The sequence below is a fragment of the Microtus pennsylvanicus genome, chromosome 20 (assembly GCF_037038515.1).
Source record: "Microtus pennsylvanicus isolate mMicPen1 chromosome 20, mMicPen1.hap1, whole genome shotgun sequence".
Classification (NCBI taxonomy): Eukaryota; Metazoa; Chordata; class Mammalia; order Rodentia; family Cricetidae; genus Microtus; species Microtus pennsylvanicus.
In genome coordinates this window covers 10786270-11071051 of record NC_134598.1, presented here as the reverse complement: position 1 = coordinate 11071051, position 284782 = coordinate 10786270, and the positions used below count along the sequence as shown (strand labels likewise).

Genomic DNA, 284782 nt, shown 5'->3' with positions numbered 1-284782 from the left:
ATTATCAGCCCGAAAACACTGAACCTGATAGAAGAGAAAGTGGGAAATACCCTACAACAGATGGGCACAGGTGATCGCTTCTTAGGTATAACCCCAGAAGCACAGGCATTAAGGGCAACATTGAATAAATGGGACCTACTAAAACTGAGAAGCTTCTGTAAAGCAAAGGACACTGTCACTAAGACACAAAGGCAACCTACTGACTGGGAGAAGATCTTCACCAACCCCGAAACAGACAAAGGTCTGATCTCCAAAATATATAGAGAACTCAAGAAACTAGACTTTAAAATGCTAATTAACCCAATTAAAAAATGGGGCACTGAACTGAACAGAGAATTCTCAACAGAAGAACTTCAAATGGCCAAAAGATACTTAAGGTCGTGCTCAACTTCCTTAGCAATCAGGGAAATGCAAATCAAAACAACTTTGAGATACCATCTTACACCTGTCAGAATGGCTAAAGTCAAAAACACCAAGGATAGCCTTTGCTGGAGAGGCTGTGGAGGAAGGGGTACCCTCATCCATTGCTGGTGGGAATGCAATCTTGTGCAACCACTGTGGAAGTCAGTGTTTCGGTTTCTCAGGAAATTCGGGATCAACCTACCCCTGGACCCAGCAATACCACTCTTGGGAATTTACCCAAGAGATGCTCTATCACATGTCAAAAGCATTTGTTCAACTATGTTCATAGCAGTATTATTTGTAATAGCCAGAACCTGGAAACAACCTAGATGCCCTTCAATGGAAGAATGGATGAAGAAAGTATGGAATATATACACACTAGAGTACTACGCTGCGGTAAAAAACAGTGACTTCTCGAATTTTTCATGCAAATGGATGGAAATAGAAAACACTATCCTGAGTGAGGTATCCCAAACCCAAAAAGAAGAACATGGGATGTACTCACTCATAATTGGTTTCTAGCCATAAATAGGGGTCACAGAATCTACAATTGGCGAACCTAAAGAAGCTAAGTAAGAAGGTGAACACAAGGAAAAACATATCGTTATCCTCTTGGATAAGGGAAGTAGACAAAATTGCCGGGGAGAAAAGTGGGATCTTGGGGGTGGGGTGGGAAGGGGGTAAGGGGAGATGGGGAGAGAAAAGGTAGAAGGCAAGGAGGGGGGACTTGGGGAAATAGGAGGATCGGGATAAAGGAAGGTTGGATAGGGGAGCACGGAACCACAATTCTTAGTTAAGGGACCCACTTTAGGGTGGGCAGGAGAATTGACCCTAGAGGGGATCCCAGGTGCCCAAGCTGAGGTCCCCAGTTAATTCCCTGGGCAGCTGAGGATAGGGAACCTGAAATGACCCCATCCTATCGCAATACTGACGAATATCTTGCATATCATCTTAGAACTTTCATCTGGTGATGGATGGAGATAAAGACAGAGACCCACACTGGAGCACTGGACTGAGCTCCCAAGGTCCCAATGAGGAGCAGAAGGAGGGAGAACATGAGCAAAGAAGTCAGGACCACGAGGGGTGCACCCACCCACTGAGACAGTGGAGCTGATCTACTGGGAGCTCACCAAGGCCAGCTGAACTATTACCAAAAAAAGCATGGGATAAAACTGAACTCTCTGATCATGACGAGCAATGAGGGCTGATGAGACGCCAAGTACAATGGCACGCAGTTTTGATCCTACGCAATCTGCTGGCTTGGTGGGAGCCTAGCCAGTTTGGATGTTCACCTTCCTAGATATGGACGGAGGGGGGAGGACCTAGGACTTACCACAGGGCAGGGAACCCTGACTGCTCTTTGGACTGGAGAGGGAGGGGGAGAGGAGTGGGGGGAAGGGGAGAGGGGTGGGAGGAGGGGGAGAAGAGTGGGAGGAGGGGGAGAAGAGTGGGAGGAGGGGGAGAAGAGTGGGAGGAGGGGGAGGGAAAGGGGAGGCTGGGAGGAGGTGGAAATTTGGTTTTTTTTTTGCCTTTATTCTTTTATCAATAAAAAAAATAATCAAAAAAAAAGAACTTTAACTTTTAGCTTGCGTATATTTTTAACTCACAGTAAATCATTTAAAATTTTTCTTTGTCTTTGACGCTCTCCTTACTGTATCTCTCTCTGTTTTTCTGACCACATGAGTCTTTAATTTACCAAGCAATATCAGTAGGACTAAAGGCGTGGCTTTGCCAGCTAGATCCAGTCCATTCCTTAGCTTTTCAGCCTCTTGGCTGAGGTACTGGCTGTAGCCATGTTTATAGCCACACCTCTATGGCATTTCAAGGTCCCTGCCAGCCAGCAAGCTACAACAGACAACACTCAAGTCCTCTCTTGGTAGCCGGCCCTCCTGCCTCAAACAGTCAGAATTTGCCCTGGCAGGATGGCCCAGAAAGCCGGCATTTTAAAACAACACAGGTTTGTTCCTGCTGCTGAGTCAGGAAAATTTCAAAATGGAGGACGTACCATTTTGTGCTAGCTCTGGGGCTACCAGGTAGGAGCGGCACTCAGCACTTTAATTCTGAGACTGAGCGTGCAGCACAGAAATTCTTTTCATCCAAGTTACATCCAAATCTGACACGCAGAGCACTGCGCAGTCTGAAAACACGTCTCTGTATGGCGGCAGGAATCCGCCATGCTCTTCTGCCTGCCTAAGCCTGATTATGCCTTCTGCCCAGGAGCAGGTGGGGAGCTCTGAGTCATTGTCATGGTGTCAGAGCTCTCTCCTTCCGATCCCAAGCAGGAACACAAACATAAAACCAGAGTTTGCACTGGCGGCAAAGCCCCAGGAAGCCACGCTTTGAAATGACACAGCGTTTTTTCTGCTGCTGTTGCCGAATCAGGAAATCTCTCTACAGCACGCCACCAACAAACAGCAAAAATCTGTGTTAAACTCTCTCTCCCTTATTTTTAAGCCTTCTCAGGTTTTTTAAGTGGGTTTAGCCCCACGTTGGGCGCCATTTGTAGTAATATGGGCGGCGGGGCTGGGTCCCCAAAACCCCAGCCGCCTGGCTCGGCTAGCCTAGTATGATATAGGTATGAATAATTTGCATTAGTATAGATTTTGCTTTATTGATAGAGATTTACGGTCAATTTTGTTATATGTATAAATGTCTCTGATGTAACTTTTACTTGATAACTGTTTTGTTATATGTAATTTTGCTATGTTAAAGTTAAAGCCTTTTTTTGTTTAAACCGAAAAAGGGGAAATGATGGAGGGAGGTCATTGGTTAAATTAAAAGAAACTGCTTTGGCCCATCTCATTGGTTAGGAGATAGGTGGGAGGAGTAAACAGAACAGAACGCTGGGAGGAAGAGGAAGTGAGGTCAGACTCCACAGCTCTCCTCTCCAGAGCAGACGCAGGAGAGACGCCATGCTACCTGCTCCAGGGAAGATGCACGCTATAAAGCTCTGACCCAGGATGGACTTAGGCTAGAATCTTCCCGGTAAGACCGGTGCCACAGATTAATATTAGAGATGGGTTGATTGGGATATCAGAATTAGCCAGTAAGGGCTAGAGCTAAGGGCCAAGCAGTGATTAAATGAATACAGTGTCTGTGTAATTATTTCGGGGCATAGGCTAGCCGAGCCAGGCGGCTGGGGTTTTGGGGACCCAGCCCCGCCGCTCCCCTTATTACTACAGTGGTAAAGTGTTCTGATAGAGCACTATCAATCTCCCTTATAGATGACATGGCTGTGTGACTAAGGTCAAGACTAATGGCATCTCTATAATTATTTTAATCATCATGTTGTGGAGTCATACACATATCTACTAAAGCTACTCCAGCAGCATTTCCTACTTTCCCCACAAATACTGATGATTTTCTAAATACACCTTATAGAAATCCATCTTTTCCTAGACACTTATTAGCTTTAGTAAGTGTATAAAATACTGTTTCTTTGTGGTATTTCACATACGTGTGCCCTTGTGCTTTGCTGTGTTTCTTTGTTTCTTTTTAAAAAAATAAAACAAATTATCTTTTTTCATTATACGTATCAATCCAAGTTCCCATTCCCTCTTCTCCTCCTATTCCCTCCACTTACGCCCCTACAACACTCCCATCAACTCCACAGAGAGGGTAAGGCACATTGCTTTGGGGAAGGTTCAAGGCCCTCCCTACTATATCTAGGATGAGCAAGGTATCCATCCGAAGAGAATAGGTTCCCAAAAGCCAGTACAAGCAGTAGGGATAAATCCTGGTGCCACTCCAGTGGCCCCTCAGTCTGCCCCAGCCATGCAACTGTCAGCCACATTCAGAGGGACTAGTTTGGTCCTATGCTTGTTTCTTCCTTGTCTGGCTGGAGTTGGTGAGCTCCCATTAGCTCAGGTAGACTGTTTCAGTGGGTGTCCCCATCATGGTCTTGACCTCTTTGTTCATATTCTCACTCCTCCCACTCTTCGACCTGACTTTGGGAGCTCAGTCCAGTGCTCCAATGTGGTTCTCTGCCTCTGTTTCCACCAGTGGCTGGATGAAGGTTCTATGGTGATATTTAAGATACTCATCAGTCTGATTACAGGGCAAGGCCAGTTTAGGGTCTTAGCTGGGGTTATCCTTGTGGATTCCTGGAACTTTCTTTAGAGCCAGGTTTCTTGCTAGCCCCATAATGGCTCCCTCAATCAAGATATCTCTTTCTTTGCTTTCATCTCTGTCCTTCCTCCATCTCGACTATTCTGCTCCCTCAAGTTCTCCTCCCTGATCCACAGACCAGGAGGCAGGGGTGAGGTCTGGGGGGATGAGCTGATAGTGTAGAGAATGCTGTGGTTTTTCATTTTTTTTCCTTTGGAGTTTTCTTATATGATTTTGTTGAAGATCTGGTCCATGCCACAGTCATGGGATTCTTCGTCCTCATCTGTGCCTAAACTTCAAAGATTTTGTCTTTTTTTAGCACCTCACATTTTTTATATGTTCCTTTCCTGTGTTCTTAAAAATAAAACATATTCTTTGCTTATTTGCTATAGATCCTCTTTTGCTTCAAGTTCTCACATTTTGTCTTCTGCTTGACTCATTATATAAGTACAGAGGTGTATAAACATCTACCCTGACTTCTCTAACTGGGATATTGATTTTGTAATCCATCTTCATTTCAGCTTGTGTTAACTACAATGTTTCTGTTTCTCTATTGAATTTGGTTTTTAAATAGTGAATTATCTTTATCATTTCATTTGGCTGTGCATTTTTATTTTCTTGGACATCAGTATAATTTTTGATTCAATGATCTCATAGTCTGAGTTAAAAAAAAACACTTCAGTTATACTTACAGTATGTATGTATTTAAATATCACTAGTTTAACTCTGATTATTTTTTGGTTATTTGATGTAAAATAGTTGCTAAGGCTTCCATATCTTTTGGGGGGATGATTTTAGCAGTTTCTTCTTGAGTAATAATCTATATCTTAATTTTCACAAGTAGTTTGCTTTGTTGCTTCTCACTTAAACTTTCATATAAATCTTAACAATAACAGTAATGTACTTTTACATTTTAGCTATACATTTATTCTATGAATTCTTGCTATACAAGAGCAAGGTTTTTATTTTTGTGTTTTATTTTGATTACTTAACACGGATGATATAATGGATGTATATTTAATGAGTCAAGAAGTTTGTTTAGATAGTTATGATAGAAAAATAAAAATCATTACTACTTTTTCTTATAAATATAGTAATTTATTAATACATACTGAATTAAAATTTTTATTTGCTGTATACTTTTCATTAGCAGTATGTATTCATAGTAAAATATAGCATGTTTCCATGACTAGAGATGGCTTAGGCCATCAATATCTAATGAAAGCTTGAATCATCAATTTCGGCATTCTAAGGCAAGTTTTTTGATTGAGTCATGGAAGGCCTGTTTAACTTGCTTGTTCCTCAAGGTGTAAATGAAGGGGTTCAGCATGGGGGCAATGGAAGTGGTCAGCACTATCACACCCTTGTTGATAGCCACTGAGTCCTTTGCTGACGGTTTGACGTAGATGAAGATGCAGCTGCCATAAGTGATGGACACCACAATCATGTGGGAAGAGCAGGTAGAAAAGGCCTTTTTCCTCTGCTGGGCAGAAGGGAATCTGATAATGGTCTTGATTATGTATACATAGGAAAGAACCACACAAAAAAGGGTTGTGATGAAGGTCAACACGGCACAGCCTATAACCATCTGCTCAATGACCGATGTGTCTGAGCAAGAGATCTTCAGGAAGGGAGACACGTCACAGAGAAAGCTATCAATGACATTAGAATCACAGAACTGCAGATTTTGGCTCAGGCTGAAGGGTGGGAGGATGACGAAAAACCCAGTCACCCAACAGCCGAGAAGGAGCCTTCTGCAGGCGGTGTTGTTCATGATGACGGTGTAGTGCAGGGGTTTACAGATGGCCACATAGCGGTCATAGGACATGGTGGCCAGGAGAAAGAACTCAGTCACTCCGAAAAGGTCAGTGAAAAAGGCTTGGCTAGCACAGGCACTATAGGTGATAGTCTTGTCCCCTGTTGATAGGTTATACAGGTATCTAGGAATACAAGCAGACGTGAACAAGATTTCTAAGAGGGAAAAGTTTTGTAGGAAAAAATACATTGGGGTTTTAAGGTGAGGGTCCATTAATGTAAGTAAGATAATTGCCAAATTGCCAGTTATATTTAGCAGGTAGGCAGAAAGCAGGAAAATCAAAAGCAGACTTTGAATTTGCGGATCCTCTGTTAGTCCCAGGAGAATGAATGTTGTCACCGTATGATTCCTCATAGCTGATTCCTGGGTTTTATCTGGTCTCGTAAAAAAAATCAGATATTCTATCAGAATATATGGAGGCTATAGTTCCACAGTTATTAACAATGAGAAGCAAACTCAAACAACTGGTTCACACAAAATGTCTTCTTTGTCTTGGTAGTTAATATTTCCAATATTCTCTTGAGCTTGTAAGTTCCTGTGTTTTTATAATATTTGAAGTGATATTTCATAGAGATAATTTTAACAGTTACAACATAATAATTCAAGATGCTCTATGTCTCTATTCCATTATTCAAATGTATTTTAAAATTTTTGTCTAATTTCAAACTGGTTCTCATTGATGATATATTCAGCGTTAAGAATTAATTGACTTCGGTCGTCTTCCTTCCTTTGCTTAGCTGTTTCTTTCTCTGAGACCTGTGACTCGGCCCTGCTGATAGCAAGATGTCTTCAGGAAATGCAAAAATTGGGCATCCTGCCCCCAACTTCAAAGCCACAGCTGTTATGCCAGATGGCCAATTCAAAGATATCAGCCTAAGTGATTACAAAGGAAAATATGTCGTATTCTTCTTTTACCCTCTGGATTTTACTTTTGTGTGCCCCACTGAGATCATTGCTTTCAGTGATAGGGCAGAAGAATTTAAGAAACTGAACTGCCAAGTGATTGGAGCTTCTGTGGATTCTCACTTCTGTCATCTGGCATGGGTTAATACACCTAAGAAACAAGGAGGATTGGGACCTATGAACATTCCTTTGGTATCAGATCCCAAGCGCAGTATTGCTCAGGATTATGGAGTCTTAAAGGCTGATGAAGGTATCTCTTTCAGGGGCCTCTTTATTATTGATGATAAAGGTATCCTTCGACAGATCACTGTAAATGATCTTCCTGTTGGCTGCTCTGTAGACGAGACTCTGAGACTAGTTCAGGCCTTCCAGTTCACTGACAAACATGGTGAAGTGTGCCCAGCCGGCTGGAAACCTGGCAGTGATACCATCAAGCCTGATGTCCAAAAGAGCAAAGAATATTTCTCTAAGCAGAAGTGAGCACTGGACCATTTTTCTGACAGGCTCCATTGGGCAGCCAGAAGAAAATCTCTTGTATTCTATTCATATTAAAAACAAAACTTGGTGTCATCCAAGAAATGCCTTTCCTACAGTGCTGGGGGTTGGGGGTTGGCCTTTCTTCCACTGTTGGGAATGGCCTGAGCTGTGTTGTGGGTAGACTATATGATACACCTGTTGCAGAAATCAGCCTGTTCTTTTTGTAGTATCTATTAAACTTGAAAATGTGAAAAAAAAAGAATTAATTGACTTCTCTGCACTTTTTCTATTTTGAAGTTGAAATTAAAGTTCACTGAAAGCTTCCTGTCCTGCCTGCATCTTCATCCCTAACCAAGCACAGCTGTATAGCAGATGACTTCTTGTCCTGCCTGCATCTTCATCCCTAACCAAGCACAGCTGTATAGCAGATGACTTCCTGTCCCACCTGTGTCTTTATCCCTAACAGAACACAGCTGTATAGCAGATGACTTCCTGTCCTGCCTGAATCTTCATCCCTAACCAAGCACAGCTGTATAGTAGATGACTTCCTGTCCTGCCTGCATCTTCATCCCTAACCAAGCACAGCTGTATAGCAGATGACTTCCTGTCCCACCTGTGTCTTTATCCCTAACCAAGCACAGCTGTATAGCAGATGACTTCCTGTCCTGCCTGCATCTTCATCCCTAACCAAGCACAGCTGTATAGCAGATGACTTCCTGTCCTGCCTGCATCTTCATCCCTAACCAAGCACAGCTGTATAGCAGACAACTTCCTGTCCTGCCTGCATCTTCATCCCTAACCAAGCACAGCTGTATAGCAGATGACTTCCTGTCCCACCTGTGTCTTTATCCCTAACAGAACACAGCTGTATAACAGATGACTTGGAGTTCCTATAGAGGCTCTCCAAAATCTACCTCCAATTACAATTTCAAGCCACCCTGTATAAAACTGTATATGGTTATTTTAAGCATACTTGGTGTGGTCTGTGTAACTATATGAAACAAGTTTTAGGATTTTTAAGTGGATTGAATTTGTGACTGTTTTATTTTTTTGCAGTATTGGGAATAGACCCAGGGTCCTGTGCATGCTAGGCAAGCATTCCATCCCTGGGTTGCATCTCAGCCCTTTCCAATAAAATCTGCATGTGATAGTCCATCCATGTGTATCTAGCAGTGATCTTTCTTCAGAAATTCAGGTTACATACAGACACATATGCCCCATATTCAACACACATACATTTTACTCCAGAGACTCTGTTCTCTTCTTCTAATGTGCTCCCTCAAATAAAGCTAGACATTGAGCCTATATGCTATGCCAAGTCTCAAGTAATCACTTTGAAGAAAGCACATGTTGGAAGCACTGTCTCCACCAATCTCTTCCCCTTTCTGCTGTATCTTTCTTTAAGAGTCATTGCATCGAACCCAAGAATACCAATATCCCACCGGTATTCAGCCTAAGTACTGCTTATTTCCAGAAATTCTTTTGACTCATATGACAAAAGCTGGGTATGGTGGGTGGCCCGTACCTGTAACCCCAGAGATGGGGAGGCAGAAGCACAAGGATCCTGAGGCTCACTGACCCGCCAGCCTAGGTGAACCAGTGAATGCTGGGTTCCATGACAGACTCTGTTTCAGAAAACATGGTGGAGAGTGTCTGGAGAAGATTGCTACCTAACACCACCCTCTGGGGCTTCACACGCAGATGCATGTGTAAGCATGAGCACCCACACTCATATGCACCAACACCACACACGTAAATTAGCAGGTGAACTTTGCAATAATGGATTTGGGTCAATAGCTCATTGGCAGTGTTTTACATTCTTTTATTGCAGCTTAGTTATAATATCCTTAATTTAGACACTTTGGTCAGTTCTTAGGGCTTGTTATTTTTCTTACACACCAGCGAATGAAAAATTTTCATGAAAGACTCTAATGCAACAGAAGCAAGAGTGGATTTCACACACTGACTGATGAAAATATTCCTCTCTGGGCTGGCTAGATGATTCAACTGGTAAAAGTGCCTAGTGTGAGCCCAATGACCTGAGTTTGCTCCCAGGATCACACGGTACCAGGAACTGACTCCTGCAAGTTGTCCTTAGTCACCCACATATACACCACACCACATAAAATAAATACAACTTACTAAAACATTCATTCTTACTAAGATAGGTACAAAGCCAACTCCACTCCCACAAGTTCTCACACTTATTTCACTGTCTCAGAGAAGGGTCTTCAACCAGGATCTCAGTTCCATGGGAACTGGCAATGTGAACGACAGTAGAGTCACCTGGAGAGTAATCTCAATGGATCACTTTAAGATACAAGGGCAGCCCCTCAGGAATCTGTCTCCCTCCTCTGAATCCTTCTCTCGCCAGCTCACAGTCACCAAATACTTCATCAAGGCACTAAACCCAACCCCGAACAATTTGGGGACATTAGAGTCTAGGAATATACTTACTTTACAGCGATTGTAAGTGACATCTTTCGATGAGAAAACCATTTTTGTTCTGTGCTGTTAGCTTCAGGTTTTGGCAACACATAAGTGACTCTAAAGTGTGGCAGATTTTTCTTTTGAAAAATTCTATTGATTTGAGAATTTTACATTACAGTAACGGGACCTCAAAGAACGTGATACCAAACAAATTCCTCCAGTTCGAGAGTGCAAAAATGATGTTATTGCATGGCTGTGAATTGTACGACCTTGTGATGGCCTGTTTAAACAATTGCTATTGCATGGCTGTGCATTGTACGACCTTGTGATGGACTGTTTACACACTCGCTATGAATAACTGTAAAGGATCCAGTGGTTGAACCCTCACGCTGCTCACAGTTGACTTAATCACAGTTTCTGTTCACTGTGTGACTATAAAAAGCTGGCAAAAATACAAAATTGAACATGAAGGTGCAGTTGAGAGGTGGTTTTGTGGTAAATGTTAGCAAGCATCTTCACAGGAAGCCCTAGGAATTCATGGATTTTTATCACTACTATAGTGTCTCCTCAGTAGATTCTTCTGTAATTATACATCAGGTTGATATTTCCTTCACTGTGCTCCTGTATCTTATCATTTCATTTTTCAGAAATGTAATGTTAGGAACAGTCTCTTTGGTAAGAAAATCTACTGCGTGTAATTCTCAGAGCCGTACTACCAATGCTATAACCTATATATATATATATATAGGTTATATATGTGTATATGTATATATATACTAAAACCTATAATTAAGAACCAGAAGATCTTTTATAACACAGGTGCAGAAGTGAATGAGGCTGGGGAGATAGAGCAGTTGGTGAAGAACTTGCTTACAAACAGGAGAACCTGTATTCTATTCTAAGAACCCATGTTAAAAATATCCTAGGCTTGGTGGTGAATGCTTGCAAATCCAGTGCTGGAGAGGTGAAGGCAGGCAGATTGCTAGATGTGCTGGACGGACAGTCTGGCCTAGTTAGCAAATTATAGACTAGTGAGAGACCCTGTCTTTAAAAAAGGTGAATGGCAAGAATGACAGCCGACGTTGTCATCTGGCTTACACACACACACGCGTGTACACACACACACACACACACACACACACGTAAATGTTTTTTGCGTATTAAAATATTTTAAACCTGACATTCATCAGTCTTCAGAGAAGGAGCATGCTTCAGTGTCTTCTCTTACAGACTGCTAGAACAAAGTTTTAAAGTACGGTCAACTATTTTATGTATTTTAAAGCAACCGGAAAGAATAATACTACCCATTTATCTCATTATATGGATAATTTATGCAGTTGAAAATTTGGTTTATAGAAAAATATTGTAAAATAAAATAACAAGCTAGCTAATATTCTATATCATGCCTACATTTGCTTTCTAAAATATAACTAGATATTATAAATAACAGAAATATTAGTATTATACACAGAACTTTTTACAATTGACTATGTAACTTGTCATAGGCTATTTACTTTAAAATATCACTTGGATATTTTTGATGTCTATTTGACAACGCCTAGCTTAACCATAACATTCCAGCCAAATGATCCCCTAATAATATCATCTTTTCCTCCCTGTTACCATGTTTACTTCTTCAACCATTCTTCCTGTGACAAGTTCATGTTTAAGGACCTCATGCTCATTCTTTCAGAATTCAATTACATCCTAATCTGAAGTATTTTTAATCCTGAGCCAGCATGTGCAATGTCTGAGATTTGCTTACATACGTGAGTAGAAAGAACATTCACTGTAGGTCTCAAGCAGACTATAATGTGAACTCTTTGCATATTTTTTTCAGCTAGTACGGTAATGCATGTCTTTAATCCCAATGCTTGGGAGGTAGAGGCAGGTAAACTTCTCTGAGTTTGAGGCCCACCTGGTCTACCCAGTAAATTCCAGAACAGCCAAGGCTATATAGAAAGAACCTGTCTCAAAACAGAACAAGACGGAACAAAAAACCCACCCCCAAACCAAACAACAAACAAACAAAAATAAAAAACAGAAAAACAACTTTCAAGTTTTCTTCTTTTAGAATTGGGAGCAAGGGTAGCTACCCAGCTTATCTAAAATCCAATAAAGCCCATGGCTACAATGAGCATCATAGAGGAAGGGAGTTCCTGAGATTTCTGGTGGTCCAGGAAGTTTCCAGAGATTGCAGAGAACAGTAGACAGAATCTGGAGGTGCTGGAAGATTGTCTCTACAGCTCACCCAGCCTCCTGCCAAGCCCTCACGCTTGTTCTTTGGCTTTTAGCTCAGTCTGTCGACCACACGTTTAGCTGCTCAGAATGGAATCCCTTGTTCTAAAATATCTATCTTTGTTGCCAATCCTGGAGACTCTCTTCTTATATGAAAAACAAGAGATAAAAGTCTGAAAAAAATTATTGGCACTGAGCCATGTTATTTTCCCCATATGTATTTGGAAGATTAAAAAGAAAGTCAACGTAGGGGACATTCAGCATGTCACCTTTTAGGTAACCAGTCACAGTTCAGAAATGGTTTCCTGTGAACGGACGCTATTTTCACTGTGAAGTGAAAGTGGGTTCTCGTCCGATTACTGAAGTAACAATCTAGGCAATGTTTATTATTCCCTACGTGACAACTAACCGAATTTACTAAATTTCCGACTTGTACAAAAGGGACAACTCCCACTTAAGCTTCCTTTACAATACTTCATAATATTGCATACACGAATGATATTGACAAATGTATATCAAATGTGCTTCTCTGAAACATTTTTCCTAATCTTTCATAAAGAAAGGTAAGCACAACTAGAAAGATATACTCACTCTTTGGAGAGCCGATTTCCCTGGACACTAGCAACAGATTTCTTGCACTGGACTTGGGGTAAATCTTGCTAGTAAGGGCTTGTGTTGAATTTCTGGCTCTTTCTCATCCCCATTCACCTTAGGGACACTGCAATGACTTTGTCTGCTGGGCTTCTCATCTCCCACATGGTGCCCTGGACATGTTTAGGGATTTCACCTATTTTTAAATGCTCCAGAACATAATATGGGGTTCTTTTTTTTTTCTTTTTGATATTAGGAGTTTTCTCTGGTTTTGAAAGAGAAGATATTTTGATTCTTGTGAACAGGTGAGAGGGTTTATATGGCAGCAGAGTAAATGTTTGTTTTATTTGTCAACGCTGTAGTAAAATAGCCACCAGGGACACTGGTGACCCAGTTCTGAGATCCACTAATGAATCTTCTGTGTAATGAACTTGGCAGAAATCCCAAAATGAATGTAGCGGGGAGGACAGTGTCCTCAGAGAAAGGGAGATGCCGCAGCTGCAATGAGTGTGAGCCAACATAGCATTGACGACCAGGATCCACTGCCCTGCCGACGTGTGTTCCACTCCTCCTGGGGCGGGGACAGGATCATCAGGACTTGGTTTCCTTTCATCATAACACTGTAATTGAAAGGAAGAAAAATTGAGATGTCATGGCAAGAAAATGTGTGAATATTCCCAGTTTGGGGACTGGTTCCTTCTACTAGTTTTACAGTTAATGTCACAACTTAGATCATGCGTGCATATCTACATATGTAGACATATTCCACACTGCCAACATATCGTGACAGAGTGCTGCCAGAGGGGTAAAGATAAGGCACTAGACATGGAGAAAGGCTGTAAACCCATCCTACGGGCCCCACACAGTTATTGCGGTCATGATCTCACAGTAGTTCCTTGCCTTGAGTCAGCACAAGACTCTCCCTGTCCACAGTCAGAGTGGAGGAAGGGCTCATGGGAACTGTTATACCCAGACCCTTGAAGTCCCCCCAAAAACCAACAAGGAGACCGAGTCTAGTATGTAAAAGCAAAGAGCCTTTATTTTATGCAAGTTTGCAAACTCGGTCTCTCCGCATGTCCAACATATTGAAATAAACAGAGAACCCAGAGCTTAGTTAGAGTTGGGTTTTTATGGTAGAAAATGTGGGGGTGAGGGATTTCTAAGGTTTAGGACTCCTGATTGGCTGACATTTGTCTGGGGGTGTCCTGGTGAATGTATGCTGGCAGGTGATCCTATCTACAATGGTTGGAACGTTAGGCATTTCCTTTGGATGGTCTGTTCTTGGGTGGAGGTCAGCTATCTTAGTTTATGGTCCTTCCTGCAACCAGGTATTGCCTCAGGAGAAACTGCTGAGACTCAGGCCTCCATTAAACTTATCATGGCTGAGTCCAACTCTGGCAGGTGATAATGGTCGGAAGTAAAGAACTTCCTTTGGGTGCTCTGTTTCTATTAAGCTTATCATGGCTGAGTCCTACAGGAACCTACCACAAGTATCCATGGGAGAACAGACAGCCTTTTCAATACTTGATAGCCACTCCCCTGCCTGCACTCCATAGTACGTGAAGCAGTTTTTCATGCCATGCCTTGCCCTAGGAGACTCATTGAAAAACAATGTTTAACTCCATTTATGGATCCATACACAATACTATCTTCCAGGTACTGCCCATCCAACACAGACTGATAAATGATTTGTCCTTGGAAATAACGAGGGAGCCACTCTCTAAGTTTATTGGGGGTGGATTGAGATTTTATGGACACATTAGTGTATTAAAATCATGCCAGAGATACCAATCCAAGAATTCACAGACTAGGGAAATGGCATAACTCCCTTGCTTGGATGCAATAGAGTGACAGACACTTAACATTGCAATGGCTTGATCTCATACCAACCTATCATCTGATACCTGGTGTCTAGGTCAAGAAATAACGGAGGACTCCATGCTTGCCCCTGGAGCTCTGCCTGGGCTCTGTTCCCTGCTGTTGATGTGGCCTATTTGACTGCTGGCATAGGCGCCTGTTTGTCTTGTTGGGACCTGTACTTGAATTCACTGTTTCCTGCTGCTGGACCCCGGTGCAGCCTTCCACCCTGTACCTGGGCTCTGCAGCATTGCTGTCAATCCATGAGTCTAGCAAATACAGCAGCACCTCCCTCTTAGTACTTGTCCGGTTCCTTCTCTTACAGACGCCTGTAGCATGATGTCACCTTGAGTTTTAAGAATGGATTCTTTTTCCCTGCTGACTTTATGATTTTTAGATTTTATTTTTTAGTTGCTTTCCTTAATTTTATTTTTTGTATATTAAATATATTATGAAAGCGTAATTTTAAAACATATGTTAATTAAAATATAATTATATCACTTTCCCTTTTTTCTCCTCTAGTTCTTCCCATATCCTATCTCTATAATGCCTCTTATGTCCCCATCACCCTAAAATTGATAGCCACTTTTTCTTCAACTATTATTATTATACACCACACAATACATGTGTGTGTGTGTGTATATATATATATATATATATATGCTCAAATACATAAATACAATCTGTTGAACACATTTTTGTTGTTTGTGTGTATGTTGTTTCAGGGCTGACAATTTCGCAGTGGATTACCAGTTATGGTTATTCCTGAGAGAAGTTAATTTTTCTTCTCTCAGCAATCGTTTTTTATGCATTGACATATCTTTTGATAGTATTATTGATTAGGTTATTCAGCCATTTCTGGCAGAGACAGTCTCACAGCAGACTTCCTGGTATTCTGGCTCTTAACATCTTTCTGCTCCCTCTTCTATGATGCTCCCTAAGCCGTAGGTGCAAGAACCGAGCTGTAAATCTATCCGTTAGGGCTGAGGTCTCTACACGTTGTGTCTAGATGTGTGTGTGTGTGTGTGTGTGTGTGTGTGTGTGTGTGTGTGTGTAATAACAGTTTCCGTTTGATGAAGGATGATAGCTACACTTACTCATGGGTATAAAGATTTAGAATGTAGTTAGTATGTATGCTTTCTGCCAAGGTTGTGGTAGCAGATTCTCTTCTAAGATCTTCAAAGATGTCGGTAGCCCATATAAGCAGGTTAGGTTTCTAGTGCCAGCCTGATTTCCCTTCTGTTGGATGTGCCTTACGTCCACTTAGAGAGCGGTTGCTTGCCACGAACACGTGAGGGCCACTACCGCCCCTTTAATGCTGTCTTGTCACGCATTGTGGTTTATAGATGTCACAGCGGTGTGACTTCTCAAATTTTGCATGCAAATGGATGGAAATAGAAAACACAGCTCCTCCAATCAACAAATCAATTTAACCCAAGGGATTGACCATTGAGCTCCCGGCAACTCTTCACGGTTTTTAGGGATGGGGGGACCTCCAACCGCGGGCTTTCAGGGCCTCGGTTGTTCCCTTCGCTGGCATTCAATTTGGCTTGTCTCCTGTGCTAAGCCCATGCCTGGGATGGCATGTCCTTAAGCCTGCCCCTCAGCTCACTCAATATCCTGTACTGTTTTGGAGGTCTTTGGAGTTTTCCTAATAAAAAAGGCATAGGGAGGTACCCCATACTTGGCACTGGAATTTTCATTTCAAATCTTGTGTCTTCTGGGAACAGTATAACACACACACCCTGCCAAGTTAGAGTATATGTGTTCAAACACCTTTAAAATATTTTTTAATTAGCTTACTAAGTAGTGGTTTCCATGATGATTTTCACACACCATTAATTTTTTTATTACTTAAAAATGTACCAATCCAAATTCTTACTCCTTCCCCTCCTCCCAGTCCCCTCCACAGCCCCTTCCACCCCATCCGTTCAAACCTAAGGAAGTGCCATGCACCCCACCCTGTGGAAGGTCCAAGGCCCTCCCTACTACATCTAGGTTGAGCAAGGTTTACGTCTATAGGGAATAGGATCCCAAGACGCTGGTATGTGCAGTCGAGACAAATCCAGATGTCACTATTAGTGGCCCCTCAGTTTGCCCCTTCAGAGGGGCTTGGTTGTTCCCATGATCATAAACTCCCAGTGCTGTTGGAGTTGGTGAGCTGCCATTAGCTCAGGCAAACTGTCTCAGTGGATGAACCCCTCATGGTCTTGAATTCTTTGCTCATACTCTTACTCCTTCAAATCTTCAAATGGATCTAGGGAGCTCAGTCTAGAGCTCCAATGTGGGTCATTGCCTCTGTTCCCATCTGTTGTTAGATGAAGGTTCTATGGTGATGTTTAAGATAAATATCAGTCTGACTACAGGGTACCCTCCTCTAATGATTTGCCCTCCAATAGCCCCAGTCCCTATTCTCACTTAAGCATCAATTATACTACTGATCACCTCTATTTTCTTTTTTTGACTCCCATTATAAATCTTATCTATCTATCTGTCTGTCTGTCTGTCTGTCTATCTATCTATTATAAATACAGTATTCTGTCTGCATGTATGCCTGCATGCCAGAAGAAGGCACCAGATCTCATGACAATCTCATGGTTGTGAGCCACCATGTGGTTGCTGGGAATTGAACTCAGGACCTCTGGAAGAGCAACCACTGCTCTTAACCTCTGAGCCATCTCTCCAGCTTTATCATCTCTATTTTTATATCACTTGTATTCTACTATTTCTCAAAAATAATGAAAAAGTTCATCCAAATACAGATCCAATAAAGAAGAGACAAACATGTATGGGATTAATGGTTTATTATTAATTAATATTTTACTTCTATATTTGAACTTTCTTTTTCTTCATTGAGATCATAGCAAATTTTTTGAAGGAATCACTGAAGGCTTGTCTCACTTGCTTATTTCTCAGAGTATAAATGAAAGGGTTCAACATGGGAGCAATTGATGTCATTAAAACTGCCACACCTTTATTGATAGCCACAGATTCCTTTGCTGAAGGGTTGATGTAAATGAAAATACAGCTTCCATAGGTGATTGAAACAACAATCATGTGAGAAGAACAGGTGGAAAAGGCCTTTTTCCTTTGCTGGGCAGAGGGGAATCTCAGAATGGTCTTGACGATGTGTCCGTAGGACAGAACAACACACACGAGGGTCAGAATGAAGGTCAGCACTGCACAGACTATCACCAGCTGCTCTAGGAGCCAAGTGTCTGAGCATGAGATCTTCAAGATAGGAGATGCATCACAGAAAAAATAATCAATAACATTTGAGTCACAGAATCTCAAGTTTAGGAACAGGGTCAGTGGTGGGAGTATGATCAGCAGGCCAGCCAGCCAGCAGCAGAGGACAAGCTTCTGACACACCTTGCTGCTCATGATGGTTACATAATGCAGGGGTTTGCAGATGGCCACATAGCGATCGTAGGACATAATGGCCAGAAGAAAAAATTCAGTTACTCCAAAAACATCAGTAAAAAACACTTGAATGACACAAATATTATAAGTGATGGACCTGTCTCCTGTTGCTATGTTGTACAAATATCTAGGGATACAAGCAGATGTAAATGAAATTTCTAATATGGAGAAATTTTGTAGAAAAAAGTACATGGGTGTTTTAAGGTGGGAATCTAATATAGTGAGGGATATGATTGTCAGATTCCCAGTTACACTCAACATGTAGGCAAAAAATAGAAGCACAAAAATTGGAAACTGAAGTTGAGGGTCATCTGTTAGTCCCAACAGAATGAAGGTAGTTACTGTGTTGTTTTTCATCACTGACTACTGAATTATTCAGTCTTCATGAAAAACTTAGAGATGTCTCACTTGAAAAGTAGCAAAGCCAGAAAGCAGTGAGCAGAGAGTGTTCTAGTAAACTTATTCATGTGTACTTTCTTCTGTAAGTAGTAGCTGATACTGTCAATATTCCTGTGAGCTTAGTTATTCAACAACTTATTTTAGTCAATTGGTTTGGCAGTTTGTGATCCATTTTTAAAGAAAAATAAATAATTGTTGCAACATTAATATTCTTCATTTTTATGTTTGTAGTCTGTATCTAACTGGATCTTCCTCTGTATGGTGTTCTATTTGGATCACAATGTGTTCTGATTCAATGAAACCATTGTCGTCGTATGTCTATTTCTTCTGCATTTGAAAGGTTCACATTCAAATGCAATCATACCTTTCCTAGAATACTTGATCCTCAATAAAATGTGAACATATAACAACTCATCTGGATTCCACAAACAGGCTGTGTTGCTTTAATTGTAAGTTGTATTTTATATTTTGCCATGATGATTAAGCATGCATTTGTGATGTATGTTTTCTGTTTTAAATTGAAATTCCTACATTGGTCTATAATATCTCTGATTATTTTTATATTTCTTAATTAGTGTGGAGTTGATACTCATTGTTTACTGGAATACACAATTGACTTTATATAAAAAATGTTTCTTCCAAGCTGAGAAAAAACATATATCCTTTGTGCTTTCAGTGTATTGAGTATGGAAAATACTTTAAAAGTGTATCATTACCATCGAGTTCAAAATGAAGTTTAAAAATCTACAAGGCTTTCTATGTGCTGACTCTGAATAGCTACTTACTTTTGACGTTTAGTTTGAATGTTGCTTTACTAAGAGCAGCCTAAAGGTCCGTCGTTTGCATTGCTCATTTGTCTCTTGTGTCTACTTCACACTCTCTCTGAGAAAGCAAGCATACTGAGATCAGGGATAGTTCTTTTTTAAACCAGGATGGCAACCAACACAGTTCTATGTAGTAATCAAGGTGTAAGAAATAGTTTAGGAGCATATACATTATACCATGGACTTGCACAGTGAAAGGGGCATTATCCTCTTTCTGGGCTTCATCGTCAAACTATTTGGTGACTGACTTAAACTTTTCTTTGTGTGTTTGGTGTGTGCACATGTTTGTATTTGCAGGTGTTCAGGTGTTTATCTGTGCACATGTGTGTATTTGCAGGTGTTCAGGTGTTTATCTGTGCACATGTGTGTATTTGCAGGTGTTCAGGTGTTTATCTGTGCACATGTGTGTATTTGCAGGTGTTCAGGTGTTTATCTGTGCACATGTGTGTATTTGCAGGTGTTCAGGTGTTTATCTGTGCACATGTGTGTATTTGCAGGTGTTCAGGTGTTTATCTGAATGCACATGTGTGTATTTGCAGGTGTTCAGGTGTTTATCTGTGCACATGTGTGTATTTGCAGGTGTTCAGGTGTTTATCTGTGCACATGTGTGTATTTGCAGGTGTTCAGGTATTTATCTGAATGCACATGTGTGTATTTGCAGGTGTTCAGGTATTTATCTGTGCACATGTGTGTAGTTGCAGGTGTTCAGGTATTTATCTGAATGCACATGTGTGTATATGCAGGTGTTCAGGTGTTTATCTGAATGCACATGTGCATATTTGCAGGTGTTCAGGTGTTTATCTGAATGCACATGTGTGTATATGCAGGTGTTCAGGTGTTTATCTGTGCACATGTGTGTTTTTGCAGGTGTTCAGGTGTTTATCTGAATGCACATGCATCTGGAGGCCACAGGTCCACACCAGGTACCTCCTCTATTGCTCTCCATCTTATTTTCCGAGACAAGGTCTTTCACAGAACTGGTGCTTGCTGATTTGGCAGAGCTAGCTGGCCGGTGAACTCCAGGGGACTTCCTAAGGATTGCAGGCACTTACCACAGCACCAGCTTCTTACGTAGTTGATGGGAATCTGCAAGTGGGTCCTCACTGACAGAGCCATTAACTCAGCCCCTGTTATGGACTGGATTACACTTTTAAAATTTTGTATTTTTCTATATTTGCATTTGTTATTTTCTTTTTGCTTTTGTACCAAGAGACTTAGTTACTAGTGAATAAAGTCACTGCTGCTTTCCATGCTGTTCGAAGTGCTGGGTAGCCTCTCCTCCCTACGTAAGCTGTCATTATAACTTTGTTACTGGCAAGTTATTAGTTTTCTTGAGACATCTGCCAGTAATATATTCAAATCAGAAGTCAAGGAATTCCCATACCTTAATACATAATTCTCACTACAGTTTTCCACATCATATTTTTCTATTTATGTTTCTTTAATGGATATTTCAATGATGTATGAAAATAAGAGTTACATATTCCTTAATTTTTTATTTGAAGTAACAGCTGCACTATTGTTTTTCTCAGGAGACACTTTGTATCATCAGCACATTTAACAAAGTGTATGTTGATGTTTGAATGACCATCTGCAGTGTTTGAGTTACTCTTGAAAAGAAAGCATTTTGTTTCCATTTTCCTAATGAAATTGCATGCTATGTGAACAGTTGTTGTTTTGCCTTTAAACCAGTCTCTGCATCAAGAAATGAGGGCTACATCTCCTCTTAATTACATGGCCGGTTTACTGTCACCAACAATGGGACCGAGAGCCAGCAGTGGCTTTTGAAGATCCATGACATTCCTGGGAACTATAGAGACTGAATTATTTTGTTCAAGGAAATGCATTCTTTTCAGCCTCCCTTCGGCTGCCCACTCAGATCTCCTGGTGTCTACTCCTGGAGTTAGTTTGTGGTAACTCGCTTATTCCTCTACTGCTGTGTGAGAGCCCTGGCTACAAAACGACCTTGATTTATTCTATTACAGCCATAATTCTAGCTTTCAAGATGCAATGTTTTAGAAAAATGATTGCATTTTCCAAATATATTTTTTATTAAAAATTTCTAGAGAACCAATTTTGTTCACATCAGGATAAATTATCATGCTGGGTGATTTTTTTAATGCATACACCTTTCCCCTTAAAACAGGAGAGTGAGGTTATGAATCACAGTACTGTCCCTCTGTAAATTTACATTTTATTTAGGTTTTGATGAAAATCAGCACCCCGAAAACGCAACCCAGAACTATCTGTGCATTTTTACGTAACAATTTATATAAAATATCACAGTTGATTTTGGTTGATTTGCAGTTGATTTATGCCAGGTTGAATATGTTTACCAGAGAAAATCATCACCAAATATGAAGCTGAAGGAAGTAACCACCGTACTTACTCTGTTGAGAGCTAACAGCAGCTGCAGCAGATTCTTCAACAAGTGTCCTGGCGTCTATTTTGATGCAGAGAACCTACCAGCAAAGGCTCATGTAGAACTTTCTGGTTTCAGTGCACCCATGCCCACTTTCTCTCTTGTACTGTGGGAAGGTCAAGCCCTAGAATCCCTCAAAATTTTTTACATCTCTAACACACTGGATGGATTTTCTAATCAGGAATTTGGCTCCCTTTTATCCTAGACATACATTCTCAATTTCTTTGTTTGAAAATAAAATATTGTCCTCTTGTTTTTTTCAAACCATTGACATGATGATTCTTTGGGTATTCTGTTAAAATTTGCATTTGATTTATTTCCTAAACCTGAAACTAAATAAATAAATGTCTGAGTCCTCAGTGACCTGTGTTCACACATCACTAATTAGTCTCTGTAATGGACTTGAGCTAAAAGTCCTGAGAGATGCTGCAGTGGGGGCAGTGTCCTTAGAGACCCAAATATGCAGCCATAGCAACAGGAACAGTCCAAGACATGAGAGGAAACATTCAGATGACCAAGAACCAACTTGCGTCTCCTGTGTTTTCCCTCACCATCAATAAAAGGCCAAAGACTAAAGCTATCACAACTTCCATTTTTCCTCAGTATTAAGTTTATAACACAAAAAATTGACAAACTTGAAGCAAGTTTCCTTTTAGTATTTTGATGTAAATGGCTGTGAAAATTTAAAAACGTAGAAATATGATATCTATTATTTACAGCTATAACTTCCTTTTTCACTTAATTGCATAAGCTGTTATAAAAATCATTGACCAAGGAGATGTATTATAATGCACACTATACGCTTTCCAACATCCACTTATATTTTAAACCACTCTTAGTTTGTGTGTATTTTTAATAAGATTCTACAGCGGTATGTTTTCATATGCCTTTCTCTGAATGACTTAGCATTAGTTATCCTTCCCTATACTCCCGTATCTACCCTCCCCTTACTCCCTTCTCTACTAAAACCATCCTGTACCATTAAGACCCTTTAGTCCTTTATACCACTTTATTATGTCTCTACTCTCTTGATATCACCCTTACTAATATTCTGATCTCTGGGGTATTCCAAAGAGAAATGCATATCTGAAGATTCAAGGCTAACATCCACATTATATGGAAGTAAACATATAGTTTATTTTTTTTTTTGCCTTTTTTTTATTGAGAAAAAAAATTTCCGCCTCCTCCCAGCCTCCCACTCCTCCCCCCTCCCCCCACTCCTCTCCCCTTCCCTCTCCAGTCTGAAGAGCAGTCAGGGTTCCCTGCCCTGTGGAAAGTCCAAAGTCCTCCCCCCTCCATCCTGGTCTAGGAAGGAGAACATCCAAATTGGCTAGGGTCCCACAAAGCCATGACATGAAGTAGGATCAAAACCCAGTGCCATTGTCCTTGGATTCTCAGCAGCCCTCATTGTCCGCCATATTCAGAGAGTCCGGTTTTATCCCATGCTTTTTCAGTCACAGTCCAGCTGGCATTGGTGAACTCCAATAGATCAGCCCCACTGTATCCGTGGGTGGGTGCTCCCCTTGTGGTCCTGACTTCTTTGCTCATGTTCTCCCTCCTTCTGTTCCTCATTGGGACTTTGGGAGCTCAGTCCAGTGCTCCAGTGTGGGTCTCTGTCTCTATCTCCATCCATCACCAGATGAAGGTTCTATGGTGATATGCAAAATATTCATCAGTATGGCTATAGGATAGGATCATTTCAGGTTCCCTATCCTCACCTGCCCCAGGAACTAACTGGGGACCTCGCCTTGGGCACCTGGAAGCCCCTCTAGGTCCAAGTCTCTTGCTAACCCTAAGATGGCTCCCTTAATTAAGATATGTGCTTCCCTGCTCCCCTATCCAACCTTCCCTTATCCCAATGATCCCATTGCCCCAAGTTCTCCCCATCCTACCATTCTCACTTTTCTCTCCACATCTCCCCTTACACCACTCCCACCCCACCCTTAAAATCCCGATTTTTGCCTGGCAATCTTGTCTACTTCCCATAACCAGGAGGATGGCTATATGTTTTTCTTTGGGTTCACCTTCTTATCTAGCTTCTTGAGGATAACAAATTATAGACTCACTGACCTTTATTTATGGCTAGAACCCAATTATGAGTGAGTATATCCCTTGTTCATCTTTTTGGGTCTGGGTTACCTCACTCAGGATACTATTTTCTATTTCCATCCATTTGCATGCAAAATTTGAGAAGTCATTGTTTTTTACCACTGAGTAGTACTCTAATGTGTATATATTCCACACTTTCTTCATCCATTCTTCCATTGAAGGACATCTAGGTTGTTTCCAGGTTCTGGCTATATATATTATATATATATATATATATAATGCTGCTATGAACATAGTTGAACAAATGCCCTTGTCATATGATCGGGCATCTTTTGGGTATATTCCCAAGAGTGGTATTGCTGAGTCCAGGGGTAGGTTGATCCCGAATTTCCTGAGAAACCGAAACACTGATTTCCAAAGTGGTTGCACAAGTTTGCATTCCCACCAGCAATGGATGAGGGTACCCCTTCCTCCACAACCTCTCCAGCAGAGGCTATCATTGGTGTTTTTGATTTTAGCCAATCTGACAGGTGTAAGATGATATCTCAAAGTTGGTTTGATTTGCATTTCCCTGATCGCTAAGGAGGTTGAGCATGACCTTAAGTGTCTTTTGGCCATTTGAACTTCTTCTGTTGAGAATTCTCTGTTCAGTTCAGTGCCCCATTTTTTAATTGGGTTAATTAGCATTTTAAAGTCTAGTTTCTTGAGTTCTCTATATATTTTGGAGATCAGATTTTTGTCTGTTGCGGGGTTGGTGAAGATTTTCTCCCAGTCAGTGGGTTGCCTTTTTGTGTTAATGACAATGTCCTTTGCTTTACAGAAGCTTCTCAGTTTCAGTAGGTCCCATTTATTCAATGTTGCCCTTAATGTCTGTGCTGCTGGGGTTGTATCGAGGAAGCGATTGCCTGTGCCCATCTGTTGTAGGGTATTTCCCACTTTCTCTTCTATCAAGTTCAGTGTGTTCAGACTGATATTGAGGTCTTTGATCCATTTGGACTTGAGTTTTGTGCATGGTGATAGATATGGGTCTATTTTCATTCTTCTACAGGTTGACATCCAGTTGTGCCAGCACCATTTGTTGAAGATGCTTTCTTTCTTCCATTGTATACTTTTAGCTCCTTTATCGAAAATGAGGTGTTCATAGGTTTGTGGGTTAAAGTCTGGGTCTTCTATACGATTCCATTGGTTGACTTCTCTGTTTTTATACCAATACCAAGCTGTTTTCAATACTGTAGCTCTGTAGTAGAGTTTGAAGTCAGGGATGGTAATGCCTCCAGAAGTTCCTTTATTATATAAGACTTATTTGGCTATCCTGGGTTTTTTGTTTTTGCATATAAAGTTGATTATTGTCCTCTCCAGATCTGTGAAGAATTTTGATGGGATCTTGATGGGGATTGCATTGAATCTACAAATTGCCTTTGGTAGAATTGCCATTTTTACTATATTGGTCCTCCCAATCCAAGAGCAAGGGAGATCCTTCCACTTTCTGGTATCCTCTTCAATTTCTTTCTTCAATTCCTTAAAGTTCTTGTCAAATAGATCTTTCACTTCCTTGGTTAGAGCTACCCCAAGCTTTTTTATGCTATTTGTGGCTATCGTGAAAGGTGATACTTCTCTGATTTCCCTCTCTGCTTCCATATCCTTTGTGTATAGGAGGGCAACTGATTTTTTTGGAGTTGATCTTGTATCCTGCCACAATACTATAGGTGTTTATCAGCTCAAGAAGCATACAGAACACCGAATAGACTGGACCAAAAAAAAAACATCTCCTCGTCATATAATAATCAAAACACAAAACATACAGAATAAAGAAAGAATATTAAGAGCTGCAAAGGAAAAGGGTCAAGTTACTTATAAGGGTAAACCTATCAGACTTACACCTGACTTCTCCATGGAAACCATGAAAGCCAGAAGGTCCTGGATAGATATACTGCAGAAACTGAGAGACCATGGATGCAAGCCCAGATTTCTATTCCCAGCCAAGCTTTCGTTCACTATAAATGGAGAAAACAAAATTTTCCAGTATAAAAACAAATTTAAACAATACGCAGCCACAGATCCAGCCTTACAGAAAGTAATAGAAGGAAAATCATAAACCAAGGAGTCCAACAATGACCACAATAACTCAAGCATCTAGAGACCCTTCACCAGCTCAACTCAAAGAAGGGAAACACACAAACTCTACTACTAAAAAAGTGACCGGAGTTAACAACCACTGGTCATTAATATCACTTAATGTCAATGGACTCAACTCACCTATAAAAAGGCACAGGCTAAGAGATTGGATACGAAAACAGGATCCAACATTCTGCTGTTTACAAGAAACACACCTCAACCACAAAGACAGGCACCTACTCAGAGTAAAGGGCTGGGAAAAGGCTTATCAAGCAAATGGACCCAAGAAACAAGCAGGTGTGGCCATACTGATTTCTAACAAACTGGACTTCCAACCTAAATCAATCAGAAAAGATAGAGAGGGACATTTTATACTCATAACAGGAACAATTAATCAGGATAAAGTCTCAATCCTGAATATCTATGCCCCTAATATAAAAGCACCCACGTACGTAAAAGAAACATTACTAAAACTCAAGGCTGCCATCAAATGGCACACACTAATAGTAGGAGACTTCAACACTCCTCTCTCACCAATGGACAGGTCAATCAGACAGAAACCTAACAGAGAAATAAGAGAATTAATGGAGGTAATGAATCAAATGGACTTAACAGACATCTATAGAACATTCCACCCAAATAGGAAAGAATATACCTTCTTGTCTGCAGCTCATGGAACCTTCTCAAAAATTGACCACATACTCAGTAACAAAGCAAACTTCCACAGTTACAAAAAAATATTCGTAACCTCCTGCGTCTTATCAGACCACCATAGATTAAAGTTAGAATTCAACAACAATGCTACCCCTGGAAAGCCTACAAACTCATGGAAACTGAACAGTCAATTTCTGAACCACACCTGGATCAAGGAAGAAATAAAGAAAGAAATCAAAGTCTTCCTTGAATTCAATGAAAATAAAGAGACAACATACTCAAACTTATGGGACACTATGAAAGCAGTGCTAAGAGGAAAGTTCATAGCACTAAGTGCCCACTTAAAGAAAACAGAGAAAGCACATATTGGAGACTTAACGGCCCACCTGAAAGCTCTAGAAAAAAAAGAAGCAGACTCACCTAGGAGGAGTAGAAGACTGGAAATAATCAAACTGAGGGCTGAAATCAACAAAATAGAAACACAGAAAACAATCCAAAGAATCAATGAATCAAAAAGCTGGTTCCTGGAGAAAATCAACAAGATTGATAAACCCCTATCCAAACTAATCAAATGACAGAGAGAGAATATGCAAATTAATAAGATCAGAAATGAAAAGGGGGACATAACCACAGACACAAAGGAAATTCAAAGAATCATTAGATCTTACTACAAAAGCCTGTATGTCACAAAACTGGAAAATGTAAAAGAAATGGATGCATTTTTAGATAAATACCATATACCAAAGTTAAACCAGGACCAGGTGAACAATCTAAATAGACCTGTTAGTCGCGAAGAATTAGAAGCTGTCATCAAAAATCTCCCTTCCAAAACAAGCCCAGGACCAGATGGTTTCAATGCGGAATTCTACCAGAACTTCCAAGAAGAGCTTATACCTATACTCCTTAATGTATTTCACAATATAGAAACAGAAGAGGCACTGCCAAATTCCTTTTATGAAGCTACAGTCACTCTGATACCAAAACCACACAAAGACTCAACCAAGAAAGAGAATTACAGTCCAATCTCACTCATGAACATCGACGCAAAAATCCTCAACAAAATACTGCAAACCGAATCCAAGAACACATTAGAAAAATTATCCCTTATGATCAAGTAGGCTTCAACCCAGAGATGCAGGGCTGGTTCAACATACGAAAATCTATCAATGTAATCCATCATATAAATAAACTGAAAGAAAAAAATCATATGATCATTTCATTAGATGCTGAAAAAGCATTTGACAAAATTCAACATCCCTTTATGATAAAAGTCTTGGAGAGATCAAGGATACAAGGGTCATACATAAATATAATAAAAGCTATTTACAGCAAACCGACAGCTAACATAAAACTAAATGGAGAGAAACTCAAAGCCATCCCACTAAAATCAGGAACACGGCAAGACTGCCCACTCTCTCCATACCTCTTCAATATAGTGCTTGAAGTTTTAGCAATAGCAATAAGACAACATAATGGAATCAAGGGGATTCGAATTGGGAAGAAAGAGGTTAAACTTTCATTATTTGCAGATGATATGATAGTGTACATAAGTGACCATAAAACGCCACCATATAGTTTATCTTTATGGGACTGGGTTGCTCCATGAAGTTCTGACTCAAATGTGGTGAAAATGGAATACTTATTCCCTGATGGTGGGAATGCAGATTGGCACTCCCATTATGGAAATCAGTGTGGATCCTCATCAAGAGGTAGAAATAAATCCACCATATGGCACAGCTATCCGCTCTTCAGCACATATCACCTAAATACATTCTATGATAGAGATAGCTGCTCATTCATGTTAATTGTTGCTTTAGTCATAATATCCAGAAAATGGGAACAGTCATTTAGTAATCCCCTGTGCTATGACACCTTTTGATTAGCTTGCCACTTGATTTTGTATTTATGACTTTACTTTTTAAGACGGTCTCATGTCTCAGTTTGTGCATCAACTGGAAATGCAGAAGGAGAGAGCCCTGAACTTCTGATCCTCCTACCCTAGCTTCCTGAGTGCTGGAATTACAGCTGTATATCACCACACCCAGCTTGTCCATTGCTGGTGGGAGTATAAACTTATACAGTCACTATAGAAATCAACATGGTGATTCCTCAGAAAGCCAGGAATTGGTTTACCTCAAGATCCCCCATACCATTCCTGGGTATATACCCAAAGGAAGCTCCATCCTACCCCTTGCTCAGCCATGTTCATTATTGCACTATTCATAACAACCAGAAACTGGAAACAACCTAGATGTCCCCAACAGAAGAATAGATAAAGAAAATTTTGATATATTTACACAATGGAGTATTACTCAGCTATTAAGAAATGATAATGTGAAATTTGTAGGCAAATGGGTGGAACTAGAAAAAATCATCCTGAGTGACGTAACCCAGACCCAGAAAGACAATATGGTATGTATTTGCGTATATGTGGATGTTAGCCATTAAGTTAATGATAACCAGGCAACAGTCCATAGACACAGAGAGGTTAGGTATAAAGAAAGGGTCTGGGGAGTATACATGGATCTGTTTAAAAAATAAAACTTGATTGACAAATTTGTGTATGTATATAATGTATTTTGGTCATATTCACTTTGAAGTCTCTTTTCTTTTTAGAGTGTGTGTGTGTGTGTGTGTGTGTGTGTGTGTGTTCTTCTACCTTATACAGTGAGTCTAGGTATGTCAGTCAAAGTCAGACTCTCGCCTATATGATAGTCTCCATAGCAACTTGTCATGGGGATCCCACATCTTCACCTAGTGAGCTGCAGTTACAAATGAGCTACCATTCCCACCCTGCATTTCTGGGGTTCTGGGGTCTAAACTCTGACACTCATGCTCATACAGCAAGGACTTTACCAATGAGCAACCTTCCAGTTCACTTCTGTCCTCCTCTCCAATGGATCACTTCTTCCCAACATGTTACAATCCTTCTTTCAAGTCGTTCTCCCTTTCTTTTCTTTCCCCTTTTTCTTCTTCCTCTTTCTCCTCCTTCTAATTCTTCATAACTCACTGACTTTAGCCAGGGCGTCTTACATGTGCACTGGTGTGGGACTGTTTTCTGGGTAATGGATAATTTACCTGTGGCTTAACCCCTGAGGAAAAATGATCCACCTTCCACAATAGCCAGCAAGGGTCAAGAACTCTTCAGTAATAAGGGGTGGTTCCTATCCTGAGTGAAGCAAAGTAACCCAGACTCAGAAAGACAAACAGAGTATGTTCTCGCTCATAAGTGGATATTAGATGTAAAGCAAAGGAAAACCAGACTACAATCCACAGCTCCAGAGAGCTAGGTAACATGGAAGACCCTAAGAGGAACACATGTATCACCTAGGGAAGGGGAATTAGATGAGATCTCCTGGGTAAACTGGGGGTGAAGGGGAAAATAGAGAGGACAGAATGGGAGATGAGAACTTGAGGGAACGTGATGGTCAAGGAAGGAGAGTGACAAAGTGGGAGTGTAATGAAAGAGAGATCTTGACAGACAGAGTCACTATGGGATTAGGGAGAAACCTGGTGCTAGGTAATTTCCCAAGAATACACAAGGCTGGCTCAGCTAAGACTCGTAGCAATAGTGAAGAGGGAGCCCTAACTAGTCTTTCCTGTAATCAGATTGGTGAGTACCCCAACTGACATCATACAACCTTCATTCAGCAACTGATGGAACCAGATGCAGAGATCCACAACCAAGCACTGAGAATGAAATTGAAGAGAGGGAGGAGGGAATATATGAGCAAGGGAGGTCAAGGTCATGAGGAGAAATCTACATGGACAGCTGAACCAAGCTCATGGAAACTCAGAAACTCGAGACAAATAGCTGTGGAGCCTTCATGAGACCAAACTAGGCCTTTCATGTGTTGGAGACAAGGGTGAAGTTTGGATTATCTTTGAGGTACCTGGCAGTAGGAGCAGAATCTATCCCTGGTACATGAGCTAGCTTGTTGGAGTCCATTACGGTGGGATGCCATGCTCAGCCTTAATGCATGGGGGAGGGGCTTGGTCTTGCCCCAACTTAAGATGCCAGACTTTGTTGACTTCCCATGGGAGCCTTTACCCATTGAGAGGGGTGCATGGGGTAGGATGGGGGATAGAGAGGGGTGGGTGGGAGGAGGGGTGGGGGGAACTGTGGATGGAATGTAAAGTGAAATAAAAAAGTAAAATTAAAGGGGGTGGCTCCTCATATGCTCCTCCCACATCCTTTCTGGAGTACTGATGGTCTCTGTTCTGTGCATATCACAGCTGTGTGAGTCCACAAGCACTGCCATTCTGCCATGTCCCAAAGACCACACTGCACATCTCTCTTCTGCATTCTAGCCTTGCTTTTGTTCTCTATGATCTGCTTGAGGTTTTCTGAACCTCATGGTGATAACTGTCTTCATTGGGGTCAATCACTCAACTTAGTCTCAACACTTTTACCAGTTATGAGTCTTTGATTCTTCAAAAAGAAGTTGTTCTGACCAGTTTTGAAGATAGCACTATTTGTGGGGATAAACACAGATATTTAGAGGTCTACTAGACCTGCTCATTCAGCAAAACGACAGGAGCCGCTTCCCCACCTAGGGTCCGCGATCTCATTATAATCATACCACATTTGCATTAACCAAGCATAAATTTTTGCCAGTAGGGAGCGTCTCAAATTCACTTGGAAAGTAATTGGTTACTCCTGTAGCCTATGTGACTTTATTGCACCAGTCAGTATATCTTGCACGGATATCAATATTTTAGCATAGAAGGCTCACTGGTGGTTAGGAAATTGATATCTTTCCCCCTAGCACCCTGCATGGCATCTTCTGGTACGAGGAAAGCAAGCCAGCAGGAAGGAAGCTTCCAGTACACTTCCAGGCTGATTTATCCTGTGTCGTATAACCAAACCACGTGGTGTCTTCAACAATAAGGTTATAAGTTATGATTGTCATCCAAGAGCAGGGGCAGTATCCTGTACGGCTTTGGAGGTCTTTGGAGTTTTCCTAATAAAAAAGACATAGGAAGGTACCCCATGTCTGGCATTGGAATTTTCATTTCATACCTTGTAGCTTCTGGGAACAGTATAACTCCCACCCCTGCCGTTTAGATTACATGTGTTCTAACTCCTTTAAAAATATTTTTTAACTAGCTTACTAAATAGTGGTTTTTACACATCATTGTTATTAATCCTCCTCTCATGATCTCCTCTCCCCTAGCCCCAGTCCCTATTCTCACTTAAGCCTCCCTCATACTACTGATCACCTCTATTTTCTTTTTTGACTCCCATTATAAATCTTATCTATCTGTCTATCTATCTGCCTGTTTGTCTGTCTGTCTGTCATCTATCTATCTATTATAAATACACTATTCTGTCTGCATGTATGCCTCCATGCCAGAAGAAGGCACCAGATCTCATGACAATCTCATGGTTGTGAGCCACCATGTGGTTGCTGGGAATTGAACTCAGGACCTCTGGAAGAGCAAGCCAGTGTTCTTAACCTCTGAGCCATCTCTCCAGCTTCATCACTTCTGTTTTTATATCACATGTGTTCTGCTGTTCTCAAAAATACTTGAGAAAGTTCATCCAAATGCAGATCCAATCAAGAAGAGACAAACATGTATGGGCTTTAACGGTTTATTCTTAATTAATATTTTATTCCTATATTTGGTCTTTCATTTTCTTCATTGAGATCATAGCAATTTTTCTGAAGGAATCACTGAAGGCTTGTCTCACTTGCTTATTTCTCAGAGTATAAATGAAAGGGTTCAACATGGGAGCAATTGATGTCATTAAAACTGTGACACCTTTATTGATAGCCACAGATTCCTTTGCTGAAGGGTTGATGTAAATGAAAATACAGCTTCCATAAGAGATTGAAACAACAATCATGTGAGAAGAACAGGTGGAAAAGGCCTTTCTCCTTTGCTGGGCAGAGGGGAATCTCAGAATGGTCTTGACGATGTGTCCGTAGGACAGAACAACACACACGAGGGTCAGAATGAAGGTCAGCACTGCACAGACAATCACCAGCTGCTCTAGGAGCCAAGTGTCTGAGCATGAGATCTTCAAGATAGGAGATGCATCACAGAAAAAATAATCAATAACATTTGAGTCACAGAATCTCAAATTTAGGAACAGGGTCAGTGGTGGGAGTATGATCAGCAGGCCAGCCAGCCAGCAGCAGAGGACAAGCTTCTGACACACCTTGCTGCTCATGATGGTTACATAATGCAGGGGTTTGCAGATGGCCACATAGCGATCGTAGGACATAATGGCCAGAAGAAAAAATTCAGTTACTCCAAAAACATCAGTAAAAAACACTTGAATGACACAAATATTATAAGTGATGGACCTGTCTCCTGTTGCTATGTTGTACAAATATCTAGGGATACAGGCAGATGTAAATGAAATTTCTAATATGGAGAAATTTTGTAGAAAAAAGTACATGGGTGTTTTAAGGTGGGAATCTAATATAGTGAGGGATATGATTGTCAGATTCCCAGTTACACTCAACATGTAGGCAAAAAAGAGAAGCACAAAAATTGGAACCTGAAGTTGAGGGTCATCTGTTAGTCCCAACAGAATGAAAGTGGTTACTGTGTTGTTTTTCATCACTGACTACTGAATTATTCAGTCTTCATGAAAAATTTAGAGATGTCTCACTTGAAAAGTAGCAAAGCCAGAAAGCAGTGAGCAGAGAGTATTCTAGTAAACTTATTCATGTGTACTTTCTTCCGTAAATAGTAGCTGATATTGTCAATATTCCTGTGAGCTTAGTTATTCAACAACTTACTTCAGTCAATTGGTTTGGCAGTTTGTGATACATTTTTAAAGAAAAATAAATAACTGTTGCAACATTAAGATTCTTCATTTTATGCTTGTAGTCAGTATCTAACTGGATCTTCCTCTGTATGGTGTTCTATTTGAATCACAATGTGTTCTGATTCAATGAAACCATTGTCGTCGTATGTCTATTTCTTCTGCATTTGAAAGGTTCCCAATGAAATGCAATCATATCTTTCCTAGAATACTTGATCCTCAATAAAATGTAAACATGTAACAACTCATCTGGATTCCACGAACAGGCTGTGTTGCTTTAACTGTAACTTGTATTTTATATTTTGTCGTGATGATTAAGCATGCATTTGTGATGTATGTTTTCTGTTTTAAGTTGAAATTTCTTCATTGGTCTATAATGTCTCTGATTATTTTTATATTTCTTCATTAGTGTGGAGTTGATACTCATTGTTTACTGGAATATACAATTGACTATATATAGAAAATATTTCTTCCAAGCTGAGAAAAAAACATATATCCTTTATGCTTTCCGTGTATTGAGTATGGAAAATACTTTAAAAACTTATCACTATTATCGAGTTCAAAATCAAGTTTAAAATACTGCAAGGCTTTCTATGTGCTGATTCTGAATAACTACTTCCTTTTGACACTTAGTTTGAAGGTCACTTTAATAAGAGCAGCCTAAAGGTCCATTGTTTGTATTGCTCATTTGTCTCTTGTGTCTACTTCAGACTCTCTCTGAGAAAGCAAGCATACTGAGATCAGGGATAGTTCTTTTTTTAAACCAGGATGGCAACCAACACAGTTCTAGGTAGTAATCCGGGTGTAAGAAATAGTTTAGGAGCATATACATTATACCATGGACTTGCACACTGAAAGGGGCATTATCCTCTTTCTGGGCTTCATCGTCAAACTATTTGGTGACTGACTTAAACTTTTCTTTGTGTGTTTGGTGTGTGCACATGTGTGTATTTGCAGGTGTTCAGGTGTTTATCTGTGCACATGTGTGTATTTGCAAGTGTTCAGGTGTTTATCTGAATGCACATGTGTGTATTTGCAGGTGTTCAGGTGTTTATCTGAATGCACATGTGTGTATTTGCAGGTGTTCAGGTGTTTATCTGAATGCACATGTGTGTATATGCAGGTGTTCGGGTGTTTATCTTGCACATGTGTGTATTTGCAGGTGTTCAGGTATTTATCTGAATGCACATGTGTGTATTTGCAGGTGTTCAGGTGTTTATCTGTGCACATGTGTGTATTTGCAGGTGTTCACGTGTTTATCTTTGCACATGTTTGTATTTACAGGTGTTCCGGTGTTTATCTGAATGCACATGTGCATATTTGCAGGTGTTCAGGTTTTTATCTGAATGCACATGTGTGTATTTGCAGGTGTTCAGGTGTTTATCTGAATGCACATGTGTGTATTTGCAGGTGTTCAGGTGTTTATCTGTGCACATGTGTGTATTTGCCGGTGTTCAGGTGTTTATCTGTGCACATGTGTGTATTTGCAGGTGTTCAGGTATTTATCTGAATGCACATGCATCTGGAGGCCTCAGGTCCACACCAGGTACCTCCTCTATTGCTCTCCATCTTATTTTCCGAGACAAGGTCTTTCACAGAACTGGGGCTTGCTGATTTGGCAGAGCTAGCTGGCCAGTGAACTCCAGGGGTCTTCCCTAAGGATTGCAGGCACTTACCACAGCACCAGCTACTTACGTAGTTGCTGGGAATCTGCACGTGGGTCCTCACTGACAGAGACATTAACTCAGCCCCTGTTATGGACTGGATTACACTTTTAAAATTTTGTATTTTTCTATATTTGATTTTGTTATTTTCTTTTGTGTTTGTACCAAGAGACTTAGTTACTAGTGAATAAAGTCATTGCTGCTTTCCATGCTGTTCGAAGTGCTACGTAGCCTCTCCTCCCTAATTAAGCTGTCATTATAACTTTGTTACTGGCAAGTTATTAGTTTTCTTGAGACATCTGCCAGTAATATATTCAAATCAGAAGTCAAGGAATTCACATACCTTAATACATAATTCTCACATGCTATTTACATAGTGATACGGAGCAAATATTTTTACATCTCCATAAATGCACTTAAGTGCATTTAACTTACCACACTCTACATTCGTGTTAAAAGTTAAGAACTCTCTCTAGTTTTATAAAATGTTAGCATTTCAAAGTTTCACCTGTACTAAAAACAACATGAATGTTTGCCAGCCTTTAAAACAACTTCCTATAAGCTGTTACTTATCTCTTTATTTTCTATGACTGTTAAAATGTCTGCAAAGTGTATTTACATTTTTGCACAGTTTCCTAATTCTTAGAAATGTAACCTTTATGAACAAAAGCTTTATTTATTTAGTGCCTTTGTGTACCAGGATTTTGTCTTCCAACAATCTTTACATAATGTTTTCTTGACCCTTCAGTGTGGCCTTCTCACAGAATAGTGCTCGGATCACCACAGTAAATATGTTTAATATAGCTTTTTTCAAGATTCATTTTTTAAACAATCTCATTATGAATGTCTGACTGGCCTGGAACTTGCTATATATATAGGCTGGACTGGCCCCAAACTCACAGAGATCTGCTGGCTTCTGTCTCCCTTGTTCTGGGGTTAATGGTATATACTACCATGTCTGTTTTGTTTTCCTCTTTAAGATTTTTTGGTGGTTTTCTTTGAAATAGGTTCTGGCCTATCAGGTTTTCATTCAGGAAATTATGTCGTGGAACAGTTAGCATTTTAGTTTCCGTTTAAGGATTTCACTACTATTTCTTCCCTTACATTTTTCTGTTTATGTTTCTTTAGTGGATATTTCAATGATGTATGAAAATAAGAGTTACATACTCCCTAATTTTTGATTTAAAGTAACAGCTGAGCTATTGTTTGTCTCAGGTGACACTTTGTATCAGCAGCACATTTAACGCAGTGGATTTTGACGTTTGAATGACCATCTGCAGTGTTTGAGTTACTCTTGAAAAGAAAGCAATTTTGTTTCCATTTTCCTAATGAAATTGCATGCTATGTGAACAGTTGCTGTTTTGCCTTTAAACCAGTCTCTGCATCAGGAAATGAGGGCTATATCTCCTCTTAATTATATGGCCGGTTTACTGTCACCAGCATTCGGACCGAGAGCCAGCAGTGGCTTTTGAAGATCTGTGACATTCCTGGGAACTATAGAGACTGGATGATTTTGTTCAAGGAAATGCATTTTTTTCAGCCTCCCTCAGCTGCCAACTCAGATCTCCTGGTGTCTACTCCTGGAGTTAGTTTGTGGTAACTCGCTTATTCCTCTACTGCTGTGTGAGAGCCCTGGCTACAAAACGACCTTGATTTATTCTATTACAGCCTTAATTCTAGCTTTCAAGAGGCAAAGTTTTAAAAAAAATGCATTTCCCAAAGATATTTTTTATTAAAAATTCCCAGAGAACCAACTTTGTTCACATCAGGATAAATTATCATGCTGGGTGATTTTTTTAATGCATACACCTTTCCCCTTAAAACAGGAGAGTGAGGTTATGAATCACAGCACTGACCATCTGTAAATTCACATTATATTCAGTTTTGATGAAAAGCAGCACCCCGAAAACACAACCCAGAACTATCTGCGCATTTTTATGTAACAATTTATATAAATATTTACAGTTGATTTTGGTTGATTTGCAGTTGATTGATGCCAGGTTGAATATGTTTACCAGAGAAAATCATCACCAAATATGAAGCTGAATGAAGTAGCCACCGTACTTACTCTGTTGAGAGCCAACAGCAGCTTCAGCGGATTCTTCAGCAAGTGTCCCGGAGTCTGTTTTGATGCAGAGACCCTACCAGCAAAGGCTCATGTAGAACTTTCTCGTTTCAGTGCACCCATGCCCACTTTCTCTCTTGTACTGAGGGAAGGTCAAGCCCTACAGTCCCTCAAGATTCTTTCATCTCCAACACCCTGGAATTTTGTTCTCTTTTATCCTAGGCACACATTCTCGATTTCTTTGGTTGAAAATAAAATGTAGCCACAAATGTTGTCCTCTTGTTTTTCTCAAACGATTGACATGATGATTTCTTTGGGTATTCTGTTACAATTTGCATTTGATTTATTTCTTAAACCTAAAACTAAGTAAATAAATGTCTGAGTCCTCACTGACCTGTGTTCACACATCACTAATTAGTCTCTGTAATGGACTTGAGCTAAAAGTCCTGAAAGATGCTGCAGTGGGGGCAGTGTCCTTAGAGACCAAAAGATGCAGCCATAGCAACAGGAATGGACCGTCACATGAGAGGAAAAATTCAGATGGTCAAGAGCCAGCTTGCATCTCCAGTGTTTTCCACTCACCATGAACAAAAGTCAAAAGACTAAAGCTATCACAACTTCCATTTTTCCTCGGGTATTAAGTTGATAACACAAAAACATTGACAAACTTGAAGCAAATTTCCTTTTAGTATTTTGATGTAAATGGCTGTGAAAATTTAAAAATGTAGAAATATGATATCTATTATTTACAGTTATAACTTCCTTTTTTACTTAATTGCATAAGCTGTTATAAAAAATATTGACCAAGGAGATATATTATAATGCACACTATATGCTTTTCAACACCCATTTATATTTTAAACCACTCTTAGTTTGTCTCTTTTTATTAGTTCTTTAAAAATTTATATATATTTTTTTATTAAAAATTTCCACCTCCTCCCACTTCTCTCCCCTCCCCCAACTTCCCCTCTCCCACCCTAACCAGGCCAAAGAGCAGTCAGGGTTCCCTACCCTATGAGAAGTCCAAGGTCCTCCCGCTCCCCCCAGGTCAAGGAAGGCTCCCACAAAGCCAGTACATGTAGTGGGATCAAAACCCAGTGCCATTGTCCTTGGCTTCTCAGTCAACCCTCATTGTCAGCCACATTCAGAGAATCCTGTCTGATCACATGCTCCATCAGTCCCAGTCCAGCTGGCCTTGGTGAACTCCCATTAGATCAGCCCCACTGCCTCAGTGGGTGGGTGCACCCATCATGGTCCTGACTTCTTTGCTCCTGTTTTCCCTCCTTCAGCTCCTCATTTTGACCTTGGGAACTCAGTCCAGTGCTCCAATGTGGGTCTCTGTCTCTATCTCCATCCATTGCCACATGAAGGTTCTATGGTGATATGCAAGATATTCATCAGTGTGGCTATAGGACAAGACCAGTTCAGGCACCCTCTCCTCTGCTGCCCAAGGAACAATCTGGGGACATTCCCTTGGATACCTGGGAACCCCTCTAGAGTCAAGTCTCTTGCCAACCCTAAAATGGCTCCCTTAATTAAGATATCTACTACCCTGCTCCCATATCCAACCCTTCTCCATCCCAACCATCCCATTTCCTCAAGCTCTCCCCATCCTCCCCTTCTGCCTTTTCTCTCCCCATCTCCCCTTATTCCCACCCCACCCACCCCCGTTTCCCAACCCCTGCTCGTCAATCTTGTTCACTTCCAATATCCAGGAGGATAACTACATGTTTTTATTTGGGTTCGCTTTCTTATTTAGCTTCTCTAGGATAACGGATTATAGGCTCAATGTCCTTTATTTATGGCTAGAATCCACTTATGAGTGAGTACATACCATATTCCTCTTTTTGGGTCTGGGTTACCTCACTCATTTAAGTGTCTTCTATTTCCATCCATTTGCATGCAAAATTCAAGTTGTCATTGTTTTTTACCACTGAGTAGAACTCTAAAGTGTATGTGTGCCACACCTTCTTAAGCAAAGGACATTGTCATTAACACAAAAAGGCAACCTACTGACTGGGAGAAGATCTTCACCAACCCCACATCAGACAAAGGTCTGATCTCCAAAATATATAAAGAACTCAATAAACTAGACATTAAAACTCTAATTAACCCAATTTAAAAATGGGGTACTAAACTGAACAGAGAATTCTCAACAGAAGAAGTTCAAATGTGCAAAAAACACTTAAGGTCATACTCAACCTCCTTAGTGATCAGGGAAATGCAAATCAAAACAACTCTGAGATACCATCTTACACCTGTCAGAATGGCTAAAATCAAAAACACCTATGCTGGAGAGAATGTGGAGTAAGGGGAACACTCATCCATTGTTAGTGGGAATGCGAACTTGTGCAACCACTTTGGAAATCAGTGCAGCAGTTTCTCAGGAAACTGGGAATCAACCTGTCAGGAGCCATTTCAGGCTTCTTCTTTCTCACATCTCACAGGGCCTTGAAGTAAAAGTCTTGAGACAGAAAACTTAAAGTTAGCCAAAACATTACGTGCTAACCGTGGAGACTCAAGCTCTGGAAAGCACCACAGAGTGTCTTCAGGGCTTGCTGCTTATCACTAACAGCAGGTGTTCTAGCCACTGACCTTGCAACTGCCCTGCTCAGCTGCCAAACTGCCCCGCTTAGTTGCCTAGCTACCGAGCCCCTCCTTCCCTTCCCCCTTTCCCCTCCTTTCCTTCCTCCTTCCTCAGTTCCCCCTGCCCGAGCTCCCCACTGAGGAGTATATAAGTCATGAAACTTGCTTCAATAAACGGATGCCTTGACAAAATACTTCTTGGCGTCCGTTTCACTTTCCTCCCATGGCTTTCAGATAGTGCCTCTTCAAGACCCTGGAGTAACTTAGGACCTGCTGGGCGGGTCATCAACCTACCTCAGGACCCAGCAATTCCATCCTTGGGAATAAACCCAAGAGATGCCCAATCATACTACAAAAGCATTTGTTCAACTATGTTCATAGCAGCACTAGTTGTAATATCCAGAACCTGGAAACAACCTAGGTGTCCCTCAATAGAACAATGGATAAAGAAGGTTCTTTAAGAATTTTATAAAACGTATTTTAATCAGATTTATCCCTTACCCTCCCCCTTCTATACCCACCCAACTTTGTGTCTCTTTTTTGAAACTCACAATGTACAATTTGGGCTGTCCTTACCCTCTTGGAAATGTGGTTTACACTGAAGGGTGGTAAACTCACTAAAGATTGAACCCATAAAGGAAACTAACTTTCCATTCTGGAATTCTGTCTGCCTGAGCCTGCGTAAGTCTTGTGTAGTGTCAGATGCTGAATTCATACATGTAACTGTCACGACGAAACCAGGAAACACCATTTCCTTGTAGTCGTCCACCATCTAAGGCTCTTAGAATCTTTCCATCCCTGTTTCCAAAATGATCCCTTGGGGATGCCCACTCCATAGCCTCTTATCGTGTACACTTGGGTCAGTCGTGGGTCTCTGTGTGAATTTCCATCCATTTGCAGAGAGCAGTGACTGATGCACTAATCCATGAATATAACGGCAAGTCATTAAGAGTTAGTATAATACTGTGTTCTTTTACTTATATAATTCCAACTTTATTAAAAAGAACCTTCAAATAAGAAAGTCATGCATGAAAATTAACCAGACCTAAAGTCTATACATCTCAACGAACATCTATGCAGTCAGATTAGCCTTTCTGAAGCAGTGAAGCTTCACACTGGATTTTATACTTCAATACCAAATATATTTTTCTGTACTTATCTACACTAAAAAAAATAACACGCCATGATAGAGTTACAACTAGAAAAACAATCTAATAGAATAATAGCATTAGATTAGCCTCTATACCCTATGGCCTATCTACCCACAATTTTTTTGTTTCTTTTTTTTTTTTTTTTTTTTTTTTTTTGATTTTTCGAGACAGGGTTTCTCTGTAGCTTTTGGTTCCTGTCCTGGAACTAGCTCTTGTAGACCAGGCTGGCCTCGAACTCCCAGAGATCCGCCTGCCTCTGCCTCCCGAGTGCTGGGATTAAAGGCGTGCGCCACCACCGCCCGGCTACCCACAATTTTTTTGTCCTAATAACAGGGCCAGGTATAGGTTTGACTCGTGGGCCTTAAACACAATCAGAGGGTTGTTTACTACCTTGACATTTGTACCACAGTTGTACCACTGGGCTTGTGTTGACAGGGTGGTTTTCGCTGTAGCTTGTTAAGTTCACAGCCTGCCAAGACTGGTGAGTTTATTTCTCCTCTAGTAGAGTGCACAGCTCTTTCCAGTGCTATGAAATCGAACCAGCAGAGATGAAGCTTCCACGTGTATACCAACTTGATTTCTCTGTGTTATAAGTCAAATGTGTTGTGTTTTCAGCAACAGGGTCTCACCATCATATTTTGAAGGTAACCAAGAATATGAGCAATAGCCTGTAATATTTGGGGTTCTGTGGAGTCTCACTTGTCAACAACCCCCAAAGGGGCAACACATTCTTGTCACTACACTTTTTTTGTCCCATTGTAGGGTAATTACACATTAAATATATATGCATATATATGTGTGTGAATATTTTTAATAAGGTTCTACAGCAGTATGTTTCCATATTCTTTTCTCTGAATGACTTAGCATTAATTATCCTTCCCTACTCTCCCTTACTACCCTCCCCTTACTCCCTTCTCCATTAAACCCATCCTGTACCATTAAGACCCTTTAGTCCTTTATACCACTTTATTATGTCTCCTCTCTCTTGATATCACCCTTACTAATATTCTGATCACTGGGGTATTCCAAAGAGAAATGTATATCTGAAGATTCAAGGCTAACATCCACATTATATGGAAGTAAACATATAGTTTATCTTTCTGGGGCTGGGTGGCTCCCTGAAATTCTGACTCAAATGTGGTGAAAATGGAACACTTATTCACTGATGGTGGGAATGCAGATTGGCGCTCCCATTATGGAAATCAGTGTGGATGTTACTCCAAAGCTAGAAATAAATCCACCATATGGCACAGTTATCCACTCTTCAGCACATATCACCTAAATACATTCTATGATAGAGATAGCTGCTCATTCATGTTGATTGTTGCTTTAGTCATAATATCCAGAAAATGGGAATAGCCGTTTAGTAATCCCCTGTGCTATGACACCTTTTGATTAGCTTGTCACTTGATTTTGTATTTATGACTGCTTATTTTTTAAGACGGTCTCATGTCTCAGTTTGTGCATCAACTGGATATGCAGCAGAAGAGAACCCTGAACTTCTGATCCTCCTATGCTGCCTTCCCGAGTATTGGAATAACAGCTGTATACCACCACACCCAGCTTGTCCATTGCTGGTGGGAATATAAACTTGTACAGTCACTATAGAAATCAACATGGTGATTCCTCAGAAAGCTGGGAATTGGTTTACCTCAAGATCCCCCATACCATTCCTGGGTATATACCCAAAGGAAGCTCCATCCTACCCCCTTGTTCAGCCATGTTCATTATTGCACTATTCATAATAGCCAGAAACTGGAAACAACCTAGATGTCCCCAACAGAAGAATGGTTAAAGAAAATTTTGATATATTTACACAATGGAGTATTCTCAGCTATTAAGAAATGATAATGTGAAATTTGTAGGCAAATGGGTGGAACTAGAAAAAATCATCCTGAGTGAGGTAACCCAGACCCAGAAAGACAATATGGTATGTATTTGCTTATATATGGATGTTAGCCGTTAAGTTAATGATAACCAAGCAACAGTTCATAGACCCAGAGAGGTTAGGTATAAAGAAAGGATCTGGAAAGTACACATGGATCTTTCTGGGAAGGGGAACCAAAAATTTTATGTGTTTATTGGGGGTGGGTGAAGATGGGAACAGAAAGATCAAGTCGGTAAGGGAGACAGTGTTGAGGGTTGGAATTCTGGGAGAGACAGCTAAAATTGAGAAGCATTTGAGGGATGATATGGACACATAGTGCAGCCGAAACTTTCTAAAATATATGAAGGTGATCCTAACAAGGCCTCCTAAAAATGGGGATATGGAGTCTCAACTGACTATCTCTTGTTACCAAATAAAGCTTCCAGTAGCAGACCTGGGTTGCACTCAATTGGGTTGTTGGCCAAGGGAGTGCCATGGAAATCCCCAAATCACCGAGGTTGTTCTAAGACAATGGTTGCACTCCACAAACTGACAGTGGGTTGTGTGGAGATGCGGTGGGGAAGGGTAATGCAGAGGACAACACCCATACAACTCAATGAACATGGAGAGGTTGAGCTGGTACCTACATGTAGCTTTTGCCTCTACATTCTAATTTCTTTGGTGTATGAAGGTACTCTGCAGGGAACCAAAAGAGAAATGCAAACATCAACCCAGCCACAAAATCTTTGAGCTATAATCTGTTCTGTCTGCTATATATGGTAGTGTAATGGTAACCCAAAGGTGGGGGTGTGACCAGCCAATGTCTGATTTGACTTAAGACCCGCTTCAAGAGATGGAACCCATACCTGGCATTTCTTGGATGACCAAGAACTAGAGACTAGATAGTCCAGAATCCTAGGGTAAAACCAAATACTTCTGATCTAAAAAAAAAAGAAAGAAAGAAAGAAAGAAAGAAAGAAAGAAAGAAAGAAAGAAAGAAAAAACAGGATAAGTAGGAATAAATGCTTTCTAATGACAGTCTTTCTTGCTCATCATTTAGTACTTTATTCAGCCATCATCAGAGAAGCTTCCTTCCACAGCAGATGGGAACAAGATAGAGACCCACAGCCAGATATTAAGCAGAGAGAAAACAAGACCGACCCTCTAAATCAACTGAGAAAAGCTCATATGAACTCAGAGACTGAAGAAGCAAACACGGGGCCAATATGGGTCAGAACCAGGTCCTTTGTATCTGTATTACAGATTTTAGCTTAGTATTTTTGTGGGACTCCTGAGTGTGAGAATGAGGGTCTGATTCATTCTTGAGCCTACTCTTGGGATCTCTTTTTCTTCTTTGGGGTTGTCTTGTCCATCTTTGATATGATGGTTTTTGCTTCATTTTTATTATACTTTATTTTGTCATTTTTAGCTGTTATCTCTTAGACGTCTGTTCTTTTCTAATGAAAGACCGAAAGGGAGTAGAGCTGGAGGGGAAGAACTGGGAGTAGCAGAGGGAGGGAAACTATAATCACAAAATAGTATGTGAGAAAAGAGTCTTTTCAATAAAGGGAAAATATTTTTAAAAAGAAAGGAAGAAATATGGTTGCAGAAAAAACATGAATAAATGTTCTGTCCTACCCTCCCTCACCAAACACTATAGTTATTATTAGTTTTCTTTGAGTTTTTCTGTGTAGCCCTAACTGCCCTAGAACCTGCTCTCTAGACCAGGATGACAATGCCTCCCAAGGGCTGGAGTTAAAGGTGTGTGCCACTATGCCCAGATAATAATAATTTTTTATATATGAGCATTTTTGATAGATTTAATGAGATCAAAAGACATCATTCTCATTCATGGCAATCATTGATTTCAGAATAAGCCTTCTTTTTAAAGTTATTACATATTAATCCTTAGACATGCTTTAAAATATAACAAGTGTGCATATTTATGAAGTATCACATGATGTCTTGATACAAGAACACACAGGATACAAATTTAGTTTCTTCAAACATTAATAATTTCTGTATGATAAAAACATTCAGAATTTATTTTCAGACTTTTGAATGATAGTGTATGGTACCATTATCTCTGCAGCAATCGTGTATGCAGTAACTGGAGCATCTGACTTCTACCCATCCGCAATTTAGTTAAAAGTTTCCCCAGCATTCTCTTCCTCCCTGCTCCTGATAAAAGCCTTCTGGTTCCCCACTTCTCTGAGGTCAGCCCTTCTATAACCCACATATGAGGGAAATACTTGCCTGTCTGTGCCTGATTTACTTCAGCACAATTGTTCTATCCCACCTCTATCACAAATGATAGAATTTCGTCCTATTTTATGATCAAAAGCATTTCCTGCTGTGCATGTACAACATTTTGGTTAGCCACTCATTAGCCTGTTCCCACTCTCTGTTCTATTACTGAGAGTACATATGAGGTGGGGTAGATATTTTTTTTGTTTGGTTCGTGTCTTCTTCTGTTTTCAAGGCCCAAACAGTGCCTGCCTTAAAGGAAGTACATATTGATCTGATATCTATTATATGAATTAGTGAATAAACCAATTGAAAGTTTTGGATTAGAAGAAACTATTGTGACTTAATTTTTGCTGAAGATGTAAAACTCTCTTGGCAATTGCTTCTCTATTGTTTTGCATTATTTTGTTACTTTTGGGTATTCTCTTGGGTTTTCAAGTGGAAGAGAAGTAACAAATTCTGAAAGCTTTTAGCACGCCTGGAAGGACACCCAGATGGATGTGATCTTAAAAGAGGTTCATGTGGGCTGGAATGGCAGGTGACCACAATGAGCAAAAGTGTCCAGAAAACATTAACCTGACCCAGAAGTTTGGGAAGTTTACCACCCATGTTTGCTAGGTTTCACTATCTTATTTCTTGGGAAATATTACAGTTCTTTTTATTGAGTCCCAGAAGGCTTGCTTGACTTGCTTGTTCCGAAGTGTGTAGATGAAAGGGTTCAGCATAGGGGCAATGGAAGTAGTGAGAACTGTTACACCCTTGTTAATGGCCACCTCCTCCTTAGCCGAAGGCTTGATGTAGATGAAGATGCAGCTGCTGTAGGTGATGGAAACCACAATCATGTGGGAAAAGCAGGTAGAGAAAGCTTTTCTCTTTTGTTGGGCAGAGGGGAATCTAAGAACTGTCTTGATAATATAAACACAGGAGAGAACAACACACACCTGTGTTATGATGAGAGTCAACACAGCACAGATGAGGACTGTCTGCTCCATGGACCACGTGCCTGAACACGCGATTTTGAGGAGAAGGAAAGCGTCACAGATGAAATGATCAATGATATTAGAATCACAGAACTCCAGCTTTAGGCCGAGGCTAAGTGGGGGAATTAAAATAAATAAGACAGCTACCCAAGAACAAAATTCAAGACTCCTGCAGACTGTGGGGTTCATGATAGTCACATGGTGCAGCCGCCTGCAAACTTCCACAGATGCAAAAAAATTTTAGTAACCACCTGTGTCTTATCGAATCACCATGGAATAAAGTTAGAATTTAACAACAATTCTACCCCCAGAAAGCCTACAAACTCATGGAAACTGAACAGTCAACTACTGAACCACCCCTGGGTCAGGGAAAAAGTAAAGAAATTAAAGTCTTCCTTGAATTCATCGAAAATAAAGACACAACATACCCAAACCTATGGAACACTATGAAAGCAGTGCTAAGAGGAAAGTTCATAGCACTAAGTGCTCACATTAAAAAACAGAGAAAGCTCACATTAGAGACTTAACAACATGCCTGAACGCTTTAGAAAAGCAGACTCACCCAGGAGGAGTAGAAGACTGGAAATAATCATACTGAGGGCTGAAATCAACAAAATAGAAACACAGAAAACAATCCAAAGAATCAATGAAACAAAGAGCTGGTTTTTTGAGAAAATCAAGAAGATTGACAAACCCCTACCCAAACTAATCAAAAGGCAAATTAACAAGATCAGAAATGAAAAGGGAGACATAACAACAGACACTGAGGAAATTCAGAGAATCATTGGGTCAGAGAATTTGTATGCCACAAAATTGGAAAATGTAAAAGAAATGGACATTTTTTTAGATAAAACCATATACCAAAATTAAATCAAGACCAGGTGAACAGGAGTCCAGAGGGATGACCCCAGCTAGGACCCTGGGCAGTGGAGGAGAGGGTGCCTGAATTAGCCTTCTCCCGTAGTCAGACTGATGACTATCATGAACATCACCATAGAATCTTTTCAAGCGATGGATGGAGATAGAGACAGAGACCCACATTGGAGCACTGGACTGAGCTCCCAAGGTCCAGTTGAAGAGCGGAAGGAGGGAGAAGATGAGCAAGGAAGTCAGGCCCATGAGGGGTTGGTCCACCCACTGAGACAATGTGCCTGATCTAATGGGAGCTCACCAAATCCAGCTGGACTGGGACTGAACAAGCATGGAATCAAACTGGACTCTCTGAATGTGGATAACAATGAGGGCTGACTGAGAAGCCAATGATAATGGCACTGGGATTTGTCTCTACTACATGTACTGGATTTTTAGGATCCTAGTCCATTTGGATGCACACCTTCGTAAGCCTGGATGGAGAGTGGAGGGTCTTAGATTTCCCAAAGGGCAGGGTACCTTTGGAGGGGGTTTGTGGGAAGGGTAAGTGGGGGAGCAGGAGGGAAGTGGGAGGGGGAAAGGAAGTGGAAATTTTGAATGGTATCACTTATAAAGTAATAAATAAATAAATATATAAAAATAAGATGTAGTGATTAGCTGATAAGAATTTAGAGCTAATAGGACAAGCAGTGATTTAAAAAAAAATATTTCTGTGTGATTCTTTTGGGTCTTAGCTAGACAAGCGACCAGGAACCAAGAAGCAAACTCCTCTAACAGGACAACACTAGGAGCTAGCAGATTCATTCCACTTTCCATTCCAAAACTCTTACAATGTAACAGCAATTCCAGTGCAAAGTCCAAATAGGAACTACAGAGGAGGAGGGCCAGGGGTTGAAGACTTAGAACACATGTATGTAAGAGTCTGCATTCACAAGGTCAATAGTCTAGAAACAAGTAAGAGTGAGTGGCTCCCTCTAGTGGCACACAGCATTCTTGCATAATTACATACACCTTGTTATACAATTTTTTTAAATAATAATTATAAAATATTTTAAATAAGGAGGTAAAACAACTTAGAGTTCTCTTGTGATTGAAGCACTGTCTTTAAATTCAGACTTTTATTTTTTTAGAAAATGTCAGACACTGCCATATCTCTTGCCCTGCACAAAAAAAAAATCAGTCTAAAGGGATTCAGATACTTTCCTGTACAAACTTAAACTTTGAAACTGCTAGGGAAACAAAGGTAAACACTTCAATATATAAGCATGGGCATGTCCTTTAAAGAGGGCTCTGATAGCACAGGAAATGAGCCCAGAATTTCACAGATGGCAATGGATTAATGTAATTCCACACAACAAAGGAAATAATCAGCATCTATTAATTGCTAACTATCACACAAAAGAGTAATATCCAATATATATAAACAACTAAAAAATTCACATATCAGAAAAAAACTATCTAGTCAATAAATGGACCAGTGAAGTAGACAGTTCTCAAAAGAAATTACGAATGGCCAAAGGCTACTTGGAAAATGTTCAACATCCTTAGCCGTCAAGGAAATACAAATTTAAATTGTTTTGAAATTCCACATCACCCTAGTCAGAATGGTTATCGTCAAGAAAACAAATGATGACAGATTCTGTCAAAGTCGTCAGGAAGGAAGAATCCTTATGTCACGGGTGAGAATGTAAGCTCATGCAGACACTGTGGAAATCAACATGGGGACCAGCAAACAGCAAGGCAAAGAAGGTAAAGTTTAGCTCAGCTTACAATTCAAGACACCACATGACAGGGCAGGGAAGGCATGCTAAGATACACAAAGATTAACAAAGTAACAAAAATTAACAAAGCTGATCATTTTAAACTAGAATAACAAGTAAAAGACTCAAACAAGATCATAAGTGACAGGTTAATATGATATTATAAGTAAACTACAGAAATGTGAACTATTGGAAGACCTTCTTGTAAACATTATACATCAGCTACTTGAATGACCTAGAAGAAATGTATTATCCATCAAGACTGATTTGGGATAAAATTGTAAGTCTAGAAAAAAACTGTGGTGAGTAGGGACATGGAGTCAGCAACAGACTCCTAAGAAATAAATGATAAATGCTTGAGGTTATGAAGTGCCAGTTATGCCAATGTGATCCTTCAGCATGTTCTGAATGGCATACGGTACCCTAAGGATGTATGACTGCATGTCAAAATAGTAAGTTAATGTTGAAACTATAAAATAAGGGCCATTAAGGTAGCTCAGCTTGTATGTCATCACAATGCTCCATTCTACCATCGAAAATGCCCCTGTTTGTGTATAGCAATGACTCACTGGCCACCACAGTGGTGAATTCTGACATCACAACTCAACTGTAACAACACTATGATATGCAGTGACGTCACAATGTTCAATTCTGATAGCACAGCACTGAGTTTAGATCCCATGACCCACATCAAGTGACTTACAGCTCTCTGTAACTCCAACTCCGAGCAACCCTCGTCAGGCAACTGCACTCCTAGGCACATACCCTAGCACAAACACACATACACATAATTAAAACTAAAATCAATATCTAAAAATATTCCATTATATATAACAATTATTAATGATGCCATTAGAGGTACATTTTAATATCACAGCTCAACTATAGTATCACCATGTTCACTTTTATCATCACAGTGCTCAACTGAGTCATCACAGTGCTCCCCTGTGTCCTCACAGTGCTCCATTATGTCATCACAGTGCTCCATTGTGTCATCACAGTGCTCCATTGTGTCCTCACAGTGCTCCATTGTGTCATCACAGTGCTCCATTATGTCATCACAGTGCTCCATTATGTCATCACAGTGCTCCATGTGTCATCACAGTGCTCCATTGTGTCATCACAGTGCTCCATGTGTCCTCACAGTGCTCCATTGTGTCATCACAGTGCTCCATTATGTCATCACAGTGCTCCATTCTGTCATCACAGTGCTCCATGTGTCATCACAGTGCTCCATTATGTCCTCACAGTGCTCCATTGTGTCATCACAGTGCTCCATTGTGTCATCACAGTGCTCCATTGTGTCATCACAGTGCTCCATTATGTCCTCACAGTGCTCCATTGTGTAATCATATTATTCCACTGTCATTTCTGGTACATTAATTTGCCCTTGTTTTTTGTCTATTTCAGTGTGTTTGGTTTGATCTTGTTTTCCAAAACCATAATATGTATCATTTATCTGTTTGAAATTACTTGAAATTTGGAGCACTTATTACTGTAACTGTTCCCCCTTAAGACTGCCTTCATTAGGTCAGCAAGGGTGGGTTTGAGGTGTCTGGGGGGTAAGTGGGCATTGTGACAACATGGCTTCTCCTTTGGCATGTTTAATTGTGATGTTTAACAGACGTCCTTGCAGTTTAAGATGACACTTTTAAAATAAAATTCTCTCCTAGCGATGACTCGAGCCCTATCACTCAATGGGAGAATCAGCAAAACCTGTAGGGGTTTGTTTATCTGGAGTTCACATTCTCTGCTGTAAATTTATTTTTAATTTTTTTTAATTTTAGTTTTTTGGTTTTCACTTGAAGGAAAAGATGCTCATTTTAAATGTTGAAGTGTACAAATTGCTTTGTTACAATAAAACCAATGTGCACACACCACAAAAAAAACGACTGCCTTCATTATATCCTTCATATCTTAGGACTGCCTTCAAGTGTCCATCACATCTTCATTGTGTTCTTGTTTCTCCACAAGTCTGTGCACTTTCTAATGCTATTGATATCCCCCTTTAGTTTACTGTGGTCAGACAGAATATTGGGTAGGTGGAATTCTTTCATATTTGTTGAGGTTACTTTCTATACTAATATTTGAGGAAATTTTGAGAAAGTACAATAGGCTGCTTGTTTGTATTCTATAGTAGGTAGAATGTTTAGATATCTGTTATATACATTAAATTATAAGAACAATTAAGCCCAATGTTTCTATTAACTTTTTGTCGAGTAGACCTGCCTATTGCTGAAAATAGGGTATTGAAGTCACCCACAATCACTGCACAATGGCTAACTAGTTTCTGGCTTAATATCTCATAGGGTTTTAGCACAAAAAAAAACGGGTATTGCCATATTTGTGGTGCATATGCTCAAACTGTAGTATCCTCTTCATATATTGTTCCATCAATAAGTATAATGTGGCTTTCCTTGTGTCCTCAGAATATTTTTGGCTTGAATTCAATAACTATTTTGACTGAGTCAGTCACAATTGATACCTCCTCTTTCTACCGGGTATTTAATATGTAAACTCTTTATTCTTGAAAGTTTTAGGTGTTAGAATATCTACTAATGCTTGGTTTTAAGTTCCATTTGTTTGGAATATCTTTTTCCACCTTTTTACCCTGATATGGTCAGTAACTTGACCACATACAATTTTCCAGTCCAGAGTTTATATCTAACTCTAACTTCCTGAGAAAGAGAATATAATTCACAATGCTTGTCTCCAGGATGTGCCTAGTGCATGTCCCTCTGGTCTAGTTCATTATTATCTGGTTTTCTCAAAAAATGAAGTGTGAGGGGGCTGGAGAGATGGCTCAGAGGTTAAGAGCATTGCCTGCTCTTCCAAAGGTCCTGAGTTCAATTCCCGGCAACCACATGGTGGCTCACAACCATCTGTAATGAGGTCTGGTGCCCTCTTCTGGCCTGCAGACATACACACAGACAGAATATTGTATACATAATAAATAAATAAATAAATAAATAAATAAATAAAAATGAAGTGTGAGCTTAGAAGAGTTGACCCATCATATCTACTGTAAAACTATCTCTATCTCGCCTCCTGGGTTAAGAATAACCCACAAATAAATGCTACCCAAAGTTCTATAGTAGTACACAAGCCCTTCTTCCTTATCACACTATTCTTGTTTTATTATTCCCTCTCTGTTGTCTTTTTTCTCGGTTCCCTACTGTCATAGTGTATTTGTTCCTGCACTGCAGTAATCTCCCAGAAAAGAGATTACTAAAGAGCTCTGTACCCTACAATTATGTACCACATCAACTTTCTCAAATGTTTATGTTGGCATATTTATTTGTTAAATTTCCTTATTCTAAAGTCAAATGGATGTTGGGGGGGAAGCTTCTAAACAAGTTAAAAGCAGATTGCTTGTCTATAAACAGCCTCAAATCACAATATTTCTCTCACCAAAATGGAAGCTGAAGTTGCTGCTACAAACAGGCCCTGAACCAAAGACAAACACTGATCGATCCAAAGCCATGTGCCTCTCTATCAGCCAACTGAAAGTCCTTTTGCCAAGGACACATTTAACCTGCTCTTAGGAGAGTCAAATGGCAATTGTTTCCATGGAGAAATTTAGAGACTAGGGCTATATAGATTTTTTTAATGTTAAAAATGATTGAGCACCTTGGGAATTTACCCAAGAGATGCTCTATCACATGACAAAAGCATTTGTTCAACTATGTTCATAGCAGTATTATTTGTAATAGCCAGAACCTGGAAACAACCTAGATGCCCTTCAATGGAAGAATGGATGAAGAAAGTATGGAATATATACACACTAGAGTACTACGCTGCGGTAAAAAACAATGACTTCTCGAATTTTGCATGCAAATGGATGGAAATAGAAAACACTATCCTGAGTGAGGTATCCCAGACCCAAAAATATGAACATGGGATGTACTCACTCATAATTGGTTTCTAGCCATAAATAGGGGTCACGGAGTCTACAATAGGTGAACCTAAAGAAGCTGAGTAAGAAGGTGAACCCAAGGAAAAACATATAGTTATCCTCTTGGCTAAGGGAAGTAGACAAAATTGCCGGGGAGAAAATTGGGATCTTGGGGGTGGGGTGAGATGGGGGTAAGGGGAGATGAGGAGAGAAAAGGTAGAAGGGAAGGAGGGGGGACTTGGGGAAACAGGAGGATCGGGATAAAGGAAGGTTGGATAGGGGAGCACGGAACCACAATTCTTAGGTAAGGGAGGCACTTTAGGGTGGGCAAGAGACTTGACCCTAGAGGGGCTCCCAGGTGCCCAAGCTGAGGTCCCCAGTTAGTTCCTTGGGCAGCTGAGGATAGGGAACCTGAAATGACCCTAACCTAGAGCAATACTGACGAATATCTTGCATATCATCCTAGAGCCTTCATCTGGTGATGGATGGAGATGGAGACAGGGACCCACACTGGAGCACTGGACTGAGCTCCCAAGGTCCCAATGAGGAGCAGAAGGAGGGAGAACATGAGCAAAGAAGTCGGGACCATGAGGGGTGCACCCACCCACTGAGACAGTGGAGCTGATCTACTGGGAGCTCACCAAGGCCAACTGGACTGTGACTGAAAAAGCATGGGATAAAACTGGACTCTCTGAACATGGCGAACAATGAGGGCTGATGAGGCGCCAAGGACAATGGCACGGGGTTTTGATCCTACTTCATGTCCTGGCTTGGTGGGAGCCTAGCCAGTTTGGATGTTCACCTTCCTAGATATGGACGGAGGGGGGGAGGACCTAGGACTTACCACAGGGCAGGGAACCCTGACTGCTCTTTGGACTGGAGAGGGAGGGGGAGAGGAGTGTATTGTTCTCTTTGTTTCTATTTTATTGATTTAAACCCCCTATTTGATTATTTCCTGTTGTCTACTCCTTTTGGGTGAGTGTCAGGAGCCATTTCAGGCTTCTTCTTTCTTACATCTCACAGGGCCTTGAAGTAAAAATCTTGAGACAGAAAACTTAAAGTTAGCCAAAACATTACATGCTAACCGTGGAGACTCAAGCTCTGGAAAGCACCACAGAGTGTCTTCATTGCTTGCTACTTATCACTAACAGCAGGTGTTCTAGCCACTGACCTTGCAACTGCCCTGCTCAGCTGCCAAACTGCTCCGCTTGGTTGCCTAGCTACCAAGCCTCTTCTTCCCTTCCACTTTCCCCCTTCACCCTTCCCCCTTTCCTCAGTTCCCCCTGCCCAAGCTCCTTACTGAGGAGTATTTAAGACATGAAACTTGCTTCAATAAAGAGATGCCTTGACAAAAAATACTGCTTGGCGTCCGTTTCTCTCCGCTGCCCCCCCCCCCATGTCTTTCAGATAGTGCCTCTTCAAGACCCTGGAGTAACTTAGGACCTGCTGGGAGGGTCAGGTGAGTCTGCTTCTTTTTGTTCTAGAGCTTTCAGGTGTGTTCTTAAATCACTAGTGTGAGCTTTCTCCACTTTCTTTAGGTAGGCACTTAGTGCTATGAACTTTCCTCTTAGCACTGCTTTTATAGTGTCCCATAGGTTTGAGTATGTTATGCCTTCATTTTTGTTGAATTCTAGGAAGTCTTTAATTTCTTTTTGTATTTCTTTCTTGATCCATGAGTGGTTAAATTGAACACTGTTCAATTTCCATGAGTTTGTAGGCTTTCTGAAATTATTATTGTTGTTAAACTCTTAACTTTAAACCATGGTGATCCAAGAAGATACAGGGACTTGCTACAATTTTTTGGTATCTGTTGAGGTTTGCTTTGCTACCAAATATGTGGTCCATTTTAGAGAAGGTTCCATGAGATTTTAAAGAGAAGGTACATTCTTTTGTGTTTGGGTGAAATGTTCTGTAGATATCTGTTTAGTCCATTTGAGTCATGACATCTGTTAGTTCTCATATTTCTCTGTTAAGTTTCTGTCTGATTGACCTGCCCTCTGGTGATAGTGGAGTACAGAAGTCTCCAACTATTAATGTGTGGACTTTGATGTGTGATTTAAGCTTTAGTAATGTTTCTTTTACATATGTGGGTGCTCTTGTATTTGGAGCATACATGTTCAGGATTGAGACTTTATCTTGATAAAACTGTCCCTCTGATGAGTATAAAGTGTTCTTCTCCATTACTTCTGATTGATTTTAGTTTGAAATCTATTTTGCTAGATATTGGGATAGCTACACCCACTTGTTTCTTAGGTCTATTTGATTGGAAAATCTTTACCCGATCCTTTACTCTAAGGTAATGTCTGTCTTTGAGGTTGACGTGTCTTTCTTGTATACAGTGGAAGGCTGGAACCTGTTTTCATGTCCATTATCTTAGCCTGTATCTTTCTATAGATGAATTGAGTCCATTGATATTAATGGATTAATGAACAATTATTACTAAATCCTGTTATTTTTCGGTGGTAGTATTTGAGTGTTTCCCTTCTTTGGAATTTGCTGATGGGAGGTTATCTGTTGCCTGTGTTTTTGTGGGTGCAGTTAGCTTTCTTGGGTTGGAGTTTTCCTTCCAGTACTTTCTGTAGGGCTAGATTTGTGAATAGGTATTGTTTATTTCTGGTTTTGTCACGGAATATATTGTTTTCTCCATCAATGGTGATTGGAAGTTTTGCTGGGTATAGTAGTCTGGGCTTGCATCCATGGTCTCTTAATATTTGCCGCACATCTGTCCAGGACCTTCTAGATTTCATGGTTTCCATTGAGAAGTCAGGTCTAATTCTGATAGGTTTACCTTTATATGTTACTGGACCTTTTTCCTTTGCAACTCTTAGTATTCTTTTGTTATTCTGTACGTTTTGTGTTTTGATTATTATATAGTGAGGGGACTTTTTTTTTGGTCCTGTCTATTTGGTGTTCTGTAATTTTCTTGTACCTTCATAGGAAAACCCTTTGTTAGGTTGGGAAATTTTTCTTCTATGATCTTGTTGAATATATTTTCTGTGCCTTTGCGTTGGAGTTCTTCTCCTTCTTCTATCTTTATTATTGTTAAGTTTGATCTTCTCATGGTGCCCCAGACATCCTAGATGTTTTGGGTTAAGAATTTGTTAGATTTAGTGTTTTCTTTGACCAATGAATCAATTTCCTCTATAGTATCTTCAATACCTGAGATTTTCTCTTCCATCTCTTGTATTCTGTTGTTTATGCTTGCCTCTTTAGTTCCCATTCATTTACTCAGATTTCCCATACCCAGAATTCCTCCGATTTGTGTTTTCTTTATTGCCTTTATTTCAGTCTTCAAGTCTTGAAGTGTTTACTTATCCTGTTTGATTGTTTTTTTTTCTTTTGGGCCGTGGGTTTCTTTAAGGGATTTAGTAATTTCTTCCAATTTTTTGTTTGTCTTTTCCTCCATTTCTTTAAGGGAACTTTTCATTTCCTCTTTAAAGGTCTTCATCACCTCATAAAGTTACATTTAAAATTGTTTTCTTCTGCTTCTTCTGGGTTAGGTTGTTCAAGCTTTCCTGCTGTATGATCACAGTGTTACCATGTTGCTTTTTAGGTTGTTGGATGAATTCTTGCTTGGTGCCTACACATTTCTTCTGTCATTGATGCCAGCAGTGTCTTTGTGTCTTGGTCCAATCCTTTCAGTGGCTGTCTGCATCTTTGGGAAATGTTCTTGGTCTGCTCTGTACTGTCACTGTGTCTCAAGGGTTTTGGAGCAGGCTACCTGCAGGAAAGTCACCTGCTGGCTGGCTAGCAGGTGAGGCAGGGGTTTTTGCCCCAATATGAAGGCCTAGACAATAGGTGCACTGCTGGGTTTCTGGCCAGTCACCTCTCAGTTCTCTCTGTGTAGTAACAGGCTGTGTTTCAGAGTTCCACTGAGGTTGCAGGGGTATAGAAGTGATAGAGTGGGGGATTGACTTGAAGCTTCCAATTGTTGAGATGGGGGTAATTATACTGGGACTTTTCAAGAGAGGAACCACAGCTGAGATGAATCCTCACTTGTGGAAGCATGACCAGAGGTGGGGGAGTAAAGGGGCATACAATTACTGCCAATATTGCCGGTGTTTAATGTAGAATTTCAGCAATCCTGAGCTGGAAAAATGACCAGATAGAAGGGTTCCAAGATCCCCAGCATTCCTGAGCTGCAAGGAGGAATTTGCCAAGTTTTTGGCACCATTGTTAAGATACAGCAGGAGTTGGGACATTGGCGGGTCGGATGAGACCACAATGAGTAACAGAATATGCCATTCAGAGAGAGCTTGAGTGTGGAGTGTATTGAGGAGAGGGTATTGGGAAAGTAGGGAGGAAACTGTATTCAGATTACATGATTTGAGAAAATGATAAAAGAATCTATGTTTAATAAAGAGGAAAACTGTAAAAAAAAAGAACCCTACTTTTTCAAGATTCCAATAGACATTAGCATCATGAACTGAACAACTACTGGAATCTTGGCCTTTCTATTAGGAAACAGTCACTGTTGGATCAGTCAAACCACAGCCCTTAAGCCATTAAAATAAACCCATTATATATGTGTGTATGTATGCATGTGAACCATACACACACACACACACACACACAACTATCAGTTCTGTTCCTGTAGAGAACCCTGAGTAAACACTTCACTTCCTTCCTCCTGCCATGGTTATCGCTTCAGTTCCCACAAGGCTATTACTTCGACTCCTACATGGAGGCATCTTTCTCATGGGTCTGTTTGGAGCATCATCCCTAGCTACCTGTTAAATTTAATCCCCAGTACTCTTTTTGAGAGAGACTAATTAACATGTCCTGGACCTGAGTCTCAAGGCAATCACTTATCCTCCAATGGTCTCTGATGAGTCAATTAAACAAAATAGTCTTTCCCTGAACCTTATATAAAGTTGGGAAAAGGCCCAAGACCACACTTTAGACCATATACAAGCAGTAGGGCTTTCAGCTGACTGTTCCTATATCCAGTTGCTTCAAGTAAGGCAACATCCTCAGGAATTACAGGTTGAGTCTATGTGGGCCCATGAAGGGGGCAGTAAGTGGCTGGTAAAGGATGAGGAGAATTAGAAACGTTTAGACAACCTCCACAGAAGCCTGCATCTGCGCTTTGTGAGAAAAGGGGGCCTTTGGGAGGATCCAGATAGGAATGATCCACTGTGTCAGGTTCCATCCATATCTACCTCTCTGCTCCGACTCACAGCACCAAGAATCCACAAGCCTGCATCTGCGCTTTGTGAGCAGCCAGGGTACAGGTCAGCATTAAAACCTTGGTGTTAGTTATGTCCCAGCTTCCGTTCTCGTCCAACCTCCCCATCTGACTCTCCCCACCTAACGTCCAGAGACAAATCCCTCAGCTCCTTCCCTGTGTCAAAACGTGAGTATGTCCTCCCTCCATCAGGGCTGTGGCCATGTGAATAGGGCTGTCTGCTACGCTTTCTGCAACTTTTGATATTAAAAACCACACTTTGGCTTGTTTTGGACATTTTTAACATAAAGGATAAAGAAAGGTCTTCCATCCTTTACACAGAAAAAACATCCCTGGTAACTGGAATTCTTCCAAATGCTAGTCTGTGCACGCACAGATAAAATCACACTGTTGGAAAGCAGAGCACCAGCATATTTTTTAGTCATATCTGAGTCATAAAATATAAATTCTCCATATTACTCCACAATAGAAATAATTATAATTTATTTTATACTTACATAATTATAATTACATGCATATTCATGTAATTTTATTGTTTCCAATGTTTTATTATTGCAATGATGAAATGAAAATATTTGCACAATGATCCATGGGTGCTTGTGTTGTGTTGGATATGAACATAAATTTGGAAGACAAAGCAGTGAAATCTCCAGAAGCTGAATGTTAGTGGGCAGAAAGTGTTCCAGAAACCCAGCTAGACAAGAAAACCTCTTCAAAGTCTCCTCTAACAGACTTAGTTAGTAAACTCTGAAAGAGAATCTGGGGGAGCTCAGGAACCCCTTCCCCTTCCTGAAAATATTGACATTATGAAATAACAATCCCATTACAGATATATATATATAGATATATATATAGATATATATATATATACAGAGAGAGAGAGAGAGAGAGAGAGAGAGAGAGAGAGAGAGAGAAAGAGAGAGAGAGAGAGAGAGAGAGAGAGAGAGAGAGAGAGAGAGAACCAATCCTGCATCGCACTGTGGGTGTTAGCAAATGGAGAAACAGAATAAAGCAGGTGGTGAATGTGTTGAGATGGCAACAATAGAGTGGATCATCAAGACAGTGAGGCTGGGGAAAGATGGCACGTGCTACTACATTCTCTGAGGTTTGAAGAAAAAATAAGGCATAAAAACTAAAATTGAAAAGCTGCACCCAGGAAAGCCCAGTTGGTCATGGCACTGCTTGCAACAATGTCATAGGACGTACATTTAGTGAAGAGCAAGTTTGAAGCCAGCAGCCATTGCGTCTGGATGACTCAGAAAGGATGGATTCCCTAAAGACAGATTTTCTTTTTTTTTTTTTTTTTATTTTTCTCTTTTCATTTTTTTTCATTATTTTTTCTTTTTTTATTGAGAAAATGAGGGAAAAAAAACAAGTTTCCACCTCCTCCCAGCCTCCCATTTCCCTCCCCCTCCTCCCACCCTTCTCCCCCTCCCCCCACTCCTTTCCCCCTCCCTCTCCAGTCCAAAGAGCAGTCAGGGTTCCCTGCCCTGTGGTAAGTCCTAGGTCCTCCCCCCTCCGTCCATATCTAAGAAGGTGAACATCCAAACTGGGTAGGCTCCCACAAAGCCAGCACATTACGTAGGATCAAAACCCCGTGCCATTGTCCTTGGCGTCTCATCAGCTCTCATTGTTCGCCATGTTCAGAGAGTCCAGTTTTATCCCATGCTTTTTCAGTCACAGTCCAGCTGGCCTTGGAGAGCTCCCAATAGATCAGCTCCACTGTGGAGCTCCAGTGTGGGTCTCTGTCTCTATCTCCATCCATCACCAGATGAAGGTTCTATGATGATATGCAAGATATTCGTCAGTATTGCTCTAGGATAGGGTCATTTCAGGTACCCTGTCCTCAGCTGCCCAAGGAACTAACTGGGGACCTCAGCTTGGGCACCTGGGAGCCACTCTAGGTTCAAGTCTCTTGCCAACCCTAAGGTGGCTCCCTTAACTAAGAATTGTGCTTCCGTGCTCCCCTATCCAACCTTCCTTTATCCCAATCCTCCTTTTTCCCCAAGTTCCCCCCTTCCTCCACTTCTCCCTTTTCTCTCCCCATCTCCCCTTACCCCCATCCCCTAAAGACAGATTTTCAGGGGAACTCTGAGACCTCCTGACTGCAGCGCTAGGCTCTATTCACCGTCATCGCCCGTTTCTCTCTTTTTCAGCTTCACAAGGCACAAAAGTCGGTGATGAAAAATCAGACTCTGACTGAATTCATTCTGCTTGGACTCACAGATGCCCCAGAGCTTCAGGTCTGTGTTTTCCTGTTTCTCTTGCTCACGTACATCCTCAGCATTGTGGGGAATCTCACCATTATCCTCCTCACACTGCTGGATTCCCACCTCCAGACACCCATGTACTTCTTTCTCAGGAACTTCTCCTTCCTGGAAATCTCCTTCACATCCACATTTACTCCCCGGATACTCTTCAGCATCTCTACGGGAATCAAGACCATCAGCTTTGCTGGCTGCTTCACGCAGTACTTCTTTGCTATCTTCTTTGGAGCCACTGAGTTTTACCTTCTGACGGCCATGTCCTATGACCGCTATGTGGCCATCTGCAAACCCCTGCACTACACCACCATCATGAACAACAGGGTCTGTTCCCTGTTGGTCCTCTGCTCTTGGCTGAGTGGCTTCCTGATCATCTTATTCCCAATCATCTTGACCAGTCAGCTGGATTTCTGTGCATCCAATGTGCTCAATCATTACTACTGTGACTATGGGCCCCTCATAGAAATCGCTTGTTCAGACACAAGGCTGCTGGAGCTCTTTGACTTTGTCTTAGCGGTCGTGACCTTGATAGTCACCCTGGTGCTGGTGATTCTCTCGTACACCCACATCATCAGGACCATTCTGAAGATCCCTTCTGCACAGCAGAGAAAGAAGGCCTTTTCCACATGTTCTTCCCACATGGTTGTCATCTCCCTTTCTTATGGGAGCTGCATCTTCATGTACATAAAGCCTTCAGCAACAGAAGGAGTTGCCTTCAATAAGGGTGTGGCTGTGCTCAATAACTCAGTTGCCCCTTTACTTAACCCATTCATTTACACCCTAAGGAATAAGCAAGTGAAACAAGCCTTCAGTGATGCTGTCAGGAAAGTACTGCATCTTCACTCCCTTTAGTGGCCTGATAAAGAATGAAAATGTGGGGTGATGTTCAGGATCTTCCTCCTCTCTCCTGAAGTGAGTTCTCAGGTAAGCTGGGTATGGCTGGTGTCCGCAGTCTGTTTCAAACTAGTTCAAGACCTTTCTGATATCTACTTTTGATGACAGAGGCAGAAAAATTGTATTGGTAGACTGTATACAGAATACAGCTAGTTAAACTCTTTTGCTTGTCATAAATTGGGGGATCAGTCTAATTACTGCACCTATATTATTCCCATTATCTTCTCTTAACTCTTCAATCGATAATTATCAAAAGTGTAAATACACTGTGTCAGAAATTCCTACCTCTTTCTCAGAAGGCATTACTATATCATATACAAAATTCTTTTTTCTTCAAGACAGGGTTTCTCTGTGTAGCTTTGGAGCCTCTCCTGTAAGTAGCTCTTGTACGCCAGGTTGGCATCAAACTCACAGAGATCCACCTGCCTCTGCCTTTCAAGTGCTGGGATTAGAGGTGTGCACCACCGCCGCCCAACTTGAAGATTCCTTTCTGGATCACTTTTCTTTGGGCTTTGGACAATTTCATTTCTAGAGTTTCTTACTCTGATAATTCTTCAGATTGGCTCTCTACCTGAGGAGATGACTCAACAGATAAAGTGCTTGCTTTAAAAATATGAGGACCTGGATGCAGATGCCCAGCACTGATGTACTAGCTGGGCATGTTGACTTGTACCAGTAACCATAACATACAAGACAGGATCAAAGATGAGCTGATTCTAGATATTCACTCTCTAGAATGTAAAAGGTAAGCCACAGGTTCAGTGAGAAATCCTCTGTCAGATAGTAAGGTGGCAAGCAATTGAGGAAAGACTCCAGATGTAAACATATGACTGCCACATTCTCATAGAAAAGCAAGTGCACATAGACACACACACACACCACAGAGACACATAAAACACACACCCTCACACATACATGCACACCACAGACAACACACACAGAGAGACACAGATATCTTGGAAAGCCATCTCCTATTTTCCAAGATTGGGTTCCTTGTGTACTCCCATGAACATTTCTAACTATTTTCTGAGAACAAACTGAAAATTGTCCTGATGAAATCATCTGGACTCTTTCTAAAGGAAGACTCAGAAAAAGGAAAATCTTAGCAATCTTGGCAGTAATAGAAATCTGTTAAGAGACAGAGAGAAGCAAGGGTGTGACTGAGATTTAAAGGATACCTTTAAAGATGATTTCTGGAGAGATTGGGATGAATATATAGGATGATTTGCCGTATTCTATTATTTCCACATTTTCCAGTACTCACCGACCCCTGGATGCCTCTGTGACTTTGTCAGCCATTGTACTCACTGCAGCCTGAGTTCCTGGACAAGCACAGCCATCTGGCATCTAATACTTCAGGTCCCATTTTCCCCATGACCACTCCTCCTGCTATTATCCTTTGCGAATAAAAGCCACCCTGAACCTTGGTGGTTCTGGCGCCTTCTCAGAAGCATCAGCCTCATATCCTGAGTGGATGCTCATAAGCGCTCAGTAGTTTAGTGTCTCCCCTGCTCTTGTATAGCCCTCACACACCCTTACATTATTTGACCTCCCTGTTGATTCCTCTATCATCTTTAAATGAAGTTGAGGTATTACCATATCACTAAATATTGGACATCACTTTTTCTAAGTTCTAAGAGCAACCTCAATCCTTATTCAAGTGTTAGACTCATATTGTGAAGAAAAGTCTCAAGTAAATTCTAGCCTAGCTAGTTTTCTATGGTGGACTTCTAATAAAAAACTAATCCCAAGAGCATGCCTCTAGCTCCTGCTGGTATAAATCATCCAGCAACTAAAATTCTTTCAGTGTGTAGCTTCATTCCTCCTTGACTAAAGTCTGTATGTCTCAACCTAGACTATCAGGGTTTTGACCCTAATATAGCAATCCCACATATACAGAGACATTTTGTTCATTGATAACTGGTTTTAAAATGATTGCTCTTGAAGTGACAGCAAGATGGAGGAGGCCAGAAAGAAATGAAGGATGCCTCAAACACAAACTCACATGGAAATACTATCTTAATATTAATTCCTGCAGATCCCGCAGAATTGCCTCCCCATTCACTGCAAGTCTGGGCCCTTTTCTTGAAAATAAATAGGTCTTTAAGGGCTTTGAACTCTCTGCTCCCCTAGAGGTAGGAGGTTGTCAGAGACTTGAGCACTGAGGGCTCTGGACTGGGGAATCTCTATGGTGCCTCACAGCAAAACATTATACATGGGAAAAGCCTGCATATCAGAGCTGCTCTAAACAGGTGGCCCAAAACCATAGTTTCTCTATCACCATGCACAAAACTCAAGTCCAAATGTATTAAAGACCTCAATATCAGTCCGAACACACTGAACCTGATAGAAGAGGAAGTGGGAAGTACTCTACAGCACATGGGCACAGGAGACCACTTCCTACGTATAACCCCAGCAGCACAGACATTAAGGGCCTCATTGAATAAATGGGACCTCCTGAGACTGAGAAGCTTCTGTAAAGCAAAGGACACTGTTGCTAAGACACAAAGGCAACCCACTTACTGGGAGAAGATCTTCACCAACCCCGCAACTGACAAAGGTCTGATCTCCAAAATATATAAAGAACTCAAGAAACTAGACCATAAAAGGCTAATCAACCCAATTATAAAATGGGGCACTGAGCTGAACAGAGAATTCTCAACAGAAGAACTTCAAATGGCCAAAAGACACTTAAGGTCATGTTCAACTTCCTTAGCGATCAGGGAAATGCAAATCAAGACAACTTTAAGATACCATCTTACACCTGTCAGAATGGCTAAAATCAAAAACACCAATGATAGTCTTTGCTGGAGAGGTTGTGGAGAAAGGGGGACACTCATCCATTGCTGGTGGGAATGCAAACTTGTGCAACCACTTTGGAAAGCAGTGTGGCGGTTTCTCAGGAAATTCAGGATCAACTTACCCCTGGACCCAGCAATACCACTCTTGGGAATATACCCAAGAGAAGCCCTATCATACAACAAAAGTATATGCTCAACTATGTTCATGGCAGCATTGTTTGTAATAGCCAGAACCTGGAAACAACCTAGATGCCCTTCAATGGAAGAATGGATGAAGAAAGTATGGAATATATACATATTAGAGTACTACTCAGCAGTAAAAAAACAAGGACTTCTTGAATTTTGCATGCAAATGGATGGAAATAGAAAACACTATCCTGAGTGAGGTAAGCCAGACCCAAAAAGAGGAACATGGGATGTACTCACTCATATTTGGTTTCTAGCCATAAACAAAGGACATTGAGCCTATAATTAGTGATCCTAGAGAAGCTAAATAAGGAGAACCCAAAGAAAAACATATAGGCATCCTCCTGAATATTAACCTTCATCAGGCGATGAAAGGAGACAGAGACAGAGACCCACATTGGAGCACCGGACAGAAATCTCAAGGTCCAAATCAGGAACAGAAGGAGAGAGAGCACGAGCAAGCAACTCAGGACCGCGAGGGGTGCACCCACACACTGAGACAATGGGGATGTTCTATCGGGAACTCACCAAGGCCAGCTGGCCTGGATCTGAAAAAGCCTGGGATGAAACCAGACTCGCTGAACATAGCGGACAATGAGGACTACTGAGAACTCAAGAACAATGGCACTGGGTTTTTGATCCTACTGCACGTACTGGCTTTGTGGGAGCCTAGGCAGTTTGGATGCTCACCTTATGAGACCTGGATGGAGGTGGGTGGTCCTTGGACTTCCCACAGGGCAGGGAACCCTGATTGCTCTTTGGGCTGACGAGGGAGGGGAACTTCATCGGGGGAAGGGGTGGGAAATGGGAGGCGGTGGCGGGGAAGAGACAGAAATTTTAATAAATAAATAAATTTTAAAAAACCATAGTTTCTATGTTATTGGCTGAGGAGGCAATTTCATAACCCTTTTCTTAAAGTCAGAACCACATAACCAAAGCTGCCAAATTCTGCGGCTTACGTGGCCCCCTGTTCAATTACAACTTCACCAACACTCTGTTTTCAATCATCTCCTTCACTGCCTAAGCTTGGCTGGCCTCGAACTCACAGATCTTCCGATTATATCTTCACCCGCTTTCTATTTTGGATAGCTCCCTTCACTTTCTTGGAACTTGCTCTGTAGATCGGGCTGGCGTCAAACTCAGAGATCCAGCCTCTGGAGTGCTGGGAATAGAGGTGTGCGCCACCACGTCCATCTCTAATTCCTTTTCACAAGTTGGAAATAAAGCAGTGTGGGATCTTGTCCTGAGGGGACTCCCTTTATTCCATTTTTTTAATCTCCATTTTTTTCTGTATTAAAAAAAAAACTAAAATGAAGAAGGTTCTCCACAGGAGCACGATCTGCTCCTGTCTCCCTCCCTCTCTGCAGCTCTACATCTGCCTCTCGTTCTCAACATGTTTTCCTTTCCCCAAACCCAGCAACACGATTGGTGAGCCAGGTTCAACAAGTGCTGTCTGTGCCACAAGGTAGTCTCAGTTTGGACACAAGACAGCACGAGCAGCTAGCAACTAGCAAATTCATTCCACTCTCCATTCCAAAACTCTTATAATGTAACAGCAATTCCAGTGCCAAGTCCAGATAGGAACTACTAGGGCCAGGGGTTGAAGACTTAAAACACAGATCTGTAAGAGTCTGGATTCTCAAGGCCGGGCGTCAACAGTCTAGATACAAGTAAGTGGGTGATTGGCTCCCTCTAGTGGCACACAGTATTCTTGCATGATCACATACACCTTGTTATACAGATTTTTAAAAATAATAACTATAAAATATTTTAAGTAAGAAAGTAAAACAACTTGAACTTTTCTTGTGATTAAATCACTGCTTGAGAAATTATCTAAACAAGAACGGTCTTCAAATTCAGACTTCTATTTTTTAGAAAATGTCAAACACAACCATATCTCTTGCCGGGCATAAAAAAAAAATCAGTCTAAAGGGATTCAGATACTTTCCTGTACAAACTTAAACTTTGAAACTGCTAGGGAAACAAAGGTAAACACTTCAATATATAAGCATGGGCATGTCCTTTAAAGAGAGCTCTGATAGCACAGGAAATAAGTGCAAAATTTCACAGATGGCAATGGATTAATGTAATTCCGCACAACAAAGGAAATAATCACCATCTTTTAATCGCTAAATATATATCACATAAAATATTAATATATAAGATATAGAAATAACTTAAAAATTCAAATACCAGAAAAAAGACTATCCAGTCAATAAATGGACTAGTGAAGTAGACAGTTCTCAAAAGAAATACAGAAGTCCAAGGGCTACTTGGAAAATGTTAAACATCCTTAGCCATCAAGGAAATACAAATTTAAATTGTTTTGAAATTCCACATCACCCTAGTCAGAATGGTTATCATCAAGAAAACAAATGATGACATATTCTGTCAAAGTCGTCAGGAAGGAAGAATCCTTATGTCACGGGTGAGAATGTAAGCTCATGCAGACACTGTGGGAATCAACATGGGGACCAGCAAACAAAAGGCAAAGAAGGTAAAGTTTAGCTCAGCTTACAGTTCAAGACACCACAGTCTGTCATGGCAGGGAAGGCATGCTAAGATACACAAAGATTAACAAAGTAACAAAAATTAACAAAGCTGATCATTTTAAACTAGAATAACAAGTAAAAGACTCAAACAAGATCATAAGTGACAGGTTAATATGATATTATAAGTAAACTACAGAAATGTGAACTATTGGAAGACCTTCTTGTAAACATTATACATCAGCTACTTGAATGACCTAGAAGAAATGTATTATCCATCGAGACTGATTTGGGACAAAATTGTAAGTCTAGAAAAAAACTGTGGTGAGTAGGGACATGGAGTCAGCAACAGACTCCTAAGAAATAAATGATAAATGTTTGAGGTTATGATGTGCCAGTTATGCCAATGTGATCCTTCAGCATGTTCTGAATGGCATACGGTACCCTAAGTATGTATGACTGCATGTCAAAATAGTAAGTTAATATTGAAACTATAAAATAAGGGCCATTAAGGTAGCTCAGCTTGTATGTCATCACAATGCTCCATTCTACCATCGAAAATGCTCCCGTTTGTGTATAGCAATGACTCACTGGCCACCACAGTGGTGAATTCTGACATCACAACTCAACTGTAACAACACTATGATATGCAGTGACGTCACAATGCTCAATTGCAACGTCACGGCACTGAGTTAGGTTCCCAGTAACTACATCAAGTGCCTTACAGCTCTCTGTAACTCCCACTCCAAGAGACCTCTTCAAGCCACTGCACTCCTAGGTACATACCCTAGCACACACACACACATACAAGCATGTACACATAAATAAAACTAAAATTGATATATAAAAATATTCCAGCCGGGCGATAGTGGTGCACGCCTTTAATCCCAGCACTCAGGAGGCAGAGGCAGGCGGATCTCTGTGAGTTCGAGACCAGCCTGGTCTACGAGAGCTAGTTCCAGGACAGGAACCAAAAGCCACAGAGAAACCCTGTCTCGAAAAAAAACCAAAAAAAAAATTCCATTTTATATATCAATAATTATGCCATTAAAGTACATGTTAATATCAAAGTTAAAATATAGTATCACCATGTTCACATTTATCAATACCGTGCACAACAGTGTCAAAGATGCTCCATTGTGTCATCACAGTGCTCCATTGTGTCATCACAATGCTCCATTATGTCATCACAGTGATCCATGTGTCATCACAGTGCTCCATTGTGTCATCACAGTGCTCCATTATGTCATCACAGTGTTCCATGTGTCATCACAGTGCTCCATTGTGTCATCACAGTGCTCCATTATGTCATCACAGTGCTCCATTATGTCATCACAGTGCTCCATTGTGTCATCACAGTGCTCCATTGTGTCATCACAGTGCTCCATTATGTCATCACAGTGCTCCATGTGTCATCACAGTGCTCCATTGTGTCATCACAGTGCTCCATTATGTCATCACAGTGCTCCATTGTGTCATCACAGTGCTCCATTGTGTCATCACAGTGCTCCATTATGTCATCACAGTGCTCCATTATGTCATCACAGTGCTCCATGTGTCATCACAGTGCTCCATTGTGTCATCACAGTGCTCCATTGTGTCATCACAGTGCTCCATTATGTCATCACAGTGCTCCATTATGTCATCACAGTGCTCCACTGTGTCATCACAGTGCTCCATTATGTCATCACAGTGCTCCATTGTGTCATCACAGTGCTCCATTGTGTCATCACAGTGCTCCATTATGTCATCACAGTGATCCATGTGTCATCACAGTGCTCCATTGTGTCATCACAGTGCTCCATTATGTCATCACAGTGTTCCATGTGTCATCACAGTGCTCCATTGTGTCATCACAGTGCTCCATTATGTCATCACAGTGCTCCATTATGTCATCACAGTGCTCCATTGTGTCATCACAGTGCTCCATTGTGTCATCACAGTGCTCCATTATGTCATCACAGTGCTCCATGTGTCATCACAGTGCTCCATTGTGTCATCACAGTGCTCCATTATGTCATCACAGTGCTCCATTGTGTCATCACAGTGCTCCATTGTGTCATCACAGTGCTCCATTATGTCATCACAGTGCTCCATTATGTCATCACAGTGCTCCATGTGTCATCACAGTGCTCCATTGTGTCATCACAGTGCTCCATTGTGTCATCACAGTGCTCCATTATGTCATCACAGTGCTCCATTATGTCATCACAGTGCTCCACTGTGTCATCACAGTGCTCCATTATGTCATCACAGTGCTCCATTGTGTTATCACAGTGCTCCATTGTGTCATCACAGTGCTCCATTGTGTCATCACAGTGCTCCATTATGTCATCACAGTGCTCCATTATGTCATCACAGTGCTCCATGTGTCATCACAGTGCTCCATTGTGTCATCACAGTGCTCCATTATGTCATCACAGTGCTCCATTATGTCATCACAGTGCTCCATTGTGTCATCACAGTGCTCCATTGTGTCATCACAGTGCTCCATTATGTCATCACAGTGATCCATTGTGTCATCACAGTGCTCCATTATGTCATCACAGTGCTCCATTATGTCATCACAGTGCTCCATTATGTCATCACAGTGCTCCATTGTGTCATCACAGTGCTCCATTGTGTCATCACAGTGCTCCATTGTGTCATCACAGTACTCCATTGTGTCATCACAGTGCTCCATTGTGTCATCACAGTGCTCCATTGTGTCATCACAGTGCTCCATTGTGTCATCACAGTGCTCCATTATGTCATCACAGTGCTCCATTATGTCATCACAGTGCTCCATTGTGTCATCACAGTGCTCCATTGTGTCATCACAGTGCTCCATTATGTCATCACAGTGATCCATTATGTCATCACAGTGCTCCATTATGTCATCACAGTGTTCCATGTGTCATCACAGTGCTCCATTATGTCATCACAGTGCTCCATTGTGTCATCACAGTGCTCCATTGTGTCATCACAGTGCTCCATTGTGTCATCACAGTGCTCCATTGTGTCATCACAGTGATCCATTATGTCATCACAGTGCTCCATTGTGTCATCACAGTGCTCCATTATGTCATCACAGTGCTCCATGTGTCATCACAGTGCTCCATTATGTCATCACAGTGCTCCATTGTGTCATCACAGTGATCCATTATGTCATCACAGTGCTCCATTATGTCATCACAGTGCTCCATTGTGTCATCACAGTGCTCCATTATGTCATCACAGTGATCCATTGTGTCATCACAGTGCTCCATTGTGTCATCACAGTGCTCCATTGTGTCATCACTGTAGTACATTATGTCATCACAGTGATCCACTGTGTCACCACTGTAGTACATTGTGCCATCACAATTTTTCATTGCCTCAAAGGTGCATTCCGAATTCAGAGACTCAATGTGATGTCACAATGCTCTCCGGTGACATCACAGTTCACTAATTAGACTTGATAACGCTCTTTTCTGCCATCACAATGCTCTGTTTTTGTATATAATAGTGCTCAGTTTGCTGGTACAAAAATGTATAGTAATAACACAACTTAACCATAATATCACAATCCTTGCTTTCTCTTCACAATGCTCAACTGTGTTATCAGAATGCCCCATTTTTAGATAACAATGTCCCATTAAATCATCACAATGATGCATTATAGAATCACTGCTCCATTGTGACGTCTGAATGGTGGATTCTGAATTACCATGCTCAACCATGGCTTCGCATGGGTGGTTGGGTGGGTGGGTGCTATAGGAATTCCTACAGCCATTAATTGCCTGCCCACTTTGGTGTGGCCTCTTATATTATAAATGCCCATGTAAAGCGCAAGGTCATTCTCTCTTCCAGCTGCAGGATTCAGTTGCTGTTCCCTGTTGAAGCAGAAGACTGTGATCTGTGTGTCTTCCCCCTAAATAAATAACCCTTTATTATACTCAATTCTGAGCCAGTATGGGATTTCTTTTTAGTGTCTGTCTTCATCTGGCACCCATGTGGATCCAAACTGACACCTACTGGGTCAACTGGCTTCAAAGTCCTAAACCACCCACAGCCCAGAAAGTCTCCCATCCCTACCTGCTTGGTTTGCTTTCACCTACTACATGGTTTTTTGTAAAACCCCCACCACAACAGAGTTAAGTGCACCTGGCGACTTGGAAATGTCCCAAGCTTGCACACACACACCGCCACTGCCTCATTCCCAGACACACAGCTATTAGCACAGCTTCTGGTTTGTGCTCCATGCTCCTGAGTTCTGGGCTCCTTGTTCAGTGTACAGAATTGATTTAATTGCTTTTAATTTGTCGAACAAAGCATACTTCTCAGTGTTTAACCAGCACCAAGGCAGGAAACCAGAGCGGCTCTGGACTGTTCATGGCACCACCATTTGTACCGCCTGTGGTTTAAAGTGTGAATGTGGATAATATGAGCAAAGTACAATGACATGTATATAAAAATTATATCCTGTCAGCTAGTGGCTGTTGGAGTGGGAATCTAGTTCACATCTCCTCTACTATATTATGTAAAGGCAGATGTTGTAGAATATTAATTTAAGGTGTGTCACTTTTGTTTATGCTCTGGATCATTTGTTTAATGATGCAAAGGTGTGTTTTGTTGGCATGTTAAGGAGCCCAGAATGGAGTATAGCAAAGGTTTTAATTAAATAAAATTCACCTGTGGTCAGGAGGCTGAGTCAGCCACTAGCTGACATGAAGTGGTAGTGAAATCCATTCTCTTTTGTTTGCTAATTTAAAAATAGATAATTTTTTTAGAAAAATTAAAGTTTATCTTAATCCATAAAAAGGTAACTTGCAGGTAGTGAGCAATAGATGCAAAAACCCTAAACACCTAAGTACAAAAAGTGCAGTGGATTAGAAAGACATAGCACGGTGTTCTAAATGTAGGTGTCATTATACAAATGTAAAAGCACTGGATCAGGAGTCGCTTGTCGAAAGACAGTCTGCTACTTGGTGCCCAGGAAGGGAGCCATGCCACACCATGCTGAGCTAGGCAAAGCATCATAGACTATCTACAGACAGGGAACAAGAGATAAACCTTGGAAAGTGTTTGTCTCAGTTAGGGTTTCTGCTGCTGTGATCAACACTCTGGCAAAGGCAACTTGTGGAGGAGAGGGTTTATTTCCGCTCACAGTTCCACAACACAGTCCATCACTGAGGAAAGCCAGGGCAGGAACTTAAACATGGCAGAAACCCAGAGGCATAAGCTGTTGCAGAGGCCATGAAGGGTGTAGTTTCTGGCTTGCTCCTCATGGCTTTCTCAGTCTGCTTTCTTATAGAACCCAAGACCACCAGCCCAGGCATGACAACACCCACAATGGGCTGGGCCCTCCCACATCAATCAGTAATTAAGAAAATGCCGCACAGGTCTGCCAAGAGGTCAGCATGATGGGGAGTTTTCTCAATTGAGGTTCTCTCTGCCCCCATAAGTCTAGCCTGTATCAAGTTGCCTTAAAAACCATCCATCTAGTGTTTTATGGAAGAAAATGGCCCAGCTGGGGTAAGCAGACTATATAGGCTGCATGTTCAATATTTGATACTTCACATTATTTCCTCAGACTCTGAGGTCCAAGGCATTATGGTATCTGAGCCAGGATTATTAAGTCAGCTAAAGATATACCAAAAGGCACCTCCAAGGGGTAAGAGACAATGTATTTGCAGCCAAATATGAGTGACCACGGCCCAGAAACATGGATTCAGTTTGGTCCATGAAAGTGGTTACGTAAGCTTTTGTTAGTAACAGAAGAAAACAAAGCCATAAATCACGGCATTTACCAAATACACTAGTAATGACAACCAGTGGACAACTTAAAGTCAAACATGGGGCAGGGGGATGACTGCCGTGGTTTCAGATGCTGTCTGATGAGACTCAGCTTTCAACCGGTAAAGTCAATGCCCGACCAAGTATATGTTCCAAAGGTTTTACCTGACAGTCACAAGGGTGTTAGGGCAGATGCAGAGGTGGGCATGAATGGTTATTAAAGGAACCAAGGACAATGTGACTCTGGGTCTGTAACCACCCACAGTGACAAAGTTTCGATCAATCACCCTTGGGGAATCTTCAACAGAAGTGGAACTTTTTTTCTAGGAACTTCAGTTTACAGAAACGTGTTGGAAATTAAATTCCTTCAAGATTCATTTCATTTTTATTTTATGTATATACATCTTATGCATTTGCATGTGCATGTGGGTACCCATAGAAGCCAGAAGAGTGTCTGTCATACCCCCTAGGACTGGAGATATAGGTGGGTGTAAGATGCCTGATGTGGTCCAAGGAACTGAACTTTGGACCTCTGCAAGAACCTCAAGTGCTCTAAACCACTGAGCAACTGTCCAGGCCCTGACCATTAAACATTTGAGGCAGAATATGTGTTGAGGAAAGAAATGAATCTAATGGGGCTGGAGAGATGGCTTCGTGGTTGAGAGCACTGACTGCTCTGCCAGAGGTCCTGAGTTCAGTTCCCAGCAACCACAAGATGACTCACAACCATCTATAATGAGATCTGGCACCCTCTTCTGAGAGCATGCAGGGATACATGAAGACAGAACACTGTATACATAATTAATTAATTAATTAATCTTTTGGAAAAAGAAATTAATTTAAATGGACTGCTAAACCTTTGTCTGAATAACTGAATGGTGACTGGTCACTTACTGGCCAGGGAAACCTGGGAGAGGAACAAGAGTCATTAGTCATAATAAGGTGGAAAGTGAACTACAGAACCTAAAGGGAAATAGTCAAAAATACAAGGAAAAGTCAAGGCCAAAGTTGTGTGTTTAGAAGTGACAGACACTAAAGAAAGTTTCCAGAATGGACAAGGGATCAGATATGTCAGTAATGTTGAGTAAAATGGAGACTGAAAATTGAGCGTTGTGTTTCACAACATGGTGAATAACTGTGGAATGATGGGAACAAATGGAGAAAACTGGAGATAAGAGAGAGGCCACCTGATGCAATACTCCATTCCTTTAATTCTTGGGAGGCTAAAGCAGGAGGATCACCACAAGTTCAAGACCACCCTAGGCCACATAGCCACACAGCAAGACCATCAGGGAAAAAAGAGTGGACACAGCAAGCGTCCAACTATACTATGATGCCCAACTACAGGGCATCAAAGATTAAGGGGAACGTCTAGGCTACTTCAGATTACACCTCTCTTCCTCATGGGGTCAGGGGCTGGGTTTGCTTAAGCTTCTGGTATCAGAAAGTAACTAGTAAGGTCCCTGTGCTCTTGGGATTCAGTGCAGGGCAAAGCAGAGGAATGGAAGGAGAAAGAACCAAACAGACAGAAACACAGAATGTCAGTAAGTATAAGGATGTGAAATGTGTGTTCAGAGTTGATGGTGGATGAGTGTAGGGTGTTCCTGGAATGCTCCCTGGGAGAAGCAGCTCGAAGCAGGGCCTCCAGCCTTTCTCATACTATGGGTAACATTTGGATTGTACACTCAGGTAGAACATGGAGAATTTGGGGAAATATGGAAAATGATGCACATAAAAAATATCATTGATTTTTTTAACTACAAAATTAAAAGGAAAACAAAGTATAAGCCACTAGAGAGGTGTTTAAATACTGGTTTATGTAATAGTTCCCAAACACTGCTTGCATCTGTGAACATAATTTTCACATTAGGTTTTTTGCCTGAAAAATGGCTGTCCAGACATGTAAGGCACACCTTACTCCTAGCACTTGAGAGGCAGAGGCAGGTGAATCCCTGTGAATTCGTGGCCAGCAAGACTTCTCCATAGAAAGTCTCAGGCCAGCCAAGGTTACATAGTGAGACCCTGTCTCAAAACAACAACAAAAATTGGTAAAGTTGAAAATTCATGTACTAATGATGAGAACTATTTCATATCTAATTTTACCTTCTTAGTACCAAGTATTTCAGAATAACAGAGGCTGGGAAGTCTAGAATACGCATGCATGGATCTCTGTGTGGTCAGCTTAGATATTTGAATAGGACACAGCAGCTGATAATGGGAAGAAATCTGTATATGAACAAGGGAACAGAAGCTGACAGTCACCACCACCTCAGGAAATCCAGGGCTCATCACCTTCACTGTCTGAAAGCCTCACCTTAAGCTTGTGTCCTTAGGTTCAGACGCCGGCTACCTGGAAGTGGTTTCTTGGCATACATTTGGATGCCTCAGGGTATGATTCCAGCCCACGGGTCTCACTCCATGGAACAAGGACCCGTTTATCTTACTCGTTCCTCCTCAAGAAACTTTCAAAATATCTGCCTATACTTTCTTCACCCTTCCTCTCTCTGGGCTGTCTAACCTCAACTGCTTCCTGACCCTTATACATCCCTGCCCTGAAATGTATAGGAAAAAGCACTCAATTTGGCTATAAAATGTAATAAAAATTCTTGTGGAGGGCAACTGGGCAAGTATTTCAAAACCATTTCTACTCAGCCATCTTGGTTCAGGGAGTTGTACCAGAGAAAGTGTAGGTAAATATACAGATACGCGTGAGTACATTTATCGCAATGTTCATAACAAAAGTTAATTGCAAAGACAGGACATTTCTTAATGTTACCGGACACTCACACCCACACTGTACGATAACACAGAGACACTGAAGGCATGCTCTGGGAGTCATGGCGCGGTGCTCAAATGTCTTCAACCGAGCAGAAACTGTTAAAACACAGTTCAGACAATATAATCTTTTTTAATTTTTATGAGCTTGCATGTATACAAATGCAGAACCAAAGCAGGCAGTAGTAATTCCCCAAAGACATTATTAGCATTTTGTTGATAGATATATTTTCTTCTGTACGCAAATTTCTTACCACTAACAGAGCTGCCGTTTGCAAACTGGGAAAGAAACTTAATGCTGTTTCCAAGCCTTCCTTTCTCCTTTGGGTTTGTTTTCTCCAACTCTGCCTCTACCTCTCCCACCTGTGACTGACAGCAGAGGCAGGGTTCGTGAGCAATCAAGAATGGGCTTTCCAAGAATCCTCCAAACAATAACAAAAGTGCATACCAGGTGAAAACAGTAAATAGTTGGTTGCAAGAAAAAAGTGTCATTTCAAGACTCGAAGGTCACATCAGACTTCAGATGGGTACAAAGGGGAGGTGTGTGCTCGACCTGAGACCAAAGGAGGGGATGAAAAGCATTTCTATCAACACAGGTGGGGAGGAAGTAGAGAACACCAGCATCTCGGGAGGATCCAAAGAGACAGGGATCAGTCAGGAGACAAGTAATTGGACAGGCCAAGCCCACAACACCACCAAGCAAGACTTGGGAGATGAACTTGCAAACCAAACAGCTACTCCCTGCCCCTATCCCTTCCCAGACATGGGAATGATGTCAGGAAGAAAGGCTTACAATAAGAACTTACTGGGAGAAGCAGGAAGATGAATGTCTCAAGAGAACAACCCCAGGAAGTCACTCAGCCACAACCAGGAATGACATCATCATACAAGCTTCTCTCAGCTGCCTTCCCCTCGACTTCCATTCCAGTCTTCAGCTCTGCTCTTATAATGAAACCCAGTCAAGGTCTGAAAGCCAGGTCCAGGAAGCAGAGCTCTGAATATACCTGAATATGTGCAATAAACCATTGTCTTGGATGTTCACGCTGAGTGAGACAGACCATGCACTGCAGACTCCACCCTGAGGCCTCAGCCTCTCCTTTTCCTTGAGAATGTCCAGGGGTCTGGCCCTTACCTCCAAGATCTTGGGAGGGAGGAAGTGGAGTATGGTCAAGGACCCCAAAGGTATCTCTTCATGAGCCGCCTCATGGCCCCTGTGACCTCCTTATTCCTCAGAGAGTAGACAAAAGGGTTGCACATGGGGGTGACAACTGTGTAGAAGAAGGAAAGAATCTGGTCTGTGTCCCCAAGAGAACCTGCCTGAGGCCTCATATAGGCAACAGTCCCAGTCCCAAAAAAAAGTATGACCACAAACAAGTGCGAGGAGCAGGTGGAAAAGATCTTCTGACGCCCCTGGGGCGTGGCAACGCCAAGGATAGCGGCAAGAATACAGGCATAAGAGGCCACAATCAACAAGAAGGGCGTGAAGATAAAAGCGACTGTGACAAAGAGATTCCCCACTTCGCCCCAGAAAGTGCTCGCAGTAGCCAGTCTCAGCACAGGCAAGATGTCACACAGGAAGTGATGAATGGTGTTGGCGCCACGGAAAGGCAGAGTGAAGATGAAGACAGAGTGAGTGGTGCCAGTGATGATGCCCGCAAGGTAAGAGACCCCCACCATGCTGGCACACGTTCCCTGGTTCATCAGGGTGGTATAATGCAGTGGACAGCAGATCGCAGCGTATCGGTCATAAGCCATGGCGGTGAGCAAACAGCATTCGGTAATGCCGAAAAGGGCAAAGAAGTACAACTGCGTGAAGCAGCTGCCACGGGGGATGGTGGGGCGGGAAGAGCGCAGGTCCGCCAGCATCCTCGGCACGATGGTAGAGGTGTAGAGGATCTCCACCAGGGAGAAGTGACGCAGGAAGAAGTACATGGGGGAGTGGAGCGCTGAGTCGGCCAGCGTGAGCAGGATGATCAGAGAGTTGCCCAGCAAGGTGACCACATAGATACACAGTACGCCCCAAAACAGATGGCCCTGGAGAAAGACAAACCCTGAGAATCCCAATAAAATGAACTCTGTTACTTCCGTACCATTATCACCTCCCATTTCCCCAAAGCCAGACTAGAAAAGGAGGAGCTAGAGAGGGTACAGTCAGCCAGAAAGAAAGGCTGCAGCAGTGAGGATGAAGAGTCGTCCATGAGAGCAGCCCAGCTTGCTGGAGAGGATGCTGAGGAGGATGCTGAGGAGGATGCTGAGGAGGATCCTGAGTGGGATGAAGTGAAGGATGCTGAGGAGGATGCTGAGGAGGATGTTGAGGAGGATCCTGAGTGGGATGAAGTGAAGGATGCTGAGGAGGATGCTGAGGAGGATGTTGAGGAGGATATTGAGGAGGATCCTGAGTGGGATGAAGTGAAGGATGCTGAGGAGGATGCTGAGTAAGATGAAGAGAAGGATGCTGAGGAGGATGAAGAGAAGGATGCTGAGGAGGATGTTGAAGAGAATGTTGAGGAGGATTCTGAGGAGGATCCTGAGTAAGATGAAGAGGATGTTGAGGAGGATGTTGAGGAAAATATTAAGGTGAAGGCTGAGGTGAAGGCTTAGAATTTTGGCAGCTGTTGGACATAAGAGTGGGTGAGCAAACAAAAGGCAGATAATCTGGCAGAAGAAAAGTGGGCCTGCCCAGACACAGAAAGTGAGTGGGAAGAGGGAAGAGCAGGAGACAGGAACGGAGAACCGAGGACCACAAAGGCTGTGGAGCTTTTACCTGCGGATGGATCCCCAAGGCTCTCAGAGTCCCCCCCCCCCCAGAGCACATCACAGCAGTTCAGTCCCCTGGAGAGCTAATTCTCAGCAGAGGAGGGAAAGTGGAGGAGATGGAAAACAAGGAGAAGCAGGGAGGAAGTGGCTTCTTCCTCTTCATTGGCACCTAACCCTGAGCTCCCTGCTGTCTGGGTCTGGTGGGTCCTCCTCCTCACACCCAGACACAGCAGAGAAACCGCATGTGGAGGGGAATGGTGTGTACAGGGTCCTTGTGCTAAGCACAAAGTGACTTTGACCGGCTTCTCTAGGTGGGATTGCCAGCCCTGGCCCCAAGGGCCACAGAAGCCCTTCCCACTCACAGAATTATTCCTTAGCGTTCTGCCCATTCCTGGAAAACACCTTTTCTCCCAGTGCTGATGGGACACAGGGCCTTGTGGACATTGGCCGACTTCTTCACTGGACTGTACTCCTAACACTCCCAGGCCTGACAAGCATTTGTAAGCCTTTTCGTAAAATAGTGTTAATCCGCAAAGAAAATAACTACTAAAATAACATCAGGCCGATTCTGGAAGAACTCCCGGCGCAGCGCAGGGCTTTGACTCTCCCTCCAGCTGCAGAGGGAAGCAGAAACCTTCTCACAGTGTCGGAAACAGGAAATACTCTTCAGATCTCGGCTGGAAAGACAGCGTTCACAAGGGCAGATGACAGAAGCGACCTGAGAGGGGGTCCGATGAATAAAGACAAGACACAGGTCCTTCCAATTATGTCACTTAAGTAAGAAAGGATGTTTTTCATGGCTGTGGCTTGGAACCCAGTTGGATAATCCAGAAAGTTCTTCCAATTCAAGGCAGCCCATTGTCTGCTTGGCCCTGTCTGGTGTGCAGGTGTTAGAAAGAGTCCACGTGGGGGTCTCGGGAGATGGCTGTGCACTGAAAGTGCTTGCTACTTCTCCAGGGGTCTGAAGTTCAGTTCCCAGCACCCACATGGCAGCTCATGGCCAGTCTGTCCCAGGGTATCCAACACACCCTCTTCACCTCCTCAGATATTGCATACATATTATATACAGGCAAACATGCAGAAAAATGCACATACACATAAAATAAAGATTTCTTAAAAGGAATTCCAAATGAGTCTTCATAAGCACACTATAGATTGCACGCGTGTACACACACCTGCCCAAATGTGCGCGTGCACACACACACACGATAAAGTTAAAAATTAAATAATTAAATGTTTTTTAAAGTGTGGGAGCTAGAAAGGTGCGTCAGCAATTAATAGCGTACAGTGCTCTTCCAAAGGACCCATTAGATTCCTGCCACCCACGGCATGGCTCACAACCACCCTAATGCTAGCTCCAGGGGATCCAATGCCCTCTTCTGGCTTCTAACTCACGCTGGAGGGACGACTCAGCAGTTAAGAGCAATGACTACTCTTCCAGAGAACCCAAGTCCAATTCCCAATACCTACACACTGACACATAATTAAAAATAAATCTAAAAATACTTCTTTTGCATGATACCATTCAGTTGTGGCTTCTCGAGCACATCTTGGCATGACACCTGGATTGTGGTATCATAATTGTGTTACCCCAATGCTGCACTGTGACATCACAGCGCTACGTCATGACATCACATATCATCACCATGCTTCATGGTCTGGTCATCGTGTGGCCACACAGTGCCCCCTGTGACGTCACAGGGGTCAGCGTATGTTACAATGCTACATTTTGACAACATACATAAGCTCCATGTCTGGCCTCCAAGAGTACCTGAACTCACATACACACATACCCCCACAAAGGCAGACACATAACTAAAAATGGAAAGAAAGAAATTGACTTTTTTCAGCTTTATTTTTTTAGACAGTCTCTCACTATGCTGTTTTAATTGGCCAAGAATTCAATAGGTAGCCTAAATAGGCCTTGAATTCACAGAGATCTGCCTACCTCTACCTTCCAAATGCTTGGATTGGGTTAAAGGTGTGTGCTGAAAAGAGCCTTTAGTGTGTTCGAAATTGGAGCAATATCTCAGTGGATACGAGCACTTGCTCCTGCAAAGGACCCAAGTTCAGTTGTTCCCATCACCCATGCCAGCAGCTCTCAGTCACCTCTTATGTCAGGTCCAGGGGACCTAGTGCCCTCTTCTGGCCTCCACAGACAAGCACACACACATACAGAGAGAGAGAGAGAGAGAGAGAGAGAGAGAGAGAGAGAGAGAGAGAGAGAGAGAGAGGGGGAGGGAGGGAGGGAGGGAGGGAGGGAGGGAGGGAGAGAGAGAGAGAGAGAGAGAGAGAGAGAGAGAGAGAGAGAGAGAGACCAAGTATTGCCACCTGGGGGCTTTTTTATCTAAGGCGTTAGGGGAAAAGGCACTCACACACTCTCCTGATGGCTTCCATCTTTATTTTCTGTACTATTTTCCATTTCTCCCCTCTCATGATTTTCCACAGCTTTTATGCCCAACAAAATCTTTTAGGCAATATAGGAGTCACAAAGTGGTTATATTCCTCTTTCAAGTGAATGATTATAGCTAAAAACATGTTTTTATCTCCCTTACATGATTAAAAACAGAGTCATTCTGACAGCCCACATACATCAAGTTTCCTGTCACAGATTACTAGATCATGAGCAAGCAAGGAACATTTTTTTTTTCCCTCGGCCACCTTTTTTGTTGGCAGACTGCAAACTGGTTACAAAGAAAGAATCAATCACTTTATTATCTATCTTGATAGGTAACCTTTTAAGGAACTTTTTAAAAAAGGAAATTTAAAAGTTAAGGTTTAAAAACAAACCTAAACTTATGTACATAAAATAACAGTCCAAAGAAGCAAAAAATATCAAGTGGAAAAAAACATATTTAACAAGTGATGCTGGCATAACTGGATATCAACATGTAGAAAAATGAAAATAGACCCATATCTATCACCATGCACAAACTCTAGTCCAAATTGATCAAAGATATCAACATAAATCAGCCACACTGGACCTTACAGAAGAGAAAGTGGGAAGTACACTTGAATGCATTGACACAGGGAACCACTTCTTAAATATAACCCCAGCAGCATAGACACTGAGAGAAACAATTAATAAACAGAACCTCCTGAAACTGAAAAGCTTCTGTAAAGTAAAGGACATGGTCAACAAGACAAAACGACAGCCTACAGAATGGGAAAAGATCTTCACTAACCCACATCAAACAGAGGTCTGATCTCCAAAATATACAAAGAACTCAAGAAATTGGACACCAAAAGATCACATAATCCAATTTTAAAAAATGAAGCACAGACCTAAACAGAGAACTCTCAACAGAAGAATCTAAAATGGCTGAAAGACACCTAAGGAAATGTTCAACATCCTCAGTCATCAGAGAAATACAAATCAAAACAACTCTGAGATTCCATCTTACACCTGAAAGAAAGGCCAAGGTAAAAAAAAAAAAAAAAAAAAACACTGATGACAGCTTATGCTGGAGAGGTTGTGGGGAAATGGGAACACTCCTGCATTGCTGGTGGGAGTGCAAGCTGGTACAGCCCCTTTGGATGTCAGTGTGGCGATTTCTCAGAAAATTAGGAAACTACCTTACTCAAGACCCAATAATACCACTTTTGGGTATATATCTAAAAGGATGCTCAATCGAGCCACAAGGACATGTGCTCAACTATGTTCATAGCAGCTTTGTCATAGCCAGAACCTGGAAACAACCTAAATGCCCCTCAACTGAAGAATGGATAAGGAAAATGTGGTACATTTACACAATGGAGTACTACACAGCAGAAAAAAATAATGACATCTTGAATTTTGCAGGAAAATGGATGGAACTAGAAAACATTATTGAGTGAAGTAACCCAGACACAGAAAGACAACTCTCACATGTGGTTTTTTTAAAAAACTCATAGGTGGTTTTTAAACATAAAGCAAAGAAAACCAGCCTACAAACCACAATCCCAGAGAATTTAGACAACAATGCAGACACTAAGAGAGACTTACATAGATCTAATCTACATGGAAAGTAGAAAGTAGAAAAAGACAAGATATCCTGAGTAAATTGGAAGCATGGGGACCTTGGGGGAGGGAATGCAAAGAAAATGTAGAGCTCAATAAATATCTATTATAAAAAAGAAAGAAAAGAAAAAGAAAAAATGTCATATTAATTTCAAGTGTTATTAATAAACAAAGGGTTTAGTAAATGGAAATTCTAGATGCTGTTGGCAATTAACTTCTTTTAATTAAAATCTATTCTAAATTGAAATGTTACTCTTTGAAAAGTTTCTGGGGGGATAGAGGCGCTGTGAGGAATGACAGAGAGGATTTGGAGGTAAGCTCAGCATTTGCTTTACAAGCTGCATTCAGATCCTCGGCGTCCGTATAAACAGGGAAGAGAAAAGAAAAAAGACACAGTGATCCACCCATAATTCCAGCACTGAGGAGAGAGAAATAGGTGAATTCCAGGAGCCTGCTGGCCAATCAGTAGAGCAAAATCACGTGCTCCAGGTTCAGCGAGAGAACCTGTTTCAAAAAAAAAAAAAAAAAACAAATTAAGGACAACTGAGAAAAACAGCCAATGCTGGCTTCTGAAATCCAAATGCTTGCATGAAGACCACACACGCACACACACACACACATGCACACACACACTTTGTTAAGGATTTTTATGTTTGAGTTTTTCTCTTTAGGAGAGAACATTTGGGGAGTATTTTGTTTTTTGCTAGAGGTAGCCCAGGCTGGGCTCTAACTCATGATTCTCCTGCCTAAGCATCTGGAATGCTGACATTATAGTCAAGTCGCAAGGCTTAAAAGTTTTTTTGCTGACATGAGAAGAAGCTTGGAATACATTGCTAAAAGAAAAAAAAAAAACAGCCAGGCAGTGGTGGCGCACGCCTTTAATCCCAGCACTCAGGAGGCATCGGCAGGCGGATCTCTGTGAGTTCGAGGCCAGCCTGGTCTACAAAGGGAGTTCCAGGACAGGCTCCAGAGCTACAGAGAAACCCTGTCTCAAAAAACCAAAAAAGAAAGAAAGAAAGAAAGAAAGAAAGAAAGAAAGAAAGAAAGAAAGAGAAAAAGAAACAGTAAGTTTTCAATACAAAATTTCTTCTGGTAGAGAGATACAGACATACCAGAGTATTAACGAGAATGAATGGGTGAATTTGAAGGATTACGTAGGTTTTTGTTGGTCTTTTGTGACTCAGGGATTATGAGCACTGGCTGCTGCTCCAGAGGTCCTGAGTTCAATTCCCAGCAAGCTTGTGGTGGCTCACAACCCATCTGTAATGAGATCCGATGCCCTCTTTTGTAGATGTACATGCAGATAGAGCTCTCATATACATAAAATACATAAACAAATAATTCTTTATTATATATATATGATGCATTGCGCATACAGTAGTGAAAACAGTACATAAAATATTAGCACAAAAAGAGGTTTGCACAGCTCTACAGTCCTGGTCAAGGTGTGATCCCTCCGTCATTATTGCCACAGCTCCAGCCTCTCTCACAAGGTGGCCTATGAGGTGTCAGAGCTGCTCTAAAGTTCTGGGAGCCAACCCCCACCCCCACCCCCACCCCCCCTCCCAGCACTGGGCCTCTGCTTTTTCCATCTTTCATCTGACAATTCCTGGAAAATGACAGTTTATGGGGAATGGTTGTTTTAATGATCTAATAGCCTGAAGGAGGAACACAAGTCTCTTCTTCAAATACCTTCGCTCCAGCTAGAACAACAGCAGAACAACCAGTTAGGCAGCAACCGCTGATGTCCCCAAGGCAGAGTCCCTGAGCAAGGAAGAGTGAAGGGCAAGGTATGAGGAAGCCCTAGACGAGGCCCCGGGTGCTTGGAAATGCTTGCTCACTCAGAGGATCGGCACTGTCACCTCGAGGGTGATGTTTCCACACACATATCCTGTAGGTGGCTGACGCAGCCTCGGAGATATGCACCTGCGGAGTGGCAGGCAGGAGTCGTGGAGAGGGAACTGAAGAGCAACAGAAGGGACCAGCAGCTATTAGTCAACACCCAGAAGTTGGGAATGAGCGTAGTGTCAGTAACAGCTCACTTCCCGGTGCCGTGGGGCTGTGTGTGATGTCAGCCACAGCTCATCCCCATGCAGTGGGGCTGTGTCTAAGATGCTGATGAACATAAGGTTGGTGCCTAAAAACTCCTGGTGCCACTTTGGAGGAAACAGAGGTGTGTAAGTGCACGCAGAATCATGGCTTGAGTGTTCCTTATCCTTTCCATGGCAGGAGCAGGGTGGATTTTAATGCAGCCCCAGTTGCATATCTAGGAACATCTATAAGCATCCTGTGCCTCTGCCTTGTAGCTGAGTTGGTCCCTTAGAGAAGTTCTGTAGGATTCAGACTTATTGTTTATAGAGTTCAGTTCCAGTATTTAAAGTTTTCTGTGGGTCAGCCCTAGCCCGAAACTAGCCTTAGTATTAACACCGAAGACCTTCTTTCTTGCCTCATATACTCTACAAAAGTGACCAAGATTTAGTTCAAGGTCAGTTTTGGAACAAATCACCCTACCTAAACTAACTAATTATTTTTTTTTATTTTATGTACATTGGTGTTTTGCCTGCATGTATATCTGTGTGAGGGAGTCAGATCTTGGAGTTATAGGCAGTTGTTAGCTGCCATGTGGGTGCCAGGAAGTGAACCCCGGTCTTCCCGAAGAGCAGTCAGTGCTCTTAACCCCTGAGCCGTCTCTCCAGCCCCTCAACTAGCTATTTTGCATCTGTCTTAAGACAACTTTATGAGTAAGCTGCTTCGATTTACAAAACTCGTTTAAGATTCCATTCTCTTGTTATTCTAGAGCAATGGTTCTCAATCTTCCTAGGGCAGTGACCCTTTAATACGGTTCCTCATGTCGCGGTGACCCCAACCATAAAATTATTTCATTGCTACATCATAACTGACATTTTTCCACTTTTATAAAATGGAATGCAAATACTTTTGGAGACAGGTTTGTGAGAGGGTTGAGAAGTGCTATTCTAGAGGAGTATATGTATGTATGTATGTATGCATGCATGTATGTATGCATGTATGTATGTATGCATGTATGCCTGTATGTATGTATGCATGCATGCATGCATGTAGGTCTATATATTCCTTTACGACACAGTTTATATATTGCCATTGAGGCATCTATATAATTTAAAGCAGGCTTCATTTCATTGGCATACTAAGGAAAATTGATTTAAAAGTTTCTCACGTCTACAGCTTGCTTTGCAGTTATTTTATATGCATTCACATTGTCCAATGAGAGACCATTTAGTTATGGGCCGTGACCCTTTGGAAAGAAAGCAGATCAGAGACTTTAACAGATCAGGGAAGGGTTGGCTGCTAAGGGTGGTGAGGAGTTGCAGAGACTATATACTGATTACGGTGGTGTGACTGCGCATCTGTCAAGCTTATACTTAACAGCATCACTTTTACGGCACGTAATCTCATACTTCAGTAAACATGATTCAAAAACTGAAACTGTCCTCAAGATGGGCTCAAGAGTCTAACATTGTGCTATCGTGCTGGACTTTTCCCGAGAGATCGTAAAACGGATCTCTGTGAGTTCGAGACCAGCCTGGTCTCCAAAACCACAGAGAAACCCTGTCTCGAAACAAACAAACAAACAAATCTCAGCCCAGGCAAGGCAAGACGGGAACCAGGGCCAAAGGCTTTTCCCGGCTTGTTTGTTTGTTTTTTAAAAAGTGGTGAGTGGCTAGGCCGTGGTGGCGCACGCCTTTAATCCCAGCACTTGGGAGGCAAGGGCAGGCGGATCTCTGTGAGTTCGAGACCAGCCTGGTCTACAAGAGCTAGTTCCAGGACAGGCTCCAAAACTACAGAGAAACCCTGTCTCGAAAAAGCAAAAAAAAAAAAAAAAAAAAAAAAAGTGGTGAGTGAGGCCCTCACAGGCAACAAGAGAGAGCTCCTGAGAGAACTCAGGCCAAGCACCAGCCTGTCCACCCCCCACACCACCGCAGGTCATAGTTTCTCCTAACAAGCCTCCACCCAGATGGAACTGAATGATTAGCAAATACTTTCTCCCTAAAGCTGTTAAGTTTTAATTAATCCCCTCAGGTCACCCTCAGTTTCCTGTCTCTTTCGGGCCCCAGGGACTCCACAGCTGTAATTACCTGCTATAAATGAGGGCTTCTGCACACAGCACAGCAGTAATTACCGCCCCGGTAACTTCATAATTATTTTTGTCCCTCGGCACTTAAGGGAAAAAACTTGCTGTTCAGCAATGAACCTAGCATTTGAGTAATATCCGGTTTTGTCCTCCCGTCCGCCCTGGCGTGTTGGGCCTCGAAGGTGTTTATTGCTGCCTTGTTTCGGTGACAGGAAAGCTAAGAGCCAAATGACTACAAAGTCACATGGCCGATATAGACCGAACGGAGACTCGAAATCTCAGCTCCCAGTCAGCCTCTTCTCTTCCTGACTAGATCTAGGCCACGTTTGCTGCCTGTCCTCTGGAGCACCCAGATCCTTCCAGCACCAGGAGACGCTGTCCTACACAGTCCTAGACACCTCACTCACTCTCTCATCCCTGCCTTGCAGCCAGCAGTCAGGCTCCCGGAGCTGGAGAGAAGGCAGCCTGTGGAGAGGTTATTGATCCCAGGCGTGGTCCTCAGTACCCCGGCTCGTCACCCAGAGCTCCACCAGACTCCTCCCACCTCCATCCTGCAGCTATGATCCTATGTGCGACCCAAGTAGCTTATCAGACCAATTAAATGCAGCACTATAACAAAGATTTAAGGCAGGGGACAAAAGAGAAAGATTACTTTTTAAGAGCGGTGATAAAAAAAAAAATGGAGTCAGTAGAAAGCTAAATAACGCCCAAAGACCTATGCCCTTTGTATGGGCGGGCCCCCAAGTTTGTCTCAAAATTGTTTAATAACCAACTCCAAAAGGACAGTCTAGTCCATTGCAGGGTTAACAGTTCCAGGCGATAGAGAGAACAGCGAACAGCTGTCCTTGGAACTAAGAACAGGTGGAAATTTCTCCCAAGGACAGTCCTAGAAAGACGGTGTGGTTCAGCCTTAACCGTGAGCTTTCTGGGCCCTTGGCAGGGTGGATGTCACCACACTGAAGGGCCTCGGTGGCTGTGGGAGGCACCAGATGCACCCTATGCTCTGCCCCTTCCTGAAGGCAGGATTTCTCAACCCTAGCACCCACCATTAACGTTTGGAGACAGAGGGTTGTTCCACGCACTTTAGAATCTTTGTCCTCTCTCCACTAGATGTCAGTAGCAACCTTCCCACCAATTGTGATACCAAGCTGGAGATGCTGCCAAGTGCCTCCTGGGGAGACCCAGAATAAAAACTGCTGCTCCTCTCTTTCTTTCTCTTTCGTTCTTTCTTTCTTTCTTTTTCTTTCTTAATGGAGAGAGGCGACAGAAGAACTCTTACTTTTATTTTTATTGTTTTCTTTAATGTTTTATTGAAGCCTAAGGCCATAAAGTCCACTCCTTTAGCATATTCAACTCGGTGGCTTTTAGATGATTCACAGGGTAATATGACCATCACCACTAACCAACTTGGGGACCTTTTCATGATGCCAAAAGGAAATTGTGTAACCATAGCAGCCCTTTCCCCTTTCCTCTCCCTCCCCGTGCCTCGGCTGGCAACCACTAACACTGGTATCTCTCTATAGATTAATATATTCTGGACACTTTACATAAAAGAATCATTATGATTTGGGGTGTGAGGCTGGAGAGTTGACTAGGCAGGCAAGAGCAGTGACCGATCTTCCAGGGGACCTGGGTTCAACTCCCAGCACCCACATGACCATTCATAACCCCAATTCCAGAGACCCCAATGCCCTGTTCTGGCCTCCACAGCCATCAGTCACGCAAGTAGTGCTGACATACATGCAGGAAAAAATATTCATATACATAAAATAATTATTCTTAAATTTTAAAATTTTTACATTTTATTCACTTTTTTTTTAAACTTTTTTTTAAAGTTTTTTTTTAAATGCTTATTTATTTGTTATGTATACAATATTCTGTCTGTGTGTATGCCTGCAGGCCAGAAGAGGGCACCAGACCCCATTACAGATGGTTGTGAGCCACCATGTGGTTGCTGGGAATTGAACTCAGGACCTTTGGAAGAGCAGGCAATGCTCTTAACCTCTGAGCCATCTCTCCAGCCCCATTTTATTCACTTTTAATGAAGATACAAATACATCACTTTGTCCTTCCCTTTTCTCCCTCCCAACCCCCCCATGCCCCCCTCTCAAATTGATAGTCTCTTTCTCTTTATTAGAGTTAAATATATATACACATATATGTATGTATGTATGCACAATTTTATAACTACAACCTGCTGAGTCCGTTTTTCGAGGCGCTAATTCTCCCTCTCGACCAGTCACTAGTCACCTTCAGTTCTTTGTGTCGGGGTGGCGCCTCAAAAAATCTGCTTTCCGGGTTAACATGTCCACTGATATCACCACAGCGTACGTCTTGTTCACGTAGCCATTTCTAGGACAGACTTTTCACCATAGATTTCCTGGTATTCTGGCATGATCATCTGTCTGTCCCCTTTCCACAATGTCACCGCGTTTCCTATACCACAGGCGCAGCAACTGTGATGTAAATGTATCTTTCGGGCCTGAAGTCGCCACAGTCTGGTGATCTCTGCACTGGTCGGTTGTGGGGGTTTGTGGCGGTCTCCATTTGCTGTAGAGAGGTTTTTGATGAAGGGTGGTAAGTCATCAAAAGGATACATCCTTTTACTGTGGGTTTAAGAATGAGATTTAGAGCCGGGCGGTGGTGGCGCACGCCTTTAATCCCAGCACTCGGGAGGCAGAGGCAGGCGGATCTCTGTGAGTTCGAGACCAGCCTGGTCCACAAGAGCTAGTTCCAGGACAGGCTCCAAAACCACAGAGAAACCCTGTCTCGAAAAACAAAAAAAAAAAAAAAAAGAATGAGATTTAGGGTGCAGAAAGGAATTGCGCCCGTCTAGTCAAGCGGCAGTGGTAAATCCTTTTCTCCGTTTCGTGGTCTCGCTTGCTGGCAAAACTGGCTAGGTTGCTAGTACCACGCATGAGGCTAAGTTGCTAGTACTGCGCATGAGGCTAGGTTGCTAGTATTATGCATGGTCTCCCTCCTCCTGGGTGGGCCTGAAGCCCAGCGAGAAGCAACATATGAGTGCCTCTTACTGCATCTTCGGGAATGTCTTGCTACGCCAGTCACTGCTGTGGTTCATAGGTGTTGCAGCTGGGTAGCACCATTAATTGCTTCCCTCCCTTGGCAGATCACGTAGTATTTTCCGGTACCATGGAGTTCGTGCAACCACAGGAAGCAGGCTTTCAGGTCAGATCCTGTACATTATGCGGTTTACTCTTTTTATATGACTTTACTTCTCTATTTAAAGACTTCATTATTTTTAGGCTATTTATTTCTTTCTGTGACTGCCTATACCCATTTTCTTTTCTTAAGCCTACGCCATTGTTAAACACACCTGGAACCTGTTTAGAGGTATTTTTTTTTTCCGTCTGGATCTGTCTTTACTGTGTATCTCTAGTCTCTCTTGGACCCTGTGAGCAAACTTTAAACTGTAAAACTACAGCGGGATCCTCCCACTTCTCGGGTTGTGAAAGCCAAACCTAAACCACCCCCCTCCCAGGCCTGTGGGAGATGTTTGACCTGGAACTTCATTCAACCCCCCAGCTCTGGAATGCCAGTGCCCTGCGCTGTGACAGGCGTCTTTACTTAGCTTTTTGTTTCTATTTAGTGTGGAAAAGGCTGTTTAAGCGTTCTGCTGTAAGGCAGAGTTTCTTAGAGGGGCCGTATCCCTTTTTCTTTTTATTCTCGGGGGCCCTAGAGATATTCAAGGAGTCCTACACTGGGCTCCAAAATGTAGTTTTTGTTTGTTTGTTTGTTTTTTATTCTTTACTCTTTGATCTTTGGGGGTCGGCTACCCAGCTCCCAAATAAACACATAGAGACTTACGATTTCTTATGAATGCCTGGCCTTAGCTTGGCTTGTTTCTAGTCAGCTTTTCTTAAATTAAATTATCCTGTCAACCTTTTGCCTTTGGGCTTTTACCTTTCTATCTACCAAATAATATTCCACTATATGGATACATTATACTTATTTATGTATTCATTGGTTCATGGGTATTTGAATTGATTATACATGTATTATGAACAGTTACTGTGAACTTCCATGTAAAAGCTTTTGTGCGAACCATGGTTTTCAAATTTCTTGGATGCATGCCTAAGAATAAAACTGTTGAGTCATGCAGTAACTCTAGGCTGTGTCTGAAGAAACCGTCATCAGACCGTTTCCAGAATGGCTGTGCCATTTACAGGCAGAGTCTGTGTCCTCATAATAGCTGTCATTCTCTTTAATCATCTTCCCTCTCGTCTCTTCGCAGTTCTTATCTTCATTTCTGACGCGGATGATCTTGATCGGCTTCTGTGTGCCTAAGGCTATTTTTGCATCTTCCCTGGAGAAACATCCGCACAATCCTCTCCTCAGTTTTGTTTTTTTTTAACTTATTTTTATTCTTTTTTAGTGACGGGGTACATGCAAGTGAATACAAGGAGGCCAGAGGTGACAACCCCGGAGCTGGTGTCACAGGCAGTCGGTCACCCGGAAAGGGGGCTGGGAACCAGCCTGGGAGTTTACTACAAGAGTGGTGGACATTCCTAACCACGAGCAGCTTTTCCAGTGCCCTTCCCCCATTCTTAATTATTCCTCATTGTATTACTAACTTCTAGCACAACACTGTGTATTCTGGACACTAATCTCTGCTAAGTTGTAACTTCCAAATACATTCTCCTCCATGGGCTGTCTTTTCACTTTGTGGACAATGTCAGCAATGTGGAAGTTGCCAAGCAGTGGTGGCGCCTTTAATCCCAGCATTCGGGAGGCAGAGGCAGGAGGATCTCTGTGAGTTTGAGGCCTGCCTGGTCTACAGAGTGAGTTCTAGGACAGCCGGGGCTACACAGAGAAATCCCAGAAAAAGAGAGAGAGAGAGAAGTTTTTAGTTCTGAAAAAGCTTGATACAGAGGTGTTTACAACCATGAACTTTTCCCTGACTCATGATTATTTAGGAATACACCACTTCCCTTCTACACATTGTGAGAGTCTCAACTAGGGATTCTATCGCTTCAGTGAAACACCATGACCAAAAAGCAATTTGGAAGGAAAGGGAGTTTTTGTTTTGTTTTGTCATTTGTTTGCTTGTTTTTGTTGGGTTTTGGTTTGGGGGTCTTTTTGCTTATACTTCTACATCACAGTTCATCATCAAAGGAAGTCAGGACAGGAACTCACCCAGGACAGAATCCTGGGTGAAAGATCTGATGCACAGGCCATGGAGGGGGTGCTGCTTACTGGCTTGCTCCCCATGGCTTGATCACTCCGCTTCCACATAGAACCCAGGACCACCAGCCCAGAGACGACACCACCCACCATGGGCTGGACCCTCTGCCATCAATCACTAAGTACTTCTCTCTTAGTCTGTGTTCTCTCACTGGGAAGAGACATCATGGCCGTGGCAACTTGTAGCTTGAATTCCAATTGTTCTTAATAATAAAAACCTAGAGTCAGATGTTCGGGGTAAAAACTGAAAGACAAGAGAAGCAGAGCAGCCAGCTACTAGTTCTTACCCCTACAAAATCCTCAGACCGAGTGGGGTATCCTGTCTCTACAAGTCCTCAGACTGAGCGTCTCTCCATGAAACTTCTCAGACTGAATCCTGAGTCCCTGTCTCCTCCCGCCTTATATTCCTCTCTCCACCCAGCCATATCAATTCCCATCTCCACCTCCCTAGTGCTGGGATTAAAGGTGTGTGCCACCAATGCTTGAAACTTTTAGGCTGATTCCATCTCGTGTAGCCCAGGGTGGCCTAGAACTCGCAGAGATCCATCTGCCTCTGTCTCCCGAGTGCTGGAATTAAAGGTGTGCGCCACCACCACCTGACCTCCACGGCTAACTAAAGTGGTTAGCTCCACACTCTGCTCTTCAGGAAAGCTTTATTTGTTAAAGCACAAACAAAATATTCCACAGCAACTCTTGGGCATAGACCCAAAGGATGCACATTCATACCGTAAGGACATTCGCTCAACTGTGTTCATAGCAGCGTTATTATTTTAGTCAGAACCTGGAAACAACCTAGATCTCCCTCAACTGATGAACGTATAAAGAAAATGTACATTTACACAATGGAGTACTACTCAGCAGTAAAAACACAATGATATCTTGAAATTTGCATGCAAATGGGTGGAACTAGGAAAAAAAACTTCGGGGCTGGAGAGATGGCCCAGAGGTTAAGAGCATTGCCTGCTCTTCCAAAGGTCCTGAGTTCAATTCCCAGCAACCACATGGTGGCTCACAACCATCATTCTGGCCAGCAGGCATACACACAGACAGAATATTGTATACATAATAAATAAATATTTTTAAATAAAGAAATATTAAATAAATAAATACTTCCTGAGTGAAGTAACCCAGACTCAGAAAGACAAACATGGTATGTACTCACTCATAAGTGGATATTAGATGTGAAGCAAAGGATAACCAGTCCATGATTCCAGAGAAGCTAGGTAACAAGGAGAATCCTAAGAGAGACATACATGGACCCCTTGGAAAGAGGAAACAGACAAGATCTCCTGAGAAAATTAGGTGTGGGGGAGGGAGAGAAAGGAGGGTGGAAGGGGATGGAAAGAGGTGTAGGGGAAGGAGGAGGAGACATGGAGTAGGGGGTTGCTCAAGCAGAAGAAAGGACAGAGAGGGAGAACAAGGAAAGAGATATTTTGATTGAGGGAGCCATTATGGGGCTAGCAAGAAACCTGGCACTAGGGAAATTCCTAGGAATCCTCAAGGATGACCCCAGCTAAGCCCCGAAGCAACTGGCCTTGCCCTGCAATCAGACTGATGACTAAATTGTCATCACAGAACCTTCATCCAACAACTGATGGAAACAGATACAGAGATCCACAGTTAAACACCAGGCTGAGCTACCCGAGAGTCCAAGAGGGAGGAGTGATAATATGAGCAAAGGGGTCAAGACCGTGATGGGAACACCCCCAGAGACAGCTGACCTGAGCTAGTGAGAGCTCACTGACTCTGGACTGATAGTGAGGGAATCTGCATAGGATCAAACAAGGACCACTGAATGTGGGGGAACAGTTGTGAGACTGTGGAGCCACTGGCAGTGGGACCAAAATTTATCCCTGCTGCTTAGACTGGTACCACGGAGCACATTCTCTTTGAAGGGATACCTTGCTCAACCTAGATATTGCGGGGAGAGCCTTGGTCTTGCCTAGAAGTGAAGTGTCAGACTCTGTCGAGCACCCGTGGAAAGCCTTACCCTTTCTGAGGAGTGGATGGGGTGAGCAGAGGGAAGGGGGGGGATGGGATAGCTATGTAAAATGAGAAAAGATTGAATTAAAAAAGTATTAATAAAAAAAGAAGAAAACTTTAAATGATAAAAGGTAGAGGGTTAGTCTATTCTGAAAGAAAAAAATAAAGATTAAAACTTAAATAAAGAAAACAATAAAAACTGAAAATCAACAAAACGAAAAGTGCTTCTTCGAAAAGATCAGCAAAATTAACTAAGTTGTAGATAAACTGATCAAAACTAAATAAATAAATAATAAGAATGAGGAAGAGTCGGATTACTACAATCAGGTAAGATTTACTAACCTTACAAAAATGAGAATTTTGAGGTAATGATATCTTCCAAGTGGCTCTGCTACCTGGTTTTCTGCAGGGAAGCATACTTTCCCCATGCCTCCTGTAGGATCTATGCTATTCTGCTTCTTTGTATCTCTTCAAATTTCTCATTGAAAACTGGGCGTGTTAAATAGTGTACCTGACAGTTCTAGAAACCAGGTTTTGTCGCCGCTCTTTGTTTTTGTGGCGGCGGCTGCTGCTGTTGTCTGCCTCAGCCGATTCCGAAGTCTCTATCCTTACCCATGTTATGACCACGAAAGTTTCTGGCTGGCTTCACAGACAAATAAGAAACCAGAGACTTCCTTGGCTCTCTCTGCCTTCCTGGGAGGTGCCCCACCCTTCGCTGAGGTATACATGTTGTCTTCCCTACACTAGCAGGCTGGACCTCTAACCTAGAATTCACTTCCTGCTTGAGCAGCGCCTTATGGTGAGCCAAGAGGTGAGAGATTCTCAACTGTACACGGATGCTGCCACGAGATCCCCGGACTGAGTAAGAGCTGCTAAAAAGGCCCCTCTGGACATCCCTAGAATTTCATCATGAAGTCTGGCCAGTCCGAGTAGCACCACCAAGGAAATGGAACTTTAAAATTACCACCGATAGCCCTGTGAATGAGGCTGTTCTGGCAGTTTGCAAACAGAGACTTTTAGGAGGCTCGAAGCCTGCTGACCGCCTGCAGGAGCTGCTGGTTTTACAGTGGGCCTGAGGTTGTTCAAGGCTGGAAGTAGGAAAGGGTAAAGATAAGACTCCTTCAGCTACTTCTTCCACCACACTGGCTGCTCTCACAAACACTCAGCCATTTCTCTAGGAGAGGAGCAGGAGGATCACTTGTGATTGATATATCTTAGGCTCACTTCTAGGGTTCTGAGAAACTTTTATTTTGACCATTTTTGCTAATGACTCCTGGCTTGACTCCACCATCCAGGAAGTGCTTCCTCCTGCTCTGATGTTTTCATCACGTTTTTTTTATAGTCCCCTAGGACTTTGGGAGAAAAATAACCCAACACTAGAATGCATATTGGAGCAGCCACTGCAGAAATAGAATGACATCGCCTAAAGAAATTAAAAAGTAAACTGCAAAAGGACCCATCTAACTTCTGGGTGATAGCTGCAGGGAAGGAGGTGGTTCCACATAAAGACACTTGATGGCGGAACTTTTCGTGGAATGAAAACAATTGTCCAGGGGCTGGAGAGATGGCTCAGAGGTTAAGAGCACTGACTGCTCTTCTAGAGGTCCTGAGTTCAATTCCCAGCAACCACATGGTGGCTCACAGCCATCTATAATGAGATCTGGTGCCCTCTTCTGGCATTCAAGCAAACATGGAAGGAATGTTGTATACATAATAAATAAATAAATCTTTTTAAAAAAAAAGAAAGAAAAGAAAAAATGTCCATTAACCAGCCAACGGATAAAGAAACTGCAATACAGATACACAATATTACAATAAGATGTTACTTACCCCCATGGAACACAACATGGATAAGATCAGAAGACATCATACAAGTGAAATATGTTACATAAAGATAAAAGCACTAGCTGGGCATGGTGGTGGTGGTGCACACCTTTAATCCCAGCACTTGGGAGGTAGAGGTAGGCAGATCTCTGTGAGTCTGAGACCAGCCTCATCTACATGGTGAGTTCCAGGACAGCCAGAGCTATTTAGAGAGACCCTATCAAAAAAAAAAATGTCACACGGCCTCACTTCTGTGTGGAATCAAAAACTTTTCCCACAGAGTTAGAGAATGAAACTGTGGCTACAAGGACTGGGGAAACGACTCAACCAGTAAGCTGCCTACTGCCTCAGCTGAAAGCCTGAACTTGGGTCCCCAGCACCCATGCAAAAGCTGGGAGTGTGCATCTGTAACTCGTCACAGGAGAGGGAGAGAACAGGCAAATCCCCGGGATCAATATCCATCCCAACAGTGAGAGACACTGTCTCACAGAATAACAGGGGAGCAGGTGATAGAGGACAATATCCAGTACCAACCTGTCCTTAGAACAATCATCTGCAGAAACGCACACCCGAAAACATCTGGGGTCTTGTTTGTTCGCTTGCTTGCTTGCTTGTTTGTAGAAACAGGGTCTTCAATGTAGCCCTACCCGACCTAGAACTTGCTATATAAATCAAGTATGGTAGTTTGAATGTAACTGGCCCCCATAATCTTATAGAGTGACACTATTAGGAGGTGTGGCTTGGCTGGAGGAAAAGTGCCACTGTGGGGGCGGGCTTTGAAGTTTCCTGTGCTCAGGATATCACCCAGTATCCTGACACTGCAGCACTCCCAGCTCCAGCACCACATCTGCCTGCACACAGCCATGCTCCCCCTCGTAATGATATGGACGGAACCTCTGAAACTATAAGCAATTCACCCAAATTAAACGTTTTCTCTTTGAGAGTCGCCGTGGTCATAATGTCTCTTCCCAGCCATAAAAACCCTAACTAAGACAGAAGTCGGTACACAGGTCTGGGGTATTGCTGTAATAGGCCTGCCCATGAACTTGTTTGGAGGTATTTGGACTTTGGTTCTTTGGGTTATGAAAGCAGTGGAATGCTTTTAAACACTGCTCAATGTGCCATCCTAGTAAAAGCATGGAAGACAGAAGTGATAACAGTTAGCTGAACTGTCAGGGACTCACTCGAGAGGTTTCAGAGCAGAAGAATATTATTATTCTGCCTAAAGATTGTTCTTGTGATATTTTGGTGAAGAAAGTGGCTGCCTTTTGCCCTTGCCTGAAGAATCTACCTGAGGCTAAAGTAAAGAGTCTTGGATTAATTCCATTGGCAGAAAAAAAAAATCTCAACCTAGTACAGACTCTGCTGTGTGGATGTTAGTGGTAACTCTAATGACGATGGCTAATGAAAAGGCATGAGCTGAGCAGGGTAAATTGCAAAAGGTAAATTTTGAGGAGAAAAAGAGCATCAGGAAGTGGAGTGGAGCTAAATCCTGTGTTCAAGGAGATGAACGATCAAGAAATGGAATCCAGGGAGTGGTGACCTCGGTGCAAGATTCCACCCAGCTAAGCTTCCAACTTGTGAAAAGGAACTAAAAAAAAAAATCTTAGAGCCGGATGTAGTGGCGCACACCTTTGATCTCAGCACTGGGGAGGCAGAGGCAGGCGGATCTCTGTGAGTTCGAGGCCAGCCTGGTCTACAGAGCAAGTTTTAGGCACTGAAAGACAGAGCTATGGAATCTCCACGCCTAAGGAAAGCTGCTGAGGCCAGGCATGTGTCAGGGGTGTCCCTGAATGGAGGCCTAGAGAGGCCATTGCATGAGGCTGTGAAGATGAAGCCTGGATTGCCTTGGAGAACTTAAGATGTTGGAGATGCCAGAGTCCTGGGGTACCTGCTGAGGAGAGCTGCTAACAGGGAGTGGAACCAGCCCAAGGGGAAGAGGTGTTTTAGTCAACAAAGTAGAACAGAGTTGGAGATGTGGAAAGTGTTTTGACATCGGATATGAAGATGCAGAGTTTGGAATTTGCCCAGTTGGCTTTCAGTATTGCTTTGGTCCAGTATTTCCTCACTATGCTCCCTGCCCAGGGCAGGGAAGGGCTGTCACCCCCATCAGACCCCAAGTTAAGAAGCCTTCGACTGACCCTGTGTCCCCAGAGCCAGGGTGCCCAGGGAAGAGAGTGCAGCTCTCACATCACAAGGCCAGAGTCAGCTCGGGAGGGAGGGAGGGGGCTCAGAGCCAGGCTAGAATGGAGCTGCTTGCGAACAGAGCGAGGTGAAAATCTCTTCTACTGTTGGTAAACTGTACCTGAGTTTGTCGCTCACTGGTTCCAATGCAGCCCAGATCTATCTTGAAAAGAGGAACACCGTTTTCCATTTCAGGACATGCAGAGTCATGAGCCACATTTGCAACTGCCACAGCTGATGTTAAGTCCATCTATAAACTGCGTGTCCCGCGCAGGCCAATCAGACTCTGGGGAGACAGAGAACTAAATGTCTTCCTTTTTCATTCTGCAGATATATTTAAAATGAAGAAATGACAGCAAGGAGTCACTCAATAATGTTGTACTTTTGATGTTTATTTCCAACCAACCAAAACCAAATATTTTTGTTTAAAAAAAATGTTTTTAAACAGGGTCTCACTATGTAATCCTGGCTGGCCTGGTATTAGCTATGTAAACCAGGCTAGCCTCAAACTCACAGAGCTCCACCTGCCTCTTAAATTTTATCTTGTGTGTGAATTTCTGTGCGCACGTACGTGTGTCGTGTGTGCACGTGCGTGGGGGTGAACACATGTGTGCAGATGCCCACAGATGCCAGAAGAAAGTGTTGAATCCCGTGGGGTTACAGATGGCTGTGGGCCACCCTGTGTGCATGCTGGGAACCAAACTGGAGTCCTCTGCTGAGCCATCTCTCCAGTTACCCAACCAAAATTTGTTTTGTTTGATTTTTGAGATGAGGTCTCATTCTTTAGCTCTGACTGGCCTAGAACTCTCTATGTAGACGAGGTTGGCCTCTGCAGCCAAAATTGTTAATACAACCAATAAATACGTGGTGGTTAATCTTTTTTTTTTTTTTTTTTGGTTTTTCGAGACAGGGTTTCTCTGTAGCTTTGGTGCCCATCCCGGAACTAGTTCTTGTAGACCAGGCTGGCCTCGAACTCCCAGAGATCCGCCTGCCTCTGCCTGGGATTAAAGGAGTGCTGGGATTAAAGGCATGCGCCACCACCGCCCGGCGTGGTAGTTAATCTTTATTATCAATTTTATTGAATTTAAGATCTATTGAAACACATCTCTAACTTGTCTGTGGGAAATGTTCCAGAAAAGTTTAACTAAAGAAGGAAGATCCACCCTGAGTGTGGGTGACATTATCCCGTGGACTGGGGTCCCTGAGTGTGGGTGATATCACACCATGGACTGGTATCCTGAGTGTAGGTGAAATCATACCATGGACTGAGACCCTGAGGATGGGTAACATCACACCATGAACTGGGACCCTGAGTGTGGGTAACATCATCCCATGGACTGGGACCCTGAGGGTGGGTGACATCACACCATGAACTGGGACCCTGAGTGTGGGTGACATCACACCATGGACTGGGACCCTGAGTGTGAGTGACATCATCCTATAGGTGGGGGCCCTGACTGAATAAAAAGGAGAAAAAGGACGTTGAACACCAGTGTTCGTCTCTGCTTCCTGACTGTGGACACCATGTGACCAACTGCCTTCCCCCTCGTATACTGAATCCTTTCTTTCTTAGACCATGAGCCAGAGCCAATCCTTCCTCAAACTGTTTGTGATGGACATTTTGTCACAATGAGAGAAGTAACTATTATGAAATTCCAGGCTAATGTGTCTTTATTAACATTAGCAGAGCTACCTGAGGCCCTTCGTGAGCACAGGCCCTGGTGTCCTTTCTGTCCCTCCTGTTAAGATGACCTCTCCTCCCTTCCTCGCTGGGGAGTTCTTTGCTCCCCCATAAGGAGGAAACAGAATTCAGGTAAATTAGCCTCATTCTTTCCTGCCAGGATAGTTTCAGACCAACGGTTCAAGGCTGGATCCTCCTAGCACACTTGTGGGGAGTGGGGAAGTGGGTCCTTACTCTCCCACAACCCTGTCTGTGTGGCGCCCCCTATTGGAGTCCTGCTTCCAATTCCAGGCCTGGAACAAATCTTCCTCTTACACTACTCCTTTCCTATCTGGCCCACGGAACGATTACAAAGTACTTTAAAATGAGACCAGAAATTATACTCTTTGAGGATAAAGAGATGGCTCAGAGGTTCAGAGCACTGGCTTCTCTTCCAGAGGTCCTGAGTTCAAGTCCCAACAATCACATGGTGGCTCACAACCATCCGTGATGAGATCTGGGGTCCTCTTCTGGCCTTCATGATGGCCTTCATGCATACATGCAGGCAGGATACTGTATCCATAACAAATAAATAAATCCTAAAACCCTTCTCTACATAATTCATTCTCTGCATGACACCAGCCAAGGAACCCTGGCACATCTGGGTGTTTCAAAAGAAGGGAGTTCCACATAGACCTTTTCTTTCTCTCAATCCATGTTCAAAAGAAGGGAGTTCCACATAGACCTTTTCTTTCTCTCAATCCATGTTCAAAAGAAGGGAGTTCCACATAGACCTTTTCTTTCTCTCAGTCCATGTTCAAAAGAAGGGAGTTCCACATAGACCTTTTCTTTCTTTCAATCCATGTTCAAGTTCCAGATTCCGGCCAAGTCATACCAGAACTTTCTCTGTCTGGATTTCATCAGATCCTAAAGGGGGCGGAGCTACCTCCAGTTCCACATTTGACGCAGACATTGTGTGTCGCGGCCAGTCCACCTAAGAAGCAAACATACTACATCATAGCATGGATTAATTTTTCATCCAAGTCAATAACACTTAGTTTTATATTAAGAAGGCATGGATCATCCCCTTTTTTGTTTTTGTTTCTCAAGACAGAGTTTCTCTGTGTAGCCTTGGCTATCCTTGATCTCACTTTGAGATCAAGCTGGCCTCAGAGATCCACCTGCCTCTGCCTCCTGACTGCTGGGATTACAGGCATGAGCCACCACAGCCCAGTTCTAGAAATCCTGTATCATTGTTAATGTTAAAGAGTATCCTAATCCTTGCAGGATACTAACTCTAATGTCATTGCATTGAGGACTCTTTGGTCTCTCGGGGGCTTCCAGGCCATAAGTGCAAACTCGCAAACTCCAATCCATTCTCTCTCGAAAAAAAAAAATGGGTTATAGCATATTTTAACACACATGCATCATATCTGGTGACTTCGATTATTTTTGTGGGGAATAACAAAACATCATCTTAAAACACAAAAGATCAGCAGGCAGGAGTCACATACTGAGCACACATGTATCTAACACGAGACGCATGAAGAGTATGAGAGCCATGATCGCTTCACTCTCTTCCCCGTGCTCCCTGGGAGGAAACTTACAAGCTAATGCAGGGCAGTTTAGCATCCACCCTTTTGAAATACGCAAGTATTGCCTTGGATTACAAGAATGATATTTGCTCTAGCTGTTTGCAGACCCTGTCTGACCTTTACCCTGGTCCTAAACCTTGGCCCATTCCTGGTTCTCACTGATCCCTGACCCTCCAAGTTGAGAGCCCAGCCCCAGTCCCTGCCCAAGTCCACATCTGCCTTATGAGATTTCTGGCCTGACCTTTGCTCACTGGCCGGGCCTCTCCTACCATTCCGTCTAGGAGGTCCAGCTTCTGCAGATCCTAGCCTGCCTAATCTCAGCTAGATTTAACTTGAACCCCAAAGCTAAAAGGAAAGTGTGAGGCACTGAGGGGCAGTAACGGGAGACATGGGCAGAGGCCATCACCGGCATGGGTCTATGAGCAGCAGCGAGGAAATCCGGTGTGTGTTAAAGACAGCGGAAGTTCACTAGACAGTGACCAGAAGAAAGGGTGGAAGCGAAGAAGTCAGTCATGAGGCAATGCCAGTCAAGAGAGGGTCATGGTCCGGTTGTGGGGCCCAGGGCAGCCTGACCACACATAATGTCTGGCCACACATGGGGCCCAGGCTGCACAGCTTCCATAGCAGGCAGCACCGGGTTCTAGAAAAAGCCATCAGCTGACACCACGCAGGGACAGCCAGCACTGAAGAGGAAGTACCTGAAATCCCAAACATTAGATAAGATCACCAGATGTCCCTGAGTTCAGGACTCACCTAGACACCTTTTGCCAAAACCCCTAGAAAGATGCTACTCAATCAAGGTCCTGAACCCCAAAAATCCCCTCACCCCAACCTCTACTATGATATAAAAAAAAAAAACCTCAACTGGGCTTGGCACTTTCTGCTCTCAATTGCTGTGTTGGGCAGACAGAGAGTCCAAGCTCAAGCTTGAATAAAGGCTTTTACATACAGGACTCCGTCTCCTAGTTGGTTTTGGGGGGACTCCATGATTTGGTCATAACACTGGTAAGGTCATGCCAGCAGAGATAAAATAAGTGTGTGACATTACTAAATCAGGAAAGAGAGCGGACAGGGCTTAGGGGCCGCTAACACATGTGGAACTGGGGGGAAAAGAAAATATGAGACCTGTCCCCACTTCCTGAGTATTGGGCCATATTTGTGTGCTATACTATACACAGTTTAAGCAGGACTGGGGTTGAAACACAGGGTGTTGCACATTCTAACTTAGCAAACACCACAACTGAGCTACCTCCTCAGACCAATACTGCATGTGAGTTTTATTTAATTTATCTTATTTTATTTAATTACACATCTTTAAGAATACAAAGCAGGACACATGCAACCATCCCCCACTGCATCTGTGGTCACTGGATCCTTGGCCCTGACTGACCCTGGAGAGAGATTTGGCCCTGCCTATACCTGGAGGAGCCAGAGCCCTCTCAGCGTCCACTAGAGGTGTGGACCTGCCTGCACCTGGATCAAGAGTGACCACCTAAGCCACAGGCCCCACCTTCACCCACTGGAAAGAGATGGGCAGACAGCAGTGTTAAAACAAATTCAACAACATAAAGAGAATATGGCACCACCAGAATCCAGTGGCCCTACAACAGGAGGACCTGAACACCCTAATCCAGAAGCAGCAGAAGAAAATGACTTTAAATATTACTTTCTGAAGATGATAGAGACCCTTAGAGAGGAAATGAAAATTTTCCTTAAAGAAATGGAGGAAAAGACAAACAAAAAAATTGGGAGAAATCAATACATCTCTTCAAGAAAGCCAAGAAAAAGCAATCAGACAGATAATAGAAATATTTCAACACTTGAAAACTGAAATAGAGACAATAAAGAAAACACAAACAAAGGGAATTCTGGAAACAGAAAATATGGGAATACGATCAGGTACCACAAATACGAGTAAAAACAGCAGAATATAAGAGACGGAAGAGAGATTCTCAAGCACTGAAGATACAATAGAGGAAATAGACTCACCAGTCAAAAAAAACATTAAATCTAACAAAAGCTTAACACAAAATATCCAGGAAATATAGGACACCATGAAAAGACCAAACCTAAGAATAATAGGGATAGAAGAAGGAGACATCCAATTCAAAAGCACAGAAAATATATTCAACAAAATCAAGAAGAAAACTTTCCCAACCTAAAAAAAGATACCCCTATGAAGGTACAAGAAGTTTACAGAATACCAAATAGACTGGACCAAAAATAAATAAATAAAAAATAAATAAAGGCAAACTTATCAGAATTACACCTGACTTCTCAATGGAAACAATGAAAGCCAGAAGGTCCTGGTCAAGCATTATGCAGACATTAAGAGACCACGGATGCCAGCCCAGAATACTAAACCCAACAAAACTTTCAATCACCATAGAAGGGCAAAAAAAGATATTCCATGAGAGAACCAGATTTAGCCAATACCTAGCCACAAACCCAGACCTACTCAAAGTACTAGAAGGAAAACTCCAACCCCAGGAAGTTAGCACAAAAACACAGACAATAGATTATTTCACAGCAGCAAATCCCAAAGGAGGGAAAAACATACTGCCAACAATGAAAATTAAAATAACAGGAACTAACAGTCACTGGTCACTAATATCCCTTAATATAAATGAACTCAACTCACTTAGATTCTGTTTTCATCTCCAATCTGTTTGCCTCTTTTATAAGTTCTACTGCATGCAAGAAACACATCCCAACCTCAAAGACAGACATCACCTCGAGTAAAGAGTTGGGAAAAGATTTTCCAATCAAATGAGCCTAAGAAACAAACTGATATAGGTGTCCTAATATCTAACAAAATAGACTTCAAACTAAAACAGTCAAAAGAGAAAAAAAAGGACACTTCATATTAGTCACAGGAAAAATTCATTAAGAGCAAATCTCAATACTGAACATTTATGCCCCAAATACAAGGGCACCCTCATATATAAAAGAAACACTACTAAAGCTTAAATCACACATTAAACCATACACACTAATAGTGGGAGACTTCAACCCTCCACTCTCATCACTGGACAGGTCTGCCAGACAGAAACTTAACAGAGAAATGAGGAACTAACAGATGTTATGACTCAAATGTACTTAACAGACCTCTATAGAACATTCCAACCGAACATAAAAGAATATACCTTCTTCTCAGTACCTTCTTCTCAAAAATTGACCACATACTAGGTAACAAAGCAAACCTAAACAGATACAAACAATGGAATAATCCCATGTATCTTATCAGATCACCATGGCTTAAAATTAGAATTCAACAGCAACACTAATTTCAGAAAGCCTACAAACACATAGAAACCCAAACAATGCTCACCTGAATCACTAATGGGTCAAGGAAGAAATAAAGAAAGAAATTAAAGACTTCCTAGAATTCAATGAAAATGCCCACATAACATACCCAAATTTATGGGACACAATAGAAAAACAGTGTTAAGAGGAAAGTTCATAGCACTAAATGTCTTGATAAAGAAGCTGGAAAAATTCCACACTAGTGAGTTAACAGAACACCTGGAAGCTCTAGAGTAAAAGGAAGCAAAGACACCCAGGAGGACGAGACAGCAGGATATAATCAAATTGAGAGATGAAATCAACAAAATAAAAACAAGAATACAATACAAAGAACCAATGAGACAAAGAATTGGTTTATTGACAAAATCAACAAAATAGACAAAGCTTTATCCAAACTAACAAAAAGGCAGAGAGAAAATATACAAATTAACAAAATCAGAAATCAAAGGGGATACATAGCAACAGACATGGAGGAAATCCAGAGAATCATCAGGTCCTAGTTCAAAAGCCTATACTCCAAAAATTGGAAAATTTAAAGGAAATGGATAATTTTCTGTATAAATATCACCTACCAAAATCAAGACCAGATAAACAAATTAAATAGACCTATAACTGCTAAAGAAATAGAAACAGTCATCAAAAGTCTCCCAACCAAAAAAAGCCCAGGACCAGATGGTTTCAGCACAAAATTCTACAAGATTTTCAAAGAGCTAATACCAATACTCCTCAAATTGTTCCACACAATAGAAACAGAAGGAACATTGCCAAACTCTTTGTATAAGGTTACAATTACCCTGATACCCAAACCACACAAAGACACTATTAAGAAGAGAATTACAGACCAATCTCATTCATGAATATTGAAGCAAAAACACTCAAGAAAATACTGGCAAACTGAACCCAAGAACACATCAGAAAAATCATCCACCATGATCAAGTCAGCTTCATCCCAGGGATGCAGGGATAGTTCTACATATGAAAATCTGTCAACATAATCCACCATATAAGCAAAGTGAAAAATAAAAACCACATGATCATCTCATTAGATATTGAAAAAGCATTTGACAAAATTCAACATCCCTTCATGATAAAGGTCTTGGAGAGATCAGGGTTACAAGGAACATACCTAAACATAATAAAGGCAATATACAGCAAGTCAACAGCCAACATCAAACTAAATGGAGAGAAACTCAAAGAGAGTCCACTGAAATCAAGAACAAGACAAGGTTATCCACTCTCTCTATATCTTCTCAATATAGTCCTTGAGGTCCTAGCTAGAGCAATAAGACAACAAAAGGAGATCAAGGGAATACAAATCTAAAAAGAAGAAGTCAGACTCTCACTTTCTGCTGATGATACGGTAGCTTACATAAGTCACCCAAAAAATTCTACGAAGGAACTTCTACAACTTATAAACACCTTCATTAATGTAACAAGATAAAAGATTAACTCAAAAAAAAATCACTAGCCCTCCTTTACACAGATGATAAATGGGCTGAGAAAGAAATCAGAGAAACGTCACCCTTTACAATAGCCACGAATAGCATAAAATATCTAACCAAACAAGTGGAATACCTATGTGACAAGAAATTTAAATCTTTGAAGAAAGAAAGAAATTGAAAAAGACACACACAAAAAAGAAAAATCTCCCATGCTCTTGGGTAGGTATAATTTACATAGTAAAAATGGCAATCTTACCAAAAGCAATCTACAGATTCAATGAAATGCCCACCAAAATCCCAGCAAAATTCTTCACAGACCTCAAAAGAAAAATACTCAATTTCATATGGAAAAGCAAAAAACTCAGGATAGCCAAAACAATTCTGTACAATAAAAGAACTTCTGGAGGCATCACAATCCCTGACTTCAAACTCTACTACAGAGATACGGTACTGAAAACATCCTGGTATTGGCATAAAAACCTGGTTTCTTCAGTTCTAGGAATGGAGCCTCCCACATACCAAGTAAGGTCTCTATCCACTGAGCCCCACCCACTCACCTCCAATATTTATATGAACATATGTTAAACCGCTTTCTTTGGGACTGAGGGAATAACTCAGTGGTGGGGCACTTGCCTAGCAACCCCCACCAAGTCCAACAGAACAACAACAACAACAGAAAATAAGGAAAGAAAGAAATTGGCCATGGTGTTTGCTGTGCAGCCCTTGAGACTGTCCATGAGGAGTCACCAAGTTCAAAATCACTAAGGGAGGCTGCAGGAAAAAGGAAAAATAAGTCAGTACTTTAACAACCCGGGGTTTGTACTAAGATGCCTTGGTCTGAAAGTCCAGCCTCTGAGACTCTGCGGCATTATTGTCAGTCCTGACCCGGTCCTGAAGCCCTGCTGGATTGAGTCGTCCAGGTTTCCAAGGACTCTTAGGGCAGCCTCCTGCTTCTGAGCCTGCCCTCCATAGACCACACAAACACGAGAGCAGAGCAAAGCACTGGCAGGTGTACCAGGTTCTCCAGCTTCTTCTCTCTCCTTGTTTGATGCATGACAAGTTGAGGCCCGTAAAGAAAAGACCATTTCCAACAGATCTCAGAACTCACAAGCAAACCAGGGCTACGCCTCAGGTCTCCAGGCTCTTCTGCGCCTGCCTGCCTTCCTTCATTCCTTCCTGCCTGCCTTCCTTCCTTTCGTGTCTCCTCTTTTTCTTCTATTTCTGGGTCTTGAAGCCTTGAATTTGATAGCTGTAGTCAGTGTAGTCAGTTCAAAAGAGTTTTCTTAGGGCCAGTGAAATGGTTCAACTTGTGAAAAGGCCCTCTGGGTATGTCTAAGGACCTAAGTTTGATTTCCAAAGCCCTTGTAAAGGTCCAAGGAAAAAACTCAGCTCCACAGAGTTGTCCTCTGACTTCCACATCCTCCCAGTGGTACATATGCCCACTCACACACACACACAGACGCATGCACATACACACATATACACACACACATGCACATACGTACACATGCACACATACATGCATATACACTCACACACATACACACAGACGCATGCACATACACACATATACACACACATACACATGCACATACACACACATGCACACATACATGCATATACACACACATACACACAGACGCATGCACATACACACATACACACAGGCGCATGCACATACACACACGCATGCACATACGTACACACGTACACACATATATACACATGCACACATACACACATATACACACACATACACGTGCACATACACACACATGTACACATACATGCATATACACACACAGACGCATGCACATACACACATATACACACACATGCACATACGTACACATGTACACATGCATGCATATACACACATACATGCATATACACTCACACACATACACACATACACACACACATGCACATGCACACACACACACATGCACACATACATGCATATACACACACATACATGCATATACACTCACACACATACACACAGACGCATGCACATACACACATATACACACACATACACATGCACATACACACACATGCACACATACATGCATATACACACACATACATGCATATACACTCACACACATACACACAGACGCATGCACATACACACATACACACACGCATGCACATACATACACACGTACACACACATATATACACATGCACACATACATGCATATACACACGCATACATACACACTCATAACATTAAAAAGAAAATCAGAGTCTGTTGAGATGAATCAGCAGGTAAAGGCATTTGCTGACAATCCCTGGGACTCAAATACTGAAAAGAGAAAACTCCCTCAAGCTGTTATCTGACCTCTACAACTGCATCATAGCACACACACTCAAAAGCATACAGATATGCATACGTATACTACATATATACATACATACGTACATACATACATGGAAGCATATATATACATACATATATTTTTAAATATAATATTTAAAGTTTATTTAAGTGTCTTCTTTCAGGGCAGGGCCTCGAGCACAGCAGACCAGCCTTCTACTGCTGAGCCATGGCTCCAATCCCAGAGCCTTTCTTCTGACCAGTAACCTCCCTCCTTCTCATGACCAATCAGGTCTCACCATGTACATTGTGTACATTCTGAAGAAAAGAGCTTCCACAATGGAAAAATTACAGCTCTGCCCAAAGGGTTACAGTTCTACTCCTGCTGGGGTGGGGAGGATGTTTCTTCCCCCAAGGGTTACAGCCCTAAAGAGAAAGGTATCCTGGCAGTCAGGAGCCAAGGAGCACCGCAGTCACACAAGAGATGTGTTGAGAGAGAAGAGTCCAGGAGGGTAGCTGCCTCTGCTCAAGCGAGAAGCAGCAGAGGACTGGGCAGAAGATGGGGTTTATACAGAGTTTCTTGGGGGCAGAGCTTTCCAGGGTGGAACTTTCCAGAGTGGGGATTGGTGGGATGTCAAGTCTTGAGGTTGGGGTGAGCCCAGGGAATGATGGAATTTCACGTTCAGGGATTGGTAGGTTTTCAAATCCCTACCAGCCTTGTTAGCAGGGCCTGGCAGTTGGAAGTCCTCCGGGGAGGGGCCTGGCCACTTACTCAAGTACCTAAAGCGGCTTATACAAAGCAGCTTTATATATGCAGGGCAAAGTCATGCTGCTGAGTATAAAACCCCAGGGGGTGTGGGAGACTTTCTGGTTTGCACAACCTGGCCAGACCTGAAAAGAGTGAGTTGACTCTGCCCACAACCTTGGATCTTTGTGAGGCTGTGATCCGAAACTTGTCCCCCAACCCCTTTCTACTCTCCTCTGAGGTAAGATAGCTTACTCAATCATATCTGTCTGTTCGTAACACAATAACATAGGCACTGCCATGATCCTTCACCCACATACAACTTTTGAAGGGCCTGTGAGGCTGTGTGACCCATGCTACTGGAGGAATTTCATACACAGGCTCCACCCAGTAAAGAGAATTACCAGGCAGGAGACAAGGAGCAAAGTCCTGTCACAGGAGGAGGGGAGATTTATATCTACCAGACCGGGCAGTGGCAAACACCAGTGTCCCGGGACACACACCACCTAGAGCTGCTATCATGGACGTCCTGGTCCTATTTCTGCAGCTACTGGTGCTGATCCTGACACTTCCCCTGCACCTGCTGGCTCTGCTGGGCTACTGGCAGCCTGTATGCAAAACCTATTTCCCCTACCTTATGGCCAAGTTAACAGAAAATGCCAACAAAAAGATGGAAGGCGAGAAACGGAAACTCTTTAGCCCGATCAAAGACCTGAAGGAGACCAAAGGGAAAGTGACCCTGCTGGAGCTGGGCTGTGGCACTGGTGCCAACTTCCAGTTCTACCCACCTGACTGCAAGGTCACCTGTGTGGACCCGAACCCCAACTTTGAGAAGTTCCTGACGAAGAGCATGGCTGAGAACAGGCACCTGCAGTACGAGCGCTTTATCGTGGCCTACGGAGAGGACATGAAACAGCTCGCGGATAGCTCCATGGATGTGGTGGTCTGCACCCTGGTGCTGTGTTCTGTAAAGAGCCCAAAAAAAGTCCTCCGGGAAATCCAGAGAGTCCTGAAGCCGGTGAGCAAAGGGAGAAGGGTATGGGCCCAGGGCAGGTGAGCATGGCATTGGCAACTCCAGAGTTCAGGACCCCGGATGAGGAAGTTGATGTAACCTACCCTCTGGCAGAAAAAAAAAAAAACGCCATCAGAATGTCATGGTCCTTGGTCGATAACACCAGGCATCTTCTTGTGGATAGGAGATCTGTGGGGGTGCAATGGAAGCTCCAGAAACACAGGGGGTGCTGTTAAGTACGGTGGTGAGGAGAGCTGGCACGACACCAAGGGCAGGGAGGTCTCAATTGGTATCTGGAGACTTACGGTGTAGAGGAGGTGGGGGAATCAAAGTGTTCTAGTGGAGGAAGTGGGGGGGACAAAGACTTCAAGTGGAAAAGTTAGGGGGCAGCAGAGTCTCTGAGAGTTTGAGCTGGGTGTGAAAGAAAGGAATTTGGGATAATTTCCAAAGTTTCTGGCTTGCACAACTGAAGGGAAAGCGGATGAAATAAATAGTCACTAGCCGGCATGGAAAACTCTGTTCTGAGCGCGCTGGGTCTCGGGATGTGCTGAGACGTCCATGCAGAGAAGCCTACACAGGTCATTAGAAGTTCAGGTCTGCAAGTCAGGACAAGATGTGGCCTGGAGAAAGAGCTATGGACAGTATGACCGTCTAGTGGGAATTCAGTATGGGAATGAGTGACTGCTCTGGGAAGAGCTGTACTCAGAACGCTGGGGTGTCTCGGTTGCGCTAGACACCAGAGTCTCAGCAGAGGCTGGGATCACGTCTCTAGCTGGCAGGTATCTCTAACCCACAGGCCCCAGTTAACTATGAAAGTGGCCCAACCCAAAACTGTAAACATTTAAAATACAATGAGACTTTTTTTTAATTTTTTAAGGATTTATTTATTAATTATGTATACAGCATTCTACTTGCATGTGTCCCTGCAGGCCAGAAGAGGGCACCAGATCTTATTACAGATGGTTGTGAGCCATCATGTGGTTGCTGGGAATTGAACTCAGAACCTCTGGAAGAAGAGTCAGTGCTCTTAACCTCTGAACCCTCGATTGCTCTTGCTCCCCTATTGTACAAGTCACTTTAGTGATTCTATAAAGATCTTACCAGTGATGGCCGCCCAGTTACCAGAGGCTCCTTTCGTGTCCTGTGAGGAGGGCAGGAGCTAGACATACAATGTCAGGAACAGTTTGCCCCCCAACAAAGTCTCAGGCCAGAAGCTCTTACTCCGGAGAGATGGGTCTGAAGGAAGGAAGGGGGCATGAGGACCAGCAGTACAAAATGGACTGGATAAGTGACCTTAACCTCCTCCCAGGGAGGACTACTCTTCTTCTGGGAGCACGTCGCCGAGCCTCGGGGAAGCTGGGCCTTGATGTGGCAGCAAGTTTTTGAGCCGACCTGGAAACACATCGGAGATGGTTGCCACCTCACCAGAGAGACCTGGAAGGACCTTGAGCAGGCACGGTTCTCCAATATCGAAATGGAATGGCAGGCCCCTCCCTTCTGGTGGTTACCTGTGGGGCCCCACATCATGGGAAAGGCTGTGAAATAACCCTCCAAAAGGAGTCCCTCTGCTCCCTCCCTGCCTGTAGTCAGAAGCCATCCCAGTCAAAGAAGGAGAAAACCTCCTCGGCGCCACCGCCGCGCCAAATTTTGCCCAGCCACCTTCTAGGACCTCTACTCTCCCTTTCCCTTAGACACGTGGTAAAGTTCTCACTGCCATCCTTCCGACACTACACCCATGTGCCCCTCGGAACTGGTCACATGTCGATGCGTGTGTTCCCCGCCAGGCCACCTCAGCCTCCCTCCCTATCACCCACTTTGCGCCGAGCTTCAGGGGGCAGAGGGAAGCTAAACCCTCAAGATAAGAGAAAAGCACTCAATAAAGCAACCAGTGTTTTTTTTTTATTGTCAAATTCTTTTTAATAAATAGACAAAAACCACTAGGCTGGTACAGCACACTAAGGTCAGGGGACAGGGGGGATTAGGGAAGGAAGAGCCCCTGAGACAGCAACAAGAGACAGCGACACGCTCTCTTCCCTGACCCTCTGTCTAAGGCACTTTGGGGAAGACATGCTATCCAGGGTGGATGAGAGAAAGAGATCGGGATCCCTACTCCCCATCCTGCATTCCCATCCTTCCAGCCACGCCCACAGCCCATCCCTGATACACCCCGCCCCCTTGTCTCACAGCATTCTAAGGGGAAGTTGGAGGGGTGGTTCTCACGGTGGGAGAGGTCTGTGCCCCTGAGGAAGTAGAGTCTGCCGTATCTCGATGTGACGCCAACAACCCACCCCACTATTTCCATCCCAAGAAGCCCATCTTGGGAAAGGGTGGAAGGGATTCAAAGGCCAGGCCTGGAATAAGGGAAGTTAAGCAGAGGCTGGCACCGGAGTTCCATCAGGAGCCACATCGGCATCCAGGATGGGGCGGGCGTCAGAACCCTCCCACTGGGAGCCGCCCCAGTTACTCCTCTGGATGGTGCCTGTCTTCTCTTCCTTGAACTGCTGTCGGTCTTCCCGAAGGATCTTCACTGCGTGGTACTGGGGCACAGTGGCCTCCGGGTGCTTTACTCGCTTGAAGAATCCCAGCTGTGAGGACAGCAAGACAGACCATGAGAAGAAGCCTGAAGGGCTGACAGCCCTTAGAGCCCCTCACCGTCCTGAGCCAGAAAGCTGAAACGAAAGTGAGGTAGGCTGGCCAAATTCCAACACAGTGGCAAGTCCCCAGCTTGCTACCATCAGTACCAGGGTCCAAGGTTCTCATTCACAGCCAGAGGAAGACCAGAAGGAAGCCCAAGGTGTAAAACCAAGGAAATCACCCTTGGTCCCTGAAAGAGAGGCTTAAAACTGAACACGAGGGCCTCCCATGCTTTCCTCTCCCATCCAGGTTTCTTAAAAAACCTCAGTAATGTCTCCTAGAACACAAGATCCAAGGGATAAAATAGCGTCCTAGACACCCCCCCCCAAACCCTGAATGATGACTCATAGCCATACATACACCTGTGTGCTTGCGCACTGAATTGCAGCCCCTTAGGCCAGGGCCCTTGCATCCATGAATACAGTAGCTTAACCCCTCACCTATCAAGGTGGTGCTGGGCCCCTTGCACACTGAAATTCAGAACAGCCGAGACTCCTGCATGCTCAGACGGCACAAGATCTCCTTGTGCAATCATCTCTGCACACTGGTTCCCACAGAAAAGACATGCATGGAACCCCACGTGCCCACATGCTGGCACTCCCAGCCTACTCGCTCCCTGTGCATGCTGGGCTGTGTGCTCACACTGAAAACTTCACCTTTGCATTGCTCCTTACCTCAAATATTCGGACCCTCATCTCCCTCCATACACACTCCTCTCTTTACTGAGCCCCTCCCAATGCCGGATCTGTACTTAGACACACACACACACACATAGATACACACATATGTTCATACACACGTGCACACACAGCAGTTACCCCACAGTCCCTGGACCCCCAACTTCCATGGCCGAGGGCTGCACGGCCAGATGGGCTCGGTGATAGCTGGTTGGAAGTGATGAGCTCGGACTGTTGCGATGGAAGAAGCCACACTGGGATGTTGAGGGAGAAGGGGAAAGAGGCAGACGATGGGAAGGCTGAAGAGGGAGGGGGACTTTGTATCTGCCTGTCTCCCTTCTATGGGAGTAGTGCATGGGACAGGCATCCCGATCAGAAGGCATCTGTTGTTCCTAAGACCGGGCAAGTTCTCAACAGCATTGATGCCACTCCAGAGCTGGCCCGCTGATGACACACCCTTGTCCAACAGCAGCGGACAGGGCAGCTACAGAGCCTAGGGATGTGCTCGGTTCTGCACAAACCCCCTATGTGGCATGTGGCTCGGGGATGGGCCCTGGTGGAGCATGAGAGCCCCTGTACTGACATGTGCATGCGTGTGCTTTTATGTTGAGCCAGTGTTATGTTACAGCTCTGTCAGAACAAGAACGGTCCCATACGAGGCAGCTCCCATTGAGCTCCAAGCAGTTCCCTGGAGCCAGTGCTCCACGCTATAGGCCTTGGTCACAGCTTCCTTCCCAACCTTTGCTGCCACACTGTGGCTAAATCGGACCACACTTTCCTACTCCTGAGACGCTATCCACCATGGTTCTTCTGGAAGCCTCACATGAAACTGCCCCATCTCCCCACATCACTTCTGCCACTTCCCCATCTGAGGCCCAGCTCTTGGGACCTCAAAGCCTTCCTTCTTCTGAGTTCCCACCATCTCGACTCGACACTTCTGCCCATCCTTAACTACAAGGCTCCCGCACTCCCACTGGACTACACAAGCCTTGAGGACCAGGTCTGCACAGGAGCCAACTCCGAAACATCCTGAGCAGACGGAGTTCCTGGGGCATGCAGGGTAAATGCTCGCAGTAGGAGCTGCTGGATGAACCTGTGTGAGTGAGCGGCCAGCCACCTTCCTCTAATCCCAGTTCCCACTGGCTCCATCCCTTCTCGGGCCTCACCTTCCACAACAGCAGCACCAGCAGGGCCAGCACCAGCAGCCCGGCCAGCACTGCCAAGAGGATAACCCACCAAGGGACTCCTTCTGCGACCACAGCCACAGGGTCCAAGTACACCATCACAGGGATCTGAGAAACAAGGAGTCAACAGGGCAAAAGTTGGAGTGAGTGGGAAGCCGGAAAGTCCCCCACCGGCCCGTCCTCCAGCCTGGCAGGCAGCTCACCATTGTGGACGCATCTCTGAGCAACAAGTTCTTGATAGAGGACTTCACTGTGATGTTGGCTCGGACAATGACTTCCAGGGACTTCACGGCTCTGTACTCCTAAGGGATAGGGAAGGAAGGAGACTTCTAAATGCCCATGTTCTTCCCAATCCTCTCCAGCCACTGACACCACAGATGAAATGGAGCCGCCGACGCAGAGGGCAGGCGTTTCTGCCTGGCTTGGCTTTAGAGAGTGCTGCATTAGGACGGGGAAGAGATGAAGCAAACTCCAGGGGGCGGGGTTTGCAGAAGCCGTCCAGCATGGAACCCGGTGGTGCCCTCACCTCCAGAAAGGTGCTGTTCCAGAGCCGACCCCAGACATGTAGCACGGCCGCTCTATCAAAGCTGTAGAGCGGGCAGCTAAACACCACACACTTGGCCGTGCCCTGGGCACAGTCCTGCAGAGAAAGATAGGAAGATGCTGAGCTGACAGGCCCATGGGTAGCCATCTTTCCCATGTTCCTCAATGGAACTCAAATTCCTCTCCTCCAGGAAGTCTGCCTAGGCTAACCCTCTGCCCAAAATAGCTGCCTACCTCAAACCTGGGCCTTGAAACACATCGGAAGGGGTCTTCCACTCCCAAGCAACAGGCAAAGTGACTTCCTGAGTTGATATCTACTCTGCTTATTGTCTCAATAATTAAGCACCCAGAACCTACCAGGCACATAGCTCAGTTAAGCTCCAAATCTCCTGCAAGGTACTTTCTTTTTGAGACAGAGTCTCACTATGCAGCCCAAGTTAGCCTAAACTTTATCCTTCCATCTGGGCCTCTAAGTGCTGAGGCTGCTCTGGTGTGGCCCACTGTGCCTGGCGTCAGTGTTTTTCAAAAGAAGAAGTTGAGTCTTGAGGAAGGCCACCAGCCTACTTCAGGTCACAGAGCTAGCAAACGTGTCCAGTGGTGTCAGACATGGTGGCGCACACCTTTAAATCCTAGCACTCAGGAGGCAGAGGCAGGCGGATCTCTGTGAGTTCAAGGCCAGCCTTGGTCTACAGAGTGAGTTCCAGGACAGCCAGAACTACACAGAGAAACCCTGTCTTAAAAAACCATTTTAAAACATCTGAGATATTACTCAGGTGAAACAAGCCGGGTACAGGTGAAAAAATACCACATGGTCACCCAGATGTGACCTCTGAAAGAAGGCATTGTACATGTGGCTTTCACACCTACATGCAGGCAAAACACGCATGCACATGAAAATTTAAAATAATAAAATCATTTTTAAAAAAATAAAGCCAGGAAAAAAAGTAAATAATAAATAAGTGCAGGCATGGGGGCAATACGCCTGTAATTCCAGCATCTGAGAAGAAATAAAAGGATTTCAGTTTGGAGGGACGCCCGGGCTGCATAGCACAGCAGCCCTTCCCCTCTCAAAAGAATGAAGAGCTGGGCCACAGTTCAGCGGTAGAGTGTTTGCCTGGCAAAGAAAGGCCCTAGTTTGGTCTCCAACCCTGCTGGGAGGGAACACCCTGTATTTTATAGAATGATGCGCTGCTTGATTCTGAAATACAAATAAACACAATTAATAAATAACTAGACATGGTGAGACATACTTCTAATCCTAGCACTGTGAAGGCTGAGGTAGGATTGCCATGAGTTCAAGACCGTTTCTAGACTGGGCATGGTGGCACACGCCTTTAACCCCAGCACTTGGGAGGCAGAGGCAGGAGGGTCTCTGTGAGTTTGAGGCCAGCCTGGTCTACATAGCAAGTTCTGGGTCAACCAGAGAGACCCTGTCTCCAAATATAAAGAAGAAGAAAAAAACTCTGTTTCTAAATAAAGAAATATTAAATAAAGAAACTATTTCAAGGTTCTTGTTAAACAGGGAGTCTCTCGGAGCTGTCAATCCTGTGGAGGAGGCGGGACTAGATGTCTCCCACAGCAGCAGCTAGTTCCAGATGCAGCACAGCTGCCCGCGTTCTTTAGCCTCGGGTTAGGTATCAAAGGGGCATGGGGAGGCAGACAAGACATGACAGAGTTCACCATCCGCTTACGGCAACTGGCCAAGGACCTCCATACTTAGCATGCTCCACGCCTAGGCTTAGCTCAACACCCCAGTGTCCCTAACTGACATCTGTACCACTGTCTGCACCAACCTAGGAGGAACACAGAGCGCTCAACAAATCCAGCTAAATACCAAAACTATGTGGGAGAGTGGGAAGCCAAGCTGTTCAAAGGGGATAGACAGAAAACTTAGCCAATCTTGTGTATATACTAGAATCTTAATTATGAGAACACGAAACACTGTAATCCCATGCCTGTAATCCCAGCCCTTAGAAACTGGAGGCAAGAGGATGAGTTCACCCCAGCTCCTTACAAAACACAGTGTTTTAGATAAATGAGCAGGGTTGCTGCTTCGCTACCTAGCTGGCCCTGGAGTGCACACTGGGAGTTGCAGGGTCTGAGGTGTCAGGAGCTGCCTCGCGGGTACTGTCTCCCTCCAGCTGTCCCTGGCGTCTGAGCACCACACGCCTCGCCAGGTGACTCCGTGGATGCCCGGCTGGCTCCCTGACCCTCACTGTGGCCGTGCCGTAGCTGTGTTGCCCTCACCAGGGTGATGTTCCTCTTTCTCTCGGCAGAGGATACTGGCCACCAGGATGTGCTGGGCTCCAGCTTCTCTGGAGGCTCCTCTGGCCTCAGTGGTTCCAGCTCTCGCCGCCTCCTGTCCCTGCTGTCCACATCCTGGAAGGCGCAGTGAGAGTTCCTTCAAATACTGCAACCCCCCCCCCAGATGGCATCTCCGCTGCAACATCCCACATACCCCGCCCCCCCCCCCCCCCCCCCGCTGCGCGACATCCCTCCCACACTCCACCCGGCCTGCCCTGCCTAAGCCTCACCAGGCGGAGGATGTTGGGTCTTGGAGAGCAGATCCCTTTCTTCCCAGGCCCCTGTCCTCCCTCCAGCTCCACCCGCATGGGGTACAGCAGCCACTTCCCGTTGGCAATCTCGTGGGGCCACATGATGTTGAGGAAGGCCGAACCCAGAGTGTTGAGCGACTGCCCTTGATTGGAGACCTGTGGGCCCAAAGCAGTGTGAAGAAATGAAACTCGGGATTCTGAGTGGTCCCTACGTCACAGGGAGAGAGGCAAGGCTGATGCGGAGGACCTCGGGAGGCAGGGCAGAGCTGCACAATCTAGACCAGACTGGGCGTTGTTCTCTGCTTATTCTCCAGGAAAAGCTGGCCAAGTGTGAGGGGATCTAGGACGAGCCAGGGCAAAGTACTGATGAAAGTTATAGATTCTCCCAAGAACCCATTCCAGCTAAAGCCACACAGCAGAGCCGTTCCTCTGAGTTCCCAACACCTCTTAGATCTGCTGGAGAGACGGCCTGTCCAGATGACTCCCTGAAACCCCAGCACCAACGTGTGCTTCGAGCCATGTCTGCCCGACGCAGAGGCCTGGAACCCCAGGGCCACCACGCTGCCATGTGGGGAAGAGCCCAAAACATTGAGAAATCTCTAAAGCCTCTTCTCTGGGGCCGCAGGACAGGATGCTTACCGTGACCTCATACTTGACCTTGCTGCCCACATCCCTCTCAGATCGCATGGCGCTCTCTCCCTTCACCTCGCCAGAGAAGAAGAGTTGCTGGGGAGTGGCCACCCTGGTTGTGGGGAGATGAGAAGAGGAGCTGAGGAGGTCTGGGGTGCAGCAAATGGAGCCAAGAGGGTGAGGTCAGGTAAGGCCGAGCCCAAGCTCTGGGGGCGGCAGAGGGACCCACGCAAGCAACACCTACCCTGAAATGGACAGCGGCAACTCAATGAAGACTTGAGCTCGAACAAGGGCTGGGTGCAGCTCCTGCTCACTGATCCTGGCATACAAACATGGGGACATGTGAGCCGCTGGCACAGGAACCTCCACAGGGCACTTGAAGGCTTTCTAAGTCACCCGACCTGTTCCCAGTCTTACGTGGCCAATAGCAACTCCACCTCCAGCTCCGTGGTCTCAATAGTGATTCCAGAGGTGCTAAGGATGAGGTAGAAAGTGACCTGCCAGGTGTGAAATGGCAGGTGAGTCAGACGGGAGCTGGGTCTTAAGAATGGGCCACTCAGACAGAGAAAAGGCTAGACAGGCCAACCTGGGCACCTCTCTTCATAGGGTTCCCCAGCTCACACTCAACATGAGAGGCATTCTCATTAGACAGGCAGAGCGGCTTCTCCTGGATCAGGGAGGGAAGGGTAGGTCAGTGCGGGTTCCCGAAGCCCTCAAGATCTCATCTCTTATGAATACACAATGGAGTTTTACTCGGCCATAAAGAAGAAGAAAACTACGTCATATGCAGGAAAACAGATGGATCTGAGGTCCCCACATTAAGCAAAACAAGCCCGACTCAGAAAGACAAACATCTCGCTTTCTCTCATGTAAGAAATCTAGCTGGATGGTGCACACCTTTAATCCCAGCACTCAGGAGCAGAGGCAGGCGGATCTCTGTGAGTTCGAGGCCAACCTGGTCTACAGAGTGAGTGCCAGAACAACCAAAACTGTTATACAGAGTAATCCTGTCTCGAAAAAAAAATAAAGAGAAGAAATACAGCTTTAATAGAGATATGTCATAAAAGTGGAAGGGGGAGCTGGGCGGTGGTGATGAATGGCGCACACCTTTAATCCCAGTATGCCATCATGACGATAACAGACTAAACCTCTGAGCTGTAAGCCACCCTGATTAAGTATTTCCTTTATAAGAGTTACCGTGGCCATGGTGTCTCTGCACAGCAATGGAAACCCTGACTATGACAGGAAGGGAGAACATTGGGGGTGACTTTGATGAGCTAAATACAGTGACATGCAGGTTTGAAAACATCATAAGACCTATAACTACTTTTTTAAAAAGTCACAAAAAGAAAATAAAAACTAAAGGGACACACTAGGTCCTGTCCCAGGTTCTTACCACAGAATCCAGGGCTCGAACACCTGAGTAGCGTAAGGAGGCCGGTAGGGTGACCAGGAGCTGGGCTTCATGGGCGTCATCCCCATCTGCCTGAGGCTGGGCCGGGTCCGAGGGCAGGTTGGTGACGGTGAGTTCCAGGCCTATGAACGGCTGCCCACTCAGTGCAAACAGGGCCGTTGTCCCATCCATAGCCCTGGAGGATGGAACCCAACTCACTGTAGGATCTGAGCCTCCTACCCCCTGTCTACTTCCAGCCCCCAAACAAGTGTTCACTGCCTCTCCTCTCACTCCAAGTCCCCCACACCACACACAAGCCAGCTCTTGAGTCAGGGGACCTCCATTTTTATGCTAACTCCACCACTTTCTGACCTGGTCTAAACAGCAACCCAGAGAGGTTGCTCTCTTTCACAATGTGGAGCCACAGAGGGGTCACACTGTGATGACGTGTCCATAAAATACAGACTAGGAGGCCGGGCGATGGTGGCGCACGCCTTTAATCCCAGCACTCGGGAGGCAGAGGCAGGAGGATCTCTGTGAGTTCGAGACCAGCCTGGTCTACAAGAGCTAGTTCCAGGACAGGCTCCAAAACCACAGAGAAACCCTGTCTCGAAAAAACCAAAAAAAAAAAAAATACAGACTAGGAGCATTGTTCTCTGGTCAGGACCCTGCCCTTGCTCGGTCCTCTGAATCAGAGCCCTGTCTGACCCCTCTGAAGAAGCTTCCTCCATTGGCTGAGGCCTAGCCCTCTCCTCCCCGACGACGTGTGTTCTCTCCACCCATCTCACATGGGCAGAGGTTGGAACTCGGTGTCGCTGATCCGGGAACAGAACCGGGCCTGCACCAGCTGCAGGTTGCTCTGACAGATCTTATCGTCACCACAGCCTTGCTTCAGGAAGTGGATCTGAGGAGAGTGTTCAGGAGAAGATCACGTCTAAGGTGGAGATCAAATGTGTCACCGAGGCATACGGCGCATTCGCGAAACACGGGATGAGAGGACTCCAGGCTGGTCCATAAACAGACCACAGTGCCCCACCCAGACTGCACAGACTGTAAAAAGCCGTGACGGATACCACTGATGTCCACCTCAGAAGACACCAGGCCTTGATTACCCCAGAACCATGAGCAACTCCAGGGAGTGAGGGAGCAGGAGCACTGTCCTCTTAGACTACGAAGAAACACACGGTCATCTGAGCCATTTCCCCTCTGAGGTATTACCGTGCCTACATATAAGGCTTGTACTGGGGCTACGTGTGCAGAAGAGCTTTTTCTGCAAGCTGCAAGCAGGTGTCACTGTAGAGGCACGGGGATCATTGTCCCTCCCAGCTCCATTTCCTGTTTGCTCACCTCTGTCCTTTGGGTGCTAGGCTGGTGAGCATTGAGGATGGGAGCCACAGGGGGGAGCCCCTGGTCAGGAGCTTGCTGAGGGCTGTTGAGACTATATTCCAGGGTCACCACAATAGCCCGAAGCTTGTCTTTGACATTTTCCTGAAAGGGAAGTATTGTTACTCACTGGAACCACCCCCAGTCCCAGCCCTGATCAAGGCCCTCACCAGTACGCTGAAGACTCTCAAGCTCAGAAAGAAATTGAGGGAGACAGACATACAAGTGGGCAAGCAGTGAGGATGAGAGAGACCACAGCAGAAAAGGCTTTCCCTTCGAGCAAGGAGCAGACACCGCCTCTGTGAACTTCCTGACTTCACAGATGTGTGAAGACAGCAAGGAGTACTAGCTGGATGTGGTGGGTCATACCCGCAACCCTAGCACCCAAAAGGCTAAGGAAGTGGGATCTCACAATTAGACCAGCCTGGCCTATATAAAAAGTTCCAGGCCAGCCTGAGCTACATACAGACACTCCATCTCATTTAAAAAAAAAATCAGGCAGAGAGGCAAAAGTGTGTAGAAATGAGCTCAAACTGGGGACTGCTCAGTGCCTAGATCTTTGAAAAAAATAAATAAATATGGAATTCTTCACAAATTTATGTGTCATCTTTAAACAGAAGCCGTGCTAGCCTTCTCTGTCATTCCAATTTTAGTATATATGCTGCCAAGTACAAAGGCTTTTCTTATTTTTTTTAATTGTGTGTGTGTGTGTGTGTGTGTGTGTGTGTGTGGTGTCTGTACGTGAGTATAAGCACATGAATGCAGGTATCCAAAGAATCCAGAGATTGCCAGGTCTCCTGGAGCTGGAGTTGCAGGGCACTACTGGACACCCAAAGTGGGCACTGGGACCCAAACCTGGGTCACCTATAAGAGCAAGACAATCTCTTGGCTGTTGAGCATCTTTCTAGTCCCTTGGGGCCCAGAGCTCACAACAAAGTGCGACCACAGTGGCCCGAAGCTTGTCTTTCTAGAGAAGAGACAGAGAAGAGATATGCAATAACAAAGTCACTCAGAGACCAGAAGGCGGTGTCACCTGCAGCTGGAACACAGTGTCCCCACACACTCGGTCTTGTTGGTGCTTCAACCACACAGTGCCCGAGGACTGGTGCTTCAGGTCATCCGGGCCTCTGCTCAGGAAAGTCACTCGTGGAACCTGGCCCCGGAGCCTCCGGTCCGTGTCCCCATCTAAGGTGTAATCCAGGGCTGTGGCATGGAGGGAGAAGAGGGAACCCAGTGAGCTGAGGACCCTGTTCTGGGGTGCCATCAGAGAGAGCAGCGGATGAGGATTCCACTTACCCACAGTAGGGTTGTAGCTACTGGGCACAGCAACGTAGCTGAAGCAGATCCTTATGTCCACACTGTGGGGGAAAGGGAGGCTCTTGAGCAAACAAGACCCCAAACCCTACTTCTGCCACAACCCAGACCCAAGCTAGGGAAGAGGAGCAGGGGAAGGGAAGCCAGCACTGGCCTCCTCCTTGGCACAGTCCCTCTGGCCGCGCCTTACCAAACCGAGAGTCCATCAGCACAGTTGGGTTGTTCTAGGTCGATGGCTCTCGGAGCAATGAAGATCTCTTGGGAGACGTGAAGAACAGGTCTAGCCCTGGGTGTGGAGAGTTCATTGGGTAGGGAAGACGAGAATGTGGGGTTAGGAACACTCTGCAGGACGAGGCGTGGGACTGGAAAGAGGCCAGACCCGCAGGAAGGCTCTGAGAGGCTGGAGGCTCACCTGAACAGCGCGGCAGTATCAGCCAGGGAGCCCACGAGCAGGTCTGGGTAGTAGTTTTCATCCACATCCAGGCCCCCAGACAGGGAGTAACCAAAGCTCTTGATGCCCACGGCTTCGCCCTCCAGCACCTGGAGAGCAGCGGTCACCCCCTCCTTGAGCCCCACTTTCCCCAGTCCTCCCTACCCTGACCTCTGCAGTCCTTACTCCACCATGAACTATTCTTCCACATCGATCCTCTCACCTGTGAGGGCTTGACAACCACCCCCAGGCTGCTCCCATGGTAGATAAAGACTTTCCCATCTCCATCAAAGGGAGCTCCCACGGCAATATCTGGGGGCATACGAGAAGCATTGTGAGGCTGCGGAGGACGGTAGACAAGGTCCATACCCAATTCTAATTCATTGAGGAGCTCCACACATCATTCTAAATCCTCCCAACCATTCCCTCCAGACGTTGCTAGCTCAGCTTGGCTGAGCTATAGAATCTGCTGATCTCGATTCGACTCCCGACTCAGCTCCTCCCCACACTGAGCTTTGCTTTCCCCAATCCAGTCACACCTGGGAAGCCATCTTGGTTGAGGTCCCCCAAGACAGCCAAGCTGATTCCAAACATAGAGTCGGGGGAGCCACAGATCCGCAGAGGGGAGACATGTGCCCAGTGGCCACCCTGGTTCAGGTACACATACACGGCACCTCCCAGCTCTTCTTGGCGCTCAAAGAAGTAAGGAGCCCCCACAATCAGGTCCGGCCAGCTGTGGAAGAGGGAGACAGCATGGGGCTCTCTAGACCAAGGGAGTCCGGACAAAGTGTAGAAGCCACTCCTGGACCCCGGGGCGCACTCCTTTAGTCCCCTCTCACCCGTCATTGTTGAGATCAGCCACAGCCAGAGAGTAGCCAAAGCCAGAGGTCAGCTGCTCCCCAGACAGCACGACCTCGGGTATCAGCCGGCTGGCGCTATCCTTGCGCAGAATGACCACCGCCCCCTTGTGGTTGGCACGGGGAGCCCCTGCCACAAAACTCAGCTCTTCCGCACGCAAGAGACCCTTCCCAGAGTCGACGGAGAAACCTAGGTGAGGAAATCCCTTACTATGAGTGATTCTCGGAGAGTCGGAAGCCAGGGAATTCCCCTGGCGCCACGAGGGAGCGTTGCTCCCCAGTCACTACCACTATCTCTGGGCTATTTCTCCGCCGCCGCCAGGGCCTAGAAATCCTTACAGCCCTCCTGGTCAGAGACACAGGACGTGATAGGGAGGTGTCATCGAGCAGAGAGAAAGGCAGTAACAGAGAAGCTTGGTGACTTGGTAAGAGGGGCTGGCACCGCAATGGGAGTCGGACCAGAACCACCACCATTCATGCCCAACCTGGGGAACTGGAGAAGAGGATGTCCCTCCCATTTTGCACACCCAGTAGGTCCACTGGCATCCAAGGCACCTTCTTCACCCCCCCCCCTCCGCCAACCCTGCAGAGGAGGAAGTCTTTACAGATATGGGAGGAAGACAAGGGAACAAAGCAGAGCTTGCTTCACCCAAATGTTTTCTGGACCTCATTCCATCCTGGATGATGATATGACCCACGAGGCTGGAGCTCCTCCAATCATAAGCCCACATTCACCCCCAAAGGAAGTTCCCCAGAGCTCAAGATTGTCCTTCCAACCAGGGTAACCCTTGCCCTCTCGCTCCACCTGCGTCTTCCTCCATGAAGACCCTTGCTTGACTCACAGCCCTCAGGCCTGCCAATGTACCTAATTCTCCTCTGCAGTTTGGGCCCAATAGGTATTTCCCTGGGCATATGTTAGGAGAGGGCAAGGAAGGAAAGAATACTCCCTAGGAGGGAAGCAGGAAAGCCAGGGCCAAACCCCAGGACCCAGGATGCAAAAGCTTACAAACCTAAATAGCTATTCAAGGTCAAATCTCCGGCTGGTCCTGTGAGCCGGTCAGCAGGATCCAAAGTTTTATACACCAGCTGGTCAGGGTCTGAGCTATCAATGTTGGTCACAAAAAGCAACCCTGTGGGGGAGCAGGTCGGGAAGAGACACCAGGGAAAGGCCAGCAAATGAAGGGGGCACAGAGTGAGGAGACAGAGACAGGTAGAAAGGCCAGAAGGAGGTGAAAGGGGAAGAAGAGGAGGAAGAAAGTGAGAGAAACCAAGAAGCCAGAAGCAAAACAACAGAAAGACAGAGACAGGAGGATGGGAGTGTGGAGAAAGAGGAAAAGAGAAAGGAGCAGAGGGTTAGAGCGGTTCTGGACCAGGGAGGGGTCCCTACCAAAGTAGCTGTTGGCAGGGACCGGAATGAGGCTGGGGTCTTGGTCCTTCTCTCCCCCTGCCTCGTAGGGCCCGTCGTCCAGGTCTGCCAGGTCGGTCGAGCCCTGGGCACAGAGCTCCACCCTGGCGGTGCCTGCAAGGACAGTCCTGTTAGTACTCAAGGCAGGAGAGAGGCTTACCCCTCAGACCAGACACCATTGGATGGGCACACAGGGAAGCCCCGCCCCTCCTCTTCAGCCCCACCTCCACCAACTCCGGAGCCCAAGCTTCTAGGGTCCCCCAGAACATGGCATCACACTCACCCAGTGGCAGCTCAGCCAGTGGCAGCGTGCAGAGACAGGAATGGCAGTGATGAGGTGCGGGCTGCTGTGCTGGAGCATGCAGGCCCCGGCCCCGCCGTGCATGTGGGAACTCATGCCAACATGTAGATAAACACACGGCCATGCGATGGAGAGTAGGTACCCCATTTATTTATGTGCTAGCAAGACGGGAGTGGAAGGCATGGCAGTGCCCCGGGTCAATACACCAATGAACTCGTGGTCATGCTTGGCCGTGTGCTGCCAGCCATCCCATCACTGAGGTAAGAGGAGGCCTTGGGCCCCTCCTTCACCCTCCCCAATGAATGACTCACCCTTCCAGTTATAGGTTCCTGGAGCCCCAAAGACGAGGTAGTGGCTGTCGGGGGAGAAGGTGGCAGCTGTGCCCTGCTGGCAGAACCCAAACTGTTCATGGCCCTGGGGGCGCCCCTCACAGAACTTCCATTCCCCACCGTCTAGCTCATCACGGATGGCCAGGTCCTGGCTTAGCACAAAGCAGCGGCCAATCACATCCCGAGTCTCCAGGATCTGATCCACTCTCTGTCGAGACTCATAGCGGTGTGCACAGGTCTGTGAGAGAACAGGAGGTCAGGTCATTCCCCTGCGTTTACCAGGGACCTACAAGCGGCTCGCATGCATGTAGACTTTTGGCAGACACACACACACACACATGCCCGTGCACACACAGACAACCCTGAGCCAGCATCACTTGAACACCATCACCTAGCCAGGGTGAGGTCTTTTTTCAGTATCCCATCTGTGGCCACTTGAAGAAAAATAGCTTTGTCCTACCTTCTACCTAGGTACTCACAGACACATAACAGCACATAGAACACGGGCTTCCCTGATCATGTAACAATCTCGAAACATGCTGTTGTGTGTGTGTTCATGCAGATGTGTGCAGGGGAACATACACGCAACATCAGTGCGCATACACATGGGTCAGGTGCATGTGAAACTTAGAAGACAACCCTGGGTGTCATTCTTCAAGAGCTATTCTCCTTGTTTTTTGAGACAGAGTCTCTCCCTAGGATCAGGGCCCTTCCAATTGGGCTAGACTGGCTGGCCAGTAAGTCCCAGGGGTCCTCCTGTCTCCACTCCCTAATGCGAGGATGAGAAGCACAACCTCCAAATGTTGCTTTACTAATGTTGGTTCTCGGAATCCAACAACGTTGCTTTGTTGTTGTTGATTCTCGGAATCCGACTCAGACGCGCATGCTTACAAAGCTACTGAGTCATCTGTCCCTAGACCTTCGTAACTGTCATCATCTCCCGAAAGAAGACATCCTACTATCTGTCCTCTGACTATTCCCCCTTCCCAAAAGCATGGCTTAGCGCGCCATGCTGGCAGTGGCCCTTTCTCTCTACTCTTCCTTCGGACTTACAGACTAGAAACTAGACCACTTAGTGAGCACTGGGGACATTCAGCCTCATGGCGACTCCTGTGTACGTCAGTGAGAGAACCAGAGGAGAAAAAGAGTTGTCATAACTAAAAGGCATGATGCCACACGACTTAAGTCAGCACTCAGGAGGCAGAGGCAGGAGGATCTCTTTGAGTCCCAGGACAGCCAGGTCTACATAGTGAGATTCTGTCTTAACAAAGCAAGCATTTCCAGAACTATTTGGCAGCGCCCAGGCCTCCACTGTCTTCACGTGTCCTCTCTCAGAGGTTAGCATAATGTCTGAAACTAAGCAATGTTCGCAGTAGGAATCTGACAAGAGCTCGGATGAAGAGATGGGTGTTTTAAAACAGATAAGGAAAGGGACTGTCTCTTACAATTTCGTGTATCAACCAATGGCTCTAGGAATCGCCCCGGCATCCAGTTTGTGTTCTGTAGGTGCACCTCTATGCACACACACACACACACACACACACACACACACACCGTCAGAGCCTCTACATTGTCACAGGAAGTAGTACTCACGACAATCTTGCCCCCGGGTCCCTGGCTCCGAACACTGACTCCCAGCCACTGGTTCTCCTTGCTTTCCTTTTGCACATCAGCTGAAGCAAGACACTGGGTTTCAGGGGAAGGAACAAGGGACCAAGTCCTGCCCTCCCCTCTTCACGTGCTGCTCCCACTCCACCGTGCCAAGGCCACACCTCCTCTGTCAATGTCCACTCTGTAGCAGTTCCTCTCGTCTAGGCTCAGGGGACAAGCAAAGAGGCCTCCCGTGCGATTTGCTTGCTGCCCAGGAAAAGCCAGGGCCTGGGGAGCACCCACCAGCAGCCTGCAGGGTGGGACAAGGGCTAGATTCAGAGGCCAGAGTACTCCAGCCACTCCAGAGCTTCCCTGACCCCAACTCCTCAGTGCCAAGCGGAGTGTTCAGGTACTAAAGAGAAAAAATAAAAGCCATTTTTCTCAAATTCTGGCAAGGGTATGTTAAAAGACCTGGGCACATGGTCATGTCACATGTGTGCTCCCTCTCTGCAGAAAGGACCAACAGAAAGAGTGGACATACACATGTCGACACGCATGCCAGCCAGAGCAGCCTGCCAGCATCGCCAGCCTAAGAGAACTGCCCGTCCCTAGCACCTGTTCCCGACAAGCTTCTCCACCCCCTGCTTGGCCCCAGCCTCAGACACTACCCTCCTCCCTAACCCTGGTCCAGTTGAAATCCTGCCAGAGATAGCAAGAATGCCCGGAGCAAGAGCGCCAGGCACACAGACTGGTACCGCAGTGGCTCAGGGACTTTCAGAAGCCAGGCAAGAGGCTAGAAATGGGCCTGTTTCCCCTGCACCATGTGCCCAGCAAAAAACCCTACCCACTGGGTAGCTCTGCAAGCCCCAAACTCAGTCATGCCCACTAGCAGGAAAGTGGGGAAATGTTTCTGGTGGCCACTAACACCACCCCATTTCCTTCCCATGTCCAGAATCCCCTTCCCTGTCCTACCTTCGCCTCCCACATCCACAAATTTCTCTTTTCCTCTCCCCCCACCCCTGCCCTTCTCTCCCACTGCCCCCTCTTTCTTAGTTACAACTTTCTTGGCAGAACAATTTTCCATGATTACAGCCAAAGCGTCTTCCCCAGAGGGGGACTGTGCTGGGAATGGAGGCTGCCTGGGTCCCTCAGGACTGGACCCCGAAGCCAGGAGTGACTGGGAAGTGAGGTGCGGTAACTGATACCCAGATGGCAACCGAGACCTTCTCTTCAGGAAAGGCTCAAGAGTAGTAGGCAGCGGGACAAGTCCCAAGTCCTCTCTCCCACACTCTTCCCATCCTGGGGGCAAATCCCGCAACTGTCGGACACTATTACAGACAGGCATCTGTGGGGCACTGAGCCAAACATTGTAGGGTGGGGGAGAGGTTCCCACAGCCCCTGCTGTCCCTTAACTTAGCAGCTGTCACCTCATGTCAGAGCCAGTGTCAAGCAGGGTCGGGGAAGCACGCAGCTGGACAGATAGCCCAGCCGTCAATATTACTTGCTGTTCTTGCTGAGGACCTGGGTTCTGTACCCAGTACCCACACCAGGTGGTTCACAGCTGCCTGTAAGTCCCATTCTCAAGGATCCAGTGACCTCTATGGGCACCCATCCTCACGTGGTACACATAAATTTATATGGGTACAGGGAACACACACAAACACATAAATAAAAAATTAAAAATAAATCTTTGAAGAGGTAGGAAGGATAGCCTGACAGTCAAGAGCACTTGTTGCTCCTGCAGAGAACCTGGGTTTTGTTCTCAGCACCCACAAGGTAGCTCACAATCATACCTAATCCAGCTCAGAGGATCTGGCATCCTCTTCCGGCCTTCAGAAACACCAGCCATGCAAGCAGTGCATACACACAGGCAAATATATGTGTGTGTGTGTGTGTGTGTGTGTGTGTGTGTGTGTGTGTGTGTGTGTGTGCATATACATATATGTGTGTGTGTATATATATATACATATATATGTATATATATAAAACCAAAAAAAATCTCTTAAAATGGGGGAAGCGGGAAGAAAGAGGACATATATTCTCATTCATTTCGCCACTGTTTACTGACACCTCGTTATACACCAAGCCCTGGGTCAGGCAGTGATTGGTAAGACAACATAGCACCTACTATAGGCCAGGCCCCAGGCTGGACAGAGATTGAAGGAATTGACCTTTACCACTTTCCACTTGGATTCCTAGGAGAAGAGCCACAGGCATCATCCCACTTGATCTCACAGTCCTGTAAGATAAGGATTCTTATCTTACAGGTGAGCAACCGCCTTCAAATGCTTGGCGCAGCCTGCCCACCTCTAGATCCTCATCTGCCTAATTGCCGGGTCAGTGCACTCGCGGCCTGGCCTGTTTTCAGAAGGTTGAGACCACTCCAGCAGGGGAAGAGGAGGGGGAAATGACACCCTAGGAACTCTAGGTGATGGTGCCCAGGGAAAACAAACTCCAGCTTTCGCATGGATCCGCAGTGTACCAGCCTGCAAACAGCGGGTGTCATCTGTTACAGTCTTTGGGCTCGCCCCATAGGAAGTGTTGGGACTCATTACTGGGTGCACACCTGTGGTGGACACAGAGACACCCAGGGCCTCCCGCTGCTTAGTGTAAGAAGCAGAAGTGTGAGTGTTCAGTGTTCACACCTGCCCTGGAGGTCGAGGGCCGGAAGGAGGGAAAAATGGACCATTGCTAAGTGCCCAGTCCCGCTCCTGGAATAAGAGCGCCCATCACCCCACTCCAGCCACACTCTCCTCTCAAACTTCATCCCAGAAATCCAACCGCCCCAGGCCTTCAGACAGAACAGTAGCCAAGGCTACTGCGCAGCTACTGCGCGGGTGGGGGCGGTGCTGGCTGCTGGGTACCGAGTGAGCCTGGGGGCCCAATAAGTAGCCTTATAGAGCATCCTACCAGAGCTTCGGCCCTGGCCCGCCCCTCCCTGGCCCAGCGCAGTCTGAGTGGCCCCCTGGGGAAGCTGCTCGGCCAGGAAGGTTAGCTCAGCCTGGGACCCTTCGGTCAAGCCTCTCTGGATATGGGCGGCTGTGATGTTGCTGCTCTCAGGCTCTCTGAATCCAACACAAGCGCTCTAGCACAACAAACACTTCCAAACACTCACCTCAGGTCTTGTGCTAGTCTAAATAGTCTGTGTATATTAAGAACTTTTAATCCCCGCCCCCAACCCCAAGGGATAGTGATGCTGCTGCCTCCGTTTCTCAGTTGATGGGAAGAAATGAAGCGATAAAAAACAAAGCAAAGCAAGGTTAGGCCTCAGAGTCCCATCTCTAGGTTAGACTGAAAACAAACAAGGTCTAAAGAGGGACTGAGCAAAGCCGCAGCTTCTCCATGCCCCTAGTCAGAGGAATGCCCCCTGCTGGAGCGAAATGGAGCCAGATGGTCAGGCCCCTCTGGGAATACCCCCAACTTGGCTCTAGAGACAGAATCAGGGGCCACCTTCAGACAAGGGGAAAATGACAAGAGACTGAGCTATTAAAAATAACCGAGAATTTGCCTGGAAATAACTCAGAGAGTTCAGCATGTCCTAAAAAGGCCTCCGGGCCTGGAACTCTAGCAGATGGCAGAAGGAAGGAGGGAGGGAGGGAAGGAAGGAGAGAGGGATGGGTGACGGTAAGGCTTGTTGATGGCTTGAGACATCGGTTGGTTCCTATCTTTCCCAAAGGTTTAAAGAGCACAGCCTTCTCCCAGATGACGGGAATAATGGAAGGAGAAAGATTAAGGCTCCCCCCCCACACACCTCCAGTGGGTGTGGAGAAATAAAGTGTTGTCCCTGCCTTCTGCCCCCAGACCAATAGTAAGGGGAGAAGACAGTCCCTGGGGACAGCATTGATCCCGGTAATGGACACTTAAATGTGGCTTATACATTGGCTATGAGGGCGGGGGAATGCCCCTTGGCAGGAGGGGGTGGAAAGCTTTCTCCTGTTCTCGCCGCTTTTCCTGTGTGGGAAGACCAAGGGTATGGAAACGCAATCGGCTGCAAATGTATCTGTCTACCAGGAGTCCTGAAAAGATGACAACTGTCCTCTTCATTACGCTCCTGCTTGTCTTTTCCCACTACTGAGATTTCTGGAGCTGGACATTCCCTGAGGAGGACAAGAAGCAACTTGGCATCTTTACTGGATCTTGCTGCTGCTGCTGCTGCTGCTGCTGCTGCTGCTGCTGCTGCTGCTGCTGCTCTGTTTCTCGCAGCAGTGGTGACAGCTGCCACCATCCCTTGCTACTACTTGGAGTCTCTGTTTTCCTGCCACTGTTTCTGACCAAACCATCACTGCAGATTGCCAGGCCCCCCTCGGTCTTCCTATAGCCTCCCTGCTGTGTTGAGCAGCATCAGTCCTGGCCTCCCAGGGCCCGGCAGCCCTCACTCCATCTCAAGGGGATGCTCTGGCAGTACCTAGTTGTTCTCTCCTCTTTTCCTCCCACAGCACCCTCATCCTCTCTGTCTTGCCCGTTCCTTTCGCCCTATGCAGCTCGCTGCTCTGAGGAAGAAGAGGAGCCAGAGATGCAGGACTGGAGCAAGGATGCACCCTGAAGGGAAAGGCAGAGGAAAGGGAGTCTCTGGCAAGACCATTGCTCTCCAACTCATCCCCAAGGCAAGATCCTGGGTCTGGGGATCTGGACAAGACCAGGCAAGCTTTCAGGTTAGAGTGTGAGATACCTGTGGGCAGAGCACTATTCAAAGTCTGAGAGACAGGTAGATAGGGAGTTGGGAGAAGGGTAGCCCAAGGCTTGAGCCTGGGAACTTTGGGCTGGTATGGAGACTCACCAGCTCCGGGGTTGGGGTTGTAATTGTCGGTGCAGGGCTACCGAGAAGCCGAAGAGGCTGCCAGGTTCGCCTTCCTTGCGCAGGGCGTTCATTACATCCAGATTGAAGGCGACAGTCCGTGGTAAGAGCATACCGGCGAACAAGGAACTAAGAAGGTAACAAATCCCAGGGGGCCGGAGGGAATCGCAGCTCGGAATCCTGCCCATGGAACCAACCCTGCAAGCGCTCCCTGATAGTGCGAAGAAATCGTCGCGCGCCTAGAGCCCCCGGTTTTCCCTAGGAGTGTTTCTGGTTTCCGAAATCGATCTGGTCTTTCAAGAGTCTTCCAATCTTCCAATCACTTCGGCACCCCTCTTGAGACCTCCTCTCCGCTGCCCCAGGACCTGCTAACTACAACTACTGCAGTGGGAGCGCCGGCGTGCGCTCAGGCTCCGCCTCCTCTCCAGGATGCCGCCCAGCCCCGCCCCTGCCCCGCCCCCTGCCTCTGCAGCTAGTGGAGAACCCGCGCACCACCCGAGATGCCCAGAACTTCAGCTCCGGTGGAAACTGGTCTACCACCCGCCGTACCCCCTACCTAGCACCCTGCCGCCCCACCCACGCACAGTGTACTCCTCCCTTTCCTCACCCTTCCCCCCAAAAAAAGTGGAGGTTGAGGTCAAGCATGCTGAGAGAACTGCAGCAGGAGAGAAGGCTGAAAAGAAAGAAGGCTCATAGAGAACTGGGAGGAGGCTGAAGGATTGACTACCTGAGAAGACAAATGCACAGATCAAAAACAAAGGAAGGGAAAGCAGAGGGTCCCTGCGCCTCGATCCGGCATGGTCCTCTACAGACTCCCCAGACTAGCAAAGCACACCGCTTAGGCTCTAGGAATCAAACCGCTCCCTGTGCCCCAGAGCCCACAAACAGCTAGTCACGACGTAGGCGTTCTAGGGACCAGAGAGAAGCAAAGGCTCAAAGAGAAAGACACTCACCAGGTGTGGAGACTGGAATGAATGGAAAGAAAGAAAAAAAGAAAAGAAAGGAACGCAAGAGGAAGGCGAAGAGTTAGCTCAAAGTCTGCAGGGAAGGAAGAAAAAATGAGTAAAATAAGAAATGCAGATTCAACTGTGGAGAGGGAAGAGGGAGTCAAAAGGGGATAAAGATGAAAGACAAAGTCATAGAAAGGGAGTGTTCTGCTATCAGATCTTTCCAGGGACTTCTATGAATCCCAACATTCGGCAGGCAGAGGCAGGCAGATCCCTGTCTCTTCGGGGCCAGCTTGGTCTACATGGAGCATTCCAGGCAGAGCTACAGAGTGACACCCTGTCTCAAAGCAAAGAGGGGAAATGGAAGGCAGGCTTTGTGGCCCACACCTGTAAGTAACCTCAGCACAGAATAGACGCAAGGAAGCCAGCCTGGTCTACATAGCCAGGGCTGCAAAGTGAGATGGTGTGTCAATAAATAAATCAAAAGGGGGCACAGGGTTTTGGGCTGGTTCAGGCAGGAGTTGGGCATCAGAAAAGAGATCGCCACAAAAGACCCTGTCTCAAAAACAAGAAGAGTTCTTCCCAGAGACCCAAAGGCCTACCCAGCTTCCTTTCCCTTCCCCCACTCTGGGATAGACACAAAGGGAGGGGACTTTTTTCCCATCTCTCTGCTATTTATAACTCTAATCAAGAAATAGTGCCAGGGACTAGATGGGAAATAATTTGGCAAAATGGTAGCCTCACAGCCTTCCACTTCGCCCGCTGGTTTCTCTTTCTTACTAGGCATTGGTCTTGTGTATGGCACTCTGACGCTTACTTTGAAGGCCTATTTTTACCACCCCACCCTTCTTGGGTTCATCACTCTTGAGACCTTTCTCAAGACCATTTCTTGTTGTCTCTATTGTCTCTGCCCTTCGAATACCTCATATTCTTGCGAACTCTCTTCTTCCCTTTCCTATGTCCTCACATCTCTCTCCTGTGTTCAGGTTATACTTCTTCAGCAGAGAAAAAGGAACTGTGGGCTCTTGCTCTGACCACAGGACAGTGTTTGTTGCCAGGTGAGTTAAATGCAGATGCTAGTTTGGGCATTTTCTTTACGCTCTGCAGGGCTGCAGCACCCCTCTAAACAGCTGCTATGAACAGACACATATGCAAGGCTGGCTCTACCAGGGTTTTCCTTCAGTGTCCCCGGGCATTTCCTCTCCAGCGTGCTGTGTCTCAGAGCCCCGGTCAGCAGAAAAGAGATGCTATGAACACACAAAGGAGCAAAACTGGGATGGAACCCAGTGCTGATGACTCCTCCCCAAGCCTCTCTCTGACTCAGGTCAAAGCCTCGTTAGAGCCCCAGCTGCCTTCCTTTCTGCACCTGCAGCTTTGCCTCGGTCTGGTCTGCACTCCCCTGCGCTCCACCAGCTTCCCATAAATCGGAGGCTGAAATCAGATGCCAAGAATCTGCTTCTGACCTCCTCTGCCCAAATATTTGAGAAGTCACCTCACCCGCCACAGGAGGAAGAAGCAGAAAATAAGAGAGATTGGTCACCCAAAATTAGCCTGGCTATAAATAGTGGGGCAAGGGAGGGAAAGAACACACAAGACTACTGGACCAGCTTAGTAATGAAGACAAATATATTTCCCCAGGGATAATCCTGAGCAGAGTGTTGCAGTGCTGAGCTACACTGTAGGTGAACAGACATAAAGAAACTGGAGAAACCCAGAGAGGGAGGGAAGGTAGACACTAAACATCCTGCCAGAAAACGTCTTGTCTTTGAGTCAAGAGTTTAGACGCACACCTTTAGTCCCAACACTCGGGAGGCAGAGGCAGGAGGATCTCTGCGAGTTCGAGGCCAGCCTGGTCTACAAGAGCTAGTTCTAGGACAAGCCCCAAAGCTACAGAGAAACCCTGTCTCAAAAAAAGTTTAGAAATTAGTAAAATTAATAAGCAATGCTCAAAGCTGGACACGGTACTGCACCCCTTCAATCCAAGCCCTCATAGGCAAGATCTTTAGTGTGAGGCCAACCTAAAGTCCAGCCGAGCTCAGGGCAGGGGCACAGCTCAGTGGAGGAGCCCCTGCCTAGCATACATGATTATGATTCCCAACACCGCGTACACAAAAATACTGCATTATAACATTGATATAACATTCTCAAAATGACAAGACTACGCAGGTAAAGATCACATGAGTGTCTGCCGGGGGGTGAGTCCAAGTACTAAGGGGCAGCTCGGGGCAGCTCCTTCCCAGTTGTAGGCTCTGTACTGTGGTGGAGGCGGAATCTATACGGGGGGAAAATTGCACAGTCCTCGAGCGCAAATGAATACATACGTACATGACGAGTTTGGGGTTTTTTAAAGACTTATTTAAAAATTAATAAGGCTTGCGGATTGTTAATGGCATTGTCCCGATGTCAGCTTCAGGGTTTTGATGTCATAGTGCAATTGCATGTTCAGGAAACTGAGCAGAAGGTCCTCAGGCCTTTGCACACTACTTTTGCAATTTTCTGTCAGTCTAAAATTCTTTCCAGAAATATTTTAGTTGAGAAATGTCCATACCCAAGAAAGACAGTGGCCTTTTCTCCCATACCTTCCTGATTCCCTAAATACCTTCTTTACTTGTATATGGAACCCCTATTTGCCAGCTCCCCAATACATACTTTTCCCAGCTGTTGTCTCTAACATATAAGCAAGCACTTGTAGCGGATACACTCCATGGTTCACTTCACCCTCCACCCCCTCTGGCAACAAAGGCTTGGAGTGTGTGTCAAGGGTCAGGCTTTCTCTCCCCAAGACACACAGCTTGAGGACTTTCTCGCTCACCCCACCCACCTCTCAAGCACTGGAAGCCTTTGCAGGCCTCTGAATTCTGCCTGTAGCCAAAGCTCATGCTGGGAGTGGCTGGGAAAGAAAGAATCTAAATGTGAAGTCCGGAGGGAGATGGCTTGACCACTCTGCTTCTTGAGGACCCAAAAGAAACTCTTGTATGTTGGAAAGAGGACCGAGGGGTCACTTCCCACAGGGAGCCATTTAGACCATCTTAGGGCCCTTTTCTTTGAGCCCTGGCTTTAGACCAACATTTGGAATTTGGCCACACTGCCAAGAGCCCCCTCTCTTGAAGCCCAGCCAAACTTCCTAGTACGTGAAGCCTTCTCCACTCCCTCCATGTCCTCCCTCAGTCGTCGCCCAACCCCTAACAACTCAGCAGTTCCCAGCACTAAGGTTTGGCCTGGACGCTCAATTTGGAGTTTGTTCAATAAAGCTAACTCTGAGAGAGACCTCAAAGAAACAAGGAAACATGAAAATGGGAACGTGAAGCCGCACGCATTCATTCCAAGGGAAAAGAAGCCGGGCGCAAAATCACACAGAGAAGTGAGCAGAATGCGATTTCAAATTCATTTTTTTTTACTTTGTTTACTTGGGGGATTTGGGGTTTTGTTTGGTTGGTTGTTGTGGGTTTCCATGTGTTTGCTTTGTTTAGCCAGAACTGGTGAACATAGGTTCAGCAAAAGACCCTGCCTCAATAAACTAAGTGAAGAACCATTGAGGAAGGCACTCAGAATCAACTTCCAGGCTCCATACACACACGCATGTGTGCCTCACACACACTCAGACCCAAGCAATACAAATAAACATATACAAAAGCATGCTACAGAGAGAGGGGAGAGGAGGAAGAGTGGAGGAGGAGGGATGGGGAAAGGGGAAGGGGAGGGGGAGGGGGGAATTTTTAATAGAGGAGCCATCCTCTGGAGACTTGTGTCCCACTTTTGCCAAAGTCAGCAAAAGCTAATGAGCTTCAACTACAGCGGAAACCAGAGTCACACAGTAAATAAGGGGAAACCAGACTAAAGATAACCCTGTAGAGATCAGTTGGAGTTCCCAGATATAGGCACCCTGTGTCTGCTTCCCAGCTCTCGGGCAGAGGAACAGCCAGTATGTGGGAAAGAAGGGCAGAGACTGGTGTCTGTTCTGTAGCCCTGGCAGTCTCTAGTGTGAAAAATGTCAGGATGTTGTGCCAAGGTAGGTCAGGGGAATACAAGATGACTCTAATCTTTTCTCTGAGTCACTCCTGAAATTCCCAGTACCAACCCCTCTCATTAGCCCACCTTCTGTGTCTCTCTTAATTATGTCTCTCTTTTCTGGTACCCAGCCAACCCTAACCCTTCTCTCTCAAGCCCCAAAGCTTTGGGAGTGAAGCACCAGGCATCTTCCATCCTGCCTCTTTTTTGCTTGCTCACTGCTGTTAGAAGCAGGGACCAGAGCGGGAGGGGGAGGAGCCTGGGCCATGCCGCCCTGTGACCTCTCACTCTTTCCGATCAACCAGTATATAGAACAGAGCCTCTTCCCAAACGCTCCTCCCCTTCCAGGATTCCCTTTAGTTCACACCCAGCAAGCTCCCCTGAAAAGAGTTTAGGGTCTCCCCTTTCTGAGGTCTCTCCCATGGTTTATGCAATGCAGTCTCGGGCTCTAGAATCAGCCTGAATGTGCATCCTAACTCTGCCTATTTGGATCTCTTAACTGAGCTCTACCTCGGACTCCTCATCTGCGTAAGAGAGATGACAGCAATATTACACAGCGCTGTCCTAGGAATCAAATGAACACACAAAGCGCTTGGCCGATTATGAATGCCCAGGAAGTGTTTATAATAGACACAGATACATAGATATTATCCAACATTTTATTTAGCTCTTGTGTGTAGTGCTAGGGATTAAACTCAGAGTCTTAAACATGCTATGCAAGCACTCCACTACTGAGCTACACCCAATCCAGTTCCTACTTAAAAAGTTTATGGTGGGTACTTGGAGAGGTGGCTTAGCAGTTAAAACCTCTTGCTACTGTCTTAGTAGCAAACCAAACACCATCACCAAAGAGCAAGTTGGGGAGGAAAGGGTTTGTTTGGCTTACACTTCAACATTGTTGTTCATCACTGAAAGACTTCAGGACAGGAACTCACACAAGGCAGGATCCCAGAAGCTGATGCAGAGGCCATGGAGAGGAACTACTTACTGGCTTGTTTCCCCCTGGCTTGCTCAGCCCACCTTCTTATAGAACCCAGGAAGAGCAGCCCAGAGATGGCACCATCCACCATGGGCTGGGCCTTCTCCCAATGACCACTAATTGAGAAAATTCCTTAGAGTTGGATCTCAAGGAGGCTCCTTCCTCTGATGACTCTAGCTGTGTCAGGTTGACACACAAAACCACCCAGTACACCTCTCTTCCAGAGGACCTGAGTTCAGCTCACACCACCCCAACAGGTGACTTATAACTTTCTTGAATTCTATTTATTTTTAATATTTATTTATTATGTGTGCAATATTCTGTCTGTGTGTATGCCTACAGGCCAGAAGAGGGCACCAGACCCTGTTACAGATGGTTGTGAGCCACCATGTGGTTGCTGGGAATTGAACTCAGGACCTTTGGAAGAGCAGGCAATGCTCTTAACCTCTGAGCCATCTCTCCAGCCTTGAATTCTAGCTCCAGAGGATCGGGTGCCCTCTTCTGACACAGTGGGCACACACACAATAATAATATTAATAATAATAATAATTAATAATAATAGAAAACGAAAGTTCCTAATGTTATTTTGACAGTTAATGAAATTCTGCTTAACCCTGTCTTTTAACAATTTCATGTTTCTCCCCCACTCATTTTTGATGGTCCTACACCTCCCAGGATATAGGATACCATCCTTCAAATTGTTGAATGAGGGCAAGCAAGCTCTGAATTTCATCCTCAGGACCCATATGTTAAAAGAGAGAACTGAGTCAGGCAGTGGTGGCGCACACTTTTAGTCCCAGCACTCAGGAGGCAGAGGCAGGCAGATCTCTGAGTTTGAAGACAGCTTGGTCTACAGAGCAAGTTCCAGGACAGTCAGAACTACACAGAGAAAACCCTGTCTCAAAAAGACAGAAAGAAAAAAAAAAGAAAGAGAGAGAGAGAGAAGAAAGAGAAGGAAGGAAGGAAGGAAAGAAGGAAGGAAGGAAGGAAGGAAGGAAAGAAAGAAGGAAAGAAGGAAAGAAGGAAAGAAGGAAGGAAGGAACTTCAAGAATATTCTGATTTGATCTGCACCCATTTGTCCCCCCTCTGCTAGTAAATGCAAGCAATCAACTTCACCTGTGCCATAGGTCAGAAAATGAGTAAACGACAAAGCCGTAAACAGGACATGGGCATGGACTGTTCCCATGTTTCTCAACTTTGGATGCATTTTAGAATCACCTGAATCGTACACATGTGTGTGGGTGTGGGTGGGTGGGTGGGTGTGTATCCTGGAATCTACCCTTCAGAGAAGGGTAATAAATTTAAAAATTTGGGGTCAAGAGTTGGGTTTGGTTTGGGTTTTTTTGTTTGTTTGTTTGTTTTTCGAAACAGGGTTTCTCTGTATAGCTCTAGCTCTCCTGAAACTAGCTCTGTAGACCAGGCTGGCCTCCAACTCATAGAGATCCACCTGCCTCTGCCTCCAGAGTGCTGGGATTAGAGGCATGTGCATACACTGCTGGAATTTTTTTTGTTTGGCTTGGTTGGTTTTTTTTTAATTGGGAGTATTGCTATGGGTATTGCTATGCAGCCCAAGCTGATCTAGAACTCTCCGTTCTTCCACCTCAGCCTCCTGACAGGTTTACATCTACTAAATATTAATCTAATCACCTTATTTCAGTAACAATAAAACATTATTGAGTGGGTAAGCAAATTGACCAAATTTTTCCCAGCATGTCTTCACTTTTTTGTTGTTGTAGTTGTTGTTGTTGGTTGGTTGGTTTGCTTGCTTGCTTTTCTTTGAGACAGGATCTCTCTATGTAATCCTGACGGCCCTGGAGTTTGTTATATATGTAAACCAGGCTGTCTTTGAATCTACAGAGATCCCCCAGCTTCTGCCTTGGGAGTGCTAGGATCAAAGCCTCCTGCCACCTCAATGAGGTATGCCTGTACACTACTTGTTTTTTTTTCGGGGGGGGGTTGTTTTTGTTTTTGGAGACAGTATTTCTCTGTAGCTTTGGAGCCTGTCCTAGAACTGTCTCTTGCAGACCAGGCTGGTCTCGAACTCACAGAGATCTGCCTGCGTCTGCCTCCCAAGTGCTGGGATTAAAGGCGTGCGCCACCACCGCCCAGCGCACACTTGTCTGCACACTTGTAATGCACCCCACAGCCCCAGTTGCTTGTGGGTCTGAATCAGAAGGTTCCTGAATTCCGGGCCATCCTGAAAAGCACAAGGAGACAATACAGACAGAAAGACAGACAGGACAGGTAGGCAAGCAGAGAGGCAGAGCAAGGGGCAGAGACAGGCTGTAACAACAGCAATAAATTGATGATGTTTATAATTTTTCTTGCTGGAATTAATCCTGGAAGCATTCCTCCTTCGTCAGAGAGGCCCTGTATAATTTACCTTGCACTTTGGCTGCAGCACTTAAGACTTCTGCCACGGCTAAAAAGGGTTCGCATTCCCTGACCACAAAAGGACAGGGATGGACTTGCACGCTCACCACTCACAGCCCGCAGCCTTAGCAAAGCTCCATAGAAGGCCGCTAGAGGTGCCTTAAAATGCTTCACTACCGTGATCACCCAGAGCTGAGAGAACCTTGGGTGGAGTAGCGAGATGACGAGAGGGCTGGGAAGGAAGAGAACGCGTCCTCTTCTAAGGAGAGGCCCTGGGAACGCACTGAGAACCGGCCAGCGCTGCCAGGAAGGAAGGTGAGGGAAGGAAAAGAATTTCAATGAGTTTGGAGAGCTTCTGCTACCCCAATAACAGAACTGGGACGGACAGCATGAGGCCTCCAACCCTCTCGGGGCCTGACGGCCAGGGCACGTGAAAATCGACGCTTCAGATTGACCAAACGGGAAAGCGCTTCCAACTCTGAAAAATGAGCTCACTGAAAAAAGATCAGCTCACCCACCAGCCAACCTTTCCCTTCCCTCCTTTAGGGACGTACTACCAATTACCCAACGCCAAACGCGGAGGGCGGCTCCGGCGTCACGTGACGCCGCGGCCACGTGACCCCGCCCTGGCGAGCCGAGGCGCAACCCAGCTCCCGCAGCCCGAGGGAGGGGCCCGTTGCTCCCAAACCCAGCCAGATACGACCATGCTGTCCCGCCTGCTCAAAGAACATCAAGCCAAGCAGAATGAACGCAAGGAGCTGCAGGGTGAGCGCAGTCCCTTCGGCCCTCCCAGCCGCGGCCTGGCTTCTGCCGGAAGCCTGGGGCCCGGGCAACCTCCCAAATTAAGGGGAGGGCGCCGGCTAGCGGGCGACCCAAGTGCAGGGCAGGGAACTGGGGCACTTCTGCAAATTCCGTTCCCTTGCCAACCCGCTCGGGTCCCTTCGGCAACTCCCCGATCCCGCCGAGGCGACGTCTGAGCCCCGCCCCTGGCTCTTGACACGCGGTGCCCATTGGCCCAGGCAGCGTCTCACCGGAAGTGGGAGGGAGTTGGGGGCCGCCCAGTGGGTTCCAGCCGGTCTGCCACCGCAGCTAAGGCTGTGAAGCGCGGATCGTAAGGCCCAGACTGGGAATCCTGGAGTTGCCAATCCATTGCCCAAAGTAATGGAGAAAGGGTGTCTGGGAAGAGGCCTGGGCGTGCTTGAGGGAGAGAGTCCCTTCCCCTCGCAGGGTGCCAGTTTCCTCACCTCCAAAATAAAGGGGTTTGGTTTTATGTTTGTGAGGTTCTTTTTTAAAGGTCTGACGTTAGTTGACCAGAATAGTAAGTTTCCAGAACAGTAAGAAGTACGTAGGGAACCCCTTGGCACCACCTCTTAAATACGAAGTCTGCTCCAATCCCTTTCCCCTTCCCCAGAGAAGAGGAGGCGAGAGGCCATCACTGCCGCGACCTGCCTGACCGAAGCTTTGGTGGATCACCTCAATGTGGGGTATGAACCTCGTCCCTCAGCTCGTTTCCTCCATCCACCCTGGTTAGACAAAGTCTGGGCCATCCTCCTAAAGGATCCAGGTGCTCCAGTTACTCCCCTGACCTCCCTCCCTCCCCCTAATGTAACTTCACGGAGACCTGAGTCAGCTTTGACCCCTAAGCAGCTGCAGTGGTCGGGAAAGTTGCCAGAATACCATACCAACCTCCCTGGCACAGCTTGATGCCACCTGGCGAACTCGAGATTCACCCTTTTAAATCCAGCTGTCACTTGGGTGGGAGGGAAGGACAACCTGTCTCACCACATCCCGCTTTCCTTCCTTCCCTCCTACTCTCTGGCAAGCCTGGGAAACAACTGGCAGGAACAAGAGGGCCCAGCTGGTAGAACTGAGGAAGAGCCTATGCCAAGAGCTATGACAAAACCAGGCTGTCTCTTCCCTTCCTTCTTGGTCTCCAGGGACTCTGCCCCCAGCCTCTACCCCGAGTGAGGAAGCCAATGATAGCCAAAGACTTGAAAAGACTTCCTGGAGCTGCGTGACTCAGAGGAACGCAGAGATGGTGCCTTGATAGTCAGCCTAGGGGAAGAAAGGCGGCTCACACTATGCCTTCCACTCAGAGCAAGCAGAACGGCTCGGTTGTAAATCCAGAGACTGAGTCACCCAAGGGAGACGTGCAGGGCTTGGGGGTCATCTCCATTACTCATCTGAAAGAGTAGGTGGAAAATGGCTGTGGTTGGAGCCTCTGGTCTCCTTGGTCTCCAGACAGCTGTCCTCTCTCAATGCTCCTCCCCCCCATTGGCACCTTTGCTACCATTTGTGAGACTGTTAGATGCCACCCTACATTCAAGTTTCGAGGGCAGCTAAGCCAAATCCAGATTAGAAAGGGTTTTGTGTTGCTACCCACAGCTCCTGTTCTCCAGAAAACGAAACAAAGGCTTGGTCTGTCTCAGCCCTTGTCAGGTGCCCTGACCGCTTTCCCGGACCCCCACACACACATTCCAGTGGGTGGCGGCACCGGATGTGGAGTCTCCTTTCTGACCTAGAGCACTGGGATCGGGAATGGAAAGGTCAGCTACTAGTAAGAGAGAAAACGGCAGTTACATAAAAAAGAAGCAAAAAAATCAGAGCACCAACCCCTTGGTAGTCATGGCAACCACAGCCAGAACCTTGATTGACCAGAAAAGAAGTGTTGCCCGCAGCGTAAGGACAGGAGTATGTCGTGTGTGTGTGTGTGTGTGTGTGTGTGTGTGTGTGTGTGTGTGTTCACTCGTCTTTATGGGTGAAAGGAGTATGGGTGGGAGAGTTAGGTGTGACGGCAAGTGCCTATACACCTGTAATCCCAGCACTTGGACAGTAGAGGCAGGAGGATTGGGTCAAGGCCAGCTTCATCCCTATAGCAAATTTGAGGTCCTTCTGGGCCACATAAGACCCCCTCTCAAAGGCAGTGGGTGTGAGAAAGCCAAGAAAATCTCTTGGGATAGGCTTATTTAACCCAGGGTTCCTAAGGAGGGGGCTTACTCTCCCATCTCATCCCAGATTCAGGGAGGGGCCTGGTTTCTTTCCCAGCTTCTCACTGAGAACACGGGCCTTCAAATCACTGCCAGATGTGTCCCTGCTGCTAAATTTTCCCACGCCCCCTTTTCCCTTCCAGCTTCTTCCTTGGGGATATCCCCCAGGTTAACCCTCCCTGCCCCATCTCAGCTACAGAAACTCTTTGAGAGAATAAGGAACGGTATGTTTCTCCCAGCTCCCAGATTGGCTTTCTTGGGAACCCTAGAGTTGTAAGGAGCCTGCTTCCTTAGGGTCATACCCAGAAAAGGCCAGAATCCCAAGGCTTCCCCAGCTCTACCTCCTGGCTGATCCTCCCAGCACAGTCATAGGCCCTGAAGACCACCCCCTATGAACCGAATGAGCTGACATCCTCCTCCTCCAATCCTTAGTGTGGCCCAGGCCTACATGAACCAGAGAAAGCTGGACCATGAGGTGAAGACCCTACAGGTCCAGGCCGCCCAGTTTGCCAAGCAGACAGGCCAGTGGATTGGAATGGTGGAGAACTTCAACCAGGCACTTAAGGTGGGCCACACTCAACACTTCGTTGCCTTTATTTGAGCCCCCATTGGCTAGCTTCAGTCTCATAACTGTCTCATACCTAGGGTTAATGAGGAAGTGGGGGTGGTCCCAGATATTCCTTCTGGTATCAGAAAAGTCAGAAGGCAGGATTTGGGTTTTTCTTTTTTTTCTTTTTTTTTTTTCGAGACAGGGTTTCTCTGTGGTTTTGGAGCCTGTCCTGGAACTAGTTCTTGTAGACCAGGCTGGTTTCGAACTCACAGAGATCCGCCTGCCTCTGCCTCTCAAGTGCTGGGATTAAAGGCGTGCGCCACCACCCCCGGCTGAAGGCAGGATTTGGGGATGTGACTCAGTGACATGTTGTTTAGGGCCCTGGGCTCCACAGAAAACCCTCAGTATGGTACATAATCCAGTCGTGCCAGGTACTCTGGAGCCTGAGGCAGGAGGATAGCTTGAGCCAAGAGTGGAAGCCAACCTGAGTAATGTTGCAGTAATCCGCCTCGAAGAAAGGCAGACAGACAGACAGAAAAGCAGCTGGTGTATCTGAGTGAGCGACCTCATCCTGGGAAGCGTAATCTATCCACCCTGATTCCTAGCCTCCAATCTCCTCTCCCCTTCCCAGGAAATTGGGGATGTGGAGAACTGGGCTCGGAGCATCGAGCTGGACATGCGCACCATTGCCACCGCACTGGAATACGTCTACAAAGGGCAGCTGCGGTCTGCGCCATCCTAGCCTCTCGCCTCTCCCCATCCTAGCCTCTCGCCTCTCCCCCATCCTAGCCTCTCGCCTCTCCCCCATCCTAACCTCTCGCCTCTCCCCCATCCTAGCCTCTCACCTCTCCCCGAACCCTCTTCTTACCCTCCCGAACAGGAGGGAGACTGGTAGGCCACAAATAAAACACAAGGTTCCATTCTGTGTGGTGTTTGACGGAGTCACTACTCCTGCATGGTAGTGGGGTTTCCAGGTCGTTTTCCTATGGACCAGTGCCTTTTGTGGAGGGTGACAATGTTCCTCTCATTGCACCTACTCTTCCTTGAGCCTGGCGCAGGTGCCTTCTGGCTGAGCCGGAAGTTTCCTCATGCCTGCCCAGAGGAGGCCTCTGCTCGAAACTTTCTACTTCCAGACTGGAGTTTCCTTCAGGGAATCAAGGCAGGGAGCAGACCTAGTCCTCGGCTCTGGCTCTCTACCCCACCACATGCTCACATGCTCTTCCAGGCTGCCGCTAAGCAGTGTCATGAGTCTAGGCCAGATGGGAGATTAATTCCTGGGGGCACTTTAGGGCTGAGAAGGAAAAAAAAAAAAATAACAGGTCTAGGGCCACCCACAGAGAGGGGCAGCTACCATCCTTGGTAGTTCCTACCTCCTAGGAGACAGTAGCATAGCCGGTCCAGAGGCCAGGCTGAGAAAGACAGCCTAAGGGGGGCCTGGGCAGAGCTGCCCTCTGCCAAAACCTAGCTTCAGCCTCTTAGCTCCTCCTCCTCATCGCTGCCCTCACCACCCCCCAAACACGGAGAGACTTAACACCCCTGCTCGGCAGCAAGAGTCCATCCCTCCAGACTTTGGCCTTAGCTGTAGCGAGTGTGGGAGCTGGGAAGGCTGGGAGCAAAGTCTGGACGAAAAAGCTTCACACGTTGTGTGCCTGCCTGCCTGCTTTGCCCAGAGGTGAGTGGAGCGGTGGGAACGGGCCGGGTGCTCTGAAAAGACTTGCTAGGGACGGCATGTGTTGGTCATTCAGGCCTCCAGCTTCACGCGCTGTCCTCACACAGCAGCCCTCCCACGATGCTGAGATGGCCCTGGTGGGTATCGCAGCGCAGTTTGCTAAATGAGAAAACAGGTTCCAAGACAGTGAAGGTGTCCAGCTTCACTTTGAGGCCACCAGGGCTGAAATGCAGAGCTCTTGACTCCAGAAGTAAGGCAAGGATGCACCCAGAGGGTCTTGGTGTTCCTGGATTAGTGGAAGGTACAGTGGTACCCCAGGTCCCTCTGCTCCCACACAACACGTTTGTACACAGCGCCAGCTCAGGTTGATTTCATTAGCTACAAACGTCAGCTTGTTTGCTAGTGTGTGCCCACATCTGTTTGGCACAATAAGCCATAACCTGCCAATCATCTGCCAAGCGGATGGTTTCTTGGTTGGTCTGCTCAGACCAGACATTTCCAGCGTAGTAGACGGTAGGGGCCAGGGCTGAAGGGGCAGTGGGAATGACAAGCTTTCCCGCCCAGTCTAGGCTGCCATCTGCAGGGCACCGCATCTAACCATGTGGCTGCCTCTGCTCCTGAGTGCCTTGCTGTGGGCAGTGCTGTGGTTGCTCAGAGACCGGCAGAGACTGCCTGCCAGCAATGCTTTCATCTTCATCACTGGCTGTGACTCGGGCTTTGGGCGCCTTCTGGCACTGCAACTTGACCAGAAAGGCTTCCAAGTCCTGGCCAGCTGCCTGACCCCCTCTGGGGCAGAAGACCTACAGCAGATGGCCTCCTCCCGCCTCCACACAACACTGCTGGACGTCACCGATCCCCAGAACGTCCAGCAGGTTGCCAAGTGGGTAAAGACACACGTCGGAGAAACTGGTGAGTAGTGGAGCCCCTGGGAACCTGGTCTCTACAGTAATCCCAGGAGTTACTGGGGTTGTGGGGAGGAATGGGGTTCAAATCCTCCCAGGAAGGAAACCTTCCCAGAATCCCAGCCTGTGTCTGTCATTTCCCCACAGGGCTTTTTGGTCTGGTGAATAACGCTGGCGTGGCTGGTATCATCGGGCCTACACCATGGCTGACAAGGGATGACTTCCAGCGTGTGCTGAATGTGAACACACTGGGTCCCATCGGGGTCACCCTTGCCCTGCTGCCTCTGCTACAGCAGGCCCGGGGCCGAGTGGTCAACATCACCAGCGTCCTGGGTCGTCTAGCAGCCAATGGCGGGGGCTACTGTGTTTCCAAGTTTGGCCTGGAGGCCTTCTCTGACAGCCTGAGGTGAGGGTGCAGAGCTCCAGCCCAGCCTGGAGAGGGACGGGGATCTTACTAACAGGTACACTGGATGCTGGGACAGGCCAGAACAGGAAGAGGAGACAGGGTTATAGAAAGCTGAAACCCCAGGCTTTATCACCTACAGGCTATGTCCTTAAATAGCTTACACTTGTGTGTGTTATTTGAGACAAGTCTCACTGTGCCATCCTGACTGAGCTGGGACTCACAGAAATCAGCCTGCCTCTGCCCCTCCGCCTCCTAGTGCTGAGCTTAACGGTGTGTGAGCACACCACACCAAGCAGGGACTTTTGGTTTGTTTTTTTTCCTGCAGTTTTTCGAGACAGGGTTTGTCTGTACAGCCCTGGTTGTCCTGGAATTCGCTTTGTAGACCAGGCTGGCCCCAAACTCACCAAGATCTGCCTGCCTCTGCCTCCCAAGTGCTGGAATTAAAGGCGTGCACCACCACTGCCCAACCTATTTGTTTTTTGAGTCAGGGTTGCACTCTGTAGTCCTGGCTGGCCCCAAATTCTTAGCAATCCTCCTACTCAGCCTCTTGAGCACTGGCATTACAGATGTGAGCCACCACACACCTAACGAGGTTATTTCTTTATGTTTGGTTTTTTTTCTTCCAAATCTGTTAAGTCAGAGTGAGACTTGCCTCGTGGGGGTTCAGAGCAAAGTGGGGTAAGTACTAGAACCCATCAGTGCCTTAGATGTTGGGGAAACCTTTTGTCATTTATTTTTAAATGGCATTTACTTACATATATATATATTCACACACAGAAAACAGACACACATACATATTGTGTGCACGCATGTACACATGAATGTACAGGTGTTATGACTTGCATTTCAAAGTAAACCTCTCTGAGGTGGCGAGGCAGGAGCCCTTCCTCCTTGATGAGTCATCCCACCAGCCCTCACATCACTATTTTTGTTGTTAGTTTGTTTTGTTTTTTTGAGACTGGGTTTCTCTGTGTACCTCTGGAGCCTGTCCTGGAACTCGCTCTGCAGACCAGGCTGGCCTCAAACTCATAGATATCCTCCTGCCTCTGCCTCCCGGGGGGTGCTAGGATTAAAGGTGCCACCGTCACCTGGCTCCTCATATCACTATTAACAAAAAACTCGGATTTTTTCTTTCCATCCTCTCTCCCATTCTGTATGAATAGCTATTACTGTGGGCTACAGTAGGAGTGTTGAGACACGCCCCTAGGCCAGGTCTGCCCTTCAGTTTTGAGACAGGGTCTACTATAGACCACGAGGTCCTTTTTTTTTTTTTAATGTGTATTGGTGTTTGGCCTGCATGTATGTCTTATATGAAGGTGTCAGATCCCCTGGAACTGGAGTTGCAGACAGTGGTAAGCTGCCATGTGGGTGCTAGGACTTGAACCTGGGTCCTCTGGAAGAGCAGCTAATGCTCTTAACCGCTGAGCCAGTTCTCCTGTCCCTTTTCCTTTTATTCTTGAGATAGGGTATCACTTTGTAGCCTAGACTGGCCTCACTCTGCAAGTGCTGGGCTCACAGACACAGCCTTCACTTCGGGCCTCCCATAACATCTGGACACCAATGTTCAAAGTCGGTGGGACCATAAGGAGCAAAGACGACCATGGGAGCAGGAGAGTCCGAGTCAGGAAGGCTGCCTTCATCACCGTTCCTGACAGATAATTTCATTGTTCTGTCCCCTGGCCTGTTCTTCCAGTCAGCATCACTTGAGTCTCAGCCCAGGCCAGAACAGGGCGGCAGGATGCACCCCTACCTGAACTATCAAGTCACCTGCCAGCTAATACCAGTCTAGAGTCCTCACATCCAGTACTCAGGACTCAATCTTACAAGGCTCTAGATCAAGAACTGACAGCCTGCAGTTATCAACCACATGGGCTCAGCTGCCTTCAGGCTAACAATGGTTTTATATATTTAAATAGTTACATTGTAAATGGTTATATAAGTACATTAATTTTGCCAGATATTGTGGCATATACCTTTTAATCCCAGCATTCAGGGCAGATGCAAGAGTATCCGAGTTTGAGACCAACCTGGTCTACATAATGAGTTCCGGTCCAGCCAGGGCTACATGGTAAAACCCTGTAGCAAAATAAATAAAAACACTAATTTTGTCTGGCCTGTAGTATGTCAAAATTTACTATCAAGAAAAAGTAAGGAATGGGGGATGGGGTGGGGAGAGGCTCCCCAGTTATGATCACTGGGTGATCATGAGGACCCATACCCACGTAACATGATGCCCTCTCCTGACCCTCATGCATATGTGCATATACACTCACACATGTGCACACACTCATGTGCACACACGCACACATTTACGTGAATCTTTGAAGACAGGAACAGAAGGATCCTGAATTCAGAGTTAATCTGGACTACATTAGCAGCCTGAGACTTTAGGCTTGATCCCAAGTACCTACCACCACGAAAGTAAAAGAAATACAGCTTGCTAACCATTAATCTAGTTAATAGAAGAAAATACATAATAGAGGTGTGCTTCATGAGACCCACCCATAATCCCAAGACTAGGGAAGCTGAGGCAAGGGACTGAGGCCAGCCTGGGCCACAAAACAATCCCCCCTGCCCCCGCAGAGTGATACAGGCCTGTAATCCTAGCATTTTCCCAGCCAACTTCTACTATATAGCAAACTCAAGCTACATGAAAACCAATCTCAAAAAAAATTTTTTTTCTTTCAAGCCAGCAAAATGGCTGAGCACTTCCTTACAAGCCAGACATCCTGAGTATAGTGGACATCCATGGTAGAAGAAACCAAGCTGTCCTGTGACATCCAGACATGGACAGTGGCATACACACATACACAAGAAGATTAGCCCAGACTACACAGTGAGACCCTGTCTCAAAGAAAAAAATTTTAAAAAATGAGAGAGAAATATCCAGCCTACATAATGGCTCATACCTGTAATTCCAATCCATGGAAGGCAGAGACAGAAGTTACCAGTTCAATGCTAGCCTGGGCTACGTGAGACTCTGTCTCAAAACACAAAAACAAGGGGTCAGGGAGATGACTCGGAGGATAAGAGGGATTAAAATCTGCTCTTGCAGAGGACCAGACTGGTCCCCAGCACCAACATGGTGGGTGGTTCACAGCAGCCTGTAACTCCCCCAGCACCCACAAGGTGGCTCACGACAGCCTGTAACTCCAGCTGCAAGGGACCAGACACCTTCTGACCAGTGAAGGCTCCTGCATACCCATGAACTCATGCAACGCACATAAATATTCAATAAGCTTTAGAAAGAGACTATAAGGAAAAAGTGAAAGATACCAGCCCTGGGCTGGTGGTGGTAAGGAGCAGTTTTGGTCCACCATACACAGGCCCGAGGTTTATCCTCAGTGCCAGGGAGAAAAACAAGAAGCTCCCCATCCCGGGCCCACCAGCAACAGCCTTTCCCGTCAGGATGCGTCACACCTCAGACCCCTCACTCGTGGGACCCCTCTGCCCACCCTCCAGGCGTGACGTGGCTCCATTTGGAGTACAAGTCTCCATCGTGGAACCTGGCTTCTTCCGAACCCCTGTGACCAGCCTGGAGAGTCTGGAAAACACGCTGAAGGCTTGCTGGGCCCGGCTACCACCGGCGACACGGGCTCACTACGGGGAAACCTTCCTCACTTCTTGTGAGTAGCCGGGCCCATATTGAGTGCACGGTGGGAAAAAGAGGGCCAGGAAGGTCAGGCCTCGTAGGGAGGAAAATGACAGGCAGAGGGAGGTGGTGTCGCTTCCCAAACTGGGCAGCCAGCCCAGGTGATGTATAAGACAGCCTAAGAGGGAGATGTATAAGACAGCGGGGAGGGAGGGAGCACACACACTAACTATGGGCATCTTCCAAGATACAGATCTCCAAGTGCAGCGCTGGGTCATGAACCTGATCTGTGACCCAGACCTGGCGAAGGTGACCAGCTGCCTGGAGCATGCCCTGACTGCTCGTCACCCCCGAACCCGCTACAGCCCGGGCTGGGATGCCAAGCTGCTCTGGCTGCCCGCCTCCTACCTTCCGGCCAGTCTGGTGGACGCTGTGCTCACCCGGGTCCTTCCCCGGCCTGCCCAGTCAATCTCCTGATTCCAACTTTCCAGCAAAGGGCTGACTGTGAAGGGCAAAACATGTCAGGAGCCATTTTCCCAAAAAGTATAGTAGGGACCACTGTCCTGGGGATGTTTGCGGAGAGCCCCACACCCCAACTGTATTGAGAACTGTTTGTTGGCGGAGCCCACCCCACACCCAACTACCTTGAGAGACTTCTGTTAGCGGAACCCGCCCCACATTCCAATTATCTAGAGAATTGTTTGTGGTTGGAATCACAAAAGCAACGATTCGGCTTGCATAGAGAACACCGGTGACCAAGTGTGACTTGTGACCTTTGCTGCCCCGGCAAGATCCCTTCCTGCCCTTGCCATGCCCCTGCCCCCATCCCAAGCCAAATTCCTCATTCAAGGGCTATATAAGCCACAACCATTTCACTAATAAAGTGAGACCTTGACAAGAGAATTTTGCTTGGCCCCGTTCCTCTTTCCCGCCCATGTCTTTTTCAGATAGTGCCTCTTCCGGACCCTGGAATAACTGACCCGCTGGGCAGGTTTACAAAAACATGTATTTCTGTCTCCACTCTGGGGCTGCCTGGTTCCTGGCACAAAGTTGGCTCTCAATAAATATGTATTGTTTTAAAAGAAAAAGTAGGTGGACAGAAGTGAAGGTACTCGTGGGAGCCTGGCAAGATTTAGTGTCTAAAATCCCTCAACTGCCTAGAGTGGGTACTCTTTCTGCCTGCAAAACTTCTGTTGTCCACTGGGGGGTGTAAGGAACTACCTTCCACTTAGGCTTTTTGGAGCTGCACTTGGAGAGATGGCCACAAGAGGGCACTTTTGTCCGATTTTTCTGCGTGGAGTAGCGAGCATTTATTTGCACCTGGCAGGGCATTATCTAATGTTTGCAGGACAGAAGGACAGGTGATGAAAATGCTCTGAGCCGGATTGGGTGGCTTCCATGGAAGAAGGAAATACTTAAATTCTCCTATAATCTAATGCAAAAGAATCAAGACACTGGCTGCATAGGTCTCAAGCAACTTAACCATTCGAAAAAGGAGCCAGGCCTCCTCAAGAACTGAGGAGGAGTCTGCTCGCCCTTAAAGCATCAGAAGGCCAAGAGGGGTCCAAAATAGACATGGGCCAGGCTTTACCATGTAGGCCCTGTGTGGAAAAATCCCTTGGTCTTATGCAGGATATGGCCTCGTTAATGCTCTAGGAACACTGAAGACCAGCAGACAACACAAAACAGGGCTCGGAGAGGGGACACTGGCACCTCCTCCTCTGGTTCCCCACTTCTCCCACGGCCAAACCAGCCAACACTAACAAAAGACTCCTTTCCCAAAACCCCCTAAATATGCCTGCCTATTCCCTGGGCAGGAACTGGGAGAAGGAAAAGGAAGGGGCCATCCTTCATTCTAAGATAAACTGAGAACATCTCCTTTTCAGGTCTGAAAAAATAATCCGTTTAATTGAAAAACCTGGAGAATCCACTCCCTTAGATGAAAAGACATAAGAGATCAGACCCCCCCTACATTACTTCATAGCCACTTCGGATACTTTTCACCAGACAGCAGGAGAAGATGATTCCCAGGACCTAAAAGGAAAGATGGAGATGAAGTTTGGGGAGCTTCCCCAAACCCATCCAAGGGCCACTCTGCCCAGGCTCCCCAGATGCCCTGCACGTGTTCCTCACCTCCACAAAAGCAATACCCAGGGCTGCCGCAGCCACCAGCAATATATTCTTCCTCAGTTCAGCCCCCATGCTCTGGACGCAGCCCTGAGGGAAAAGCGAGCTTGAATACCAAGAGGTCCTACCTCCCTCCTATTCCATCTCCCAGCCCTCTCCTCCCCGGAGCTCAGCCCCAGCCCTGATCCCGTTAGCCTCTCTCCTGCCTCCTGAAACATTTCCCAAGTTTCCCCAGTCTAATGTCTTCTCCCTACCTGAGTATGGATCGTGGATAACTTGAAGTCAGTCCCACAGCCCACAGTGACGTTGACGCAGCAAGAATCGGGGACTCGGTCCTTGTCCATCCCAGGGACAGTCTCCCAGTCTGTGTAGTTATTAGCCCCACAGCAGTTAAACTAGGAGAATGAGGAAGGGAGGGAGGAAAGCTGCTCAATCAAGCCAGAGATGAGAACCTTCCATCCCCACTGTCCCTCTCCCCCGCCTTCCCACTCACTTGGTGCTGCCACCCGTCCAGAACCAAGGCTGTTCTGTTGTCTTTCAGGTAATTCTGCATCTGCTTCTGGAAGTTCTTACTGAACTCTGACTCCACCTACGAGTAGGAAAGCATGTTGGAGAGAGAATTCAAGCCCTAGAGTCCCAGGGTGACCCGAGCCAGGGCTCCCCTGTTCCCGGCTTACCTTGTCTCTGAACACGTAGCCAGCAATGGCCACAGCCACCTCCACAAGCACGATGAGAGACAGGAAGACGGCGAACTGCAGAAGCACAGGGCAGGCGTCGGGTTTGACGTCTGGATCTAAGAGGCTTGTTCTGACCCAGTCAATTCCTGGTGCTCCTCACCCACCCACCCACCTCACCACAAAAATGCCCTCCAGCCGTCACAGGAGTCACGCTGTCCCCCCCGTCACTCACTGTAATCATAAGACAGGAGTTCTCCTTGCAGGCCCCACAGCAGCCCACAAAGGCCACCAGGAAGAGGAAGGCGCCCACTGCAATGATGACCACAGGCAACAGGGAGGCTGGCGTGGTCTCCTGGCTGATGGTCTGATTCAAGAAAACCTGAGCCGCCACACCAACGGCGATCAATCCCACGGCACAGGCCTGGGGGGAAAGGTGGGTTTGGTCAGATCCTCGCCCTCACACCTGACCTCCACCCAGTTTTTTTGTTTGTTTGTTTGTTTTGTTTTGTTTTGTTTAGAAACAGGGTTTCTTTGTGTAACAGCTCTGTTCCGTCCTGGAACTCGCTCTGTGGACCAGGCTGGCCTCGAAATCACAGAGATCCACCTGCCTCTGCGTCCCCAGTGCTGGGATTAAAGGCGTGCGCCACCACCGCCTGTCCCAGAAAGCAGACTGTTAACACCTCCAGGGAGCCCTGACTGTAAAGAAGGCAGTCTGCCCATCTGTGCCCCACAGGGAAGGCTGGGAAGTTGTTCAAGACACTCGGGGAAGGGGGATCAGGTGTCACGCCTTCCTGTAAATGGCTCTTCACACAGGAGGACTCTCAGGTAGTCTCTCTCCAGAACTGCCCCCTCACTCCAGTGACTAAGGTCCTAGGGCCAGCTAGGCCAGGCAGAAAGAGGGGGTTAAGAGTGGCCCCACTCAGAACAAACACTAGCTTCTCAAGCCAGGAGCAAAAGAAAGTGGGCTGAGCCTTTCCTTCCCCCCACCTCCATGAGAGGGTAGAGAAGAGAGATGAATACACAGGGTGGGGATTGGGGTAGCCCCGTGGCGATACCATCAGACCGTTGGCAGGTTGCCCCACTACCCCATATCACAAATGGTTGGGTCACCAGACAGGAAGGGCCAGGAGGGGGTTGAGCGGGGGTGCTGCCCAACTAGGGTGGCCATTCTCTGTCCAAACTCTCCTCCGAGGTCCCGGAAAGCCAGCGGGAAAGGGGTGCGTTCTGCCCTGGGCCATTTCTTCGGGCTTTCCTTCCACATCTGGCCTCCAGCTGCCTCCGTTCCTGGGTCCCTCACCCCTTATGGCTCCGGCTCCAAGACTCCCCGCACCCCGTCCCTCTGCCCCCACTACTCACGCAGAAGGCCAGCAGAAGAACGTAGAGCAAGAACTTGACACACTTCATTCCTCCTTCCACCGCCATGGCTGCTGGGCCTGGGGCCGCGGAAAGCACAGGGATCGGATCAGGCCGAGTGGGCACCGGCTCGGCAGCTCCCCGCCGGCCCTCGCAGCCTTCCCTGCGCGGCCCCCACCGCGGCCCTTCCCACCCGGAAACCCGCGCTCAGATCCACGTCTCCCTGTCCCCTCCGCGCGGCGGCCGCACAGGGGTGGGGGGGGCGCGCAGCGAGCGGGACCTCGGGATCCCAGGACGCACGGAGGGCGCGGCCGGGCACCGTGCAGACCACGACCCCGGCGGCCGCCCGCCGCACCGCAGCCGGTCCTTCCTGCGCCGGATCCGGACTGCGACCCCCGCCGGCCGCCGCCCAGCGCCGAAGCCTGCGCTCGGCAGGCCGCGACCCCGGAGCCGCCAGGGCCTCCCCTCCCCGGGGGGCGGCGCGCCAGGCGCCCCGCGGGCGTCGCCAACTTCGAGGCAAAGTTGCTCGAGGGCCCGGGCGAGCAGCCGGCTGCTCGCGGGCGGCTGGGCGCGCGTCCCCCCGGGACGTCCCCGGGGGCCCTCGGCACCCGCGGCCCAGCCTCACCTGCGCTCCCCGACGTCGCACGATGCTCTCCGGCCGCGGGTCAGCCGCTGTCTCCCCGCCTGCGCCCCCCGCTCGCGCCCCGCCTGCCGCGCGGCCCCGCCCCGGCTCCAGCCAGCCCCCTCCCCCGCGGGGTGGCCGCCAGCCTCCCTCGTGACGCGGGAACAGCTGCGGCCTGAGTCACCGGGGCTGGCGGGCGAGGAGGAGGCGAGCCCCCCGCCCGGGCAGGGCCACGTGGCCCCTACCGGGAAAGCCCGAACCGGGCGCCGGACCCCAGGCTTCCCGGGGCCCCCAGAGGACGGAGGGGCCGCCCAGAGTTGCCCAGAGGCATAGACGAGGCCAAGTGTCAAAATGGCCTTCGGCCGACTGCAACCCCCACCGAGAGTGTCACGAGAGCCACACACCTCCCGCTGCGTCCCGGTTCGAGCCCCCGCCCCCATCCCCGAGCCCGCGGAGAGCGGGGCATTGGGTGGGGCGAGAGTAAACACTTCCAGAAAGCCCCTGGCTTCACGTCCCAGCAGTCTCCCAGCATTCTAGACTAGGGTGTTCTGGTCCCAACTTCTCCATTTTCTGGGACTCCTGGGCTGAGGAAACCGGAGGAAGCCCTTGCCTTGAGCCGGTCCACAAGTCAATTACAACACGTCAGAGCCTGGGCCCTCCTTCTGGGAAAAGATTAATAAAGTCTGCGCTCCCTAGCCCCTGAGTCAGCCAGTGGTTGAAGGAGATGTGAGAAAGGGCACCAAGGCTAGCAAGGCGGTTGTCGAATAAACTTCCCCCTCTTCTTCCTCTTCTCACCAGAAAATGGGAAAGCTTTAATCATGCCCTTATCCCCAGCACTCGGGAGGCAGAGGCAGGCGGATCTCTGTGAGTTCGAGGCCAGCCTGGTCTACAAGAGCTAGTTCCAGGACAGGAACCAAAAGCTACAGAGAAACCCCGTCTCGGAAAATCAAAAAGAAAAACCCTGTCTCGAAAAAAAACAAAAACAAAACAAAACAGGCTCCAAAGTTACTGAGAAACCTTATCTTGAAAAACAAAGAAGGGAGGGAGAAAGAGAGAAAGGGGGGAGGGAAGGGAAAGAAGGTTAAGGAAGGAAGGGAGAAAGAAAGAATTAGAACTCAAGGCTTTCTCAGGCCCCACGTTGGGCACCAAAATGAAGTTTTTTGGTTTTTGGTTTTTTTTAATTCTTTATATTTTGCACTTTGGAGACCCACAACTCAACTCCAAATAAATATACAACGACTCATTATTCTTTCTTATGAATGCCTGGCCTTAGCTTGACTTGTTTCTAGCTCGTGTGTGTGTGTCTCACTAAATTGTTCAGGATGATTTTGAATTTCTTAAATTATTCCATCTATCTTTTTTTTTTTTTTTTTTTGGATTTTCGAGACAGGGTTTCTCTGTAGCTTTTTGGTTCCTGTCCTGGAACTCGCTCTGTAGACCAGGCTGGCCTCGAACTCACAGAGATCCGCCTGCCTCTGCCTCCCAAGTGCTGGGATTAAAGGCATGTGCCACCACCGCCTGGCTTCCATCTATCTTTTGTTTTCGGACTTTTATCTTTATCCTGTATACATGGCTGGCCCCTGGAGTCCTCCCTGCTCCCTGTTCCCGCTCCTCAATCTTCCATCTTCCCGGATTTCCCCTATTCATTCTCTTTCCTTGCCAACTCCACCTAACTTTCCCCTGCCTTGCTTTTGGCCATTCAGCTCTTTATTAAATCAATCAGATGTTTTAGGCAGGCAAAGTAACACAGCTTCACAGAGTGAAACAAATACCATCATAAAAGAGTACAACACATCTTTCCACAGCATAAACAAATGTAACACACCTTAAAATAAGGCGTCCTTTCCTGACCTCACATCGCACCGTACATAGACATACGCTGCACATACGGAGAAAGGTAACATGCATGAAAACAGACAGACCTGGAGGTCTCGCAAAGACAGGCATCATAAGAGAAGATGGTAGTAAATGCAGGATTATTGTTAGGGATGTGGGAGGGAAAAGAAAACAGAGGATGACTAAGAGGGAATAATAGGGGGCCAGAGAGATGGTTTGGTGTCTAAGAGCACCGACTGCGCTTCCGGAAGACCCAGGTTCAATTCTCAGCACCCACATGACAGCTCACGACTGTCTGTAACTCCAGGAGCTCCCACCCTCAAATAGACATATATGCAGGCAAAAACATCAATAAAATTAAGAATAAAAGAGAGGGAATAGCAGGGGTAAATAGTCCTGTATGGGAATGTCATAAAGCCAGGCAGGGGCAGTGGACCCACACTTGGCAGGCAGAGATAGACGGATCTCTGAGAGTTCGACGCCAGCCTTGCCTACAGAGTGAGTTCCAAGACAGCCAGAACTATTCAGAGAAACCCTGTCTCAAGAGAGAGAGAGAGAGAGAGAGAGAGAGAGAGAGAGAGAGAGAGAGAGAGGTGTCATAATGAAGCCCCTGAGAATGCTGCCTCATCCAGCACAGAGCGAGCCCTGGAGAGCTGACTGGGCTGGTGAGGGATGAAGAAAGCACAGACACATGGACAGAGAAGCCGGCACCGGGTGGAGCATGAGTGTTTTCTGAAGGAGAAGCACTCCACACATTTACTGTGTTTACTAAACAGTGACATGAGAAGGGGTGGGAGCCTTCTGTAGGGAGCAGCCTCGGGCTGTAAACAACAGGTAGGAGGAAGCTTCTGTCTGATGCTTTCTGTGAACTCAGTCAGCATCCACACAGGAACCCGAGGAGGGCTTCGCGGATTCCCAGAAAAGACCGGGAGAAGCTTTGCTGATTCCTCTGGGTCTGTGGCACTGGAGTCTTTAATACAGCTGTGGTCACATTCCTCGGGACTTCATCTGCCCGGACACATTGACTCAGGGCTCACTTCACTTCCCACACAATGTAAGCCCACTGGAAAGGAAAATGCAAAGATAAGGCTGGGCTGGGCTGGGCCGAGAAGCAGTGGCCAGAATTACGTCCTCCCAGAAGAGTACACCAAGCACATTAGAGACCTGGCTCTCCCTCATCACCGCAGGATATGGAGGAGAAGTCAAGATGCCTTAGAAAAGAGTATTAATGGGTTTTCTTATTGTGCTTCTACCAGAAGCCAGGCCTGTACCGGGCTCAGGGCAGCAAGGACAGAAAGAGAGCTGGTCTGTCCTCGGCCATGTTCTATGCACACTGAAGGAGGGCAGAAACTCCTGGTGAGCCACAAGAGCTCTGGGGGAGAGTGGACTCCAAGGTGAGTAGGATTCTCCAAGGTAAACTTGCTGAATAAAAGGGAGACTCTCAGCTTCGGGGATGGGGAGTGAGAATTAGCCATCAGCAGTTCATCAGGCTTGGAGCGAGGCAGAGGGGGGACTTTCAGGGGTGACCACGTGTTTATCATGTTCAGGGCCCTGGGTTCCATCTCTATCAATGCAAAAAAATTAAAATAAAAGTTTCTAGCTTTGATAGTGATATGATAACGCAGGAAAATTCGTCTAACGCTTTGAAGGTGCATGCTAAAATATGGAAGGGTGCCACATCACGCCTGAACTGTGTTTGGAATACTGGCAGACAATAAACGAAGCTGAAAGATGAAGAGTAACAGGACGGTGAGTTCTCTTACTAGTTATCACTAGTCCCCTCACCCAAGGCCACCTCGGCCTTGTCCCGAAGGCAAACACAATGGGACGGAGGCTAATGGGAAGCCCTTGAAAAGGTAGCATGAGCCTAGAGATTGGGCTTACAACACTGGGGTGATAGCCACCATCCACAGGGCAGCAGTCAGGAAAGGAGACCTCACCTAACTTAAGAAGCTCCAGACTGGTATCCGGGTGGCCACATCCTACCAGAGGTTGGATGTGAAGCTCAGGAGACAAGGGACAGTCTAGAAACAAAAGCCAATGCGTCCGAGCCACTCCAGAATCTCCTGAGTGCAGCAGCTCAGAGACAGCCTGGATAACATATCAAGAACCGTTTCCTAAAGATTAGTTCATCTGCAAATGGGTGGGCAAGAAGGAAGAAAGAGAGCCTCTGAAAGGCTTTACGCTTAAAAAACACATGGGTGTGGACCAGGGAGATAGCTTACTCAATAAAGTGCTTGCTGATCTTCCCCACACGCCTCCACACCTGTGCACGCGCCTCCACACACATGCACACACCTCCACACCCATTCAACACCTCCACACCCTTGTACACACCCAGAGGAAACAGAAACAGGTCGAAGTAGCCAGTAAAAGGACTAAAAGGGAGAGGTTGGGTCTCTTCACTATGCCAAACTTCGTGCCAAGAACCTTCCCCAGCTCACTAAGAATTAATCATCGCAACAGCCCTTTAGGTCAATATTGTCTTTCCTGTCTTACAGTTATTTATAGTGTGTGTGTGGAGGTCAGAGGACGACGTACAGGAGTCATTTCTCCTTCCATCCCGTGGTCTTCCGGCTCTTTTCTGTCTTAGAGATAAGGAAACTGGCGTGACCACATAAACTCACATTCCCAGAGTCAGATAGGACAGTCTTCGAATTTTTCGTTTGCTTTTTTGTTTCATCTATTTATCTCTTTCTTCCTTTCTTTTTTTTCTTTTTCTTTCCTTTTCTTTCTTTCTTCCTTCCTTTCTTTCCTTTTTAAAGACAGGGTCTCCGGCTGTTCTGGAACTCAGTATGTAGACCATACCGGCCTCAAATTCACAGAGATACACCCTGCCTCTTGAGTGCAGGGACTAAAGGTGATTGACACACACACCACCTATCTTGGAATTTGAACCCAGATCACAAAAGAGAGAATGGGAGCATCGCCCAGGAAAGGAGACGGCACCCAGGCAGAACGCTCCAGCCTGTCACACCGTAGATGCACCCCACAAAGGTGAGAGCTGTGGAACTCTAAAGCCTGTGCTTTTCCCCCCCTCTCACGGGAGACAACAAGAGAGGAGAGAGAGCAGGAGGAAGCTCACAGAACCGCGGGAGCCACGAGTGCCAGACAGTGCGGGGAGAGAGGTCAACTTAGGTGAGCAGCAAGAGGTGGCCATTAGGCGGTGCAGTGTCCTGAACTGCCTCCGGGATACTTCTGGGACCCGGGAGCAAGAGGAAGAACTGGACACAGATGGATGAGCAGGGGAGATCTGGCATGAAGATGAAGAGAATCACCTACCACCACCCAGGGGGATGCCACGGGAAGAGCTAGGGCAAACTGCAGCAAATACACAGTTGGGGAAACAGGAGAAAGCTAGGAAGACCCAGAGATGACCCAGGAACTGGGTGGGGGAGGGGGAAACCCGGTAGTCATCATAGCCTCTTCGGGGTCAATGTGATAGTACAGTGGGGTGCTGGGTATGAGGGAAGAGGAAGTATGTTTACGGATGTTCAGTGAAGGAAGATGAAAACTCTGGAGAGATGGCTCAGTGGTTAAGCTCACTGGCTGCCCTTACGTTTGCTTCCCAGCACCTAGAGAGAAGCTCACAATCGTCTGTAACCCCAGTCCCAGAGGATCCAATACCTCTTCTCAACTCCCCGGGCTCTATACACACAGCACAAACACACACACACTCAGGCACACAGAATCACAGGCCATTCCCTGCACAGCTCTCCAGTCCGACACAGAACCGCTCTTGTGCCAGTGCTGACCGCATCCCTGAGGGGAGCATACCCCACAGAGGGTCCGCAGCTCTGCTCTGTGGGTTGGTTGAGTCTGGGGACTTGGAGGAGGCTCTGGTGGCCAACTGTGCCTGTTCCCATTGTTTCACAGGCTATAGATGGCTGCGTTACCCAAGAGGACACATTGCCCAATCCCCTGTGTCCTCACTGTGAGCTAGTCATTCAGAATCAACCTGCTGGTAAAAGTAGGGGTGTCGTGCCTGTCCCCAGCAGGATGCTCCCCGAGGTAGACGCCCCTGACACCCTGTTCTGTCAACTCCAGTCTAGGAGAAGGAGAGCAACTCACCCTCTCAGCTCCCGAGGCGGTTCTGAGGCTCACAGAAGGAATGCAGAGGGCTGACTTTCTTCCCTAAGACAGCGAGGCTAGGGCTCCAGTTCAGTCCAGCAGGAAAGTGCTTATCTTGCATGCTTGAGGCCCAAGGTTCAATCTCCAGCACTAATGAGAAGAAGCTAAGGGGCAGGGATGTGGCTTGGCTGGTAGAGTGCTTGCCAGTCATGCGTGAAGGCCTAAGTTCAACCCACAGCCCGGCACAAACTAGACGCGGTGGTACAAGGCTGTAATCCTGGAATTCAGGAGATGGAGGCAAGGGGACCAGAATTTAGAGGTCCTCCTCATCTACAAGGAGACTCTCTGACCAGTCTGGGCAACTTGAGACTCTGCCTCAAAAAGAAAATAAAGGCTTTGTATTATTATTATTATTATTATTATTATTGGGTTTTGTTTGTTTTGAGACAGGGTCTCACTCTGTAGCTCAGGCTGTCCTGAAACTCACTATGTAGACCAGGCTGGCCTCCAACTCATAGAAGTCTGACTGCCCCTGCCTTCCAAGTGCTAGGATTTAAAGACGTGTACCACTATTCCTGGCATATTATCTTTGGACTTATGGGAATTAAAATAACTTTGTCTACCTGCCAGGTGGTGGTGCCCAGCACTCCAGGAGGCTAAGGCAGGCAGATCTCTGTGAGTTCGAGGTCAGTCTGTCCTACAAAGGTAGTTCCAGGGCAGTCAAGGCTATACAGAGAAACCCTGTCTCAAAAAACCAAAGTAATGATGATAATAACAACAATAATAATATTAAAAGATAACTTAGCTTTGATGGACTAGAGAGGTGACTCAGTGGTCAAGAGACCTTATGGCTCTCCCAAAGGACCTGTGTTCAGCCCCCAGCACCCACATCGGGGATCTGACACCTTTTTCTGACTTCTGTGGGCATCTTCATGTTTCTCCTGAGACAGGGCAGAGGTGAGCATGAAATACTAAGACAGACGCAAAGCTAGGGGTTTGCTGGTTACCTCATGAGTCGAATCCTTGGGACCAAAAGCCAAAACCCTAGTCAGGGGCCGAGAAAAAACTCATTCACTCGCTCATTCCAAGTATTAAAAACTAAGTTATAGCTGGGCTGTGGTGGCGCACGCCTTTAATCCCAGCACTCGGGAAGTAGAGGCTGGCGGATCTCTGTGAGTTCGAGGCCACCCAGGCCTACAGAGCAAGTTCCAGGACAGAAAGCGCTGTTACACAGAGAAACCCTGTCTTGAAAAACAAAAACAAAACTAAATGACTCTAGTCTTAGAACTGTATGGAAATGAGTAGGACCCGGTCCTACCTTGAAGACACTGCAGGCAGAACTGGGGAGGTAGCTTGACTGTTAAGAGCACTGGCTGCTCTTCTAAAGGACCAGAGTTCAGTTCCTAGCACCCACATGGTAGCTTAGGCCTGTTAACTCTAGCTCTAAGGGATCTGGCGCCCTCTTCTGGCCTCCCTGGCACAAGGCACACATGCAGCGCTCATACATACATTCAGGAAAGATACTTATACACACAAAATACAAACAAATCTTTTTAAAAAAGGAGGGGGGGCCTGGAGAGATGGCTCAGAGGTTAAGAGCACTGGCTGCTCTTCCAGAGGTCCTGAGTTCAATTCCCAGGAACCACATGGTGGCTCACAGCCATCTATGAGACCTGGTGCCCTCTTCTGGTAGGCAGGCATACATGCAGACGGAACATGGTATACATAATAAAGAAATAGTAAAAACTAAAGATGGTTACAGCCCGCTGACACAGATGTAACTACTGTGTGGTGATGTCTACAACGCCGAGAGGCCCCGGATCCTGGGAGCTGCCCAGCACAGCACGGTGGGTGCAGGGGAGTAGCAAGGTACCTAAGATAGGCTAGGGGGTGGTGGGTGGCACATACCACAGAGGTAAAGAGATCTCTGTGTGCGAGGCCCAGGACAGCCAGGGCTACCTAATGAGAGCCTGTTTCAAAAACAAACCAACCTAAGGTGTATGCCAAAAAACCGAGGGCTTCGTAAAGGGCCCACTGGGTGCTGCTCTCGACCCAGTCACGCCTCTTACATGGGGGCAGTACTGCAACAAGCCGGCCAACAACGAAGAGAAGTATCCGGATTAGAATGGGTAAAGAATGCTAGCAATGCCCAGGCCGATTCTCTGATCCTCCTCACACCCTCAACACACACACACCACACACTCACACGCCACACACACTCACACCACACACACACACACCACACACACACACCACACACACGCCACACACACACGCCACACACACACGCACACACACGCACGCACACACGCACACACACACACCACACACCACACACACACCACACACACACCACACACACACTCACACGCCACACACACACACCACACACACTCACACCACACACACACCACACACACCACACACACCACACACACACCACACACACACACACCACACACACTCACACCACACACACACATGCCACACACACACACACATACACCACACACACATACACCACACACACATACACCACACACACATACACCACACACACACACCACACACACACCACACACACACCACACACACACACCACACACACATACACCACACACACATACACCACACACACATACACCACACACACACACCACACACACACACACACACACACCACACACCACACACACATACACCACACACACTCACACCACACACACACACCACACACACTCACACCACACACACCACACACACATACACCACACACACACACACCACACACACTCACACCACACACACATACACCACACACACACACACACGCCACACACACACGCACACACCACACACACATGCACACACACGCCACACACACACGCACACACACACCACACACACACGCACACACCACACACACACACACACGCACACACACACGCACACACACACGCACACACACACGCACACACACGCCACACACACACGCACACACACACCACACACACACGCACACACCACACACACACACACACGCACACACACTCACACGCCACACACACACCACACACACTCACACGCCACACACACACACACACACACACACACACACACACACACACACACGCCATCCTCTTCTGGGCAACCACGTTGATCTTTGCACCCATGGACTCTCTTGACTTCCCTCTGAGATAGGATTTCCTTGGAATTCTCCTCCTGCCACCCTCTCGCCAACTTCCCTCATCTGACAGCTCAGGTCGCGCTTTGTCGGTGCCTGGTGCCTGTCTCAGCCCATCTGCCAGCTTTTCCACGTCCCTGGAAGGGTAAACATTGAGCGCAGAACCCCTCCTTTTCTTAGACCGGGAACATGGCGCCCCCTGCTGGAAGGTCCCTTCTGGCCCCGAAGTTAGGATTTCAAGGCCCTGAAGAGGGAACCACCAGGAAAGAAATACACAGGGAAAAAAAAAAAAGGTGGGGAGGCCTGGAAAAACCAAGATTGAAAAGCAAAGGGCACAGTTGGAGGGCTGACATTCCCTAAGGTTAGAGAAGATTGGTTGGAATTCAGAGACGGTTCTTCTCTGAGGGGCTGGAGGCAAAGGAAACCATCACCCCTAGTGATTCTTACATTCTCCCAAGTGTGCTATGCCTATATGTGCTATACCGGCCACCGCTACAGCCCCTAGCACAAACTCTTTGGATCCCTTCTCCCAGCCCCCAGCTTCTCTTAGAGAAACTAAAGTTAGCGGGGCTGCCAAGAGACGCAGGCAAGATAAGTACAGGGTTTGGGGAACATGATATAGGAAGGGTCAATAATTACACAGTTAGGTCCTCTTGGGGACTGCAGGGTTGTGGCCAGCGGCTTTGGAAGGGTCCACTCCTATAGCAAACTACCCCAGCCACAAAGAGCCCGAAAGAGAGTCGACAGTTAGGGACGCCCTCTCCCCTGAACTACAATTCAATCATCCCATCCCTCCTCGCCCACCCCCAAAAAGCCAAGGAATAAAGTCCTTAACCCCGAAGGTGAGGCCTTGGGACCAAAAAGTGAGAGGAGATTGGAGCAGGGAACCCCGTCTACCACCGTGACCTGACCCTGCCTAACCTCAGAAGCTAAACAGGGTAGAACCTTGGGGAAATTCTCTGTGAGGTGGGTCCCCGGGGAGGGGGCTGCATGGCTGGGAAACATAACAGTCCCCGTCTTCGTGGCAGCACCTCGGAGCACAGCCTCGACCTCGAACACTGGCCACTGGCGACAGAATGCTTGTTTTTAAGGTTGTTAGCAGACCGCATACCCTAGAAAGCACTTCGGTCCCTCTGTCAAGTCCTGCCCCTTGGTTCAGCAAAGCTGCGGTCCCTTCTTCTCACCACCAGCTCACAGTCTTCAAACTTCAACACCAGCCTCAAGCCCCCACCCACATTTGCTATGAACTAGTCAGAAACTTGAAGGAGGTGGACCTGAAGGATGCCAGGATTGGGCTAGGAGAGTGGGCGTCCTGTAGTAGAAAGGCAGTTACCAAGGAGACCAGGACAGTGGGCTGGGACCCGAGCCAGGGTTGGCACTTACCGGGATAAGCAAAGGGTGGTTGGTTCCTTGCTTGGTTACTTGGTTGGTTGGTGAAAAGGTCTCTCTAGGTAGACTGGGCTGACCTTGACTTGTAGTGACCGCCCTGCCTCAGCCTCTAGACTGTTCTAGACAGGCCTGCGCTTTTACGCCAGCAAGCCAAAGTCTTAATGTTCCGCTTTCTTCTAACTCCTTTCCTACGTAGCAACCAGCGCCCCTCTTTGTGACTGGGTCTGGGGGCAGCTGGAGTGCTGAAGCTCCGAAAAGAAACCTTAGAAGAATCATCCTAAGGGACCAGGCCTGAGAGAAGTCAAGGAAGGAGGTGAATCTAGGAGGCGTTGGAGAACGGACAAGGCTTACGGTATTTCAGAACTTCGACTGACGGTGCTGTTCACCGGTCCAGCGGTTGCCAACCTGGGTTCGGGGTTGGGGAACGTACTTTGGGACTTCAAATCCAAAGGGCAAAATATCAAAAAACAAACAAACAAAAAACAAAACCAAACAAACAGAAAACCCCACACTGGATTGTCATTTCGTTTTATTCCACCAGAGGGCAGGATTGTCCACTTAATGAATGACCTGCAGTCTGGCGACGGCGCCGAAATCTGCCTGGTTTCAACCTCCCGGGTTATTTGGCCACAACAACCCCTTGTGGACACAAATACACAGTTTTCTTCACACACACACACACACCCCCCTGCCCAGCTCTGACCAGGTTCCCTCACTAAGGTTCATTCAACCTTTTAGTCAAAGCAGCTAAGGAATACATTAGTGAAAAGGGCCCTGCTCTGTTCGGTGTCACGAAGCGAGGGTTACAAGCAGAGGAAGGGAAGATGACCAACTCTATTAGAATGGCGTGTCAGACCTTCAATCCCCATAGTGTTTCAAAACAGCATTCCCATCTTACAAAGAACTCTAAGATTGAAAAAATTTAAAAAAAAAAAAGAAGAACTCTAAGGTGTAAAGGGGTTTAATAACTTGGGCTGGCAAGATGGCTGGTCAGGTAAAGGAGTTTGCCACCAAGCCTGAAGAACTGACTTTGATCCCAGGGACCCACATGGTGGAAAGAGAGAACTTACTCCAGAAAGTTATTGTGACTCTTGTTGCTCCTATGTGCTCTCGAGTCTCACACACACACACACACACACACGCACACTCACACACACACACACACACGCACTCACACACACACGCACACACACACACTCACTCACACGCACTCACACACACACGCACTCTCACACACACACACGCACACACACTCACACACACACACTCACTCACACGCACTCACACACACACGCACTCTCACACACACACACGCACGCACACACTCACACACTCACACACACGTGCACACACACATGCACACACACACTCACACACACGTGCACACACACGCACGCACACACTCACACACTCACACACACGTGCACACACACACGCACACACACACTCACACACACACGCACACACACTCACACACACGCGCACACACACACACGCACTCACACACACACGCACACACACACACTCACTCACACGCACTCACACACGCACTCTCACACACACACACACACTCACACACACGTGCACACACACGCACTCACACACATACACACGCACGCACACACTCACACACGCACTCACACACACGCGCACACGCACACACACACGCACTCTCACACACACACGCACACACACACGCACTCACACACACGCACACACGCACTCACACACACACACACTCACACACTCACACACACAAGCACGCACGCACGTACACACACAAGTTCACACAGCCAGAAAGGGAGGTTGTGTAGACACAGGCAGCCTAGCTCTAGTAGAAGCTGTTTGAAGGAAAGGCCTGCTGACCGATTTCTCAAAATTTTCGTCCGTACTGAGATCTAAGAAAAGAGTAAATCTGGCCAAGAGATTTGGTCCCTGTGTGCTAGGGACCAAGCCTTCATAGGCTAAGTGCTCAAGCTCCTGAGTTCCAGCTGAGAAGTTGTTCTGTGGAGACAGCTCAGACGATAGGACTGGAATGCTACACCCGGCCGTGTAGCCGAGGTGTCTCAGGTTCTCCGGACTGGAGCGATAGCTGGTATCGTGTACCTGTGTACCTAACGTCTGCTGCTTGGAGAAAGGGGCTGAATCTTAGCATCTCACTTTGCATCTCCCACTAGCCGCGCGTTTGATGGGGAAGTGAGAGGTGTGTTCGCTAAAGAAACAGAAAGAGGTGACACCATTTCTGCTGTCAAGGTGTTTGCGGGGTGTTTGGTTTTTTTTTTTTTCAGACACGGGGTCTCTCTATGTCACCTTGGCTGTCCTGGAACTCACTCTGTAGACCAGCCTGACCTCGAACTCACAGAGATCTGCCTGTCTCTGTCTCCGAAGTGCTAGGATTAAAGGCATGACTCACCATGCCCAGTTTATGGTATTTTATTGGGTTTTGATTCTGGAAAGGAAACCAAAAGCTTTCTTCTTGGCCTAAGAATCCCAATAGTGAATTTTATACTTTTTATATTTATTTAAGTTTTTTGTGATGGGCCTTCCTACCAGAGTTTATACATTTTTTTATTAGTGAACCATACGTGACATGGCAGAGGAGCAAGCCCCAAGCCCCAAACACTTTCAGTTTGCCAAGGGATCTCCAGAGACACAGGGCAAGGCGTGTCTAAGCAAAGAGCTCTCTGAGGGCTGAGGCAGGAGGATAGCTGAGTTTGAGGATAGCCTGGGATACATTTGAGACGCTGCCTCAAAGAAGAAAACGAGGATAGGGAAACGGAGTGAGAGGAGTTTAGGGGAGAGGGAGAGAAAGAGAAACTGAGGTCTGGGGAAAGATACCCAGCACTAGTGACCACCTTGAAGCCTTTTTATCACTTGGCATTCTTCCTTCTTCTGTCCTGCTGTCTGGCTATGCTTGGGGTCACACCTGAAGACTAAGGCTGGTCCTTTGCAGCTCGCTGGCTCCACTCAAGCATCTGCTGCATATAGACCTCTCCCACCCTGGTGCCTTAAACTTCAAGCTCTTCTTCATACATGTAAAACAAAGGCATGGCTGGGAACGCAGGGGTCCAGACTGGGAACGCAGGGGTCCAGATTCCAAGCACCACTTTCAAGTCCTGTCTCATCTCTTTCCCCCATGGCTCTCACCCGGTCCAGCCTGGTCACTCCCTTTGTTCCATTAAACCCCACTTTCATGCTCACGGCTCTCCCCGTTAGTTTTCTTCCTATCTCAGGACTTGCCATCACCTCCCCAACTTCTCCGTTTGTCCCTGACCTTTTCCTCTCCTAATTTCCTCGATCGGGATCGCTGTGCTAAAGCAGCCTGATGTTTCACTTTATGGCTCCCCTAACCATCCTGGGCTACCTCAAGTAGCTGAGGCTGTTCCCATCTCCACCTCCTCCCCTTGGTGTCTCTCTCTTCGCTCCCACCACGACGGACTTGTCTCTCTTCCTCTTTCTCTCTGCACCTGCCTCAGCGAGGGCTCCCCTCAAGCTATCTCCCAGTCTCTACTTCTCCCCCACGGTAGTGAATCTCTGTCAGTCCCCTTGCCCACCTCTCCTGCCCTGTCCTGCTTGAGTTTGTAGAATTCGGTTAGGCAACCGCCCCTCTTTGCGGTCCACCTTTGTCTCCGACTCTCTCTACTCTGACTGTCCCACTAGTTTCCCTGATGGTTTTCCGTCTTTGCTCTGGCTCTCTAAGTCTCTCCCCTCTGTGACTTCTTTTCTCTTTTGTCTCTCCCTCTTCCCTTCCTATCTGGGTCTCTTTGGATCTGCCTCTTCCCCCACCCCCAACCCCTACTCATCGCTCCGTCTGTCCCCGGTCTCTCTGACTCGGTCCCTCCCGGCCTCCCCCCTCCCCCTCATCTCTCGCTCGGTCTCTTCATCTTTCTCTGGGCCCGTGCTCTCCCTCGCTCCCTCCCTCTCTCTCTCTCTTTTCCTTGGCTCTCTCCGGCTCCCTCTCTCGCCTCGGATGACAGCGCTACCTCTTTTGTTGGCTCCGCAGCCAATCGCGGCCGCTGACGACACGGGGGCCGGGGCTATAAAGGGCCCGGCCCGGGCTTGGGCCCCCCCAGCCGCCCGCCCCGGCCGCCCGCCCGCCCCGCCCGTGCGCCCGCCGCCCCCGGCCCCCGGCCCCCCCTCGGCCGGGCAGCCCCCAATCCCGCGCCGCCCGGACCCCCTCCTCCTCCCTCTTCCCTCCGCCCCCTCCCCGCGGGACTCCGGCGTCCCCGCCCCCCAGTCCTCCTCCCCTCCCCTGCAGCATGGTGCTCGCGGCCCCGCTGCTGCTGGGCTTCCTGCTCCTCGCCCTGGAGCTGCGGCCCCGGGGGGAGGCGGCCGAGGGCCCCGCGGCGGCGGCGGCGGCAGCGGCGGCGGCGGCGGCGGCGGCCGGGGTCGGGGGGGAGCGCTCGAGCCGGCCGGCCCCGTCCGCTGCGCCGGAGCCGGACGGCTGCCCCGTCTGCGTGTGGCGGCAGCACAGCCGCGAGCTGCGCCTGGAGAGCATCAAGTCGCAGATCCTGAGCAAACTGCGGCTCAAGGAGGCGCCCAACATCAGCCGGGAGGTGGTGAAGCAGCTGCTGCCTAAGGCGCCGCCGCTGCAGCAGATCCTGGATCTGCACGACTTCCAAGGCGACGCGCTGCAACCCGAGGACTTCTTGGAAGAGGACGAGTACCACGCTACCACGGAGACGGTCATAAGCATGGCCCAGGAGAGTAAGTGGGCTACGGGGTGCGCGCGGTGCGGTCCAATCTCGGGAAGGACCCGGAAGCCCTTTCTGCAAAAACTTGACGGATTGGGGAGCCGGGCCACTCCACACAACTTTTTCGAACAGTGAAGATGGGCAGCGGAGTTGAGTGCACGCCCCGTTGGGGGTGGGGGGTGGGGGGGTTGGCCAAACCGGGAGGTTGTGAGATATTGCTTCCCACCCTTGTGCGGAAAAAAGAGTCAAGTTGAAGTTGTCCCAGAAACTGGCACCCAACAGTGATTCTCCTTGAAGCGCTAGGTGGGTAGATTCCGTGACCAGTGCAGTCCCAGCTGGGCCGCAGTGCCATCTTCCTATTGCTCTGGCACCGGCACCAGCTCCCTGCCTGGTGCTCTGTAAGGCGCCCACCAGGCTGCGGAGAACTGAGGTTCCTCTAACCCCCACAGGCATAGGACCCAAACCTGGTGTCCCTCTGATTGACATCTTTTCTTTCCGCACCTGATCTCGCGCTGGGTAGCCCCTAGGAGCTTGAAGAGCTGTTCCTTCCTGGTACAGAAAGAGTTCGAACAACTCCACTCCACTGCGCTTGCGACTTAATGAGTATCGTTTGGTTACTCTCACCTTAGTATTCTGTCCCTTATTCCCGTCCTACCCACAGCTGGAGCCAGAGAAGACCCAGGGAGAAAGAACTAGATGAGGGGGATGGGAGAACCCAGGCATCCGAGCCTCTGGCCAAACGGAGGATGAACACTCTAATAGACATGAGCTGCTTTGAAATTTTATGGCCTGGAAAATCCAGGCCAATACTACCGCCCCCACTGCCTGCTCTCCCTAGGGTCAGGTGACTCCCTGTTCCCCTCCCCCACCGATTGTCGTCCCCCCCCCAACTTCAGGGAACCAGGCTTTCTCTATTCCCTAGTGGTTTGGCAAGCCCCCCTCCTTTGGTTTTATGGCTCTGAACAGAAGGGGTGGGGGAGACTGGTTTATTGGCAGATGGGTCATAAAAAGCTGGGGGCTGCGGGAAATCCTAGTGGTCCACCCCCATGGTAGAGGTACCCAGGTGTACATCTGGAAGGTTGAGTGCCTGGCATTGCCTCCTAGTTTCTGCAGAATTCAGCTCCAACTTGGTCAGGCTTGTAAAGAAAAGTCAAAGAACCAGGAAATGTGTGTGTGTGTGTGTGTGTGTGTGTGTGTGTGAGAGAGAGAGAGAGAGAGAGAGAGAGAGAGAGAGAGAGAGAGAGAAGAGGGCATGGAGATCTGATCTTGGGTTCTCAGTCTCCCATGTTCTTAATGCTTCTACTTTTGGAAACCAGGGTCAGTCTGAGATTGAATAGGGCAGGGATGGGGAAAGGATTCTATCTAGAAAACAGTTGTAGAGAAATTATGAATGACCTAAAATTTTCCTATTCTGGTCTGTGTGATGTAAAGTGTGTGTTTCCAGGGTGAGTGGCCTAGCTGTGGGCTTCCTGTTGCCCTTCACTCTTCCTAGCACCCCTTCACCAAAAGGCTTGAGCCTAGAATTAACTCTGGTAGTGGGGAGCAGCAGCAAGTGAAGGGACTCAATACCTAAACTGGGCAGTAGAGGTTAGCCTGGGGGCGGGAGTGCACCAGCAGATGAGGCTGGGGTCTCACCCTAACTTCATTTTAATGCCACTTCAGGACTTTAGGTAATCCAGGAACTGGGTTTCAAACCAGGTATTGTACTTCCCCTTTAAGAGTGTAGCTGCGACCTTAAGAGAGGGAGGGGGAGTAGAGGGGAGGGGAGGGAGAGAGAGAGGGAAAAGGAAAAAGAGACTTTTATAGTCTAATCCCCAGGGACCCGCTTTAATAAGAGACTTGTGCTCTGCTAATCGGGGGAGGTGTTTGTCAGCAGAGATGGCCTCTGCTCCCCTCCCCCTCCTCCCCTCCCCCAGCCAACCCCGGACCCCAGCCCCCACCTTTCCAAGGCGGTTCTGCCTGCCCTAGTTCCCTCTACCCTCTCACTCTCCCACCCCTGTCTTCATCCCCGGGAACCCAGCCCCCTGCTCTTCTGGGAGCCAAGCCCAGCCCCTCAGTTTGTCTCTCCTGAGCTCGCTCAGAGGCCCCTGCCCTCTCGCCCAACCTCCTGCCCCTGGGCCATCCAGCCTGAGTTGGGAGAGAGTGAGTGGTGGGGTGGAGGCTGTAAGCAGAGAGGGGGCTGGGCTTTTGCTGAAAATAGTGCAATGACCTCTCTCCCCCATCAGCACCGCCTACTAAACCTGACCTGCTGCCTGCCACCAACCAAATCAATCCAACACAGATGTGGCCCCTTCCCCTCCCCACCAGAGCTGGGCCTAAATGGGTGTTGGGGACTCTCAAGTCCTTTCCCTCTGTAGCTTTACCTGCTTCTTTGTTCCTTCTGCACCTTATCATCTCTACCCCTTGAGGTTTGACTCTCTCTACCTTTGCCCTCTTAACCCCTGCCACTCCAGTCGAGCCCACCAGTATTCTCCATCTCCCAAACATTTCCTCCCCTTACTGCAGCCCTCTAGCCTGCCTTCAATCTCTTCATTCTTATCTTACTATCTCCAACCTCTCCCTCCCCTACATCTTGTCCCTTAGAAACATGGACTGTCTGCATGTGCACAGAAACATATATGTGGAGAGCTAGAGGAACCCTTGTCCAAAGGAACCAGACTTGAGAGGGATATCGCATCACCGTGTCCCAGCTTTAAGTGGGCTGCTTAGTTTATGAAGTGAACATCTATGGAGAAGCTATTGTTATTTGTCACATTCTTTATTTAATGCACAGAATTATCTGTATCGCACTGGGGAGTATGATGGGTAAGGTTAAATACGGGGCGGCAAGCCAGGCAATGGATGGTTAAACTGACTTCGGTTGCTGCCAGGGAAGAGTCTAGGAAGAACCTCACGTTCAGCATATGGCATGATGGCAGGCACAGGAACTACAGTGATGGCAAAACAGGCTCAAGACAAGTATAGACCCTCAGAGGAATAAGTCTCTGATGGCAAGAAACAGGTCATTCTACCTGGACCTGGTGGTGCCTGCATGGAATCCCAGCTACTCAGGAGACTGAGTCAGGAATTTCTGAAGTTCAAAGCCCAAGTATAGAGCTCAAAGCCAGCCTGGGCAACTCTGTCTCAAAATAGAGACAGGGAATGTAGCCTAGTGGTGGAGTGCTTGCCTGCAGGTGTGAGGCCCTAGGCTTGTTCCCCAGTAACACATACACATGCACACACAAATCTCCACACTGCAATTAGATGGGATATGCATTTGGATGCTTGTCACTCTGACTGCCCTCCTAACCTCTGAACGTCCACTCCTCATCCCTACTCTACCTGATGGGAGCAGATACTGGAAGAACAAAGGGGAAAGACGCTGCAGAAGGACCTGGTGTGTCGTGTTCTGAGTATTTAGTCATTAAGTACTTTCTCCCTCACCACATTTGGAGAATCCTCTTCCTGGGGTGATGGGGAGCTAACCCGAGACAACAGATGTTACGTTCTCCATGACTGTACAGGTGGTAATTCTTGGGTGTGACAGGTAAGGGCCTAGATAGCACCAAACTTACATGGCCCTGGAAAACCCTCACTGCATTCTTCCTATCTACAGTGAGAATGGGTATGCCTGGCCAAAGGACACATAGCTTAGGGCATCTCTAACACACTTAGGTGGTTAGGGAGAGCTCGGCATCAAGGTACATACTGTAATCTCTAACACACTTAGGTGGTTAGGGAGAGCTCGGCATCAAGGTACATACTGTAATCTCAGCACTTGGAAAGATGAGATTGGAGGACTGCTGTGAGCTGAAGCTAGTGAGTTCCAGAACAGCCATGGATACTTGGCAAAACTGCCTCAAAACAACAAAGACTGAAAGAGTTTAAGGAAAACTGAGGAGGGAGCTGGAACAGAAGCAAAGGGATGAATTGAGAACCATCCGTGAGAAGTAAAGTTGGGACAAGGAGCCTTCGTAAAGACTTAGAGGCACTGGACTGAGTAACCAGAGGGAGCTCAAGGGTAGAAAGATGACTGCTTATTTCTGGTGCTCTGAACGAGCAGGACACTCCGCAGTTTCCTCCCTTCAGCAGCTGAGATGAGGAAGCAGCAGTGGAGAGAGGAATGCCTGGTAGTTCCATTCTGGAAGGTGTGCTACTGCAAATAGGGAGCCTAGATCTGAATTCTGGTTTACTTTATAAATTTAGCCCACACTCCATCTCTCTGAACGCTGGGTTATTTCCTCTGATGCCTCTTTTTGCTTTTTTGGGGGGTGAGGGGGGCTGCCAGGTTCCACCTGCTGACGAGACAAACCAGGGCAAGGTAATTTGTAGACAGCGGTAGCTTCTATGAAAAACAGTAAAGACTCAGAAAGAGCTAGAGACTAACTGGGAAGCACGGAGGCCAAGAAGCCTTCAGATGGAGGGAGACTGAGTAAGCACCTTAGTGGGTCATTTGGTAGATAGATCCTCTGTGTTAGGAGAAATGGTAGAGAGGATGGGTATAGATCGGTAGGGCCTAACAAATTTATTATCCTATAGATGAGACGATTTTAGGCACCAGAGACATACTAGCTAACAAGATAGGAACAGGAGAAGGGTAAAGAAGCATGGAAGACAGGCTGAGAAGAATCTGCTAAAGCCACCCCAGCTGCTAAACCCCTCCACAAACACCCTTTGCTGATGCTGTACCCCCTTCTCTCTTATCAGCGGACCCTGCAGTGCAGACGGATGGCAGCCCTCTCTGTTGCCATTTCCACTTCAGCCCCAAGGTGATGTTCACAAAGGTACTGAAGGCCCAGCTGTGGGTGTACCTTCGGCCTGTGCCCCGCCCAGCCACAGTCTACCTGCAGATCTTGCGACTGAAACCCCTAACTGGGGAAGGGACCGCAGGGGGAGGGGGTGGAGGCCGGCGGCACATCCGTATCCGTTCACTAAAGATTGAGCTCCATTCACGGTCCGGCCACTGGCAGAGCATCGACTTCAAGCAAGTGCTACACAGCTGGTTTCGCCAGCCACAGAGCAACTGGGGCATCGAGATCAACGCCTTTGATCCCAGTGGCACAGACCTGGCTGTCACTTCCCTTGGGCCAGGAGCTGAGGGGCTGGTGAGCAGGGGGCCTGAAGTGGTGGTGGATATGTGTAACCTGTCCCCAGGAGATGGGGGTTAGAAAAAGTAGATCAGGAATGTGGGGGTTGGGGCCAGGAACTAATTCCAGAGGAGGTGGAGTGGCAAACTATCACTTTTCAGGGATTTAAGCCAGGTAACAGCTGAAAACTGAAACTGGATTTGGGGTGAGGGTGTCAGTTAGTGGGAGATCCGTGGGAACACAAAACTGACCCTTGTCTGGGCGTGGTGTTGTCTAATCCTGTCAGTAGGGAGGCCAGACAGGAGGATCAGGAGTTCTAGACCATTTTCTGCTACATAGAAAATTTGAGGCCAGCCTGAGCTATGTAAGATTCCACCTCGAATCAAAACTAAAGAACCTGGCCATTGATGATGAGGATCTGATGAGGTCACACTGCCAGGAAAGGAAGAATTAAGGAACATGAACAGAAGAGATAGCTAGATGGCAAGAGAAGTGGGTAGGTCTGTCGGTGGGAACAATGAACAAGTCAAGATGTCAGTGGTTTTTGATCTGATGCCCTTGTTGAGATGCAGGTAGGAAAATAAGAGAAACTGTTCAGGGCTATGTCACATCTCTTTCCCCTCTCCCTGACCCTCAGCATCCTTTCATGGAGCTTCGAGTCCTAGAGAACACAAAAAGGTCCCGGCGGAACCTAGGCCTGGACTGCGATGAACACTCGAGTGAGTCCCGCTGCTGCCGATACCCTCTCACGGTGGACTTTGAGGCTTTTGGCTGGGACTGGATCATCGCACCTAAACGCTACAAGGCCAACTACTGCTCCGGCCAGTGCGAGTACATGTTCATGCAAAAGTATCCACACACCCACTTGGTGCAACAGGCCAATCCAAGAGGCTCCGCTGGGCCCTGCTGCACCCCTACCAAGATGTCCCCAATCAACATGCTCTACTTCAATGACAAGCAGCAGATTATCTACGGCAAGATCCCTGGCATGGTGGTGGATCGCTGTGGCTGCTCCTAAGGTGTGGGCTACAGTGGATGCCTCCCTCATAGACCCTTCCCCAAGACCCCAGCCCTGGTCCCCATTCCCCCAAGCCCTAGAGTGCCCTCCACCTCTTCCCATGAACATCACACCTTGTTCCCTGACCAAGCAGTGTGCAATACAACAGAGGGAGGCAGGTGGGGATGGAGGGTGAAGGGCTGGGAGAAAGGAAGGGCAGTCAGGGTGGAATGTACCTGAGATTTGCAGGTGAGAAGGCTTGGCAAGAAGACGAGATGTAGAGACAGAGGAAGAAGATGGAAGGATAGAGACAGAGGAGCAGACAGAGCAACACTGAGAAGGCAAAGGAATAGAGGCTAAAGACAGACAAGGAGAAAGAGACTGAAATGGGAGTAAAATGAAAGCCCTGCCCCAAGCCTCCTTTCTTCTACCAGCAAGGTGAGGCTTGATAGAGACTGGGGAGTTCCCCTGACAACTCAGTAGGAGTAAATCAAGTCCATTCTTAGCTTCTTCCCTCTCTCCTTCCAGCAGTAGCCAGAAGTGAAATAAGGATGGGGCAAAGGAAGGACCTGGGAATTTTTTTATTTATTTATTTATTATGACTTTTTTTTTTTTTGGTATTTGGCTTTACTGGAATAGGAGGGACCCTGCCCACTGTGCCCCATTGGTCCCTTACTCCCCAAACCCTGCTCTCCCCAACACCAACCTCCTTAAGCACTTGTATTAAGCCTCCAGGGTTGGGAATGGGAGTAAAGGGCAAGAGGGTGGACACATGGAAGCTTCGAACCCATAATCACCCTAACCAACCTTCTTGAGCCAAACGGGTTGAGCTGAGTGGTCATGGAAACAGAAAAAAGTTCAGACTTAAGAGCTGGGGGGAGGGGAACCTCAACATCCAGATCTATGAGAGCTACTAAACTACCCCTCAGGCCTACCTTAGTTGTGGTACTATTAGCCAGAGGGCACAGCCTGCTTATCCCCAATGCCCCTCAGCCAAGAGACCAAAGAGCCTGTGGAATGCCCCTGCTCTCAGCCTCTATCTTCAGGTCAATAAAAATTAGAGATCCCAGAGTCCCCCCAGGTCTGGGAAGGGTTAAGGGTCAAAAAAATAGTAACGAGGCTGAAGGTTATAGGGCATCTGAATCCAAATCACTGCTCTAGGCTAGGGAGTACAGCCAGCAGACCAAGTGGATGGGATTCTGAAGGGGACATTTTAGTCCCCAACCCCAAAGCTCAGGGTGGAAGAAGGGAGAACAAGGGAGAAGAGTGTCTATAATTTTATCTTTTATTTTTGGAATATAGCAGTACCTGACAGCAGGGATGGGACAGTACAGGCATGTGACAAGGCCAGTTACAGCAGAGGATGGGAGGATGGAGAATCCTTGGTTTGGAAGGCTTAGGAAGCAGGCAAGCGATTAGCTGTCACTACCTGGGCCCATTCATTCCTCCCACAATCCGACCCACCCTCCTCTGGACTCACTGTGCCTCAAGTTTCTTCCCCTTGATGGAATGAGAAACAGCAGCACCCGCCACAGCCAAGAGATGAATTCTGAGCACTTACCACGGGCACTTTATGGACATAAAATACCTCTCGCTGTGGGACTAGATAACCAGGGCACCACAATGGTGGTGACGAGATGTGAGGCTCAAAGGAGTCAGGCTTCAGAGCACAAGTACCCTCTGCCTCCCAGCTGGACAATGCCTGAAGCCAAGGAGTTGAAATCTCCACACCCTAACCATACCTCACCTGTGGCCTCTTGGCTCCAGACAAGATCTTGAGAGGATGGGGGAAGAGGGGGAGATTACAGCAACATGATCATGAGTAGAGCCAGACATGACGTAGAAAAGTACTGAACCGAGGTCTGTGCTTCCTGAGATCATGCTTCTCTCACTTGGGCCAGACCATAGGAAGGAAAAAGGTGTGTGACTATCCTTGGTACCTAACTCCTATCTCACAGAGAAAAGGAGGTGTCTCCTACAAGGAATGGACAAGGCTGTCAAGCCTTTCAACTCACTTCCCATGTAGTAGCTGTTAGTCCCAAGCCTCTCTCTGGTTCTGTTCTTCATCTCTTTCTACTCCATCTTAAAGAACAAGACGCATTTGGCCATCACCACCAACCACACTTCTTGGTGGAGGAGAGCAATAGAAGGCAGCGAGAAGATGCTTTCCTCCAAGGTCAAATGTCTGTTGATCTTGGGAAAGGTAAGGGCCGGATCATTAGGTTATCAGGTGAACTTCTCTACTATAGTTTAGAGCTGGGGCATTAAACTTCAAATACTGCCTCTTTATCACCACCAAGTAAATACCTTTCCAGGAAGAAAAGGTTCTCTTATGAATACAAACCTGAGTTAAGCCTCAGTTTCCTGGTCTTTTCTATCCCCAAAGAGGCTTGAGGACATGGCCTAGCAATTCAGAGGGAGCTGGTACTTCCCACACCTTACCTGTGTGGACTAGCCAGTGCCCCTCTGAAAGTGTCGTTCATTGTTAGTGTAATTCTTAACTTTGTGTATCTGTTACATCATGTGTGTGATTGCCTTTGTTTGTTAAGGGTGTTTGAGGAGTATGGGCTGACAGGGGCACTGGAATGCCAGGAAAGGACTTCTTCACTGACATCAAAGTTTAGGAAGGAACCATTGCAAAAGGCCATCAGGCAGTTTTCAAGTTATGTGACAGAGGGCAAAGATGGCCATAGGGTGCTCTGAGTTTTGGAACGGTCACATGACACAATCCAGCACTTGAACCTGAAAAAAGAAAAATAAAAGCAGTCAAAGAGTTTAGAATTCAGTGGTGAGCTCTTCTCCCTAACCGAGCGTCACGTTTGCACCCGCGAGACTAAGAACTAGAGAGGCTTTGAGAGAACAACGGACTCAGATGAGTTCACTGAGGGCACTGGGGGATGACAAAATGGACGGACACTGGGAAAGGGAGATGACTTAAGAGTTCTTCAGAGAGCTGGGCATAAAACAGTCCCAAAGATCACAGAACACCTTCTTGCACAGAATGAAAACTCTAGGCTCTGAAATAATCTGACAGAGTCCTCCAATCCTGGCTGACTTAAGAGTATTCCCAAAATCAAGCTGGCAGCTCCCCACTGTAGTTCTGTGTTCCAAACATTGAATCCACTATAAAAACTCCCACATGCCCACAGCATAATTCCTAAGACATTAATCTTGCTTGAGTCACAGGATTCAATGTGCCACCTGGCTTTCTCTGTCCCATTAGTTCCATTAAGGCTTTCCTGCCAATGAGCTAGACTAAGGGGGTCTCTTGGTCTCACATATATGTGCCCCCTAAAGGAGCCAGACTGCATTTATATACACGAAGGCCCAGATTACGCCACTCACCACCCAACCCCCACTCTCTAGCTGGAACCTGCTTGTCCAGGTGTGTGTGTGGGGGGGGATGTCCCCATTTATCCTAGATCTCAATTTTACTTTGGTAGACTTCAGGGCTAACACTATGTAAACTCCATCAGGAATGTGTGCTGGGTACACGCTGACATCACTGAATTCTCACTGCGGCCCTCACAATAGCTTGGAAACAGTCACAGATCAGGATCCAGAAGTAGTAAGGTAGAACAAGGAATCAAAGCCGGGTAGTTAACATGCAATAACATGTTTTAATCTATTTAATCTGTTGTTAAGTTAAGGTGGAAAACCGAATTCAGGGACAACAGAAGTGAGAAAGCTGAGAAACACCTTGGGTCCAAAGGGCTGGCTGAGCGTGGAACCTTTTCCAGTGTCTTTCAGCTTACGGATGGGGATGTGCATAGCTGACTGTGTGCCCAGTGTGCATGGAGTTCCTGCCCAGCACCACACAAAACCAGGCGTGCTGGCACAAGCCTGTAATTCAAGCCCTTGGGAGGGAGAAGCAGAAAGATCCTGAAATTCAAGGCCACCCTCAGCTTGCTTCATAGCTCATTTGAAGTCACCCTGGGCTATAAGATATAAGAGACTTTGCCTCAAGAAGGGAGGTTAGATTTTGGAGGGATTAATAAACAGAAAATAAGTGCCCCTGTCGGAGGCCTTGTACAAGAGAGCAGTTAAGAAAAACTTATCCGTGAGTTTGGGACCAGCCTGGTCTACAGAGCTAAGTCTAGGATGGCAAAGACTACACAAAGAAACCCTGTCTAACCCCGCCCCCTTTCAGGAAGAAAGAAAGAAAGAAAGAAAGAAAGAAAGAAAGAAAGAAAGAAAGAAAGAAAGAAAGAAAGAAAGAAAGAAAGAAAGGAAGGAAAGAGGAAAAGAAAAACTTATCCTAGCTGGAATGGTCCCAGGACTCAGGAGGTAGAGGCAGGTAGATCTCTAAGTTCCTGGCCAGTCTGGTCTACAGAGTGAGTTTCAAGACAGGACAGTCAAGGCTACACAAACCCTGTCTCAAAAAAAAAAAAAAAAAAGCCATCCTATCTGAATTTCCTCCGTTTCTCATGTCAACTAACAAGTCTCAAAGACTAAGAAATTCTGCTTTCATACCTTCCTTCTTCCTAAAGTCTTCACCCCAAAGCTTCCAGCCTTTTTGCTTTCAGCCATTCTCAGGGCGGACAGAACCATAAAAAGGTACAACATCACAGCTAAGGGCTCCAGTCCTCACTGTGGCTATAGCACTGACCAAATCCCTTAAGAACTCCAGGGGAATGTTGATGCTGCATCAACTGGGGGATGAAGAGCAGTACTTGGGCCCCAAACCTAGAGGACTGTCTAGTCAAACAGACGGACTTAGGCTCTAATGAGTAAAAACATAGGCATTGTGATCTATTCATGCTCACTGTGCAGAATGACTAAAGGGGCACAACAGGATGCTCAGAAGTTAAGAGAATCCTCTGGCCAATGTAGGCACAGCTGGAGAAGTGGAACAAAAAGGGTTAATTAAAAGGAAAAAAAAAACCACTACACATTTGGGAAGCACCATAAAAGACTTGGGAAAAGCCAAGAGCGGTGGTGCACACCTTTCATTGAGGCGGATGGACCTCTGTGAGTTTGAGTTTGAGGCAGGTCAGGGGTACAAAATCAGACTCTGGGTTTTGGTTTAAGATTTGGGTAAAGCAAACTAAGTAAAGACAATGATTATACCTTAAAAAAAGAGGACCTGGGATTAGTAAGCAAATGCCTGCTGCTCAAGTATAAAGACCCTGAGTTTGGACTCCTAGTTCCCACATTTAAAAAAAAACAAACAAACTCCAGAACTGGAGGTTAGAGACAGGTGGATCATTGGAAATTATTGGCCAGCCAGTGTAGCTAAACCAATGAGCTACAGATTCAGTAAGGGGTCCTGTCTCAATAAATTAATGGTGATCAACCGAGGAAGAAACCTGATTGGACTACTAGCTTCAACAGGCACACATACCTACCCATATGAACACCTATATACGTCACATGCACATAAAAGTAAAACCATAAAAGAATCTTAGCTAGGCATGGTAGAAATCCCACCACTACAAATAATCCTTGCACTCAGGAGGCTGAAGCTGAAGAATGCTGTGAATTTAGAACTAGCCTGGGCTACAAAGTGAGATACCACCTCAAAAATGAGGGGTAGGAGAGATCAGAGAGAATCTGAGGTTAAATTGAATGTGTCTCTGCAAGGTTATGGCAGATAAACAGATTAAGATCAGAGCAGGGCTGTGGTGGTGTACACCTTTGATCCCAGAGCATAGAGAGTAGCAAATCTCTGAGTTCAAGGCTGGCCTGGTCTACAGAGCGAGTTCCAGGGCAGTCAGGTCAACACAGAGAAACCCTATATTGGAAAAAAAATTAAAAAATAAAAAAAAACAAGCAAGCAAGCAAACAAAAACAAGAGCAAAAACACAGATACCAGGAGTGACTTTAATAGCAACACTGAGGATAGAGGGGCAGGTATATTTCTGTGAATTAGAGGCCAGCCTTGTCCATGTAGGGACTTACAGGACAGCCAGAGGTACCTCACCTCTGTGTGTCCCAAAAATAAATAAATAAAGCTGGGCGGTGGTGGCGCACAACTTTAATACCAGCACTCAGGAGGCAGAGGCAGGCAGGTCTCTGTGAATTTGGCCTACAGAGCAGGTTCCAGAACAGCTAGGGCTGTTACACAGAGAAACCCTGTCTTCAAAATAAAAAAACAGGGCTGGAGAGATGGCTCAGAGGTTAAGAGCACTGCCTGCTCTTCCAGAGGACCTGAGTTCAATTCCCAGCAACCACATGGTGGCTCACAACCATCTGTACTGAGGTCTGGTGCCCTCTTCTGGCCTGCAGGCATACACACAGACAGAATATTGTATACATAATAAATAAAATATTAAAAAAAAATAAAATAAAATAAAAAAATAAAATAAAAATAAAAAAACAATAACCAATCCCCCAAATTAAAAGACCTATATTGCTACATTATATTATTTACATCAACTTTATTTCTTCAATATTTATTTATTAATAATCATTCTGAGATATAAATCCTAATGAACCTACACTCTTAATACAAAACAGCAATTTTCTGGTTTTCAGATGAAGACACTGTGGAGAGGAAAAAATTAACTGGAGGTTACAGTCTTGTGTAAAAAAGGGGGTGGGGCCGGCAGAAGAGAATGATGGGAAGAGAACCTCATTCAATTACATCATTTGGCTGAGGAGGTGACAAATTATACAATAAATGGGTAACCTTTTTCTCTGTTCACCATGGCGCCACTGAAATTTTCCTCAAGTGTCTAAACTTAGGTTCCCACCTTTCTTAGGAGGCAGACTGATGCAGGGGCCAGCTAGCCTTCAATCTGCAGTGCTCCATGGCACAAGACTGTAATGTTAGCAGGGTGAACTCTCGATTAATCACAAAACCAGCCGGGTTTTGGTAGAAATGAGGATGAGGATTTACATCACAGCAACATAAGGTTTAATTATGTCAGCAAAGTTTTCAAGTAAGGTAACTTTCATGATCTTCCCAAAGAAATCTCCAAAACCAAGCATTTATTGATCTGGAAACATAGAGACTGAAACGAGAAACCCATGCAGGTGTGGTGGTGCCTGATTGTAATCACAGTTCTAAGGCTGACTCAAGGCCTCCTGGTCGACACAGCAGCGTGTCTCAGGCCAGGAGGGAAAAAAAAAGGATGTAGGGAGGGGACTTCTATTAACTTATCAAAAAGGCTAAGTAGCAGGTTTCAGATCTGCATATAACTTAGAGAAACAAGCAGTCTGCTTAGACAACCTAATGATTTCCAGAAAGGGAAGTAAACTTTAGTGATATCTAAGGCATCACTGCTGTGGCTGCAATAGCATTCCGCAACAGAAGAGGACAAACTAACCCACAAGCCCCACTAGAAAGTGCAGGCATGGCTGGGACACTGTAAAGTGCTTATCCAGCAGGTACAAGGCCAAGTTTGATCCCCAGTACTGGGATAGGGGATGCAAACAAAAACCAGGCATCTTGTTCTACATATGGCCCAATGACCTAGGTATCAATACATAATATCTCTGACATACAGTCAGGCTTTGGATTTCCATTCTAAGGACTGGCCAGCCCATTTGCCTTCTTTAGCTATAACCACCAAGCTCCCATACATTGACTTCTGCTCTAATCAGAGAGTACCATGCCAGACCATTTGTATCCTATTTTATTCAGCCAAGCTTAACTTAAAGCAGAAGACTATCAGTCACTCTTACAGTCCCTAAAATCTCCCGCACTTCCTCCATATCATCTCAATGGGTTATGTCAACCTCTACTTATTTATTTATTTGCTCTTTCAAGACAGAGTTTCTCTATGTAGCCCTCTAGGTAGCTATATGTTCTGGAGCTCACTTTGTAGACCAGGCTGGCCTTGAATTCCGAAATCCACCTGCTTATGCCTCCTGAGTGCTGGGATTAGAAGCAGGTGCCACCAACACCTGGCTTTTTCAAGCTTTGGGGGACTTGGCCTCATCGTGAAAAATAAATAAAAGCATATCTCTGAGTATGAAGAAGAGAAGAAAGAAGCTTAAAAGGTAAGCTCCATCTTCTTATCTTCTTTCCTAGGGGATAAAGGCATTGCAGTTAATTCCCCCTAATATTTGCCACTGACATGCCCTGTGTGGTCTAATCTGGCTCTAGGAATTTAAAGGAGCACCTAATAAAACACGTGTTCTCTTTTCTTTCTCTTTTTATTAATAATCAAAATAATTAAAAACAAAAATATAACAACCTTAATGCAGAGTAGCAGTTAAATCAAACTGCTGCTGGAATTTAAGGATGTACCTATCTAAGGCACACACTTCCTCACTGTGAGGCACATGACTGTGTGTAGGGTGTGTGTATAAAAACCAACAAGAGTTTGAGAAATGGAAACCACTGTGGGGCAGAAAGCATGGACTTTTCATTATGCAATCCCAAAACGCTCTGCTCTTTTCCTTTTCTTGGCCTGTAATGAAAAAGCAAGAAAAAAATTAGACTGCAAGACAATAGCAAGATTAAGCTTCTGTCAGCTTTAACCCAAACCCACATTAACTGTCAAAAGGCCCAAGAAGAGAACCACTGACTTCAAGCCAGAGACTTTATTCCTGAATCCCTCCAGCTATCCAGTCAGAAACAGGGAGGTTTCGTGAAAAAGAAAGGTGAGGAATGAAGACAAAACACACCCATACACATAACATAAAAAACAAAGGTTGAACAAACAAAATATAACATAAAAATAAAGGTTAAATAAATAGGGTGTGAGGTGAGAAAACAACCAAGGGGAAATGGAGAAGGAAAGAGTGGCAGAAAATGCAAGATTTCAGTGGACAACGGTGAGCAATACTATCCACAGAGCAGCTACAATGAGGCAGTAGCTATGTCTTAGGCCTCTAGCTCACAGAGAAGTTGACTCTTCAGTGCAGAAAGAGTAAGTTGGAGAAGGAAGGGCGTTTGCAAGAAAGTCCTTATTATGGATCCCCCACCCCCGCCCAATTTGGTTTTCAAGAACTAGCTTTGTAGACAGCTGGTCTTGAACTCAAGAGATCCTCCTGCCTCTGCCTTCTTAGTGCTAGGATTAAAGGTGCACACCACCACTACCAGTAGCCTCAAACACGTGTTCCTCTTGCCTCTGCCTCCACCAGCAAATCCTACCAGCATGCTCCACTACAACCGGTTTGCTTTTTTTTTTTTAATGGAGTCTTTCCCCTCATGTCTGAATATTCTTTAGCAGATTTCATCTTGTAAAGTGGTACAGTGATGCCTCTAAGCATAACCTAACCTAACATAACTGGTAGCCTAGTTACTTTCAGATATCTACTTAACTACCAGTGTCATACGGGGACTACAAATGGGGCTCAGAAGTTCTGTATATTATGCAACTCTTAAAGAAGGCAGTATAGGGAAGAGGGCACAAAATGAGCCATGAGTGACATAGAAAAAGTTCTGTGTTCTCTATGTTCATTTCAACTATGCCCCAGAACACAGGGAAGTTTTCTGTAGTTAACTCACACTGCAGGTTTGATACAGCTTTTTTAAAAGCAGAATATACTACAAGCCCATTACACTTGAACTAATGACATAATTCCTTCAAATGAGACAAAACTCCTCTGGCCCATGTAAACTGCAAGTGCCTCAGAACTACTACTCCCTTACAGACAGACAATGACTTCCAACCAAAGCCACTGTTCCTACCACCCTCTTTAACCTGGAGAAGCCAATGTACCTACTCAGTGAAATACCTGGCTTATTGACAGCTTCCACGTAAGAAATAATTCTAAGCAGAACTGAAGCAAGCTCATCTCATTAAATCAATAAACTTAATATAAAGTGTTTTATTTCAGTAGAGCAAAGTCTACAGATTCCTTTAGTTTTTTTCCCTAGTAAAGAGCAAAAATTGATTTGACTATAATTTTTTTAGATTTCTTTTACGTGCATGACTGTTTTGCCTACATACATTTATGTGCACCAAGTACATGCTGGGGATCACATAGGTCCTCTGCAAGAGCAACAAGTGGTCTTAACTGCTAAGCCATCTCTCCAGCTCTTGATTTATAATTTTCATGGCATATATACTTATTTATAAAGAAACTTTAAGGATTAGTAAGATTGTCCAGTTGGTAAAATGCTTATTGTACAAATAACCATGAGGACTGTGTCTGTAAAGCTATCACTGGATAGGGGAAGATAGGTAGATTCCTGGAGCTCACTGACCAGGCAGCCTAACCCATTAGTGACATCCAGGTTCAGTGTGAGAGGCCATCTCAAAAAACAGAGAGGAGACAGGCGGTGGTGGTGCACGCCTTTAATCCCAGTACTCTGGAGGCAGAGACAGGTGGATCTCTGTGAGTTTGAGGTCAGCCTGGTCTACAAATAGTACCAAGACAGGCGCCAAAGCTACAGAGAAACCCTGTCTCCAAAAATGAAAACAAACAAACAAACATAAAGGAAAGGTGGGTGTTAGTGGTGCACACCTTTAATCCCAAGGAGGCAGAGACTGGCAGATCTCTGTGATTCTGAGACCTGCCTGGTCTAGACAGCCAGGGTGACACAGAGAAATCCCCCCCCCACACACACACACGAGTCCTAGAAGGATGAGGAAAGAAGTGGAAGTGTCAGTCAAGCAAGCCTGACAACTGACAAGTCTCCAGAATGCCCATAAACCAGCCCACCTGAATAAGCTCACAATCACAGAAACGGAACTCCCAGAGTTGTCCTCTGACCCCCACACAGAAAGCCTTGACATGGGAGGGCATGTGTGTGCACGTGCACACACAATTTTGGTGGGGTTTTGTCTGATTGTATGACGAGCTCTATGAAGCATTCTAAATTTAATTCACCTCTGTATCCTCTGTGGTTCCAGTTCCAGCTGAACTTGTCACAATCCCAAATCTCTCCTTCCTTTTTTTCAGCTTCTCATCATCCTCAGACTGTCAAAGGATAAAGGCAACAGTTGAAACAAGTTATTCTCTATTTACAAAGTTTATAGGAATAAAACTAATTTATTAGTTACAACATGCAAGCCAACCATATATATCAAGAACCAAGGATCACACAAATAAAATAAACACCCCGCTACTATGATTTAGCTGCACTTTGGCCCAAGGATTCATGTAAGTTTGGGGAATACCTAGTGTGACAACAGTGGGAAGTGAGGAGACCTTTTCTAGACTGTGAGCAGTATTTGTTCAGAAAGGATTAAGACAGTTCTTGTGGAAGCCTGAGTGGATTCTTGTGAAAACAAATCACTCTAACAAATCGGGTCTACAGAGTGAGCTTCAGGACAGCCAGGGCTACACAGAGAAACCCTGTCCCGAATGAAAATAAATAAATAAAATAAATGAATAAAAAAATTTCAGTTCTACACTAAGCGCAACAGAAACAATACACTGCAGCTGAAACGGCCATCACTGGGAGCACAAACAAACCTGAAGGCCATTTACCTTACAAATCCTACTACAAAATGCATGCTTATCAGGAATATGGTGAGCCAGCATGTTTTGTGTATTTTAATTATTATATTATTATTATGTGTATATGATGGAGGGCACCTGAGGTCAGAGGTTACCCCTGTAAAGTCATTTCTCTTCCATTTTTTAATTAATATTTATCGAGCTCTACATTTTTCTCTGCTCCCCTTCCCCCTTCAGCCCTCCCCCAAGGTCTCCATGCTCCCAATTTACTCAGGAAATCCTGTCTTTTTCTACTTTCTATTTCTCATGTAGATTAGATCTATGTAAGTCTCTCTTAGTATCTTCACTGTTGTCTAAGTTCTCTGGGATTGTGGTTTGTAGGCTGGCTTTCTTTGCTTTATGTTTAAAAACCACCTATGAGTGAGTACATGTGATAATTGTTTTTCTGTGTCTGGGTTACGTCACTCAAAATAATGTTTTCTAGCTCCATCCATTTTCCTGCAAAATTCAAGCTGTCATTATTTTTTTCTGCTGTGTAGTACTTCATTGTGTAAATGTACCACATTTTTCTTATCCATTCTTTGGTAAAGGGACATTTAGGTTGTTTCCAGGTTCTGGCTATGACAAACAAAGCTGCAATGAACATAGTTGAGCTCATGTCCTTGTGGCACAATTGAGCATCCTTTATATATACCCCAAAATGGTATTACTGGGTCTTGAGGAAGGTTGTTTCCTAATTTTCTGAGAAATCACCACACTGACATCCAAAGGGGCTATACGAGCTTGCATTCCCACCAGCAATGCAGAAGTGTTCCCTTTTCTCCACAACCTTTCTCTTCCATTTTTTTCATGGGTTCTGGGAGTGGAACTCAGATCATGAGGTTTGCACACCAAGTGCCTTTACCCACTGAACCCTCTCTCCAGTTCCATGGGATTTTTGAGAAGGTCTTACATAGCCTAAGCTGGCCTTAAACTCCCTAAATTCCTTAGGATGACCTTCTCCCATGTGCTTCTATTACAGGTATGTGCCACCCTGCCTTAACTGTGTGTGGAGGGGTCAGGGGGCAGTCTATTTCCTCATTTTAATTCTGATGGAGAGTCTGAATTCACCTTTTGAGCTGAAAGGTGAGGGAAGAATGAGCCAAGAAAAGGTCTTGATTAATTACCACTGACTCCAGACGAGCTTCTCTTTTATTCAGACCAGGGGACTTAGAGGTTTAGGTAAAGCCTCTGTTCCAAATATATCTTCCACAGTCCAACAAACACCTTGCCAGCCTTTCCCTCCCCAACCCAGTACCCTCAGCTCCTTTCTAGAAGCTCTTCCTGTTTGGAAATATTTTTTTTTAAGGTGTGTTGGTTTTGTTTATGCTATATTTGTTTAACTCTGTGAAGCTGTGATTTTTTTGGCTGTCTAAAACACCTGATGGTCTAATAAAGCACTGAACAGCCAACAGCAAGCCAGGAGCAAGCACAGGCAGAGCTGGCAGGCAGAGAGAATAAACAGAACAAGAAAAGAGAGGAGAGGAGAGGAGGACCTTAGGGTTCAACTAGTCACGGAGTAAGACTGAAAGTAAGATAGACAGAAATAAAGATAAAAATCCAGAGACAAAAGATAGGCTGGATAATTTAAGAAAAGCTGGCAAGAAACAAGCCAAGGCCGGACACTCATAAAACTAAGCCACCATGCGTGATTTATTTGGGAGCTGCACGGTGAGCACCTCAAAAAGACAACAGAGTAAAACATCACACATTTCCTCCTTGCCCTTCAGGGAAAAGCAATGAACAGTGCCAGTTAATCAACACAGTTCTTCTGCTCTCCCAACCTGACCCTACAGCACTGACACTATCTCATAGAAACATACAATGTCACACCATCCTGACTGACAGATTTTGATTCGTTGGTTAGGAAGACACACTGGAGGGAAATTACCACAATCAAAAAACATCTCTCTCTTTCTCTCTCTCTCTCTCTCTCTCTCTCTCTCTCTCTCTCTCTCTCTCTCTCTCTCTCTCTCTCTCTCTCTCCATTTACCAGGCCAATATTCCCCAAGGCCATGCTCAAGTACAGAAATGGGCTCATGCGCCAAGGAGCAGAGAGACCTAGTGCAGTTTGTCCTTGTCAACCTTTCCCTTCACCATGATTCTCTCAACCTTTCAACACCAAACACACCATACTCCTGTTCAAGAAAAGAAATGTTTCTATCTGAAATGCTTTATTTCCCTCCAGCAAATGTAAATTCAAAACATATAACTTATATCTAGGACTAAATATTAGAGACTTTGTCCCAAATACAAGCAAAACAAACAAACAAAAATCTCATTTATAAAGTAAGAATTGACACCCATATAAGAACAAAAAAAAAAAAACAGGGAGTGGCAAGATAACTCAGCAGGTAAAGACCCTTACTTGTCAAGCCTGATGCCCCAAGTTTATCTCTGGTGCCCACTTAGTAGAGGGAGAAAAATAACACACACAAGAAAAATAAACACTGGGGGCTGGAGAGATGGCTCAGTGGTTAAGAGCTTTGCCTGCTCTTCCAAAGGTCCTGAGTTCAATTCCCAGCAACCACATGGTGGCTCACAACCATCTGTAATGGGGTCTGGTGCCCTCTTCTGGCCTGCAGGGACACATGCATTCAGAACACCAAATACACAATAAATAAATAAATCTTTTAAAAAAAGAAAAGAAAAATAAACATTGCCTGGTGGTGCTGACACAAGTCCTTTTTTTTTTTTTTTTCGAGACAGGGTTTCTCTGTAGATTTGGTGCCTGTCCCGGAACTAGCTCTTGTAGACCAGGCTGGTCTCGAACTCAGAGATCCTGCCTCTGCCTTCCGAGTGCTGGGATTAAAGGCGTGCGCCACCACCGCCCGGCCACAAGTCTTTAATCTCAGCATTCTCCCAGCACTCAGGAGGCAAAGATAGGAGGGTATCTTCAGTTCAAAATTAGCCTGGTCTACAAAGAGAGTTCCAGAACAGCCAGGGCTACACTGAGACACTATCTCAAAAAACGAAAGAGAAAAAAGAAATTAAAAAAAAAAGAAAAATTAACAGAATAGGCTGGATGTGGTAGCTCATGCCTATAACCCAAGGACTCAGTACAATGAGGTCATTACAAGTTTAAGATCAGCCTGAGATCCAGAAAGAGATCCACTCCCCATCTAAAAAAAGGACAAGGAGAAAAAGAAAAAAAAGAGGAGCGTGCAGGACAGAAAGCATAATCTACATTTAATAAGCTTTCATTTAACATTTATTTGTTATTTTTGGTTTTTGAAACAGGGTTTCTCTGTGTAGCTCTGGCTGTCCTGGAACTAGCTCCGTAGACAGGGTGGCCTCAAACTCAGAGACCCACCTGCCTCTGCCTCCGGAGTGCTGTGATTAAGGGTGTATGCCACCACTGCCAGCCTGCTAAACATTTTTTATTTAAAGGTTTATTTTTATTTTTAAATGTGAGTATGTGTACATGCCTGAGAAGGCCAGAAGAGGGTGTCAAATTCCCTGGAGCTGCCCACACGGGTTTGGAAACCAACTCAGGTGCTCTACCACAGTAGCTATGTGTTCTGCAGACCCATCAGTGTGCTTCCCGCTATAAAGGCAGTGCAAACTGGGCCCTTCAGAAGGTACTCTTATTTTTTCCAAACTGGCTTCTCTCCTTGTTCTTTTATATATATGCCAAGTCCTCAAGGAATATTAAGAAAAAGACGCAATGAAAGAACTACTAAGACATTCAAGAATGCTCTAAGAGGAGCTGGAGAGATGGCTCAGTGGTTAAGAGCATTGCCTGCTCTTCCAAAGGTCCTGACTTCAATTCCCAGCAACCACATGGTGGCTCACAACCATCTGTAATGGGGTCTGGTGCCCTCTGCTGGCCTGCAGGCATACACACAGACAGAATATTGCATACATAATAAATAAATAAATATTTTTAAAAAAAGAATGCTCTAAGATAAAAGTCACATAAACAAAAAAGTGTTTACCATATAGGAACTATCATATAAGGTAAATAAAGGTGGTATTATAATGATTATTGTTATTGCTGTTTTGTTTTAATCAGGTAATCCACGCTACCCTTGAACCCTTGAATTGTCTCACCTCAGCTTCCCATGTTCTGGGATTACAGACATACACTGTACAGAATTCAGGTGTGTGTGGGGGGGGTATGCGAGTTGTATGTATGCAGGTACATGTGTGTGTGCAGACCTAAGGTTAATGTGGGTGTCATTAATCATTCTTCACCTAATATATTTAAGCAGGGTCTCTGATAATTGTCAAACTCAGATCATGTTTGGGATAACTGGCTTGCTTGGGGAATTTGCTGCCTCTGCCTCCCATATGCTGATATTTCAGGATGGCTACCACTGCTTTTAAACGGGTTCTAGGCATCTGAACTCTGGACCTCAAACTTGAACAGCTAGTGCTTTCTTTATCCAGTGAGTCATCTCCCCACCCTCAGGTATTTTTATTAGCACATTCCTTCTGGTACCTTGAAGTCTGAGACTACCAACAATTTTTGAAGCTCACTATGCTAGTCCTTCTTCACACAAGTCAGGACCACAACAGAGTGGCACGAATCAGTTACCAAGGAAACTCTAGATAGTTGAACAGGTGATCAGATGGAGAGTTAAAATTTTATGGGTGAGCCAAGCATGGTGGCACATGCCTTTAATCCCAGCACTCAGGAGGCAGAGGCAGGTGGATCTCTGTGAGTTCAAGACCAGCCTGGTCTACAGAGTGATTTCCAGGATAGCCAAGGCTGCTACATGGAGGAATCCTGTCTGGAAAAACCACACACACAAATGAGGTGTGGCAGAATACTTAGGACAGCGTATAGTCTTGTCCACTGAGCACCATTAACTTACCATTCTTACTAGGTCTCTGAAAATTTGGCTACCATACACTGGACTGTCTTTAATCAACTATAATGACTAACAACTGGAAAAACAAATACATACAGGAGTGAAGATTCGTACTGAGCAGAGATTCTAATTCTAGACCCTGAAGAAATGCTTTCATGGACTTATGTGAAATTACTTTGCTATTGACAGGATTTTTATATGTAGCACAGGACAGCCCTCTTGTTTCAATATTCAGTGCTGGGATTATATATTTCATATTAGGTACAAATCAACAATTTCAATGGCACCACAATCATAAAATTAGTTCATTCATTTGTTATTCAAATTATCAATAGAATCCCTTTAGGTCAAACACCACTTGAGGCCCTGGGAATCCAAATACAAATAAAATAAAGATCTTATAAAATTAACCTCATGATGCTGATAAGTTTACCTTAGAGTTACTGTAAAGATGTGTGTTATTCTTCTACATTACTAAATTATCTATCGTATCAGGCTGCTGGGAGGGGGACATCAATTTTTCTTTCTAATCCCAGATCAAAATGTGCTTTTCATAAGTAACCTGTCAGTAACTTTATACAATGTGAACAGCAATGCAACTATACTTCTCTCTACTGCTACAAAGTCTAGAGCCAAGAGTGTCCTTTATCTTTGAGAAGTGATTTTGAAAATATTACTAGAAAAGAGGGGCCCAGATCAAGTCCAGTGTTCAACAGCTTGTAATCCCAGTTACTGAGCAGTTAGAGAATTATGATTTTTAAAGTCAATCTGTTATAAAATCCAGTCTCAAAACAAAATTTTTATTTTTTTTCATACAGTATAAGCTTTATTATATAAATTTGATGTCACTTTATCTTTTGTTAGTTTACATCAGTCTAAATTTTATAATAGTAAAAAAAAAAACCCAAACCATTTCAATACAGGTATAATGTGGAAAATACATATTTGTGGCTTTACACAATCTAAATTAATCCATACTATTCAGTTCTCCAAAATATAAATGCACTAGAATATACCAGCTCGATGCCTTCATATAACTTAATATATAAGAAAATACCCTTTAGACTGGACAGTTTTACAGCAGAGGTAAAATGGAGAGAAAGATTTTGCTTTAACATAATCTTGGGTATGATTAAGGAAACACAAAAAGTAAATGCAATTTCTACTTCCAATTAAATTAGCATTTTTTTCTCCTCCAATGGGTCTTTCTCTTGGCAAGAAGCAAGTGCAAGGAAGTTCATTTGTAATTTGTTCACTTGTCTGTCTTTTGTGTCTCTGCATTCTGCCCAGATGGGACTTTGAGGTTTTCTGAAGTACAAGCATCTTCAGGTTCTAGAAAGAGCTGGGAATGCTGTTCAGTGATAAGAACACCTGCCTAGTCTCTTCAGCGCCTTGGGCTTATTAATGTTATTAATCCATGGTACTGAAGAAAGGAGAAGAAGGAAAAAAGAAAAAAAGGAGCCAGAAGTACTGAAATGGAAGAGAGAAATACAAAATCCAGAGTGATTCAAATCAGTATCAGAGGCAAACGCTTAGAAAGTAAAATGATACAGTTATAGTGCTGCTGCTAGCTCTTAAGAATTGACTTCACTCAAGTCTGGGATAGCCCAGCAGTTAAGAGGCAGAGGTAGGCAAGATCTGTGTGTTCAAGCCAGCCTGGTCTACAGAGTGAGTTCCAGGACAGCCAGGGCTACCCAGTGAGACTCTGCCTCAACAACAACAACAAAAAGAATTTACTCCACGCTATGTAATAGGAATGTTTAAAATATCACAACTATTCTAAGGGAGCAAAAAGGAGGTACTAGGTTATAACTACATATTTTGTCTCAAGAGCTTGTGTGGCAACCATTTTCACTGCAGCCAGAAATTAAGAACACAGTTGAAAATTACCTACAGCAATTGGCAACTAAAAACAGAGTTTTAAGAAAGTGATTTTCTTTTTTTCCCAGCAGAATGCCAACATTAATATCTCCAAAAATGAGTTCAAACTTTTGTTGGTTTCCAAACTCAACTTTTATCTTCAAGATTCAAATTGAAAAGAACATTTTACAAAACTTACTAATTTTATCTTGAACACACAAGCACTGCTCACAGACTTTGCCAAAAACACAGTGAGTGTCCTGTGAGCAGTAACTTCAAGCACTCAAAACAGTCACCACCTTCAATCTGAGCAGCACCACTCTCGCTCCTACAAAGAGACCACAAGAAAGAGGACCTGAAGTGTAGTCAGGCACATTTAAAAGTTTTGAACTCAGAAATTCCCAAGAAGACAGAAGTAGTCACTGGACTCAAATAAGAAAAATCCTCATTCTTATCTTAAGAGACCAAAGCTGGGTACCCTTTCACTGGTGAGTGCAACAAAATTATTCATCCATCAGTCCTCCTATGCCAATCTGGAGACCTAGTCAAGACACCTCTACAAGGAGAAACCCAAGGCACTACAACTAATTTTCCCTCAGAAAATCTTTCCTCTGGAGTCATTAAAGAAGTTTGACCTGAGCTAAGACAGTTGTCTTCTTGGTCCTCTACACACACACACAGTATAAGTTGAACATGTTAATGTGCTACTACTGCGCTCTAACCCCAGGCCCAAACCAGTTATACTTTGCAAAAATAACAAGTAGCTGGTGATTTCTGTAAATGAATTATAATATGCATTAAGATGTCAGCAGTTCTCATTTTCTAAGTGAATTTAAGGTTGTAAAGCAAAAGGGCTTTTGGATCACTTTCCTGAATCTACCACATTGTGACTGACAAGATGAAGAGCAGAGCCTAGGGGACGATGGGAAATTAATGTCGATGTGGCCTTGAATTCCCAGAGGTAAGTAAACCTTATGAAACATCCCATGGTAAGTGGGCTTCCAATTTCATACTTGCAGGTTGAATACAACACTGATGGTTTCTCTTAGAAACACTTCAATGCTTGAATACACAGCTGTCACTTCCCTGCTTCAGTTCCTAAAACCCATCTGACCTTGTTTTGTTTTTTTTTTTTTTTTTTTTTTGAGCCTTTACACCAGTCAGGGCAGAGGACAAAAAGGACAAAAAACTAATGTGCACACCTAGGCAAATTAATGGTGAAACACACTGCACTAGCAGGAAGCATGCCACCTTAGCACACCCATGGTTCCTTAAACACATCCACAATAAAGTTACCTTTCCTGCACTCTGCAGTCTCTGTGACATCAGAATCTTTTCTAGGGCCAACAGAATGTGAGAACTGTGAAGCCAAATAGAATCAGAGAGCACCAAGGACCCATGTTTTCTATCTCTAGGATTTTTAAGAGAAAGTCATCATCGCTCATCACCAAATACTCTTCTCACAAGCCCTATCACTTTTTCTGGAATCCCCACCCCCCACCATAAACACACTCTCTGGAGGAGGTCGTCTCAGCCTTGCTCTAGCTGATTATAGGACAAAGAGAAGCAGGTGGAGGAAATGAAGGCTTCACACTTGAGACCCCAGGAAACCAATTTCTATTAAAAGTTCCCACCTCCTTCCCTTAGAAGCCAGGAAGCGATTGCTTTTAAGGATAAGCGATGCAGAGCTTGGTCAAAATGTCAAGAAGTCAATAAAGGAAAGTCAAACTTTTAAGAGAGAGTGAATGTTTTCATAGCCAAATTATTCAGAGAATAACTGCAAAAATGGATATACCCGAGCACTCAGAAGTGTTAAAAGGTCTTTTTACTTGGACTACTTAAAAAAAACACATATTCTTGCTGTCATATCAACATAATCTAAAAAGAACAGGTTTAGAGAGCTGTATTGTTATTATTTACTAATGTTGTATATATGCACACATACGTGTGTGATGTGCTTATATTGTTATTTATTAATACTGTATGTATGCACACGTGTGAATGTGAAGTGCCTGCATTGTTATTATTTCTAACATTGTATATATGCACACACGTGTGTGTGATGTGCATGGAGGAGGTATTCTTTGCTATTATTTACTACTATTGTATATATGTACACACGCGTGTGTGAGGTACCTGTATTGCTATTATGTACTAATAGTGTATGTATACACACACGTGTGTAGTGCCTACGTTGTTATTATTTACTAATACTATATATACGCACATACACACTTTTGTGTGTGATGTGCCTAGAACAGTTCATGGCATGCACTTAAAGGTCAGAGAAATATTTTTGAGAATCAGTTTTCTCTTTCAACTACAGACTTGGGACTGAATTCAGGCTGCCACGCTTGCATAGCCGGCACTCTCATCTACTGAGCCATCTTGCTGAACTAGGAGCTATATTCACCTTTGTTTCTTAAGACAGGGACTTACTGTGTAAACCTGGCTCTCCGGAACTTGCTTTGTAGAGTAGGCTGGCCTTAAACTCATGGCTATTCACTAGCTTCTTCCTGGGTTGAAAAGCATGAACTACCATGTCTTGTCAGGAATTGTTTCTTAAAAAGATACTTAGAAATACTCAGAAATAACTTCAATTATATCTAACAAAGTACTGATAAAATTTCAAAAACATCTCATCAAATCCAAATAAGGCTGTCACCTGACTCTATTTTCCCCACAAATACTACAAATAAAGATCTCAGCTTCAGAGTTTTGTAAAAGTCAAGAGAAAGAGCTGAGAGGCTAAAGAGATGACTCAGTGGTTAAGAGCACTGGATGCTCCTCCAGATGACCCAGGTTCAACTGCCAGCACCACATGATACAATCATTTCTAACTCCAGTTCTAGGGAATCTAATACCCTCTTTAGTCTGCAAGGGCACCAGAGACACACAAAGACATACATGCAGGCAAAATACCCATACACATACAATAACAAATTTTTAGAAAAGAAAAAAAGAAAATCTAGGAAAGAATCATAGACACCTATTACACTCCTAGAATTCAAACAGAGAAGCAGGGGGAATCCTTCACAAGCATAACTCAACAACTCAACAAACAAAAACATATCAAAGGCTTGAATATGGAAACAGAGCATCCTGAGCAAAATAGCAAACTATAGCTCTAAAAATGAATTAATAAACTATTTTTTAAAGGCAACAAGATCAGGACACACTTGTGCAGGGCCAAGAGTAGGATAATTAGATTCAACCATGAAAAGGTCCTTTTAAACTAACAGAAACGGAGTGTCAATAAAGTAGGAGAAATGGATTTCTCTGAAGACACATACTATTCTAGAACACTAATGAGGCCAATCCTCTTAGGCCTCTCAAAACACTGTTTATTTTCAACTGCTCTTCTACACAATCCCTTCTACACAATGGCACGACAGTGAGAATTCTATAACTGCTTTTGTTATATCCTAGCTAATTCTGGACCAAAATAGTCTCTAAAGTCCACACTAAGCATTTCAAACAATTTCAATATGTTTCTGTGAAATAAATATAAGAAACTAAAAATAAATAGGTATAAATAAAAGACACATCTCCACTGCTAGGGATTTGAAAATTCAAGATTTTATAAATCCCAAACGCTGAACAATGCAAAGATATTTCTATTTCTGTCCTAACAATCTGCTCTGGAAAGGTTAAGAACTGAATAAAATACCAATTAGAAATGAACAAAATAAAACACCACACAAAAAACCCAGGAAAACTAGCATCTGGATGGGGCAGCAGGCAGAAACAACAGATCAGCTGGGGGTTGACCTCAAGTAATGGCAAGTTCAAAGACAGCCTGAGCTATAAGAAATCTTGCTTCAAAAAACACAACACAGCCGGGCGATGGTGGCGCATGCCTTTAATCCCAGCACTCGGGAGGCAGAGGCTGTGAGATAGAGACCAGCCTGGTCTACAAGAGCTAGTTCCAGGACAGGCTCCAAGAAACCCTGTCTCGAAAAAAAACCAAAAAAAAAAAAAACCACAACACAACACAAAAGTCACAGAATATGGAGGTGAGGAAGGAAATTAGCATGTTCTAATTTTGACAGGAACACCTCAGACTATATTTATAACTCTAACTGCCAGAGTCTCGATATGACACTGCTCAGGGACATTTTCATCTTCCACTCATCAACTTGTTTGTCTGTGTTTTTGTTTTTTGTTTTTTTTTTTTTGAGACAGGGTCTCACTGTAGTCCTGACTGACCTAGAGCTTATAAGTTTCACCTCCCTCTAGAGAAGGTCTGTCTGTCTGTCTCTCTCTCTCTCTCAAAAAGAACACCACCAATGCTTCTCAAACCACTCTGTAAAACAGAAAAAGTACATTACCAAATTCTTTTTCCTAATGAACGTTCTCATCAAAAGACTTCTAAACAGAATTTTAAAACTAATGGAAAGATTATTGACTATGATCAAGTTGCCTTTATTTCAGAGATTCAGAGGTGGTTCAATATACTTAAATCAGTAAATGTTTTATCTTACATAAATGGGCTAGGCATGGTGACCCAGGCCTTTAATCCCAGCACTTGAGGCAGAAGCTGGAGGATTTGTGTGAGTTCAAGGGCAGTCTTGAACTACATAGCAAGTTCCAGACCAGTAAATAAGACCCACCCCACCCCCCCAAAAAAACAGACTCAAGGATAGAAATCCTATGGTCTTCTTGATAGACATGGAAAGACTCTTGACAAAATCCAATATCCCTTCATGTTTAACATTTGCAAAATTTGTCCAGAGATGGCTCAGTCGCTGAAGAGCAACCGTGACTCTTGCAGAGGGTCTTGGTTCACAACAGTCTGGAACTCCCAGTTCTGGGATCCGACATTCTCTTTTATCCTCAGTGGGTACTGCATACATGTAGTACACATATATACATGCAGGAAAAACACTCATAGATAAAATAAGCAAATATTTAATAATGTAAGTTTGAGGAATCTAGGAACAGAAGAGAAGAACTGTACCTCAACATAATAAAGGCTACAGCTGACAAACCTACATTCAACTAAGGAATGCTGAGAAAGAGAAATAGTCTTCCCAGAGCAGAGCACCCCAATTGATTATCTAATACCAAATAGTCAGCCCTAAAAAAAATACACACATGTGACATTATATATTCAGACACATGTTGCATTTATATATTCAGAAACATCATGCAAATTTAAAAGCTAAAAAGACCATGAATTTAAGAAAGAACAAAGGGAAGACACATGGGTGGGGTAGAAAAGGAATTATAATCTCAAAAAATTATAATAAAAAATTCAGTAGTCTTCCTATAAAATAATGACATACAAAAAAAAAAAGAAAGAAAAGCACAGAAACAATGAAAACTTTAGGCCATCCTACCAAAAACAATCTATATAGTCAAGTAATTCCAGCAAACATTCCTGTAACACACTTCACAGAAACAACAAAAAAAGTTAAAATTCATAGGAAGCAAAAAGGACCCCAGATAGGCAACGCAACCCTAGACAAACCCCACCCACAGGTGTTCCCATGCTGACTTCAAGTTACATCACACTCACAGTAACGACAAAAACATGGTACTAGCCCAAAACCAGACTCACATCAATGACTGGAAAAGAGGATCAAGATACAAGGCCAGGCAACTACAGCCACTTCCCTTTTTCCCTTTTGACAAAGGTACTCAAAACACACATTAAAGACAGCATCTTTAGCAAATGACATTGGAACAAAAATCAACTTCAAATAGATCCACAGGTGTCAATGAAAGAGACAGGACACTGCTTGAGGAAAAAGAAGAGCACACTTCACGATATAAACACAGAGAAGGACTTTCTGAGCAGGACTTCACTCACTCGGGAATAATTTTTTTTTAAATATTTATTTGTTTATTATGTATACAATATTCCATCTGTGTGTATGTCTACAGGCCAGAAGAGCACATCAGACTTCATTATAGATGGTTGTGAGCCAATATGTGGTTGCCGGGAATTGAACTCAGGACCTTTGGAAGAGCAGGCAACGCTCTCAACCACTGAGCCATCTCTCCAGCCCCTCACTCGGGAATAATTAACAAATGGGATCTCTTGAAATTAAAAAGCTTCTGTGCAGCAAAAGAAACTGCCAATTAAATGAAGAACGTGCCTACAGATGGGAATTTTTTGCCAGCAATTAATCCAACAAAACATCAGTATCTAGAGTATACAAAGAACTAAAAAGCTAAACATAAAGGAAATAAACCAATCAAAAAATAGGCTGGTAGTGATGGCTGAGCAGTCAAGAGCACATACTACTTGAGAGGATCAGGTACACTTCCTAGCATCCACATCATGTGGCTCAAACTGCCTGTAGTTCTAGTTCCAGGGATACCTGAGGCTCTGGCTTCCAGCAACCCCTATACTCACACGTGCACACACACACACACACACAGAATTACAACAGTTACTGCTCTTGCAGAGGACCCAGGTTCAGTTCCCAGCACCCACACTAGGCTTCTCTTTACTTACTATAACTCTAACTCCAGAGGATCTAATGCTCTTTTCTGGCTTCTGTGGGCACCACAGTGCCTTTTGAGAGGTATGGAGCAAGGTAGTGCTCTATGTATTCCTAGTTGTCCTGAAACTTTCTATGTAGATAGGCTGGCCTTGAACCTACAGAGAACTATCAGCCTCATGCATCCCAAGTGCTGGGATTAAAGACATGTGCCTCCAGGTCTGGCTGCATATGATATCTACAAATGAAAAATTAATAAATATTTTAAAAACTTTAAAAAGTGTTCAAAATCATTAGCTATCAGGAAAATACAAATTAAATCTACTTTGAGAGTCCATCTCATCCCAATTAGAATGGCCATCATCAAGAAAACAAAACGTAGTTTTCTTAAAAGCTCTTTTAGAATTTGTCCAGCAGATTTTCTTCTGACTTTTGTCAGAAATCCCACTGGTCACCCACTCCATTCCCCACCCCCAACAAAAGAAAACAAAAGAGCTAGGACTGGTGTAGTGGCACACACTTTTAATCCCAGCAATTAGGGAGGCAGAGGCAAGTATATCTCTGTGAGCTAGATGACAGCCTGGTCTACAACAGTAAGTTCCAGGACAGTCAAAGAACACAGTGAGACACTATCTTGAAAACAACAAACAAAAAAGTCAAGAGGCAACAAACGTTGTGGAGGATGTGAAGACAAGAAAAACCCTTATCTCCTGCAAACTGGGATAGCTATTAGAGAAGTCAGTGAGGAAGTGTATGTAGAGCATCACATGACCCAGCTAAACTACTCCTGGGCATATCCCTAAAGTGGTCCATTGCCTACTACAAAGATGCTTTTCCATCCACGTTCAGGGTTGCACTGCTGACAATGACGAGGAGTGGAGTCACCATAGATGTCCACCAACGGATGAATGGATAATGAAAATGTGGTTCACACAATGGAATTTTATTCAGCTATAAAGAAATTAAAATTTACAAAACTACTCCTAGTTTTCACAGTACCACTATGTAGAGCAGAGGGGGATGGGACATAAAATTCATCAACACATTTAGCTAGCAGTGAACCCTGCATGCTTGAATACCAATAAGACATGCCTACCAATGAAATGATGGTACGACCAACTATCTTCAGATCTGCTCCTACATGTGGGAATTCGTACCTTGTATTTTAACTCTGGTCAAAAGCACATGGCAAGGGAGAACACAATCCCTAGATAGGAAATCTGCTGCGGGACAATGATCTTTTATCCTGTCACTTGTATTATTTTTAATAAAATACTGATTGGCCAGTAGTCAGGCAGAAAATAGACGCGGGGGTGACCAGGCAGGAAGTTGAGGCAGGGCAACAATAATTCTGGGAAGAGGAAAGTTTCAGTCTGACGTTGTCACCCAGAGAAGAGAGAGGAAGCCAGACTCAGAGCAAGCAATATATGACTGCCTCACCGAAAAAGGCACCAAGCCACGTGGCTAACACAGACAAGTATTATGGGCTAATATAAGTTATAAGAGTTAATAAAAAGCCTGAGCTAATAGGCCAATCAGTTTTTAATTAATGCAGACCTCTGTGTATTTCTTACGATTGTGGGACTGGGTAGGACAGAAAGTACGGTCAACAGAAACCTATAATTTGTCAATTTGCAAAATAGACACATTGTCAAACTAGCTTCTAAATATTTATATTTATACCCATAGCTTACTGTTACTCTCAACCTTGTAAGAAAAGCTTCTTTTCTTTGCAGTATTTAGCAGTTATGCAGACTCATAACTGGTTAATGTGCTGAGAATGCTCAGTCCTAAATGGGACATGCATATCAACCTCGCATGTAAGGCTCAAATAATATCAAAGAAATATGACTCAAAAATTAAGAGCACCTGTTGCTTTTGCAGAGTATTGAAAGCAGAGCATGAAGGTCCTTGTGCCCACAAATCTCCAGAGAAACCAAGAACATGAAGCAATACCGGATGTCTCTCCAGTGGGAAAGATGTAAGAAACATGTTCTTCCAATGAGAAAGACAGGAACTGGAAGTGATTAATAACTTGATGATCTGCATTATCTGTTGACCTAGACAGTATCAAGCTCCCACAGTCAGGACCTAATACCTAATAGTCTAAATGGCTCTAACATTATCTGTATAGCCAGAGGCTCCCACAAACAGGACCTGAGGTGGTTAACAGCCCAAACGACCTCTACACTATCTGCTTGACCAAGACCAGGTCAGACTCTTCCTTAGGCCCTTCAGCTAGTATAGACTGCCTATCTCTAGACCCCACCTTCACTGAAGAAATTACATGTACTCTGAGTTGAGTTTTGTTGTAATTACGCTTCCGTTTCCCACTGGAAACTTTACAGCAGGAAACTTTTTTTCCCAAATTATGCTGTTTTTAAATTTGTTGGGAACAACTCACCTGGGATCAGACTCCAAGTCTTGATCCAGGTTGACGAAGTCAATCTCAACAGTTTTCATTCTCACCTCTTGCTGTTTACTTCCTTGCCTGTTGTGACTTACCTACAGGGTCCTCCTCAGCAGAGGACCCAAGTTGGATTCCAACACTTACATGGTAACTCAAAATCACCCATAATCCCATTCTAGAAATCTGACACCATCTCCTTTAAGTTCAAAGCCAGCCAGGTCTACGTATCAAGCTCTCGGCCAATGAGGTCTACATAATGAAACTTTGCTTTAAAAAAAAAAAAAAAGCAGGGGGTGGGGGACAAAAAAACTATCAGGTAAACAACTTTTATTTTAATGGTGCCCATGTATGTAAACTCCTCTTTATCAATGCTTCCAGATAATATTACTTGGATTAGCTTCTTGAGTGTTAGTTAGTATCTTAAACTTTCCTAAGTTTCCACAATCCATAGATCAGAAAAATTTCGTATCAAAAAACCCCTAACAGAGTTGTAGCTGCAGTTCCACAGTAGAGTGCTTGTTGCTTGAGTCTCTACATTCAATGCCAATACTGCCCACTCATCCCATAAAATTAAACCACACAAACACACACAAAACAAACAAAACCCCAGTTAACACAAACTATATAGCCCCACACCTCAAATCAAGCACCCCCCCCCCCCAATTTCCTCTTAAACAAATTTTTAAATAACTTTTACATTGGTGTGTGTAATTCTTTAACTAATATCCCCCTCAAACATGGCTAAGTTAAAAGTGTGTGTCTATCCAGGACAGTCAGCTGCTGCTACACAGAGAAACTCTGGCTAGAAAAACAAAAACAAAACAAAAAACTATGTATCTATAAGCCAGATGGTAGTGGTACATACTTTAATCCTAGCACTTGGGAGGCAGAGGCAGGTGGATCTTTTGAGTTCAAAGCCAACCGGTCTATAGAATAAGTTCCTGGACAGCCAGGGCTACACAGAGAAAACCTACATCAAAACACAAAAACAACAACATTAAACAAACAAAACAAAAAAACAAAACAAAAAGAGTAAAGAAAAGAAAGAGGTGTGTAGTGTCTAAGGTTAAGGCAGAGTGGGAACAGAAGAACCACTGAAGCAAAGAAACCACTTAGTTAAAATTAAGATTATCTTTTCAAGAACCATGGGCAGAAAACAATCCAGTCTGTACTGGAAGCCCAACAGGAAGAAGGAAAGGCTGGGAAGTGAGAGGGAGGAGGTGAAGTCTGAAGACAGCAGTCAGGGAGCGCCCCTCCACGAAGCACACTTTAAGCAGCACCTTGCTCTCCCTCAGAGTTTTTTCCACTGGGCCAGTGCAGAGAATACATTGTTTTATTTTTTGCCTTAAATGGGTAGAAGAGATTAGGAAAAATGGATATAGGACTCTACACTGCCTCTCTGATTTTGGAGAGAGCAAATTATGTAGCACAGGCTGGTGAACATGAGCTCCTTATCCTCCTGCCTCATATCTTCAGAAATGCTGGGGTCACAGGATGAGACAACACAAACTCAGTGGAATTGACTCTTTAGAATCTCAACATATTTCAGAGACAATCTCAAAACTAACAGTCTATTACATTTCTCATTTTAAAGGAACCCACCACTAACAATAATAAGCATATATATATATATATATATATATATATATATATATATATATATATATATATATAAACAAATCATATATATACACATATAAAGCTCATAAAAATAATCGATGAAAATACACAGGAATATCCAAACCTAGAGTAGAGTTGTAGAGTCCAGCTGTAGAATGCTTGACAAGCATGCACAAGGCCCTGGATCTGATCACTACTAGCCCCACTACCATCCACCAATGAGAATAAAAACTAACCAGACTGGGTAGTGCACACCCATAATCACAGCACTTGGGAGGCAGAGGCAGGCAGATCTCTGTGAGTTCAAGGCCAGCTTGGTCTACAGAGCTAGTTCAAGGACAGGCTCCAAAGCTACAGAGAAACCTTGTCTCAAAAACCAAAAACAAACAAAACAAAAAAACCCAAGAGATTAAAAACTTGAGAGCAGGAATCTTAGTAGGATAGTTAACCATGTGTAGAGCTCCAAGTGTGGGAAAGTCTGGCAATAGTCCAGAAGGAAAAAGAAAAACAAACCTGCAACCCCAGTACTCTTGGGGCATGGAGACAGGAAGATTACCAAGCCTTCCTGGCTGCCAACATGAAAAATATGAGCTCCAGGTTCAGGAGATTCATAAACAGAGGAAACCTGATGGCATTCTCTAGCTTCTGCACATGCGCACACAGGTGTAAGCACCTGCACATATAACATGCACACACCCAGGGAGGTCAGAACAGAGTATTAAATCCTCTGGTGCTAGAGCACAGATGGTTCTGAGACAGTTGATGTGGGTGCAAGGAATAATGCGCTCTTAACAGCAGAGCTAGCTTTCCAGCCCTAAAAGTTGTTTGTTTTTGTTTAATTCATTTTTTTTTCTGGGTTGAGCTAGCCTGCTACCATTTAAACTAAGGAAAGTGTACCCAGTCTCACAAAACTAAAATTAAAAGAACAAGTATAGTAAGAAAAAAGGCGAATCTTTATCATTTTTTTGAACCTACCTATAAAAATTCCAAAGACAAGTATACCTTGGAGAAGTGGTCACCCCAAGATGATATCAACTTAAAAAACAGTATCAGTTAGCAGATGAGCAGGAAAAAAAAAATGAAATACCTTACTTTTGCTCTATTAATCCCACATTTTATTCTAGGTACCTGTTTTCTCTTTAATTCTCATAACACCCGTATCAGAATAGTTAAAGCATGTTTTAACATTACTACAGACCACAGGCTGTGTTTTAGTAGTCTGGATATAAGCTATGAAACAAAGTACAGGACAAAATAATTTTGTCAACAGTTCATACGATATAATCTATAGTGAGACGGTGATACTCAAGGGACTTATAGAAATGAAGTGCTACAGAGGCTGCTTCACAAAGTAACTTTATGAGAGTCATTTCCAATATGTACAGCTTCCCAGGCTGTTCTAATGTTTTAGAAACAGCAGTTACAGGAACATGTGTTGTTACCTTTCTAGAGATGGAAGAGACATTCAAACCAAATCTCTGTGCTCTTTCCTTTAGTTTATCCAGGTTAACCTACAAAAATAGAGATACATTAAAAAAGAAAAAAAAAAGGAGAAGGCAGAAACTATGGTCCAAGACTGAGGTTCAAATAGGGCTACTGATATCAAACATACCCTATGTGCCAAACTCAGGAACCACGTGACACCTACTCATCCCAGTGATAACTAAAAAGCCCTCCTGAAAGGAGGTGAAAGTGAAGGATTCCATTCTAACACTTTATTCATCAGTGGTGGCAAGGACATAAGAGGGCTCAAGACCAAAGTAGGTCAAACACTGCTTGAAAAAACTACCATACAGCCAGGCAGTGGTGGTGCACGCCTTTAGTCCCAGCACTCAGGAGGCAGAGGGGCGAATCTCTGTGAGTTCGAGGCCAGCCTGGTCTAGAAGAGCTAATTCCAGGACAGGCTCTAAAACTACAGCAAAGCCCTGTCTCAGGGGGAAAAAAAACAACAAAAAACCAAAAAACTATCATATATATAAAGTATCCAAAAACAAGACCACCACTCACAATCCAAATTCATGAATTCCTACAACACAAACCCCCAAAATAATTTAATTGGTTTTTAGTTTTTTGAGAAAGCCTCTCTCACTATGAACCCCAAGAAAGCCTTTAACTCACTATATAGCCCAGCATGACTTTAAACTTGCAACAGTCCTCCTGCCTCAGCTTTCTGAATGCTGAGATTATAAGCATGTACTATCACATGCTAAATTGATTCCTAATTGAATCTTCAAACAAAGACACGCTGTGGGAGCTCCGTTAGCCAATAGCTCAGCAGTCCCCAGCTTGCGACCCATAAGCTGCAGCTTGGCATGTTACAGAGGCACAAATGCTTCAGCCTGCGATCCCCAAGCGCAACTGACGAAAGACTTTGGGTTTTCTCTTTATCCTGGGCTCCAACTCTCAAAATCGTTTGCTCACCTTAATAACTGCTCCTAATATGTTAAACGAAGCATATTTTTCAATACCTAAGTAAGCACAGTGCTGCTAGCATCTCTCAACCATGTGGTTGCAACTGCGACACCTGATGGCCGGTAACAATTACACCTACCCCAACTCATTATAATTGCTTTAGGACAGGTAAGATTTAAAAAAACTACAATAATGACTGATAACATAACTATCCAGAACTCCAATAATTATTTTGCTTATACTACAGATGGTATTCTACAAGGCTTATGTGATTTTCTTTCTACATCCATTTATTTGATTCTAGAAATTAGTTTTGTTTTTCATATTATCTCATTAAAAATGGTTTGGTAATAGAGCCAAAAATGAAGCATGAGGCATTTTAAAAATAACACAGTCTTTATAGACTAATAATGGACACCTAGACGAGAAGATCAATACGACAGAGAGGAATAGCAATAATTTGACAAAATCATCAATAACAATTTCTGCTGTTAAATTTAACAATCAAAATCTGTTAAAAAGTTATGATAGAGAGCCTGGAGAGATGGCTCAATGGTTAAGAGCACTGGCTGCTCTTCCAGAGGTTCTGAGTTCAATTCCCAGCAACCATATGGTGGCTCACAGCCATCCATGAGATCTGGTGTCCTCTTCTGACATGCAGGCAAAATACTGTATACATAATAAATAAATAAATCTTTAAAAAAAGTTATGATTGATTAATGGATAAGGTATCTCTCCAGGAAGGTAATATGCACACTATCAAAACTATGTCTAAGGATAAGACATTTTCTTTACTGGACAAGTTTCATACCTTAAAATCCTAAATGAGGACATCAGAACATAACACTGGACTAGAAGACAACACCTCCTCTCCCAACAAAATTTGTCCTCACAGTTAGGGATACCATTTAGGGGTTGATTATTACTCATATAGGGTTGGGATGGAAATTATGTAGGCCCAGAGATCTCAAAAACAAGAAGAAAAAAGAAAAAACTGAATGGGATAATAGGTAGATTAGTGTCAACTTACACCATAATAATAATAGTGAGTAATAGAGTAAATACTTGTGAGCTATTCTTTATGGACAATTTACATTGGTATAGATTTTTGGTATAGAGTTCAAATTATATTTGTTATATTGAATATGCTCCTATTTCTGTTTATATTTGTACATCTATATAAAGTTATTTTGTCAGATTGCATGCATGCATGTTTCTGTTTAAGTCATTTTGCATATCGATACAATTTTAAGATATATTTATCATATTGCATTATATATCTCTACCTCTGATCAAGATATTTATATATTAATTACATTTTGAGGTCATGTCCTCCTTTACTGCAGTTGTTTAAAGATTTCTTAATATTATGATATGAAATCTTAATATTTTAGTTATATAGGTATTAAGTATTATAGGTCAATAATCAGTCATGTTTGTTATACTTTTAGACTAATTAGGTTCTTTACATAAATAGAAACTGTATTCTGCATAGACAGGTAACCTTCACCCACTTCAAAGATCTGTAGAACATGACATTTAAATAATTTAGGATTCTGTTGAAGTGAGACACAATTGCTCCTGGCAAAAACCATCTATCCCCGAGAGAGTGTTGAGCATCAAAGACACTCTACTTGGAGTTTGTTTTCTTCTTGGCACAACTGGCCTTTGGGCAAGGAACTGCCCATGCCTCGATCACTAACAAAGCGCACAATGTCCAGACTGGACAAGTAGGATACAAGAAAAAAAGACTGCTAAACCTTGCCAAGAAAGGGTAAGACGGTCCTAAAATTATTCCTGCCTCTAAAAATGGTCTGTCAGTTACTCTAGGCCTTAGCCAAAGTTGGTTGCTTCAACATTGCAAATGAGACTTGAGTGGGTGCTCAGCCAGACAGCTGTCTCTGTCATCTAGTGTACATTTTGGAAACTGCTTGATTGAACTTCCTACTTCCCTTCTCAGGCCTTCAAGATTAGATAGTCGTAGTTACCGTCCTCTTATGATTTAGCGAAGCCATGTCCAATACAAGACTTAGACTCCTTAGGATAAAAGATTTAAAAGATTAAGATATGTTCCTTGCTTAATATTGTTTATGCTGGTTGTAATTCTAACTTTATACTTGATATCTGTTCCTAGTGTACATAGTTTTATATTGGGTTTAGAACTCTCTTATTTAAACAAAAGGAGGTGCTGTGGGAGCTCCTTCAGCCAATAGCCTTTAAGATACCAGCTCACGTAGGCATGGTCTCTTATACTATACATGGAGCTGTGAAACGTGTGCTCGCTCGCTCTCTCACTCTGGCTGCCAGATTAGATTCCTGTTCCCCGTTAGTGCAAAGGACTGTGATCTACTGTGATCTAGGACTGTGATCTGTTGAGTCCACCCCTAAATAAATAACCCTCTATTCTATGTAATTATAAACTAGTGTGGGACTATTTTGTAACTTCCATCATCAAAGACAAATTTCTCAACTGTAGAAGACAAATGATGCCACTCAACTCCCTTTATTTTCTTGGAAGCCTTGGTATGATAATGTAGAACACGTTAACTAATAATAACAGTAATAAATTATTTCAATTCAGTTATAATACTAAATGGAGCAAGATTTCAAAGTTGAATATATTTTACCACAACATGTTTCTATTTTTAAAACATGCTAACTAGTCACAATGGTCCAAAAAAATACCACTCTTAATTCTCCACTTTTCTCTCATGTATGTATAATAAATATATATACATTCTCCATTTTTTACTCTCATACATATGTATTATATATACATATATATCTATATACACACAAATACATCTGTGTGTTTATTGGATTAAAGGCATATACCACCACGCCTGGCTTCTTTTAAACTTATAGGCAATATTATGAGACCAAAGGCTGGGGCTAAATGTAGCTCAGCTGGTGGAGTGTCGGCTTAGCATGCATCCTGGCTGTGATCCCTAGTAACAAATGGAGTGGGGCAGACAAGAGTGAGGAATGCATGCACTCCCAGCATTCTGGAGAGGCAAGAGAATCAGAAGTTCAAGGCCATCCTTAGCTGAAAATAAGACCCAGGTTAGCCCAGGAATCAGGAGACCCTGCTTCAAAAAATTAGATTAATTGATTTATTTTAAAAAGAACAATATCTATAGATAGAATTTATTAAGTTGCTTCCACAGATTCTTTGTAATTACTAAGAATCATCAGGTGCAGATGAGATGGCACAGCAGGTGAAGGGTGTTTGCTGCACAAACCTGTAGTCTGTCCCCAGAGCCTGAGTGAAGGCAGGAGAGAACCGGCTCCATGAGGCTGTCCTCTGATAACCACACACGCACTGTGGAACGACACTCTCCAAAAACAAATCTTTTAAAAAAAAAAAGGTTTCTTTTAAAAGCCAGGCATGATGAAGCACACCTTTAATCCCAACACTTGGGAGGCAGAGTCAGTAGATTTCTGAGTTTCAAGTCCAGTTTGGTCTACAGAGTGAGTCCCAGGACAGTCAGGGCTACACAAAGAAACCCTGCCTCAAAAAAACCATAAACAAACAAACAAACAAATTAATTAATGTTTTTAGAAAAATTATATTACCATAAGTTGTAAGGCCTAAAACTTCGGGGCCATAAAACAAGGTGATGGGTGGTAGGAAAGAAGGTTATCTGTAGGTACTTGAAGATGTGGCAACTTTTCTATCTTCCCCAGACTTCAAACACTTAAAATTCAAGGCATACTATACTGAAAAATGTTACCAAACTCATGACAGTCTTCTCTAATTTGACAAAGAACTTCTATCCTTAAAACTACACAGAATTAAAATTGGCTTGTAAGAAATTTAAAAAGATTTCATACCATAGGTTTGGTGTCAGATGACAGACCTAAGGGAAAAAAATTTAAACAAAATTAATTATTTAATATTGCTAAAACTCATAAAATTAAATCCTCAAATCAAATTAAAAGCATAAATAATACACAGGATAAATACTTTAGGCATATATAAGACCTTGTCTCGAAAAATTAATTGATTCAAAAAAGAACAATACCTACAAACATAATTTATAAGTTACTTTGACAAATTCTATTGTGTTTTTGAGAATTTGACATGGGGGTTGGTGAAATGGCTCAACAGGTAAAGGTGCTTGCTCCACAAGCCTGGCTGTGTATCCCCAGAGTCCAAGTAAAGGTGGAAGTAGAGAACTAACTCCATGTAGGTTATTTTCTAGACAGAGGTTCAAAAAACTGAAAAGCATACATCCACACATACAAAAAAGCCCCAAATATTCAGAGCATCATTAATTATATCAAGCAATTAGTGAAAACAATAAGCAACTATCAACTTAAAACTGATTAAATAAAATGGGGCATGTCCATATAGTGGGATATATTATAAACAATGAATGAACAGAAAATACTTTAAAATCAACCTTGGAAACATGTTAGACTGAGGATGATGTTCAGTGGCAAAGCACTATTTATACACACAAGATAAGATATTCAGGCCCCACAATGGTGGCTCACACCTTTAATCCCAGCATTTGGGAGGCAGAGGCAGGCGGATCTCTGGGTTTGAGGCCACTTTAGTCTATAGAGACAGTTCAGGACAGCCAGGGATACACAGAGAAATCCTATCTTGAAAACTTTTCAAAAAGAAAAGCAAAAATCAGATATACAGAGTTGGCCCAGGGGTGCAGATCTATAATTTTAGCATTTGTGAGGCTAAAGGAGAAAGATCATAATTCTGAGACCAGCCTAAGTAAGTTACACAGTAACCCCAAGGCCACCCTAGGGTACAAAGTGAAATTGTCTAAAAACAATAAAAAAGCCAGACTGTGGTGGTGCACGCCTTTAATCCTAGCACTCAGGAGGCAGAAGCAAGTGTATCTCTGTGAGTTTGAGGCCAGCCTGGTGTACAGAGTGAGTTCCAGGACAGCCAGGGCTGTCACACAAAGAAACTCTGTCTCGAAAAACCAAAAATCAAGACAAAACAAAAAAGTAATATACTAAGCAAAAAAGTTAATTACAAAGATCACATATCATACATGCTTCCACTTGTGTGAAGGTAAATTTATAAATGAAGATAAACATTAGCAGTTGATTAAGCACTGAGGTATAAAAAGAAATAAGAATAACTGATAATATTTCAAATTTCCTTTGTGGGTAGTAAATATCAGACTCACTGTAATGCTGCACAGACCTCTGAATAAAACAAAAAACTCAATGAATTACATCCTGGATAGATGGTGATTTAAACGAGAAAAGTTACCCAAAAACTTGGCATTTGAACAACTGGTCCCCAGATGGTAGTGGTGTTTAATGAGTTCAGAAGTGTGGCCTTACTGAAAAGTATCCCTGGGGTGGGTTTTGAGGGGGAAAAAAAGCCTAGCCTATTCTCTGTTCACTCTCTGTGCCTGCTGTCACGCCTCTGCTCTACCATCATGGACTCCTATCCTCTGGAACCATAAGCCAAAGTAAATTCTATTCTTCAAGCTGCCTTTCATCATGATATTTTACTGCATTAACAGGAAAGGAATTAATGTTATTTATGAAGCAGTGGATGACTTTAAACCCCAAATTCTCATTCATCCACTTTTCCACCCTCAAGAACTGGTATTACAGGTAGGTACCACTATACCCAGAGATAATTATTTGTTACAAACTACATCAGGGCCCTAGACCTTAGCACAACTGGTTCTATGATGGAAGTACCATTCAGGCTATAAAACTCACCACACAGACCACATCACCCACCAAAACTAAAAAAAGGTCTAATCCATCAAATTCCATAGTCTCTAAATGTACTAACCTTACTTTTTGGCTTCCGTAGTTCTACTCATGGCTAAGTGTTCTTATTAACTAAGTATGTCAAACAAAAACACGGTTTCTATGCATAAAAGCTCACCCTGGGAAAGGCTTGAGGCTATACCAGGATCCTGAATACCAAGTGTAGTTGACGACCAGCTAATAAAGACTTTTTCTTTCTTTCTTAAATTTATTCACTTTTTAAATTTTATGTGCACTGGTGTTTTGCCTGGTGTCTGTATGAGGGTATATGGTCCCCTGGAACCTGACATGGTGCTAGGAATTGAACCTGAATTCTCTGGAAGGGCAGTCAGTGCTATTAACCACTGAGCCATCTCTCCAGTCCAATAAGGACTTTCTGTTGGCTTAACCCCATGTCTGAGCTGTCTTTTCTGCAGGTTACCCCACAACAAAACATTTCAAAATTTATTTTAACTAACCTTTATCTCATAAGAGGTTCTCTAATTCCCACTGTAGACATTCAGATATATACGAACTATTAAATGTCTTATTCAAAAAATAGTATTTCCTTTTACATTTTCTAAGTTCTTCTAAGAGTTATTCTGTAGTTTGTTTGTTGTTTGAGATAGGGTTTCTCTGTGTAGCCCTGGCTGTCATGGAACTTGCTCTGTAGACCAGGTTGGCCTAAATTTACAGAGATTTGCCTGCCTCTCCCTCTCCAGTACTGGGATTAGAGGTGTACCACCACTGCCTGGCTTATTTTGTAGTTCTAATATGTCAAAATGTAAAAATAACAAACACTGCAAATGTTACTTATATATTACTTTATTGACCAGGTTTCCTTTTCAAATTAATTTTAGCTTTCTTGGAGAAAAGTTGTTTTTTACATTGCTTTGTTTTCATGGTATTTTGAGACAGGGTCTCTCTACATAGTGCTATTTTGGAACTCAAGAGATTCGCCTGCCTCTGCCTCCCAAGTCCTGGGATTAAAGTGGTCTACTGCACCCAGCTTAAGACAGTTTTTTACTACATAGCTAAGGCTGGATTTCAACTAGCATTCTCTTGCATCAGTCCCAGTGCTAGGATTGGAAGACTACATTGCTACACCCTATCTTAAAATATTATATCTTGTATGTATGTGGGAGGCCAGAGGACAGTCTCTGGCATGGGTCTTCAGGCTCTGTTCACTTTGTTTTGTTTTATTGAGACAGGTCTCTCAATTAGGCAGGTTGGATGACCAGAAGGTCCCAAGTGTCCCCCTGCCTCTGCCTGCTCAGCCCTAGGATTATAAGAACACACCACCATATCCTGTTTTTTAACATCTGAGTTCTAGGGCTCAAACTCTCCTCAAGCACTTTACCCCCTAAGCTACCTCCTCAGCCCCTAAAATACCATTTTAATATTCTACATAGTCTACTATTTTTCCAATTATTAATCAATAAATATGATGCCAATATAAGCCTCACAGCTAAGTCTATCAAAGATTACTTCTTTCTTACGTTCTTCAAAGTAAAACTGTGACGTTAAATATAGTCTTCACTTCAGTACTTAGGTTAGCTCAGAGGTCTGAAAAAGTACAATAATTTTAGGCTAATAAGACACAAAAGTAAACAAGGTACTAGAAATTCCTCAGCTCTTCTAAGAAAGGAAAACAAATAGTAAGATCTCCTCGCTCATAATTTCAGAACCTTCTCTTATACTCCTGAGCTCTTAAGGATGTAAACATTGTAACTCTTAAGGGCTTCTAGACCTAACAAATTTAATTTGGAGGAAAGAAATCTATTGTCAGAAAAGAAAGTAAACTTTCTCAGAAGAACCTCTGCATTCTCACCTTTTGTTGGAACAGAAGAAATTCCAAACCTGTAGGAAGAAAAGACAAGCTAAATTTTAGGAAGCTGTTCACACTCTTAGTAGTCTATGTCCGTGTCAAGGGTACATGACACTTCTTCCTTGTGATCTCAAACTTTGCAATCATTAGCTAATTCTAACAACCCCATGAAAGAGGGTCAGTTTACTCTCCTTCTCACCAACAGTCCAAGAGTACACTAAAAGAAGTCCTCAAACTCAGAAGCAGCTGTCAGTTCCTGACGTTTACCTATTATAAAAACCCTAACCGATGATGACAAAACCTAATGCACAGCTCCTATATTCAAATCAGCAGAAATGTTCTGACTATGGCCCAAACTGTGTTCAGTAATTTTAATGAGAACACTGTTCCGCTTAAACCAACAATTATATCTAGAAACAAAGATCTGGCCTTTACAACATCTGATCTAATGTTTATAACATCTCTAGCTTGTGCCCAAAGGGCTAGAAACACTCACCTAGCTGCCCGCGCAGCCTTCTTACTCTCCAAGCTTACAGGTACATTGAATCGTTCAGCCCTCTTCTGCATTCTCTATATGATAATAAACGAAAATGAAGAGAAACTGTAACTTCTTGTTTAAGAAAGCGTTGGTTAGGGTCATTTCTCAAGGCCTAACTGAAAACATGACTACATCAGTAGTATTCTTAGGGTTATCACAACAACTATTTTCAGAAAGCAAACACACACACATATACACAAACTATTATTACATTCACATTCTCAAAAACAAAAAGAAGAATAATTCCATACAAACCCCAAAACACAAAAGTTATATTTGGTTGCCCTGTGAAAAAGATCAAAAGAACATCTAGGTCCCAGTACAGATTAAAAAAAACACTACTTCACTGAATTATAAAATAACTGAATAAATTTCTACTTTGTGTAGGGCAGTGATGATGCATGTCTTTAATCCCGGCACTTGGGAGGCAGAGGCAACTGGACCTTTGAGTTCAAGGCCAGCCTGGTCTACAGGGTAAGTTCCGTTCCAGGTCAGCTAGGGCTACACAGAGAAACATTATCTCAAAAAACCAAAACAAACAAAAAACATCTACTTTGGAAATACAAAGCTGAACACAAGATTTCAAATGAAACCTGTTCTTATACATCTTGAAATAAGAATCCAAAGAAATTTCATTCTCACCAGCTACCAGCTACCAATTTACAGGGAACATCTACCACTGCTACTTTTCCTCTCAAACTCAATCCCATGCCTGTAACGTTCCTATGAAGACCACACTGGTATGTGTAACAGATGACAGTTTTAACTGCTCACTATGCCAGCCCAAATATCTTCCCAAGTAGGTAGAGAAAAAAATATTAGTCAATTTTTTTACATGTATTTATTTTTAATTTTGCGTGCATGCATGGACATATGCATCTATGCTACAACATACGGAGCTCAGCTCCTCTTCTAACATGTGGTTCCAGGGGATCAAACTCCAGGTTGTCAAGCTTTAGCCCCAAGCACCTTTACTTACAGAGCCAACTTAGCAGCCCTAAAAGAAAACTATTAAATGATGCAGACAGAAGAAAGGGTACCTAGAAACCCAGCATCTGGGAGGCTGAATGATCTGGGATTCCCCTCTGTATGTTGTGAATACCACTGGTTAATAAAGAAACTGCCTTGGCCTGTTGATAGGGCAGAACTTAGGTAGGCGGAGAAAACTAAACTGAATGCTGAGAGGAAGGAGGCAGAGTCAGGGAGAAACCATGGAGCCACCTCCAGAGACAGACACGCTGAAACTTTGCTGGTAGGCCACAAACTCATGGTGACGCACAGATTAATGGAGATGGGTTAAATTAAGATGCAATAGTTAGCATATAAGAAGCTAGAGCTAATGGGCCAAGCAGTGATTTAAATAATATGCTTTCTGGGTGATTATTTCAGGGCTGAGCAGCTGGGAACTAGCAACCTATTACAATAGCTGAAGTAGAAGGATTATGTTGGGGGCCACCCTAGGTTACAGAATAAGATGTTTCAAAAGCACAGAAAGAATCGAAATGGGGACTCAGTAGATAAAAAAGCATGCTGTGCAAGTCTAATAACCTGAGCTAGAACGCCCCAGAACCACAGAGCCATGGACAAAGCCAAATGTACTAGTACACATCTGTAACCAAGCATTCCTGTTGCAAGATGGTGGAGATCTGCTGGAAGCTCATGGGTCAGTTAGCCCTGGAAGATAGTTCAGTGGGTAAAGTTGTTTGCTGCCAAGCTGGATGACAAAGTTTGGTCTCTGGAACCCACAATGCTAGAAGAGAACCAATTCCCCCAACTTATTCTCTGACCTACACATGCGTATACACACACACACACACACACACACACACACACACACACACACACACCACAGATAAATAAATAAAAGGCATTTTTTAAAAATGTTTTAAGAGACATAGAGAGACTCGTACTGCAAAAACTGACTCTGGAGAATTGTCTTCTGACCTGCCCATGTGTACCACAGCATTCATGCATCCACCTCCCCACCAGCACCCCAATAAATATTTTAAGAATGAGACAGGGATCCACTACTAAGAATACTTACTTCAGTCTGAGGTATTCCAGATGTAATTTTTACCACCTTCTTTTCTGAGGCCCTGCAAAAGATTTTTAAAAACCTGAAAATTGCTATTTTAAACCAAAACCTTAGAACTGGGTAAGTCACCTGAGTCATGTCCTCTGCCCCGTATGTGTCTACCACCCCTTAATATAAAGAAACATCAAATTCATAAAAACTCTGGTTCCTTGAACTCTCACCTACTGCGAGGAAAAAATTAAAATAAAACTAAGCTACTTAACTGAAGTGTAAGAATGTAATCAAGCCAAGAAGTCAGGGATCATTCCATTTGCTTTTAGGAGCTTCACAGCCACTTCTGAACTAAGAATTCTCTCTCCAACCTTCAATTAAACAGAAGCTCTCAACTTTTCCCCAGAATATTTAACCAGTGATGTACAAACCTTGATTTCCTCCTTTGTAAGTCCCTACTACTCCCGTGGGATTTTAGCCCCAGCTAAAACACTCAAAGCAGAACAAATAAAAATGCCACAGGAAGTGGGAAGAAAAAAGGCTAAGGAGATGGGGTGTTGAGTTAGGAAAACATGGTGAGTTACTGGTCAAAAGGTTTAAGAGAAAACAAAAGAAGGGGACCACAGGGGCAGGAGACAAAGTTCGGAAGTCCTCAGGATAAATGGAAGGGCATTAACTCTCCAACAAACAACTCCAATAAAACCGTGGGTCATAACCAGTCTCATTAAAGTCCCTGATTTAGAGACATGGGCAGCTTTTGTTCCAATATCCCAAACACTTTTCCCATTTGATGTCCTGAAAGGTAGTAATGGTTTAACGACATTTTCAGAGGAAGCAATTCTGGAACAGGAGCTGACTATGCCCTCCATCCTTTTGTTGGAGGTCCTCAGACCAACAGGCAAGCGACAGATGCCCCCTACTGACCATAACTAAGTCCTACAATATTTAACTACCTTAACTGGAGTTGGGGGCGGGCTTAAAACTAGAAATAGAACTGTATTCACATATAACTTCAGACCAAAGATGATGTAAAGAGGTTTCCTTTTGGATATACAAGGGATTCAAATCAGCCCAGAAATATTCAGACTGTTTAAGAAATTTCGCCAACCAACCATCTTCTCGTTGCTGTTGTCTGAGACGTGGCTTCTCCCATGAGACCAAACCTATCTTCAACCTCTCATTACATATGTACACCACACACTCCCCTACTTTTCTCCTAAGATAGAGTCTCATCTTGTAACCTTGGCTGGCCAGTAATTTCCTGTAGAGACCTGGCTGGCCTTGATCTGCTCCCCTCTGCTTCATGAGTGCTGGAATTAAAAGCATGGCCATAGCCAGACAAGGTGGCATTTGTAGACAAGTCTACTTTTGAGAGGCAGAGGCAAGAGAATCTCTGTGAGTTCAAGGCCAGATTGGTTTATATATCAAATTCCAGGGCAATCAGGTCTACATAGAGAGACCCTGTCTCAAAAAACAAACAAAAAAAGGCATGGGCAACTAGACCCAACAGAACTGTTCTTTTAATGACATGCAAGTAAAAACAAATTTCTGTGACATTTTTCCTGATTAAGACAAGGAAACAAGGAGCAAAAGCCAAGTATGGTGGCAGACACCTTTAAATCCCAAGGCTTGGGAGGCAGGAGAAGACAGGTCAACCTCAGGAAAATGACTGCCATATTCTCATCTACTTTGTTCTTTATTGTTTTTGAGACAGCATCTCAAGTAACCAAGGATGACACAGGCCTCCACTTCTCTCATTTTGGGATTATAAACACCCAACATTGCATCTAGTTTTACAAGGGGCTGGGGACTGGGTTCAGGGCTCTGTACATACTAGACAAACACTCTAACATCTAAATTACAATCTCAGCCTCCATGTACACATCTTGAAAAACAATCATTACAGTAGACCTAAAAGGAGAAAGGGAACCCTCATATTATATACCAATTCCTTTGGTCACAACTAAACTCAGGCAATAAATACACATCATATTCTCATAGGATTCATGGGATATTTCCATTCTTCACTTGACTTATTTCTCTATCTAGTCACATACAAAAAGCATTCCCCTCAGGAGTTAGTCAGGGTTCTCGAGAGTTACAGAACTTAAGGGATGAAAATTTCTCTCTCATACAAATGTATGTATATATTTTATAATATTACTAACATTATCATTATACGCACATACAAGGAATTTATTGGAATGACTTACAGGCTGTAGTCCAGCTAATCCAACAGTGGCTAGCTCTGAACACAAAGTCCAAGAATCTAGTTGTTGCTCAGTCCCACTAGGCTGGGTGTCTCAGCTTATCTTCTGTATATGCTGGAATTCTGAAGTAGGCTCCAATGCCAGTAAAGGAATGGATGTGCTGGCAAGGCGAGGACAAGCAGGCAAGAACAAATGAACCCTTCTTCCAAGGTTCCAGAAGGTGTGGCCAAGATTAAAGGTGTGCCTTCCCACCTCAAGATCTGTATTAAAAGGTGTGTCTCTTCCAACCTCAAGATCTAGATCACAAGTGTGCCTTGCATTTCTGGATTATAGTTCATTCCAGATATAGTCAAGTTGACAACCAAGAATAGCTATCACAATCCACCCCTTGTCAACTTGACACACAATCGTTCTCCTTAAGTCAAGTCATGGTCATGATTAATTTCCCAAATGAAAACAACCAGGTCAAAATAACATCTAAACATATCTATCCCATGTACAATCACAAATGCATTATAAATTTAGGATAGGTGGCAATGTCCCTTGAGAGACATTCTTTTAGTATCTCAAACTTAAAAGCACAAGTATCTGTACAAATGCATTCTTAACAAAACACAACAGAAGCACTCGTGTCCACTATAATCCTCATTTCTGTGGCTGGTCACACGGCCTCCATTCTGTATTTCCTCCACCCTCTGCAAGCACCTCAGCAGGTCTTGGCTCTTGTCCTGTAGGAGTGACCCACACCTTCATTCTTGATAGCTCTGTGCCCTTTGTCACAGATTAGGCTGTTTTGTAACTTCCCTTTAATCAAGGGCATGGTAGCACCAAAAGATGCCCTAAAGTACCGCCTACACTCCAAACATAATTCTTACCTCCATCATGGAGAGGAAATCCAATTTCCCCATAATAATCTAACACTGTTATTCCTTTCTTAGCCTGTTGATTTAAGAGCGTTAGAGCCCAAAGTGACCAGGAGGAAGTCTGAGCTTCCAGTTCAAAGGAATGTTTGTTGTGTCTCCATGTGGAAACTAAAACTTACGGACCAGCAGAATTTAGGGAACAGAAAGTAAAAGCATTCCTAGTGGGTCACTAGGGGTATAGTGAGTAGAAATGTTCCCTTTTCCATCCCTTGATTCCTTGACCCATGGTTCTTGGCTACAGGAGAAACCATACCATATGTTGAACATTGTTTCAAAGCATATACTGCCTTCAGAAGAACCCTGCCCCAGCCCTTCATGCTGCTGCTACCTAACTGGTGCTATAACTGCGTCTTCAAATGGCATTCCATCTTTCTGTCAGGCCAGCTGCTTCAGGATGGTGAGGAACATGGAAAGACCAGTGGATTCCATGGTCATGGGCCCACTGTGGCACTTCTTTGGTGTGAACTGAGTTCCCTGGTCAGAAGCAATGCTGTATTGGATACCATGTCAGTGGATAAAGCATTCTTTAAGTTCATAGATGGTGGTTTTGGCTTCATTACGTGCAAGAAAAGCAAATCCATAACCAGAATAAGTATCTACTCCAGTAAGGACAAAGCACTGTCCCTTCTACGGAGGAAGTGGTCAATGCAGTCAACCTGCAACGAGGTCACTGGCTGGCCTCCCCAGGAAATGGTGCTGTATCTGAGGCTCAGTGTTGTCTCTGCTGCTGGCAGATCTGGCACTCAGCAGCAGCTGCAGTCAGAACAGCCTTGGTGAATGGAAATCCATGTTGTTGAGCCCATGCATAGACCCCATCTCTGCCACCATGAACACTTTGTTCACGGGCCCACTGGGCAATAAAGGAATAGCTGAGGAGAGAGAGAGGCTGACTGTCCACAGAATGGGTCATCCTATCTATGTGATTACTGAACTCCTCCTCAGCTGACGTCACCTTTTAATGAGCATTCACACGGGACACAAGTGTCTTCACATCCTTTGCCCGTTTGAAGAGATCTAGCCATACTTCTTCCCCAGATGTTTTCCTTACCAATTTTCAAATCATGCTCTTTCCAAGTCCCTGACCATTCAGCCAGTCCATTGGCTAGAGTGAACAATCACACATCTGGCCATTTCTCCTTCCAAACTCTAATACCATGTATATTGCCCAAAGTTCTGTCCAATGTAAACATTTCCTTTTGCCAGTATCTTTCAGGGTTGTCCCACAAAGGAGTTGTAATGCTGCAGCTGTCCACTTCTGGGTGGGGCCTGCATAATGTCCAGAACCATCAGTAAACCCAGCCCTAGTCTTCTCTTCTTCAGCCAACTGATCATAGGCTACAGGTGCAGGCTTGGCAGAAAGTCTGCCTTTATGCTGCCATGCTTCCTGCCATGACGACAACGAACTAAACCTCTGAACATAAGCAAGCCACAATTAAATGTTTTCTTTTATAAGAGTTACTGTGGTCATGGCGTCTCTTCACAGTAATAGAACATTGACTAAGATAGTAATTAATAGCTTTACAAATAGTTGACAAAAATCTATCAAAATAATAAGTATACATTCTGTGTAACACAGTAAATCTTCCAGTACAAATATATCTTCTGGATGTGACTTACATAATTATAAGAATAGTTAGATAAGAACATATTGCTTTTATGAATAATGAAATGTTTATCAACAGGCAACTGACAAAGTACTATTCCTCCAACGAACAGAATAAACATAATATACCAATTGTAGTCACATGTGGTTGCTCACATAGATAATCCTAGCATTTAGGATTTAATGTTCAAAGTAATTCTTGACTAAATAGCCAAGTTCCACACCAGCCTGAGCTATTACATCAGACCCAGAGGAGAAGGGTATAATTACTAGAAAGGATAAAGTTCCAAAGTTAATAGTCATTATATCTGGATGATAAGTACAAAAGGGTCCATTATATTATTCTCTTAACTTCTAAATTATTTACTTGTACTTTCCTATAAGTTTAAAAAAAAACCAACTTACCACTTGCTAGAACAATCAACAACATACGGTTGATTAAAATATATTACAATTATGTCCGACACATAAAATTTAAATTATCAATGTAATATAAAACAATCTCCAGATACAAAAGAAAAATCAAGAAACTATGTGCACAGCATCTAAACATGCATCCACACATTCATATAGACACACACTCTATGTTAAACTATGTGCACAGCACCTAAACATGCATCCACACACTTACACAGACACCCACACACTCCATGTTAAACACATGAGCAAAGCATGTTAAGCATGCATCCACACATTCACATACAGACACCCACACACTCCATTTTAAACAACTCACCAAAAAAACTACTAAAAACCTTTGTAAAGGATCATGGAATGTGCTCAATTTCCTTTTTCTTAAATAAGATTCATTGTATGTGTTTGAATGTTTTGCCTGCATGTGTATATACATGTACATAGTGCCTGCAAAGAGCAGAAGAGGGCGCTGTATCCCCTGGAACTGGACTCACCCAGGCTGTGAGCTGCTATGTGGGTGCCGAGAACCACACCCAGGTCTTCTGGAAGAGTAGCACATACTCTTACCATTGACCATCTCGTCGATGCATACGCTTGTCTATTTTAGTTTTTCTTTGGTTTGTGCGTGTGTGTGCTAAGGGATCAAATCCAAGGCACTTCACCACTAAGCCACATACCCAGCTCCTTCGTTTGCAACTTTATACTCTTCTATGATCTATTTAACACCCTCCTTTCCTCCCTGCCCCTCTCTCTGGGTATATTTTATATATTAAAGGTTTTGGTCTATTAAACACAAGGTCTTACACATGTCAAGGTGCCCTGCACCATTGACCTATATTCCCAGGTTCATACACTGCCTTTATACAATGCGCCCAACAAAACTACAGGCACACACCTGTAACACCAACACTCAGGGGGCAGGGCATGATAACTGAGCTCTACAGCCTGCTGAGCTACACGGAAGTCCAGTCTCAAAACCGATGACACCACTTTGAAGAACAAAAGTGGTAGGAGGGCTCGACATGTCTAATGTCCCAAAGTGCAAAATGGCTAAAAATTTGTAAAAGGAGCCCCAATAAATGTTTATGACTAGCCTTGTAGGATAAGTTAAACAAATCAAAACCTACTTTCTACTCCAGTATTTTGTCTTCTATTCCTCTACTGTAAATCATAAATCAGAGGTAAACTTACATGAGCTACAGCTTCTGCCAATTTCTCCCTCTTACAAAAGTCCTTATACACAGTTTCATACCTTTCTACAGAAGTAAAAAGTTTTCTGTAAAAGTATAAAATTCTATGAATAAGGGTTTGCAGGACTGTCCATGGAAGAGCATGCCTTTAATCCCAGCACTCTGGAGGTAGAGGCTGGTGGTAAAAGGTTTTATAAAAATTTATACTGCACAGGGAATCACTGATTCTAATCAAATAATCTATTATGGTGCCTCACAAAAGAACAAAGGCTAAGAGAACTGAATGGTGCCTGCACTGAAGTTAACTCAATTACCTAATACATAGCATAGAGAAAAACTCATTTTCTTCACTGGAAACATACCTAAAGCAGGCAAAACTCTCTAAAAATGCCTGACCTTATCAGAAACGAAAAGGTCAGGGGGAATATATAAAAAGGAAACAGAGTGAAACTTTAAACCAGTATTTTTTAAAGCAGTACCTGGAAGGTTAGGTGTTTAGTTGGTAAATGCTTGCCATACAGGCTGGAAGGACTAAGTTCAAGTTACTGTCTCCCTGTGAAAAAGACAGGTGTTGAGCTGGTGCCTAAGAGCTCAGCACCAGAAGGAGGAGACAAGAGACCCTTGGGACTTACTAGTAAGTCGCTCTGCTCAAATGGGTGTATTCCATGCCAGTAAGAGACCTGATCTCAAAAACTAGGTGGAAACGGGCACACACCTTTAATCCCTGAAACTCAGGAGGCAGAGAAGGAAGATCTCTGAGTTCAAAGGTCAGCCTCCAGGATAGCCAGGGCTACACAGTGAGACCCTATGGGGGCGGGGCAGGCACACTAAGATGGAGGGTAATTAAGGAAGACACCTGACATCATCTTCCATATATGTAATATACACTAGCACACCAAAAAACAACTATCCACTCTACAATGCTAGTTCCAGGACAGACAACGGTACACAGAGAAACCCTGTCTCTTGGGAAAAGAAAGGAAGGAAGGAAGGAAGGAAGGAAGGAAGGAAGGAAGGAAGGAAGGAAGGAAGGAAGGCAGGCAGGCAGGCAGGCAGGCAGGCAGGCAGGCAGGCAGGCAGAAAGATATTAAAAAGGAATAATTACACATCAACAGTTTTTTCCGGAAGTTCTTCCTCTTTAACAGGCAGTTCTATGGGCTTTGGTTCTTCTTCCTAAAACCAAATGAAACAACATGGTTAACATAAATCAATATCCACTAAGAGTGAGGAGGTGATGGTGCACACCTTTAATCCCAACACTCGGGAGGCAGAGGCAGGTGGATCTCTGGGAGTTTGAGGCCATCCTGGTCTACAAAAAGACTTCCAGGACTGTCGGGGCTTTTAAACAGAGAAACCCTGCCTCAAAAAAAAAAAAAAAAAGAATTATATTAGTATATTGCTCTTCCAAAGGACCCGAATTTGATTCCCAGCACCTATTTCAGGAAGCTCATAACTGCCTCTGATTCCAGCTCCAGGGGAGCTGAGGCCTCTGCATCCATGTGCACACCACATACCCACACAATAAAAATAAAATAAAATCTTCAAAAAAAGTTTTAAACAGAGTCCCCATTAGGGCCAGCAAGATGGCTGGGCAGCAGGTGAGACTCTGGTAGTACCAGCTCGAAATCCTGAGTTCAATCCTTCCTCAATCCAGGAATCAATTCTGCAGCAAGATGGAGGGCTGAAACAAGAGAAGTATCTGGGAGCTTAAGGGTTAGCTAGCCTACACACCTCAGTAAAGGCAGTAAGAGAAAATCCTGCTCAAACAAGATGGAAGAGAGAACTAATTCCAGAAAAGTTGTCCTTTCTACATGCTTACACACATAATTTGTTTTTTAATTAAAAACAAGAACAGTTGGACATAGAGGTGCACACCTTTATCCCAGCACTTGGGAGGCAGAGGCAGGCAGATCTCTATGAGTTCAAGGCCAGCCTGGTCTACAATAGTGAGTTACAGGACAGCCAGGGCAACATAGTAAGACCCTGTCTCAAAGAAACAACAAAAATAGTAATAATAATAATTAACTTTAAGTCAGGCAATGGTAACATACACCTTTAATCCCAGCACTCAGGAGGCAGAGCTCTGTGAGTTCAAGGTCAGTCTGGTATACAAAGCTAGTTCCAGGACAGCCAACGCTATACAGAGAAACCCTCAAAACGGAAAAAGGAAACAAACAAACAAAACAAAAAATCCCAACAACAAAAATATTCACTTTTTAAAAAGATAAACTGAGCATGGCAGTGCTCAAGACACAGGAATAGAAAGAACAAAAATTAAAGATGCAGAGATCCATACCCAAGCACTGGGCTGAGCTCCGGGAGTCCAGTTGAAAAGAGGGAGGAAAAGCTGAAAAGCAAGGTAGTCAAGGGAACCCACAGAGACAGCTGACCTGAGCTAGAGAGAGTTCACGGACTCAGAGGCCAACCTGGGCCCTCGACATGTGGGTGACAGTTGCATAGCTCGGTCTGTTTGTGAGGCCCCTAGCAGTGGGATCACGACCTGTCTCTGGCGCATGAGCTGGCTTTCTGGAACCTATTCCCCATGCTGGGATGCCTTGCCCAGTCTTGATGCAGGGGAAAGAGTTTAGTCCTGCCTCAACATGATGTGTGCCATGTTTTGTTGACTCCCACAGGACACCTGCCCCTTTCTGAAGGGAGGAGGAAGGTGGGCAGAGGGAACAGGAAGAAAGGAGGGAGCAGAAAGTGTGGCTGGTATACAAAAGAAGGGACGGAAGGGAAGGGGAGAGGAGGGGAGGGGGGGAGAAGAGGGGAAAGAAGAAATGAAAGGGAGGAAAGGAGAGGGGAGGGAAGGAAAAGAAATGTAAAAAAAGAAAGAACAGAAGTTCAGGTCATCCTTGGCTACATACTGAATCTGAGGCCAGCCTGGGCTGAGACCCTAGCTCAAAAACATTAATTAAATATTAGAAAAAATAAAGGAATATCCATCAAGAGACAACATAAGAACTCCAAAATAAACTAGTCTTTGATTCCTCTTAGGCACGTAGGAGCTCAAAGGACTGATAATACACAATTTAACCAAAGCAGCGTCACATTATCAACTCACCTCAGTCTCATCTCCCAGTACATCTTCTTCATTTGCCTCCTCTTCAGCTAAAGAATATTAAAGTTAAAATATTCAGGTCAAGCCCTGCTATAAAACCATCTTGACCACTGTGATAAGAGTAAAATTACAACCTCTTTGCTTTCCCAAAATTATATTCAATAATGATGGCAAAACCAATCCTTATAAAATAAGTCACATTTAGAGAAGATAAAACCAGATCTCTAAAGTTAGTATAAAATTGCATTCCATCTGAACTGAATAACTAAAAGCAATTGGGTTGCAATTAAGTCACACTATAATATTAATTTTAAAACTAATTGGACAGACCAGCCTGGTGTACAAGAGCTAGTTCCAGGACAGGCTCCAAAACCACAGAGAAACCCTGTCTCAAAAAACCAAAAAAAAAAAAAAAAAATTAAAAAAAAATTAAAAATAAAACTAATTGGACAGAGTTTGGTGGTGCATGCCCTCTAATCCCAGCATTTGGGAGATAGAGGCAAATAATCAGTAAATTCAAAGTCATTCTCAGGCCGGGCGATGGTGGCGCACGCCTTTAATCCCAGCACTTGGGAGGCAGAGGCAGGTGGATCTCTGTGAGTTCGAGACCAGCCTGGTCTACAGAGCTAGTTCCAGGACAGGCTCCAAAGCTACAGAGAAACCCTGTCTCGAAAAACCAAAAAAAAAAAAAAAAAAAAAAAAAAACCACAAAGTCATTCTCAGTTACAGAGGCCAACTGAGGTTATATAACACCCTGTCTCAAATACGCAACAGAAAAGATGTGTGTGTGTGTGTGTGTGTATGCATGGTGTAAAGATAACTCAGTCCAAGTCCCAGAACCCACATAAAAATGTCAAGCATGTGGTGGTAGATCCTTGTAATGCCAGACCTTGGTAGCCAGGCAGAGCCAGAGGCTGACTGAAATGACCAGGAGGAGGGCTCCTAACAGCAGTTCTCACGGCCGACCTCTAGTGAGTTAGTGAGAGGGAGAGCGAGGGACAGGCACATAAATGAAGAGTGTGTTACAGAATAATACAGAAAGTATCTCTGACAGTAATAGAAAGTTGAAAGATGCCTTGGTCATTAGTTGCTCACAAGCAAAACACCAGGGACTTAGTGGGGAAGGAGCTCTTTAAAAGTTAAGCAAGCAAACACAGTGGTACTGAGAGGTGACTCAGAAGTTCAGAGTACTTATTGCTAATTAGATCCCAGTACCTAAATCAAGCAACTCACACTACCTGCAATCTCAGCACCAAGGAATCTGACACCTTTTACTGGATTCCTTGGACACGCACATGCGTTCTCATGCACACACACACCAAAATAGGTGAAAAAATTATTTTCAAATTACACACTACTAAAGAACACCAAGGGGAAAAAACATAAAAGATCAATGACAAAGATATTTGTTTAAAACCAACAAGGTAGCCCCATGCCTGTAATTTGAGCACTTGTGTGTGTGGGGGGGGGGGACTAGAATCAGGAGCAAAGACAGTCTAAACAGAGACATTTAAACTTTTTCATGGAAAAAAGTATATTAAGTATATTAAGACCAACAAATTAGCCAGGTGGTGGTGGCACACACCTTTAATCCCAGCACTTAGGAGGCAGAGGTAGGCAATTCCAACAAGACCCTGTTCCCTTAAGTTTCAGAGGACACTGTGGTTAAGTGCCCTGTCTCCAATTTCAGAAGAATGAGAATCCATGCTGGACTGGGAACCCCACATGCTTTCCTTCCCGACTCCCCCCTCACCAGGCTGCTCTGCCTTCTGTTTACACGAATTAGTTTGCTTCATCAATTCCCTTTCTATATATCCCCAATAACATATCAAATCCTCTAACCAAACCAATGAGCTAGTTGCTGCTGGACTACCAGCTGTTTGTTGGCCACAGAGCTGGAGGCGCCAGACTACCTACCAAACATGTTCGGATGGTGAGAACCAGCAGCACCTCAGAGGTACCACGACTGCCTTCGGTAATCAACCCCACTTGTGTCTCCTGAGTGTTAAGGTGATGCCATGATGATGTGAAAGGAACAGGTGCTTTAAGGTTCACTTATGTAAAGATAAGCTTAACTGATAAGGAGAAAGTGCTTTGAGACATTTAAAAAATGAAGCAATTGCCAGATTTCTCTCATTGTGCTACTGTTATTTTAAGATTCCAAAATTCATAGACTTAACCCATTAACTGATGGAATTCTGATAAGCTTAATCTAGCTCTGGGAAAATACTAAAATCATATTATCACTCACTATATGATCATAACTACAAGATTGGGATTTTAAATTCCCTTTGGCTGTTTTCTAACACTATAGACTTAAAAGGTGCTTTTCATTGTGCTAAAAACATGTCATGGTTTTCTGGATAGAAGGAAGAGTGTCAATGCTTCCAACCCAAATCATTTCAGGTGTGCGTATACTGCCATTTCTAATGTGCTTAAAACTTACCTTTTCACAAATCCAAAGAATTCTTGTATGTTCCAGGAAGTTGACTTGGATTTACCTCAAACAGGTCAGATGTGTACCCCTCAATTACCAGAACCTAAGAAAATTGTTTTCCCTACACTTAACCTTGTCCTCTCTTCTGTCAGCACTTCACCAAGTCTAAAAGGCACTGGACAGTTCCATGGAGCCTGGACAGTGGCAAGACAACCAGCTATTCCAGGACATGGCCAGCTTCCCAGTTTTCTCAGGTCCCCTCTCCCCAAGATTTCGATACCCACAAATAGCAGGAAGCAGTCTCAAGAACTCAGGGCCCTCATTTCCCTAACCTACCATGCCTAACTTCTCATCTTTTGTTTTTGCATTTTTTTGTTTTGTTTCATTTGTGGGTCCCTCCTCCCCCCAGACAGGGTTTCTCTGTGTAGCTTTGGTGCCTGTCCTAGAACTCACTCTATAGACCAGGCTGGCCTCGAACTCACAGAGATCCCTGACTCTGTCTCCCAAGTGCTGGGATTAAAAGTGTGCACCGCCACCACCCAGTCCCACCTTTTTTTAATAAATAAAAAGGGAGGAATGTTAATATCCAGGTACATCTGGCCCTGCACTTTGGGGAACCTGGCAGAGTGCGTCACCCCTGCACACATGACAGGCAGTTACTCCATCCCTTTAAAAGGTGAAACTCTGCCTACTTCTCTCTATTCTCTTCCTCTCCCTCTCTCCCACCTGCCCCCTCGCCTCGCCTCTCTCTTCTCTTCTGCAGCTCCTGCACCCAGAGTCTCCCCCTTCTTCCCCCTTTCTCCATTCCCTTTCCCTTAATGAAAACCCCTCCAGGTGAGCTCTGTCACACTGCATCTTTCTCTCATGTGTCGCTTTTTAAACTACAACACAACTCCCACTTGGGTATCAGGGAACCAAACTCGGGTCCACATGCTTACCCAGCAAGAGCCCTTACCCACTACATCATCTACCCAGATCCCCCATACATACAACCCTCAAAAAAATAAAAACAGAGAAAAAAGTGAGACATAAAGGTTATGAGCTCATTACCAATGATAGAAATTAAAATATTATATTAAGCAACATATCTTACTTTGTATGCTGAGTCTATGTGTTTGTATGAGCATGTATGTGATGCATGTGTACAAGAGCAGATGTGGAGGCCCCGTAAGGTGTTCTGCTCGACTACTTCCCACCTTATTCCTTTGAGATGGGAGATCTCATTGAACCTGGAGCTAGTCTGGTGTAGCAGCCTAACGAATCCTCCTGTCTTCACCACCCACAGCACCCATAGGCTTGTTAAGACTAAATCCAGCTTTTTACATGGGTGTTGGGATTCAAATACAGGGCCTCATGCTGGCACAGCAAATGCTCTTATCTACTGAGCCATCTTTCCAGCCCCTAAATGTATCTTGAATATATCAAATACATAAGAATGGGTGTCTAAGAGTATTGAAAGGAAGCGAAATGAGGACTGGAAATAAAAGAGAATAAATAAAAATCATAAAAGAAGTGTACAAGCCGGGCGGTGGTGGTGCATGCCTTTAATCCCAGCACTCGGGAGGCAGAGGCAGGCGGATCTCTGTGAGTTCAAGACCAGCCTGGTCTACAAGAGCTAGTTCCAGGACAGGCTCCAAAACCACAGAGAAACCCTGTCTCGAAAAACCAAAAAAAAAAAAAAAAAAAAAAAAAGAAGTGTACAAAATGGGATGAAGATATGCACCTTCTGCGAGGTGGGGCTATTTATTTTCAAGGTAGAATTGGGGGACATGAGGTCTAGGAGGAACCAGGGATTACCTAGGTTAAGGATTTCAAGGGACCAGATGCTTGTCTTTGATATTGCAAAAGATAAACGCTTGGCTATGTAAACAGTAACTGTGCAAACATATTTACTGAACTTTTGCACAAAATAAATTAAAGCCTTCAAACTCTTAACTAATAATAGCATTTTGTGTGTGTGTGTGTGTGTGTGTGTGTGTTTTCTTAAGGTATGGTCTCACTAAGTTGTTTAATTGTGCCTCAAACTTTGATTCTCTTGCCTTAGCCTCTCAAGCAGCTTAGCTTACAGGACTGGCTAATTTTTAAAATATTACTTACTTTATGAGTATTTTGCCTGCATGTTATGAATATACATCATGTGCACCAGATTCTCCTGGAACTGGAGTTACTGATGGTTTGCAAGGCCACCATATGGGTGCTTGGAATTGAACCCAAGTCCTCTGCAAGAGCAACGAACACTAAATCACTGAGCCACCTTTCCATTCCCTTTCACAGGCTGATTTTTAAATAACATGCTAAAATAATCACAGCCAAGTAAGTAACATGACAAGTTCTTATCACTTTAGTATAAAACAAAAATATTTTAATTCACACACACAGTTTTGTTTTGTTGAGACAGGGTCTCACTATGTAGCTCTGGATGACCTACGCTGGCCTCAAACACCTAATTTTCAGGCCTCAGTCTAGTGGGTACTGAATTACATGTACTATCACATCCAAATCAGCCCAATAGTATTTTTTGTTGTTGATTTTTTTTTTTGAGATTAGCCTTAAATTTGAGGCGATCTTCCTGCCTCTGCCTCCCAAGGGCAAGGATTAGAGGCATGAGCCACCATGGCCATCTCTTAAAGTTTTCTTGATGTTGTTAATTTAGACCTAAGAAAGGAAGAAATCTTTTCAGTGTCAGAACTTGAAACTTACTGCTTTACCCACATCATGTTCCCTCCACAAAGTGCTCACCATGTTCTTCAAGATACGCCTGCAGCCGATTGATAAGATCTTGCTTTATTCCCTTGGTCTCTAAACCACGAGCAAGACATTCTTGCTTTAGTTCAGCAAGCTGGGAAAAAAAAAAACAACTTTTTTAACTCCTATGAATGAAAAGAGATGGTTCTCACAAGGAAAAGATGATGATGATGAAGGTCAGCTCCCAATTGCAAGTACTATCCCTGACCAAGATTCTAAATCCACAAAGGTAGCTTACTTTCCCTTCAACAACACTGGGAAAACACACACACATACACACACTAAAATAAAATTGTAATCTATTTGAACGATTGTTTTTTTAATAATTAAGGGGAGACAGTTCTAAAAGATTACTCTATCAGCAACATGGAGGGAGGGAAAAAAAAAATCAATCTTCAATCAGAAAATCCAGTGTCCTAATGGCAGATTCTCCCTACCATCCAGCTATGGTTTTACAGTATGGTAGTAGCGGGTCTTCCCAACACAGTTTCTGTGTCTGAAGCTTGGTCCTAAGTGTAGTCGTGCTGGGACTATTAAAAAGTACAACAGGAGCTAAAAAGATGGTTCAGCAGTTAAGAGCATTGGCAGCTCTTCCAGAGGTCATGAGCTCAGTTCCCAGCAACCATATAGCAGCTCCTAGTCATTTATAATGGGATTTGATACCTTCTTATGGCATGCAGGTGTGCTGCAGATGGATCACCATTATACATAAAATAAATATTAAAAAAATTAAACTGAAAAGACATTTTGCCAGGCAGTAGTAGTGCACATCTTTAATCCCAGCACTTGGGAGGCAGAGACAGGAGGATCTCTGTGAATTTGAGACCAGCCTGGTCTACAGAGCAAGTTCCAGGTGGATCCAAAGCTACAGAGAAACCCTGTTTCAAAAAACCAAACAAACAAAAAAAGGCAGAGCAGCTTGATCAAGTGGCACACCATAGTAATCCTACCAATTGTGAGGTGGGAGCAAGAGGATCAAGATTTTAAGGCCAGCAAAAACATCCACCCTACCCCCCCCGCCCCAAATGTGGAGCTTACTGGGAACTTCATCCTAGGAAGGAATTAATACAGTTCTTTAGGCTAATTCTCCAAACAATGAGTTCATATAAATGAGTAAGAGTGGCCTGGTATGGGCTTGTAATCCCAGGTGGCCTGGTATGGGCCTGTAATCAGGATGTGGAGGCAGAGAGACCAGGAGTTCAACACCAACCCAGGTCAGCTTGGATTCATTACATGGGACCCTGCCCTAAACTCTCACCTCTGGCTTTCAGTTCCTCAAAACTGCTGCGACCATTACGTCATCTACTACAAGGCTGTTACCAGAGCAACATTACGCTGCTGGGGCTTTCAGTTTCCAAGATTGGGAAATAAGGAAAGTACAACCTCTGGTATTTTGCCATAATGGTAGAAAATTGACTAATAAACACCCATTATTCCAAAAGTGCTATTACATATACCATATATGCATCTATAAAAATAATCATTTCAGAATTAGAAGTTCAGCTGGCTTAATATCAACAATGAACTAACTAAAGGACCTCTCCTTTAGTTAAATATATCACTACAAAAAGAAATTCAACACCCTCCCATAGTCTATAATATTTAGGTTTTTACTGTGCTGTTCCTATGTTGTACATCAAGTCCAGAACCTTATGAAAGATAAGCAATTACTCTACCTCTAGAGCTATATATACCACAGTCCTATTACACATTTTAAATCACACAGCAGCTATGATTTCCCATGACAGAGCTGCACAAAATTAGACCACATCAACTCCTTGCCATGCAAGAGCAAGGGCATTCTGAGGATCCTCTCTTAGGGTTTACAGTTAATGGCCTATGGGGGATTTCTTCAGTGGTGTAACCAACAGTAAGTGCCCCTGCCATAATGAAAACTCACTGGATCATAGGGAAAAAAACCAACTACATAAGTAAAAGGGGGACTAGTTGGGAGGAGAAAGAAGGTTAGTGGGAATGAGAAGAGGGCAAGAGAAGGTGGGGGTACCTAAATATGATCAAAATACATTATGTACATGTATAAAGATACCATATGAAACTCATTTTTTCATTTATAAACAATATATGCTAATAAAAAATTTGAAATATTAACATATGAAAGATGCCAGATGGCAAAAAGACTGGAAATCCTAGCTCATCAGGATTATCTTGTAAGGAACAGAGCACTCCTGAGAAATGCACTTAGCATACAAATGTAGGAGCAGGTACCTCCTACATAAGTGATTTATAAGGGGCCACGAACTGGGGATTCAGGGTTTCTGAGCTGTGGACTACCCCAGTTCTCTCACCCATTCCATTGTCAGACGTGTCTCCCTTTTTCTTAACAAACTGTCTCCATTTCTACCAGATACACACTTTTTCAATCAGTAAAAATGTTTACTTACCAACCTTACAGACTATAGAAGGAATACTGATGGGTAACTGACAGAACTAGGAGAGAAGACACCCACATCAGAAGTCTCAAAATTGTCTGTAACTCCTGCTATACTAGGAATTTAACAACCTCTTCTTTCCTCCTTGGACCCCTTTGGTCACCTGAATCACATGCACAATGCTCATACACAGACACTAATTTAAAAACAATTTTTAAAAGTTTGTTGTGCTGTTATGTCTCCTAGGAATGTCAGGAGCTGCACTATTAAAGTCTCAACATGACTGCCTAACAAGAGCTGACAACAAACACACTAACACGGAGGGAGGGGCAAGTCCAGGAACCTCAACAGCTCACAATGAACTACTGGCAACTAAGGAGTTCTGAGAGTGGGAGAACAGTCTTCCCCAGAGACCAGCATAACAACCCCAAAAACACACAAATAAAGAATATTATACAGACTGAGCAGGTTGTACTTATGTATTTAGGTGTGTTTATGTAGAGAGAAAGACACACACATGTAACAACAATTAATGAAAAAGAGGCCATGAATTTGAAAAAGGGGGTATATGGAAGAGTCTGGAAAGAGGTAAAGGAGGGGGTAAATGATGTGATTATATTAAAATCTTAAAAACTAAAAGAAATATCTTTAAATTTAAGAAGAGGAGTATAACTCAGCAGAAGTGACTACCTGCTATGTATGAGCTGGAGGAGATGGCACATACATGTCTGTAATCCCAGGACTCAGAGGATAGAAGCTGAAGAATCAGAAAAGACCAAGGCACCCTCAACTAGATAATGAGCTTAAGATAAGCCTGAGTTATGAGACCTTATTTCAAAAAATAAAAATAAGTAGGTATATATGTGAAATCTTCTATTTAAGAATCAACTCTTGCCGGGGAGTGGTGGTACACGTCTTTAATCCCAGCACTCGGGAGGCAGAGGCAGGCGGATCTCTGAGTTTGTGGCCAGCCTGGTCTACAAGAACTAGTTCCAGGACAAGCTCCAAAATTACAAAGAAACCCTATCTCAAAAAACCAAAAACCAAACCAAACTAAACAAACAAACAAAAAGAATCAACTCTCCAATAACATAAAAACTAGTTGAGGGTTGGAGAGATGGAGCTCAGTCTTGAGCTCCACACTAAAAACAAGCTAGGTTTAAATTCTACCTTTACCACCTACACCTATGTATTACTGCAAAGTAATTTATAGTTTCTGTGCCTCAGTTTTCTTATCTTTAAAATGGGACGGGCGGTGGTGGCGCACGCCTTTAATCCCAGCAATCGGGAGGGAGGCAGAGGCAGGCGGATATCTGTGAGTTCGAGACCAGCCTGGTCTACAGAGCTAGTTCCAAGACAGGCTCCAAAAACCACAGAGAAACCCTGTCTAGAAAAAAAAAAAAAATGGGAATACCAGAACCAATTTTATAAAACAATTATGAAAAATGAAAATCTAAAGTAGTAAACCAAGTAAACCAAGTGTAGTAGCTCATGCTTATAATCCTAGCACTCATAGGTAGAAGCAGGCAGCCTAAACAACAGAGTCACAATCCAGCCTAGGCTACATAGCAACTCTGGTATTTTGTTGTCTTTTCAAGGCAGGGTTTCTCTGCGTAGCCCTGCCTGTTCTGGAACTCACTCTGTAGACCAGGCTGACCTTGAACTCATAGAAATTCCACCTGCCTCTGACTATGAGGGAATAGCTATCACAACTCCTGCCTCCTAGGATTAAAGGTATGAACCACCACTGCCTGGCTTGACCCTGGTTTTTTTGTTTCTTTTGATTTTCTGTTCTTATTTTATTTTTTTAAAAAAAAAGTCTTGTTTTTTAAAAATGGTCTCTTTTATTGAGACCGAGTCTCTCTATATAATGCCTTCGTTATCTTGGAACTCTCACTATATAGAGAAGGTTGGCCACAACGAATTCAGAGATTCACCTACCTCTGCTTCCCAAGTGCTGAGATTAAAAGTGTTTACACAAAGTAGCCTGATGATCTGGGGCACATGGAAGAGAAAATTCTGACAGTTTTCTTTTAACCTCCAAATGTATGACATGGCACAACTCACCCTAACACACACACGCACGCACACAAATAAATGTAATTTAAAATTTAAAAAAAAAAAAAAAAGAATGTGAGGCTGGGCAGTGGTGGAGCACATCTTTAATCCCGCACTCAAGAGGCAGAGGCAGAGGCAGGCGGATTTTTTTGAGTTTGAAGTGAGCCTGGTCTGCAGAGTTCCAGGACATCCAGAGCTGTTACAGAGAGAAGGCTCTTTCTGAATTAAGGATTACCTTGAGTCTAGGGTTAGACTGGGTTAGAGAGAAGCCCCATCTCAACCTAAAATAAAAGAGGGTTTGGAAACAGCTCAGCAGGACCCAAGCTGGGATCCCCAGAGCCCACACAATCAGATAAGGTAGCATGTAATCCTAGCACTCCTACACTGAGACAGGAGGAGACACAGAAGAATCCTCACAAGCTGGAAGGCCAACCTGCCTGGCATAGGCAAAATGGAACAAGAGCTCCTGTCTCAAACAAGGTGGTACGTGAAAATAACACTAGAGATTGTTCTCTGACTTTCACAAATGTGCATATCCACATTCATACAAAGGAACACATAAGATAAAAAAAAAACAATAACAAGAACCCCACCCTCTACAACAACACTCCAATTTACTTTTATAGTCAGCTTCACTAACCTTCCAAATCATTAGCAACAACATTTACAAGTTTCAATAACACAATACTATGACATTAGACACTATTATCGACCTCTGGTTCCCTCCACCGTAGAGTTCCTTTTAGCATGATTAATTATAAGTTTAGTTCAAGACATTCCCAACTACAAGTCAGTCTTTCCAACTGAGTCAGAATGCCTATATTGTCACAAAATTTTCAGAAATTTGCACTTGATATAGACTCTATGTATCAATGCAGACATTTTTATCCTTCATGCTTTAAACCTTGTTCCTTTCTTCTGAACTAAAGTCACCAATTTCTCTTTATAAAAATAAAAAGAGCCTTTTTTTCTTTTTCTTTTTGAGACAGGGTCTTTCCCTGTCACCCTGGGTGTTCTGGAACTTACTATGTAGACCAAGTTAGCCTGGAACTCATAGAGATCCACCTACCTCTGCTTCCCAAGTGCTGGGTCCCCTAAGCCTAGCTAAAACAGTTGGGCTTATGGAGTTTTGGGTTTTTTTGGTTTTGGTTTTTTGTTTGTTTGTTTTTTGTTCTTGGAGGGTTTTTCAGGGTTTGGTTAGTTGGCTGGTTTTTCAAGACAGGGTTTAGCCCTGGTTGTCCTGGAACTCACTCTATAGACCGGGCTGGCCTTGAAATCAGAGATCTGCGGGTCTCTGCCTCCCAAAAACTGGGATTAAAGGTGTGCACCACCACCACCACCAAGTGGAAACTGGGGTTTTTTGTTGTTGTTGTTTGTTTTGGGTTTTTTTTTAGGTATTAAAAACCCTAAATCAGCCGGGCGGTGGTGGCGCACGCCTTTAATCCCAGCACTCGGGAGGCAGAGGCAGGTGGATCTCTGTGAGTTCGAGGCCAGCCTGGTCTACAAGAGCTAGTTCCAGGACAGGAACCAAAAGCTACGGAACCCCGGTCTCGAAAATAAAATAAATAAATAAACAAACAAACAAACCAACAAACCCTAAATAAGCTGGGTAACATGGTACCTACCTTTAAACCCAGCACTGGGATATGAAGGCAGGCAGATCTCAGTGAGTTCTAGGAAAGCCTAGTGTCTATGTATCAAGTTTCAGGCCAGCAAAAGCAACACAGAGAAGCACTGTCTCAAAGATAAACTAAATAAAGTAAAAAGTCTAAGTCAAATCAAAACGTCAGACTATTAAATCAAGATGAACATTAGAGCCTAACATTGTCTTCAAAGCTAGAATTTATATGGGTTCTTAACCAGAGGTCTATGGACTCCTCAGGGCTAAAAGGTAATTTTATGGAGCCCCTTAAATCGCATGCAAAGTATTGTACATGCCTTTTTCTGGGGAGAAGGTCCATACCTTTCATCAGAGTTTCAAAGATATCTGTGACCTCCAAAAGTTTAAGAAGTGCTCTAGAGAGAAAGCAAAGACAAGCAACCGTGATTAAAGAGTAAGCCCTGCTCTGGCCCTCAGGAGCGCCTCATGTGCTCCTATCTACATAGTACTGAGATCAGGTCGGAAGACACAGATGGGATTCACTCAATCAAATGCAAATATCAATATGATGGAAGGAGGAACTCCTTAAACAAGTGCAAATCCATAAAGGAAAGTCATAACTAGTTCTAACTAGTGACTTATTCCAGGATTTCAAAAGGGTACAAATAAGAAAATATCAAGATAGCTCACTAATTTTTAATCTCTTTCACCTACAAATTAATTTTCTGTGTATACTTTGTAACATGTACAACAGTACAGAACTCATACAGATAACTAAAATGAGGTAGTTGCTACATTTTTTCTTACTTGTTCAGATAATCATTAGGAAACCACTGAAAATTCATTCCAGAAACTAAAATAACATAAAAACCCACTAATGAAGTTGAGATCCAATAGTTAAGAAACATTTGCTGTCAAAAAAGGTAATGTTCCCTGAAAAAACTAAATTATAAGGACTTTTTCTACACACACTTCACTTACATCTTTTAAAGAAAGACAAAAAAACTCAAAAATTACGAAGGCTTTTTCAAGATTAGAAATGTTGCGGGGGGAGCTGGAGAGATGGCTCAGTGGTTAAGAGCATTGCCTGCTCTTCCAAAGGTCCTGAGTTCAATTCCCAGCAACCACATGGTGGCTCACAACCATCTGTAAAGAGGTCTGGCGCCCTCTTCTGGCCTTCAGGCATACAGAATATTGTATACATAATAAAAAAAAAAAAAGAAATGTTGGGGGGGAGGACAGGAGCAGGTGTCTGAGGACACCTGAAGAGAGCATCAGATTCCTTCGAGCTGGTGTTCAGGTGACTGGAACCAAACTCAGGTCCTCCAGGAGAGCAAGAGCTCTTAACCACTAAACCATTTCTTCAGACACAATTATCAAGCTCTAAGAAAAAAAAAACAAAAGTTTTCAGGGCTGGAGAAATGGCTCAACAGTTAGAAGCACTGGCTGCTCTTTGAGAGGAGTCAGGTTCAGTTCCCAGCACACGTGGAGACTAACAACTGGCTGTGATTCTTCAGGCACACAGACATACATACAAACAAAACACCCGTACTCATAAACTAATATTTTTGAAAAATCATCTCAATGCAACAAATAAAACAACAAGAAAATAGAAAAACAGGCATGGTGGCACATCAGAGACAGAGGTAGGAGGATCTCTGTGAGTTCCAGGCCAGCTAGAGCCACATATTGCGATCCTGTCTCAATAAACAAATATAAATTTTTAGTTTTTACTAAGTTTGATTTGAACCAGGTTCCCAGGATAAGGTGACCAAAACATTTAACAGCAAAGATACTTGTGAAAACAAACAATAATCAACAAAGTTTCTTAATTCTTCCCAAAAAGATTAATCATAGAAGTGTAAGTCTACATATAAGAAAAGTACTATGATTACCAAAATTTACAACTCAAAATAGGTCCTGTGGCTCAGAATGTCAGCAAGAAGTGACACCAAGGAGTGCCAGAGAGATAGCTCAGCGGTTAAGAGCATTTATTGCTCTTGTAGAGGACCAAATTCTGTTCCCAGCACCCACATCAGGCTGCTTACAGCTGCCTGGAACTCCAGCTCCAGGGATCCAACATCCTCTTCTAACCTCCTCGGGCATGCACCACACATTCCCACAGACGCATACATGTACACAACAAAAATAGATCTTAAACAAACGAACAAACAAAAATAACACCAAGAGACCCGGGGGGTCCTTCCCAATGACAGACAGCAAAAGTAAAATCCTAACGTTTTCAAACATACTTCATATATTTCCAAAATCCTACAGCTATCCGTTCTCTGTAGGGGGAGGGAAACAGTCTCAGGAGAGGGCAGTTTTCCAGAGAAAACTCAAAAAAAAAAAAACTTTTAGGGCTAATGTTTTCGTCATTTTACAAACTCTTGAGCGGCCTCTGCCCCACGCTTCCACCGGTAAACCCATTTTAAGGCCTCTCCTTGCTTTCAAAATTCCAGTACGGGGGCGTAACCCCACCTAGTTAAAAGGGAATGGAGACATCTTCTGGGTTATGTTTGCGACATGTCCAGGCATACATGCAAAAACGCCGATATATGCTAACTGAGCAATCTCGGTCGTGGGACGAGAGGGGAACACATCAATCTGAGAAGAAAACCTAATTTGGGGTCCGCATGGGCCCCGGGGGAAGGACACTGACGTAATGCAAATCTAATGAGAAAGGAGAAAGGTGAGAAAGGATGAGAGATAATACAGCAATGAGGAGAGGGCTGAAACAACAGGTAAAGACAGCAATAAAATCCTGAGGAGAAACGGGGTTTAGGGCAGGCCTAAGAAAGGAGGCACAAAACTACAACGGAAGCCAGGAAAGAAGTACAAGCGCCTAAAAGAAAAACACGTAGAAGGCGGCGCAGGATCCCGTGCGGGATTCGGGCTCCAGAAAATCCCACCTCAGCCTTCCCCGCGTAACGGTACCTTCAGCTTGTGCAGCTCCACCGTCTCGGTCGCCATCTTGCTGCGCCTTAACTCCTCCAGACCCAGCGCTGCCCCCGCCTCCAGGGGTCTAGGCTCCGTCAACCAATCGCCGTCGCTCTTACTCCGACCTCACACCAACGGTTCTTCCCATTGGCCAACTGCGGCGACGCTCTCACGCCTCTTGGCCACTTTCCAGGACTCACTGAAAAGCTGGATCCAGGGAAGGGCGGGGTTTGCTTAGCCTAACGATAGAAAAATTGACCAATTGCACGTCCCCATTGCACAACCAACCAATAATTGGGGACAGCGCGGATTCTGTTCCACCAATAGGAAAAGCGCAGACGGGGCGAAAGGCGGCCACTTCCTGGAGACCACAAGTGTGAGAGCCCTCGCTGTGCCCCGGCCGGACCGGCTTCTGAAGCTCGCAGGTAGGGGCTGTGCGGAACTTGGAAAAGGTTACCGAACAAAGCTGATGGGAGTACTGGGAAGGGCGGCGGCGAATACGAGTTCCCGTGAAGAAAGCCTTAAACGACTTGCGAAAGTGGGACTCTAGGAGGAGCCTGGGCGGACGCGGTACCTGATTTGGGGAATTTGGGGACAGGCAAGAGCAGGTAAAAAATAGGCATTAGAGTTAGCATAAGTTTAAATGCCAAAAGCTCCTCTAGAAGGGTGACGGCTCCATTGCTTGAGGGACTGAGCTCAGGTCCCTTCCTAGGTTAATTGAACAACTGGGTAAGTTCTTGCAGCGCCCCACAATTCACAGAAGGGCTGAACCTACTGGCTGGTAACCTGCCATGAGGGTGAGAGACAGAATAGACAAAACAAGCCCTAGAAAAAGATGAGGACCAGAGGCGGCTTTACTCTCGGTACCTTATTGGTCCTTTCATAACTGTATAGCTTTCTTATAGAACTCTGGGTGTGGGTGACCTCTTATGATTTAATAACTTCAAGAAAGTAAATTAAAAATACTCCCGACTGCCCTGATGCTTCGAGTGAGTGTCACAGCCTAAGCTTACTGCTTCATGCTATCATAGAAGTGCAGAGATGGGAGTGAACCAAACAAACCACTGTGTGGGTGGGTGTGCACACTAACGATGGCAGGTATGGAAGTCAGGACAGCTTGTAGGAGTCTGCTTCCACTGTGTGCATCCTGGGGTCCAACTCAGGTCTTTAAACTTGGTGGCAGATGCCTTTTCCAGATTAGCCATTTTAAAGACACTCTTGCTCTTTTGTTTTGGAGAAATGATCTCACTCTAGCCCAGGCTAGCCTCAAACTCAAGAGAGTCCTCATGGCTCAACCTCCCAAGTAGAGGGATGACAAGCATAAGCCACCACACCCAGCTGCTTCCGTCTTCTCAAGTTTTAACAAAGTCTTCAGTTTTTCCTTTGTTTTTTGTTTTGTTTTGTTTTTGCATGTTAGGGAAATTCTTTCATTCCCAAGAGTTCAGGGGATTTTGGCTTTTCAGGAGACAACTGGGGAACAAGCTCAATCAGGGGTTAAGAGGAAATTGAGTTGGACTCCTGCCTGATCCCTCATTGTGGTAGGATGAATGTGGGGGTGGCACACAGCGAAGTGAACCCCAACACTCGAGTGATGAATAGTCGGGGCATCTGGCTGGCCTACATCATCTTGGTAGGACTGCTGCATGTGGTTCTACTCAGCATCCCTTTCTTCAGCATTCCTGTTGTCTGGACCCTGACCAACGTCATCCATAACTTGGTGAGCACTAAACCACACCCTTGTACCCAACCCAGGTCTATCCCAAAACAAAACAAAGTCACCAACTGTTTGGGAATGTATGTCTTCCTTTTGGGACCTTGGCATTGCTCCTGCCCCAAGGACTACTTTCCAGCCCTCACACTGCCCCTTTCCCTCCTCCCAGGCAATGTATATCTTCCTGCACACAGTGAAAGGGACGCCCTTTGAGACCCCTGACCAAGGAAAGGCTCGGCTTTTGACACATTGGGAACAGATGGACTATGGACTACAGTTTACCTCCTCCCGAAAGTTCCTCAGCATCTCTCCCATTGTACTGTGAGTCTGGGGTAGAGGAGACGCTGGCTCACTAGTGGCTCTACGAACCAAGGAAAATAAATGTACTAAGAGTGGGGAAATGGCTTAGTCAGTCAGGTTCTTCCCACACAAGCATAAGGACTTGAGTTCAATCCCCAGCATATATGTAAAAGCCAAATATGGCCACACACAACCATGGGTGCCTATAATTCCGGAACTGAAGAGCTAGAGGCAGGAAGATCCCCAGGGCTTGCTGACCAGCTAGTCTACCCAAAGTACTGCACTTCAAAGAGACCCCAGCTTAAAAAAAAAAAAAAGTGGAAAGCAATCAAAGAAGATTCATGTTGCCCTCTCGTCTCCAAGCACACCCACACATGAACATGTACCTGCACTTACACACACACACTACTGTGTGTGTATAGGACTAGTACACTAGTCCTAAGCCTACAGAGATTATTATAAAGTAGAACACAGTAGTTAAGCATTCCTTGCTGGTTCCATGGTAATAAGGAAAAGAAGGAGGGACTGAAAATAAATCAAACTCCTATATGAATCCAAGTGATTTTACGATTTTACAGTCCCAAAAGAAGCAAATAAGTAGACGGGCGGTGGTGGCACACACCTTTAGTCCCAGCACTTGGGAGGCAGAGACAAGCAAGTCTCTGTGAGTTCAAGGCCAGCCACCTAGTCTCCAAGAGCTAGTTCCAGGACAACCAGGGCTACTACACAGAGAAAGAAACCTTGTCTCAAAAAACAAACAAACAAAAAGCAAATAAAGGCAGAATTGATTAAAAAGTAAAACTGATTTGGGGAAAGGAAACAAAAGGCTCCAAAAGTAATACAGGGCAAAACAGCTTTGGCTGTCGTTTGCAATTTATCATTAACAACCAGCAAATGGGCTGGGGTCTTGCTCAGTGGTAGAGCGCTTGCTGCACAAGCACAAGGCCCTGGGTTTGGTCCTCAGCTTGGGGGGGCGGGGGGTGACAACAATTAGCAAACAAACTGAGGTATAGTCTCTAGTTACAGATACCTTCTGATCATATCCTAAACCTCATTTAAATACTGTTAATTTAGCTGGAGTAGTTTTGGACTACAAAGACTATGCAGTAAAACTAGTGATTGAAAATAGAAAAGACGATCACTAGAAAGTCATGAATGTGGGTATGGAAAGCCAACGTTTGTCACCCTGGTTTTTTTCTCCCTAGCTACCTACTGGCCAGCTTCTACACCAAGTATGATGCTGCTCATTTCCTCATCAACACTGCCTCGCTGCTCAGCGTACTGCTGCCTAAGCTACCCCAATTCCATGGGGTTCGTCTCTTTGGAATCAACAAATACTGAAAGATGAGTTGACAGTTCTGCAGGCACCGAGGGAAAGCACTGGAACAAAGAGATATAATGGCTTTCCCTTCTCAGTGCTCTTCTGTATCTTGGAAGTCTGGGAGACAAGATAAACCTTTCTGAACTCCAAGAAGGAAGAAATTGGAAACTGGGGTTCCTGAGCCCAGCCTTAATAGGGTCAAGATTGTCTGAATCAGGAAAGGTGGATGAGGTGAAGGGCCACACCACTCTCCTCTGTACAGCAAGAAGCCATCTACACTTGGGCAGCTTGTCTGATGATTCTGTTTCCATGTCTTCCAAACCTACCACCTTCAAGTTCTGTTTTGCTGTATATTTTCCTTAAAATAAAGTCTTTTCAGTTATGACTGAAATTTGATAAGCCAGAAGAATAGAGAGATGTTCTCAATGCTGGAGAGGAAATATAGAATCCTGACTTACTATAAAAGATTTAAGCAAATTTTTTATCACTACTCCTTTGATCCAATACAGGGTAGCCTTCACTCTCAGGTAACAACAAGGAAAGAATTCTCAAATAAGAAAAAAGTGCTCCTGAGCTAGGTGTGGTAGCACGCACCTATAATCCCAGCCCTCAGGAGGCAGAGACAGAAGAATCACTGCAAGCTGGAGGCCAGCCTGGTCTACACATAGTAAGACTCAGTCTCCAAAGAAAACAGAAAAGAACTCACAACTACATGAGCAAAGAAAAGAAGGAAGATATAAGTTGCCAGTTATATTATTTATAGAAAGATAATCCCCTGGCTTTAAATAGATATGTACATACAAATATGAACAAACTTAAAAAAATACAAACCCTTGGCTCACAAGGGGCCCTCTGGGAACCCCTCCATTCTTCCCCCTCACCCAAGGGCACAGGGCATAAGTCTGCTTTTTAAAAATTAATTAATTTTGGCCATCCTTGCAAAAAACAAGCCTGAAGTTAGGTGGTGTCCCATAAAGAGAAAGTCAGAGGAAAAATTCAGTTTCCACTCTGAATTCTGTATCTCCAAAATTAGGACTACATGCTTTTTCTCTTAGCTAGTACATCAGAGTAAAGGGGGAGGAACCCCTGAAATGGGTTAAGAAATAAGATACACTCATTTAAAAAGGGGTGTGTTTCATTTGCTCTGAGAGCAAATAATAAAGGCATACAGAGCCCAGAGAAGTCACCAGTTCCCACACCTTAGGAACGCACTAACTGGACTAGGTCCAGCACTGACTGGACTAGGTCCGACCCTAAGTTCTTTGCTCTGGCCACCTCCTATTTCTTTGGTATTGTCAGAAGACAAGATTCAGTTCCTAGGTGCTGGAGAAGAGGGAGACTAGGTCAATGACTTCCTCTAAGTACTGAGTGAAAAATTTAAATTTTTCCCTTTTTAAAGTATTTAAAAAATAAACAAATCAAATTCCATCCTGTGCTGTACACAGCCCTTTTGACTCCCTGACGTGGATTTGAGGAAGGAAGAGAAGGGTGTCAACGTTGGAAGGGCCGCCTCACTTTCTTCCGCCGTTTAGGTTTGGCTTCTCCCTTGGGTACTGTACTGTTGGGCTTGGAGGTCGAAGTGGCCCCAGGGCCAGGCTGAGGCGCAGCAAAGAAGTTCCCGTTGGACATCTGCCCTGGGGGCACTTGAAAGATCCGGCTCAAGAAATCCTGCAGGTCAGCAGGAGGGGCCTCTGGAGTGGCCCTGAGGGAGAAAAGATAAAATGAGGCAGGAGCCATAACAGTCAGCTACCAAAATTAACTACACTGGGTCAGTTCCCAAACCTAGAGAGCTAGGCTTCTGAAACCATACAAATGAAATAGTGGTTAAATGAGAGAAGCATCACCTACCTCTGCCGACCACTGGTACCTGGTACCCGAGAACCAAATGAGATATGGTAAGGAACTCTGTGGGTATCTGGAGAGATCCCCACACGCTGGCATCCAGCCCACTCTGCAAATAGAGATAATTACCCAAAACATCCATTCATAGCAAATGAGATAAAGAAATATGATCTTGTATTTAGAGGTCAGAAGTGTGTGTACCTGTGATATCATAGACCTTTCCATCCATCAGTGCAAAGTAGGTGATCTTGAGGCCCAGCATGCTTGACTCTGCCCAAAAGTCTCCCTCCTCAGCAGGATGCAGCCTATTACACTCAGCACAGTATCTGGCATTCTTAGGTTCCCGATCCATTTCAAACCTCCTGCAACCCAACACATAATTCCTTAACGCTCTTCAAATGGTCATCACTGTCAAATACGATCATACAATAAGTTATCTTTACTCAGCTATAATATCTGCCTCTCCATACTCTACCTTCAACTTTCTTTTAGTTTGAGGCAGGGTCATGGTATGTAGCCGAGGCTAGACTTGAACATATAATGCTTCTACCTTAGACTCCTTAGTGCTGGTACTACAGGAGTATATTCCATACTCTGTTTTCACATTTCTATATTTAAACTATGTTTTCTTTCTTTGATGTCTTATTAGCATATAACACAGACACTGATGGCTTTAATTCTGTTTCACACATGTGTACAGTGTACTTTGGTCCTTTACCTCCTATCACCCTCTCTCGTACTCCCACTGATACCCTCCTCTTCCCAACTAACAATCTGCTCTCATGTCCTGGCCTTTGTTCGTTTGGGGGTAGTGTAGTGACTTATTAGTTTCATTAGGGTTGCTTACAGGGCATGGGCACCTTACCAGTAGCTATACAATTTAAAAAAAATTTTCTCTCAGGGGTTGGAGAAACAGCTCAATGATTAAAAGCACTGGCTGCTCTTCCAGAGGTCCTGAGTTCAATTCCCAGCACCCATATGGTAGCTCACAACCATATGTAATAGGATCTGATAGCCTCTTCTGGTGTGCACAAAGTCACTCATATACATAAAATCAGTATTTAGAAAAAAAATTCTTCCTATAACTTTTAACTGCCTATAAATCCTCAGAAAGGTAAGGCCTTGTGAACCCTTTACTGATTATATGATATATATATATATATATATATATATACCCCAAAAAGCCATACTTATGCTAAAGACTTTTACAAAGGTGATTGATTAGAACTAATGCTGACTGTAGGACTTGCATGTCTATAGCAGATTACCTTGGACTATCTTTAGCCCTTTTAATCACCATTCACTGTCCACTGTGTTTTACCTTACCACCTTGTGACCATTAGGTAAATCCTTTGGGTACACTAACAGACCACTAACTTCCAACTCAGCAGGGTACATGTGAGGCCTACCTGATATTCCCATCAGTGGAGTTAAAAAGTATCTTGAGGTTGGAGAGATGGCTCAGGGGTTAAGAGTGCTGTTGCTCTTGCCAAGGACCCAGGTTTAATTTCCAGCACCTACATGGTGGCCCACAACCATCAGTAACGTTGCAGAAGACCCAACTCCCATTTCTGATTTCTGCAGGTACCAGACACACATGGTGCATATATATACATGCAATCAAAACACTTGTACACACATAAATAAATATAAAAGAAAAAAATTTTAAGTGCTTAATTTATAAATTTTGCTCTTTATCTATAAAAATATGATTAGTAAGTGGGTAAAGGCATATGCCACCAAGCCTGATGACCTCTATTCATCACCAGGGTTCACATGGTGGAAGGAGAGAACTCCATCAAGTTGTCTCAGACTTCCACTTCCACACCTCTGTGTATACAGTCATGCTTGTAAGCAAGCAAATAAACATATATAAATGTAATTTAAAAGATTAAGAAAAAAAACCTCAGGAGCTGGAGAGATGGCTCTTACAGAGGACCTGGGTTTAATTCCCAGCACCCAAGTGGTGGTTCATAAACATCCATAACTCCAGGTCTAGAGATTTTGATACCTTTCTATTTTTTAAAAGGATGGAATCAGTATCATATTTTATTTGATTTTTAAATTTTATTTATTTTATGTGCATAAAGTGTATGTCTGTGTATCATGTGCATGTCTGGTGCCCTTGGAGGTCAGTAAAGGGCACTGGGTATCAGATCCTATGTGACCGGAATTATGGATGGTTGTGAGCCACCTACCTTGTGGCTACTGGGAATTACCTGGGTCCTCTGAAAGAATAGTTAGTGCTGGGGGCTGGAGAGATGGCTCAGTGGTTAAGAGCACTGGGTGCTCTTCCAGAGGTCCTGAGTTCAATTCCCAGCAACCACATGGTGGCTCACAACCATCTGTAATGAGATCTTGTACCCTCTTCTGGCATGCAGGCATACATGGAGGCAGAATGTTGTATATATAATAAATATATAAATAAATCTTTAAAAAAAAAAAAAGAATAGTTAGTGCTCTTAACCGCATCTCACCAGCCCTCGGTGCCCTCTTCTGACCTCCTCCAGCACCAAGCACACAGGTAGTATGCATACATACCGGCAAACTCACATAAAATACAAAAAAATTGTAAAAAATAAGTAAATAAAAGCTTTCTGAAACTGTGAGCATGTTTGAACGAGGTTAGGCATATAACCAGAATCTATGTTCCCAGGCCAAGGCATTCCTATGTGGCTACCGAATTAACTTTTATTCCCTTTTGGTGAGATAGCTCACATAGCCCAGCCTGGCCTTGTGATATATCGCCGAGAATGATCTTGAACCTCAGCTCTTCCCAACTGTACCTCCTGAATGCTGGCATCCTAGGCATGTGTCATCACACCTGCTTTATGAGAGCTGTATTTTGGCATCAGCGGTTGAAATCCTCAATCTTTTTATTTTAAAGATTTGTTTTCAGCCTGGCGATGGTGATGCACGCTTTATCCTAGCACTAGGGAAGCAGAGGCAGGTGGATCTCTGTGAGTTTGAGATCCAGCCAGGTCTACAGAATGAGTTCCAGGACAGTCAGGACTACACAGAGAAACCCTGTCTCCAAAAATAAAAATTAAAAAAATAAAAGATTATTTTTTGTATACGTTTTAATATATGTGTGTATGCATGTAAGTACGTGTACATGACTGCTGACGCCCTCAGAGCCAGAGTCTGGCTAGAGCTGCAGTTACAGACAGCAGTGAAGCATCTGCTGGAGGTGCTAGGAGCAGAAACCAGATCCACTGGGAAACAGAAAATGCTCTTAGCCATGAGCCACCTCTCCAGCCCTAAATCCTCGATCTTAGTAGTAGGGCAAGCGTGGCAGACTTGGGGTCCTTTCGCTCATCCTCTGTGCTCCAGTCATCAGCGACACGCAGAGGAAGGTCTTTGGCTACCCAATCTCTAAGCTGCAGCTGTCATACTCCTGTCGTCCTGTTTCATACCTATGCTTCCCTTGGCATCGGCTACACATCATAGTATTCATTGCCTCTTTGAGGTCATCTTGTAGCTTCGACAGAAACTCATTCACTGACCGGCTCAGCTCATTCTCCGCCATTCGTTTCCTAAAAGGAGAAAGGCTTTGTAAGTCAGCGGATTAAGGTACAAAGACAGACAGACTGGATGTCTCAGCAGTGGTTCTCAAGCTTCCTGATGTTACAATCCCTTAATACAATTCCACATGTTGTGGAGACCCCCAGCCATAGTTATTTTTGATGTTACTTTGTAACTGTGATTAATGTCTGATATGCAACCCACCTAAAGAGTCATTAGACCCCCAGATGGGTCACAGTGCACAGACTGAGAGCCACTGCTGATGTGGGATTCCTCTCTGTACGCTATGAATATGTTTTATTACTATTGGTTAATAAAGAAGCTGCTTTAGCCTGTAGCAGGGCAGAATATAGCCAGGTTGGAAGAGATATAGAGAAAGAGTAGGAGGAGTCAGAGAGATGCCATGTAACTGTCAAAGGAGGAGGGCGCCAGAACCTTAACCAGTAGGCCACAGCTTCGTGGTGATACACAGATTAATAGAAATGGGTTAATTGAAGATGCAAGAGCAAGTTAGGAACACACCTAAGCTATTGGCCAAACAGTGTTGTAATTAATATAGTTTCTGTGTGATTATTATTCAGTCCGGGCAGCCAAGAAATGAATTTGCACTGCTCTAGAGGCTGCTGGCTAAGCTAAAATGACAGTTTAAGTTCTTTCTGCCTCAGAGCCTCCACCCACAAGTTCAGAGCCTTCCACTGAGAATTTCCCATCCACTTCCCCTGAATTTTCCCATTTTAAACTCACAGTTCATACTCCTTCCGCCTCTCTGGGTTGCTGACAATGTCCCAAGCTGCCCGCAAAACTTTGAAGGCCTCTTCAGCCCTGGGATGATGATTTTTATCAGGATGAACCTACCCAAAACACAGAGAATTGATTCATCATAAATCAATCCCAACCCTCCCCCATTTCAGGTCCTGAGTGTGTGCATGTGTGTGTGTGTTTGCGTGTTTAAGAGCATATCTATATATAAATTTTCCGTCCACTACTATAGCTTGTGGAGAGATCTGAGTTTACATCTAGGCTTTCAAGCTGTATGGCCTTGAATATTTTTATCTGTTATAGATTTTTAAGAGGATTAGGTAAGAATATATATGAAGACACATGGGAGATGGTTCAGTGGGCATTAGGACCTGAGCTCAAATCCCCGGAACCCACATAAAAGTGGACCATACAGAGATCAAGTGCCTATAACCCTACCATTCCTACAGAGAGATGGAAAGCAGAGACAAGAGAATCCTCAGAAGCCAGCTAGTCTAGGATAAGCAGTAGAAAAACAATAAAGAGACCCTGTCTAGACAAGGTAGAAGGCAAGGCCCAATACCTGAAGTTGTGCCCTGGCCTGATGGAGGAAGGTCATTGGTTAAAATAAAAGAAGCTGCCGGGCAGGTGGCTGGGGTTTTGAGGACGTAGCCCCGCCGCCGCTCCTCATATTACTACAAATGGCGCCCAATGTGGGGCTAACTGAGTCCACAGAAAGCCTGAGAAAGCTTGGAAAAGAATAGAGTAAAGCATGTTTCTTATGGCAATTTCTTGGGTCTACTCTGCTTGCTAGAGGCAAGCAAGAGCCTCATCTAAGAGAGGCTTCCTGACTCAGCTTCAGCTGCAAACCCTGCAGCTCATTAAGAGGTCCTGCCACGAAACAAACAGTGTTGACGAAAAGCTGAACACATGCTTTTCGGTTTTCAGCTGTAGCAGGAAAAAAGCTGCGCCATTTAAAAATGCCGGCTTTCTGGGCTGTCCTGCCAGGGCAAACTCTGACTGTTTGAGGCAGGAGGGCCGGCTACCGAGAGAGGACTTGAGTGTTGTTTGTTGTAGCTCGCTGGCTGGCAGGAACCTTGAAATGCCATAGAGGTGTGGCTATAAACATGGCTATAGCCTGTATATCTGCCATGAAGCTGGAAAGCTAAGGAATGGACTGGATCTAGCTGGCAAAGCCACGCCTTTAGTCCTACTGAGATTGCTTGGTAAATTAAAGGCTCTTGTGGTCAGAAACAGAGAAAGATACAGTAAAGAGAGCGTCAAAGACAAAGAAAAATTTTAAATGATTTACAGTGTTAAAATATATGCAGACTAAAAGTTAAAATTCTTAAAGTAAACCTCTGTGACTTCAAGGTGTGGTAGCACACGCCTTTAATCCCAGTGCCTAGAAGGCAGAGACAAACAGATCTCTGTGAGTTCAAGGTGTAGTAGCAAACACCTTTAATCCCAATGCCTGGGAGGCAGAGACAGGCGGATCTCTGACAGTTCAAAGACAGCCTGGTCTACAGGGTTATTCCAGGTCAAAGATATACGCTCAAAAAGCAAAAAGTTAACCTAGGAATATCACAACTTAGATTCTTAAGCGCCTAGTGATTTAAAGGCGCAAGTCAAAAGTGCTCCTGGATAGTAAAAAATTGCAGATTCACAATAGGACAGATTCAGACCACTAAATGAGTCACACTGTTGGATGAATGTACGTAGGCTTGGGAGAGAGAAGAAAAAGAATATAGAGAATAAAGTTAATGGTTTAAAAAGAAAAAAGTAAAAGTAAAGTCTTTAAAGAGACAGAGTACAGATAGTTATAGATATAAATAAAAATAAGCCGCGTAAAAATGAAAAATTCACAGAGAGTCTGGATTATGTACATTGTGTTTTCTTTAAAATTTTTGACTGTGAAGGAGTTAAGTACAGAGAGACATTTCATTATATGGGCTGCCCAGTGGAACCAGAACGGATATCATGAGGGTATGATTTCAAAATTTGGATCTAAGGATATGATACTTTGGAAAAGAGATTCTTCTTTTGTTTTCACAGAGGATGAGACCCTGTTCATTTCTTCTATTCCGATTTGGTATGATGGACCACGTCCTCCAGAAGGGTTGCTGTGAACATCTTCAGAAAATTGCTTCGCTCAACTGCCAACTGAGATGAAACTAGCACACAGGTTATACCATGGAAAGACCTAATTAACGACGCCCCCATTCAGCAGGAAGCAGTTTGGAGAGAAAAAACTGCGCCCATATTCCCAAAAAATGTTTATAAATGTTCTTTTACATTTAAAGGGGGATATGATATAGACATGAATAATTTGCATTAGTATAGATTTTGCTTTATTGATAGAGATTTACGGTCAATTTTGTTATATGTATAAATGTTTCTGATGTAACTTTTACTTGATAACTGTTTTGTTATATGTAATTTTGCTATGTTAAAGTTAAAGCCTTTTTTTGTTTAAACCGAAAAAGGGGAAATGATGGAGGAAGGTCATTGGTTAAAATAAAAGAAGCTGCTTGGCTCTCATTGGTTAGGAGATAGGTGGGAGGAGTAAACAGAACAGAATGCCGGGAGGAAGAGGAAGTGAGGTCAGACCCGACAGCTCTCCTCTCGGGAGCAGATGCCTTCAGCAGAGACGCCATGCTACCTGCTCCAGGGAAGACACACGCTATGAAGCTCCGACCCAGGATGGACTTAGGCTAGAATCTTCCCGGTAAGCGCACCTAGGGGCGCTACACAGATGATTAGAAATGGGCTAAATTAATATGTGAGAATTAGCCTAGAAGAGGCTAGATAGGAATGGGCCAAAGCAGTGTTTAAAAGAATACAGTGTCTGTGTAATTATTTTGGGGCATAAGCTAGCCGGGCAGGTGGCTGGGGTTTTGGGGACGTAGCCCCGCCGCCGCTCCTCATATTACTACACTGGCCCCCACCCCACATATGTAACCTCATTCGCAAACAACAAACACAATTTCCATATATGGCACAGAATCTAGCTCTAGGGTGATCTGCCATCCCAGTTTGTCTGAAAGTATCCCAGCTCAGCTCTGAAAGTCCCAGACAAACAGGGACAGGTCAATCACCCTACCTGACATTTAAAGCCCTTGCATTTTAGTTTGATTAGCACTCTTAATATAAAAGTTTCCAATATGTTACAACTTCAAACTCATCTTTTTCAATTTCATGTTTTCTTTTCTGACAGAGTGTGGTGGCACACATCTTTGATCCCAGCTCTCTCAAGGCAGAGACAGGCAGATCTCTGTGAGTTCAAGACTAGCCTGATCTACAAAGCAAGTTCTAGGACAGCCAGGGCTGTTACAGAAAAACCCTGTCTGGAAAACCACACACACACAAACGTATCCAAAGTTGAAAGTGATAGCACAGCGCTAAACTCCAAGCAGTCGGCTCCTGAGTTTAAGCCCAGTCTCCCCTCTCAGCAAGCTCTTAGCCACTGCTCGAGCACCATGCCTACTAATCTGCTGCCCTTCTCCCTGCCATGACGGTCATGAACTCACTCTCTGAAACTGTAAGCAAGCTCCTGTTAAATGCTTTCTTTTATAAGTTGCTTTGATCATGGTGTCTCATTGCAACAATAGAAAATTAACTAGGAGACCCTAATATCCAAAACTTTCTACTGCTCTGCCTTTCTGCCCCAGAAATTAAGATCTCAGAAGTTTTTTACATTTTCAGCCTTTCTCCACAAGAAGCCCTTATCTTCCTACAGCCATCTACATTACCCAAAAGTACAGAGATGAGTCTCATCACTGCTAAAAAAAAAAAAAAAAAAAAAAAAAAGAATGCTTTTAAACTTCGTAGTCTCAAGCTGATAAAACAGCCTTCTAAAGGTATTCATATGGGGGACTAGGCTATATACGACAAATCAACAGAAATTCTAGCCCAGAACAAGACTTTTTTTTTTGGGTAGAACTGTGTATATAAAGGATGACCATTCAGTCAAGTCAGCCTCAGGTGCAGCTTTACACACATTACTTATATTCATAATATAGTTTTAGTTGTACAGAAATAGCAATCGCAGGGGCTGGAGAGATGGCTCAGAGGTTAAGAGCACTGGCTGCTCTTCCAGAGGTTCTGAGTTCAATTCCCAGCAACCACATGGTGGCTCCCAACCATCTGTACTGAGATCTGGCGCCCTCCTCTGGCGTGCGGGCATACATTGAGGCAGAATGTTGTATACATAATAAATAAATCTTAAAAAAAAAAGAATAGTTAATTTTCTATTGTTGCAATGAGACACCATGATCAAAGCAACTTATAAAAGAAAGCATTTAACAGGAGCTTGCTTACAGTTTCAGAGAGTGAGTTCATGACCGTCATGGCAGGGAGAAGGGCAGCAGACGGGTAGGCGTGGTGCTCGAGCAGTGGCTAAGAGCTTGCTGAGATGGCTCAGTGGTTAAGAGCATTGCCTGCCCTTCCCGGGGTCCTGAGTTCAGTTCCCGGCAACCACGTGGTGGCTCACAACCATCTGTAAGGAGGTCTGGTGCCCTCTTCTGGCCTGCACACATACATGCAGACAGATTATTGTATACATAATAAATAAATTTAAAAAAAAAGAAATAGCAATTGCTGGGCGGAGCTTCAGCTCAGATGCAGAGTGCATGCTAGAATGAGCAAGATTCTGGGTTTGACCCCCAGCACTGCAAAAAAAAAAAAACCTCATTCTCTCAAGTATACAGTACATCAAAACTCCCGCCTACGTAGTTAACAAAAGCAACATATCTTCATGCACATATGTGACAATCATGTCTCTCTTATGATTTATATTCCTTTTTTTCTTCCCTTTCATATTCTGTGTTGTAGTGATATTTCATTTGTCTTTTAATAAATAAAGCTTGCCTGGAGTTCAGAGACTAAAACAACTGCTCTGATCAACCTTACACACCAGGCAGTGGTGACAGACACCTTTAATCCCAGTAGCCACGTTAGTTTGCCATAGAAATCAGTGGCAGTGGTGCACACCTTTAATCCCAGAACTAGCGAGGAATATATAATGGGAGGAAACAGCTTTCAGTCACAGTCTCATTCTGAGATTCCTGGAGGCAGGATCGCCACTTCGGACTGAGGTAGAGGTAAGAGTCAGAGGCTGGCTCTTTTGTTTTTCTGACCTTCAGGCTGAGCCCCAATTTCTGTCTCTGGATTTTTACTCATCGTGCTACACTGGGTCTTAAAATTCCATGGACATCAGAGGGACAGCACTTGCCCAGCATGCACAGGTCCTGGACTCCACCCTCGATCTCACAAGAGAAAAGAAGCGGTTTTCATTTTCCTGGTCCTGGAACAACCACTGGCATGCACGACCTGAACACTCTCACTCGAGGTCCACACTTGCCTCTCTGGGAGAGGCTGGTTTTCTCCATGTTTAAAATCTCCTGTTGGGGCTGGAGAGTCGGCTCAGTGGCTAAAACACTTGGTATTCTTGTAGAGGACCCAGGTTCAGTCCCAGTTCTCACATGGTAGCTCACAACCATCACCAACTCCAGCTCCAGGGATCCACACTCTTCATCTCCTCGAGTACCAGTTCGCACATGGTACATGTGCATACATGGAGGCAAACGCTCATACACATAAAATACATCTAAAAAGATAAGTTCTTGCCAGGTGTTGGTGGCACAGGCCTTTAATCCTAAGGAGGCAGAAGCAGGTGGATCTCTGTGTGTTTGAAGTCAGCCTGAGTTTGAGATCTACAGAGCCAGTTCCAGGACAGCCAAGGCTATATAAGAAATCCTGTCTCAAAAAAAAAAAAAAAATCTTTAAATTCCTCCTTTTCCTCCTTTACCATTCATGGTGATGCACATTTATAATCCCAGTACTTCAACAAAACAAAAATTCCTTTGTTCAGGTGAGAGCAACTAAGATACTGCCTGTCTGGGCCTCCTCGTTATACTAAGTAAAGGATTTCATTTAGCTATTGCAAAGTGAGTGAGTTCAACCCTGTCTGTCATATGACCCCACCCCACCCCCTAAAAAAACCTCAAGACAAGAGACTTTAAATGGGGAGAAAGTAAGCTCCCTAGTCAGAGACGTCCATGACTCCTTCCTAAGAATGTCTCCCTTCACTTAGCTAGGAGCAGAGGCAAGCGCCTGTAAACCACAGCACTCAGAATGGAGGCAGGAGAATCTTGAGTCTAGGTGAGCCTGTCTACCTAGTGAAACTCGGCCTCACAACAAAACAAAGGAATGCAATCCTTCAGCTTCAGTAAAACTGGAACAGAAAATACATAAGAGGTACAAGAAGCAAAGGATACTCACCATCACTGCTAGCTGTCTATAGGCCTTCTTTAGTTCAATGTCTGACGCTGTAGCTTCAACCCCCAGCACATGAAAAGGGTTTAGTTCCTCCTCAGGAACCCCAGCCATGGTCAAAAGTCTGGCTACTTCCTCTTCTGGCTGGCAGCAGCGCCCACTAGCGGCAGGCGCATTACCTTGCTTGTTAGTCCTCTGCCTGACCCAAGGCAACTCCAGCCAGTTCCACTGAACTAATCTTGCCAGCCGCTGCCACGGTCTGCTATCTCGCAGCAGAGTCAAGCAACGATGCAAGGCTGGAAAATCCAGCCAAGAGAACAGCCGTGAGGTCTTATCCCTCCAGCCTAACCGGTCACCCAGTCCCACCAAAAATCGCCAGCCCAACTGTAGACAACCCAAAAAGAGGGCAAGAGCCAGGAGAAGGAAAGCACCCACGAGCCTAAGAAAGCGGGTGACTAGCCCTGCTGCACAGTAAAAGCTCTGGCTTAGAAACTGGACCATCACCTGGGCCCAGTCCCCCAATCTCCCTGCCCAGGCTCCCACCCAAACTCGAAAAAGGTCCAGGTCACTGCCTTTCAGCTGTCTGCACGCGTAAATGAGATGGCCACAAGTTTCCACGTACTCTCCCACCAACACCAGAAGTTCAATCAGCCACCAGAAGCCCGCTTGTCCAAGCTGACATAGTTCCTCCACTCCCCAGAGCCCCAGGCCTCGGCGCTTATCTGCCTGATTTCGTTTTCGGCCCAGCCGATGACGACCAGGGGACCTGGGATCTCTGCGTCCACTATCCCGAGTATCCTCCTTGGTCAAAAGACGGTGTCTCTGCTTCCGAGACGGGGGTTTCTTTCCACTGGACACACGTGGAAAGTCACTGGGAAATTTAAGAGGTTCCTCCTCGTCATCCTCTTCTAACTCTTCATCTTCCCCCAAGGCTGGAGAGGTGCAGTGGTGGCAGAAGCTGCTAGAAGCGCCATCGCCTTCCTCAGAGAAGGTCCCTTCAGGGACTCCAGGGCTTCCCTGGCAGTTACAAGCAGGTGGAATGGAAAGAAAGGAAGGGCTCCCATCTTCCTGGTACCCAGTCTCGTTCTCTCTTGAGAGCTCCTGGTCCACTCCTGACTCTTCCGAAGACGCCTCACTGTCATCGGGGTACCCGCCTTCCCCAGGTGGTCCTGGACCCCTCGGAGGACCATGGCTTGGATCCGACCAGTGGGCTGGGTGTGGGGGCTGGGTGTACTTAGGACCAGAGTGCTCTGTGAAGCAGCGTGTACCATTCGGCGCAGTCTCTGTTGAGTTCCTGAGTCCTGAGAATGAAAGTATTTCAGGGTCCACAGAGGGTCCTGATGTCCTGAAGGAGGTACCACCGCTGTGATGGGCTCCACACAACCCTCCTTCTCCGGGGTGCTTCTGGGCCATGACCCCGTGGCTTCCTGAGGATTTTAGGTCACAGCCATCATGAAAAGTTCTATTGCCTGCAACAAAGTTATCAAGTTGGGAATGGTCAAGAATAGAGGCAAGAGACAAAGTTAAACAATGTACCCACTCCCCCTACCGCGTAAATTCAAATTCTTTGGGGGCATTACTAATCCTGACAATAAACCTGAATTAGGCTGACCACAAACCTGCTTGCACCAAACCTCGACCTCAGGAACCCCCTTACCCCGAAATTTTAATTTTTCTTCTTTCCCCTCAAGAAGCTAAACTCTTCAATCTGGGAACTGGGTGTAGGGGGGGGTGGGGGGTTACCGCAAAGGGTGTGGTCGGGGGGTTGGGATTACTCTTAGAAAAAAGACTGCCTAAAGAGAGAGGCCGCAATCTGTCAGAAAAGGGTGGGGACAGTACAGATTAGGAGGAAAAGCTCAGGGCGGAGCTTAAGAGGTGCCCCAGCAAAAGACCACCCGAGAACCCACCGACTGGGTCCAGGGGCAAAGGCGACGTACCGAACCGCGGCGGTAACTCCTCCCCCTCGAGCAGCTGCGCCTGAGGCCAGGGGGAGCTACGAGAGCAGCTCCCCCGGCTCCGCCTCCCGCTCCGCTTCCGCCTTCCGTCCCCGCCGCGGCCGCCGACTTCCACTTCCGGGGTCACCGGGGGAAAAGACGGAAAGGAAAGAGAAGAGCGGTTGGCGGAGGCTCGAGTCGGCGCGGAGTCAATCGAGGGGGCGGCGCTAGAGCGTCCTGGCCCCGCCTCTTAAAGTGCCCTCGACCGCCTTGCGGGCCACACGGGTCGCGCTGCGGCGAGTGAGCGGCCAAGGTCCGCTGAGGCCTGCGGCTGTGTTCCTTGTCCCTGCTGAAACTGGAAGATGAAGGGCAGCCGCCGGTGCACACATAGTCTGTGGCTTGCAGACAGCCAGAGTACGCAGGGGAGTCAGCGCCCTCTGCGCGCCCAGATCCGGCCAGAGAGGAAGCGAAGTGTGCGTTCCGGACTGGCTCGCCCCTTGACTACACGCGACACTCCTCTCCCGGACACGGCCGGCAAGCTCCCCTGCCGCTGATCCACCCCCTGGGGACGCGGCGCACGGGCCGGGCCAGGACTCCGGAGCGAGGCTCCGCGGGCCTCAGAACCCCGCGCTCATCTGCATGCTGCTTTGTATCTCATTTACATAGTAAGGTTTGGGTCGACGCCCGCACGCGCCCCCACCCCTACGCAGACCCTTGTGGATCCTCTGCACACACTCCTGAAGCCTTACAGTTCTGTCATTGTCCCTGCCAGGCCCGTCTTGCTACGCAAGTTTTTTTCACCCATGAACACCCCCCCACCAGCACTGGTAAAAAACCCTTCCCCGCATCCCGGATCCGACCACCCGGTTCTCCAGAAGACAATACTCCAATTCTCTGGGAAGTGGGAGAAACCAAGCTGGACTTGGGGGTGGAATGGGACCCCATTGGGACTTTGAAAACGTCAAATTGTCGATTAATCTCCTCAGCATTCAGACACCTTCTATCTTAGTCTTGGTGGGAGTCCCAAAACTCTCCGTTGCTTGGTTAGGGGGGCGTCCCTGGTCCTGGATTAGGAAGGTAGGTAGCCTGAGTTCCCCCACACACAGGGGAGGATTGAGGGGGCCCACCCCGTGATGTCATCCCCCCCCCAAACACACACCCTGTCTCCTTCCTCCACACACACCCCTACCCCCAAGCTACTTGCATTTAGCTCACAGGATTTGGCTCGGACTTGCAGGCGGTTAGGGAGCACCAAGCACAGGGGACCTGGCCAACAGCCACCCCTACGCCTAGGACCTGGGGCTGGGATGAAGCTGGAGGTGTAAGAAGTCCCACCCCTTGCTCTCCTCAACCCTGGAGGGTGGTGAGTAGTGAACCCCCTCCCTAACCTCTCCTTGTTTAGGGTTCCAGACTCTTAAGCGATTGAGAAGAGCCCCACGAGTTCTCCAGTCCAGCCCTTAGCCTTGGACTTCAGTATCCAAAAGACAGCAAAAGGAAAAGTTTATCGGCATCACCCTGCTCCCACAGGGAGCTTGCCAATGCCAGCCTCTCCTCGGTGATCCCTCAGGATCAGAATTCAAATCCCATTGGCACCCCGGGCATGCCAGGATGAGAGGGTGGGTGGAACAATTCCCATGCGTGTCTGAGGCGAATAGCAAGTGGATACCAGGTTGGGCGATGTCGGTGAGCCAGGCGCCTGCTTATTCCATGTAGGGCCATGGGATTTGGACCGGCTGTATTCGGCTTTCCCCCAACCCCATCTCTGCCTAAAGACAAGACTTCAAAATCTTGACAGGGTAACTGGGTGACTCTTAATTCCTTATCTGAAACTCTTAACTCTATCCCCTTGCTTCCTTAAGGGTTGCATTTAGATCACAGGGTTTGGGCTCCAACTTACAGTTTAGGGAGCAACAAGCACAGTGGCTGGGATGGGGGTGCCTGCAGCCAATGGACACCCCATGTCTAGGACCTCTGGGCTGGGATGAAGCTGGGGTCTAAGCAGCTCTCCTCAGCCCTGGAGGGTGGTGAGCAGTAGTAGTCCAGGGACCCTAAGATGACTCATTCTCCCTCTTCCTTCCTCTCCCTGTTTTATTAACCCTGCCCTGTCCGATGCAGCAGGGGGTTGGTATTGCATCCTAAGTGCAGATGAGGGGAGTTGCTTTTTAGTTGGACAGGTCACGTTTCCAAAGAAATGGAGGTACGGAGTCCTCAAGTCACGGTTTGTGTTCTCTTCCAGGTTTACCATCCCCTGCCCCATAGTTATGGATGGATGAGAGAAGCTGACCTTCCGCTCTGGGACCATCTTCCCTTGTACCATGGAGAAAGCCTTGTTGCCGCTGACCATAACTTCTGACCCAAGACCCTTCAATCAACAACTCCCCGAGCCTCCGGACCTGAGATGTGCCTTGGAACCCCAGGACGGCCTTGAACTGGCGCCTGCTCTTGTGTGCGCGCTTTGCTGCTGCTTTGGGATCATCTACTGCTGCTTCGGTGAGGGCGGGGCCTGGGGAGTAGCCCCCGAGACTGCTGTCCTCCAGAATAATGCCAGCTTTCTTCCCTGTTCCGGCCACTCCACCTCCTCTGTCAGAGTTTTCCATACTGCCTCTTGTCTCTGTTATCTGCCTTTCTTTTGTCTCCTACCGCAAAATCCCATTCCCAGTTGTCCTCCCCACCAGAGATTTCAACTTTCCTCGAAGTCTGAGTCAGTCTGTGGTGATTTGACATTGTCCTTTTTTCTCTGTATAATGTCATTCCACCTCCTGCTTTCTCCACCTATCCCCTCCGCTTCTGAGTGTCCTTATTCAATGCTGGGCTTGTCCTTCTCTTTCCCTTGCCTGGAGGTCCCCATGGTATGCTGTTTCTGGCTTCTACGCCTTTGATTAGCTGTTCCTTTCCCAACACAGCAGACCCATCCCTGTAGGACCCCCTTTCTGCCTCTCAACGCCTCCTGCCTCCCTTCCCAGGCTACCGCTGCTTCAAGGCAGTGATGTTTCTCTCGGGTCTGCTGTCAGGAGCTCTGGTGATCTTCCTCCTGTGCCACAAGGAGCGAGTGTTGGAGACACAGTTGAGCCTGGAGGTGAGCGCAGGCATCGCGCTGGGCATCGGACTCCTCTGCGGCCTGGTCACCATGCTGGTTCGCAGCGTCGGGCTCTTTCTGACTGGTCTGCTGCTAGGTCTGACCCTAGGTGCTGGAACCTTGTTGGGCACAGAGCCCATCTACCAGCCACATTCAGCCTGGGTGCCGATCGGTGGACTAATGGGGCTGGCACTGCTGGGAGCCCTGCTCACACTCCGGTGGCCACGCCCGTTCACGGTGCTGGGTACTGCCCTCCTAGGCGCTGCTGTGCTGGTGGCCTGTGCTGACTATTTCTTGGAAGGGCTGGCACTGGGCACTCGGCTGAGCGAACGCCTGCAGGCGCTTCCAGAATTGCTTCCTCTTTGCTGGTATAGCTGGGTCTTACTGGGGACCTGGCCAATCTTGGGGGCTCTTGGGACACTGGCCCAGTGGAAACTCATGGCTGAGGAACGCGGAAGCCACACCAATGGTGAGTTAGTGCTGTGGTACAAAAGCAGCCAACCTGCCCCTACTGCTATCCCTGGTTCCAACACGTGAGGGGAAGGGAGAAGATGGAGAGATGAGGATGGGGGAGGATTCCCATGTCAAACAGGGCAGGCACTAAAGGAAAGCTAGAGTTGAAACAGCCAAAGGAAGTCTGGGTAGAATAAGAAGAAAGCTCCCCAAGAGATGCAGGAAGAGTAAGTTAGGACTCTTCCAAGAGGGTAGAGGAACCCAGAGGGGGAGGAGGAACGTGTAGAGGAAATTTAGTGACTAAAGGGAAGGCCAAGTCGACCTCTGTGGAGTGTAGTTCTGTTTGGACTTGGTAAAAAAGCCCCCTTGAATCTGTATTGCCTCCTCCCCAGCAGTGGTCTTGAGCCACCAGAGAAGGCATCTCCAGCTCCTTCGGATCCATCAGCAAGAAGCTAAGTGGCGTCGGAACCCTTCTGGAGTGGGACTGTATGAAGGCAGCTATCGAAGTCAACTTTCCCCCAATATCCGGAGCCCTGGTGACAGTCTGGCTCCAGTGAGTGGGAGGGTGAGGTACCCTGGGGAAGATGGCTCAGAGGGCATACAGTGATGGCCAGCGTGAGCTTAGGGTCTGACCCAGAACCCCCTTCTACTCTCTCTGGCCTGTGTCCACTCAGCGTTATCTCCAGAGTCTCCGTGAGGCCACGGGTCCCCGCACTGTCCTGGACCTGGGTTCTGGCTGCAGTCCCACTGTCCTCTGTCCATCTTCTCATTCTGCCCTCATTAGACCTGAGCCTAAGCCTCTGGTGATGCCGCTACCCAAGTGAGGGCAGGAGATTGCTACGTGGATAAGGCCTGAGCCCACAGGACCCACACAGAGTTCCCTACGTCTTGGACTTGGAGATAGTCTCTATCCCCAGACTAACCCTTTTAAAAGCGGGCAGAGAGAATTCTTGTAAAGATGGGGGAGAGCCATACAGCACCTACCTCTGTCAGTGGTCACAGTGCCCTGGTCCATAGCGGCACTGGCTCCAAACCAAGGAGATTTACCCAAAACAGCTTTAAAAAAAAAGATTCCTATAGTGCTGAGACAGAACCTAGAGTGTTGTTCAGAGTAGACGAGCATTCTACCACTGAACTGCAACCATTCCCAAATATCCATTTAAACGTCCTGGTGTGCCTTACTGTGGAAAAATACAGGGCTGTGTTGTAGGACCAGTAGAAAACCGAGGAGCCCCTGAGGCATGTCACAGTTTTTTTGGTAGGGAAAATGGCACAGAAGTACTCTAAGATCCCCCAGCTCCCGGCGTTCTTAGGGGTACCTGGACTTCTGGTTGGCCTTTCTCAGTGGACCCCATAGTCTTGAGTCCCCTCTACCTCAGGGGAATGCAATCCTCCATGGTGCTTTCTCCTCTCTCTTCAACGAGGGGAGACCACAGAATCTGCCTCAGCTCCCCTCTCCAAGAGCTGGCTCCTTCTCCAAGAAGAGAGCATTTGCTCACATGCCTAATTCTTGCCCTTTTGCTCAGAGAAACCTGGGCTTCAGGGCTGTGCAGTAGTCAAGTGCCTTCTGCCTCCACTAACCCATCCTAACGCTCCCTCCTCTGACTCTCCTGAGCAAGGTCTTTCCTGGTTTCCCAGACAGTATGAAGGAAGACACATCCCTCCCCCAGCAGCAAATCTGTAATGAGAGGGGGGGAAAAACAAGGGAACATGGGAATAAAATGGCTTTGAAAATTCAACTGGGGAGCTGGACCTCTCCCATAGCTTTTTACTTTCTTTACACGGCAAAGCAAAGGTGATCAGGATGTCCCTAAAGATCTGCTGTGGCACCTTTATCATCTGTCACACTATGTATACGATGTACGTATACACATGATACACATATGTACCCAGACAGCTCAGCTCTCAGGAACACGAAGTTAGCCTTTATTAAATACAAATGTGTCAGACTCCATCAGTCTGACATATAACATTTCACATATAACATTTCATCTAACATAACAACCCTATAACATTGAGATTGACCTTATTTTGTTAATAGAGAATCCAAGGTTTTCCAAGGTTTTTTTTGTTTGTTTCTTTCGAGACAAGGTTTTTCTGTAGCTTTGGAGCCTGTCCTGGAACTAACTCTTGTAGACCAGGCTGGCCTCGAACTCACAGACCTGCCTGCCTCTGCCTCCCAATTGCTAAGATTAAAGGCGTGCGCCGCCACCGCCCAGCCTCCCAAGGTTAATTAACTTGCTGAAAGTCCCAAGTGGCTCGAGGACCCCAGAGCCCTTGCTCAGTTTACTGACTGTGCGTTTCTTGCACTTGACGTTGGCAGAACGGAACCCAGGTGTCCAGTAGATCAGCTGTTGCCTCCTGTCAGCTAAAGACCCAACTAACAGCCAGGTATCGCAGCACATGCCCTAAATCTGGAGAGATGGCTCAGTGGTTAAGAGCACTGACTGCTCTTCCACAGGACGGAGGTTCAATTCCCCCCACCCACATGGCAGTTCACCACTGTCTGTAACCCCAGTTCCAGAGGATCTGACACCTTCACACAGAAATACATGTAGGCAAAACATCAGTGCACACAAAACAAAACAAATTTTAAAAGAAGATAAAACAAAAAACACTAGCCAGGCATGGTGGCACATGCCTTTAATCCCAGCACTCAAGAGGCAGAGGCAGGTGAATCTCTGTGAGTTCAAGGCCAGTCTGGTCTACACAGAATGTTTCAGGATAGCCATAGCCAGTGTTATGTAGAGAGAAACCCTGTCCAAAAACAACAGCGAAAGAAAAAAAAAGTGCCTGGTTGACAATTTCCTTCCACTAAAAAATAGATGAGAGCCGGGCGTTGGTGGCGCACGCCTTTAATCCCAGCACTCGGGAGGCAGAGGCAGACGGATCTCTGTGAGTTCGAGGCCAGCCTGGTCTACAAGAGCTAGTTCCAAAACAGGAACCAAAAGCTACGGAGAAACCCTGTCTCGAAAAATCAAAAAAAATAAAAAATAGATGACACATTTGAAAGAGCTATGTGACAAGGAGAAATGGGAACTGGGGACTGACTCAGAACTCAGGGGCACCCTCTAGGAGTACAAGAAAGTGGTATCCAGAATTAGAACATTTGGGCCATGAGGCCTATAGCCCGGGCCAATGCTGTAACATCCACACCGTCCTAATGAGCAGACATTGATTAGTCCTAGGCCCCTTGCAGGGTGACGTTAGTGGGGGATGAAAGCGTGACAGAGTCCGTAGCTGAGGGAATCATGTCCAAGATTGAGTCCGTGGTTGAAGGAGTGGTATCCAAGATTGCGTCTGTGGTTGAGGAAGGAATATCCCCAGTTAATGAGCTCGTGTCCGGAGTCTGAGGATTGCAGTGCATCCAGTGTGTGATGTTTCTGGGATAACCCTTCGCCACACGAAGCTGCTGGTTAAGCCGCCAATACTGTTTGCCCTTGAAGAAGTACACTTGGCCATCTTGCCAGCTCATCGCTGCCGAGGGTTGGTCTGGCACTCCAGTAAACAATTCCTTGATTGGTTTGGGGTAGCGGCTGAAGTCTGTTCTGGTCAGCTCGTCCCACTGCCAGTAACCTGAGCCCTAATTTGGGGTGGGTGGGAGGAAGAGAATGAGAGAGCTTAGGGACCCCAGAGGCTGAATCCAAGCTTCAGAAGGTGCCCCTTTAAGGGTAAGACTTCACCCCTCAGTATGAGGTAGCCTGACCCTCCTCAGAAGAGATTATCCTGACTTTACCTTAAAAAGGAACACCTTCTGATTAACAGGCCAATAGAGTGCTGCATCCAGGTTGGGTTCTACCCTGTTGAATTTCATGGGAAAGCCAGGAGACATCCTGAAACCCACATATCGCCACACCTTGTTTCCTGAGAACGGTCAAAGGAAGAACAAGCTGTGTCTTCAGGTGGGAGCTTTTGGTCCCTCTCCCGCCCTCTCAAAAGCGGCTCCACACCTCCTCCATTTGTAGCTTTGTAACGCCCAGGCCCTCAGGTAAAGACCTAAGTGCCCCACTTACCCTTGAAGAAATGAATCCATCCTGTTCTAGGAGAGTAGACAGCAGCATCTAAGTTTCCAGGGAGCCCTTCCCAAAGAGCAGACACGCGGAACAAGGGGCCTGGCCCTGAATCTGTTACAGTCCACACGTAGTCCCCCTTGAAAGCATAGATCTTCCCGCGAGGTCCTAAGAGAAGAAACATGTTGACACTTTAAAAGACAATGAAGGACTCAGGAGTATCTCAGTGCTTTCCTTACTGGCCCCCGATGGGCTCGTCAAAAATTCACTCAACTTGAAAAGGGCAGAGAAGGAAGACACGGTGCTGAGCCTCTCCTTTGTTGGCCACAGCCCTCCAGTCAGCCAGTTCTTCCTAGTACCTAGTACCCCATTCCAGGTTGCTTGAAAATCTTACCACTAGGTGCAAAGCCCTCTCTGACAGGCATTGCAGCTGATTCCATCTTGCTATGTTTCCACATGGTTTTGGGTTTTGTTTTGTTTTTTGAGACAGGGTTTCTCTGTGTAACAGTCCTGGCTGTCCTGGAACTCCCTCTGTAGACCAGGCTGGCCTCAAACTCCCAGAGATCCACCTGCCTCTACCTCCTGAGTGCTGGGATTAAAGGTATGCACCACCACCGCCCACCTCCACATGTATTTTTATAAGGCGGCAACCATGGTAAATGCTTATCCAGCCCTCTTTGGGGAGGGGGATGTTTTTGTTTGTTTTTATTTTTTGTGTTGTTTGGGGGTTCAAAACAGGTTTCTCTGTGTAGTCCTGGCTATCCTGGGATTGGCTCTGTAGACCAGGCTGGCCTCAAACTCCGAGATCCACCTGCCTGCCTCCTGAGTACTGGGATTAAAGGCTCAGACCACCACTGCAGCTACCCAGCCCTCTTTTGACTCCCAGTGCTCCCTCTCCATGTTAGACATCTTCCCTGGTCACCAACCGTTCCCTGGGGTCCAACCCCCAATGTTCCTGCTTTGGTCCCATGTCATCCCCATCTGACCAAGCCTTGGAGTCAGTCGACTGCCCCCATTGCCTGTCAACAGTCTGTTCGGGAAGCGCCTCACCCAGCATCGTGGCATCCAGTTCAGTGCTGCAGGGGGTTGGCATGGGACTGGGTTTTGTGGTCACTGGTGACACAGTGGAAATCTCAATCTCTTCCTTCTCATCCTCTGTCTCTGGGCTCTTCTTGCCTGCAAAGTGAAGTAAGGCACCATAGGGAAAGAAGTCCAAACAAACACCCAAGTCTACTGTAAGCTCTGCGCAATGACCCCAGAGAGAGGGAAAGGGGAATTCTAAGGCGTTTCCCTCAGTGGTCAGCAATATACAGGAGACAGCTTAGTTTTGAGAAGCCCCAGAGAAGCAAGTTCCCTGGAATATACATCTTCGAGAATAGGGTTGCCAGGCAGTGGTGGCGCACACCTTTAAACCCAGCACTAGAGGCAGGCGGGTCTCCATGAGTCTGAGTCCAGCCTGGACTACACAGCAAGTCCCAGGACAGCCAGACCTACAAAATCAAGACCCTGTCTCAAAACAACAAACAACAACAAATTAGGATGTGACGGGGAGAAAGGCCAGGAAGGAAAAACAGACAAAAGAGTCAAAAATAGAGACAGTATTTGAGGACGAATAGCTTGAAGAACTGGACAGAGGAAGAGAAGGGAAATAAAGCCATTTCACTCCATGAAAGCGAGTATTGTCTCCCTGAGCCTAGAGAGCCATTAGTCAGACTGACTCTCATGCTCACCATAGAGAGCCTGGATCCCTGCCACATCATCTGGGTGCAGCCTGAAGTAGGGCTGGTAGCCAGCATAGACGGGAGCCATGAGTGCCTGAGTGTATCGGGAGTGCCCAAGGCCCAAGGCATGACCCACTTCATGGGCTGCGATGATGCGCAGGTTCACTCCTTGGTAGGTCCCCTCAGTCCAGAATTCATCTTTGTCGAAGTGTACACTACCAAGTTCTGGGATGTCGGCATGGGCCAGGACCTTTCCTGGAGAACGGTAAAGGCAGACAGTAATGTGAGCGCCCACGACAACAGAGCACCGTTTGCTGGCTATATACTTGAGCTACTTTCAAGTGTGACAATGCATCTGTAATCACAGCACTTGGAAGGTGGACATGGGAGGATCAGAAGTTCAAGATCAGCCTCAGCTACGTAGTGGGGTTTATGTCAATCTGGTCTACACAAAATGCAGGACACAGCGCCATAGCGAGCTTAGGTGTTTCTTTCGGATTTCCCAGTCGTTACTCAGGGAAACCCAATACAAAATTTCCACCTCAGTAACCCAGTCCCCTCTCAGGGTGAGGATTCAGAGGGGAATGAAAGTCAGGCGTAAAATTGAAAGAGGAGACTTAATAAGGGCCCAGCTGGGTGAGAACCAGCTTCTCTGGGGTGGTCAGAGTACAGGGCATCATTGGGCAGAACTGATAACCTGAACCTTAAGATCTCAGAGTCACTGGCTCAAGGAGATGGTTCACTGCTGAGGTTTGTTAAGAGTTAAGAACCAGTGCCTACCAGGCCCATCAAAGGTGTTGGAGCAGTATGGGCTTTGGCGGCCATGGAAGGAGAGGCGGATATCCGCCGAACCAGCCTTCACCTCCCGAAAGGTCAGGGGGGCCACGTTGCTCCAGTACGTAAAGGCTTGATGCAGGGCGGCCCGGGCTCTGGAGGGTGAGAGTGTGGAAGGCAGGTTCAAGATGCGGAATGTTAGGTGCTTCTTTCTCCAGCGACCTGGTTAAGGGACCAGAAAGTAAGTTAGAGACACAACCAGGAGAGCCACTCAGGGCGAGGGTACTCGCTGCACTCCTTAGCAGGTTACTTAGCAAGTATCGAACACTCCATGCTGTCCCGATGCCACCGACACTCAGAGCCAGGGCGCCTTCTCCTTCCCTTCCCAGGCTCAGTCCTCACCCAGAAGCAGGTATTTAAGAGTCTTCTGGTTGAAGGGATCCTCCAGACCACAGCGGGGCTGCTTCATACGGGCCCTTGTGCCATCATCCATCCGGCCTGAAACTGGCAGGTCGGATGCTTCTTGGAAAGCTCTAGAAAGAGAGAGAGAGCCGGCGGTGGTGGCAAAGGCCTTTAATCCCAGCACTCGGAAGGCAGAGGCAGGCGGATCTCTGTGAGTTCGAGGCCAGCCTGGTCTAGAAGAGCTAGTTCCAGGACAGGATCCAAAGCTACAGAGAAGCCCTGTCTCAAAAAAAAAAAAAAAAAAAAAACAAAAAAAGAAGAGAAAGAGAGAGAGAGAGAGAGAGAGAGAGAGAGAGAGAGAGAGACATTCATGCAGGTGGGTGGATCTGGAATAGCTGGAAATTGGGGATAGATCTTTGGCCTCCTGGTTCCCAAAGTAGTGATAAAGAAAAGACTAACACAAAGTCTTTAAAGCTGAAAGGGCACTCCAGTCTCTAGTGCTCATAACTGGGGCTTTGTCTTCTAGTTTGTAGAAATGGGGCACCCCAACTTCTCCGCATTTTCAGGATCTTTTGAGGAAGACTGGCCTGAAGTACAGCCTTCCTCCCTCTTTCCTCGCTCTCTGATCTAGCAGATCACTCCCTGGCCACCCTCTGGGAGTCACCCTGTGCTGCCATCTGAGGTCCTACCCACTTCAGCCAGTCAGGGTAGCCAGTACTTCAGTGGGTAGCCAGCCTGCACCAGGGCAACCTCATCCACCTATGACCTGGCATAGGGCCATAAAGAAAAAGAATACCATAACAAAAATTAGCAGAATATAAAGAAACACAGAATAGAAATAATGAATTAAACATCAGTGTTTTTCCTGCATGTATGCAAGTATACCACATGTGTGTACTGCCTACAGAAGTCAGAAAAGAACATTGGATCCCCTTGGAGTCGTCGATGGTTGCGAGCTGCGGTGTGGGTGCTAGGAACCAAACCTGGGTCCTCCACGAGAGCAGCCAGTGACCTTAACCACTGAGCCATCTCTCCAGCCTTGTTTTGCTTTGTTTTTTGAGGCAAGGACTGGCTAGGTATGCGCGATGGCTCATCCTGTGATCCCAGCACTATCAAGGATGAAGCAGGAGGACCAGGAGGTCAAGGTCATCCTCATTAGGCTACGTGAGACCCTGTCTCAAAAAATCAAAACCGGGAGCTGGAGAGATGGCTCAGCAGTTAAGAGAATTTGTTCAGAGCATCCAGGTTCAATTCCAAGCACCAACATGGTGGTTCCCAACCATCCTTAACTCCAGGTGGTGGTGTGGGGGGGGGGGGGTCTGGCACCCTCTCCTGACCAGCGTGGGCACCAAGCATGCACACAGCACACATACATACTTGCATAAATAAAATAACTAAACTTTAAAAAATTACATCCAGCACTCGGGACACAGAGGCAGATGGATCTCTGTGAGTTCGAGGCCAGCCTGGTCTACAAGAGCCAGTTCCAGTGTGATAGCTCAGTGGGTAAAGGGCTTACCGCCAAGCCTGACTACATAAACTCAATCCCTAGGATCCACAAATGAAGGAGAGAGCTGATTCCAAATTCTCTTCTGATCTCCAAATATGTCCCATAGGACATGTGCACACACCCACACATAAATAAATAAATGCAATAAGAAACTTTAAATCAAGCAACCCTAACTAAACTCAGTGGTTTACAAAGAAACTTTGTTGGAGGAAGAGACTTAGGAGGAATGGAAGGGAAATGAGAGAGGGTAACGGGTTGAAAATGACCAACGCACACAAACAATACACACACACATGCATATGCGCACGTGAACATATGAACGCATGAACACACGAACACACACATGCATGCACGCATACATGCATATATACGTGAAATTATCAAAAATCATTTTAAAATGTAAGGACAAGACGCCTAGCTCAGCTCATACGAGTAACTGTATCATAACAGAGGCTGAGGCAGCAAGATTGCCAGGAGCTCCAAGTCAATCTAAACTGCAGTGTGAGACCCAGCTCAAAAAGTAATAATAAAAATCAAAAACAAAGACTCATCATGTGGTCCAGGCTAGCCTCCAGTCTTTGGCTAAAATGTTTGTTCTTGACCAGGCAGTGGTAGCACATGACTTTAATCCCAGCACTTGGGAGGCAGACACAGGTGAATCTCTGTGAGTTGGAGGCCAGCGTGGTCTACAGAGCAAGTTTAAGAACAGGCTCCAAAGCTACAGAGAAATCCTGTCTCAAAAAACAAACAAACAAACAAAAATCAAACCAAAACAAAATATACATGTATTGTTCTTAACTGGGTGGTGATGGCACACACCTTTAATGCCAGCACTTGGGAGGCAGAAGCAGGAAGATCTCTATGAGTTTGAGGCCAGCCTGATCTATAGAGCCACTTCCAGGACAGCTGGGGCTACCCAGAGGGATCCTCTCTCTGGGGGAAGAAAAAAAAAGATTTTCATTCTTTTGTATGTTTCTATATGAGTAAGTGTTGTTTACATATGTTCAGGTGTCCAAGGAAGCCAGAGAGAGGGCATCAGCTCTCCTCCTAGAGCTGGAGTCACAGGAGACTGTGCGCTTCCTGATGTTGGTGGTGGTCCTCTGGAAGAGCAGCAAGCACTCCTAACTGCTGAGCCACCTTCCAGGATGACATCTTCCCTTCTCCCTTTATAAGGTAGTGTCTCACCGTGTAGCCCTAGTTTGCCTAGAACTCTCTATGTAGTCCAGGCTAGCCTCAGACTCGCAGAGATCTGCCTGCCTCTGTCTCCTGAGTGCTGGGATTCTGGGGCTAAAGGCATGGCCCATCACACCTAACTAGTCTCCAACTTTTAATGCTTTGCCACTCCGGGGCTGAGATCAGAGCTGTGTGCCACCACACCTGACCTATGGCTCCGCATCCTGCTTCTCCACCTCACCTCACATTCCACCATCCTGTGTAACATTACCATCCTGCAGACCCATGCTGTGGATTAGAGTACAGCAGAGGCGGGCCTGGGGAGAGGGGAGAACTTGACACACTTCGTGACCTTAGAGCCTCACCTTAGGGCCTCTGTGATATCTTCTAGACTGAAGTCATCAGCTCCTTCTAGAGGTTTCTGTAGATATCCATACTGCAACAGATAATCCTATAAGGGCATAAAGGTTGAAAGAGGGTTAGTCTCAGGGTAAATCTTCCAAGTGACCTAATAGAAGCTGAGCACGGTGGCTCATGCCTTTAATGCCAGCACTTGGGAAGCAGAAGCAAGCAGATGTCTGTGAGTTCAAGGCCAGCCTGGTCTACATAGTGAGTTCCAGACCAGGCAGGGCTCCTTAGTGGAACCTGTCTTAAACAAACAATTCAGATGACCTAACAGACCCATCAGGAGAGAAGGGGACAGATATGGAAGGACTAAAAGAATGCTGAGAGGCCTCAAATGGAACAGAGAAAAGAGCAGGAGGTGGGTAACATAGATCAGGATACAGAGCACATGGGGAGAGGCAGGTAACTTGTAGGGCAAGAGGGATACCTAGAGAAGATTATAGATGGGTAATCCCTGTCATTCCCATGGCCAGAGGACTCACCAAGACTGCCTCCTTCTCTGTTGGCCCCAGAGCCCGGCCTGAGACTGTCAGGGCAAGTAGAAAGCTCAGCCACAACTGTTGCCAGTCCATGGTGCCAGCAGACAAGAGCTCCAGAGACTGCCTGGGCCCTCTGACCTGAGACTTCTAGGAGCCTGGAGGAGCGGGGGCTAGGCAGGGGACTCTTACCTCCAGGTCTTCTCTGACAGCCTCTGGTCCTCTTTATAAACCTTCAACTGGGGAGAGCAGTGGGAGGTGACTCAGCCCAGAAAGATGTTGCAACTCCCTTAACTCCTGCCCTACCAAAGGACAGAAGCCAAAAGAGCCCCTAACATCGCCTCCCCCAGAGCCCTCTGCTGGAGACCATGTGACTTTCAGTACCTCTCTGGTCACTGGGTCTGTCTCCTGGTGTGGTGAAAGCCAGGTCTCTAGAGAGACTAGGATAGGACCAGGGCTGCCCCCTAGAGTTGGACATTCCGGCTCAGGGATTTGGAGCCAGCAAATCTCTCAGTCTCACGTGTCCCTTTGCAAGGAAAAATCAATAAGCAGGAAGAGGCAGGGGACAACAGAGGCGGCATGAATTCCAGATGAAGGGGTCAAAGGTGAGATCTGCTTCTTTGGTTTTGCTGTTGTTTGATACAGCATCTCTCTACTTATCCCTGGCTGTCCAGGAACTCCCTATGCAGACCAGGCTGGCCTGGTACTCAGGGGGCCACCTTGGCCAACATTGAGATCTGTTTCTTTGCGACTAAAATCAAGTTAAGCCAGAATCTAGCTAGCTTTGTGGTCCAAGCTGACCTTGACCTCTGACCTTGACCTCTATGACAAGGCTTCTTAAACATTTTCCATTTGTGACTCTTTTTGTTAAAGAAAAAAAACTTTTATCAGATATATTGGTTGTACAATAGGTATTACAGGGACTGGAGACCTGGCTCAGCAGTTAAGAGAGCTTGCTGCTCTTGTAGAGAGACCCCAAGTTCTGCTCCCACCACCAAGGCCACCCCCACAAGACTGCACACAAATGGCATTGCACAAACATATGAATTTTCTTTGTTTTTGTTTTGTTTTGTTTTATTTTGATTTGTTTTCAAGACAGGGTTTCCCTGTGTAGCCTGGCTTTCCCAGAACTCACTCTGTAAACCAGGCTGGCCTCTAACTCAAATTCAGAGATTCCCCTGCCTCTGCCTCCAGAGTACTGGGATTAAAGGCATGAGCCACCATCACCCAATTCAAAAAATAAATCTTAAACTGGGAGATGGAGTTATGTTCCTTTAACCCCAGCACCTGGGAGGCAGGGGAAGTCTCTGTAAATTCAAGGACAGCCTGGTCCACAGAGCAAGTTCCAGAACAGCTAGGGCTGTGCGAAGAAACCCTGTCTCAAAAAACCAAATAAATAAATCTGAAAATAGTAAACTAAAACATTTACTGAAAATAAATCATAAATACTATTATTTTAGAACAGCTATTTAATTATTTGGTGTGCATATAATGTTTACTATTTATTAAAGACAAAAGCAGAACTGGGAAGATGGTTCAGCTGGTATGCTTTCTACACAAGTAGAAAACTTGAATTAGGGCCGGGCGGTGGTGGCGCACGCCTTTAATCCCAGCACGCGGGAGGCAGAGGCAGGCGGATCTCTGTGAGTTCGAGACCAGCCTGGTCTACAAGAGCTAGTTCCAGGACAGGCTCCAAAACCACAGAGAAACTCTGTCTCGAAAAACCAAAAAAAAAAAAAGAAAGAAAGAAAGAAAAGAAAAGAAAACTTGAATTAGGAGCCTAGTCCCCACCTCAGAGTCAGGCATGACTGTTCAAATCTGTAACCCCAGTGCTGGGAGGCAGCAGAGGTAGATGAACCCTTAGAGATCACTGGACAGTCAGTTCAACGGAGATATGGAGTTCCAGGTTAGTGAGACCCTGCCTTAAAGAACAAAAGTAGGGTACAGAGCTAACAAGACGGCTCAGTGAGCAAAGACATCGCTGCCACGCCTGGTGATCTGAGTTCAGTTCCTGAGGCCCACATGGGGGAAAAAGAAAACTGATTTTTTTTTTGAGACAGGGTTTCTCTGTAGCTTTGGAGCCTGTCCTGGAACTAGCTTTTGTAGACCAGGCTGGCCTTGAACTCACAGAGATCCGCCTGCCTCTGCCTCCCGAGTGCTGGGATTAAAGGTGTGCGCCACCATTGCCTGGAGAGAAAACTGATTCTTAGATATTGTCCTCTGACTTTCACACATGAACACTATCTCCTCCACACATGTGATGTCATGAACACTATCTCCTCTATACACATGTGATGGCATGAACACTATCTCCTCTATACACACGTGATGGCATGAACACTATCTCCTCTATACACATGTGATGGCATGAACACTATCTCCTCCACACATGTGATGGCATGAACACTATCTCCTCTATACATGTGATGGCATGAACACTATCTCTTCAATACACATGTGATGGCATGAACACTATCTCCTCTATACACATGTGATGGCATGAACACTATCTCCTCTATACACATGTGATGGCATGAACACTATCTCCTCTATACACATGTGATGGTATGAACACTATCCCCTCTATACACATGTGATGGCATGAACACTATCTCCTCTATACACATGTGATGACATGAACACTATCTCCTCTATACACATGTGATGTCATGAACACTATCTCCTCCACACATGTGATGGCATGAACACTATCTCCTCTATACACATGTGATGGCATGAACACTATCTCCTCTATACACATGTGATGACATGAACACTATCTCCTCTATACACATGTGATGGTATGAACACTATCCCCTCTATACACATGTGATGGCATGAACACTATCTCCTCTATACACATGTGATGGCATGAACACTATCTCCTCTATACACATGTGATGGTATGAACACTATCTCCTCTATACACATGTGATGACATGAACACTATCTCCTCTATACACATGTGATGACATGAACACTATCTCCTCTATACACATGTGATGGTATGAACACTATCTCCTCTATACACATGTGATGGTATGAACACTATCTCCTCTATACACATGTGATGGTATGAACACTATCTCCTCTATACACATGTGATGACATGAACACTATCTCCTCCACACATGTGATGGCATGAACACTATCTCCTCTATACACATGTGATGGCATGAACACTATCTCCTCTATACATGTGATGGCATGAACACTATCTCCTCTATACACATGTGATGACATGAACACTATCTCCTCCACACATGTGATGACATGAACACTATCTCCTCCACACATGTGATGGCATGAACACTATCTCCTCTATACACACGTGATGGCATGAACACTATCTCCTCTATACACATGTGATGGTATGAACACTATCTCCTCTATACACATGTGATGGTATGAACACTATCTCCTCTATACATGTGATGGCATGAACACTATCTCCTCTATACACATGTGATGGTATGAACACTATCTCCTCTATACATGTGATGGCATGAACACTATCTCCTCCACACATGTGATGGCATGAACACTATCTCCTCTATACACATGTGATGGTATGAACACTATCTCCTCTATACACATGTGATGGTATGAACACTATCTCCTCTATACATGTGATGGCATGAACACTATCTCCTCTATACACATGTGATGGTATGAACACTATCTCCTCTATACATGTGATGTCATGAACACTATCTCCTCCACACATGTGATGGCATGAACACTATCTCCTCTATACACATGTGATGGTATGAACACTATCTCCTCTATACACATGTGATGGTATGAACACTATCTCCTCTATACACATGTGATGGCATGAACACTATCTCCTCTATACACATGTGATGACATGAACACTATCTCCTCCACACATGTGATGGCATGAACACTATCTCCTCTATACACATGTGATGGCATGAACACTATCTCCTCTATACACACGTGATGGCATGAACACTATCTCCTCTATACACATGTGATGGCATGAACACTATCTCCTCTATACACACATGTGATGGCATGAACACTATCTCCTCTATACACATGTGATGACATGAACACTATCTCCTCTATACACATGTGATGGCATGAACACTATCTCCTCTATACACATGTGATGGTATGAACACTATCTCCTCTATACACATGTGATGGCATGAACACTATCTCCTCTATACACATGTGATGACATGAACACTATCTCCTCCACACATGTGATGACATGAACACTATCCCCTCTATACACATGTGATGGCATGAACACTATCTCCTCTATACACATGTGATGGTATGAACACTATCTCCTCCACACACGTGATGGCATGAACACTATCCCCTCTATACACATGTGATGGTATGAACACTATCTCCTCTATACACATGTGATGGCATGAACACTATCTCCTCTATACACATGTGATGACATGAACACTATCTCCTCTATACACATGTGATGGCATGAACACTATCTCCTCTATACACATGTGATGACATGAACACTATCTCCTCTATACACATGTGATGGCATGAACACTATCTCCTCTATACACATGTGATGGCATGAACACTATCTCCTCTATACACATGTGATGGCATGAACACTATCTCCTCTATACACATGTGATGGTATGAACACTATCTCCTCTATACACATGTGATGGCATGAACACTATCTCCTCTATACACATGTGATGGCATGAACACTATCTCCTCTATACACATGTGATGACATGAACACTATCTCCTCTATACACATGTGATGACATGAACACTATCTCCTCTATACACATGTGATGACATGAACACTATCTCCTCCACACATGTGATGACATGAACACTATCCCCTCTATACACATGTGATGGCATGAACACTATCTCCTCTATACACATGTGATGGCATGAACACTATCTCCTCTATACACATGTGATGGTATGAACACTATCTCCTCTATACACATGTGATGGCATGAACACTATCTCCTCTATACACATGTGATGACATGAACACTATCTCCTCTATACACATGTGATGACATGAACACTATCTCCTCTATACACATGTGATGACATGAACACTATCTCCTCCACACATGTGATGACATGAACACTATCCCCTCTATACACATGTGATGGCATGAACACTATCTCCTCTATACACATGTGATGGCATGAACACTACCTCCTCTATACACATGTGATGGCATGAACACTATCTCCTCCACACATGTGATGGCATGAACACTATCTCCTCTATACACATGTGATGGCATGAACACTATCTCCTCCACACATGTGATGGCATGAACACTATCTCCTCTATACACATGTGATGGCATGAACACTATCCCCTCTATACACATGTGATGTCATGAACACTATCCCCTCTATACACATGTGATGACATGAACACTATCTCCTCTATACACATGTGATGGCATGAACACTATCTCCTCTATACACATGTGATGGCATGAACACTATCTCCTCTATACACATGTGATGGCATGAACACTATCTCCTCTATACACATGTAAGGGCATGAACACTATCTCCTCCACACATGTGATGGCATGAACACTATCTCCTCTATACATGTGATGGTATGAACACTATCTCCTCTATACACATGTGATGGCATGAACACTATCTACTCCACACATGTGATGGCATGAACACTATCTCCTCTATACATGTGATGGTATGAACACTATCTCCTCTATACACATGTGATGGTATGAACACTATCCCCTCTATACACATGTGATGACATGAACACTATCTCCTCTATACACACGTGATGGCATGAACACTATCCCCTCCACACATGTGAGGGCATGAACACTATCTCCTCTATACACATGTGATGGTATGAACACTATCTCCTCCACACATGTGATGGCATGAACACTATCTCCTCTATACACACATGTGATGGTGTGAACACTATCTCCTCTATACACATGTGATGTCATGAACACTAACCCCTCTATACACATGTGATGACATGAACACTATCTCCTCTATACACATGTGATGGTATGAACACTATCTCCTCTATACACATGTGATGGCATGAACACTATCTCCTCTATACACATGTGATGGCATGAACACTATCTCCTCTATACATGTGATGGCATGAACACTATCTCCTCTATACACATGTGATGACATGAACACTATCTCCTCCACACATGTGATGGCATGAACACTATCTCCTCTATACACATGTGATGGTATGAACACTATCTCCTCTATACACATGTGATGGTATGAACACTATCTCCTCTATACACATGTGATGGCATGAACACTATCTCCTCTATACACATGTGATGGCATGAACACTATCTCCTCTATACATGTGATGGCATGAACACTATCTCCTCTATACACATGTGATGACATGAACACTATCTCCTCCACACATGTGATGGCATGAACACTATCTCCTCTATACACATGTGATGGCATGAACACTATCTCCTCTATACACACGTGATGGCATGAACACTATCTCCTCTATACACATGTGATGGCATGAACACTATCTCCTCTATACACACGTGATGGCATGAACACTATCTCCTCTATACACATGTGATGGCATGAACACTATCCCATCTATACACACATGTGATGGCATGAACACTATCTCCTCTATACACATGTGATGACATGAACACTATCTCCTCTATACACATGTGATGGCATGAACACTATCTCCTCTATACACATGTGATGGTATGAACACTATCTCCTCTATACACATGTGATGGCATGAACAATATCTCCTCTATACACATGTGATGACATGAACACTATCTCCTCCACACATGTGATGACATGAACACTATCCCCTCTATACACATGTGATGGCATGAACACTATCTCCTCTATACACATGTGATGGTATGAACACTATCTCCTCCACACACGTGATGGCATGAACACTATCTCCTCTATACACATGTGATGGTATGAACACTATCTCCTCTATACACATGTGATGGCATGAACACTATCTCCTCTATACACATGTGATGACATGAACACTATCTCCTCTATACACATGTGATGGCATGAACACTATCTCCTCTATACACATGTGATGACATGAACACTATCTCCTCTATACACATGTGATGGCATGAACACTATCTCCTCTATACACATGTGATGGCATGAACACTATCTCCTCTATACACATGTGATGGCATGAACACTATCTCCTCTATACACATGTGATGGTATGAACACTATCTCCTCTATACACATGTGATGGCATGAACACTATCTCCTCTATACACATGTGATGGCATGAACACTATCTCCTCTATACACATGTGATGACATGAACACTATCTCCTCTATACACATGTGATGACATGAACACTATCTCCTCTATACACATGTGATGACATGAACACTATCTCCTCCACACAAGTGATGACATGAACACTATCCCCTCTATACACATGTGATGGCATGAACACTATCTCCTCTATACACATGTGATGGTATGAACACTATCTCCTCTATACACACGTGATGGCATGAACACTATCTCCTCTATACACATGTGATGTCATGAACACTATCTCCTCTATACATGTGATGGTATGAACACTATCTCCTCTATACACATGTGATGGTATGAACACTATCTCCTCTATACACACGTGATGGCATGAACACTATCTCCTCTATACACATGTGATGGCATGAACACTATCTCCTCTATACACACGTGATGGCATGAACACTACCTCCTCCACACACGTGATGTCATGAACACTATCTCCTCTATACACATGTGATGGCATGAACACTATCTCCTCTATACACACGTGATGACATGAACACTATCTCCTCTATACACATGTGATGACATGAACACTATCTCCTCTATACACATGTGATGGTATGAACACTATCTCCTCTATACACATGTGATGGCATGAACACTACCTCCTCCACACACGTGATGTCATGAACACTATCTCCTCTATACATGTGATGGCATGAACACTATCTCCTCTATACACATGTGATGGCATGAACACTACCTCCTCCACACATGTGATGGCATGAACACTATCTCCTCCACACATGTGCAATGGCATGAACACTATCTCCTCTACACACATACACACTAAATAATAAATATAATTTTTAAAATTAAGGTGAGCCAGGCAGAGTAGCACATGGATTTCTGAGAAGCCAGCCTAGTCTATGTTGCAAGTTCCAGGCCAGCTAGGGCTACCGATTCCCTCTAAACAGTGGAAATATATAGAAGACACCTGATATAAACCCCTCATATAAGAGAATGCACCATGACATCCTGCCATGAATGAAAGCAAATTTACGTATTCATAAGAGAGATGTATTTGTTTTTGCAAAAGTAATTGTCTTCACTGATGTTTGGTAAGTGCACCTTCAGTCTTTTTCAATAGATGGATTTTTCTTCTGTGTATGTGGGTTTTTTAATCTTTTAATATTATTTTATGTGTGTGGGTGTTTGGTCTGATTGTATGTCATGCACCATGTGCATATAATGCCCACAGAAGGCACTAGATTTCCTAGGAACTAGACTTACGGAGGATTGTAAACCACCTGTGATTTGAGGGGCATGTGTCTAGGTCCTCTGAAAGTGCCAAATCCTAGCCACTAGACCACCAGGGACACTCCATGTCCTCCGAAAGAACAAACAACACTCTTCATTTTATTTTGTTTTTTTGAGACAAGGTTTCTCTTGGTGCGGGACTACGCCCACATTCGCAAAAAACAAATATGGATAGTTTCCTTTGTTTAAAAAAAAAAGGAGGGGGAAATGGTGCGGGACAATTCTGTATTCTGTCAATTATGTTTTAAATAAACGCTGATTGACCAGTAACCAGACAGGAAGTAGAGGCGGGGTAATGAGAACAGGAGTATTCTGGGAAGAAGGAAGCTCTTTTCACAGTCCTGTCCAGACACCGAAGAAGCAAGATGTAACCTGTCCTGCTGAAAAAGGTACCGAGCCATGTGGCTAGTATATATTAGGATAATAGGCTAATATGGGTTGTAAGAGTTAATAAGAAGCTTGAGCTAATGGGCCAATCAGTTTACAGCTAATGCAGACTCTCTGTGTGATTCTTTGGGGCTAAATGGCAGAGGGACCTGGGCAGGACAGAAACCCCAACAAGCAGGTCCTCATGTTACATTCTCTGTGTACCTTTGTAGCCTTTTCTGGAACTCGTTCTGTAGACCAGGCTGGCCTCGAACTCACAGAGATCCGTCTGCCTCTGCCTCCCAAGTGCTGGGATAAAAGGCAAGTGCTACTACCAGCATGTAGGGGCATTGCAGGTGTAACAGCACACAGAAGTAAGTGTGTGTGCCGTCTGTTCAGAGCCAAGGCTGCAGTGAAGCACGCTTTAAATCCATCACACGCTTGATTTGGTGGGTTATTGTATGTTCAGAGACCTTTGTTGCTACGTTCTTTTGTTTTGTTTTGTTTGTTTCTTTTGTTTTGTTGTGTTGTGTTTTTCTCCTGTTGCTAAGTTTTTAATGACTTGTACTTCCACTTGTGTGACTGGGAGTTGTGAAATACAGTTTAAGAACGACTGCAGGTAATGATGGTGCTTGTGTTTAATCCCAGCACTCCGGAAGTAGAGGCAGGTGGATCTCTAAATTAGAGGCCAGCCTGGTCTATAGAGAGATTTCCAGGATGGCCAGGGCTATGCTGAGAAACCTTTTCTCAGGGTTGGGGTGACGGGATGCTTATGCTGAGCATTTAATTAAACTAGACTCAGGAAGAGGGTAACAAAGGCACAGAGAATGGCCCCCTGCTGCCCTCAGAGAGTCCTGAAATAATCTGAGGCACCAGGAAGAGGAGTTAAAGGAAGATCAAAAGTCAAGGCCATCCTTAATTATGTAAGAAGTTCTAGGTCAGCTTTGGCTACGAAACCCTGTCTCAATTTTTTTTTTTTTAAATTTTCGAGACAGGGTTTCTCTGTAGCTTTTGGTTCCTGTCCTGGAACTAGCTCTTTTAGACCAGGCTGGCCTCGAACTCACCGCCCGGCGTGTCTCAAATTTTTTAAATAAATTATTAGAAGCTATATGTCTTATTACTGTGAAGTAAGAATTATTCCAGTCTTTGGGGTATGGGGGCACATGGTGGCACATGCCTTTAATTCCAATACTAAGGAGGCTAAGGAGGCAGAAGTGGGAAGATCTGTATGAGTTTGAGGCCTCTTGGTCTACAGAACAAGTTCAAGGCCAGCCAGGGCTGTGTAGAGAGACCCTGTCTGTTCTAAAGGAGGTGAAGGAGGAAAGAGAGAGTGAAAGGAAGGAAGGAAGGAAGGAAGGAAGGAAGGAAGGAAGGAAGGAAGGAAGGAAGGAGGGAGGAAGGAAGGAAGGAAGAAAGGAAGGAAGGAAAGAAAGAGCGGAGGAAACTGTAGAGATGACTCAGTGGTTAATAGCATTGACTATTCTCTCAGAGGACCCAGGTTTGAGTCCCAGTACCACAGGGTAACTTATAACCATCTGTAATTCCAGTTCCAGGGGATTCAACTCCCTCTTCTGGTACCCGAATACACCACACCAGGCAGCCAAGTGGTGCTCAGACATACATGTAGGCAAAACACTCATACACATAAAATTAAAATATAAATGTGGGATATTCCTTTACACTGTGTGAATATATGTCACTGTGACAAGTTTAATAAAGAAGCTGATTGGTCGATAGCTAGGCAGGATTTCCAGGGCAGAGAGAATGCTGGGAAGAAGGGCCGAGGTCAGAGGAGTTGCCATTGTGGCACAGAGAGCAAACAGGAGGTTCGAGATGAGAGAGAGGTAATGCCACGAGATAGAATGTAGATAAATAGAAATGGGTTCATCTAAGTTATAAGAGCTAGTTAGTAATAAGCTTGAGCTATCAACCAAGCCTTTATAATTAATAAGCCCCTGTGTAGTTATTTGGGACAGATTGCCAGGACACAAAGAAACTCTGCCTACATATAAATGTTTTAATTTTAAAAAGGAGAGAGGTGGGGCTTGCTGTGTGGCTTAGGCTGGCCCTAGACCTCAGGGCTCAAATGATCTGCTGTCATTTCCAGAACTGAGGCTACCGGAACTGTCATCCTAGCTTTTTGTTTTGTTTACCTAGATATTAATTTTTTTTACTTGAAATTATGTTGTTGTGTGTGTGTGTGCAGGAAAGTGGGTGGAGGTCAGAGGACAGCATTCAGGAGTCCACTCTCTCGTTCCACTGTGGATTCCGAGGGTGTAACTCAGGCTTCTGCCTCACACCCGACATCTCAGCAGTGCTGGTGAGTGTGTTATAGGAGGAAATGGAGTGTCTGAGAGGGAGGTGTGAGCGAGGGAAGCTCGAGCAAGGCCGTGGAGAACCTAACTGTTCCGTTATCAAATTCTGGCTCTCTAATGGGCTCTTCCACACACCACATGAACTCTTGAGTTTGGTTCCTGCCCTTTGGGTTTTTTTTGTTTTCTGAGATGAGGTCTCATTGTGTAGTCCTGGATGGCCTGGAACTCTGGGACTACACGTTTGTACCACCGTCCCTGGCCAACACTGCATCCTGAGTCTCCCGTTAGAGACGCAAGCCCTCATATCCTGGTGACATGTGGGGACACTCAGCCCTGTAACAGTGAGGCAGAGCAAGCACGGCCATCATTCTGGGTGCACAGGGGTGGGGGAAAGGTCGAATTCTTGTTCTTGGTAGTTCCTCATTTCTGAGCCATTCCTTTTCTCTGGGACGTCACAGGGGAACCCTCGTTCCCCAGAATAGGGGTGGGGAATACTCCTGACTAACTGTTGCTCGTGACCCAGCACCCAGATGGGTAAGAGTTGGGTGACTAAGTCCCAGTTGTGACAGAAAGGGCACACAGAGAGCCTCAGGTGGTCTCATCAGGCTCGGTACACCCAGGAAATGATGGCACATGGGGACCAGTTTTAGCCCCCTGGGGACTCCACATCCCTCTTCTCTCTCTTTCTGGTCCTCACCAAGTTACTCACTGTGGCTTTGGACGGCCTAAGAGGTACAACCACATTCCAGAAACCAAAGAGCCAGGCACGATTAGAACAGCAGTGGAAGCTGCCAACCGTTTTCCTCCTTTAAGTCTCAGTGTGTTACGTCATCACCTCTTTACCGCAAAGGAGTACATCTCTAATGAGCTGTGCGGGCAGCACGGCGAGGAAGCATCAGTGTCACAGCCTCCGGTGACATCTGCACATCGCTCCAGTTTCTGGAGAGTTGACGTCAACAAACACAAACCCTGGCACCAGGAGCTGTAGGCAGGGTCTGTGTGCAAGGGCAAGATGACTAATCCTGCTACCTCTTGGTGTCATGACCACCCCTGCCAAGAGCCCCCACTGCTGAGCCAGACTGACCCCGCTTTTGTCTTCCTCTGAATCTGTCATTTTTCACTGGGGGAGTTTCGGGAATGTGTGTGAAGGGTTATGACTTGTGGTAAGCCTGTTCTAAAAAGGGAAGCTGGTTTTGAGAAGGAACTCCACCGACTTGTTCATTCTCTTCCTGTAAACTGGTGCCTCTCGATATATCCACAGACTACGGTGGAAGATGGCTTTGTTTTGTTTTCTTAGTATAGATTTTTTTTTAAACTAAACAGTATTAGAGGGCAATAAGAAGACTTCTAGGAGTATTTTCTATTGACCAAAGGTCATGGGCTATGGGCAAAAGGCAAAAGTATGCAGTGGTCTCTAAGCCCATGAGAAAAGTTTCTCAGCCATTACCAGCCCCTGCTGACAGCCACTTACCCTGTAGAGTTGCCAGGGGTTGGTTGGGCATCTTAGTAGATAAGGGCGAGCCCAGATAGGGTAGGGACACAGCTCAGCAGCGGCCCATCTGCTTAACAGGAGTGGGGCCCGGGGTTCAAGGCCCAGCGCTGCAGACATAAATGGCAAATCTCGTTCTGAAACGGAAAATTGTAGGGCTGGAAAAAAAGTGTATATGG

The 284782-nt window shown here is 45.0% G+C and overlaps 17 protein-coding genes, 1 long non-coding RNA gene, 2 other non-coding genes and 1 pseudogene across 47 annotated transcripts; 10 read left to right on the top strand and 11 right to left on the bottom strand.

Annotated features, from left to right (window-relative positions):
- Positions 1 to 5743: 5743 nt before the first annotated feature.
- LOC142838705 (olfactory receptor 6C2-like) lies at positions 5744 to 6679 on the bottom strand. The gene has a single exon (XM_075954298.1). It carries the CDS (start codon positions 6677 to 6679, stop codon positions 5744 to 5746), a length of 936 nt encoding a protein of 311 aa, XP_075810413.1.
- A 366-nt stretch (positions 6680 to 7045) lies between these two features.
- LOC142838855 (peroxiredoxin-1 pseudogene) lies at positions 7046 to 7967 on the top strand (annotated as a pseudogene).
- Positions 7968 to 17647: 9680 nt separating this feature from the next.
- Positions 17648 to 18601, bottom strand: LOC142838683 (olfactory receptor 6C2-like). The gene has a single exon (XM_075954248.1). It carries the CDS (start codon positions 18599 to 18601, stop codon positions 17648 to 17650), a length of 954 nt encoding a protein of 317 aa, XP_075810363.1.
- Positions 18602 to 32327: 13726 nt separating this feature from the next.
- LOC142838678 (olfactory receptor 6C2-like) lies at positions 32328 to 33281 on the bottom strand. The gene has a single exon (XM_075954244.1). The coding sequence runs from the start codon at positions 33279 to 33281 to the stop codon at positions 32328 to 32330; it is 954 nt and encodes a 317-aa protein (XP_075810359.1).
- Positions 33282 to 45697: 12416 nt separating this feature from the next.
- On the bottom strand, positions 45698 to 46510 carry LOC142838896 (olfactory receptor 6C2-like; the record flags this gene model as incomplete). Its single annotated transcript, XM_075954597.1, has 2 exons — positions 45698 to 46283; positions 46494 to 46510. Coding segments are annotated over 2 exons (603 nt in total), but the record flags the coding sequence as incomplete, so codon positions are not given.
- Positions 46511 to 59941: 13431 nt separating this feature from the next.
- LOC142839026 (olfactory receptor 6C4-like) lies at positions 59942 to 60877 on the top strand. The gene has a single exon (XM_075954880.1). The coding sequence runs from the start codon at positions 59942 to 59944 to the stop codon at positions 60875 to 60877; it is 936 nt and encodes a 311-aa protein (XP_075810995.1).
- Positions 60878 to 76094: 15217 nt separating this feature from the next.
- On the bottom strand, positions 76095 to 77033 carry Or10p1 (olfactory receptor family 10 subfamily P member 1). Its single transcript, XM_075954605.1, has one exon. It carries the CDS (start codon positions 77031 to 77033, stop codon positions 76095 to 76097), a length of 939 nt encoding a protein of 312 aa, XP_075810720.1.
- A 31478-nt stretch (positions 77034 to 108511) lies between these two features.
- Positions 108512 to 110768, top strand: Tmt1b (thiol methyltransferase 1B). Its single transcript, XM_075954021.1, has 2 exons — positions 108512 to 109077; positions 110381 to 110768. Exons 1-2 carry the CDS (start codon positions 108580 to 108582, stop codon positions 110615 to 110617), a joined length of 735 nt encoding a protein of 244 aa, XP_075810136.1. The 5' UTR covers positions 108512 to 108579; the 3' UTR covers positions 110618 to 110768.
- A 181-nt stretch (positions 110769 to 110949) lies between these two features.
- Positions 110950 to 131505, bottom strand: Itga7 (integrin subunit alpha 7). Of its 7 annotated transcripts, none has more exons than XM_075954020.1 (26): positions 131074 to 131505; positions 126479 to 126606; positions 126300 to 126379; positions 124689 to 124944; positions 124059 to 124190; positions 123682 to 123801; positions 122654 to 122861; positions 122354 to 122547; positions 122038 to 122126; positions 121797 to 121924; positions 121575 to 121670; positions 121367 to 121428; positions 121104 to 121273; positions 120035 to 120175; positions 119476 to 119591; positions 118691 to 118883; positions 117881 to 117961; positions 117712 to 117791; positions 117539 to 117613; positions 117304 to 117406; positions 116644 to 116820; positions 116357 to 116488; positions 114093 to 114206; positions 113770 to 113868; positions 113549 to 113674; positions 110950 to 111656 (listed from the first exon to the last, which is right to left on the bottom strand). In XM_075954020.1, exons 1-26 carry the CDS (start codon positions 131277 to 131279, stop codon positions 111438 to 111440), a joined length of 3525 nt encoding a protein of 1174 aa, XP_075810135.1. In that variant the 5' UTR covers positions 131280 to 131505; the 3' UTR covers positions 110950 to 111437. The 7 variants fall into 7 exon arrangements, with proteins under 7 accessions (XP_075810135.1, XP_075810128.1, XP_075810130.1 ...); XM_075954016.1 differs by lacking the exon at positions 123682 to 123801 and adding an exon at positions 112524 to 112636 and having other exon boundaries at positions 111492 to 111656; XM_075954017.1 differs by lacking the exon at positions 124059 to 124190 and adding an exon at positions 112524 to 112636 and having other exon boundaries at positions 111492 to 111656.
- Positions 120643 to 120744, bottom strand: LOC142839060 (U6 spliceosomal RNA). The gene has a single exon (XR_012908673.1). It is a non-coding gene; the product is annotated as a U6 spliceosomal RNA (small nuclear RNA).
- Positions 131506 to 139591: 8086 nt separating the features above from the next.
- Bloc1s1 (biogenesis of lysosomal organelles complex 1 subunit 1) lies at positions 139592 to 143860 on the top strand. 3 transcript variants are annotated; one of them, XM_075954338.1, is made up of 6 exons: positions 139592 to 139713; positions 139945 to 140163; positions 140810 to 140882; positions 142818 to 142950; positions 143567 to 143678; positions 143750 to 143860. In XM_075954338.1, exons 2-5 carry the CDS (start codon positions 140103 to 140105, stop codon positions 143675 to 143677), a joined length of 378 nt encoding a protein of 125 aa, XP_075810453.1. In that variant the 5' UTR covers positions 139592 to 139713; positions 139945 to 140102; the 3' UTR covers position 143678; positions 143750 to 143860. The 3 variants fall into 3 exon arrangements, with proteins under 3 accessions (XP_075810453.1, XP_075810452.1, XP_075810451.1); XM_075954337.1 differs by having other exon boundaries at positions 143567 to 143685; positions 143781 to 143860; XM_075954336.1 differs by having other exon boundaries at positions 139593 to 139713; positions 143567 to 143860.
- A 64-nt stretch (positions 143861 to 143924) lies between these two features.
- Rdh5 (retinol dehydrogenase 5) lies at positions 143925 to 150405 on the top strand. Of its 4 annotated transcripts, none has more exons than XM_075954331.1 (5): positions 143925 to 144607; positions 145169 to 145513; positions 145654 to 145912; positions 149375 to 149538; positions 149752 to 150398. In XM_075954331.1, exons 2-5 carry the CDS (start codon positions 145204 to 145206, stop codon positions 149979 to 149981), a joined length of 963 nt encoding a protein of 320 aa, XP_075810446.1. In that variant the 5' UTR covers positions 143925 to 144607; positions 145169 to 145203; the 3' UTR covers positions 149982 to 150398. The 4 variants fall into 4 exon arrangements, with proteins under 4 accessions (XP_075810446.1, XP_075810448.1, XP_075810450.1 ...); XM_075954333.1 differs by having other exon boundaries at positions 143926 to 144607; positions 145174 to 145513; XM_075954335.1 differs by having other exon boundaries at positions 143941 to 144607; positions 145174 to 145513; positions 149758 to 150405.
- A 978-nt stretch (positions 150406 to 151383) lies between these two features.
- On the bottom strand, positions 151384 to 154412 carry Cd63 (CD63 molecule). The gene is made up of 8 exons (XM_075954483.1): positions 154287 to 154412; positions 153665 to 153741; positions 152541 to 152729; positions 152309 to 152383; positions 152125 to 152220; positions 151886 to 152026; positions 151638 to 151721; positions 151384 to 151538 (listed from the first exon to the last, which is right to left on the bottom strand). The coding sequence occupies exons 2-8, from the start codon at positions 153728 to 153730 to the stop codon at positions 151473 to 151475; spliced, it is 717 nt and encodes a 238-aa protein (XP_075810598.1). The 5' UTR covers positions 153731 to 153741; positions 154287 to 154412; the 3' UTR covers positions 151384 to 151472.
- A 4645-nt stretch (positions 154413 to 159057) lies between these two features.
- Positions 159058 to 165245, top strand: LOC142838827 (uncharacterized). Its single transcript, XR_012908637.1, has 3 exons — positions 159058 to 159116; positions 161953 to 162037; positions 164960 to 165245. It is a non-coding gene; the product is annotated as an uncharacterized LOC142838827 (long non-coding RNA).
- A 3626-nt stretch (positions 165246 to 168871) lies between these two features.
- Positions 168872 to 179724, top strand: Gdf11 (growth differentiation factor 11). Of its 2 annotated transcripts, XM_075954703.1 has the most exons (4): positions 168872 to 169470; positions 174144 to 174205; positions 174374 to 174541; positions 175161 to 179724. In XM_075954703.1, exons 1-4 carry the CDS (start codon positions 169023 to 169025, stop codon positions 175539 to 175541), a joined length of 1059 nt encoding a protein of 352 aa, XP_075810818.1. In that variant the 5' UTR covers positions 168872 to 169022; the 3' UTR covers positions 175542 to 179724. The 2 variants fall into 2 exon arrangements, with proteins under 2 accessions (XP_075810818.1, XP_075810817.1); XM_075954702.1 differs by having other exon boundaries at positions 168873 to 169470; positions 174144 to 174541; positions 175161 to 179720.
- Positions 179725 to 183604: 3880 nt separating this feature from the next.
- On the bottom strand, positions 183605 to 240332 carry Sarnp (SAP domain containing ribonucleoprotein). 2 transcript variants are annotated; one of them, XM_075954696.1, is made up of 11 exons: positions 240137 to 240307; positions 231146 to 231245; positions 225973 to 226019; positions 224014 to 224081; positions 216587 to 216638; positions 214501 to 214574; positions 214008 to 214036; positions 210269 to 210294; positions 205465 to 205533; positions 186252 to 186341; positions 183605 to 183880 (listed from the first exon to the last, which is right to left on the bottom strand). In XM_075954696.1, the coding sequence occupies exons 1-11, from the start codon at positions 240170 to 240172 to the stop codon at positions 183839 to 183841; spliced, it is 633 nt and encodes a 210-aa protein (XP_075810811.1). In that variant the 5' UTR covers positions 240173 to 240307; the 3' UTR covers positions 183605 to 183838. The 2 variants fall into 2 exon arrangements, with proteins under 2 accessions (XP_075810811.1, XP_075810812.1); XM_075954697.1 differs by lacking the exon at positions 205465 to 205533 and having other exon boundaries at positions 240137 to 240332.
- Positions 200381 to 200440, top strand: LOC142839068 (U7 small nuclear RNA). The gene has a single exon (XR_012908676.1). It is a non-coding gene; the product is annotated as a U7 small nuclear RNA (small nuclear RNA).
- A 150-nt stretch (positions 240333 to 240482) lies between the features above and the next one.
- Positions 240483 to 243853, top strand: Ormdl2 (ORMDL sphingolipid biosynthesis regulator 2). 3 transcript variants are annotated; one of them, XM_075954701.1, is made up of 4 exons: positions 240483 to 240564; positions 241682 to 241856; positions 242020 to 242171; positions 243356 to 243853. In XM_075954701.1, exons 2-4 carry the CDS (start codon positions 241683 to 241685, stop codon positions 243489 to 243491), a joined length of 462 nt encoding a protein of 153 aa, XP_075810816.1. In that variant the 5' UTR covers positions 240483 to 240564; position 241682; the 3' UTR covers positions 243492 to 243853. The 3 variants fall into 3 exon arrangements, with proteins under 3 accessions (XP_075810816.1, XP_075810813.1, XP_075810814.1); XM_075954698.1 differs by having other exon boundaries at positions 241603 to 241856; XM_075954699.1 differs by having other exon boundaries at positions 240499 to 240564; positions 241557 to 241856.
- Dnajc14 (DnaJ heat shock protein family (Hsp40) member C14) lies at positions 242698 to 257985 on the bottom strand. 2 transcript variants are annotated; one of them, XM_075954682.1, is made up of 7 exons: positions 257790 to 257985; positions 255859 to 257321; positions 249583 to 249689; positions 248730 to 248849; positions 245515 to 245675; positions 245320 to 245422; positions 242698 to 245173 (listed from the first exon to the last, which is right to left on the bottom strand). In XM_075954682.1, exons 2-7 carry the CDS (start codon positions 257263 to 257265, stop codon positions 244963 to 244965), a joined length of 2109 nt encoding a protein of 702 aa, XP_075810797.1. In that variant the 5' UTR covers positions 257266 to 257321; positions 257790 to 257985; the 3' UTR covers positions 242698 to 244962. The 2 variants fall into 2 exon arrangements, with proteins under 2 accessions (XP_075810797.1, XP_075810798.1); XM_075954683.1 differs by having other exon boundaries at positions 244207 to 245173; positions 257760 to 257985.
- Positions 257986 to 258368: 383 nt separating this feature from the next.
- Positions 258369 to 263054, top strand: LOC142838947 (transmembrane protein 198-like). Of its 11 annotated transcripts, none has more exons than XM_075954690.1 (5): positions 258611 to 258863; positions 259189 to 259582; positions 260023 to 260276; positions 260750 to 261331; positions 261708 to 263054. In XM_075954690.1, exons 3-5 carry the CDS (start codon positions 260102 to 260104, stop codon positions 261920 to 261922), a joined length of 972 nt encoding a protein of 323 aa, XP_075810805.1. In that variant the 5' UTR covers positions 258611 to 258863; positions 259189 to 259582; positions 260023 to 260101; the 3' UTR covers positions 261923 to 263054. The 11 variants fall into 11 exon arrangements, with proteins under 11 accessions (XP_075810810.1, XP_075810807.1, XP_075810805.1 ...); XM_075954689.1 differs by having other exon boundaries at positions 259024 to 259582; XM_075954688.1 differs by having other exon boundaries at positions 258997 to 259582.
- Positions 263055 to 263218: 164 nt separating this feature from the next.
- Positions 263219 to 272116, bottom strand: Mmp19 (matrix metallopeptidase 19). 2 transcript variants are annotated; one of them, XM_075954504.1, is made up of 9 exons: positions 271979 to 272116; positions 271271 to 271356; positions 268223 to 268353; positions 267827 to 268042; positions 267056 to 267301; positions 266376 to 266501; positions 265329 to 265493; positions 265052 to 265179; positions 263219 to 264898 (listed from the first exon to the last, which is right to left on the bottom strand). In XM_075954504.1, the coding sequence occupies exons 3-9, from the start codon at positions 268311 to 268313 to the stop codon at positions 264500 to 264502; spliced, it is 1371 nt and encodes a 456-aa protein (XP_075810619.1). In that variant the 5' UTR covers positions 268314 to 268353; positions 271271 to 271356; positions 271979 to 272116; the 3' UTR covers positions 263219 to 264499. The 2 variants fall into 2 exon arrangements, with proteins under 2 accessions (XP_075810619.1, XP_075810618.1); XM_075954503.1 differs by having other exon boundaries at positions 271793 to 272034.
- Positions 272117 to 284782: the final 12666 nt, after the last annotated feature.

Excerpts from the sequence above, each read along its gene's own strand:
- Tmt1b (XM_075954021.1), top strand. The coding sequence starts at position 108,580 with ATGGACGTCCTGGTCCTATTTCTGCAGCTACTGGTGCTGATCCTGACA. Across the intron at positions 109,078-110,380 it reads TCCAGAGAGTCCTGAAGCCG|GGAGGACTACTCTTCTTCTG; the intron begins GTGAGCAAAGGG and ends ACCTCCTCCCAG.
- Cd63 (XM_075954483.1), bottom strand. The coding sequence starts at position 153,730 with ATGGCGGTGGAAGGAGGAATGAAGTGTGTCAAGTTCTTGCTCTACGTT. Across the intron at positions 152,730-153,664 it reads TTCTTCTGCTGGCCTTCTGC|GCCTGTGCCGTGGGATTGAT; the intron begins GTGAGTAGTGGG and ends CTTTCCCCCCAG. Across the intron at positions 152,221-152,308 it reads GCTACGTGTTCAGAGACAAG|GTGGAGTCAGAGTTCAGTAA; the intron begins GTAAGCCGGGAA and ends TCCTACTCGTAG.
- Or10p1 (XM_075954605.1), bottom strand. The coding sequence starts at position 77,033 with ATGGGAGGTGATAATGGTACGGAAGTAACAGAGTTCATTTTATTGGGA.
- LOC142838705 (XM_075954298.1), bottom strand. The coding sequence starts at position 6,679 with ATGAGGAATCATACGGTGACAACATTCATTCTCCTGGGACTAACAGAG.
- Itga7 (XM_075954020.1), bottom strand. The coding sequence starts at position 131,279 with ATGGGCAGGATTCCGAGCTGCGATTCCCTCCGGCCCCCTGGGATTTGT. Across the intron at positions 119,592-120,034 it reads CTAGCACCCAAAGGACAGAG|ATCCACTTCCTGAAGCAAGG; the intron begins GTGAGCAAACAG and ends CACTCTCCTCAG. Across the intron at positions 117,962-118,690 it reads TTCGAGCCCTGGATTCTGTG|GAGAAGCCGCTCTGCCTGTC; the intron begins GTAAGAACCTGG and ends TCCCTGATCCAG.
- LOC142838683 (XM_075954248.1), bottom strand. The coding sequence starts at position 18,601 with ATGAAAAACAACACAGTAACTACCTTCATTCTGTTGGGACTAACAGAT.
- Dnajc14 (XM_075954682.1), bottom strand. The coding sequence starts at position 257,265 with ATGGCCCAGAAGCACCCCGGAGAAGGAGGGTTGTGTGGAGCCCATCAC. Across the intron at positions 248,850-249,582 it reads AGGCGGAAGGAGTATGAACT|GAAACGAATGGCGGAGAATG; the intron begins GTGAGTTTAAAA and ends TTCTCCTTTTAG. Across the intron at positions 245,676-248,729 it reads CGATGCCAAGGGAAGCATAG|GAGGTTTGAAATGGATCGGG; the intron begins GTATGAAACAGG and ends GTTGGGTTGCAG.
- Ormdl2 (XM_075954701.1), top strand. The coding sequence starts at position 241,683 with ATGAATGTGGGGGTGGCACACAGCGAAGTGAACCCCAACACTCGAGTG. Across the intron at positions 241,857-242,019 it reads CCAACGTCATCCATAACTTG|GCAATGTATATCTTCCTGCA; the intron begins GTGAGCACTAAA and ends CCCTCCTCCCAG. Across the intron at positions 242,172-243,355 it reads AGCATCTCTCCCATTGTACT|CTACCTACTGGCCAGCTTCT; the intron begins GTGAGTCTGGGG and ends TTTTCTCCCTAG.
- LOC142839026 (XM_075954880.1), top strand. The coding sequence starts at position 59,942 with ATGAAAAATCAGACTCTGACTGAATTCATTCTGCTTGGACTCACAGAT.
- Bloc1s1 (XM_075954338.1), top strand. The coding sequence starts at position 140,103 with ATGCTGTCCCGCCTGCTCAAAGAACATCAAGCCAAGCAGAATGAACGC. Across the intron at positions 140,164-140,809 it reads TGAACGCAAGGAGCTGCAGG|AGAAGAGGAGGCGAGAGGCC; the intron begins GTGAGCGCAGTC and ends CCCCTTCCCCAG. Across the intron at positions 140,883-142,817 it reads GTGGATCACCTCAATGTGGG|TGTGGCCCAGGCCTACATGA; the intron begins GTATGAACCTCG and ends TCCAATCCTTAG.
- Sarnp (XM_075954696.1), bottom strand. The coding sequence starts at position 240,172 with ATGGCGACCGAGACGGTGGAGCTGCACAAGCTGAAG. Across the intron at positions 214,575-216,586 it reads CTGGAATACCTCAGACTGAA|AGAATGCAGAAGAGGGCTGA; the intron begins GTAAGTATTCTT and ends ATTATCATATAG. Across the intron at positions 186,342-205,464 it reads TCTCTTCCATCTCTAGAAAG|TCTGAGGATGATGAGAAGCT; the intron begins GTAACAACACAT and ends ATCCTTTGACAG.
- Mmp19 (XM_075954503.1), bottom strand. The coding sequence starts at position 271,882 with ATGGACTGGCAACAGTTGTGGCTGAGCTTTCTACTTGCCCTGACAGTC. Across the intron at positions 268,043-268,222 it reads TCTTAAATACCTGCTTCTGG|GTCGCTGGAGAAAGAAGCAC; the intron begins GTGAGGACTGAG and ends TCCCTTAACCAG. Across the intron at positions 267,302-267,826 it reads CAACACCTTTGATGGGCCTG|GAAAGGTCCTGGCCCATGCC; the intron begins GTAGGCACTGGT and ends ACCGTTCTCCAG.
- Gdf11 (XM_075954702.1), top strand. The coding sequence starts at position 169,023 with ATGGTGCTCGCGGCCCCGCTGCTGCTGGGCTTCCTGCTCCTCGCCCTG. Across the intron at positions 169,471-174,143 it reads CATAAGCATGGCCCAGGAGA|CGGACCCTGCAGTGCAGACG; the intron begins GTAAGTGGGCTA and ends CTCTCTTATCAG. Across the intron at positions 174,542-175,160 it reads GGCCAGGAGCTGAGGGGCTG|CATCCTTTCATGGAGCTTCG; the intron begins GTGAGCAGGGGG and ends CCTGACCCTCAG.
- Rdh5 (XM_075954331.1), top strand. The coding sequence starts at position 145,204 with ATGTGGCTGCCTCTGCTCCTGAGTGCCTTGCTGTGGGCAGTGCTGTGG. Across the intron at positions 145,514-145,653 it reads GACACACGTCGGAGAAACTG|GGCTTTTTGGTCTGGTGAAT; the intron begins GTGAGTAGTGGA and ends ATTTCCCCACAG. Across the intron at positions 149,539-149,751 it reads GGAAACCTTCCTCACTTCTT|ATACAGATCTCCAAGTGCAG; the intron begins GTGAGTAGCCGG and ends GCATCTTCCAAG.
- LOC142838678 (XM_075954244.1), bottom strand. The coding sequence starts at position 33,281 with ATGAAAAACAACACAGTAACCACTTTCATTCTGTTGGGACTAACAGAT.
- LOC142838947 (XM_075954692.1), top strand. The coding sequence starts at position 260,102 with ATGGAGAAAGCCTTGTTGCCGCTGACCATAACTTCTGACCCAAGACCC. Across the intron at positions 260,277-260,749 it reads GATCATCTACTGCTGCTTCG|GCTACCGCTGCTTCAAGGCA; the intron begins GTGAGGGCGGGG and ends CTCCCTTCCCAG. Across the intron at positions 261,332-261,707 it reads ACGCGGAAGCCACACCAATG|CAGTGGTCTTGAGCCACCAG; the intron begins GTGAGTTAGTGC and ends CCTCCTCCCCAG.